A 288,358-nucleotide genomic window follows, 5' to 3' on the forward strand; every position below is an offset into this window, starting at 1 on the left:
ATTTAAAATGTTACATATAAACTACAAAATATTTTTTTTTATCCATTCCTCAGCCTCCTTTTCTGTAATCCCATACACAATGGGAACACAAAACCTACGTCTTACTGAATGAAGTCCAACAGAGGCAAGTGGAGGGTCCTGCACCTGGGGAGGAACAACCTCACGCACCAGCACAGGCTGGGGCTGACCTGCTGGAAGGCAGCTCTGTGGAGAAGGACCTGGGAGTGCAGGTGGACAGCAAGGTGCCCATGAGCCAGCGGTGTGCCCTGGTGGCCAAGAAGGCCAGTGGGATCCGGGGGGACATTGGGAGGACTGCGGCCAGCAGGTCAAGAGAGGTGATCCTGCCCCTCTGCTCTGCCCTGCTGAGGTCACATCTGGAGTGCTGTGTCCGGTGCTGGGCTCCCCAGTTCAAGAGAGACAGGGAACTGCTGGGGAGGGCCCAGCACAGGGCTACAAAGATGATGAGGGGACTGGAGCATCTCCCTTATGGGGAAAGGCTGAGAGAGGTGGTCCTGTTTAGCCTGGAGAAGAGAAGGCTGAGAGGGGACCTTATCAATGCACACAGGTATCTTAAGGCCAAATGTCAAGAGGACGGGGCCGGGCTCTTTTCAGTGGTGCCCAGTGACAGGACAAGGGGCAATGGGAGCAAACTGCAGCACAGGAGGTTCCACCTGAATAGGAGGAAGAGCTTCTTTACTTTGGGAGTGACAGAGCTCTGGCACAGGCTGCCCAGAGAAGGTGTGGAGTCTCCTTCTCTGGAGACATTCAAAACCTGTCCAGACACAACTGCAACCTGCTCTAGGAGAACCTGCTTTAGCAGGGTGTTGGGCTAGTCAATCTTCCAACCCTGACCATTCTGTGGCTCTGTGAATTTAAAAAAAAGTCCATGAGATTAAATTAATTTTCATAGTTCAGTTGTGGAAAGATTTCTTCTGACCCCAGTGATTGCTTAATTGGCTGTGGAGTGTTTTGTTAAATAAAAATGCACTTGAGCGTATGGCTGGATAGTTTGCTGATTCAGGTGCTTAGCAGTTGCTTTTGTTTAGTTCCATATTTTCAAAAATGACACAAACAATTTTCTTTTGCCTTTTCCCCTCATAATTTCTTTTCTATTGTTACTTTTGAAATTTAGACTTTTTAGCTCGTGTTGATTTTGCCTTCCCTTGCACTGATTTACAATTCCTTTTCCTCCTTTTATGCAAGATTTCTACATTCTGGCTCTCATACAGGCATTTCCCTTCCACCCCATTAAAACCTGTCCTTTGTGCTCAAATGTGCTGATGCAATTATTTACCAATTTCTTCTATCACAGATCACTTTTGCACTTTCCCAGTTTAGAATTACTTCCTTCAAACAAATCTTCCATTCAGAAATTTGTAATATTTGTATGTTAGGCATTAGGCAGAAGAGTGCATAAAATAAGCCATATGTAGCACAGATTTGTTGGTTTAGACTGTAGTTACTTTGAGTTGATTTTGCCAAAGCTGAAATTGTAATAGAGTTTCACTGGAGAGAGGGGAAACCTTCTCCAAGGTACAACCATTTCTAAAAATATCTTGCTTTAAGACACATCTCGGGACAATTTGTACAGAAAACCTTGTTACCAGGATGAGAGGGAGAAACTTAAATTAATTCAGAGAGCTCCTTTTCAGACTTCAAAGAAATCTGGTGTTCTTACTTATACATTTTGAATGAGAAAGAAGGCTAATTTCACCTACATGTACTGACACCAATTCGCCACATTCAACTAAAATTTCAGTCTCCATGGACAGAAGAGCTCTGTGCACGCTCCTCTCTTACATTTCAGATGCTCTCTGGCCATCCATAAGGGGAAGGAGGAAATGTTACAGAGAAGTTCATGAGAAGGTAAAGCAGCGTAAAGACACTCGCAGACTTCCCTTTATGCAGATTGTAAAGAACTAAAAAGGAGTAAAGGGAACCTAAGGGAAACCAAAGGTTTGGGCAGCTATTAGAACTGCTACCCAGATTGCCACACCGTGACTTCATTTTCCAGGTCTTCTTTTACCTCCTGCTGCTACGAGCCATCTTAGACCCCAGTGCCTGAGGGTCTCGTCCCTATTTATATAATTAATATCTACCCCTTATATAATTAAGATCTCCCACTGTGATGTTGCCTTATTTATTTGTACATTTATCTGGAGAGTGTGCTACTTAAAGAGTCAGCAACTTAAAACAATGTCACCGTAACATCAAACAGGAAACACTGTGAAACGATGCTGTAATGAAGCTGCTTTTGAAAAGGAAAAAGGGGACAAACCTTTCAGCGTGAACTAGAATATCTACACAACAATAAAACCGTATGGGACACGCATTATTTTTTGTACATAAATTACAGAGATTTTTTTTAAGTTCTACAAAATTCTCTATGTATATATTTTTTCCTGAGGTTTCTGAATGATAAACCTGTTTGTGGATGTCTTCCTACATGCAGACAAAGTTTGTACAAGTGCCCACAAGGACATTAGCTATGTGACAGCACTTGTATAAACTTCAGTAATACATATTTCTCCTTGTCATAAATGGATTTTGATTCATGCCCCACTCAAAGGAAAAACACTATATACATTACATAAATTAGCTGAATATAAAAAATAAAATCTGCTTAGGTTCTCTTTCAATTTTTGAAATAATTGGGGTTTATATCAGGTGTCTGTCATGTTATATCTTAGACAAAGCAGCTATGACAATAGTCTGACTCTGATCTTTTTGTTCTTGGAAATCCAATCTGATTGCATATAAAATGTGACCTTTATAGACCTTCAAAGGGAAAGCACAAATAAGGTTCCCCAATCAGCTCTGGTCTTTGTCATTTCCATACACTTGGGCACCTCCCATAGCCTTCTTAACATCCTCTTAATGTCAGAAGGATATAAATTTAGTATGCCATGTCTACATTTTTATTATACCTCAAAATAAAAAATATTTAGGTGTTTTTAAACTACCCTCTTGCTGAAATGTTCAGGTTTGGGAAGGTGTCAGAATACCTGGAGTATTAGTGAGATACCTCTTACCGTTTGCACAGATGTATAAAAGAAGTTCGTTGTCTCTCAGCCATTCTTATTGTTCAAAGTGAAAAGATCATGCTAAAAGTCTTCACTGGCTCCATCACAGAGCCAAAACTCTCCAGAAATGTTTGCATTCCAGCCATCCTTTATTCTAAACAGAAAACCTATAGAAAAAAATCTGCACCTGTTTATGGAACTTTTATTTACTTTTTCTTAAGCCTTACCAGTATCTACTGTAGGAGTGGCAGATTTAGTACAATTGTTTCAAAATAAGTAACTTTGAACCAGTTGAAGAAGCTTACTAAGCACATCCTTAAATCCAAGCACACTGAGAATCCCACTGAAATTACTAATTATATAATTACATGTAGGAATACGTTTCCTGAATCTGCATTCTCTTTGTAACATCATGATCATTTCAAAAGGGTGAGAAATAAGAAACAAATGTCATTTCAGGGGAGAGAGAAAATACACAATAATCAGATTCTCAGCATAAAAGAAAGTAACAATAATACTGTTTCCACATGAAATCATTCATAGGAATAAAGACCGAGTATAAATATAGAATTTCTAAAGATAAATTCATGCTTTCTCAGCGTTTTTCAATAAGGTATGAGAGCCTCTTTCAGTTTAAATTTGTTCCAGAAAAAACCAAAAAACTCCAAACATTTCAAACCTGATCTTTTTTCTTTATTTTTAACAATGTATCTGTTTCTATATTAGGACATCTGTCCACCACATTTTAAAAGTCAATTTCAAAACTAAGGAAAGGCAGAATTTATAATGAAAATGCTGAACCATATTAGAAATAACACTTTATGCACATCTAAACATCTTCTGCAACTTTAAAATTTGAACTCAAAAGTCTTTAAACAAAAAAATGTTGATCACAATATCAGATTACAACACATGGAAGAAGCCAGTCAAAAAGCTATCACATATCAATTGTTTATGGTTTACCCAATAAAACCCTAACTAATGTTTAAGCAATGTCATCTGCTTGATCTGTCTGTTGCTGGAGTTTAAACAACCAAAAACATCACCATTACAGACTTACAAGAAATAATTACATATATGAATAGATTACTACTTCAGAATTCATTTTCTCTCCATCTGGTGTACATTTTATTTTGACCACAAATGAGGTACTATCCTAGGGAACTAATTAACAATTATTGTAAACAATACCAAAGAGAGCAATCTGATTGATCTACTGAGTGCATTCCTTGCTTGCTGTATGGCACAGCAACAGCAACCGGTCTGTGACCACACTGGGTAGAAGCACAGCACCGTCCCTATAGGTAGCAGGTGTACATTCAGTTTATTTTCATTTTCTTCTGCAAATAAAAGACACTGTATAAACTTTCTGAAGAAAAGCTGTAACATCAACATTTCAAAATCGTCTTCCACAAATCTGTACCACAAATACTGCTGAATTCCTATTCTGTCAAGCATCCTGTAAAGTGTTAGGTTTTTTCCAAATGTTTAGAAGGCACAAAGGCCTCCAAAGGCACAATTTACACTTAGATTTTGTCTTCAAGACTAATATTTAAATGTAAAGTTCCTTAGGATGGGGACCACTGTTATCTGCTGTGTTGTAGGCAACACTGAACAAGGAGTGGACAGTAATGTTGCTGCAGAAAAAAAGTTTTCTGAGACCACAAAACCAACTTAGACCATTTTTTATTTGCACTGCAGCACAGTACTAACTGTGATTGGACTTCATGGAAAACATCCACACTGATAAATAATTGAAAGCCAGAAAATGAACTTATGCATCGGACCCTTCAGTGTCCACACTGCTTCATTTTTCACTCACCCCCTGGACCTTTGGGGCTGCCCCAGGTAACTAGGCAAAGCTTAGAGGAGGTTTCACTTCAAAAAACAGGGCCAAAAGGCAATACGGGTAAGGTTACATCAGTTCTGTCTTTTTCTGGATACTCAGTCCTTCAATGTTATATCCCAGAAGTTTTTCTGTCCCCACGAACCCCTAAAAATCCTCCTGCTGCACTCCAAAACCTGCTTCCATTCTATAAAAACTTTGCCCTGGCGACCTGGACAAACTGCCCTCTATTTGTTTCAGAAACTTCAAAATCAGAGAGGCACACAAAGAATAATGGCTGTTTCTGAGAGCCACGGGCACACCATGCGGGGTCCAGCTGAGTGCCCAAGGCAGCTGCTGCACCACACAGCGTCGGACAGGCTGCCAGCCAGCCTGTGCCACTTGGCTTCATGGCCAGGGGGTGACACCCATGTAACTAGAGGCAGATCTGATCCTGAACAGCCTAAGGCTAAAGAGACAGGATGGTCAGACAGTCAGAGTGGCAACAGAGAAAAACCACCCTGACTTCTGGCAGTGGGCTGCAGCAGCCTTCTGCCCTGCTTCCACCTCAAGGTCCAGCTGTGTGACGCATCTAGCAGATTAGCAACTCCTCTCTTCAAAATTCAAGATGCTATTAGCATTACTCGCTACTCAAAATTCAGTCCAACATCTTTAAAAACCTAACTCCATTTCTATCCATAGCTAACAGACCCAGAAATTTCAATTGCTTGAGCAGGGAGTTGCACTTGATGATATTAGGAGATGTCTCCAACCAAGACAATTCTGCGAGCCTCTAGCTCCATGAAATGGATGACTTGTCAGTAGCAATGAGGTAAGCAGATACTGTAAACAGATCCTCAAGTTTCTCACTCATTTTTTTTATAATAGTTAACTGTGTCTACAGAAGTGGGAGCAGAAGCAACATCCAGCTGGGAAGTTGTTCAAGCTGTGGTGAAATCCAGCTGTTACTGTTGGCTGGGAGCAGTTCCACTTTCAAATAACTCTTAAGAGATTTGGTTTTCCAAAGTGTTGACCATCTTCAACATTAATTTCTGTCACTTACATTGGACCCAAAATGCATTCATATTCAATGTCTTAGAAATGCTTTATAAACCTATAAATTATAAAACAGAATAAGGCCTTTGATTAAACAGCTGTATAAGAAAACAAACAAATACCAAGCCCTTCAATGAAAAGTTCTCCTATTTAGGATCATCCAGAATGAGAAAAACAACAGAGCTTTAAAATTCAAATACTTTGGGCACATTAAAATTAATTTACTTCCATAGAAATGTATGCACATGCTGAATAGTACATGTTCAGGATTTCCGGTTTCTCAGTATTGCACATCCAAATGCTTCCTAGAGATTTACAATTCGATCTCAATTTCTCATCCCACATCTACGTGTAACTCAATTCTCTTTCGTGTTGCAGAATTCATCATTTTACAGACAAACTATTTAACCTCGATGACCTTATCTACCACAGCAAATCAGTGATCTGTGTAACGAGCACAAAGATGCACCTGTGGTCAACTGATAGTATAGGAAGAACAACCAGCAATTCACAACATCTCATAAAAATTAGGCTTGCATAAGACCACAACCTTTACAACTCAGTCATAAACAAAAACTAAGAGCAAACTGTCGTGGTTTAACCCTGGCCAGCAGCCAAGCACCACGCAGCCGCTCGCTCACTGCCTCTCACCCAGAAGGGTGGGGAGGAGAATCAGAAAGGAATGTAAAACTCAAGGGTTGAGATAAGAACAATTTAATAGGTAAAGCAAAAGCCGGGCATGCAGCAAAGCAAACCAAGGAATTCATTCACTGCTTCCCATGGGCAAGCAGGAGTTCAGCCATCCCCAGGAAAGCCGGGCTCCATCACACGTAACAGTTACTTGGGATGACAAATGCCATAATGCTGAATGTCCCCCCCTTCCTTTTTCTTCCCGCAGTTTATACACTCAGCATGACGTCCCATGGTATGGAATATCCCTTTGGCCAGTTTGGGTCAGCTGTCCCAGCTGTGCCCCCTCCCAGTGCCCCGTGCCCCTCCAGCCCTCTCGCTGGCAGGGCCCAAGGAACCCAACAGTCCTTGACTTGGTATAAACATCACGAGGCAACAACCAGACCCATCCGTGTGCTGTCAGCGCTGTTCTCACACCAAATCCAAAACACAGCACTGCACCGGCTACTCAGAAGAAAATTAACTCTGTCCCAGCTGAAACCAGGACATAACCACAAATAGGTTATCAAATCAGACCTTTGTTTTGAAGACATTTGTCTTTTCCTATATCCATAGGCATACAGAATGTAAATGCTAGTGCCCTTAAGCGACTGTGCAACCGTGACTAAAAAGCCAACTGTATTCTGTTTGAAAACTTGGACTACAACATTGCTCCACACTGTTACAGAATATCAAACAACACTGACAAAAAAAAATTAAAGACGCGTGGTTGGTTTTTTTTCTCCAAATTTTAGGTTTGAATTACTGCTTCTAATTTTTAAAAAATGAAATTGCTTGTCTGATTACCACTATGGAATGCTGAAGAATATTTAACAAACTGAGAAGCCCATCTTGCACAATAATGCTATAAAAACTGTCCTGAAAGCCAAATTGAAAAGAAAGATATTATTAGCTGATGAAATATAATTATCTCCCTTTACGCTAAAGTGCTTGAAAATATCCTGATAAATATACATGCTGTACTTTTTAGCTAAATAATAATTATTTTCAAATGGCAAATGTCAATGAATACACAAGTTGACTTTTCTGTTAGTGCAAAAATTCCCAGTTCCTGTCACTGCCATGCTGACTTCCCTCTGATGAGAAAAAATAGCAAGAAAAACACCTAAACAAAAATGTCCTCTCCCAAGTACAGACAGAAATGTATTTTAAAAAGCCTCTGAAAAATAGTGAACTTCTCTTGTTTGTTGCTTTCCTTCCATGAGTTATTAGAAGAATTTCAAGGCTGGAAGTATTTATTGACATAAATCTTAGCACATTCCAATGCAGTTCTCCAAACGAAATAAAAATTTGTGTATTTAATGTTATGAAATACCTGAAATATCTGTTTTGTTTGAACATATCTACAGCAGGACCAATTATAGCTAAAAGAAAGGAATTTCATGTTGTCTTTTAGTACTTAAATAAATTGCAATAACATATTAAGCAGTAAAAACCCTACTTTTTGTCTGGCTTAATTATCAAGCTCAGCGGCTTTTCACTGACTTCATTCTATCTAACCCAGCGAGGTAATTTTAGCTTGCATGGAATAAATCATTGGCAAGATTAACAATACATATTAAGATGATATATGTTTTATTGCTGCTCAGCTAAACATGTCAGCTAAAGTAATTATGGCTATGAAGCTGCGTTTATGTTTCCATAATGGGACCCTTTAAGTCACACACATTTGGAATGAGGCATATCCACCTCAGTCTCTTTCAAGAGCAGTTTTTAACTGCATTACATCATTTCTTACGGGGTTGAAAGTTCATTATCCAACACACAAATCATTTACTCCCAAACTCTGTAACTTTAAGAGGACCTAGGGAAAAGCTAGGGTTATCAGCACTACAGAAAGTAAATACATATGAAAGTGTGTCTTGGGGCCTGCATGGCTGAGGGAGATGGAAACAGAATTTAGGACTTTCCATTTCCAAGTCACTCTTTGCATTATGTACTCCATGAGTAATAATTGAGAGTTGTTACTACAATTTGATGTTAGCTCCTTGGCCTGAGTGCAGATACGCACAGATGAAGTTCAGATTTTGAAAAAAATCATCACATAGTTGGGACTCTTCCAGCAGCGGCAGCAGAGGCAGTAAGAACTGAACATGCAGAGAAATCATTACCTACTCTGAGATGGAGAAATCCTTTCAAAAGAGGTGAAAAGCACATGAAATGAGTGATTTCTGTGTAACAATTGGCACAGTTTATGTCCAACTAACAAAGTCTGCCAGAAACACTCCATACTTGTTGGGACTGGTGCTCCGTGACGCAGATACACTCAGGGTGAATTACAAAAGTTCAAAGCACCCACTGAGTGAGGTAGCTAATGCTGTGTGATGGAGCCCATTACTGCTGTCCAGTCCAGTCTTATACGGCCTTCATTTAATGCAGTGCAAAAAGTAGAATATGCCTTAATGGCATGTGCAGCTGCTGCTAATTTAGAGGAGGTACAATCATAAAAAGATCCTTGGAAATACAAACAAAAAAAGAAAGAAACTGAAATTCAAGCGGAAAACGAAGGGTGCACTGCTCATCATCTGCCCAAATGTGGTAAGAAGAGCTCTTTGCATGGGCTGCGTTCACAGCCACCATGGTGTACAGGTGGGAGCTCAGGAATCTTAAGCAAGGACTAAGGTCAATGGCTGAAGTTCTTCAGTAACAACTTCAATAGTCCCCGGCCCCAGCAGAAAGATGCTGCAGTGCATCACTGCAGTGCTTCAGCTCCTTTCCAATAAGATGATTTATCTGAAAAGCCTTAAGTATGATAGCTCATATGAGAAACGCATGGCTAAGGATAAGAATGGAATGGAAGACTTGTCTAAAGGAATAAGCATCAGGTGAGTTAATCTTACTGAACACAACACACCAGCATGGTAAATAGGATGAAATACCTTTAAAGCTGTTCTAGTCTGTTAGCTGGCTCTATCAATCAGAGACAAAGTGAGCAGAAAACCCTGAACAAATGTCTTCCTCACTTTGACCTAGGAGGCCAAACCTGAAGAAGCTGTAAAACTCAGCTCAAACAGAGGAAATCTTCAGCTAAAGATTTTCTGAGGCCACAGGAAAAAGGGACCTGCAGCCTGAAGCAAACACACAGAACAAGTGTTTCTCTTCCGTCCATGGCTACCAATTTCTCAGTGGCTTTTCCTCCCCTTTTTCCCTGTACAGAAGGATGATGCTTGTAAAGTGAAAGAGAATAATCTGGTCTACCTGAAGTTAGTGCCACTGTGAGCTGGATATCAGTCTGGAGGACTACTGGAGTTCCTTTCAAAACTAAAGTATTCTACGAAAATCCTGCTTCATATTTACTCATCTGTCCTGCACTGCATTTTAGAAAAGCACGAGCAAATTTTGACATTTTGCAAATCAACTGTTGGAAGGTACTTGCTCAGTTGAGACCCACATTCCAACCCCACTTTCCACCACCTTGCATTTTAGTTCATACTATTTAAAAAACAGGTTATTATACTTAAGAGGTAAAAAGTAAAGGATATTTAATGCATATCTCTTTGTGTGTAGACCTTCAAATACTTGGTCAAACTAGCCTTGAAGCCATTAACTGAATGAACAGAATGTCGTGTGCTTTGTGTGCCAGTTATATGTTCAGCACTGACTCCAGAAATTTGCTTAAATATTATTTTAGTTTAGAAAATAGACTGGAAAAGATCCTAAGTACCAGTATGTGGAATATATATATATATTTTCTTATATGTCCATGGGCAGATGAGCAACATGCAGAACCATATTTTCATAATGCAAAATATAATTTGAGTTACTGAGTATAGTTATGAGTTGTCTATTCCCAGGCTTCTTTATTTCTAAAGCAAATGTTTGTGAGATGTACTACATGCAAAATAAGAAGTTGAGCTGCTTCTATAATTTTTAAGGTTCTTCAATTAAGATTTACTGACAGTTTTATTCTTGACAATATGTAATTAATATGTACAGTGCTTAAATAAATAATTCATTAACTTTCATTTGAAAAATTGGAAGCTAGAAGTGTTTCAATGCTGAGACAATCTACTATTAAAATTGCTCTGTGATTTGCACTGAAACACAGATAACAGAATTAAAGTACATCTAAAATCAGTCAAGTAAAAGACATTTTTATGTGTTAATCTCAGATATTCTGATCGCCTCGGATCTTAAATAGGCTGAGCTTGACAATTTCTAGCTCTCTAGTAAACCATCACTCAAGTGGCAAGATTAATCTAGTAGAGCAAATGAGGATTAGCTGTTTGATTAAAATATAAGAATTATTTATTAGAAGCACGAAGAGACTATGTGCTTCTAAATTTTTGCAAAGGAAGATGAGCTTTAACTTAGCATATGCATGGAGCACCTGTCTTTATTTCTTTATTCTTAAGTAGCTTTTTAATTTGTAAAACAATTGATGTAAACTGAAGCAGCAAAACTATTTAGTTACCAACTCCTGCAAACTTTTCTGTTGAAATAAAGGGAGGACTTTAGGTTAAGGGAATTACACCGTAAGAATAATGCAGTGCTTTAGAAAAAACCCAGCAGCTGTTGGTCTTCTGAAGACTAGCAGTGAGATAATGCAAATATTCCAATTGCTATAACTAAAGTAATTCAAACCCAACTATTTAAAGTAATTCTTCAATAATACAGAGAATTTAAAGAAATTTCAGATTATCTTTTTTATTGGTGCATTTCTTTGTTATTTTTTCTGATGATGTTCACTCACCTGATTAGTAGGAATGCATCCATGAATAAAACAGATGTGTAGACAACTGAACGGAGATTCATTTTTTAATCATTCTAAAGGTGCACTTTGCATCATTTTTAATGTACTATTGTCAGTTATAGATTTTTATTTTAAACATAATGGTGCAAACAAAATCAAAGCTCTTGTGTCAATGCTTTGTGAGAAACAAAGAATAAGTTCTGACTGATGGATAAGTGGCTTTAGAGATCTTTGCTAAGTTTCTTTTAAAATTTAATGACAGAAATTTCAGGAATTACTTTTCTATTTAATATTATATCCTAATTATGCCTTCCTATTTAAGGTGATAGTTTAAATTAGCTAAAATAACTTCTAGCCCCCCAAAAGTATTTTATTTATAAATCTTATGCATAAGTAATTATGCATTAGAGATTCTGCCAAAAAAATTAAGCCTACACATTTACTAGATATCCTGTTTATTCTCAGACTGTTCATTTAGCTTCTAATATAATATTAGTCAGCAGTTCACTATTTTTATGGTGCACAATACAGGGTTGGATCTTTTCCCCTTACTAAAGTGCACATTTGATTACAGTCCTTGAAATTACCTTTTATAAGTGCTCTAATCTTGAAAACATTGCATATCAATGCAGTTTATAAAGACAATTTCAAGACTCTTAAATCATGTAACGCTTGTTATCAGTTTTGGAAAGCCTGCTTTTTGAAGGTAATACCTTAGTTTGCGCATGTGGCAAACTGATGTTACATGCATCACTGTGATATGTACCATACATTGTGAGAAATAAGTGAGAAAGCAAGAAAGCCTATATTGAGACCTGGTTTCACCTTGCACAAATAGGCTGTCTTGCACATTCTTCTTAAAATACATAAATAAATCTTGCAGGGAAAAGACACGGATTTTCCTACACAAGATTTGATGGAGATTTCATGATCAAATGTATCTACTAAGCAATAGTTTTCAAATTTAGCCTCTGCTTTGTCTTATTTTTAACTTAAGGCTCTGGAGTTGGCTAGGGAACTCAAACTGTGCAAAACCCCACTATTGGTAAAATTAGTAAAAACATCTTGGTTGATGTGTAGCAGGCGCCCACTACAACATAGCCTACATACGCCACCCCTCTGGTCCTGACCCATAAGCTATGACCAGACCTGTCACCTGTACCACAGCTGAGCACTAAGCTAAACCTCTCCTCCTCACCTTCCCAGCCTGTCCTTCCAAAAAAGCCTGCATCCATCCAGTGCACCGCTCCAGTCATGCAAACTATTCTACATTTCTTTTTGTTCCCAGTGATGTCCTAGATCTGCAACAGTCCACAGACTCCCAGCTCCAGAGCCAAAACTCTGTAGCTAAGAAGTTTTTTCTAAAGGTGCTATCACGTGGGATAAGTCAGCACATATCCTACAATGTAGAAGATGTATTGGTACACAGATTTTAAATACACAGCTTTCTCAGTACACCCACATAGTGCCCAAACGTCTTAGTTCAATTATTGCCTAATTCAGGAAAACAATCTGTGTCCTTCCTGTCCGTCCCCATCGCCCCAAGACCTCCCCCATTAAAGGCACTTTTTTAAATTAAAAAAAACCAAACAACCTCAACAGCTCTACTCCTACATATAACATCAAGGGTGTTTCACAAAATATGTTAGAAGCTCAAAATTGTCTAACTAGAAAAAGACACTTGCCATATTTTTTGTAATGTGTCCTTGCACTATAGGGGGAATATCACTTGTTATGTCTGGGAAAGCTACCAGTCTTTTAGAAATAACTGAATCTGTAAAACATGAATACATTATCAGAGGCATGACATCCAGTTTCATCTGCATTAAAACCGAAGCTTTTACTTGATTGTCACAAATAGACATAAAAAGTAAAATGTAAAAGTTTGGAATATCAGCAATTTTCCTTAAGAATCTTTTTGTTATTGTTTTTACTAACAGCACAGTTTTTCAAGCTGGATTTGAAGTATTCTTTCATTACATTCTCCAGCTTCTTGTCCCATGTAGGTTTTCTCGAAGACCTCCATGTCAACCCTGCAGTTTGCAGAAATTGTGATGAAATGTTCAGAAACAGATGGATAACATACTCCAGCCAGCAGATCAGGCACACAGCAAACATGACAACTAAACCAGTGGCATAAAACACAGGATGTCAAATACTGATAAATATGTCAGAGATTAAAATAAAGTTTTTAAAAACCATTGAAACAATCTGCAGTTCTACCAACCAGTCAGGGAGGTGCAATGAAGGCTGTCAGTGAAGCTACAAAACAGGTCTCTCTTTCAAGGAGCTCACCAAACCCCAGCCATTTGAGACTGCTGGTTATACAATGCTACTGTTAGAAGATATTTTCATATTATGAAGTAAATTATGAGCTAGGAAAAGCAGCAAATACTTACCTTCTTTTCTTTCCTCTTTCAGAAACATACCTTGGCATAAGAACTTACCCTGCTTCTGGTTTTGGAGCCCCAGGTCCTCAGCTTGCTCGAAAGAGTATTCAAATACCTTCCAGAATGCAATTATTAAAGTGCATTTTCATGACTTACATAATAATTTCAAAAAAGATATCTTTCTCAGATGTTTTCATAAGACATTATTCTTCAACAGGAAGAAAAAAAGCTTTGAAAAATAAAACAGCGTTACTCACATCTGGAAGGTTTTTAAGTTTTTGTCTGGACAAACACAGCAACTTCAGACTCTTCACATATCTAATCTCTTCCAATATGCCAAATATTTGCAGGACTGATGAAGTTGAGCAAGCCTTTGCAGAAAATACAGGTCCCTAGGAATATCTTTTATCTTACTATTTAAGCTTATGCACTCCACTTGTTCTAATTTATAAGGAGGATAAAGCTTTTCAGTTGATCCCTTGATGTATTTATTTAATCTGGAATATAGAGACTACATCAGTTTATTTTTAATTTTACCAAATATTTTTTGTGTGTGAACAGTTCTTTTTATGATATACCTGTTTATAACATACAGAGGCAATTTTTAAGGATTTTAGCTGTATTCAAATGTATGTATACCACATATGCCTCTAGTGAATAATCATAATCCATTTATGTTATGGTGTGGGTTAGTGTTCTTACTGGAGCCAAGGAAAGCACAGAAAATGCCTCCTGTACGTCAGGCCCGATTTTTAAGTCTGCTCAGCTACTTACACAGACTAAGTAATCAACATGGGCTGCCTGTCATTCACAAATACATCCCAGGAGATCAGCTGGGAGATAAAGGAGGGCAGGTTGTACCTTGAGGACTAAAAATGGAAAGTTGCACTTGCAACAGTTCCACAGCCTGTGAAAGATGATGGCCCAAAGCGTTGTCTACAAGGATGATGGAGATGGGACATTGTCATCCACTCTCACCACAGCCTTCAGGGTGCCTCCGGGGCACTCGGCATTCACTCCTCTGGCACAAAGGGTGTTTTTCCCCTGAAGATGCCACTTACCCAAGCACACCTGCGCAACGTGTCTGACCAGCGCTTCCCAGAACATACACCCCAATGTATCTGCGCTGCCACCACCCATATCATCTATGAAAGAGATGCTGCCTAACTCCACTTACTCACTTGTCACATCAGTGGCTTCATAAGATACAGGGCAACCAGCACTGGTGAAGGAGGGAGATTGGAGAACTGGGCAAAATGCAAAGCCCTGACACCAGCTGCAGGAGACAGAGCCCCTACCCCATCTGCCACCAGCACAGTAATTCTCACTGTTGTTGTTCATAACAATATTACACTTGAGCATAGCACAGCAGAGGGGGGGCACCATCCCACAGCATCCCATCTGCCCAGCACCTCTTACTCCTTGAGACAGTGCAGGAGCAGAGGGGACGTGTTCTGCACAGACTGAAATTTCAGCCTTGGGTTTTTTCCTGGGGCCTGTCACAGCTCCTGTTGAACTGCTAGTTAAAAAGAGGAGAGAGGAAGGGCAGAGCACGGGCAGGAGGCAAAAAGCACCTCTAATGACAATTTTGCTTCGAGGCAAGTAGTTGTGAAATAACCTCCCCACTTTTTTTAACTGTGGTGTAACATTTTAATATATGTAAACACAACAGGTTATAAGAATTGTACTAATGTGTGCGAGGAACAGCCGTGCCTCATTGCATTTTATATTTCTTTTAAAAAGTCCTTGAAGTCATGGAATATTTGAGTAATTTATGACGGGCCTGCACTCCCTCCCACTGTCTCCCATCTCCCAACCGCTTTCTGAGGCCAGTTGCAGCCCACTGCTGGGGATGCAGGGAGAGCAGAGACCGGGCAGGGACTAAGGGGACAGGGACAAATGCTAAAATGCCACCAAGAGGAAGCCAGTCTCTTCTGTGCCCCAACTTGCCCAGCTGCACCCATTTCTTTCAACAAGTTCTTCCCTTTAAGAATACTGTACACAATGTATTGCAGACCACTAGGCAGTTCCCCTCACATTCATGTGAGCATTCTGACTGGAAACTAATCGCAATTACCTTGCGGAGAAATGACTGAACAGCCCCTAAAAGAAACAGCGGTTGAAGAAACTGATGTCAATTAATTCCATATAAAAGAAAGAAAAGCTACATATAAGCATATAATAATACATATAAACTCAAAATAAGTACTGCTACTTTGCAGAGAAAATGTAATCTGAAAGAAGTTAAAAGCTAAATCCTGCAAGAAACCTTCCTGTGGTGGTTTGACTCTGGCTGGATGCCAGGTACCCACTGAAACTCCCCTCCTCAAGCAGACAGGGGAGAGAAAAATATGACAAAGGGCTCATGGGTCGAGATAAAGACAGGGAGATCACTTAGCAATCACCGTCACGGGCAAAACAGACTTAACTTGGGAAAATTAGTTTACTTATTATCATTCAAACCAGAAAAAACACCTTCTCCTCACCTCTCCCTTCTTTCCAGGCTTAATTCCCAATTTCTCTTCCTCCTCCCGCTGCACAGCACAGGAGAATGGGGATTACAGTCAGTCCATCACACACTTCTGCCTCTTCTTCCTCCCCACCCTTTCCCTGCTCCAGCGTGGGGTCTCTCCCATAGGAGACAGTCCTCTGTGAACTTCTCCAATGTGGGTCCTTCTCACGGGTTGCAGTTATTCAAACTGTCCCAGCGTGGGTCCCCCCCACCAGGTGCCGTCCTTCAGGCACAGCCGGCTCCAGTGTGGGTCCCCCGCGGGGTCACAGCCCGGCCAGCAGCCCTGCCCCAGCCTGGGCTCCTCTCCACGGGGCCACAGGCCCTGCCAGGAGCTGCTCCAGTGTGGGCTGCCCAGGGGGTCACAGCCTCCTTTGGGCACCCACCTGCTCCAGCATGGGGTCCTCCATGGGCTGCAGGTGGATATCTGCTCCACTGTGGACCTCCACGGGCTGCAGCAGCACAGCCTGCCTCACCGTGGGCTGCAGGGGAACCTCTGCTCCAGCCCCTGGAGGACCCCCTGCCCCTTCTGCACTGACCTGGGTGTCTGCAGGGCTGTTGCTCTCAGTCTCACTCCTCTCTCCTGCTGGCACAGATGTGCCATTTTTATTTTTTTCCCCTCCTTAATATGCTATCCCAGAGGCACTACCGCTGTCGCTGATGGGCTCAGCCTTGGCCAGCAGCGGGTCACGTCTCGGAGCCAGCTGGCATTGGCTCTGTCGGACACAGGGGAGCTTCTGGCTACTACTCACAGCAGCCACCTCTGTAGCCCCCGGCTACCAAAACCTTCCTGTGTAACCCTACTACAGCTCTGTTTCACTTGATCATTTTTATGTATGGAGCAGTTCAATAGTATTTTCAAATACAGCTTTTCAGAATAGTTCAATTTTAATTGCTAAAACACAGAGGATAAATTTTGTTTAGAAACAACTCAATTTCATGAAGAGTAAAGCTTCGTCTGCTTGAATAGGAATAGTCAGTTGTTGGAGAATTCATACTACAGTAGGACCCACAAGCCATAAAATAAATAGGTAAACTTTTTGATAATAGGAATTCAGTAGGGAACAATCAATCAAAGTACAAAATAGAAAATGACCACCACAAGACCTGCCACAAACTGATTTATTACTTTTTGGCCAGTCCCATACAGCAAGAGCAAAGATCTTTCACTCACTATATTAAAACATTATTTCGCTTTATACAAATTGTAAACATCTTCAACAGGACAAACTGTTGGTACAGGCATTCCACGGCTCTGGCATCTTTTCTCTGGCAGTTAATTGAATGAAAACCCAATAAAACAAAGAACTTTTTTCATGGGGTATCTAAAAAAATGCAGCATATGCATTTAAAATCACATCGGTTCTAAGCAAAACACAGAAGAGTATTCCTGATTGCTATTTTTAGTGAAATTTATAGTGGTATTATGAATAGGAATATTTTTTCCATACTGCTGTAACCAATTTTTTGTTTAAAATTAGAAACATCATTTTATACATCAAGGTAGCAAACTAAATTGTACAGTAAAGCAGCTGCTATAAATACAGCTATATTTGCTATACTGTATCAGGTAAATAAGGACATAAAACCTCCCAATCCAGTTAATACTTGTTTTCCTGGCAGGAACCAGTCTAAACAAGTCACAATTCAAGTTCTGCTTCTCCAAAACCCCTTGCTATAATTGTCTGATTTTTTCCTCTCCCTCTCTCTCAAAGTGCTTTAAAGCAGACAATCTGATCCATAAAGTGAACACTTATCTCCTCCTCAAGTAAGAGCAGATTGTTCTTTCTAATTTATAAGACCCAGGAACATCAATCTGCTGGCTAACTTTACTGAAGGACTACAAGATACGCACTGTTACTAGCTTATAATCCTCAAATCAGAGCAAAGGTGTTTAAACTCGACATGAATCACTTTTTTCCGACTCATCAAAACTATAATACAGACAATGGTCATGTTATTGACTAAGGCTTAAAAAAAATAAATTAATTTAAAAATCACTTCTATTGTTAAAAAACAATTGCATTAGAACTTTGGTTTCAGTATACTTCTAATTTTGGAGTCACATTTACAGTGACTTAAAAGACAAAAATCTATGTTTCTAATGTAAAAAGTCAAGCCATATTAAAAAAGCCACACCTGTCAGGTCTCTGTGCATCATTAGAAGCAATGAATATTTCAGTTTAAAGGTGATCTGCAGAAAAATTAAGTTCCTGACAAAACCCAAGGTGGTTATTTTTACACTTGAATGCAACCAGTTGTTTTAAGCATTATAAAATACCACATCTTTGATCACAAAGTGCTTAGATCAGCTGATCCATAAATGATGTGTTGAGTTTCACTACCTGAAGTGAGGACATTGAAGGGCTTTTAGTTTGTAAGATTTCTGTATCATCAAAATGCACAAATGAAAGATCATGAAGGATGAACAGCACCATTAACTTGCATCAACGTTACGATATATAAACAACAACGTTCTTCCTACAAATTCAGTATAGAAAGAGCATCAAGATTCAGTTCCTGCTGTCAAATGGAAAAGAAAAAAAAAAAAAGTCCTCAAACCTTGCTAAAAATCTTAGATGAAAGTCTTTAAAAATAAAACACTGTGATTCCTTCAGCCGAGCAAGGTATCAAGATATTCTACTACGGGATTTGTCTCCAGCTCTTCTCTACCCAAATGAAGAAAGGGATCCCTCCTAGAGCATTAAAGCTAGATCCTGACAGAACTAAAGAAACACTGCAGAGGATATTCCATCAATCAAAATAAACAATCATTTTAAATACCTTAACTCTTCCGTGAGCATCAAAATCTGCCCAAAATGATGTAACAGGAACCTTCAAGTAACTAATTCTTCAGCAGAAATGCTGATTAACCAAAATATTTACTACTCTATCTTCACTGCAGCATGGGATGAAGGTCTATTGGGGGAAAAAAAAAAGTCTGACCAACATAGCCACCTTTTTAGAGAAGATCTTCTAAACATGCTTAATGCCAACAAGTTCAAAATACTGTTGTGTAGTTTTGATTTGATTTGGTTTTGTTTTAAATTAAGAGCTGTTTTGGATTTATAGTGAAAATCCTTTCAATTTAGTTTAAAAGTTAAAAATGAAAAAAAAGCATAACTTTCCAGTCTGTCTGGAAATTGTCTGGTGCCCAACACATCAAGACACAGCTATTATCCATGTGGATTTATGACTTTTGTATGCTAGCTGCCATTTTCCGTGGCAGCATCTGTTAGAAGTTTTACAGAATTGTAATGTTCTCCTAATCCATAGGCATGTCTCATATACCTAAAAAAAGAAAAAGTTACAGAATTAGTGTTCAGTTTAACTAAAAGTATGTGTCATGACAAACATTAACAGCACTGGAAGACAGCTTAAATTAGAACAGAAAATACATTGGGGTGCATTAGGAGGAGCATGGCCAGCAGGTCGAGGGAGGTGATCGTCCCCCTCTGCTCTGCCCTGGTGAGGCCCCATCTGGAGTGCTGTGTCCAGTGCTGGGCTCCCCAGTTCAAGAGAGACAGGGAACTGCTGGGGAGAGTCCAGTGCAGGGCTACAAAGACAACTGACTGGAGCATCTCCCTCATGCGAAAGGCTGAGACAACTGAGCCTGTTTAGCTTGGAGAAGAGAAGGCTGAGATGGGACCTTATCAATGCACACAAGTATCTTAGGGGTCGGTGTCAAGAGGCCGGGGCCGGGCTCTTTTCAGTGGTGCCCAGTGACAGGACAAGGGGCAACGGGCACAATCTGCAACTCAAGAAGTTCCACCTGAATGTGAGCAAGAACTTCTTTACCTTGGGCATGATAGAGCTCTGGCAGAGGCTGCCCAGAGAGGCTGTGGAGTCTCCTTCTCTGGAGACATTCAAAACTCACCTGGATGTGACTCTGTGCAACCTGCTCTAGGAGAACCTGCTTTAGCAGGGCGTTGGACTAGCTGATGTCCAGAGGCCCCTTCCACCCCTGACTGTTCTGTGATTCTCCGATTAAATAACAGAGTACTAATAACGACAGCTTTTAAATTCTGGTGACTTCCAGGCACAGACTGACATAAACTTGTAAGAGGAAAAAGTTTCCTGCTGCATCTTATATGAATTTCACTATTATTTTGTAATTATCTAACAGGTTAAATGATCTTGTAGCATTCTATAATGCAGTGACTGAATCACACTTCAGACTGACTGTCAGCATTTTAAGAACTCTAATTACAATATCTTTAAACTAAGTGTGTTAACCACAAACATAAATTCTGACCTGCAAGATCTTTATTCAAGAAATGCTTAAATGTCAGATAAACAACAGAAAATGAAAGAGCAGGTGAATCAAAAAAGAAAGAGGGAGAATCAAAGCTGAGCCCTCTGATATAGAAGTGCACTGATTTGAAGAAGGGATAAAATTACATACTTACACAAGTATTATTGGTTTGCCCGAATATTCTTCACCAACAATAATGGGAGGGGAATCCATCTGCACTACTTCAATAGGTGTTTGCAAAATGTGAGACAAAGCCCTTAGCTTTAAGGTATAAAAACAACACAATGATATCATTAAATCCAATGCAGGGGAAGAGAAGAAGACATGGCATTTAGTTTTAGCAGACATCAGTTCAGACATCACATTTCAAATACTGTCAGAAAATAAACTTTAATAAAATAATCAAAACTATTTAAATGTTTTAAACTTTAATTGAAAACAGGTTGTCTTAAATTAATCACTAATTTGGTGATACAACACAGGTAACATTGAGCTAGCTTCAGTAATTTGGTAACTACTTTTTCATAAAACAATAAATAAGACAAAGTAAATAAATACTTATTTTCTCAAACTCAAGTTCTGGTTTACATTATAAAAATCTAACATTGCTCTGCTCTAGTCAGCTTTGCTACCATCTTAGTCTGCATAATAAAATGCTTTCTCCTTAGAAAGTCTTCTTCCGCTCGTATTATCAGCCTTTCTAATGATATTTAAAACTACTGAATTCATTAACTTATGTGTCATCAAATACATCAGAACAGTGGTGCACCATCACAAAAGCTACCAATTCGGGAACACAATTTATAACCGTAGAGGAAAGTTCTTGATAAACTGTTTATGACTACATTCTCTTATGCCTTTAGGTGTTCTTTCTTAAGAAGCCCTTTTTTGAAGGCATATCCACCCACTTTGGAATTTCATAAATAAAAATTATCAGTGCAATACTTGCCTCCAGCTGACCACCCCATGCAGCTGTATTTGCTATATCATCACAGTACTTTTCAAATTCCTCTGTGGGAAAAGAAAAGACAATTTTTATTACTTATCTTATTTGAGAACAAGCAACTGAGGAAAAATATTGGTCGTACAATGAAGAACTAGAACCTGAAAAGTCCAAACACACCATACAAAAAAACATGTATGTCCACTGAAGAGAAGGAAAGCAACAGAAAAACACCAGAGGCCCCAGAAAAAACACCCCATGACTGTTTTAGAAGGAAAAATTAAGACAGCAGACAGGAATAAAAACAGGTATGGGAATAAAAAAAGTACAGGTTTAAAATATAAACTTTTTCTTTAGGGAACTGTTGACAAGAAGCATGAAATTGCAGTTTTCTTCCTGTTGGATATCAGAAAGTATTTTCTACAGTCTCAAAACAACAATGTGATAGCAAGTGGTATGCTTCGTTCTTAGTTAGGTGTCAGGTATGTTTTTAAAATCTTGTGACTGTAGGAAGTTCAATGGTTTGGTTTGGATTTTGTTTGGTTTTTTTTCTAATTTCCATATTAGCTAACTTGTTTTTAACCTCAGAAGTATTTATTCCCAATAGTTCCTTTTGTTCAGAGCTAAATAAGTCTTTTGGAGATCATGTTCTACAGAAACCAAGCTTTTCAAAATATAAATTGCAACCCTTCAGGCTTCTGAAACCCATAAATTGTTTTTGATAAAGAAAAAATGGATTTTCTGAAGACTGCTCAGAACTGTTTTTCATATGTTCCCCTTATAACAGACTTAAGAGACATAAGAAAACCACAGCTCCCTGCTGCTCTGCAGAACTTCATTCAGTCTTCTCTTGGGGCACATTTATCCTTTTGCAATTATCTCTGCCAACATGGGAAAGATACTTTCTACTTCATAAAAGCCCCCAGTCACCAAATGAAATCTACAGCAATAACTATTAAATGAATGTAGCAGTAGACTAAAAAAAATTATAGTGTTCCAGACATGCAGTAAGAAATGAGTAAACCATGTATTGCTCAAATAAGTACATAAATTCCATTTAACTGCATTTACTCAGCCACTCATTGCTCACACTGAATGCCTTTGTATTTTTTAGTTTAGTCTGCTTTTAAGGAAGAGCTCCAAAAGGCCTAGCATAAATAGTGAAAATAAAGGGTAGAATAAGAGAAAGTGTATGTGCAAGCTATTATAAATAATTTGCTTGAATTTCACACTCTAAGTTTTCCTATGTAAATTGAAAACACCAATATAAAAGTTGACAGAAAATCACCACTAACCTGGTAGAGAAACTGTTTACAGTACAACTTAAATCACATCCCAGAACATGATTACCAAGTTCTGATTTTTTTTTTTTTTTTTTTTTGGGGGGGGGGAAATAATGTTTGCTAGATTACTTAAAAAAAAATAAAATTACAGAGATTGAAGTGTACCAAGTTTCATAGCAGATCATAATTCTGTGTTCCACAGAACACAACCAAATCAAAGTTCAGGAACAAACTTCGTAATGAATTAGTCCCAACTGAGCTGTAACTGAGAACAAGATATCAGAGATAGTTGTAACATTTTTTAAAATCTCCTATACCACAAGTCTTACCTCTGCTATACATGTCTCCAGTACTAGGGTTTGTAAGAAATGGCAGGAAGTCATCAAAGTGACTTTGCATATACTTTGCTGTTTGGCTCCTCAGAGTTGCAACAGTCCAGGAATTCTGGTGATCCTTGAGCTGATCTTCAATAGCTCTGTACATGCAATGGCCATCTGAAGGGATCTGTTTGATTTCTAAGTGCCTTGCTGCCAATAGGGAGGCAAGTTTCTGACTTTCAAGATGTCTAGCACCCGTTAAATTTTCTATCTCAGCTTCAGCTATCCTTTCTTCTCTTTCTTTCTCCAAGGCAGCTTTTTTTTCCTTAGATTAAAAACACATTAAAATTACATCAAATGTTAAAATTTAGAAGATTCCTGTAGAGTTCTTGACTCAGCGCTTGCTTTCAACTCTTCAAATGTCTTCTCAGTACATTTGTATCTGAGAAATGTTCTCCCAAATCAGTACCACCAAATCTTAGAGACCTCCTAAATCCAAACTTTAGCAAATGGTAAGTGACCGATAGATCCTAACTGCCTCTTACGCTACACCCAAATGTATGTGACAGGAGAAATCTTAAATATATCAACATGCAAAATAACATTTTTTACAACACCCGTAAAATCACTGTTATAATAGTAATTTCTTCAGGATCACCTATTTCACCACATTGTCAAACAACTTAAGTATGGGAATTCTAATTCAACAACAGAAAATATTGCTCTTTCATAATAAGCATGAGATCTACCACTTACGCATATGATTGCATAATGGATCTCATGTCATGAAACTGAAACTCCCTAGGGCTAGGTACTATACATCATAAAAGACTGCTCCTAACATAAAGGACGGATAAGAATGCATACAGAGAATACTAGAGGGGATGTAATAATAAATAACATAAAAATTAGTTTAGTAGAATGCTTCTTAAGTTTACGCTTAAGTTAACAGGGGAATAAGAGTCAAAGTAAATGAGTAAATAAAAAAAGCAGCAGTACAGAGAATGATCTTTTTACTTTCACACTTAAAATTCACCACAGATCAAGACCAGACTGGCTTAGGCAACCACAATATAGGAAAACTACGCTACAGAGTTTCTAGTTTGCCTAGACAGGATGCGATGAATTAAGACCATCCTTTTATCATGTTTGTTACAAGGCAGCTCTGCAGCAGCGACCATGTAACAGTGGATGGATTCTGCAATAAAGCAGTGCTCCTCTGGCCCTGCATCAACATTCAGGCAGGTACAATGAGAACGTTAATCCATCAAAATTTAACATCTGAAGGTTAACAAGAGTTAATCCTAATGGCCTGGACACCAGGTAGTGTTTCTTAAAAATTCAAAAATTTACAAGAATTTCAGTATTCATGTTCTTTGGTTAAATGTGTAAAGTTCTACTACTTGCATATTTTCCATGTATTTTACAATTATTTTCATTCAATTACCTTACTTTTATTAATATTTTCAGGTAAATTCTTTTAAAATCATTTGCTTTACATCATTTGCTATTTCTGGCTCCCATCTCCTGACCTATTCTGATTCCCAGCTCATGGCTGAGGGTAAAAAAGTACAACTATTTATAAAATGCTTACATATCTCTAGGTAGCAGCTTTACAGATTGTCAAAGCACCCAGTAGGTACAGCATCAATACTGAATTAGCCAGGTAATGCCCCCTGCAAAATTGTTTAACTTTAGTTATTACAGTTCAGTTTAAGTGACTATAACTTCAATAAAATATTTATAAAATTTTTAAATGTAAAGTCATACCCGCCTCTTCTGTGCTTTTGATATTCGAGGATGCTGAACCTGTTGCTCTACTCCTTCAAGCTCTAAATTTGCAACACCATCAGCTATAGAATCTGTCTAAAAAGAAAAAAGTTAAATGTTCTTATTAGTATAAATTATAACAGAGATGTGCATCTCCTGAAACGATTTTAAATTGTGTTCCTAGGTAATTCCAGGGTATTTTTATGGTTTAACCACAAAGATCAGTGTATATCATAGAACCTATCAAAGCCAAGTGTGAAGAATTTCACATTCCAATCCACTGTCATGCGTTACTTTTTCTGTAGTGTCCACAGAGACAGTTACGAACCGTGTATCTCAAATTTAATCCCTATGTTCTCTTACAAGCTTCCATACTCAAGCATGAACACTGCTCACTGGCTGAAAGGGAAAGTTTTCCTCACTATACCAGTTGTTGACCAAGGTACCCAAACAGCCATTATCAAGTTCTGTGACAATTAAAGCAGGAGAAGGCTCTAAAGCATAACCAGCAGTTGGAAACGACAGGGAGTTGACACATCTCAAGAAAAGTGACAAAGCTAATGCCATTAACAGTATGAACTAGATGCCACCCTTGGAATCATGAGTGTGTTTCAATTTGAATAAAAAGTTTGCGAAGTGAAAGACACCAGACATCTCAAAACAAATTCCTCTCAGGCAAAGTTACATCCAGGGCAAGCATTTTACCTTGAAAGATCCTCCACTGTAACGTTTCAACTCTTTTAGCAACATAAAACAAACTCTTAAAACTAATCTAAGATACAAGCAAACTGGAGCACTACGTTTAAGGCTTACACACTATCTGCTTAAGCATCTGATTAAAAACTTATTACAGAAGATTGTTACAGGGTTGTAACTCTCACAACTGAAAACTTTTTCCACAAGGATTCTCAGCAGATGCTTCTCAGACAAGTCTATTTCCCTAAAAGCCATTCAGAAATGTTTTCACTCATTTTCAAACAAAAATACATTCACTTAACTCTTTGTTTAGCTACTTACGGGAAAACACATAGTCCAGAAAACATCAGGCAGACAGGTTTTTGTTTGTTTCTTTACAAGATTTAAACAGCCAAAAGTCATAGACTGTCAGGAGATGTATGAGCATGGAGCATTAGCATCATTCACAGCTAACTGTACTGCACCAATTTAGCCACAAGCTCTATTCCCATTTAGATTAGGGAAAATATATGAACAGGCCTGGTCACACAAAGAGTCATTAAGTGACAATATAACAGGAACTTAAAAAAAGATTAAGACAACTGAGCTATTAACATAGCCTTAAGAGCTAAACAAAAAAAAGCTGGACAACAAAAAAATCCATGTTGTTAAATGCCCCTTCTAGCAATGCTCACCCACTGCAACAGCTGAATCTTTCCAAAGATTAAAAAAGTTACTAATACTGTAAAGAAAATGAGAAATACTTTGAAGTGTTACTTCATTACAATTTTTAAAAATTAAAGAAGCCCTAACACAAATTGTATCTGTACAACTTCAGCTAAAGTTAAGGCACTTACCTTATTCTGCTCAGGTGATACTTCCTTTAGCTGCTTTAATTCCCCCTTATGCTTCTGTTCAAGTTCTGCCTCTAGTTTGGCAACTTCATCAGCCAGCTGTTTTCGTCTCTTTTTATCATTCTTGGGAACAGCATTTTTCATGCCTTGAATTTTTGCTGTTAGAGAAGCAGTGTAATAAAACATGACCTCTAAATACAGATACTCCACAGTCATCGCAGAAAAAAGAACTGGAAGTCATGCAGAGAAAAAAAATTACAAGTATCAACATATCCGTACATTTTAACGGTTTAACGGAGACTGGCTGTTATAGTCATCACATTTTAAAGCACCTATATTTTTCTTAAAAGATACAAATGTTATATGTGAAGAAAAGAAAAACTTGTGCCAGGTCACTATTATAAATACTTAAGAACTTCATTGATGCAGCAGACCTCAACCTTCAAGAAGATTGATTAAGCATTGAGATCTCAAATCCTGTCACAGGAAAGATGTGTAAATTCTTAATCACACAAGCAGCAGATTAAAAGTAAAAACAGAGGTTACCCGTCCTTAAAATAAAGTTTCTAAAAGTAAAATGTGTATTCAAGAAGAAAAAAAACCCACCGCCACCTTGCTTGAATTCTGTAAGTATTTTTAAGGCTGTAAGTCAAGGCTCCGTTTCTCAAATCATAGAATAGTTTGGTTAGAAGAGGTCTGGAGGTCGTCCAGTTCAACCTCCTGCTCAAAGCATGGCTGAATTCAAAGCCACACCATGTTACTACGTTAATTCAGATTGACTTGGAGTTTAGTCCGATGACTGTGCAAAGTCTCCATGGATGGACATTCTGTAACCTTTCCAGGCAGTTTTTTTCCAATCTTTAACCATTCTTGTTATGAAAATATTTTCCCTTTTTCCTCCCATGAGGGTATTTCTTGTTACCACTTTCAGCAGTTGTCTCTAGTCCATTCTCAACACTCTACTTTGAAGAATCTGGCTCCATCCATTATGCAGCAGAAACTACAACCAGATCCCTCACACTCTCCTCTTCTCCAGACTGAAGAAGCACAGCTTCCATAGCCTGTGCTCTTACATGACCCCTCCCTGTTAGCTCTCATCACTTCTGTATTCACTGTTTTAGAGTTACAGCACCAATTATTTAACACCCTGCTTGCTATTCATCACCTGTACATTTTCTTGTCCTTTACCCTTGACTGACACAATTGAGCTGAAGATGATGGCAATAATGAAACTATTCAAGAGATGGCAGCAAGAATGCTCATAATGAAAATTTTCTGTTAAGCATTCAATATCACAGATGAAGCAGCTGAGTTTAACAGACAGAAAAGCAGTTTTATTGATAAAAATCAACATAATGGGGGAGAAGGAAATCTAGGACTTAAGAGGCACACACAAATCCACCATGAGAGTATATGGACACAAGGATCATCAGTTGGAGGAGATGCTGGATTTTCAGAGGCTGGGATTAACCTTATGAACAAACTATTTTGCTATCTGTCAAACAGTTAATTATCGCACTTACCAGGAATATATTTTTTCAAGTAGGAAAACATGCGCCTATAGGTCACCTGCCTCTCCTAACTGAGAAGACTGGGTTTCTGTCTTCTGTGTACCCCTCCCACCTTTAGGTAGCAGGGCACTAAAATTGGATACCTCCCTATCACCTTCTCTAGGCGGAAAACCCCTCTGTTCCTCAGCCTCTCTCAATCAACCGGCCATGTGCTCCAGCCACCTAACCACAATGCTTGATCCTATCTCTCTTCTAAATTTCAACCAAATTTGAGGGAGGAAAAGGCATCTCAGAATAGTAAGTTCCTATAGACTGAATGGCACCATGCAGCCCAATCATGTCTTCCCTTCTTTAACCTTCTAACAGATAAAAGGCTGCAGATGGGCCTATTTCATTACATACCAAAAGAGCCGAACAAGGAAAAGGCTGTATATGAGCAACAAGAAAGGCTTAACAAAAAGGTTATTATCAACCATAAAACTCAATTCAACAGAATCCAGCTAACAAAATTAGTCAATTATATTCATCTACGTTGACAGGGTGGTAAAATGTGGCTTGTGAACAGTTCACACGGAGTACTGTAAGACCACACGGGTCTCCTACAGATACATTACTGCGGCTGGGCTGCATACGGAAGCTCATTCCAGATCAGTTGCACTGGGAATGAAGGTAGCTGCCTGGGCGGCAAGGTCCCTCACGCAGGCTTTTCAACCTAATACGCCTCACAAAAACACACCTTCTGTAACTTAAAAGCAATGCAGCAAAGCGTTAACATCACATTAACAGTCCAGCGTTCCGTTACGGCTCTCCGCCAGGGAAGCCCGCAGCCCGCCTGCAGGACAAGACCCCCTCCCATCCGCACAGCACGGCCTGGGCACCTCCGCCCCGGTTCCGGTACCGACGCCCCCTTCCTCCGCATGGACTCCCCTCCCTCCAAGTCCGGCGGTGCCGAGCGCGCACATACACACACACACACCCGCTGCCGAGCGCGGCTGCCCGCCTCGCCCCCACAGAGCGGCCCGCAGGAGAAGGCCGAGAGCCGGGCCCGCCCCGCTCCCCCCTCGGCGGGGCGGCCTGAGGGAGCCGCTCTCCCCCCGCCCGAGCCCCCTCCGCCGGGCCGCGGCGCCCCTCACCCTGCAGCTCCCGCTTCTCCTTGCGCTGCCGCTTCACCAGCTGCTGCAGCGGCCCGCCGGCCGCCGCCTCCTCCTCCGCCCCCCAGCCCTCCATGGGCGCCCGGAGGCCCGCGGCGGCGGCGCGCGTGACCCCCAACCCCGGCGCGAGGCGGGAGCTCGCCGCGCTTCCGGCAGCACCGGCCCCCGGCCCCGCCCCCCGCCCGCGGTCCCTCGGCGCCGCCTCGGGCGGGAGCGGGGCAGGAGCGGAGTGGGGCGGGCGGCCCGGGGCGGCGCTCCCCTGCCCGTGCGGGTTGCTCCGTGCGCTGCCCGCCGCCTTGCCGGACCGGCTGGTCGCCGTGTCGCCGCCGCCCCGCTCTGCCAGGGCCGCGCCGTACGCCCGGCTGGCGGGAATAGGCGGCCTCTACCGCCGCGCCTGAGCCCGCGCGTTACGGGCCGCGAGCTCGGAACGCAGCGGGAGCGGGGAGCGTTCCTGCCGTCCCCGGGCTGTGGGAGCGGCGGGGGCGGACAGGCCGGTGTTACGGGGAAGGCGAGCCCCGTCCTTACCGCGGGCCTCTGGCGCAGCTGCGGGGCTGCTTGCCCCTACCTCCTGCCCAACAGATAGGGCATGGCTGTGTCTGTATGCATACTCCGTATGGGCAGGTCTTCACTAAGAAAAAAAGGTAGTTTACCTCAACTTGAGGTGAATCCTGTTGAGGAAAGCTAGAGGTGAGAAAGGAGTTGGTTGAGGGTTTTGTGTGATTGATCACGTTAAGGAAAAGAAATTAACCCCTTCGCTTTTGTGCAAAATACACAGTGCCCTGTGTGTGCACATTTTTTATATGAAGCTACTTAGCACTAAAAAACCCAGGAAGATTCCCAGTTTTTCAAGTTGTGATGTCTGTGATTTGCGTCTCCTCACCACTGTCAGACTACATCTTGGAGGGTAACATTTTTATTACAATAAATTCCAGATTTCCTGATGGGAGTCAAATCCCCACCTCAAAGTGGGAACTACAATTCTTGTTGAGTCCTAGTGTGGTGTGAGATGCTTTTCTATTCAATGCAGTCACCAACGTTATTTTGTGGAACATTGAGTTCATCAGGCAAAATATAATTTATAAACTTTAGTATGTTAATTGGATTTAAAATTACTCAAATTGAGAAAAAAATTGGCAATGGAAACAGTAAGTTTGCGCTTAACTGTTACAGCATTGCTATTCTTTTACATTTTTATCAACAGACCCTCTACAAGAATATCTCCCTGGAGATACTTATAAGATGTGTAGATGTGGCACTTGGGGACGTGGTTTAGTGATGGACTTGGCAGTGCTGGGTTAATGGTTGGACTCGATGATCTCAAGGTTCTTTTCCAACCTAAATGATCCTACGATTCTATGAACCACACTGTCAAATGCAAAGAAAGGAAACAGATTGAAAGCAGAATTGTAAGATGATGGATCAAACTCTCTTGCTGTATAGGATCACCCAATTTTTACAATTCTGTTGAAACATAAATAATTTTTCCAATTTGTATATTGATAACCTGGAAATGTATTTTCCCCTTACCTCCACCTGCTTTTTTCAGCCTGTTAGAATAAAACACATCATAGGTGGCGGCGGGGGAGGGGGACGGGACGGGACTGGATGGGGACTGGGGGGGGGGGGGGATGGGATACACACACACATGACAACAGGAAGTCTCAGTCAGAAAGAATGAAAGGGAGGTGGTTGGCTTTTAGCTAGGAAAATAGGTTAGCACTGGAACTTACTAGGGTGGCCCTATAAATATTTCTGCATGCTACCAGCAAATCCAGAATAAGGACAACTCCAGGTTAATTTGCCTTGACTAATGTATATATGTGCTCTGTAGCAGTTTGTCAATGACATTTATTTGTTCGCACAGGTATGTATATATCAATATGCTGATATTTAATACATGTTCTTAAAAGTGCTGTATAGTTAAAAGCAATAAATACTGGTTTATACCTTCTGCATTTTAGTTTCTTTTAGAACCTTATACAGCTAAGGACAAAACCATCCTTTTTACCATAACAAGGGACAGTAAGTAGTTGTTCAGACATGACCCAATCCATCCTTCAGGCAGGCTGTGCTCTCCAGTGTTTTGGGGGACTGAAGTCTTAAAGCTTTCAGAGAAAAGGTAGCAGAGCCTACTTCTCTCCAGCACAACTGTCCCCAGTCAAAGGGGGATACATCCAGTGAGGTCCCTGTAGTGACTACGGGTTTTAGTCTGTGCTTCTGCCATATCTTTAGCAGTAAGCTGAAAGAATATAGAATAAATACCAATGACCAAATAAATAAATACCTCAGGTGACCAAATGTGAAGTGCTAAGTGATGATGAAGGTAGGTTGATTAAAATGACCTTATGATATTCTAGCCTCATTTGAACAACGCCTATCATAATGCGTTGTTATACAGGAATGGAGGTTTTAGGGCACACTAAGTACAAGGGAGTACATTGTAGAGAACAGCGGTATGATAAATGCTGGGGAGGTCATGCTGCACAGCCGTCTAAAGATGAGTCTCCTGTGCTGCCATGAAACCTAGAATAAATGAACACTATTAAGACAAGCACTGCCCTTGCTAGCAGCAGGCCACAGGCTCAGTGCCAGCTCCACGAGGTCCCAGTCCTGGCCTGTGGGGCTTCTTGTCAGCCTGTGGTGAGAACCTGCCCTGCGAACGGAGGCTCTGTGCCAGGCAGCTATTGTGAACTGGAGTTTAACATGGGACAACAGCAAAGGCCTTGAAAATACCATTGAAAACAGGGATCCGAACATTATAAACAGCTAACTGATGGCCAATTACTGGTTGAAAAAAACACAATCTCACAAATTAGGAAGATGACTGCTTTGAGCATACAAAAGGAAAGCAACAGCTGAGCTAGAGAAAAACAACCAAGGAGCAGGAGGAGGCATTTGCTAAGACCTGAGAAAGTAACGGTTTCATTTTGCAAGGTATGGGTATGGCTTGGGGGGTGGAGACCAAAGGCTGCTGGCTGTTCAGAAATCATTTCAGAAAAGGAAAAAATTCCAAATTTGGTGAAACCGTCATCATGGGGACCTGCAGCCATGATGTCTCTGCGGGTTTGCCAGGGCCACAAGCATGCCACCTACTCTCCCTGTCTATGCCAAGGGCGCTGCCTCTCCCTGCCTCCTTGCCCCAGGATCCCTGGCGCCTCAGGGACCTCTTGACCTGCCAGCTCATCAGGACCACATACATCTGCTTTTCCCCCCACAAATTCTGTGTGTTTTTTCCTCTCTGACACTCTTGAAACACTTAAATAGAGCCTTACTGCATGTAAGCTCAGCTTGGCTTATTATAATTCCTGGGTAGAAAGAGTGGTTCAACAGCTAAGGTCATAATGAAATAGAATGGTTAGAAGCTGAAATGAAAGGAAAAAGAGAACTGAAATCTGAGGTAACTAACTGTGGAACACTTTATCTAGGATGTGATGGGTTCACTGTCACACAAGTCTTTAAAACAAGACTGAAAGCTTTCCTGTGGATATGTGTTAGCTCAGCTGTAAATTACAGGCTCCATGCAAACAGCAGTTATTGACTCAGAAGTCCAGCTATATTACCATAATGGCCCTTTCTCATATTAACATGTATTACTTCATTAATCTGTTCTGTAGGAATTTGAACCTCCCCTTGAAATCAGTGATAGCTGTAAGATGCTCTGTACTGAGCACAGTCTGTGTCTTAGACACTGTCAAAATTGAAACTTTCAGAATTAAGGGGCACTTTTGAAATGTGACTGAATATTGTCAAGTTAGTCACTGAAGTCAATGACTGAGGGTTGGTTACCTTTGATATCAGCTGGCTCGGACAGTGAATTAATCAGCGGCCATGTTCTCTTTCTTTTGTATTTCTTTTCTGGGGAGGAAAGCCTGCATGGCTATTTAAAGTATTACACTTTGACATCCGTTCTAGTATCTTTCTTCCAGTGGTTTCACAGTGCTCAGTAAGCGTGCTGAAAATCAGAAAGGTCATTTGTTCATTGGTATTTTATAAGTAAGTTGGAGTGGAACCCCTGGTACTTCTGTCACTTTAAAAATCTTGATTTTGTCTCTGCAGTTGCAAAACCAATAAGCTAATGCTGTGTAGTGGACAGTTTTCATGACAGCAGTGAAGAATATCCAAATCTTACCCAGCTAAATGTTACAAAACATTGGTTGAGAAAAGAAGCTGTCTTACTACTTTTAGGTCAGTGTGTATTTCATTCCCCTCCATTATCTCCAAGAAATTTTTTTGCTGAACATTGAAGTGAATTACACACTGCTTGTAGCCATACACAAAACTCTTTTAAAGTGGTGCTGTTGTTTTGTTGGGAGTTTTCTCATATATGTACTACATAGCTAGTCAATCTGGGTCACTTGATCCCAGGTACTGAGGCAAAAGTAGCTCAACTTTCCTTTAGTCTATGCCATAAAATTGGCTGGTAGTAAGATTTGCAGTTATTCTACATGAATTAAGGAGTATACATGACCTTGCAATGAAGCCTCAACACAACGTGAAGATCAATAAGGCACATTCTTTAAGGCTCCTAAAATATCCTAGCATGGTATATGTTGTCTGAAAGTTCACTTACGTCGGTAAATGAACTAGCTGAGCTTTTCCAGTTGTTCCTTTATGTTTGCTGAAGACAGTGCTAACAGATTTTCACAGCAGGACATCTGCTTCTAAGATCCCTCAGCTGTAAATCTGTTTTCTAATAATTTTTCAACACGAATCTGACAAGCATCAGGACCTAACACAAATCCAATCACTTAATTAAATCTGTAATGAGTCATGTTTATCAGTTAAACAGAATAGTGGGGTTTATTTCTGGATTTGACATTTTGGAGCTCACAAAGACCAATGTACTTACCTTTTGTATTTGTAGCATCAGAAGGTGTAAGAACTGTCTTGGGTCTCTGTTAACACTGAGTCAGGGTCGCTCATTATTCACAGTTATCTTACAAAATGCTGGGATGCAGAGAAACTGTGGCTGTTACCTGGAGACATCCTTGATTTCTGTGAAGACTGCTATTGGGAAATGTGAGTGTTAATGCTAGCACAATTGTGCCAGCCTCTGCAAATGTATTGTGAGCTTTGCAGTGTTTTGTTTTCTTGAATATCAGCAGCTGGAATGGTGAGATTTAATGAAAAGCCTGGATTTTTAAGCAGTTCTCTTGGCTATATGACTGAGAGAGAAGATCTGTTTGACAAGAGGTGACCTGAATGCATCCTAAATGCTCATAAACAATAAGTAAAAAGAAAAAGCCCAGCTCCAGCTCTTCACACTGCTTTTCAGTAGAAAAAAATGAAAAAATTGGACACTTGGGATTTCCAGTACCTAAGTACAGTCACTTAGTGCATTCAGCAGAGACTGTCAATCAGGTTTCATCGCAGGGTTAGCACATCACATTTTGCTGGTGTAGTCTTGGCAAGAATCTTGACCAATAATCCACGCTCTACTAACCCCCTTGAAGCTGCTGTCATTTTCACTATGCTCTTTATTAACTTTCTAGACTGTGGAGTTGCCAACTACAGCTCGTCTTATTGCTATAAAACAATGAAAGAGTGTCACATGCTAAGCAGTCATTTTTTTGCCGGGTAATCTTTCCAGATCTGCTGATAATGAAAGAGACTAAAAGAGGGACCCTAGCCTTAAACTGCTAAAAAGTATAACTGCACAGTTACTGTAACTTCTGAGACTCTCAAAGTAGCATTCATTAGTAAGCATTCCAGCTAAAATTGCATTTTATTTGTACATAGATTTCAAGGCAAACATACGACTAAATATTTGTACCATGATTCGTGCAATATAATTTCTTATATCAATAAAATACCAGATCATTGCTGTCTAGCATACAGACCACTGGTTAACTGTCTCCATCATTTTCACAACTGAATCAAATGTGTTTGTCTATGCCACACAAACTGCTGATGTACTTGATCAGAGAACCTACACATGCATGCATACTCAGCAGCAATGGGGAGGTCATAGGGGATTCGAGAGTAAATCTGCTGGGTGACAATCCTAAATGCTGGTGGTCTGTGAATAGTTTCAAAACCCACCTAGTGTACAGACCCACACACACTGAGATCTATAAGTAGGATCTTCATGTACAATGCCATGCAAAGAACTCATAGCTAGGAGCAAGTTTTTGCCCTACTAATTAAATTTTTGAGCACAAAAATGAGGAAGCCACCAAATTAGCTATGATAACAGCAACACCTTTAGTACGGACATGGCAGATAGTACGATTACCAGCAAAATTTTATTCTCTGATTTTTTTTTTCCAAGTTGCTTGTCAACATGCAAGATTCTGCCAGCAGCCCTGGTGCTGCTCCAGTTGGGTCCCGCAGGCTGGTGGAGCAGTCTGGCCAGGGTTGAAGCACCAAGCTAGACCCATCCTCTAATCCCAATGCTGGGTCGCTGTTACCCTCCACAGGGCTGAGTACTGGAGCCACCTCTAGTGATCTTATCTGCTAGGTACCTGGGGAGGGAAGAAAGAAATATGCCTAACTTAAGTGCCCTAAGGACAACGAAAAGACAAGCAGAAGATTCAGAAAAGGAGTCTGGAGACATAATCACAGGGAAGGGAAAGGGAAAACTGACTGAGAGCAATGAAAGGAACACTGGTCTAGAGAGGTGATGGCTGGAGAGAGAGATCATTGCTGTGACAAGAGGAAGGAAGGTCCAGAGCTAGTACAGAAAATGGAAGAGGGAATTAGAGAAGGAATTTTTGACAAAAGGAAGGGAATTTGAGGGACAGACTTTTTAGTAGGGCCTGTTGCAATAGGACAAGTGGTAACGGTTTTAAACCGAAAGAGGATAGATTCAGAGAAGATATAAAGAAGGATTTTTTTTTATGATGAGGGTGGTGAAACACTGGAAGAGGTTGCCCAGAGAGATGGTAGATGCTGCATCCCTGGAAACATTTAAGGTCAGGTTGGACGGGGCTCTGAGCAACCTGATCTAGTTGAGGATGTTCCTGCTTATTGCAAGGGGCTTGAACTAGGTGACCTTTAAAGGTCCATGCCAACCCAAACCATTCTATGTTTTTAAAATAGGGGATGAACAACGGGACTAGGATTAGTTAGAGAAAAAGACAGGGAATCACTGATCCCTGTCACAGATAGATGGAGTTGAGAAATAGCTCTGGCAAGAAGCAAGGCTGCAACAGAAAATTTGGATAAGTTGAGTGAGAAGCCAGAATCAAGGAACTGTGCATATGGAGGAGAAAAGCAAGAGGTAAAATAGGGTAAGGACCTGGAGCTCAAAAACATGAGTCCTGGGGCAAGGAAACAGTTAAAAGATATTAACAAAACAGATGGACAAACTCCAAGACTCTGCAGTGCAATCCCAAAGTGAGTGGGCCACACCAGTATTCTGATTGACATGCAGAGACATTGCTGCACACGCTCCAGAGAAAACTATCACACTACCTTCAACATCTACAAATAGCTGAATAATTAGCTGATGAGTTTAGCAACAGACTTTTGTTTGCTCTTGCAGTGTGTTGGAGTGAACACCCTCTACGTGGAGGGATTTATGACTGAATAGTGGAGAGGGATGTGACGGAATAAAGCAACAAATGATTAGACAATGAGCACAATTGAATTATTTGAAAAGGTGCAGAAGAACATAAAGCTATGCATTATAACTGTGGGGCTGTAGGTACAAAAGCACTACTTCAAATGTTTCAAACAAGTGTCAGTACTTAACATCAGCCATCTTTCGATCCTTCTCACAAATTCTGCTTCATGAATTTTTATCTCTAGACTTACAGAACCTATTAATAAGAATCTGCCAGAGTTCTCTATACCTTTGCAGTGTATCATGCAGGAGAAAAAAGAAAATCCAGCATTTTTTCCAAATCAAAAGCAATAATTAAAGCTGATATGTATTTCCATTAATCTTATTAAACATTCACAAAAATCCTTTTCCATACTTACAAGAAAATGATACAGAAACAAAGGAACAAATGGCATTATTCCTTCTGGGTTTTTTGAGAGGTTGGGTGGGTTTTTTTGGAAGAGGAGGAAAACAGCTTTTAGGGCTTGAATCTGTGGCAGAACTGAACTTTCTATTTCCTTAGAAATCCTATATCAGTTTCTTTGAACTCCGAACTCCTGAGGGTGGTGAGCCCCTGGCAGGGGTTGCCCAGAGCAGCTGTGGATGCCCCATCCCTGGAAGTGCTCCAGGCCAGGCTGGATGGGGCTTTGAGCAACCTGGTCTGGTGGAAGGTGTCCCTGCCCATGGCAGGGAGGTTGGGACTAGATGATCTTTAGGTGCCTTCCAACCCAAACTGTTCTATGATTCTATAACCTTCCAATAGCATGCACTCAAAAATATGTTGAAGAATTTTATTCATTCTTGCTCTGTCATCTGTCCTAAGTAATGTGCCCAGAGATGTTGCCATGTCTGGTTGCTGTTGAGATGCTAAGGACATATCAGCATATCAGAACATAGATATGATATATTTCTTACAGAAGGTTGCTGGGATTTTTTGTGATCTGAAATAGATAGCATACTAGACATTTCAAATGGTATAGCAGGTCATCTGGGAGGGGTTGTGGAAGGAAGGCAGAGCTGAAATTGTAATAGCTGCCTGCAGGAAATAAGGGAAGTGGAAGATATCTGTACTGCTATATGAACATTAACTAGGAGCACAATGTAAGGTCTTCCAGTTCTACAAAGAGAGAAAAAAATATGATAACTTAATCTGTATTTATTAGCTCTTCATTAGGAGAACTACTTATAAAGATACTGCATTGGCATTAAGTACACTCATTTCATTGCACCTTTTGCAACTGTATCGATCTTGAAACTTGTTTGTAGTACCAGTAAAAGGATTTTTTCTATTGAATTGTTATCTCAGTTGCACCATTTTGCTTTCTTTCTCCTTGTTACACATCCTGCATGTTTTCCCCACAATCTTAAGATTGGTCAATGGATAAGGATAAGGCTCCTGGCTCCACTTTGACCTTTCCCAGAAGGATATTGGGGTTTGCATCAAGAAGCTGTAAATTATTCTTCTGCTGAAGATCATGATACTATTAGCATGTTTCTCATATCTTTTTCATCAGTAGGAGAATAATGTATGTGTCCACTTTTCTATTTTCAATTTGTACTGACAAAATCTAGATATAGACAAAAAAATATTTCTGTTATTTTTATTCTTATAGCAGGAAATTCCACTTTCTAGTAGCTGGAGTCTCTCCAGGCTTCTAATTTGTCTGGTTTCTCATTGCTACTATGTTTTGTAGTTAATTACAATTTCCTCTTTATTGGTGGCTGTGATTAGACTAGCTGTTGCCACCCTTGCATCACATGCTGAGAGACACACAATAGGACTCCATATTTGTAAAACTAAATTATTTCTTTATGAAAAGAATCAATTAAAGGCATTCTGCATGTGCAGCCAATATTTAGGTGCAAACATGCAACAGTTTAATTTCTGGGTATCTATAGTAAACTCATCCCCCCCTTAACCTCTTTTCCTTCCCATCCAGTTATGTGGACATTTCCTAACTCACAGAAGTTTTGCAGAGCCCCAGGCCATAGTGGAGCCAAGCTCAAGGCACCCAATGCTCTTTAAGAATTTCAATCAGTTTTCCAACATCTGCACAGTCCTTACGCAGCACCTCTTTTGGCAGCTCCCAGTAGTAAAGCTTACCTTGGAGACAGGCCATCACCAGCATTTTCAGTCCCTCAGTCTGATTTCAAATGTTTGCTTTCAGATGCTGGTGATTCAAGGATTGCTGGTTTAATATGACTAGTCCTGATCACATTTGAACACTACATTAACAAATGCAGTTAAGTTTAAAAAGCAGCACTGTGCCACTTCAATCTACACAACCCATACCTATATGGAACAGTCTTTGCAATACCATTTGAAATGTTTTCATGAATCTACTAAGCATTAGATCATCAGCAAGGCTGCTACTTATCTGAAATAAAAATGGATGCTCTCATAAAAAAGCTAGAGTAAGAGGCCCTGTTACTCTTTTTTATTCTCCTGGACAGATCATGAACTGTATGTTAATTGCTTAATCCATTCCTGAAATGAAGCAAATCTTTAATGAACATGTTGCATTAAATGAGTTCCGGTTGAATGCAAAGAAAGTTGCTCATTGAGACTGAAACGGCAAAGGGAATTCAAGTGAGACGGTTAATTATCCAAACTAGAGTTTGACCAAGATGCTGCTGTTCTTATGATATGTGTCATGGGATAGCTCATGATCAAAAGCTGTTGTAACATTGACTTCAATTATTAAGTTTCCTTCTTTATACTTAGTCATCACCTGATACTAGCAGGGTACAGCAGCTCTTCTTCCTCAGAGCAAAGGGTGCCACCTACTGAAGCACCAGAAGGAACTTCAGATTTTTACCTATTTTTCTTGGATGTATGTTATGTAGGTATTGACTAACACTGATATTGCTTGGTTTCATGGCCAAAGATTCAGGGGTGTTTCAGGCTAAAAAGTAACTCCAATTGAAACTGAAAAAAATGCTCAAATGAATGTGTAGGATGACTTTTTCCTTGTTGTTCCCCCTGAACCCCCACCCTCAGAACTAAAAATTAGAGATCAAATTAAAATTGTATATGATACCAATATTTAGAAGTGTCTAAAAATTTAGAAGTATCTCATTATCTCTGTAATGTTCACCCATTCAAGAACAGAAAAGAAAGTAGAAAAAAGGAATTAAAAGGTTATTCAAAAGCTGCAAGTGCAATACCATCTGAACAACATTAGTAAAAAAATGGAATGATTTTACATAAGGAAGTGATCTAGATCCATTTTTTTGAGTATTTATCGAGTACCAACTTCTGACAAATAATAAAGGAAGGAATATTTAGTATGTGTAGTGTGATTAAGAGGAGCTGAATATATTAAATAAAGACTTTTGAAAGCAGCTGGTGTCTTCAAGATGACCAAGAAAGCACTTAGCAGTTATGGTAATATACTGATACAGAGCTGAGCTGAAAAGGAATTTAAAACCCATAAACAATTTTCCTGCCAATCAAGATTACATTTTCCAGTGTGAACAATTTCTGAATTGAGACTAAAAATTCCTCCATTATTCTAAAAATAAGGTTAACTAGAAATAGCACCGGGACTGTAAAATAAATGACAGATGTGCAATCAGGAAAAGGTGATAACAAGAATAAGCTTTAAGAATCACAATTCCAGTTAGGAATAATAGAGGAGGTGTCCCTTTGTATAAATGAAGATGTCTTTACCATGATAATTTCTGTCTGTCATAACCTACTGTAGTAAAATTGATGCAGTCTAGTAAATTGCAGCTTTGTAACAGCAGCCTCTACATTTGCATGAGTGCTCTGTAGTGTCAGAAATAGAATATACAGGGGAAAAAAGTTACCAAAAATAGACTTGCCTAGTCACTGGCCAAATGCTACCCATTGCTTTTGGGAACAGAGGGTGGTGACAAGCAGAGGCTGTCAGTGCAGCGAGCATGACCCTTCCTGCTGCTTTGCTGCAATGTTCTCCTGCCTTCATAGCCCTGCAGGTGGGAAGGAGTCGGTGGGAAGAACAACCACTTTCTGCAACATTAGCTGCTCTCAACCTTCTAAGTCATCGTTGAAGTAACATAACGTTCTTTGTCTGGGTTTTGCCAGTGGGAGGGTAATTTATCACATAACCATAAGGGGATAAGCAGTGTTGATGGGACTAGAGATAAAATTCTTCTGCACGTAAGAGGTTTATATTTAATTCCTGTGCTCTATAGCCCTACTATCTAATTTCTACTGTATGGAGAGGAACCAGCCCTTTCCCAAGTACAGATAAATATGGAATTATATGATCCCATTTTCATGGTGCTTGTATACCTTTGCATGTAAATTACAGACACATACATTAAAAGAAAAAAGAAAAAAACCCCTAAACATCCCAACATACTAACAGTTCCAGTGGTTATCATGTGGCTGTGCCTATCAATGGCAAGTTACAATCCTATATTGAGTCAGAAGCCTGCGCTAGGTTGCAGCATGGCACAGAGAAGTGAGAAGTGTTTTGAAAAGACTTGCCTATCTGTCAAAATATGCTCTCAAATACTATCCAGGATACTGTATCATAGTTATTGTATTAGATTATGTGCATTAACTTACAAGAAACCAAATTTGCAAACCTAGAGTTAGCTATTTTTATAAGTGGTGCTAATTATTATATCCTGCATTTCATACTATACACAGTAATGTAATTACATTTCTCAAACTATGTACAGAATAAAATTTTATCTTGTCATGGACTTGATCTTGCAGCACAGGATATCTCTGCAAATGAAAAACACAAGAGGATTTTGTGTACACTGTATGTGCTGCTCCTATGCACCTCTCTGTAGTACAGTTTTAAAAAATAAGCCAGGTCTTGTGTTATCTTACTGTGCCTCTTTCTAATGTAGCAGGTCTGGGAAAATATACAAATAAGCACTTTTTCCTTCTGTTTTTATTCAACTTACTGGCCAAGTAGCAGAAGAGAAATTAATATAGTTCAGTGACACAGGAAAAGAGACATTAATACAAAGGCACAGAGAACAATCTCAGAAAGCTTGAGTCACAATTTACTTTCTCCTTCCTAGCACGAACATATCTAATATCTGAAATATCTAGAAATTACAAGTTAGCCCCAGACCATAGCCAGATCCTTCAAAATTTGTTTGACAAAAATTCTGCAAACTTGTTAAGGAAGATTTGTATTGTTCTCTTGTACTGTCTTATTCAGTACCAAAACTGGCAGTAGATGGGCTTTTAATTGGTCTCAGCCATTCTCAAGTAAGATTTTGCTATCCAAAGTTTTAAACATACGATACGACTTCAATTTCTGTCTGCTTAGTTTATTATACTCTTTGCATAGCATCTGAAAACGGTGCTCAGGCCATGGTGGGGCACAGAGCTGGACCATGTGTGACACAAATGATCCCAGGCTTTTCTTTTCTCTTCCTTTGGGCATTAGAAAGAAAGTTGGTTTAGCAAACAGCCCTTTGACTGGACTTGAGAAAACTGTATTCCATTTCTTACACAACAAGCGAGATATTACATAAACTTGCATAAACCATATTATGCTGGAATTTTTATTGGGGTTTTTTATTATCTTTTAAATGGTCAGGGTATTCCTCTGTGTCTTTGAACAGCTCCTATTACAATGGATTTAGGCTTGCAGTCTCTAAGCATTATTGTGAAAATAAAAACAATAGACATATAAAAGATCATTATTGGAGGTTATTTGTTCTTAAATAACTTTGTTCTATTTGTTCTAAATAATTTTCAGGTTACCTGAAAAAAGTCTCCCTAAGATATTTTTTGCACTTACTACTTATTAGAGATGCAAGAATAACGAGGAGTTGTAGTTTTTTATAGCATTGATAACACAAATACTTTTTCAGTTGACAATGAGCTTCAACATTTGCAGCGGTTTGTCTCATAGTAAACTAATTTGATTCTTTCTTTTACCTAGGAAAAATAATAAAAAAAGTAAAATAACCAATGAGGACAGTGTTTTCAAAATGAAGAAAAATAAAACTTGGGCATTAGTAAGCTTCTCAAAAGATCACACTAAGCATGGGAAACTAATAAAAACAGTAGAAGAAATATGTTATACCCTGCTTATTTTATGTCTCTACTTAATGTAAGCCTTGTTAGTAACTGATGTGCTGTCTTTCTAAGCCCTCATTTATTTGGTACGGAAGTTTATATGAAACAACCCAACTTTGGGGCAGGATGGAGAGGTACAGGTGTGACTGAAATCTGTGACACAGATAATAACACCTTGAGAAACCACCTTTGAAGGCTGTTATCAGAAGTATAGTTGATTCATTTGCCTGTGCCATTTCCAAAGCAGTGTTTCAGTTTCAGTTTACCTGCACTTATGAAGGCATTTTCCATCGAGGTACGTGGTTGAATCCATAGCCTTTATTGCTGGGAACACACAAGATGCCTTGGCAGCATAAACAGGTACTGCAGTACAAGACTGAGGCATATGCAGGGTGTGCTGGGACTCACTGGTTGAAGGAGCCTAGGGGCAATGAGGCCAAGCGTAGAAAACCACCGTGATGTGCCATGCACCGTGGTTTGTGCTATGGCACTGAACTGGGTAGTTCAGTCACAAGCAGGGCTGCTCAGGGCAGAGCATCCTACCTACCAGACAAGGCAGGATTTTCATAGAAGGAAAACTGCACAGCAGTGTAATTAAAGATGTATCATAAGGCATCTGTGTTCAGAGGAAGAAGAGCAGGAAGAAAGCAGCAAGGTGTCACTGCCTAAGTGGTCTTCACCCTGGCATTACCCCATGTTTTGATTCTTCCCTTTGCAGCTTGAGTAACATCCGAATAAACTTGTTACCAGCCAAGTGCATTGCCTTGCTTCCTGGTACACCTTTTGGTACCCTCTGTTGTAATTAACTGGGTCCATCCAACTTCATGTGGATACTGCAGACAGTGCTTAGCAGACTGACACATTAGGCTGCAACTTTTGAGTTGGAAAGTCCTGTAGACCTTTGGCTACCTTAAAAACATAGACTCAAAATACTGAAAAACAGAGGCAGATAACTGAACTGTTACCTAATTTCTGCTATTTAGACTGTTTAGCAGCTCAGGTGACTCGGGTTTAAAGGACTCTGGCAAGTCAAGTCACAAGGGCTGGAGGAATGCGTATTTTTTTTTTTAATAACAAATGTGTACTTATTTAGATGATGTATTTAGAATCATAGAATCATTTAGGTTGGAAAAAACTTTTAAGATCATCAAGTCCAACTATTAGCCCAGAACTGCCAAGTCCACCACTAAACCATGTCCCTAAGCACCACATCTATACAGCTTTTAAACACTTCCAGGATGGTGATTCCACCACCTCCCTGGGCAGCCTGTTCCAATGCTTGACCATCCTTTTGCTGAAGAAATTTTTCCTAACATTCAATCTAAACCTCCCTTCGCATAGCTTGAAGCCATTTCCTCTTGTCCTGTTGCTTCTTATCTGGGAGAAGGGACCTACCTCCTCCTGCCTACAGCCTCCTCTCAGGGAGTTGCAGAGAGCAGGAAGGTGCCCCCTGAGTCTCCTCCTCTCCAGACTAAACACCCCCAGCTCCCTCAGCTGCTCCTCACAAGACCTGTGCTCCACACCCTTCACCAGCTCCGCTGCCCTTCTCTGGACACGCTCCAGCACCTCAATGTCCCTCCTGAAGCGACGGGCCCAAACCTGAACCCCGGATTCGAGGTGCGGCCTCACCAGTGCCGAGTGCAGGGGGACGATCACCGCCCTGGTCCTGCTGGCCACACAGTTTCTGATACAGGCCAGGATGCTGTGGCCCCCCTTGCCCCCCCGGGCACACTGCTGGCTCATGCCCAGCCGGCCGTCAGCCAGCTCCCCCAGGCCCTTTTCCCCCAGGCAGCTTCCCAGCCGCTCTGCCCCAGCCTGCAGCGCTGCCTGGGGCTGCTGTGACCCAAGGGCAGGGCCCGGCACTGAGCCTGGTTGAACCTCCTACAACTGGGCTCGGCCCATCGGTCCAGCCTGCCCAGATCCCTCTGCAGAGCCTCCTGCCCAACAGCAGAGCAACACTCCCCCCAGCTTGGTGTCAGCTGCCAACTCACTGAGGGTGCACTCGATCCCCTCATCCAGATCACTGATAAAGATATTAAGCAGGACTGGCCCCAGCACTGAGCCCTGGGGGACACCACTGTGACCAGCCGCCAGCTGGGTGTAACTCCATTCACCACCACTCATTGGGGTTGGCTGTCCAGCCAGCTTTTAACCCAGCGAAGAGTACACTCATCCGATCCACTGAGCAGCCAGTGTCTTTCAGAGAATGCTGTGGGAAATTCTGTCAAAGGCCTTACTGAAGTCCAGGTAGACAACATCCGCAGCCTTTCCCTCATCCATTAGGTGGGTCATCCTGTCACAGAAGGAGATCAAGTTTGTCAAGCAGGACTTGCCTTCCATAACCCCATGCTGGCTAGGACTGATCCTCAGTAGTCTTGCACGTGCCACACAATGGCGCTCGGGATGACCTGCTGCATAGCCTTCCCTGGCACTGATGTCAGGCTGACAGGCCTGTAGCTCCCTGGATCCTCCTTCCTGCCCTTCTTGTAGATGAGCATCACGTTGGCTAACCTCCTGTCTTCTGGGACCTCTCCAGTTTGCTGGGACTGTTGATAAATGATGGAGAGCAGCTTGGTGAGCTACTCTGCCAGCTCCCTCAGTATCCTCAGGTAGATCCCATCTGGCCCCATAGACTTGTGCACATTCCAGTGGAGCAGCAGATCACTAACTGTTTCTTCCTGGACTGTGGGGACTTCTATCTGCTTCTCATCCCTGTCTTCTGGCTCAGGGGGCTGAGTACCCAGAGGGAAGCTGGTCTTACTATTAACGACTGAGACAAAGAAAGCATTAATTACCTCAGCCTTTTCCTCATTTTGTGGCAATGTTCACTCCTGCATCCAATAAAGGATGCAGATTATCCTTGACCCTCCTTTTGTTTTTCATGTATTTGTAAAAACGTTTTTTGTTATCTTTTATGGCAGTGGCCAGCCTGAGGTGTAGCTGGGCTTTTGCCTCTCTAACCTTCACCCTGCCTAATCTCACAACATCCTTATAGTACTCCAGAGTTGCCTGCCCCTTACTCCAAAGGTGTCAGACAACTTATTTTCCCCCTGAGATCCAGCCAAAGCTCTCTGCTCAGCCAGGACAGTCTTCTTCCCCACTGGCTCATCTTTTGGCCCATGGAGATGGCCCGCTCCTGTGCCTTTAAGGCTGCCTTCCTGAAGAATGTCCAGCCTTCCCAGACCCCTCTTTCCAGGAATAGGTCCGCATGCTGGGATGCTTAATAACAATAATTCTCAGCTGTTTATGCAGTCTTGAGCTGTCAGACTGAGTTGTGACATAGCTTTCCTTGCAGGTCCCCGAGAGTGATTTGAAGGTTTTCAGTCTTCTTCAGAGGCACAGCACAGCAGTTCAGTGGAGAAGGAGGTCCCACACAGACCATTTGCTGCAATTGCAGTGGGATGGACTAGGCACTGGTTGAACTCAGTGCTGCCTAGTTGGCAGCTTTAACAAGACATAAAATCTTTTCTCTCCTTCCCCAAACAAGAAAAATGGTAGAGAAACCTAGTTGCAAATGCTAGTTCCTGCACTTGGACTCCAAAAGCAACCCTACAGCTCTGTACTTGTTGAAAACTGGGCATGTAATAGCAAAATCATGGCCTGAAGATGTGCTGGGGTACAACCTGACTACTAACTTGTATGATCTGCATTTGACTTGCTAAGGTCAGCCTCACAGTACCTCATCAAGATGAAAGACTTAGGGGCATAAAACACCTCGAGCCCTCAAATTCCTCACCAAAAAAGCTTTTAAGTACTGATATGAGCTTGAGAGAGTTCTTTTTCAGCTGGCTGAAAACTGAAAGCTCAATCTGTTTAATACCAAAAAAGCATCTTCCAGGTTAGTTACCACATTTTCCAAGGGAAGAACAGTTTGACATGGCATGACTGCATTTCTTGCATGATGAAGACGGTGTAACACAACCAGCTGCCTTGAAGCACATTATTCCTTATGTGGTAACATCACAGCTTATTCAAATTTTGAGTTTATTTCTGCAGGAAATAACAATATTCAAACGCACAATTTTGTCCCAAATGAGAAAGAATGAACAGTATTTCAAAATTTGCTTCAAAATAAAAACTTTCTTTATCAGAAACATTAAAATAACAAGTGAAAACATTCTGTTTTGCCATCACATTACCACAGCTTATTAATTCCATATTATAGTTATTAAAGAGTTTTGTATTATAGTTATTAAAGTAAAAATGAATCATTTAAATCTTACAGAAATAAACCACATCAGCCTCCATTTAATTAAATGTTTTGATTATTTCTCACAGACTCTTGAATACATTGGAGTCCTTTTGTAGAATGACTTGATTTCCTAGACTCCAGATTTTTTGCTGAAAAACAGCTCCCGCAGAAAATTTTCAACATGATGCAAAAAATACTATTTTATAACATGTACTATTAAAGAAGGAATATGACCAGCTCATGAACTCTGAGGCCACAACCTCATCTTTAGCCAGTTCTTATGGAAACATCTACACACCTTCCATGTCACGCGATTCAAGAAGCGGCTTGGTTCTGAGCAATGGCCCCGCGAGGATGCTGTGTGGCACCTGCAGTCATGTCTGCTTCTGTACAGAGTAACTGCTCATCTGCTGGTGTTATCACGGCCTGGCAATCTCTGACCTACAGACAACAGAAGGACACGACACATGGGTGACAAACATCTGTCTTATCTCAATATAGGCTGAGAAATTCATCAGGGAAGACTATTTTCCCTCTTTGTTGAAGATTCCCAGATGGTGCCTGAGCGGGCAGTCTAGGCAAATGAGTCCTTACGTCCTCAGAGAGCTCAGTGACACTAAGGAGAGGCTTCTCAGTTGAGCAGATTTCATAACGTGTAGATTTATCTCCTCACGTTTTGAGAGCCCTTAGAGGTCACCGCCACTGTCACCTCAGAGTCACGCTTCAGCTGAGCCCTGAGGGTCTGCAGCCTCAGGCGCCTGGGCAAGGCAACTGGTACCAGTTGAACCAACTACAGGACTTCCCTGGTACTGCTATTCATAACCACAGCGTTTCAGGGGGGGGTGGGGGGTGGGAACAAAACCAAAACACACAAAAAACCCAAAAGCACTTTCCTTGGAAAAAAAATATTTTAAAAAGAAGGTTGCTACGCTTCTTCTCCAGACACCTTCCTGCTGAACCCGCCCTCGACCTACTGTTCTCTGCTACCGGCCATCGCCGACGGGCGGACGGCCTTCCCCCTGGGGGCTGCCTAGCCGGGGCACCGGGGCGCCCTCACGCCTCCCCGGGGCAGCGAGGGGGGCGGGGCGGGCCGGGCCGGGCCGGGCCGCGCCTCCTCGCCGCGGGCCCTCCTCCGGCGGCGCTGCGGCTGGCGGCTGGCGGCAGGGCCGCCGCAGAGAGGAGGCTCCCCGCGGCCGGGGCGGCTCGGGCCGCCGCAGCGGCGCTGCCCCGCCTGCTCCGCTGGAGGAAGCCCGGCCCTCCCCGGCCTGCCCCGCTTATTAGCCCGTGACGGGAGAGTGGTGGGAGGCAGGCCCGGCTCGCCCAGCCCCCGCCCCGCCGCCCTCCCCGGTCCCATTCATTCCCAGCCCCTTCCTCTGCGCTCCTTCCCCTTCCCTGGTGCTGCCGGCCCGGCTGCCTCCCCGCCGCACGCCGAGCGCCCGGCAGCGGGAAGGGCCCTTCGCGCCGCAGCTATGGCCGCCGAGGGGGTGGACGAGCGCTCCCCGCTGCTCTCCGCGCCCGGCTCCGGCAATGTCACCCCGACCGCGCCGCCCTATTTGCCGGACAGCAGCCCCCGAGGTAAGGCGGCCGCCGCCGCTCTCTCTGCTCGCCCGCCGCCGCGGAGCCGCCGCCCGCGGGGCTGTACCGGGCAGGGGGCGGGCAGGCCCCGAGCGGGTCGGGGTGTGGGGGGGGCCGGGCCCCTGCGCCCACCGGGGGGACGCGGCGCCTCCGCTCGGTTGCGGCAGCGCGGGGTCTCCCCCCGCCTTTGTCGGCGGGCGGCGGGGCCGGGCCGGGGGCCGCCGGCGGCGGGGAGAGCCCGCAGTGCCCCGGCGGGGGGGAGCGAGCTGGGGAACAACAGGTAACGCCGCTGAGGGCCGGGTAGGCCGGGCTGCGCGCCGCGCTCCGGCGTGAACTCTTGAAATGGAGAGAGAAAAATAATAAATGGTGTGCAGCGGCAGAACAAGCCCGAACCGGTCTGCTTATTGTAAGTCGTTCGCATGTCGGAGCTTGCAAGGTAATTGTTGGACTTCGGTTCCCCCATTAATTAGGAGCAGGATTAAGTAATAGAGCCGTTGCTGCGGAGGGCTGGAGGGGCGCAGCCGGCGGAGGTGTGAGGGAGGCAGCAGCACCGAGTGCGCAGCCCCCGGTGACCGCCAGAGCCGTGACCCCCGGCGGGCGCCCGGGCCGCCCCTCCGCCGCAGTAACCGAGGGGCTCCGGGCGGTGTGGCAGCTGAAGTCCAAAACCACTAGGATGTCCTTGTGAACACATTTCAAGGCCGTAGCTGGGTTTGGCTTTATTTTTAAAGCCTGTCAAATACTGTGGTTTCCAATCTGGAATCGCGGTTTAACCATAGAGTATTAACTTCCTTGCACAGACTTGGAAAATCATCTTGTTGATCGATACTGAATACTTAGTAAGTAGCTGAAAAGATTTTAATTGGAAAATGTAAATCAGAAGGTTTACGAGATACATTAATAGATCCCCCCCCCCCCCCCCCCCCCCCCCCTTAAACATTTTACAGCAGGCAGCACGGTGGGGAGAAAGCTGAAGGAATCATGACTAAATAAGATTAGTTTAGGTTTGCTAGCAGTACACTTTAAAATGTGAGATAACAGTCCTGGTCTCACCACTGGCTCCAGTGTGTTGGCCCTTTCTGAAGGATTTTTATTTAGTTGTATAAATTCATGACATATGTATGTAACTAGAATGCTATGGGTGAGCATTTGTTTGTTTCAAATAATACTTAAATTCGTGGAAAGCTAGTCCTCTGATAGAAAAATGTTTTTCAGTTAGTGCTGTAGCTGGTGTTGACTGTTTACTTTCAAATTGCACAAATCAGTATAGCCTGATAAACAGCAGAGGTTTTTTGAGTTTGGGTGGGGTTCTTTTTTTTTTTTTTTTTTACTTCTTGTTTTCAATCAGATTCTGTAGGATTGGCATAATCCCTTAAGTTTTACAGTTTTAAAAAAAGAATAATCTAGAAATCCACCTTAGTTTACATTCTGGTATTCAGTGTTTTTATTCTTAGTAGTCCTTATCCTGTAACTATTACTTCTGCAGACATTTCAATCCGGTCTTAGATTTAAAAGGTAATGACAATGCATTGCATCAGTAACTCTTGTTTGAACCCAGGCTAAAACTCATGACTTGGAAACAAGCTGGACCCCAAATGCTCATTTTGGTTGGTAGCTGTGTCCTGCTGCGCCTTCAGTGCATGTCTGTAACTGGTGTTAACTAGCTTGGCACTGGCGGTGGCGTGCGACTTTTGAGCAAAGTGGCTTGCTCCCAAAAGTAAGGAGGAACTGTAGAGCTTTCTTGAATGTCAGACATCTCTTTGCACGTTGAGGATCTCTTGTTTGATCAGTCCATGAGCAAGCACACGAGATACCTTTTTGTAAGTTTTGTAGAGCTATCTGCAGAAGAAAATTTTGTGGAGCTGTGACATAGACCCAGTAGCTCTAGCTTCCTTGCTGTCAGTTATCCTTGGTGAAAGGATCTATGCAAGCTAAACAGCCTTTTCGGCTAACAGGCAGTCTGTCTCTCCCCCTAGCGCAAGTCTAGCTGTAGAGGGAAGAAGTAGTCTTGTGGGGAGATGAGGTTTGTGTCCAAACCCCTTTCTGCAGAGCTTCCTTGTTTAACATTGACCTTACTGGTGTGGAGCTGCAGAGGAAGGAGGAAGAAGCCCTTTGCCTTCCAAACTGTCACCTGAATGTACATTAATAGATTTATCCCTGTAATTATGTACTGTGCCCAGTATGACGTCCTGAACTTTAAATTAGAGAGGCCATGGTTTGAAAGCAGACTCCTCTTTCCTTGTTGGGATGCAGTTGAGATCCAGCTGACCCTTTTCAGTAAGCTGCTGGGTGGATGAATCCTGGTAATTTTTGTTCAGTGTTTGTTCCTAATGATGGGAACAAGCAAGAAAAATCTTTTCGATGTGGATGCAGGGCTCATTATTGAAGAAACTTTTCACATAGACAAGGGGTGGGACCATCAGGTCTGTTTCTTGTAGCAGGGTAGTTACTAAGTGCTTTTTTACTTTTTTTTTTTTAATCAAATAAACAAAACAAATCCATTTCTGGTTGACCCAGGTAAGCTGTAAGTGTTACCTGTGGTTTCTGCCCTTTGAATACCATGGGAGGAAAGCACCACAAGGCATTTTTAAGGTTGAATATGTGAATATCTTCCACTGCATCCTCTATCCTGTCAGGGTGAGGAGGGAATGGTACATTAGTCAGATGTACTGCATGGTAGGGTGCTCTGCTAGTCTTCCTGAACTAATACCTATTGGATTTTATGTTTATTTTTTTAATGAAAAACTGATAATGGAGCTTTAAATTGGTGTGTCAGTAGCAGGAAATTCACCAACTCATTAAACGTGTCCTGAAACCTCTGGTGTGTTTGTGAAACTTGTCTACCATTCAGTCACAACCAACATGATGGACCTTTACGAACAGGTTTTAGATGTTATAGCTAGCCTGAAATTCAAGCCGTCAAAAAAAAAAAAGTCATACAAAGTATGTTAATGTGGTTTGAAACATTTTTATTAAAGGGTAATGAGCAGTGAACTTCAAGACAATGCCTTTATTTTCCTTTTCACGCACCCCCACCCTCCTCCAAATATACTTTTCTTTAAGGTTAATTTTAGTGGCTTTTGCTGGTTTGTTTTTTGGAGCTCTTCCAAATTCACTTTTTCTTTAAGTATGGAGGTTGCAGTGCCAAGATACCTCCAGCTTTCTGCTCCATAGCAAATGTTACTTGCTGCAGCACCACACTCTGAAAAGCAGCCATTATTTGCTTGCTTTCTGAAATTTGCTGAGCCAGCAGGACAGGAACAGCAAGGCTGCTTACCTGTAAGCTGAGCAGCTTCAGTGTGAGGCTGGAAAAGTGGCTGGCAGTGTCTGTCGGTGCTTGCACACCTTATTGAACCAACTTGAAAAATCCCAAGAGTTGTCACTTACAAGTAGGATATAGAATATTATAATTGTCTAGAAGGGTACAGTTGCCCATTCTTAAAAGTATTCCAGGATGGTGGAAAGCTGAAAGGCTGGGAGGGTGTATGTGTGTCTACTTCCTAGTACTCTTCAAAGATAGTTTGCCTTTCCTTAGTACAGCTGCCCTGTGCCTAGCTGATAGAGTTGAGAAGTCATGCTTGAAACGGAGAGAACAAAGCAAAGAAGTTCTGTAACATGATTGAGGATGCTTTTCTGAAAAGCAACAAAGCTGGGATTGAACTGTAGGAGTGTCTTGACAGAGTTTGGTATTTAGTCAGCTGGACATGCCTTGTGTGTAATGGCTACCTGTTCTCCCTAGCCAGAAAGTGCGTCAACTGCTCACTGCGTGAGCAGCTGAGCAGCCTGCTTATGGCCAAAACCCCCTTGCAGCAGCCTTGACTTCAAGACTTGCAGCCAAGAACCGGCTATTCCCGTTACCTAAATCTCAGACCCGTTTTCTGCAGTGTTCTAGTAGGCTTGAGGTGGTTTCCAGTTGCTAAAGTGTGCAGGGGGGTGGGTTTTGTCTTCTGTGTGTTTGTTGTTTGTTAGCATCTTGTAGTATCCCTTCCCTTGCATGAATGGTATCAGTACTGCAAAATCATGTTGTTGCAAAAACTTTTTGACTGGATGCTGTATTTTCTCAGAGTGTAATTCCTCAAACAGAAAAAAAATATCAGAAGAACATTCTAGGTTACCTGGTATTTCTTAAGGATATTTGTTTCTGCAACTAGTACATCAAACCTGAAGTTGTGAAGTTCATTTGCTGAAGTAATGGAGCATCAGTTTGTATGGTGACTTCAGAATTGCATTGCTGCATATAAGTTAACTATGTCTCTTACCTGAAATAATTTCAGTATGCTGGATGCGATGCTGAGACCCTCAAGGTGGCCAGCTTCCTTCTGCTACCTCTGTGAGGTGAAACTAAGTACAGGTCCAGAAGGTTTGTAGGCCAAGTTAGCAGAGAGCAAGCACTGAACAGCAATGCTGCTTCAAAGGTTTATGATGAGTTTTGGATCTTAAGGTCAGGCAGGGTTTTTTATATCTCTCCATCTTATGACATTCACTTTAAAACAGACTGAAGGAGTGATCAGTGCTTTCTTACAGGCTTAAATTTAATACTTGGGCTTCTCAGCTTTGATAGCCTGTGGTTTCCTTTGCCTCCCCCAGAGGATACTGCCCCGTTCACTGCTGTTTGTAAACAGAAAGGAGGCTCATCTCTTGTTGCTTATCTGAAGATTTTATTGGCTGCAATTATGAAGTAATTTATTGAAGTCCAAGGTTGCAGAGTATTTCAAGCAATTAATATAAAAAAGTGAACCGTGAACAACTAAATATGCCCAGTCCTTATTGTTTACCTGAAGAGCTATGAACTTGTTGATGAAATAAAAGCTGGTGCTATTACATGCCAAATAATTGCGGTAATAAGCTTGTGAGAGGTTGCTGTGTTGAATTGTTCTCATTCCATGGATTCTTATACCAAGAAGGATCTTGAGGGTTTCCTCACTGGCTTGTCATGGGCTCAGGAGTGCCAAAGCTGAAATCTGCTTTTCCACAGGGGACTGAGGCCCTTATATTCTCCTTTGTCTTAGCCTATCGTAACTGACCTAAGACCTTGTGTATCTGTGCTTTGGCTCTTGGACAACAAAAATATCTGGAACCCTCAAAAGCAGAAGTTTAGATGGTTCAGTTCATCTTTTTTTTTTCTTGAAGACAGCATGAATTTGCTATTGTTGCACTAAAAAAAAAAAAAGCAGCACTTCCTATCCAAGACCCGTTTCCTTTATAAGACTTTTCTCTATTTTTATCTGTAGTATTTATTACTATATGATAAACAGTTGTCCTATGTTTCAGTCGCTCCATGTGTCTGCAAATGCTGGTTGTGCCTCTTCTGCATACCTGTATCTTGTTTTTTCTTGAGAAGCCACGCTCTGGTTGCTACAAATCTGGGGTGGGTTTGGGTGTGTGTCATTCTGTCCCATCCTCCCTTTTTTTCTAAAGACTGCAAAGAATTGGTTTGAAAATTAAGTTGCATAGATGAACCTTTTGTCTGATGCCACTACTCTGGGGTGATTTACACTGTGTTTGTATTGCTGGTATGCTATATGTACAACTATGGTTGATGTTTGGGTAATAGAAGTTGTGGGGAGGGGAGGGAAGGGGAAAGCAAATTCAGGTTTGTCTTGTGTTTATGCTGATCATTAATTTTGATTAAACTTGTTCTCATTCCATGGATTCTTATACCAAGAAGGATCTTGAGGGTTTCCTCACTGGTTTGTCATGGGCTCAGGAAAAAATTGATTATTTTTAATTTTTTTCTTGAGGCTGTGACTGTTAGAGACTATCTTTGCTGACAGTTTTTCAGGATCCCGTTTGGTTTTTCAACTGAGATTTCCTGATCTCTTGCAGCAGAGCTTCCTCCTCCATATACTGCCATTGCAAGTCCAGATGCCAGTGGTGTTCCTGTAATAAACTGCCGTGTGTGCCAGTCGCTAATCAATTTGGATGGCAAGTTACACCAACATGTTGTTAAGTGCACAGTTTGCAATGAAGCTACGGTAAAATGGATTTTTAGTGTTTTCTTTGTGTGGAGGGAAGTGGGGGGAGGTTGAAGTATGTTGCTGGTAGAGTCTCATCTACAAAGGATGAATCCCTTCCTGTCATCCCTGCAAAGGACCTGTCAGCGCAGCCGACTGCTGATATAGCTAGCATGCAAGTCCAAGGGTTGCTGGCACGAGTATGGTTATATGCAGTTAGAATAAATCATGGTGCTATTGAGCTGGCTGTGCAAGATGTTTCATTTTGAGGAGGACAACAAGCAAAGTTGTGTAAGTAATTAGCCTTCTGCAAAGAAGGGTGAAACTGGTTTTGTTGGGATGAAGAGAAAGGAAGAATTAGTTTCTTTCTTCTACTCTTAAAATAAATAAACTCACACATCTCCCTGGATGTATGCTTTCCTCCTGCAACACTATTCAGTCAATTTCTTAGGTTGTGAACAAACCACAACGCAACAATTTTGAAATGCATAAATTGTAGGTTCTTTTCCAGTGATTGCAGACCATTTTACTCTTCCTTCCCTTTTCTTAAATCAAGTCTTCAGTATTTGGCCTCCTGCTTCTGGTTTGTGTGTTTTGTGTTTTGTTTGTTTTTTTTTTTTTTTTTCTTCCTTCCAGTTTTAGTTTCAGGATCTGATACTGCAGAACTCCACAGCTACTGAGGGCATTTGCTTGAAAACCACCAGATTAGATTTCTTTTAATAAAAGAACTTTAAATTATGTCCAGAAAACAGGAAGCCTTAAAACTGTAGGAAAACTCTTTTTTTTTTTTTTTTCTCACTTAAGAGGGAGTAGAGAACCTGCCATTAATACTCTCTTTCCGTGCCAATATATAAAGTTTCAAGCCAAACAAAGAATCTTGCAGCTTTTGATTTGCTCTATGAAAGGGACACAGAAACTTGACTCCCAGGCTGGAGAAAGATAAATTCGGAACAGTTTAAAATAAGATTACAGTTCAGTGATGTCTACATAGTCTCTTAGATTGAGAACAAGACTGTGATCACTGTTGAATAATGCCATTGTACCAGGCAAGGAGGCTTGTTTGATGTTTTGACTGGATTTTAGAAAATATACCACTACTTAAACTCGTGTTTTAAAAAAAACCTGACTAAACTGAAGTCTTAAATTCTTCATTGCTAAAATATGAATGTTTTTTCCATTAGTTTGCAGAATCTCATGTTTGTTCTAGTGAGGAAATTTGCATTTCCTTCTCTGGAAAGGGAGGGAAAACATCTAATTTTGTTTTGACTCTCAAGTTTCCCCTGGAGGAACTGTATTTCTCTGTTAGCAAAAGCTTGTCACTGAAGTTGTTCTGCTTTGTTATACTGTAGGAGGAAAAGTATGAATTGCTATGTCTTCTGATGTATCCTCTGGTGTGTTTTTCTGTCTTTTCGGTTTTTTTTTTTGTCTAGCCAATCAAAAACCCTCCTTCAGGGAAGAAGTATGTTAGATGTCAATGTAACTGTCTCCTTATCTGTAAGGATACCTCTCGGAAAATAGGCTGTCCAAGACCAAACTGGTAAGAATAAGAAAACTGTAAGTGCCTTGAGATACCTTTCTTTAAAGCAACGGTGTTCTTAATGTTGAATATTTAAAACTGAAAGAAATTAAAGCCTGGACCTCTGTACATGGACCCTTACAGAGCATCACTGAATTAATGCAGACACAGGTTTTACTAGTGTTAATTTAAAATTATTTTTTTGTTAAGATTAACTTCAAAGAGCAAAACATTTTCTTTTGTATTTAGTGGTAGTCTCAAAATGTGTGTTCTCCATTTCAGTTACTTCACAAGAAAAAAATGGTGTAAAGAACAATGGAGAAGAAAATAACATCTTGTTTCTGGGACTTTAACATTCATAATTTCTTGCAAACTTAATTATTGTAAACATACAGGTTGCTGACTTTGCCTGGTTTGGAGTGGGGTCTTCAGAATGAAACAGGAGAGGGAGCAGTAGGTTGGCTTCACTCCTGTCCTCCCTTCTTTCTTACAGTTTTCAATAGTCTCTCAGGCCTCAGCTTTAATTTACACAGTTGTTATAAAAGAAACAAGCATGATTGCTGTAGTGTGTTCTTGCCATTCGGCTTAGGGTGTTAAAGATCTTACCAAGTTAGGAGTAATTTGTAAGTGGTGCAGCTCTAATGAGAGAAACTGAGATGAAGGCTAGGTCTGTGGATACGTGAATGGGAGTTTTGCCACACCAAGTGCCCTAGTTACCAGTCTGTTGGCTGTTGTGGTTCTGAAACACTGTCTGAAACTTGGGTGGTTTCAGTTACTTTATTTTTTTAACTAGTGTGGTGTTGGGGAAAACTTCAAAACGTTCCAAATATTGTTTGTGATGGTGAAAAAGTGTTCATAAGACGCTTCAGTTGTAATACATCATATGGTTGGTAACCAAGCTGAATCAGAAACTCCCTGATTTTATTAAAATAATTTCAAAAGTGTGTGTCTCAGTAGTTTCCTTAAGATAGCCTAGAAGATGAGCAAAACTGAAGTACTTAGAAGGAAAGAGTTGGGAATGTGCCTTAAATGAAAGGGTCCAGATTGAAGGGGTGCCACGCAAACAGAATTTTGCTTGTATATGGGGAGAGATGCAGTGCAAGTTAAATAATTTTTAATTTTTTCATGCTAGGAAGTCTGATCCTCATTCTGCTTTGGATTGTTTAATTTGCATGCTGTAATTCTGGATGGACAAATTGTATTCGCTTTTATGTGTAATGCGTTTCCAGTTTAATTATAGTTACAAACTTTTTAAAAAAGTAAATTAATTGCATTTAGTCAACCTGGGATGGTTTTCTTTCTTAGTTCACTCAATTTGAATGGAATTTTTACTGTACAAATGCAGATATGCTGCTTATATTGATGTGGTTGTCAGAAGTGTGGGATGGAAGAGCATCTGACTTGGGGAGGAGAACTAGGTTACAGAAGAGTCCTTACACATCCACATGAACCACGTAGAAAGAGTATGTTGCAATTCATGGGCTGGCTCAGCCTGGGTATTAAGATTTCATTTTCCTGGGGAGTGTTTCTGCCATATGATGGCAAGTCTTTGATCTCTACAGGGTTCTGGCTTGCATGGCTGATCTTATGGTGAAAGAGAATGTTTTCAAAACTGAAAAGGAAAACACTTTGGAGAGAGATCAAAACTGGGTACATCATCTGTTTAAAAAGCAAATAGTTTAAAAGTGTAAAATATTTGGTAGTGACTGCTAATTGCTTCCAACACGTAGTCCTTCTCTTTTGCTAGCTTAATTACATGTACTTCTAATGTTCCTAACACAGTAGACGCATCATTACTCTTGGTCCAGTAATGCTGATCCCAGAAGAGCAGCCAGCTCAGCCTGCCTTGCCAGTCCAACCAGATGGAACTAGAGTGGTATGTGGGCACTGTGGAAATACATTCCTGGTAAGTAAAGCATCAGATTCTTCTTTTCACCTCACTGTGCTATCCCTCAAGCCATTTGTTGTAAGCACTTTTTGAAGAGTACATTGCCTCACTCCATGGCATCATTCTGGAACTGAATTGTCTTCTGTGGTCATATTCCTATGGATGTATAGCCTCTATTTGGTTATCTTTACATGCATTTCAAGAAAACTTTTAACAGTCTTTCTGTGCGTGCATGGATAAAGCCCAAAGTTACTCTTATTGCTTAGTGATGTGAGTGGACAGTGCTGGAAGAGGAAGTTGTGCTTCCAGGTTCTTCTTAGGCTTGCAGTGCTGGTTATGTTCTTCAGTGGCTAAGACAGCAGTTCTGCCACTGCTCTATGGACCCCTGAAAGCTGTTTGCCTTTAGCATATCTGTCCATCGTTATAAAAGCGGAGGTTGTGGTTTATGTGTGAGGTTGACAGTTGATCCCGTTTTTGAAGTGGAAGGATGCAAGAATACTCTTTTGCTGTTGAACTGTTTGCAGCCTCTTACGTGGATAAGGGGCTGCCATACTTGAATTTTGAGTGCAATACGGAACTAAGTTAGCTTTAGTGTCATCTAGCAGTCCTTGAATATTTGTCAGGTTTGTGAGTTATGGGATAACTAAGATAAGTGGTACAGCTGAAGGACCTGCACAGCAATTAGAGTGGTGTTATACTCCTGAAACAAAGGTTCATAAGGTGCATAAAGGCCAGGGAACTCTCAGGTGCATTTTGTGAAAGGACAAAGGAAGCTTAGGGGATGGCACTCCATGTTGGCTTGTATCAGCAGTGAGAGAAGAGTTCGCTTGTGATGGGCTCCATAATGGAATAGACTTGTGCCTTCAAATCTTTTCCTTCGGGTTTATGGATCAGTGGGGTGTGCTATAATGGCTTAACTACTATAATAGATGATGAATGCAGGGAGCAGAAGACTGCGCTTTTTTTTTTTTTTTAAGGAAAGCTAGGAATTTGATTATGAATTTACAAGTAATGTACTATCTGAGAAACCATTACAGAGATGCTTGAGATATATTCTACTAATTCTGCCTGTCTTTTTGGAAAAAAAAAAATCTGTCATAAGCCTTGCTGAAGAACGGTAGCCTGTAACTAGATAGCTGGAGGGGGTGTTCTGTTCACCTTTTTTTTAAAATGCAAGTCTGTGTGTGAACTTAACTAGTAAAAACATTGTATATGATATAGAATAGTGCTACTAACAGAAAAGCACTGGATCTATGGAAGAAAAAGGCCGTTTCAAGTACGTATTCTAACACAGGAATGTTTTATTAAAGGTTGCCTTTTCTTTTAGCTTTTTAAATAATATAGTAGCATGTTACAAACTTCAAGTGCCTGCATGAACGCTGTAGTTTCATACAGAGTCATAACTTCATTTTGTAATGCAAGTACGTATTTTACCACAGCTTTAAAGCTGCACAGGCAAAAGTGGTGCTGTAGAACAGTTCTGGTAATAAGTTTTAATGTGGTCTCTTAACACAAAAGACTGTGTCTACTATGGGACTTAATTTTTTTTTTCTTTTTTATTGGGGAGAGTCAGTGCTGTGAAGTCAAATTCTCATTGCTAAGTTATTGGCCTATCTTTGGGGGTTTTCATAAGCGTGGGAGTTTTATTTGCGTCTGTCCCCTATTTGCTTTCTATAATTGCAGCCCAAATTAGTTCCGTAGTTTACACTTGAACGCCTTTAGGTGAATATAAGGGGGAAAACAAAACTAGACTCATAAAGGCTAGTTTTGTCTGTAACTACTAGATTATGCCTTAAAAGGTTAAGTTTTCTGACTTAGAATTTCCCAAAATCAGAGAATCACTTAGTTTGGAAAAGACCTTTGAGAATGCGAAGTCCAACCAGTAACCCAGGAGTGCCAAGTCCATCACTAAACCATGTCCCCATCTATGTGGGTGTTTTTAAACACCTCTGGGGATGGTGATTCCACCACCTCCCTGGGCAGCCTGTTCCAGTGTTTGAACATACTTTCAGTGAAGGAATTTTTCCTAATATCCGATCTAAAACTTCCCTGGTATAACTTGAGGGCATTTCTTCTTGTCCTGTCACTTCTTGTGTGGGAGAAAAGACAGACCCCCAGCTGCCTACAGCCTCCTCTCGGGCAGCTGTGGAGAGCAGCAAGCTTTGTATGTGTGACTTCAGATCTGGTGGTTACTGTAGGGAACTGCATCACTTTGAACTTCATAGTCCTATCAGCTAGTAAGACCAATTTGCCGTTTCACAGTACATTGAAAAGAAGCCCTCAAAAATCATAAGGAAATTGAAGTTTGTGCTCTTTTATGCAGAGTTATCAAGAAGCAAGCCCTTTTTCTTGCTTTACACAAGCTTTCCCACCCCTCTTTTGCTTCTGCTTTTTTCTGTTACTAAGTTTGATACTCTGCAAGTAAAATTTTTAGTTAAGAAAAATGAGGAAATTCCTTGGGTTTGACAGTGAACAGAGAAGCAAAAAATAGAAGTGCTGTAGCCAGCCTAGAAACTCAGTGGCTGTGAGGGTATTTCTGCCCTTTGATATCACCACATTGTAAAGCAAATATGTAATAGATGCATCTCTCTGCAACTCAGTAAGGTTTCTCTTTTACTTTACTTAAAAATAAGTAAAATAGACAGGTAAAGCTAGAATCCTTGAGGTGGACAAGTAAAATTGCCAGTTGCTTGTTCGGGGGGAGGGGGGGGTTTAAGAGTATCAACTTGTTCACCTTTCCAAGAACTTTTTTTTTTCTTCTCCATATGAAATCATAACTATGGGCAGTGCTTTCTGTGCCTCTACATATGGGAGGCAGGTTTTTTTACGAATTATTAAAAACATGCTTCACCTATGGAGTACCTCAAAGTTTCTCTGTCTTAGGTGGGAGAATGACTGAAGTGATACGTAGCTGAACTATCCCTAATTACTTAAATTTTGTTAATCAGATTATTTTTTTCCTTGGTAACCTGAGAGCAGTCTTTTCTGTGCTAAGATTTCCGCTGTTTCTGGCAGATTTGGAGTTCAGACAGGGGGTGTGTGAAGTGGCAGAATAGAAAACGAGGGTAGGACAAGCATTTAACTGTCGTCTTAAATTGCAATCTGATCTGGTTTGGGCTTTTTTGAGAGCTGCTGGACTTGTGCTGTGGCTGACTTGCTGTTTCTGCCAGCAGTAAGACATTCCCTGCAACCCATTTCCCAAGGGCCTCTGCCTGTGATGATTTGTGCTTGTCAGAGGCCGAGTTGCCTCTGGAAATGGCTGTCCCTGTGTTGTCCCCCCTTCCCTCAACCTCTTGCTACTGGAGAGACCCTCAAGGACAAGAAGCCAGCATCAAACTGTGGAAGCCTCAGGCTGTAGGCTGAGGACTGCACTTCATCAATTGTGCTGTCAATTTTTTTTCTTAAACTGATCAAATATGAAAATTATTTCTCAAAAAATAATGGAATAGAAAATCCTTCAAATTCTTTAGAAAACATAAAAAATATTTAAATATGCAGAAGCATTTTGCTTTCCCAAAGGACATTGGGGGGGGGAGGGAGCAGAGGGGAAGCTTCACAGCTGTTTGTAGGGGTGTGTATGTGCATTTATGTCTACGTCTGTCTTGTCCCTCTGCCCTTGTACTGAATGCACTGAGAACTCTTTTAGGCTCAGAAGGAAGAAGGTTTGACATAGTCTTCTAGTAGTTCCTTTTGATGGATGTCTAGTTTTGTCCACAGTTGAAACATTGAAGAGCTTTCTGAAATCCTCATCTGTGTTTCGGTACATCTAACCAGGCATTTGGGCTATCATTTACTGTATTGTTCAGTTTGTATTCTCAGCAGGGAACTAAATTTCATGTACTTCAAGTTTTCTTAACAACATGAAACAAGGTTAGGTACTGTAAATCATTCGAATATGTTTTAAACAAAAAAACAAACCAGCTTTAAGCATGATTTAAACTACTTTGTTTAATCCATCAAAACTCCACAAATTAGAATGTATGTGAAAATAACCTTTCCCCACTGTGCTAATGTGATCTGAATTCTTGTCGTTTGAAGGTCTTATCACATTTTTGTTCTTTTTCTGCAAATATGTCCAGTATGTGCAGAAGACCTCGTAACAGTTGGTGCTTCTGTTACTTGCAGGTAACTCTCAATGAGAACAGATCATCAGTATCTCTTTTCTTTTTTTTTTTTTTTTTCCTCCCATAAATATTTTGAGCCCAAATGCATTTGAGTTTGTATCCATTTATAATTATGGCTAATAATCAGAAATCTTAATATAAAACCCTAGAAAGATCATTAATGAGTAACTTAGGAGATGGATTTGCCTACGCTGGGATAAAACTAGTGTACAAAAGTGAAGTTGAATTACAAACATGTAAAATATAAGTCCTGGATTTAGACTGCCTTGTATTTCTGGAATTGCAGCTTAAAAAGCTGAAAGAACAGCTCTGAAGAGGCCTGTGTCCATCTCTGGTACTGACAATTGCACTTCATCACACTTTTACTGTGTAGAACTAAGGGAACTTAAGTAGGTTTTGACAGGGATGGCAAAGAGCTAACTTGCTTCTCTGTCAGGAATGTGGAAGCAGAATTAATTCTCCTAAAAAGCGTTGCTCAGTTGGGGAATATTACAGAAGCTTTCAATTTATTAAGGGATAAAGTAGAACTATGGTAAATCAGTTTGGTCAAGCCTTTGTAAACAAATAAATTTAAAGAATAACTGTGTAACTGGTATTGTATTTTAGTACTTCAGAACCAGGAAAAAAAAATCTTTCATTTTAGTGAACTGTCCCCATGAGAAGTAAATAAATTGAGGGAGACCTTCAAGAGGCAGGAAAGTGCACTCTTAAATGCTATAGATCAGAGCCTTGCTCACAGCAAAACCTGCTCATACTGGCAAGGCATCACAAGCCACATCCTCTTCCTTTGCACATGAAGTCATCAATTTCTTCTCAGTGTTTAAAAGGTGCTGTGCTGTAGGTAGGTGCTGTTTTCCATACAAGGATGTGCTCTGATTTTGATTTGTTTTAGCAGTTATAACACTAGTCGCTTCAGTAGACCAACTTCTGATGTCTCAGAGATAAGGAGGATCCAAATGGTGGCATTGGTGGTCTGTGTTGTGGCTTCTTCCCCTTCTAGTAATTTGCAGTATGACTTCTGCATAAGCTAAGAGGGGAGGGGAGAGGAGAATTATACTTCACCTGGAAACCCTACTGACTACCTCCAGCTGAGAAAGGCAGTAGAAGAGACCTGCAATTACAATAGAACTGCAGAGCAAAGAATGATAATCTTACTGCCTTCTTAAAGGCAAACATGTTTGAAATGCTTGTTTACTGCTTCTGTTACCACAGAATGAAATTTAACAAAACCTGCTGTTTTAAAATTAAAAAGTATATGACTGTGTATCCTCTGGGTGAGGTAGTTCCAGGCGTTGCTTTCACTAAGTCCGTTTCCCAGATTGGTTTTAGTCTGTGCATGGAAGGTTATAACCGTGTCGTGTATGCTCTTATATATAACTTTTAAAAAATGTCATGTAAGTATTCAATAGTGTTCTCTATTTTTTTGATACAAAACTTAGACATCTAGTTTCTAAAACATTCTTTAACTAACCTTTCTGTGCACACTTAACTTAGTTTTCATAGATGATGCAGTGTTGGGTAAAGATGAGAAAATGTATCTATCTGTAATTGTGCCAAAGAAAACACACTTATTTTGATTTGGGGTATATTCATAGTTGTGTAAGTAAGAGAAGAAACTGTATTGATATTATCACGTTGCCTATACTGTGCTTGTGGATGAAACCACATTACATCAAGTGAGTCTTGTAATACCAAGGCAAGTCATGGGAAATGTTCACATGGAAATCCCAAACCTATGTTGCCACTGACAAAAGGGCATCCCATTTATGGAAGAAAGCAAGAAACAAGTCAAAGAAAGCCTGAGAAGCAAAATGTTTTCACAGTGACATTTCGCATGAAGTACAACATTTTCTCAGGCCAGTTTTTCAACCTTTTTTATTTTTTCTTTTTTACAGTGGATGGAACTGAGGTTTAATACACTAGCAAAATGCCCACACTGCAAAAAAATGTAAGTTAAGGTTACGTAAATTAACTGTTAAGTAAGTTGCCAGTGTTTGTTCTGTAAAAGTCTTGGGAGTAAAATGTGTGTCATGCTGATCACTTTGCCATGCTCATCTGAACTTCAAGGCTAAAGAGCATGTTATGTGCACATGAATTCTCCACTCTTTATGCACAAATCAGTAACTTTGACAAATCCAACCTGCATTTATTAAAATGCTCTGATTGAATTGCTAAAGGCAAAAATAAGCTGCTAACAATAGAGACAGGAATGGGTTGCTAAAATTAATAACTCTACATCCTTGAAATTTTACCATTTTGTGCAGTTAATCAGATGTCATGTTTAAATGTAGAACTTGAATTGCCTTATTGTAAAAGGACGAAAAGAAATAATCTTGTCTTAATTTAAAAATTTTACTGATTTCATAAATGCAACAACTAACTTGTGTTAAGGATCTTAATGCATTAGTTTGTTTAATGTTTCTGAATTACTGTGGAAGAACTCGCCTACTCATTTGCTATTACTTCAGTAAGAAGGAGAAGAATTAGAATACAAGAGCTGTAAGTTTTTTATGGTTTGTTTTTTGTTTGGGGTTGGCTTTTTTGGGTGTTTGGCCTTTCTTATCTGAGGTCAGGAATACTTGGTTTGAATTGTTGTTAAAAGCTACACTACTAACATACTTTAAATTTGTATGGGATCTCAACCACAGGGTATGAAACAAGACTTAAAAATGTTATTTCAGAGACTTTGTTGTCCTGCTAATTTACTTAAATATTTGTCTTCCTTTGATGTGCAAGTGCAGTTTCCAGTTGAAGGAGCAAATGTGTTTTCAACTGGGAATGGAGGACCAGAGCTGTGTTGCATGTCGTAGGAAAACTAGCAGGTCTCTTAAGAAGCAGAAGGCTTAAGTTAAATGTATTGTAGGTGTTGGTATGGCTTGGCCTTCAACAGTGATTGAAATCTTTAACTGGAATACTTGGTAGAGATGTCAGTCTACTGGTACGTTTAACCTCAGGAGTGTAACTAGTCAGGTGTGGAGTAGTGGATATGTTCTAATTTGCTTAGGCCAAATAAACTCCCCTGCAAAGCAACATCTCATCAGAGCTGGGTATTTTTACTGACTAATTGCATTTAGTTTCTTCAGTTCTGGGGGAGGGGTTGGTGTCTTGTGGTTTGGTTTGTTTGTTTTTAAACTAGTTGCAACTATGTTTTATGTTTTATCATGTCACACTTGATAACTGACCTGGGCTTTTTTTATTCACTCTGCTTAGGTACAAAATTATTAGCTGTTTAACTTAAAAAAAATAAACACCCACAACAAAAAAACCCCAAATAAACAAAAACCAACCCCAACAATACCACCACCACCACTACCAAATGCTCTAAGCAACTGGCCAAGAGTCATACTGTGTGATCTTTTGGTCTGTCTTCTGTTGATTTATGTTCTTTGTATTTTAAAATCCAGCTTGAGTCGAAGGATTTCCTAGTATTTCTGTCTATAAAGTGCAAAGTGTGCACTTTATGTAATAAAACTGGAGCAGCTCTGCAGTGCAATTTGTGGAAAATTATAGCTTGTTTGGCAACTGAATTCCAGAATACAAACTAGATTTTAACAAATGGGCATTTCTGTCCTTGGGCTGAGTATGCAAACTATGGAATATTGTGATTTAGCTTTGAGTTGCTTGGTGTCTTTCTGCTTTTGAGATGTGATGGTCAGGAGGTCTGTACTTCCAGCAGCATAAACATTGCAATGCATGGGTTTAGAGCACAGCACGGGTGAGGCAGAGCTTTGAGTTGTGATGATGGAATAAATAGAAAGCAGCAGGTCACTGCAGTTATCAGCTCTTTGTTAGAGGTTGTCATACCTGTAGCCAAGTAGTCAGAAGGGAATGTAGGATTCTTTATTTTAGTTTATTAATGCAAAACTCCTTTCATTAGTAGCTGACTAGTCAGATACAAAACTAGTCATTCCTTCTGTTGACTCAGTTGATGTTTGTCACTGAAAAAAGGGTAGTCTTTCCCTTACTGAGGCAAAAGGCACCTTGAATCACTGCAACAGTATGTTTTTTTTCAAGAAGGCTTCTCTTGAGACTTAAGAGTTTCTTAAATAATTTTCATTATTTTGTTTCAATTTTTTTTAAAAGTGCAGTGAATCTCTGCAAATAGCTTCTTTGTGACCACCTATTTGGTTGATGAGACTAGATCTTAATACTAAGAAAACCTTGTAAAACTTCAGGGGAAATTAGGAGTTATGACACGAAAAGATCAATAATGAAAGAATGTGCAGTGAAAATAAAGCTATCATGCCTCAGAGCACATAAACAAAGGAAGCTTTTATATCTGGATGTTGGGGAAAACAGATCTTGGGTTTATTGTTTCTTTTTAATCCCATTTACCTGTTACCATTGTGGTCACAAAGTTATTTTGTGACATACTTTTTTTTTTTTTTTGTCTGTGTCACTGCCCTGTGTTTTTATTCTTCCCCTCCCCCACAAAAGTCTGGGTTTTTTTCAAAATATCTTGGGAAATAGACTAAATCAGTTGTGATGCAGATAATAAAATCACTGCTTTGGTAAAAGACCAAATCTCTTTGGAAGTGGGCTGCAAACCTGGCCTTGCCAATGTAGGTAAGGTGTTTGCAGAAGCCCAACTGATGCATAGTGGTTCTGCTTGACGTAGGCCCTTAGTTGCACATTATCTACTGCATGGGGACAGCAAATACAGTTAATGAAGAAATTGTTGCAGTATTTTATTTTATAGTGTAGAAGATAACACCTGGGAATAGGGGAGAAACTTTCTTTTTACAGTTCAGTGTTCTTTTATATTTCAAAATATGAAATATTTATCATCCTGCTTCCTGAAAGTGTGAGAGGTTTAGGGAAGGCTTCTAGTATTTTTCTCATTTAATGATGGAGAAGAAGCAGGAGCTGTTTTGTCTGCTACTCTGTTTCCCAGGCTGCATACTAAATCATCTAGAAACGTCAGGATCATGAACTCAGTTCCTAGAAAGAGAATTGAAGGGTACACTTTATTTCAGAATGCCAAATCTCTCTTTTTCTTTTTTCCTTTAGAACCTACTTATTTTTCTTTTTAAGGTCTGACAAAATGATGAACCCTACTGAATTTATAACACTTTTACCCTGTAAAGTCTGCAGGACCTTTAGGAGAGAGAGGTATTGGAACCCTATGTCACTACCATGGAGGCTAGTTTCAGCAGTGCTGCTCACCTTCAGAATTTTGATCTTAGTCTTAGAAACCTTTCTAAAAGCCTGTCTGAAATCCTGGCAATAACTCCTATTATTTGGAGCACAAGAGATCCTGCATTAATGTTCTGTTCCTCTAATAATAGCCTCTGTCCCTTGCAGTGGCTTTCCCCTTTTCTAATTACTACCTGATGCTAAATTGGCTTTGGTGTCTTTTATATCTGCTGCTGCCTGAAGGTCTGGCAGGTGCCTTTGCTTCCTTAGCAGCAGCTTAGAAAGAAAGAATCACTGCCTTCTGCATAGCTTTGTAGTAAGTCCACACTTGTTAGTCCTACAATGGAAACAGCTGCTCCTGTGATTTGAAAATGTTCTCTTGACTCCAGTTTTGATATCTCTAAGTGTGCCTGTCAAAATTTGGAAATTGGTATGTTTTGGGATAGGGTTTCAAGTTGTTTTATTCAAAGTTTGTTGGGGTTTTTAATGTATAATTTGGGGTGATTAGAGGGAGACCTCACTATTTAGTATCCCAGTAGTTAATATTACTGTCAGGAGATGAAAAATAAATCGTGATTTATTGGGGTAGCTAGATATTCCCAGGTCTGCTATGTGACCATAGAAACTTAATGTAATTATTTCATCTTTGCTTTCTGTGGAAAGAGAAAGGCGGTTAAATTAAGACATTCTTTGTTTCCCTTTTTGCAGTACTTGAGGTGATGGTTTCTCCCTCAGCCCTCCTTACTGGATAGGAGGGGACAGAGCTTGAGAGAAATACAGATGGAAAATACACATGGCACCTGCATTAGGGTTAAAAAAATAAGATCATAAGTCAGACAGCTCTGAAAGCGAACGTCTCTTTCCCAAAATGAGTTTTGTCTCCATGTGAAATACGCAGCGCAGTAGATACCATCTGTGCTCTAGGTGTATTGAACATGACATTTCTGCCAGCTTATCTTAAGGTATCCAGTTCTGTAATAGAATTAACTTTCTGAGTACATAATCAAGAAATCCTCCAAAGGAGGCAACCTAAGGTCAGTTTGGCAAGCTCAGTGCTCATCAGTTCGGCTTCTGGAGAAATCTCCTCCCTCTTCCCTTTTATAAAACTTCTATATTGTTTGGGGTTTTTTCCTTATGCAGCTTGGAATCAGACAGCATAGAATGGCCATAGAAGTGTTTAGGGTGGCTTTGGGGACTGTGTGTGTGAGAGAGGGTAAGATCCCATTGTTTCCCTAATTGGGAATTATCATACCCTAGTCATACTGCCCCCCAATCGCATCCCAAATGTGTATGGTGAGGCTTTTGGACAGAAGTAATTTCTCTTGAGAAATTAATGAGCAGAACAGTTTTAGGACTTTTCCTTTTCTGAAAATGTGTAACAGAGGGCTTGTGAGTGGTCAGTGTATTCAACCCTTGCCTTACAAGATGAAACTCGGTGTGTTCATTTAAGGATTCAGGCTTTTGGATTTCTGTTTGGCTGGCGATTTTTTTTTATTATTATTTTTTTTTTCCCATGGAACATTTTAGAAATTCCTTGTAAAGAAGTAATATTGGAGTAAAGCTGCTTAAACGAACCTATTTGAAGGCTTTCTAAGATGAATGCTTAAAAAATTCTGGTCACATGCTAAGCATATGAGACCTTACTATGTAATTAATTAACTGGAGCCAGAAATTTGGTCAGTCATGTGACAGATATACTACTTCAATAGTTCAGCAATGCTTTCTTCTGTTACATATTTATTTTAAATATGTTGAAATATCATGAGATGAAAAGGATTTTCCCTTGCATCTTTGAACATAGAGGTACAAACATCGGAGTATTTCCAAAAGTGTGTTGATCTCCCAGAATGGGATGAAGTATTTAATGATAACCTGCTTCAAACTACTTCTAAGATAGATTGTACGTGTTTTATGAAAGCACCTCTGTGCCTTTAGTCCTTCCAGTGGACCTATGTGTTCACTGTGTTTCAATGGAATTAAATCATGTTCCTGTTTTCCTCATTAGTATAGCTGTAGGTGATGGTGTATGTGTGACTCAAGATGTGTATGCTAAGCTTCTGGAATAATTTTTCTGACCTATAGTAACGATTCCTAATGTTTATTTGCATATTCAGTTTGACTGCAGCACTGTAATAGCTTAATGCAGCAGGTAAAAACAAAGCTGTCTGTCTCTGAGTTTATAGTCTAGACAATGAGTGACAAAACTTCCAGGGGTTTTATTCACCTTGGTTGTCAGCAGAGATTTGTTCAGCTTATGTAACTTGTGGTAGAACTTTTTCTTAAAAAAAAATAAATAATTAACTTATGTTTTGAAGTTACTAAAACTGACTGAAGTGTGCCTAAAGAATTTCAGTCTCTCCAAGTGTTGAACATGAGAAAGTTTTCACGTTTGTGACTAAAATAGTTTGGTTTCTTTATCTTTGAGAACTAGTTCACTCGAGTATTGAGTGAACTATTCCAGGAAATAGCGCAGGAAGCTACTGTTAATGACATTTGAGGTAGCAGAAGTGATTTCACAAATGCAGTGAAAGTATTAAAGCCATGTACTGATGTATTAAGTCTGAAGGGTGTCTTACAACCTACATAGAAGCTACAAAGCGAACTCTAGTTTTGCAGTCCAGGGGCTATTCAAGATACTTGCGTGTGTGCTGTGGATATAAGAGGTAGACACAATCTGTAGGTGTGGCATCGCTCTCTTTGTTGTAAGCACCTAGATAGCCTTCACCAATAGTTCCCCTTTAAAACAAACATGTGGACTCTTACTGCTTAGTATAATTGCAGACTTTGCCTACAACTTTATAAACTTAAGATGGTGTATATGTATTGCTGTTCTTTCCCTTCCGCCATCTAGGCTGAAGAGTTACTATTTGTGTAGGGGGCTTTGTTTTTTTCTTTTTAACTTAAAATACCATTTATTTTCTAACAGTTCTTCTGTTGGAAGTGCACTGCCACGGAGGCGCTGCTGTGCATACATTACGATTGGAATGATATGCATCTTCATTGGAGTTGGATTAACTGTGAGTGATGTACTATGACACACTTGCAACTGTGTGTAAGGGTATGCATGTACAAAGGAGCTCCCTTTGTCTACCAGCACTTCTTTCCCCAGCATTTGAGTAAAATCTTCAAAAGTTTGTGTGTTTTCTGTCATCGCTCTTAAAAACCATGACTTACTCATCTGGGTTAGCCAGAAAAATGAAATGTTCCTAAAAAATTTTTTTCTGGCACTTTGAGAGTTTCTTCTTCCTGATGTTAAATTTGATGTGCTCTCCCTAAAAACATCAGTTTTATGAAAAATGGTTTTACTTGCCTGTAGAAATACTAGAATGCCTTGCTCTTGCTAGGACTCTCAGAACTTCCAGGTTTCCAGAAGTACATATTGCTGTATAGCCAGGAATGTCAGTTCCAGTGCAGTGAAGGGGAATGGGATTCTAAAATCTAGAAATGTGTGTATGCCTCTTAATTGGTACAAGCTGTAAGTAGTAAAACCAGATATTTATTAATATCTAAAAAATACAAAACCCAGCTATTTACTAATCAAAAGGCTCACACATTTTTCTGAGTAATGGAGCAACAACAGTCTGACTTGCTTGGCTCTAGAGTATTTGGTGCTGGTTACTAGAGCCAACTTTCTACCTGCCAGTCCCAGAAAAGTACGTATGAGGAAATACCTGCAAAATGTGATTCTCATTGTACCTCTAACTTGCATTATAACCCGAATTTCTTGTGTGAGCTTAAATGAGTTATGAAGTATTTTCCACTTCCCTAATAAGAGGCAGATTTATTTTTCAATTTTAACAACTTTAATGAGTTTGAAAATTATGAAAATGTTTCTCAATGAGGTGTGCTTAGAGGCTTCTGTAGTCTTGTCCATCGTTGGAGTTTTTTGGGACCCATCTGGGTTAAAACCTTGAGCAACTTTGTCTGACCTGAGACTTGACCCTGCTTTGACTGGGAGCTTGGTACTAGAGACCTCCTGATGTCCCTTCCAAGCTCAATTATCCTATGATTGTGTAAAATTAAGCTAATATCTGATTTATCCTTATCAGAGTTAAAAAGGTGCCATAATACTTCTCCTTAATATAATTTGCTCTTTTCTGAAAATCAGATAGTACTGTATGTTTGACATTTTTGTTTTCTCTTTTTAGGTTGGTACGCAAGATTTTGCCAGGCGATTTCACGCAACGTACGTTTCTTGGGCTATTGCTTATCTCTTAGGTTTAATCTGCCTCATTCGAGCCTGCTACTGGGGAGCTATTAAAGTCAGTTATCCAGAGCACAGTTTTGCATAGAGAAGTTGTTAGATTATAGTGGGTGAACATCTACTAATTCGGGATATTACAACTTGGACACTTTTAAAACCTTTCCTGTAAGGATTCCATTCTCTTCAAAGTAGTTTTAAGACTGGGGGTCTCTTAAGAACAAATGTTCATTGCACTACATAATATGCAAATAGTTTGTTTTGCTGCTAGATTCCCTAGCTCTGAATACTAAAGCTGTGTTTACATGTTCATAATTCTGTCTTTATAGGTGTTGAATTTTATTTCAACAGACAGTATTAAGTTTTACATTTCCTTTGTTATGTTAAAATCCGTCATTTTTCTAGATGATCAGTAAGAATTCAAAAGCAAGAGTGTTTATAAGTGTTTCTACAATAGCTTCACATTTGTACTTAACATTTTAAATACAATTAAAGTGGCTTGCTTTAAAACCTAAGCAATAAGCATTTTGCTTGAACTGCTTACTGTATCTTTTGCCTAAGATCATAGTGACCTTATTCAGGAAACGAAAGTTATGACTGTACTTTAAAAGACTGACACTGTTGCTAGAGAGACATCTGTAAACACTGTATGCTTTGAGATTTTTCAGGTAGAGAGATGCTATTTTGGTAGTCCAATTAAATTTCCATTTATCCAGGATTGGATTTAAGTTAGGATAAATGCTTTCTTCTCAAGGATCCTGGGAATTAGGTGTTTGGTTTTGGGGTTGTTTTTTTTTTTTTTTTTTTAAACTGGCAAATCCTAAAAGCCATGTTCGGGTTATGGAACTTAACTCTGGATATTCGTACAAGTTCCTTTACAGGGTCTAAGGGAAGCATTTCATATGACTTGTTTCGTAATACTTCAGTGTCACGTAGGTGACAATAAGATGGTGATGGGTTGTCTCACTTTCCTCTGATTGTGTCAGACTTTCCTTGTTTGGGAGAGTTATACGCTGGTCACTGCAAAGGGAGACACTGTAAATTCACAGTAACTGCTGTAATAAGGAAATGAGTAAACTATTACTTGGACTATTCCATCAAATTGACTAGATGTACTTTAGCACTGACTTGCTATGAGAATATGGAAGCAGAAAGCTTTTTCTAATGATGTATTCACAAAAGATTGAGGGACCAGTTCTTGCACTGCCCATCTTTATAGTTTTAAACAAGTTTTTGCTAAATTCCGAAGGAATGTCCCAAGTGATTTAGATGACTGTAGTAATTTAGATAATGGGGTCAGATGGGTAAATTAATGTGGATGTTCAGGGATACATGTAATTTAAATTATCTATGTTCCTGCTAGGACAAAATGATATTCAGATAAGGATTTTGGAGCACAATAAATGTAAATGATCAAACTGTAAATGATCTGTCTTTGTATGATGCTAAATGTATAAAAGCAGTAGCTCAGGATTACAATGTACCTTTTACAAATAAACTAATAAAGAAATAAAGATTATTATTCAAACTTAATATATTTTGTTATTTATATATAAATAAAAATACACAAGTGGAAGAATGTCCTAGTGCAATACAGGAGCAACAAAGGTATTGTGCAGCACATGGCAGCCTTGGGAATTGAAGAGAGCAAGAACAAACCACTTGATGTTTTCTTGATGTTTTGGGAAGAATGAAGAAGTAAATAAGGAATGAGACCACTGCTGCGATTACGTTTTCTTTAGTCAATGGCTTATTGAGGGAATATATTCTCTTTTACTAATGCTATTTACAGCCCTTCACTGTAGGGATTTGCTGTGCTCATTTGCATCTCAAACCTTTGAGTGCTTTTTCCAGTTGTCTTGTATTTCAAAATACAGTAGGCTCAGGCTGTACAGAAAATCATCCCTTGCCTTTGTAACTTAAGTGGGGGTGGGTGGGGCGAGCCTGGATATAATGTTATATTAATGAAGCAAAGGACTTTCTACTTTTCCTCCCTGCGTTAAGCTGTACTTCACTTACTCTCACGTTTCACCTCTTTCTTATTAAAATGCACGATACTTGCTACTGGTTCCTTTTGCGAAAGTGAAACACTTTAGTTATTTCTATAGAATAATGATACAATAGATTTCATATATTTCAACTGTTCCTGGGTACAAAAGAATCATGGTATTTTAACCACGTAGATTAACGGTAGAATCTGAAGGTCCTCTACAGGGGACTGGAATAGTTCTGTTTGTGGTACAGGCTTGTTTGCAGGTAGTCATGACATTCAGTGCTGAACTACATCTCCATCCATTCTCTAAGCTTCAAGTTAAATAAAATTAAATAGTGTTCTCTGTAAACTGACCACGAGAAAAACTTTCTCAGCTTTTATAATCACTCATTGCTTTTATTAACTTTTAATAGTCTTTTCCTCAATGTATTTTGTGTTAGATGAAGGAAGGAGCTGTCTAGAGTCACAGTGAAGGGCTTTTGCGCTTTCAGGTTTTACCATCCCCCTTTCCTACCCTCCTTACACTCCTTCCCGTCCAAGAGATTTTATGCAAAATGAGTGGTGTTGACTAGGAAATGTTTCAGACCTTAAGCTTGGTTTTATTTTTTAATTACAAACCTACTAATGAGTGTTACTGATTTTGTCTGTATCAGTCATACATGTTAATGTGTCGTCTCAAAAAAAAAAAAAAAAAAAAAAGACTAGAGGTTAGTGTTTCTGAAAACTGAATTACCAGATCTGGGCTATGAGTAGCATGTTGAAAGAAGCTAGAGGTTTCAAATCAACCTGATAAATTCACTGTGAAGTGCATGAAGAAGATGCTGAAGCAACCATGAAGCCATTAGTGGTTGTTGCTGAGAAATGGATGATTAACAGTATTTTCTTTTTCCTAGTCTTTCAAACTAGCTAGGGAAAGCCAGGGCAGCAGCTTAATACCAAATGCTAGAAAATCCCTGTAACTTCAATAATAAATAGGTGGGTAGCAGGAAAGAGGACTTGTCATGTTAGATCGATTTAACTGCCTTTTGTGAGGGGGCAAGAATTCTGCACTGAATGCAGTATGCCTTCTAAAAGTATCTGTGAAACGTTCTTCCAGGCAAGGCTCTGATAGATATATCTAACTGGGGGAGGATGTGGCAAATACATGCCAGCTATTTGGAAATACTTTTTGTAAAGTTAGCGTGCTGTTTACTTAATCTGTTTCACTCCTAGCTGATAGAAACTGACAAAAAGCTGAATGATTGGAATAACTCATCCTGTTTTCCTACTTAATTTCCGTATGTGTGATTCAGAGTTACAACACCAGGGACTGAGCTTTCCCTTTCAAAACATCTGTTGTGGAGAAATAGATCAGTGTTGGAGAAATTACTTACTACTTGGAATAGAAAATTCTAATCATAGCATTTAGTATAATGTCTAATGTTTGAGAGCTGGATTCTCATTATATTAAATTCCCCTTCATACCAAAAATAATTTTCTTTATAGTGGAGTTGCAAACCACGTTTGTCTTAGTAGACGTATCAGATTAAATTGTTCCCATTCCTCAGCCTTCCCGTCCTGTCCATCCCTATACCATGGCTCTGCAGCAGACTGTACTTCCAGTGGAGCGTGAGCGATTACACTGTACAGCCATCACTGCGTGGGGGAAAGCCTGCTTGAAGATAATTTTAAAAGTGCCTCCCTAATGCAGATATCTTTCACTGATTTTACTGGTATACTCAATGTGCAGCAGACTGCATGAAGGTGAAGGTACAAAAGGCTGGAGGTCAGGAAGGAGAGGGGAGAGAGGAACTTAATCCGATTTAAGTTATTTGCAAGATTTTCTTATAGTTATTTGAGCCATCAAGAAAGGAATATTTAGGCTCAGTTTTCTACAGCTTTAACCACAAAAAGGCTTTTATTTTAGAACAATAAAGCTACTTGTTAGCCTGATTAGCTAGCAACTCATCATGTTACACATCACTGGAATCTGAGGTCTACCAGGGAGGTATAGCTGCATCGCTTCCTCTGCTTTTATATTCATCTGTAGGCTTTCACTGTCGAGTGCTTTTGGAAAAAAAAAAAAAAAAAGACATTGGGCTAAACAGATTTTGGATCTGGACCTGAGTAGTGGTTTGTATGACTCCTTTTTACAGGTCATTAGCAAGAAGTGTGTTCAGCTAAATCTTGTGAACAAAATTAACGGATGTGATAGAGTATGGATTGGAAATTGTTGATCCAGGTGACAAGTTGTGTTGTATCATTGCAATGACATTGTAAAATGCTTATCAAATGGGTTTAAGAACACCTATTATAAACGGCTAAAAGATAAAACTGGATGAGACACATGGGGTCATAAGAGCAGTTGCATATTATGGTTTTATCCAACAGCATATCTTGTAATGGAGAAACAATACTAGCTCTCTGGCATAGTTTTATATCAATTTGTAATGACGTGGTTATAGTTCCAACTTACTTAAATTTAAGTGAGTTGCTTAATTAAAAAAAAAATAAAAATGAGGGAGGGACAAAGAGTCTGAGGTTAGAAAAACACCTCTGAGGGCATGCTTCTTGTTTCTCTTGCAGTATTTCCTAGGGAAAATTACGTGGTTGATGGAATTTCAAGACTGATTTGAGTTAAACTGTGAGAAAGAAGTTGCTAGCAGGCTTATGGGTCCAGGCCAGATGACATACAGCATATTACTTTTACAGACTGAATTTCCAGAATTTCCAAAGGAACATCTTTAAGCTTTCACTGTTATTTAATTTCACCGTTTAAGTGTCTTGCCCATGTATAGTACAGCTTTCTTGTTATTTTGTATATGATATAAATTTATATATAAATTTAAATATAAATAAATTCATAAATATAAAAATAAAAAAATATATGTTATAAAATATAAATTCATTTTGTTTAAAAAATTAGCATAGTTACCTAGATTGGAAAAATTGGGAGAAAAATTTATTTATTATTATTTGCTTCCAGAATTTTGCCCATGTAATATTACTGGAGTATTTGGGGTCCTCTTTATCTTTGTAATGTAATTATCATATTTTTCTTAGGATACTTTTAATTTTATATCTGTAAGTGATACTGGTGCATGTAGTATCTGCCAGTTTCTCAAGTCAAACATCTGAAATACTTCAAATTCTTGCACATTTAAGGGATGCCTTTACGACATGCTGAACATAATTTCTAACCGTTTCAGAGAGAGAAAACATAAAGCACCTTGAAGAGATGAATCTTTAATACAGAATTTTTATTGAACACCAATTTGAAAGGTATAACACACCTCCCAGAAAGCTGTTCAGGCTTGGAGCCTCTCACCCTGAGCAGGCTGCATGGCAAGGAACCCCAAACATCCACCAGATGAGTTTTCACAAGAGTTCTCTGGCAATATTTCATTGAAAATGAAATCGCCCTACTAGTCTTCCCTTCAGAATGAGTTTGACAAACTGGCACTCTGATTATATTTTTTCCCTACCAAAAATTATTCGGCTAGCTCCAATTAGTGCTGAAGGATGCTGAGCCTAAAGTCTTATTTATAGTTTGTGTACCTTTCTTATTTAGGAGTAAGAAAACGGTACTTTACACTCATTTTAATATAAATGCACACTATTGTTCTTTTGATGGAAAGGTCAATGAACTAGAAAGCATGCTTAGAAAAATATTTTTGCCTAATTTTTCCATCTTCTGAGCTTTAATTGTCTCTCTATTTCTGTTTTCATGCTTATAATGTTAAACATTAACCTTTTAGATCAAAATTTTCCATCCTAGCTGTCTGGCATATTTTTTGTGCGGTTTCAGTTTAAGTAGTACTAGTTTTCCAGGAATGATTGCAGGGGAAAAACTGTTTATTTGTTTATGCTTAAATAAAACCACATAGCCAGAAAATTCCAGTTATCCCTGCCCCATGCTTTGGAGCAGTTCGGCAGGATCAGTTTGCATGACGTCAGACATGTTTTCAACTCTCCTGCAAAAGTGAGCTGAAATACAGCTGAGTTATGAGACTAAGAAAAAAATCACCTGTGTGCTCTCTGTAGAGGTTCGTTAGAAGTAGTCAGCTAGAACTCTCAGAACAGCTGTTTTGTACTGGGTATCTGTTTCCTCTGAACTGGTCAAACGGGCACCTTCATTCTGGAGATGCAGGAAACACACAGGGCTTTCCCGTAACTACTCCTTCTACCATACCTGAAAGAAGAAAAGGACTGCCTCCTCCAGTACTAACACTGGACAACACAGAGGAAGAAAAAAACGTGACATGGAGAGTCAAGATGAAGAAGGAGCCTGGAAGGGGATAGTGATACAAAACAGAGGCAGAAAACACAATCTGTTTACAGAGGGAAGTCACGCTACAGAAAATGAGAAACACCTAATAATTTCTCAACAAAATTAAATTCCACTTAAACCAACCTTTATACAGACTGCGACTTTTTTTGTGTGTGGTGTAACGACTGTCATAATATAATATCCAACCCACAAAGTATTGCAGCATTTCTGAGAAGATGCTTTTAGTACTCCTGATCTTCATACACCTGACTTTCCAGCAAAAGGATGAGGATGGAGACAACCTGGGCTACAAGCTGGTCTTCTGAGATTTCTCTCTGATCCTGCCACAGTTGCATCAGTCAACCCTATCAGGTAACAGGAGCTGGAAAACCTGTAGAAGCAAGACATTCCCTTGCTTCTTAATTAAGAGATTAAGAGCACACTTCTGATCCTCACAGGTTCCCTTCATCAACACTCTCCTATGTGACCATGGGACCTCGAAGCTACTGACAGAAATGCTCTCAGCTTGACAGCATCCAGGGACATCCTGCATGTCCCAGGAAAACGGGGAGGCAATATAAAATTTAGAGTTAAATCCACCCTCAAGGGCCAAAACAACTAAGAAACAAGAAATCCCAGGGCAATCTTCATTTCTGCATTTTTTAAATTTTAAATGAGTACATGTCACTTACAAAGCTGTTGTATTTAACATTCTATCTAGATTGTCTAATAGGGATGTTAGGAAGCTAATGGAGTTAAGCAAAATGGTTAAAAATGCACGCACAGTACAAAGCAAAAAAAAATCTCAGACTGTTATGAAACAGATTTTCCTCAGAGATCTGGCTCTCACACACACACAGAAAAGTTGCTCATCTTGTTATGCATTAATCCCTTTCTAAGTTGGTTTGCAGTCAGCCTGCGTTACTGGCCCCGACAAGGTTGATGAAATTTTTCCAATTTTGTTTAAAATGGCCTGTCACCAGTATCGAGGTGATACCAACAGACCTCACCGACTGCTAAGCTCACAGCAAGTTTAACACCTTTTGCGACTGTTAACAGTGAAGAGACAACCTTAAAAAAGGGGTTCTCTTTCCAAATTTGAAAAACACAACGTAGCAACTATTATTGTTAATAAACCTTAGATGTACAGAAATATAGTAATTTACTTTGCGGAGGCAGAAATGGTGTAGTCATTAGACACTGTGTAGTTCTGGTATTACATTTGTGGCAGGAAGGTTAATAAGAATACTTTCCAGATTAACAAAGTAAAAATCAGTGAGAATAAACCTTTTTTCTTCATCTTTGTTTTAAAGTAAAAAGAAGAAAACATGATCTGTTAAATACAGTGACTTTAAACCAATGTCATTGAACCATAAGAAAAACACTCCATGTCCCTTGTTTCAATTTAGTTTAAACCAAAAATTTAGTGCAATTGGCTTAAATAAAAAAAAAAAATAGTTATTTTTAGAAATCCCAACTGAAACCTTGGGATCTATCTCGTTTTGGGAGACAGTAAATGAAAGCTTTCTATAGTTTCCTACATTATGAATTATAGAAGGAATATTACTGTCTCCTCTAATTCAGGCTTTGTCAAACAAACTTGGATTTTCCTATGCTTTTAGCATTAAGACGACAGAGCAGGTCATGAGTGTGGAGAAAATGTCATGTTTCACTGCATGTGGGAAAAGCAATTGTTTCTGTCACGGACAGACAGTGTGGCACTGCACTGTCTGTGACACTGCCCTTCTCTACACCAGAGACGTAGCCTGGCTGTAGCTGGCCATTAGTACAGGCACAGGAGCAAAAACCTCCAGCACTGATGGAAAAGATGGTATTACCAAAGCACAATTTACAATTTTGTTATGCCCAAAACAGCTCATGTATTTTTAATACAGCATTAAGTGTATTGGACTGTTGCTAATACCGATTTGATTTCTGAGAGGAAGAAGAAAATGATAAAATTTACAATTTAAATGTTTATATTTGTGAAATTTAATTTACTTCCCTACCAGGATTATCTGCTTTTAGTTTCACACTTGTAAGCACCCAGGCCGGCTGAGCTAGAAAGCTTGAATGGAATTTTCAAGTAACAGCAGATCCTAATCTTGGCTTGAAGGAAAGCCTTGGTGTGAGCTGATTTAATGAGATATTTAAGTGAGCTGACTGAACCCTACGTTTCCTATTCCATTATTATTTGTGGAATTTCTGTCATTCTTCTAAGTCTATAATCTTTTCTAAATTGATGAGGAATATATGCTTTAATGAATAGAACCATTTCTTTCTCTATGATACTTTGACTAGAATGATACAGCATTTTCTGTTCAGTACAACTATCTGTAATATCGTTTCAATGATGGCTGTATTGCTAATTTTGCTTGGATTCAAAGACATCAAAAGTTAGGATTTACTTCTGCAAAAAATGGCATTGCTGATAAGAGACTGATACCACTAGAGTCCTTGGAAGTTGCTTTCCAAGAGAGCAGATCAGACTGAACAACAGATCCCTGACCGAGGGCAGCACGTGCTTTATGTTCAGAATGGGATACTGACATCCGTGTTTAACGTTCAAAACATGTATCTACCCCGGTTGTGGTGGGAGGGACAAAGAGAGGGTCACAGCAGCTCACATACAGATTTCCCATTGAAACGGATATCCTAGTGATACACCTGTGAAGAATGGCTGAGAAGACTCCCTTCAAAATCTCAGCTTCCTAAATGCTTTTGTGCTTGATTAAAAACTTCGGATTAAAAACTGGTATACTACTATATAAACTAAATAAATATGAAAACAGGTTATATTTGTTGATTAAACTGCAGTTAATAATTAAAAAGACTATTCCAGAAAAGTTCAGGTCTCTCATAAACCTTGGATATAGGTGGCAGTGGCAGTTAAAAACATGAAAGTTGAAATACTTGCTTAAAAATATTTTAAATTTACAATCTTTGAGGAAAAATGTCATTTTTTTGCTACATTTACTATAAACAGAGAAGCGTTTTTTTTCAGATTTCTTTCACTACACTTCCATGATAAACATTGAATCTAGATTAAAGCTCTTTGTAAAAATATTTATCCCAAAATATGTTTTTAAAAACTTGTAATATAAGATGTGGTAGAATAATATAAAATAGAGAGATACAATGCACTGATATAAACTTGTTCCAGACCAAGACAAGTTATTACTGTAATACTTCTAAAGCCCTAGAAAATAACATTTATAAATTTAAACAATGGAGTACTTGTAATTACCTTGTTGGACCAAACGTCTCTGCGAGCATATGCTCAGAGAATAGATAAGAACCTGAACTGATTTTTTTCTTGGTGTTTCCTTTCTGTTTTTAGTAAGAAGAACTGAAAACCCTTTAGATTTTGCTAGTTAGTGGGCCACATTTTGTGCTTATTCTCAGTAATATCAAAGACTTCAACTGTTCATTTTGCAGGCAGTGAACATCTTTTTCTAATTCATATACTGAAAAAGAGACTTTTGTGTATTCAGAAATTCAACTTAATATTGATTCCTGGGGTGCTTGTAGGACTTCAGTTCCAGAACAAGGTTTCTAGGTAGTATTTTTGCTTTTTTGTTTTTTGTAATTAATCCTATATTTGGTTAATAACAACAATTCTTTCGTTCTGGCCTGCTCTTGTTCCTTATTCTCATTTGCTCTTTGATGACCTTTGCTTTTTCCCTACCTTTGTCAGTGTTTGAGAGGCACAGTAAATTACAGGATAAAATCCAGACTATTCGGGTGAGAAAAACCACCTCCACCAGAAGAACCTGCTGTCCCGACTTAACAAAAACAGCTGAAATTTGATGGGTCCATTGCTACAATGAAGTGGCAAGCTTAGATAACTGAGAGTAAGTAAATGATGAGTGTATTGGAGCAGAAACAGTACAGTTTCTGGCTTCTTTTAGCAGGGTAATCTCCAGTAGGCAATTCCAAGCCAAGACCCACAATGCGTTAATTTTCCCCTAGTGCACCCCAGCGCAAGTCTTCATTTGCCAGAGCCTGCCTTCCTGCTCCGGGCAGTTAAGTTCCTATTGCAAGGAGTCCCTGCCCGGGCAGGAGTTATTCACTAACTCTATCAAACTGCTCTTTCTGGCAGAGAAAAGGCAGCTGCTATGTGGACATACAAAACTTCCAGTGCTAGGCTTCCTTCTGCAATCCCCTTAACTGCTATTTCTCAGATCAATTCAATGCAATTCTCTCATGCTGGTTTGCATGGCAAGAGATCGCAATTCCCACAGTGAAGCACACAATTACATTCTTTCTTACATTTTTACTGTCTTCAACAACACACACAGCAGTCAAATTATCTCTGTACTGTAGGTAGGTGTATGCTCCAGATTGTTTCATGGCAAGACCGGCTCGTCCCCTGTCTCTTCCTTGTCCTGCTTCCAGAGGGAACGGGGAGTGTGAACCACAAAGAAGTGACAGCAGTTCTCCCTGTCCTTCTCCACAAGTTTAACATCTGCCGGATACTACATGAAGCATTTATCTGTCCTGCAGTATACATACAGGTGCAAAGACAGAAAGGGCTGGAAAGCAGATTTGTTGGACAGAGTTGTTAAAATCCTGATACACATGTACACAGGACACAAACGGAGACGATGCACTACATCATGCAGAAAGATTAGTATGTGCTAAAGTTATACTAACTGCTCTCTTGATAGTTCTTTTTTAAAACCTATTAGATATACACTACCACCTAGAAGAACAGTGAACTAAGACAGATAGTTACTTAAAAGCCATAGAAGCATTAATCTCTTACTCTTTTAAGTAAATTAAAATATAAATGGTAATAAGAAACTTTATTCTGATTCCTTATAGATCAGCCATACCTCACATCTAGAAAAAGCGAAAAGAGGTCAGAATTATTCCATTCCAATATTTGGTAATTTGCATTTAGTAATTTTACAATAATATATTTCAAGGGGACAAAGCAAATCTGATTTCTCAGGGTACATGCCCATGGATTAATTTACAAAGGCTTAACTTTCACTTAGGTCATTCTTACCCTTATATGTATATACACACATCTGAACACATAAGAGTTTTCTTCTCTTGAATAACTATATTTATAAAATTTGTTTGATTTGCCATTTAGGGAGTTTTTGGTCTTTGTGTGGTGCCTTTGATCCATGTTGTCAAGATCATTCTCCCCATTCACAGAAATCAGAAGTTTTGTAGAAAAATGTTGAGAATCTGTTGTAATTAATGATCCCAGGAAATTAATTATAAGGAAAAATACAAAATCCTAATCCAGGAGAAGCATGACAGTTGACAGAAGTGAAAGAAGTTTTTTAGGTAAATAAAATCTTTTTGCATATATTAATGTACATAGTAGTATAAGCTGATCACAAACATTCAAACCTCTTTTTAGTTACACATGGTAAGCACTAAATAGAGCAATACTTCCCACTTCTAACTCAACTGTTTTTCTAGTCAAAACAAACAAGATTAATATTACTAAAACTCTGAATTATCAAATCAATTGAAAAAATAGCATCAATATAGTAAATAGTTCAGGAACATGCAGGGGGTGAAAAAGCTTTTACACTCTTTCCCTCTGCAGCTGCTACAGAACAAGTCACTAGTTTAGCTGAAGTAGGTGCTTCACAAGCATATGACTAAAATACACTGTGTGCACACATACGCATTTACATGTCACTCTTGTCTCTCAGTGTTTGTTCTGTTGACTGAGTAATAAAGCATGTAACATTGGAAATAATTCTTTTTTAGCTTTGTGATTACTTTGAAAGTAGCTTTAGAAAAAAAAGTCTCCCCCCAAAAGTACTGCTAAATAAATCACAATATGCAAATAGGCTGATTACATTTGGCTGCACAACTGAGTAACAAATTACACTAAAAACAGCTTTTCAAACTTGTAGCTACAAGTATGCCCCCAGGCTGACCCAAGGGTCCTTTCATTTCAGCACAAAGCCATTACTTTGCTATTAAGTGCCATCCCTTACAAAACTATTCATGTGCAATTACAATTACATGCTCATTTAGATGTGCAACTGCTCATTTTCACACGTGCTGTATTGATATTGTCTTTCATACATGCTTTACACTTTCCCAAACCATATCTAGTAAAGGGAGTAAGTGTGACTCTATGGCTTTCTGCAATCTACAGCCTTTAGGAGCAGAAGCAGCAAAAGCCAGTTGGTTTTGGGGTGGGTTTTCACTACATATATGCATTTTGTTCACACAGCAATAAAACCTTTAATAGCTATATTTTGCTCTATATAATAAATCTTTCTTGGCTAGGCCTGTCATTGGCTCTTTAAATTAATTATTGTATATATCAGGTATTTGAGAGAACACTAGATTATCATCATGAATTTCCAGTAGGGTAATCACCAGCATCAGGCAAACCGGCAGACAATTGATAAAGTGGAAATAACGTTAGCTTATGTTTTTGTTTGCTACAGTCAGAAGCAGGATTCTCTCTAGGCACAGAGAAAGTTGCTCAGGATGGCAGGTTGCTGGGATCTGTGAAATGGCTGCGGTCCAGTGCTCCCTCCACCTATGCCAGGCTGCTGGAAAGCTGGCTTCTGTGCTACTGCTAGTATTGCCAATTCATGGGTGGCAGTGTGTGAGGTGATAACTATTCCTGCTGGGATCGTCAGTGCCTCAGAAAACAGCCATTACCAGCCCTAATATTCCCATTTTCCCAGCAGGCCCAGGAGCAACAAGCTTTCAAAATATCTGGCACACTCCCTTTCTTTCCTCTTACCTAATTTCTGCTCCTGCTCCTTCTCCTTCCCTTATATATTAAAAGCAGCAGCCCAGTCTACAGCTTCTATGAAATACACAAGTGACGTTTTTTACTAATTCATCCTTAGCATATTTAAATCTGCAAAAATATGAAGGATATGTAATTCTACATCACTGTATTTGATGCCGTTTAGGTATGCCAAACACAAAAAGGATTGTGTTGATCTTGTGCAAATCTGGTTTGTAGCACCCGACACACTTCTTGCAAAAACCACAACAGCCCAGGTAAAAAACGTACCTTTATCTCAGTTGCCCCATTGACTTTCCTGTCAGTAATGGTTCTGGAGTAGCAGCAGCCATTTAATGTTGATGTGCACTTACATATTAATAGTTGATAATTAGTTCTGATTTTGCTAAGGAAAATGGTTGACATGAGTAGTGGAGTAACTTTTACATGATGATCTTGTAAGAACAGACAATGGGTCAGAAGAAACATGTTACGTCTGAGTATAAACTAATTCACTTGGGAAAAATTACTTCAAACCAGACTTTGAACAGCAGCAAGTGGGTTAGCAAGCAGGCAGTCGTATTGCATCAATGTCTGCAAAAACAATGTGATGATGCACCATGCACAAACAGCTCAGGAAACTAACTGGAAGATGATGTGTTATGAGAAAAGGCTATAGAAGCGTGACATCAGCAATAACCACGCTTTCAGGGACAGTATTCAACCCTGTGTACCTAACTTAAGAAAAATAAATTCAAGAGTCCACAGCAAAGAAGAACCAAAATGCTTGGTGGAACAAAATAAGTTTTTATTATGTAACAAACCAGGATTGTAAATTTTAACATTGGATATTAATAATTAAATACCTATTATTTTACTTGCTATTTATATAATGAAGTCACATAGTTGACGTTACCTACTTATGTTGAACCTCTGCAGTCAGGTAGTAGATGCTATGAAATATTAAACCAAAACCAAAACATTTTACAAAGAAGTTAAGCACTTTTCATGAATACTTAAGTAATAAAGGAGACTATCTGGAACCTAACAAATTAACATCACGAATATCAGTCTGGCCCTTTGGGAGTTCGCAGGGTGTTTCCATTGTTATTGTTGATGTTTTTGAACAATTGATACTGTTGATTCCATGTTGATTGCATGTTCTAAGAAAAAAATAATCATTTCCAAAACATGCAGAATGCCCTTACTTACAGAAATGAAAAACCAGGGGCCATTCTCTGGTCCCTCATACCCGTGTCACCAGTTGGTGCAACTGGGCAGGTTGGCAAGGGCCATTTGCAGATTCTCAAATCACACCTAAGGGCTCCCCCAGGCCTGGGGATTTTCCTTTTTGTTGTGGATGAGCTTAGTTGCGGAGGGAGGCCTCACACTTGTGTTCCAAAGTCACTTATTTTGTTCTGTTTTCCACGTTAAGGCCCTGGTGAAACATGACTACGCTGTGTGGGCCCGCAAGTGCCACCACCTTTATTTCCAGTCTCAGCCGTGGCACAAGAGGGAGGTGGCAGCAGCACCTCAGCTTGCCTCTCCTCCGCCTGGGCGGGCCGGCACCACGACCCCAAACCACAACGGAGAGTGGCAAGAAGTCACGACGGCCCCGCTACGGGACGCTACCGACCGCCATTCGGCTGCGACCGCCACCCCCTCAGCGGCGCGACCGTTAGCCGGCCCGAGCGCCCGCCCCCGCCCCGCACGCGGCTGCGGCTGGAGCCGCGCCAAGGCCGGTCCCGCCCGCCGCTGAGGGAGAGCGGCGCCCCCCTGCCCGGCGGGGGTCCCGCGGCGGAGGCGCTGCCCGCGGCTGGGGAAGGCTGCCCGGGGAGGCGGTCAGAGGTGGGCCGGGGCAGCCCTTGGCGTCCCACGGCCCGCAGCGGGGCGGGAGGGCTGCCGGCGGTGAGGTGGCCGGCGGGGGGGGGGTGCTGCCAGGTCCTGCCCCGCGCGGGGAGGGGGCGGCTTCTGTCAGGCTGGGGCGAGCCGGTGTGTTTCCTTGTGGGTTGAGGTGTGCGCTCGGAGCTCCGAGTGCTGTGCCTCCTTGGGTAAGGGGAGGTGGTCAGTTTCGGGTTGCTCATGGGGAGATCTTTCACAAAATTTGTGTTACGTTCTCGGGGGGAAAAAATCTTCCAAAGAACGTTTCAGATGGGCCCTCATAAGCTGCTGCAAATGTCCAGTTTGTTAAGATGCCAGAAAAACCCCAAAAAGTCATAGAGAAATCCTGCTAGGCCTGTGAGCTACTGTGGAAGGCGCCTTTCTGGTGGGCAGGTCACCAGCTGGGGTAACTCCTGAGAAGCAATATGGCCTTTGTAGGGGGATGTCTTGGGGAGCAGGAGGTGCCCCTGCCGCTGTAATCTCTCATGGAAGCAGTGTATTTCTCAGCTGTTTAACCATTATCCGCTTTTCTTGATTCTAGTCAGATAGAACACTTAATTTAGAAGGTTGTGCTAGATAACTTGAGGCCTTTTCTAGGCTCTTCTGCTTAAAAGAGGAAATAGAGCTGTTACAGCGCTGTACTAGATTTCACCCCTGCTCAGACTCCCCCTCTCTCTCATACTCTTCTGTTTTGTTTGCTTTGGGAGTAAGTGGTTGCTTAGGCATCCTCCTAATGGAAATTCAGGGGGCAGCAGAAGGGAAAAAATATGTTGTTTTGCTGTCACCACAGGTCATTTTGTTTTCATTAGCAGGAGAATACCTTAAAGAAATACAGGTGTGCTACGTTCTAGAAAATAGCCAGCTGCTTAAAACACTTTTTCCTGGTTTTAAAAAGTGTGCATGTCATTTGCAATCAGGATATGGAGGAAAACACTTTTTTTAACCTTCTGATGCAAAAGTTACTGCATCGCTTTATGCAGAAATCTAGTATCTAGTATAAATATGGTTTAAAGAAGCATTCCTAATCTGGATAAAATTAAGTATATTTTGCATGTCGGTAGTCTCAATGCATTCAGCTACAGGACTTTTCACAGTTGTTTTTGGCTACAGCTTTCAAGTCATTCTTTTTTAAGATGAGAAGGTAGGAAAACTAGGGAATCAAAACAGAAATTTATTCTCCCTTTATCTCAAGTGTTCTAATTCAGACTGTAACAATTTAATAGTTGGTTTCTAGACCTGCCTGAATGGGTCCAAACTGGCTATGTTGGAAAATTCTACTTCAGTATATTAAAAGTTCAGTGTTCAAGTTCAAAAGATTATAACATAGTAAATGGTCAGATGATTTTTTTTTTGTTTGCTATAACGCAAAGACCAGTTAAAGTGGGGAGTGATACTGGATCATATTTTAAATAGCTCAACCTCTCTTTTCCTGTTCCATAATGAGATCAGATAATAATCTCTATAGTTTCATCTCTAGAAGTCATGATAGTTTCCTTGGAATCTTTTTTGATGTAACAATTATTCCCTTGTCCTGTAAAGTGTCTTAGAAAAACAGAATTTCAGTACCATTATTACTGTGTGGATTGTGGGTTTTGCTATTCTTTTTCTCTAAAAGAAGCTGAAGTTCCTTGAAATAATGAAATCTCCCAATTGGCAAAGGAGATAGGGCTGGGAAGGAGAATAATTAAGAAATGGATACTACAAATTTAGGTTTTACAAATGATGGTTTATTTATAGGAGGAGACTTGTTAGCCCAGCACCACTTTAGCAGTTTTTGGTGCTTCTATAGCAGCTAAATTGAGTGGGAAGATGCAAAACAATATAAATTTAATCAGATATTAAAAAAAATTATGCAAGTTTACGTGGATATATATAAAAGGAACCCCTGTGCAGCAAGCAGACTGTTAAGGGTACACTGATGTTAACTACCCCATGGAATTAAATTGTTAGAAAATATTCCATTATGTGTCCCCATCTCCTTTCTCCAAGCATACAGACATACATACAGGACAAAAACAACTTTTTGAGAAGAAGCTAGAGTAGCTAAATTGGAAGGAAAAATGAGATGTCTGATTCTGTCTTTATGCAGATTTTGTCCAGCATATTCTATCATCTAAGAAAATTTCTGTGTTAGGCCTTTCTTCTTTTTCATGCCCAGATACTAAAATACAGTATATCCTCTTGTTAAATGCAGCTAACGAGCGATAGATAGACTGCTCTCCTCACTTAACATCTGTATGTGAAACTGAATGCTCTGTATTGATTTCTGCTGCTTTTTTTAAAGTGCGATGCTTCAAAATGTTAGCAGAAACTAAAACGTTTATTGGTAAATCCCTTCAGCCAGCACGACCTGTGCGTCATCTGCCTTCTAAACAAGGTGAGTAGCATGGCTAAGATACAGTTCACTTTGCAAAGTTTCAGTTGCTTTTAAGAAGATAGCAAGGACGTGTAAGGTGACTTGGGTTTTTTTTTTTTGGCAATGATTGTTCAAGCTACAGTGGTGTATATCTTGCTGTGTGTTGATCTTGCTAGGTCATCTCTTGTGATGAAATCTGAATTTAAACTACATTAAGTTTATGCAGAACTGTTTGAGGTGTTCTAGCTTGGCATGTGAAATTCTGGCTTCAGAAAGCTGGATCAGGCTTCTCTATATAATAAATTTGGATTTCTTGGGTTGGTTGACTCTTGCTATTGAAAACAAAATACACATCATTAAACAAATAGATTATTGTTTAGGTTTTATTGCAAGTACAATATACGGCACCATACAGTTCCTGTTTAGTGTTCAGACAAGTTTGAAACAAACAAAAAAATGCCTAAGGAAAAAAATCATGCATTGTTTATGTCAGGTATGTATATTTTGGTTTTGTTTTTAAATCTCTGTATACCTTCTCAATATTGCAATACTACAGCTATTATGACCATTAAGTTAGAAATTTTTGGTGGCCAGAGAAACAGTAGCAACTGTGCTGATGTCACCTAGATGACAGAAGGTGAGATGATAAATTTTTATGGTTTTTTTTTTTTTTAAATTCATGGAAGAAATGGAAAAGTGGTCCTATAGTGATCTAGAGCTTTTAAGTTGTGAGTAAATACCTGTATAATCTCGTTGCAGTTGGATTTCGGTGTTCTTACAGTGTCACAAAATAAAAACATGGAGTCTTTACAGTATTTTTTCTTAATGCTTTTTCTTATCTTCACCAGCATCAGCCATTGCTTTTAACATTCAGACTGAACTACCTAGCAACACTGAAGCATGTTTGCAGAGTAAGGTTGACAGGGTGAGTGTTGAGTACATAGTAGATGGCAAAGTTGATGGAGTGTGTTCTAGAGTGCTATAAATTGGAGGTCAGCTGATCCCTTCTGTTACCAAATGAAAAGTAAACTGTATTTCCAGCTAGGAGTGTCCTTGAATCCACATGTTATAAACCAGAAGTGTTAAGTAAGACTTTTGGGAATGCCCTTCCATGATATTACTAGCTGAAAAGTTTTATCTTGTGAGTTACTTAAGAGTCTTATGAAAATCTGTGTGGTGTCTCTTTAGCCTTCACTGAATTTAAAACAGCTATTTTAAACTTAAAATACACATATTCAGTCTTTGCTGATTATGTGTAAAGAGTAACATTATAAATAACTATTTTTTTAGTTCTGCTAGCAAATGTCCAAATTCATTTTAGGCAGCAAACGTCACAAAACTAGACAATTAAACAGTTCCAGTGCATCCTGTAGTTCTGTTTCATTGGCTATGCTGGACCAGGCAATAAACAGATGTTAACATTCAGAAAACCAGAAGCACTAGTGCTTTATTGCCAGAAATACTTGGGTTTAGACATGGTACAATGTGTTCTTCAAACCTGAAATTGGTTGTAGCTATTTGATGCAAAATGAAGTTTGTAGTGTTCCAACTGGAATGCTTAATGTTTCATAGTCTGAATTTGATTTTCTGTTGATACTGATTTGAATATTCTTCAGCGCATATTGACAATTTTTGTTTGGGGTTTGTTGTTGGGTTTTTTTTGTTAGACCAAGTGTCTGTTTCTTCATTTTTTTATTTCAGTAGACGTCTACTAATCCTGTAGTCTTTCCTTTATTGTATGAACTGTGTGGGAGCAGCCTTTGAATTTAAAAAAAAATATAAATGTCAAAGGGTTGGTAGCTTATCCTTGATCACACACAGGGAAATTATCAGTTACACTTGTCTCTTGAGTGATACGTATTTAGGAGAGTAAACTATTCCCTTTTTGAATAGGCCTGTGGTCTTTGTAGTACTCTTGTGTCATCAATATGTGGCTACATATAGCTAAATACTGCATTTCTTTGAAGTTAATGTGTCCGTATTATTATTATTTTTAAAAACTTTGGCCGAGGATATTGAAAAGCTTTTTTAATACTTTTGGCTGTTGGCTATTTCATGAGTACCTCCAAATACCAGCTGATTAGTACCCTATGAACCCCTACTTGGTGGGCAGCATTGGCCTGGAGGCTGGCATAGTAGCTTCACAGAATATTGTTCCAAGCAGGAACATTCAGTATCTAGTTCTGAAGATACTGGGACCTGAATTTGATAATATAGTGATGTATTATCACCCTTTAATTAATGTTGCTGAACATTCTCTAAGTTTCAGAAGGCATCAGGATTATCTGAGAAACTTGTATGTTGTTATCCATTTGCTCTTTGGCTCCTGATAGGGTGAATTAATGACCCTATTCCTAGAGTAATGGGGTTTTTTTTCCACTTCAAGGATTTGTTTTTCAAAATTTTAATTGTATTTCAGGTACTTTAAATCTTTCTGCTTCTTCATCAAGACAGTAATAGTGCTTTGTATCTACAGACACAAAACTTATCTTCATTCCCTTTCCTTCCTCCTCCAGTATATTTCCTTTTACAGAAGATAAATGAGCATAACGCTAAACACGCTTTAAGGTGAAAAACAAGAACAACTGTTGGCATACAGTTAATACTGCTAAAGGAAAACCAGCTTGTTACAACTTTTTATACCAGTCATAGTCTTACATACCAGGTGTCTATTAAAGACAGAATAAACATTCAGGTTATATACAAGTTAGGATGCAGGTTACTTTTTGGAAAGTATGGTGAATGGTGAAGATTTTAAAAAGTAAAACAGATTGGTTTTGCCACTAATTTATAAATAGATTTTAAAAAATAAAGGAGGTTTTAGAAACAAAAGAAAAAAAAAAGCCAACTGGCAAACTAGGTTCTTAAAGCAGTAAAAGAACTGAAGAAGAATCTGGCAACCTAATTCTCCAAACTGCTTTACTCTGTTATATTTAGTATGCAGGCTTAAAGCTGGTTAGACTTCTGCCAGGAAAAAAGAATCATCATTATGGCACATCAGGAGTGCTGGTCAGTGTTAGATTCAACTGTGAGTGTAAAGAACAGTGAATTACAGAATTAAAACTACTGTCTGATGAACTTGTAGTCTGAAGCTTGTAGTCTTAAGCCTTAGGGGAGGTGGAGAAGAGCTACAATAATAATGAGTATAGTGATTGTATTTAAGGTGTCAGCCTTGACTCTAGGGAATTTCCACCAAACTGGTGTTTAGAGTAAAAATGCCTGAATACTCACTGTGCCCTAAACTGGCTAATTTAAAGCAAAGAATAATTTTTATTCCTTCATGGTATGCAAAGACTTTTCAGAAGATCTGCAAAGTGTTGAGTCTACTACCTCAGATCTATTTGAGGTACAGAAAATGAGATTAAAATTCCTCAGTCAAACCTGTGGAGCCTTTTGGGAGCCAAGACAAAATGCTGAGGGTAAACTTATTTCCTGCTTTCCAAAATGCTAACTTCAAGGTTTTAGCAACCGAAAGGAACTTGGTGGTATATTGCGGGTGTTGGGTCTTGATCCTTACGAAACATTTTGCTAAGTTAGAGAATCCAAGTCTCTTTTGTCTTAAGGAACGTCTTTCCAGCTTTCATTACTCGCCAGTGTAGCAGCTTTTGGCTGTGTTCTGGGTGAGATAAAAGGAGGAGGTAATTGTGCTCTTTTTAAAAACTAGCAAAAGCACTGGTTGCTGTCTCAGTTGTGCTTACCTATACTGCTTTGTAGGTCATTGAACTATTCCTTATTGTAGGCAATCAAGAGTAACAAACATTCTACACGTTCAAATTAAGCTTCTCGAGCATTTAACATTATCAATATTCCTATTTGTAGGTGGTTTTGCAATTCTTTTGGAGGACCTTAATCTTTCATATTGGAGGTGCATCAGCTGTTATAAATAGCTAGAGTTCTGACTACAGTTTGGTTTGTGCAAGACTGTTTCTTTTCAGACTGCTCTTACACTATAAAGACAACAGTGATTCAGTTTCAAGGAGTAGAAAAAATGAACGGAATCCAGTTTTCTTCATGCACAGAAAGTATTATTTGTCCAAAATCTAAATTGATTACTGAAACTGTGCTACAGCTGTTATTTTTAACTAAGAAACCCAGAAACATGCATCCTTGTTTTGAAGGATGCTTAAAGAAAATGGACTTCATGACTTGATTTTGTGAAATATATCACAAAATGTTTAATTCTTTCCTCCCTATTTTAGTTATCGGAAATGACTGAAGTGAAGATCTTAACTCAAACTGTGATGCCCCATCAACCAAACCAGCATGAATCAGAAGCAAAGAAAGGTAAAACATTGGATGGAGATCTGTCTCAGAATTGTATTTTCTGGATGGGAGACAGTTGAACTTTGAAGTGATGTGGGGTGCATATTACTTTTCCAATTAGCCATTGCTTTGAGAGTTTGGCTTCCTTCTGTACCACAATTTGAGAGCAGTATGAAACCTTTCTGTTTTTCACATAACACTGTAGTGAAAATGTAAAACTTGGCCATAACTGAGGTGGGAAACCTCCACTGGTGGACTTGCTTACATAAAAGGGTGTACCTGTGTCTTTTGGTTTTTTCTTTGGTTTTGTTTGGTTGATTTAAAAAAAAAACACACCAAAAAACCAACAAACCAAAAACCTGAGCATAAAACTTCTTTTCACACAAAATCCTGGGTTTTGTGTAAATTACTTCTGTGTGTAGAAGTACATGTTTGAGTTGCATCGTTTAGCCTGTTGCAGGGATATGTTGTGGCATACAGACTAGTGTGTGCAACCAGTTTAAGAATTTAGTAGTTTGGCGTCTTTTTCCTACTCTTACTACAATGCTTCTGCAATACTTATTTTCTGATGGTTAGAAATCACTTAATTTCTTTAATGTTTAGTCCTGGACAATTTTGTGTGTCAACGCTGGCTGTCCTTAAGATTTGTTCTTTATGCTTTTCTTTCTGTACTGCCTGTCATTCAGTACTCATTAAGCATAACTCTTCTTGTCTTGGTTTGGTAAGTTTAAACAAGCCAAACTTTTATGGTTTTTTGGTTTTTTTGTTTTTTAAATTAATAGATAATCTCAGATTCCAAATATATTCGCACAGTCTTCCTGTGCACTGCTTCCTGTCTAATTCTTCATTCTTAAAGATGTCAGTGGAACTGTGACAGTGATCCAGGGTAGCTCATCAGTTCATTGAGGCAATTTTTTCTGTTCATGTCTTCCTGTAATCAGGCATCTCAAATATCCATCTGTAATCTCCAGTCTCTAAGTAATCTCTGGAGACTTCATTTGTTCTGTTGGTCTTAGTAATCAAGAAATTAATGAATTCTGTTAAATTTTATCGAGCCTTTCCTGGTTTTCCTCAATCTGAGGTTACCAAGACCAAGGTTCTTGAGCAGTAATTCTATACTGTAGTGTGTTACAGACTTGAAAGTGAGTCTAACATGTATCCCCTTTCAAGCTTGAGTTTGTTTATTCTTGATCTTGGTAAACAGAATAATGTTCTGTTCTTTGGATCTAGTTTGGTGTCAGGCTTGTAAAGTTCTGTCTGTTTGGTTGTCACTTTCTGATCCTTTCTCATTTGTTGTACTTGTGGTATGTAGAGATTGTGTTCTACAAGATCTTAAATGGCTTCTCATCAGATCCTGGTCTCTTTTATAAGCCATCACTTTGGAACTTTTTTTAGTGGTTAATTGCTCTCTGATGCCTTCCTAAGTCTGTTGCACATTTGTCCATAATGTCAAACTTCCCAGCATTTTTCAAAGGGCTTTTATTTTTTTGATGGTTGTTGTAACACTTTCCTTCAGATTAACACAATTTTAAAGGTCCTGTTGTTCAGCTAATGCCTACAAAGAAGTCTCCCTGCCCCAGCCCCGCCACACACCCACCTTTTCTTTCTTTTTTTCTCTTCCCTCCTTTCTTCCATCACACTGTGAAATTTCCACTGGAACTCCGTTTTTATCTCCAGCTGTACCTTAAGTTCTATATAATAATTTCCATTTGATACCTGTTCAGTGGTAGTATGCCTTCAGTTATCTGTTGTGGTTTAACCCCAGCCAGCAACTAAGTACCACACAGCTGCTTGGTCACTTCTGCAGCTGCCCCAGCCCCCACTGGTGGGATGGGGAGGAGAATTGGGAAAAGGGGTTGAGATAAGAACAGTTTAATACTTGAAATCAAGTAAAAAAAAAAAACCCAAACAACAACAACCAAAACCAAAACCTCAAACAAACACCACAACCCCCTCACCCCCCCCCAGTAATAATTGTAATTATGAGGAGAGGGAGAGGGAAGAATAAAAACCAAGGGGAAAAAAAAAACCCAAGTGATGCACACGACAGTTCTTCACCATTCTCTGACTGATGCCCAGCCAGTCCCAGAGCAAACTCGCCCCTAGTTTATATACTGTTCTTGACATTGTATGGTATGGAATATCCCTTTTGGCTAGTTCCGGTCAGCTGTCCTGGCTATGCTTCCTCCCAGCTTCTTGTGCACTTGTTCACTAGCAGAGCATGAGAAAGTCCCTTGGCCTAGAGTAAGCACTACTTAGTAACAACTGAAACATCAGTGTGTTATCAACATTATTGTCATAGTAAATCCAAATACAGTAAAGCACTGTACCAGCTACTAAGAAGAAAATCAACTCTTATGCCAGCTGAAACCAGGACACTGCCTCTGCAGTTCTTAAAAGCTTTTTACTGCTCTCTCAATCACTATGCTGCTTTCCTTTAGAATCATAGAATGGCATTGGTTGGAGGGGACCTTTAAAAGTCATCTAGTCCAAGCCCCCTTCAGTGATCAACTCGATCAGGTTGCTCAGAGCCCCATCCAACCTGACCTTGAATGTTTCCAGGGATTGGACATCAACCATCTCTCTAGGCAACCTGTTCCAGTGTTCTACCACCCTCACCATAAAAAAAAATTCTTCCATGTATCTAGTGTGAAACTACTCGTTTTTGGTTTAAAACCATTACCCCTTGTCCCATCACTACAGGCTTCACTGAAAAGTCCATCCCAATTTTTCTTATAGACCCCTTTAAGTACTGAAAGGCCACAATAAGGTCTCCCTGGAGGCTTGACCTTTCCGTGCTGAGCAAACAACTCCAGCTCTCTTGTCTTTCCTCAAAGGAGAGGTGCTCCATCCCTCCATCATCTTTGCTTCAACAGGTCCATGTCTTTCTTGTGCTGAGGACTATAGAACTGAATGCAGGACTCCAGGTGGGGTCTCACCAGGGTGGAGTAGAGGGGCAGAATCACGTCCCTCAAGCTGCTGGTCGTGCTTCTTCTGATGCAGCCCAGGATGTGGTTGACTTTCTGGGCTGTGAGTGCACATTGCGGCTCATGTCAAGTTTTTCATCCATTAGTCCCCAAAAGTCCTTCCTTTTGTCTCCCAGCCTATATTGATACTGGGGGTTGCCCTGACGCAGGTGAAGGACCTTGCACTTGGCACTGTTGAACCTCATGAGGTTCACATGGGCCCACTTCTTAAGCTTTTTCAGGTCCCTCTGGATGGTATCCCATCCCTCAGGTGTGTCAGCTGCACCACTGAGCCTGGTGTCATCTGCGGAGTTGCTGAGGGTGCACTTGATCCCACTGTCTGTCGTTGATGAAGATGTTGAACAGTACTTGTCCCAGTACAGACCCCTGAGGGACACCACTTGTCACTGATCTCCATCTGAATGTTGAGTTGTTGACCACTACTCTCTGGGTGTAGCCATCCAACCAATTCCTCATCTGCTGAACAGTCTATCCATCAAATCCATATCTCTCCAATTTAGAGAGGAGGATGTTGTGAGGGACTGTGTCAAAGGCCTTACAGAAATCATCATCTTGATACATTTTTAAACAAGGGTCAAAATAGCAAGCCCTAAGTTTTCAGGTTTGCTTGTGTTTATTTTATTATTTTTATAATTATCCTTGTGCCCTCACATAGATTCAGCATTTTTTACAATCATTTGTAGTTGAAGGCAGGAAAAAATCCAATCATAGTTGACTTTGTGGCATCTCTCTGCAGCGGCCTACAGCCTGAGAAGCAAAAACGGTAGTCAGTGTCTGTGTAACGATATTAAAGGAATAAACTTTGTCACTAAGAACCAGAGATAAATTTTGTTCCTTCTTTGCCGAATTTCTTTCCTCTTATTTCAGCTCTTGTTTAAGAATATCAGTTTAAAATACAGACTTTATTTGGGTATGGGTACTTATATGGGTAGAATTACATCTGAGGCTATGCTAGAGGAGAGATGGTGTTAAAACTTCAACATGTGTGTTCTAAGCAAAGCCCCTCACTGTTGTTGATTCAGTGTAAAACACCCAAAATTATTTCATTTGTATTAATCCATTTGTATGCAGCAGATCTCATAATTACTTTTAGCTGTTGAAAGTCATCAACCTAATAGCACCACGAAAATAGACACTCAGGATTTGTTCTCTTGTCCCATGGAAACATGTGCCACTTTGGGTGTGAGTTATAAACAGATTTTCTATAGGGTTTCAAGACCAGGTTTTGGTGTTTCTGTTAGGGAGTCTGTCTGTATTGTAAGGTTGGATTTACCCTTTTCTGTTCTTTTGCATTAAAACAACTTGGAATAAAAACAATTAATAGCTTGGAATAGTCCTCCATATTTACTAAGTCAATTTGATAGAGTTAAAGTGTGATGCTCTGTAATTTACTACATATTGTCCTGATGCAAGGTCAGACTTGAATTGCTGCTGGTTTTAATACAGATTTTTATATTCTACATGCAGCATTTCCACCCTTTTATAAGATAAACCACTACTCTGTGTTTCCCACCTTAATGCCTTAAAAGGCAATGTTGAATTTAGTAATTTTGTGTATTTACAGAAAGGATCAAATACAGCAGAGATTTCCTTCTGAAACTTTCAAGTGTTTCTCTCTCACTGAAGAAGCCAAAGTTTCTTCCTGATCATCCAATTGTACTTGAAAAGCCAGTAAGTGCATTTTTTTGTATTAAGTGAAGTTATAAAAACAGTTGTGGAGGTTTTGACTACCCACTTGATGGAAACATTTTTCTTCAGACTAGCCTGCCAAATTGACAAAACCTTCAGAAGACAGTTCAGCTCTGCTACTTTTGTACATAACTTCCCCAGTTTTGGTATTTGGCATCTCACCATGGCAAGTACCATACAAAGGAAGAGGTTTTGTTGGGTTTTTGTTTGTTTTCAGGAACAAGATCGCATATGTTTCCAAATCTGAAGTCAATATGAAATCATATTAAAGCTTCCTACTGTGAAATTACAGTACATAGCTTTGGTATTATATGTGAATTCCATCTTTTTCTTTTCAAAATGAGAAAACAATCATGGTAGATTCCAGCTTGCTGAAAATCTGATTCCAGTGTTCAAGTTGTCCATACACCAGTGGCCACTACAAAACTATTAATGAGCTTAATGCAGTTTGTGTTGTCATTGTCTGTGGTCTGTGTTGTTGGAGAGAAATGAATAGAAATAAATGATGAATGTGAAGGATATCTAAGTGCAACCTTAACCTTTGAGATGAAATAATCCTCACTTTGTATGCTAAGAGAAAAAAATCTCATGGTTTGCATTCCATACAGCAATTGTGGGAAAATGTTCTTGGGTATAAACATTATAGTATCAAATTAAGCTATGTACTACGCTGCTTTTGAGGCCGTTGGGGTGTAGTTCTTCTAGAAATAGGATTCCTGTCCTGAAGAAGTGTGTCCAGGTGACTACTGTGTTGGCCACAATTTTAGACAGTTTTAGACTTCTAAGATTTCTATTCTTTGGAAAAATTAGGTTAAACTAATACATTACAGTAATCAGCCTTCTGTGATCTATCTTTTTACATCTCTTATATTTTTCCCAAAGTTGAAAGCTTTACTTGCTGGAAAACCTGCCTACAGATGGGAAAGTTTGAGCTCTTGAATTTCCTTTTTTCCCCACTCTTCTTGTCACTTTTGTCAGATCTCTTGCATTTTCCCCCCTTAGTTTCTAAAGGGGGCAAATTTTGATAATATATACACTTTAACATTGTTATATTCCTGCAGAAATTGAATCAGTGGACAATTGAACTCCAAAATTGCTCATGGTAGCTAAATTGCAAACAGTTTGGGTAGAGGGAAAGAAACACAGTAAAAATGCTATTGCATGTATTTGAAGAAATTGTTTGGGGGCTAGGGGTTCTGTGTCTGTAGGATGATGTTGTAACTGTATCCAATCTATTAGTCTTTAGAAATAGGAGTATATCACTGTTTGTGAGCCCTGCTTTTAAAGTCTTTTCTCTGCTTTGTGTTAAGTCTATGTGTGTAAGCCCCCACCTGCGTATGCTAGTTTGTCATACAGATAAAAAAGCAGTGAGTTTTCCAATTCTGCTCAGCTAAAAAAGGGGATGGGTAAATTACGAACCTTTATTAGTCAGGATGTTGTGTTAGAGTAACGCGCAGTGTATCACAGCCATCATTATCAGTGTCTTAAGCGCAAAGTATGGATGGTTGAATAGGAAGCTAAAGGAAAGAAAACCTGTTATTAAAAGAAAGTAAAAGCTGGTGAATTTGCTGTGTGATCTTGGAGGCAGTGTTGAAGAGGGTATTGCAAGTATACTGATCTCATTAGTACATGAAGGTGATATTACTAGCTTGCCAGTCATACTTCAGAAGGTAGTTCCCCATTGTAAGTATGAAACATGGTTGGTGATAGTCTGTATTTTTTTCTGAATTGACTAGAATAAATGTTTTGCTGTTAATATAGATAAAACTATGCACTGAGGTATTTTAGTGTTGAATTTTAGTGTAGACATTGAATTTTTACTAATTTGGAGCTTGTTTGGAGGCATATTAACACAAATTAAACTAAGTTCCTTGGATGTAGATTGTCTTAAGATGTATTTTGTAAGTCTATGTGGATATATACCTGCTTGCTTTTCACTAAGCAGTTTTCGTATCGGCAAGGAAGAGGAAAAAATTAACATCGTTACTAAGAACATTGTAAGATCTCAGTTAAAATATATGAACCTTGTTAGAAATCCCATTGCCATACACCAGGGGTCCTCAAACTACGGTCCGCGGGCCAGATACGGCCCCCCAGGGTCCTCAATCTGGCCCCCGGTATTTACAGAACCCCCCACCCCCCCCCCTGCCAGGGGATGGGGGGGGAAACCAAGCAGCCGCAGATGACTGCCTGCCACTTCATCCGTGCGCTAGCCGCCTGTTTAAAAAGTTTGAGGACCCCTGGTATACACTGAAATAAAAATGTTGTATGTGGCATACATGAACCCTACCCAGCTAGTTATTTTCTATAAAAAGATTGAAGCACTTGGACATGTTAAGTTTTTCTGTATGGGAATCCAAATATAAGAATCTGCAAATAGAATAGAAGCTGAATCTTACCCAAGAATGCCTTAGATTTGACTTGGCCTGTCAGCAAATAGTTCTTACTTTCAGGTCTCATGTATTAGTGTGAAAAGATACGTGATGAATTTCAAGAATGAAGATGATAAAACACATTTCAAAATTAAAAGATAAAACTCCAATAACTATCAACATTTTGTGGGACAAAGACCTGCGTTACTAACTCTTCTGAGATAGCTGCATCTTTTGGAAATCATTACTAGTGAGACTTTCATGAAATACAGGACTGATTAGTCAGCATCAGAATAGGAGAGGCCTCTTGAGAATGCAGGGTTCCTTGGTGTACAGTTCCTCCTAAATCCTCTCCTGGCAAGAAAAAAATTGCTTACTCAGTGACACTGTTTTATCTCAAATGAGAATAGTCTGAGTCCAATATCCCATAAAAGGATTGAGCCTGTTATGGATTTTCCTTAATACTACTTATAATGTGTAGATTGGAGGAAAAGCACTCAATAACTCTTGACCATGTAATCTGAGAAGGCACCTGGAATCAAGGAAAAAGTGAAGATAAATTCAGAACTAATTTATCCAGAAAAGGCAGTGATTTCAAGCTCCTTCTGGTACAGTACAGTGACATCAACCTGTCATGTTAAATTGCCTGCTTTGTGTGGCACCTTGCTTACTGAGACTGGATGTCAAGCGTTTGAGCATTCCGCACTGAGGTAGAGAACAGGTTGATTAAAATTTGCAATCCTATAGGGCAAGTACAAACAGCTTTAGTTTTGATGCAAACAGTGTTTTCTGGGTGCTGTTTCTTTCTACTCTGTTTAGTGATGAGACAGAGTTATAATCTACAGCTTTGGTTTAGGGTTTTTTTGCTTGTTTGTTTTTCTTTCCTAAGTATGTTTTTGGTAGTGTTTAATGAATTTTTCCAGAATCATTTAGTTTGGAAGGGACCTCTTGAGATCACCTAGTCCAACCCCTCTACTCAAGCAGAGTCACCTAGAGCAGGTTGCTCAGGATTGTGTTTGGTCAGGTTTTGAGTATGTCCACAGGCAGAGACTTCCCAGCCTCTCTGTGAAGAGATTGCATAACCTGTTGCAGTGCTTGGTCACCCTCACAGTGATAAAACAGTTGGTTTGGGGAGGCTATGAAAGCTGTGTGTCTTTCATCAGATCGTACTGGATGTTCCCATTAGTTAAAAAGAAAAAATAAATCTAAAATCTTCCTCATAGCCTTTGTGGCTTCTAGAAGGTGAGAGAGATACAGGCTCACTTTAAGGACATCCTGTGGCAGAGCTGACATGATAGTGAGAAATTACCTGAATACTGCTGTTCTTGAGATCTCTAAGGTAAGTGCTGAGGTGGATTTTTGTGCAGTTTTGCTTGTGGCATACTGGTAACAAGTCACCTAAAGACAGTACTCCTTTGGTAGAGCAGTACCAGATATGACAGTAGAATGTTTGTGTCGTGATGATACTGTTATTCAGGATTTGTTTTCAGCGGAGTGTGCAAACCCACTTGATTTACTGACATTGAACATTGTTTGGTTGTTCCATTATCTGTCATCTTTCCTCTGCACTTCAGTTTCCTTCATGCAGCGGGTTCTACATGGGAAAATTCCAGTGTGTTGACTGATCCCATGTCACCCATTTTTCTACACAGAAATCAGAGGGATCAAAGAAATGCATGTATGAATTGAATGATTCTTAAAAGTGGCAGGAGGCCCTCCAAGTAAATGTCTAATGATGAGCAGACAATCCTACAACATGTCAGTATATGTGTATTTTATTAGTGGCAGTTTGCCACTGAACTGAGTATTTGGGCAGTTCTTAAGACTTCCCTAGTTTTTGAAGTCATTACTGAAGTATATGCCCATCTATGAGTGAAAGCCGTATTTTCAGATAGGGAAAGCTTCCTAGAGTGACTCATACAAGGGAGATGCTGTTGTTAGAATTAGTCGGCTGTGGGTTGCATTTGTCCCAAAAGACAGGTTTTTTTGAGATGTGGGAATCAGGCCTACCTATGCATAGCGCTTATTTGAACTGAACTGATGTTACTGTGTTGACAAAGTCTTCCAGGAAGATTTCAGGTTAAGTCTTTATGATTAATGAAAGTAAACTGTTTGCCAAAATATCAAATTGTTAAATGTATGTGGAATACAAAAGGGTTATAAGCAAACACATGAAAACTTCATTTAAATGACCTCTTACAACTGAAGTAATTTGAGGGTTTGTTTGTTTTACAGGAAAAAAGCAACCCTTTTACTGACATGTGCAAGAAGTGACAGGTTGTTTGGAAAATGAGAAATCCGTTAGTGAAGGAGCTACATATGCAGATCTTTTAAGATTTTTGAAGGTACTTGGGTGCCTACAGATGAAAGTAGGACCCTATGAAACTTAGGGAAATGCCTGTTTCTTCCTGTAATTGCCTGAAAGCTTTAAAAGACAAACTTTTAATTTGTAATGCCTGAGATGGTAATACAATTAAAGTGAAAATAAATAATTTTGCATTTTGCTTGACAGAATTTTGTCCTTGAATTGTCTGTGTTATGTAGCCATATAGTTTCTCTGACCATAAATTCTAAACCAATACTTGACTGGGGCTTTTTGCTTGTTTCTACCTCCCTTCCTTAGCTTTAATAATGGAATAACAAATACTGGCTGTGTCAAATCTCAGATGTCTTAGGGTATGTACTCTTCTAGCTTAATTTCCCCCCCTCCCCCAACAAATTTAATTTGTTTTCTTTCATAATTTGAAATCTCTGTCTTGACACAAGAGATTCCTTAATATTTTGTGGATACATACCTTCTTTCAAGGTACAAAGTTTCTTGTTACTAATAGTTTCACTAAAATGAGAAATCTTCTCTCATCACGGATCAAAATGTGTTGCATTCCATGAAGTTCTTTGTAAATAACTGACCAGTATTTTTGACTTTGAAAAGTGGAAGTAATGAGCAAAACTGAGGAACAAGAGAGATTTTAATCATATGTCTTATATGGGTAAGTAGGTATACCAATGCATAGTTAATTCTGTAATTTTTTTTCTTAATATAATGTAGTATTTTATAGTTAAGTGGAAAACAGTAACATGGATATTTCCTGGAAGTATCCTTCCATTGACACACATTGCTAATAGTTATTTTGTATGAATATAATTACCTTCAGAACCTGTATTCAGACTTACAATAACATCATTTGGGCACTGAAGGCAATTTTTTAACCTCTGTCAGAAATGATAATGGAAGCTAAATGATAATGTGTTGAATGGTAATTGCAATATTGCAGAAAACTTTCAAGTTGCATTTGATAGACACTAGGTTTCTTTCCCTGAACTATGCAAATAAACTTGTTTGAAACCAGGTTTTTTTTATGTTTAGCAGCAGTTAGTCAATTAAAACAAGCTTGCAAGTATGTTCTATTTGTATGTTGTTTACAAGTAATGGTACAAAGAACTGAAATATTTTTTTTTATTCGTTTGATTGGTTTTTAATCACTGGAAGTTCTTCAGAGTGAGTTCTGCAGATCTTTTCCCCTGGTGTGTTGAAGGCAATTTCTGTGTGTAGCTCTTAAAACTCTTCAGTGAAACTTCTCAAACTTGTTCTTGTGTATGATTCATCAAAGTGTTTAAGTATACAAAGGAGAACAACTGTTAGAAGGACATAGGACCTACTAGAATGTTCTTTTCCCCCTTCTAGCACCTAGTTGACATGAAGTTCTAAAGCAGGTTATTTTAAGAGTAATTTTAATACCTTTTTCCAGTGAAAAGGAAAAATGTTATAAACCTCAGTGTAGTGTCTCAGCTTCACTTAAGGATTTACCCTGCAGCAGTGTCGCATGTCACTATATTTCCTTTGTTGGTAGATCAGTAGTGACAAAAGAGAACATGCCGTACACTAGACCGACATCTTGGCATAGGAGGAAAGCCAGCCAGATCTTCAGGAGTTTGAGTAGCTTTACTCAGCTAAAGACAAGAAATCTTTAAACTTTCACTGATACATCATTTGTGAACATAATACTGCTGTTCGGGTGCTTTTTTAAGAATGAACGGATCTGTAGTTGGATTATGTCAATATGGGAAAGCTTGGACTTCAGTATTAAAAACATTCACGTTTGCCAAGTTACTGTAAGAATATTTAAAGATGAAACTTGCCTTTAACGTAGGCACCTAAATTTAGGTGTGTAAGTTACCGCTTTCTGACATTGCCTTTTGCGTAGAGAATTTAGGCTCCATTGACTTCATTGACAAGGGGTTTGATTCACTTGCCTAAGGGCAGGCATCTGGCGTCACCTGAGCCATGTAGGATATCTGAAGCAACTGCATGGGGCTGGCATAAATGTCACACAACCTATAGGTAACTCATGTCCTTCTCAGCTGGGAGCTGGAGACCAGTTGGGATACCCTAGAGCATCTCACATGTACTAGATGCTTTTGTTTAGGCAACTAATTTGCTTCAGAACTCCATTGATTCAGTAGGAGCTAAGATGTCTTGGTTACATGCAGGTACCTAAATCTGATGCGTTTCTTAATCTTGAGCTGAATCCTGCTCATGGTTTCTGGAATACGGAACCTTACTGCAATGAAGATTGCTCGTTTGTTATCTAAAGTCCCCACTTTTAATCACATATGTTATGTTTTGGTTGAGTTGAAATAAAAATAGATAAGAAGATATTTTATGAAATATGACTGTTAAGTTACTTTTGGGTACTGTTTGTCCCTGTGGACTGCTAGATGAGCGGAGAGACAGGTCATTAAGCATGTAGAGCTTGTCAGCCTGTTGTGGAGGTGTGAGGTTACAAGCCTTTCATTCTTGGGCTGGAGGACACACCTGCTGCTCATGCAGTGGACAACAGCAAGACTTGTTAGTGTATGAAGTATTTCTGCTTCTAGGTTTATAGCTATTTACACTTTAACAGAAGTTTCTCTAATGAGTTTTTAGTGAGCTACTAACGATCCAATGAAGACATTTTCTGAGCGGTCAGGACATAGGGTTCAAAGCAAACTGGCAGTGAAGTGTTAAGTCTGTGGATCTACATTGGCTTGACGGACAGGCAGATGTGTTTCCTCCTGTGACGGTAGGGGCTAGAAGAGAAAAAGGTACTGCCTGGTTTTGTTATGGGCAGAAAACAGCCTGTATGAGTGAGATTCTCTATTAACACAAAAAGTTGTCCCTATTATTTATTTTCCTAATTAATGCCTTACAGCTTCTCCAAAGTATAAGATGTATGAAAATGTGTGTTGATGTTCATAACCAATTCTTCTGTAAAAGGAGAAAACAGCAGCATTAAGTAACAATTGTTTATTAATGTAAGACTAAAACTTTTCACAAATACTTAAGTCATACCAGTCAAGTTGTGATTTTCTGTGACAGTTCGGACTGAATATACACAATAAACAGTTTAGCATAGTTGTCTGTTTTTCAGCTTTTAGAATGCATCTTTTCACTGAACTAGTCATGAGAAGGTAATAAATATGCAATTTCCCATATTTTAAAATGGAAAAGATCACATCCATAATAACAAACAATACCACATCATAAATTCATAACCTAGCATACCTGTACACTGCTATATGAATGGTACCATAATGAAAAACAATGCAACATTAACGCTACTTGGAACCATAGCTTCTAGTTGTTTTTGAGGACCCACCATGATGCTGAAAGAGAGGAGAATTTATTCATTAACATAAACAGTATTTCTTTTTCCACCTTTTGTAAAAATAAAACACTAAATTTTTAATCCAAATTAAAAGCTATTTTATATATAGAAAAAATATAAAGAAACATGAATTTATATATGCAGCTAATACTACTCTTATTTGAAAGCAGCATACTTTCAAGGACAAAACCTCTCCAGGCAGGGGAAGAATAACTAAAGTATTAGGAGAGCTGAGTATAACTGGTGGGGGGATGGCTTTAGCACAAGATTTTATAGCTCCTTTTGATGACATCCAAAGAAGCATTAACATGTCATAGGTGCAGTTGCATAGAATTAAGTGCCCAGATCCCAGAGAGCAAATCACATAAATTCTTACTCCTGTTCTGCTGCATCTGTCCCCTGGGTGGTTGTGCTGCCTTTAGTGACTTTCGTTCCTTGTAATATTATTCAAACCCTGGTGTTCTTTTTACACAGTTCCAGGAATTAAGAGCATTTTGCCCCCAAAATAAGGTAATTGATGGACTTGTAAAATGTCATTCCGGTAAAAGAAAATCTGTAATCGCCAGGTTATACAAAGGGCTGGAGTGATACACATTTGTACTTCTGCACAGTTCCTACCTACAAGGTTTATAGAGAGAAACCCAAAAGAAGGAAAGGAATCATGACTATCCGAGATACCAAGTCCCCGTAGCAGAGTGGTGTTCTAGGCTCACTAGGTTTCGCATTACACAGTTTGGGGATTAAATTCGTTAACACAACTTGTTTCTGTGAATGTGTCCATAAATCCTTCAATTTATGGTATTTTTATGAAAAATGTTATCTTTTAAGAAGAATGTTGAGAATATACTTAAGAATCTTACCTGAATTTGGGCTATGAAAGCCTAGTAGTCTCTGACTCATCAGTGGATTCATGAATTTTGGCAAAAAAAATTTCCAATTTAACGGTTTATTTAATGGATTATAGTGTAAGTGTTCAACAGTTTTCCCCATGCTTTTGGTTTTTTCATCAAAAGGTTCTCTAGTGCCCTTAAGTCCAGATCTTATATAAACATTAGGTATTCATTAAAGAGTAACAGTGATTGATGCCACCCTGGTAGATTGGCCTGAAGCAGCTTGGTTGGTTAAGAGGTGTACAAGTGATTGTAATAGGTTGTGGTTCCTGTTAACTGATGGTAAATGTATTTACTTCAGGATAATATTGGATCTAACAGTCTTGAAAACTCCTGTCTTCCTGAGTCATTCCTGGACACATAATAAGTGTGTCCTTCTCAGTTTTAATTAATTGGCAGAGTAAGGACTCATGGGTTGTAATCTTTGATTGAATCAGATTCAGATTACAATTTAGAATTAAGTTCTTGTGTTACCCAGATGTGTAAAAAAGTGTGAATGTGCCTGAGCTAGGGTAGATTTGTTTTTAAGACAGAGCCTATCTATGTGCTAGTTGCAGGCAGCTTGTTTTTGTTTGGTTGTTTTTTTTCCTGATTTTACAGTGGTGTCTAAAACTTCATAAAGTATACTGGTAGGATTGCAGCCATGATTTTTTTTTTTCAAGAAAATTTTCTGTCTTTCAAATACCAGTATGATTTGTATAGGTCAGACATGGGAAGTACTTCCCTTGAAACAAACGTGCAAATCTCTGCACAGATTTCTAAATTGTAGATAATATATAATATTGTAAAAATAACTGTGAATGCATTATTTCCCATTGCCCCACCACACCACCTCCCCGCAAGGAGAGCACAGTGAGAAATGTCTGCCACAATGGAGTGCTGCAGACTGAAACCCTTGTTAGCAAGCAGAGCTGATGCTTTAACAAGTGTTTTGAATCCAATTTCAGACACTTGTATATTTAGGCATTTTAAAGTTATGATTATATTTTATGTTATGTTAATTGTACATTAGCTGTGAGTAAACCACCCCGGAATGCTCCTGGGGCATACACAGTCTAGCTTTTGGACACAAGCTGGGGAAAAGGCTGCATTGTTTCCTACAGCCAAGTTTATCTTAATTCCAGAAATTTCCCAGTAAGAGGCAAGATTTGAGCAGATTCTTGGTTCATTAAGTGCAGTCTCCTGGTACTGCAGGAAACCCTGGCATGTAATTGTGTGTCCAAATCAGGCTCAAGAGGTCTGAAAATGTCTTGGCTGTTTTCTTTTAAATAGAAACCCCAGGTACGGGATTATGTAGGGTTTTTTACTACTAGGTGGGGTTTAATCATTCTAAATTTAGTCTGTACTCAGACATAGGGGAAACCCGGGTTTCATTGCAATAGATCTGTGTTCCCTAAGACAAAAAATTTGCCATCCTGCTGCTGCAGATATGGGACTGATGCTTGCTTTGCTTCATCCTGCACTGTCTCTTTCAACTATCATTTCTAGGAGAAAGATGTTGCATGCTCATTTGTTTGTATTAGAAATAATAATTTGGAATCTTTAAGACCTTGCTTTTTCAAAGTAGGTTGTTTTTTTGGTTTTTTTTTTAACATAGCAGGAAGTATGTACAATAAATTGGTTAGTAAATATAAATTATTAATAATTAAGGCTCCCTTTGGTCAATGTAAGTATGATTAAGTTGAAGCCTTCATCAGAAAGCAGGTTTTTTGCCTGAAAATCTTAAATGGGGTCTATTTTTACTAATCACAAGTAGTATTGTTTATTCTAGATATTTTATTAAATAGTATATGCTAGCATAACTTTACACCATATAAAATAAAGTATTGTGAGTCTTACTCTTGCTGATGCATTTTACATTTCTGTGTTTGAAATAAAACCACTTGGAGTTCCTTTCTACTTTCTAGTTTTGGAGATCTACTTTACCAAAGAAGATCTGACTAAGGGTGATATTATGCAGTGGTCTTGCATGTGGAACACACTAATATAGCAGAACTCTTCACATGGACAAACAAAATAATGTGAAAAATAGATATTTACCAGGGACTAGCATTGTTGTGATGAGCTCTGGGGTTTCCAAGAAGTCCACGTTACTTCTTTGGAATGTCTTGCTGTAACTCATTTGGAGGTGGCTAAATAATTGTGAAAAATAAGAACATACCAAGTTTTTTAAAGGGCCTATTTTTTTTCCCATGAGCATTAGAATTTTTAAAATTAATGCTGTAACAAAGATTTTGTGCTTCAAAAATCAGGTGATGATAGTGGGGGAGGGGACCAGATAATCTGTGAAGTGCTTGCATGTTATATTAAACACAGGTTTTCTTCTGTATAGTTAACTGTTACTCTGATGCTCATTTCTTGGTTGTGACCCAGTATAGTGTTGATGTGTGTTACTTCTGTCAGTCTTTGCGAAAGTAACCTTTCAACTGGGGTTTTGTTCAAAAAGAAAGCAACTAAGCTTCAAGGGACTTAATCTTCCTTCAGAATGGTTTCTGTCTTTTCTGTCTACAGATTTGGGATCATAGGGTTGGTTTGTTTTTTTAACAGTAAATGTAGTTAAGGAAAATCTTTTTGTCTCTGCTCAAGTTTTTTAGTCGTCTGCCTGCTGCAGGCTAGAATTCAGCTAGTAGGACTTAATCATTATAACTTCTATTTTGGGCCCAAAAGAGAGATCCTGGAAATCTGTCAGATGGATTTTTGTGATGTGGATTTGGGAAGCTTTGGGAGAGCTACCCATGACTGCTTGCATGCTTAAGCGTGTTGCTCGATGGCACACCTCCTGTCTCACTCGTTGGCTCCTTTTGTTTCTTTCATTATTAAAGTGATATTTCATTATTAAACTGATGAACTAATACCCATCTGATGCCATACCTTTGTCTATCCACTTTCAGACTTACTCTATTCTGTTCAAATTAGCTTTGTCTTTCTGACGTTTTTATTTATATGTTTCAGTATATTTTAGGCTTTAGCAATTGAAGTATTGCTCTGAAGTATTAATTGTGATATATTTAGTAAGAGATTGGTTAGCAGTATTTAAAGTGTTTTGTATTCAGTCTTTCTACTACTGCTTTCTAACCTTCAAAACTTTCTGTATTACAAAGAGAACCCCAAACAAACCAGAACCACAAAACTTACCTATTCCAGGCATTGCTGTTCTCCCAGAACTCATAAATAATGAACCGGGAATCACTTGGAAGCTTCTGTATGGAAACACTAAGAATTGTAGGATAGAACTAATTTAATAGAAGACGACAATGTTATTGGACATACACATCTTATTCCAAAGTGCTTATGAGTAGGACCAAATGCAGTGATTTTTGAAAAAGAGCCAAACTAAAACCAAAAACCAACCCAAGTAATAAATTTAACAAACATGTGATCACATACTGCAAATTATCTGAAGCTGTTTTTTTTTAAAAAAACCAACCTCTTGTATATTTTAATGTTTTTTTTAAAATTTAAATTACTACACTTATGATGGACTCATTTATGAAACTTCCCATTTTTCTCCAATGCTATAGTTTATCTAAATAAATGCTAATCAGTAATACAGAAAATTAATCAAACAACTGTGATTCAGGGAAAATCAGCTAATACAGCATACTGCGCATAGAGAACAGTTCAAGTAAGTTTATAGAGTAACTTGCGCTGTTTCAGTGAAGAATTACACTGAGAATTCATCCTTTTTTATTAGAGATCAATCAAAGTGGCAGTTTAGGTGCTTTGAAAGCAAATATATAATGGACTGTAAAGCCAGATAGGCTGATGTGTGCAGGCACACTTTTAAAATAATACTTTCGGGTACGATTTACTTGTTCTTATGATATTCAGGTAATGATTTATCATGGGTGAAAAAAGACCCACAGAATATCTACTGATCTTCTACACTGAGTCATCCTGCTTATTATCCTAAGCATAAAAGCTTTACAGCATGTAGGGTACTTATGCATTTGGGTACTTAAATTGGTGTTTAGATGTACATATAGCACAAAAGGTATATATAGGTCTCTCTCAAGTGCCCAAGTGTGAGACTGCTGATCTTACTACTGATGTGCTCGCAAACTGGTCTCAGATTATGTTTCACACTCGAATAAGCAGTAAGTTATATTATTTATTGGTTTTCTCCTGCTGTATGTGAAAGTACATTGTAAAATTGCAGCAATATCAAGAACTGTTGGAAAAAACATCAATGTCATAAACAGCTACAGTAAAAACCAACCGGTAGGTGGCATTACAGACTTACCAAAGCCCTGTAAACTTGGGAACGAGTAATTTTTTCCCATCATTTGTTAAACTCCATTCCGGTGTCATGTAAGCTCTCCCCCCTGACAAGTTTGCAGCCACTAAAGTGTTCTGCCGGATGTTCCGTTTTGGAAGGGGGCTGGGGGAATTCTTTTTGTTTTTTCCAGCTCTTGGCCCACAATAAGATTTTATTTTCCTCATCAGTCTGCCTCTACAAGTGAACCGCTGCTAAAAGGTCACTTTCATCGTCCAGCTTAACTTACTTTTTCTGGTCGGTGTGAACTGATACCATCCTAAGTGTGATGATCTCATAGCAGCAAGGCAAATAAATTAGGGATGCAATAGGCAGCCTTTGAATGTATAGAAGTTCCTTGATTGTGTAGCCACTATAAAAATATCTATTTCATAGTGGTCTGTAGTGTGTGTGGTGGTAGCTGTCTCCAATATGTTAAATTAAGAAATTCAGTACAGTGGTGAGTCACTAAAATTTATTCTTAATTCCATTCTAATATTTTATTTAATTCTAAAAGGAGCAAAGGAGAAATAGAACATTTCATTGAAAATTTCCCATTTTATTATGAAAGAAAATTTTGAAATTACAACCTAAAGGGAAGATTCTGAAAGTAGAGAAGTAGCAAACAAGTTGGTAAGTTTCTCACTTGCCAGGTGAGCACAAATGAAGGATGGCAAATGAGTTTTCCCTAGGAGCTTCTGGAAACTGTGAACTGATGACCTGCAGAGCTGAGAAGCCTTGAAGGATTGTTTAGCATCTTTGGGATAGCCTGTATTGTCATTTTGTGGTACTACTTAGAAGGCTGCATGGATACTTTGACATCTCTTTCTGGTTTTCAAAGAATCAGAGAATGGTTTGGGTTGTGAGGGACCTTAAAGACCATCTAGTTCCAACCCCCAAAGCTCTGTCTTGCACACATGCATAACCAGCCAGGAAAAAAGATATTACAGGTTCTCCCTTCATAAATAATTCAGCTCCACTGAACAGTTGTTCAAGAAATCTGACCATGTTCCTTCCTTCAGCCCAATGACAGTTACATTGTACTTACTGCAAGCAGCCACCCTGAGTAGAAGCAGATTCCACATACTGCTTCAGAGCAAGCTGGAATTCCTCAATTTCTTCTTCTATCACAGACATTTGACGTTGAACAATCATTATGTGCTGATAAAAAACATGACCGTTACTACCGCATTATTCTCTGAATTCCTTGTACTTTAAACTCAGAAAAGTCTATCATAAAAAAATAAGAAACACAGTCATCAAAGAAAACCCACAGAAGTTCCTCTGAAGTTTGCAGTCCCTGGTTTAGTGCTCTGGAGTGGAGAAGTGGAAGTGCTCAAGTGTGGCTTTTATGTTAGGCAGGCTGAGGCACAGAATGAAACACCCAGAGTGAGTGCCCACCCTAAGGTGAGAAAGTGAGAGTTGTCTGAAGCCTGTGTGACAGAGTCTTTTCAGAAGAGTGTGGTCAGATGTTCATCTTTGAAATGTTCAATAATAAAGTCAGTGTGTTTCCTTGGACGGATCTGTATGCAAGCAGGTATGAGGTCTGAGGTAAGATTGCACTGGATGCTCCGTTACTTTTATTGAGGTGCTCTCATAGCTTTGACTTTTCAAAGCTCCGACTTAACACCTGAATGAGATGCCTAAGGTAGCCCATGTTAAATGTGGAACAGAGAGGGGTATTTTTCCTCCACCTTTCTGCAAAAAATGAACAATCTTTATAAGCAGGACTATGGAAACACTCAGAAGTACAGAAGATGTATTATCATCAATTATTATGATTAAAAATTAGCTATTTTAAGTAATTTACATATTGATTCATCTATTGAAGCTTGTCAGTTTACTAATGCAGTATTTAAAGTAACACCATGTGCTTCTTTATTAATACAACTTAATCTCTTATACAGGTTTTTGACTTGTTTCTGCCTTGATTATTGATGCTGTTATCTCATGGATTATCCCTCTTGTCATAAGCAGCCTGTCTAGCAATATTGTATAAACTCATCGAAAACAAGAAGAAATCTAATTCAACTCCTGTGATGAAATAAGGAATTTGATGGATCATCTATTTTGTTTATTTTTTCATGTTTATTTGATTTGCATTTTTGCTAGGTGCAAAGCTCCAAATTTAGGAGTGCTATGGTATTTGAAAAACATAGCTTGATCTTGGGACATAAACTTACTTAACAATTTATTTCTGGTTATGATTTTGGTTTTGTAAGTTGTAATATTGATGATTGCTTAGTACTAGATGCGGGACATAAACTTACTTAACAATTTATTTCTGGTTATGATTTTGGTTTTGTAAGTTGTAATATTGATGATTGCTTAGTACTAGATGCTCTCCCATCTTTCCTGATCAGGTTTCCAGTAGCAGTTTGGGAGGAATGCAGGCAGGCAGGAAGGCTGTACAACTGATTTAAAGCATACACACAGCGTTAGATGATCAGGAGCAAGAAGCTACCACCCCATAAACACTTCTGCCAAATTTGGTAAATCTTATGAATGACACCTTTTCCTCCTTATGTGAGTTGAGGTTTTGGCTCATTGTATCCTTAGAAAACAATGCAAAAATTAATATAAAAGTTTTGCCTACACATTCTAAGTTTTATTTTGTTGCCTCTTGCACAATGTATGCTGCTAACTAAAATGGATTCTTATCACTGGAAAAAGTGAGGATGGTGGTTTTTTAACTAATTTTTTTAACAAAAGAGGCCACGTGAGATTGCTGTCTCAATACTTGGCATTCAGAATCAAATGTCAAAATCATTATCTTGAAAAGCACTTACAGATTTTGCATTTTCTTCCAAAACTTCCTCTTCGAATGGCTCAAGCTTTAGGTCCTTTGAGGCAGTTGAAAAGAAAATAGAAATATAAGAGGCAATACTACAGCTCTTACCTCTTAAAAGAACTATTCCTATAGCTAGATTCCATTTTATCTCCAGAAGTTGTGATTAAATCCCTTCTTTATTAGCTATGTCAAACACAAGCATTGTTTGCAAAATCTTGTATGCTTCAGTGGGTTAAATCCAACCCAGGCTGTTAGATAAAGTTTGACTTAGAATGCTGAGCAGCATTTTCATTTCTAACACATCTGCTTGTTCTAAAGTGTATATTGGACTTAATTGAGAAAAGACAGATACTTTCTCAAATTGTCACATGGACTATGGACATAAGCAAGAATGGTAATTTGAAATGAACTGTCAGCTACTATTCTGCAATCATAAAATGATGCAGAAGAAACTTCTCTACAGGGGGCGTCGTGTGAGTGGGTATGGTTGCAAGAGTTTTCTAGCATTGCAAAAGATGTGCATCATGCTCTGAGTCAGGTTTCTCAGCTGTTGCACTTTCTTCTGAGGACAGGCTGGGCAGCAGCAAACAGATGCATCTGTGAGGCAGCAGTATGCTTGTTTGGCACACAGTCTGGATGCGCACTTCGTGAATCAGTGATTCATGCAAGTGCCATCTAGTAATGCACAAGAAATTATCCTTTACATGCTAGGCACATGCAGTACCTTCTAACCCACTGCCATATGGACATTCTGAAAAATGTCTGTATATTCTGAAAAATACCCATGTGCCTGAAAAAAGGCAGACTGATTCGCAATAAGCAGCTGGAGCAAAATGCACCCTTTGTTAGTGGTGCTTCACTTCTTACTGCATGCAACTCTTGTGTAACAAAGATAAAACATTTTCTTCCGCTTCCAGCTGGGTGAGGATTGATTAACCTCAGGTAGCAGCACAAATACTGTACTTGCTGAAAAGCCAACACAGAGGTGTGCAGGTAGAATTCAAATGAAGGAGGGGACCTCCACCAGCGGCAAGGGGCACAGAAAGGCAGGAGGGAAGCAGCAGTCACACAGTAATGACTGTGTCGCTGTACCTCTCCTGCTGAATGTGCATAGAAAGGCATGAATGTGTGTGTGGAGGGAAAAATGCCCAGCTTTAATAGCTCATTGGTCAGTGCAGGCACTGCAGATAAAAACCCTGAGGGAAAACGTGTGTTCCTGCGATTCTTCTATACTTTCAGTGTAATTTTTTTCTAGGGAAATTAATGGAAAAAAAGAGGAAAGGAATGACTCATGTTGTACTGCAAACTTTCTCTTAAGGTAGCAAGAAAAAAATTCTATTTTCCCCAGTATATATAAATTTAGAACTTGAGAGGAAAAAAAAAAGGATGACTTGGGAGACTGATTTATGGCTAAATTCACCTTTGACAGAAGGTGGCAGACAAGTTAGACAACACTAAATCAACCCTTCACCGGGTAGTTTTCCAGTAGGAACCACTGGTGGATAACTTGTTGGCCTCCTCCAGAAGTTAAAAATAATCTACAGTAGTTCTTCAGCAATGTTATGTTATTAGACAGGGCATGACTACACAGATGTCGTAAATCTACACAGCCAGCCTGCTATGACCTTGGAGCATGTGACCACTAGCACATAGTTCTTATCAGTGCAGAAAGAGTCTTGTGCATCGGCTGACTCAACGTTGAGCATGAGTGAAGTCCCCAGTGTGGAGAACAGAGGTCCTGCCATCCTGCCAGACAGTTATCGTGAAGCCTGGCAATAACAACCGATGCAGCTCAGAGCTGGGGCTTTAAAATGCCTCTGCAGTCCTGCCTCACTGCAGCTGAGAGTGGTAGCTTCTGAACTTGCCTTTTGGCATGACTGCTTGATCCTTTCTATTCTGTTTCAGGGCAAAGTCAAAAAGAGGAGTTTTAGTAGCTGCCGAAAGACGGCTGATATTTAACAGCTCTTACAGTTAGGCCTGGCCATGAGATAACAAAGTTAAGCAGATGCAAAGATAGGCAAAGGTGGATATAGGCTGTCTACTGGCAAAACTAGGTTTATCTAATTGCTATGTTTTATTAATCAAGTTTTACATCAATAAGGAGATAATTACAGGTCTGTGTCCTGCCACTGTTTCCCTTTGGCACAGCTCTTTTTCACACTGAGGTTCTCCATCTCTCTGTAGCAGATTTGATCATTTTATAAATCCCTGCTGTAAGTTTTATTTACTACAAAATGGTTGGCTACTCTCTGTAACGTTTGTGTTGCATTATTGCTGCATGCCAGGTTCCTTCTTTCAGTAACATTCTTTTAAATATTGTTTCCTTGAACTCCTTTTGGCATCAGTCCATGTCAGGAGGCAACTGTGGCAGGGCAGAGAGCTGCTGTTTCCAGAGCAGAGCTGGGAATAAAGCTGGACCAAAGAGGACAGTTACATTTCTTGATGGACTTTGACATTTCAAAATCCTATTTATATCTATTTGGAAAAAATCAAGTTGCTACTAAAATGTCATTAATGTGGCAACTGCTGTTTAATTGCTTTTCTTATGCAGAAATGACCTCTGGGAGGAAGCTGTTGTGTGCAGGCAGATGGGTATACCCTGGCCAGAGGCTTAATGGACAGAGCAGACCATAAGGAACTGCTGAGCATAGGAAGGAGCAGAGAAGCTGACAGAAGTTACAGACAGTGCCACAAGAAATGGCCGAATTTCACAGCTGGTTAAGGAGAAGTGATGAAAGAGACTATCGGACCTCAGGGATAACCGAAGGGAGTACTGAGCTTCTTTTGGAGAACAGTCTTGAAGGCCAGCAGTGCTGCAACTAATTGGTAATAAGGCTGAGATAACGGAAATACCAAATTTTGGTTCCAAACTGGGGCCAAAGGGGAAAAGTAATTAAGGGTCGTTTGTTCATTTGGGAGGGAGCAATGGCAAAGAAAGGTCAGTATGCTTGTCATGCTCAGCCCTGTGCTGGGTCACCACCATTTATTCTGTTTTCTTGTTAAATCCCTTACATATTTTCTGTGTGTATAATTTGCTGCTGAACTCAAGTTAAACTAGTGGGCAAGTAGGAGGGGATGCTTGTCTTCCGGGGCCCAAGGTCTAAGACAGAGCCTGGGTAAGGGACATGAGTCCTGCCACAAATACTAGGTAGACCTAAAGCCCATGATAATATTCACAGGGAAGCATCCATTCTCATCAGCTGGAAAGAAGGAATAGGATCAGGTTGTTGTATGTTCATGGTTCTGCAAGTCCTGCCTGTCTGTTTGCAGGTGCTGGTGAAAGCACTCGTGCTGGTGTGTGTGGGCCCATGTCCTTGCAGTATGTGCACAGCCTCAATACTGGTGAGCAGTGACCTGCAGGGAGGAGCAGCATCAGCCGCACTGGGACTGGAGCAACTCCTGGGTCCGAGAGCACTTCAGCCTAAAACCTCACCACTAGTGGACCAGGAGGAAGAAATATCCTGGGTCCCAAAGTCCACTGAATTCAGCCACTGCCTCAGCACCTCTCTGAAATTGTTTGTCTGTCCTTCAATAGGGACACTTTATGTAGAGAGCAACAAAGGAATTTATAACCTTACTTTTTCCTCTGCTATTCTTAAAAAAAAAAAAAAATAAGATAAATCAGACACAGACATAAACCAATTTTTAAAACCTAGGGTAGCAATCAATCTGATTGAAAAAAAAAAAAAAAATATTTTCTGTACAGACAGATGTTACTCAGGTTTTTACAAGCCCTGAGAAACCTTGGTATCATTGGATCAGATGAGTCATTGGTCGGACTCCCGGAGGGCTCTGCTTTGGCGTGGGAACTGCAGGCGGTCTCAGGGCTCTGGGAGCTGGTGCAGCTGGCTCCCAGGCAGGATGGTGGGGTTTGCATCAGCTTTTGGTTGAACTGTACTTATTAGGAAAATGTTTTAACCTTTATACATTAGTATTTCCTGATGGCAAAGGAGAAAACAAGACTTTCTGTCAAGCTTTAGTGGGAAAGTTTGGAGGAGAGAAAAAAATTAGATCCTAAAAAGGGAGGCTTGTCCCATGCTTCCCAAAACAAGCATAACTAAATACCGTAACATCCTTCAGTAATTGAGTAATGTGACTTTTCAGATCTTTATGAAAAGTTGGATCTGTGGTGATGGGAAGGGGAAAGGGAAGTGTGGAAAAAACATGATGCTCATGAAATAGGAAAGAAGGTGGAAGGAAACTGTAGGCATTTAATGAGTGTTAGCTGTCTTAGGTGATGCTGAAGTTTCACTCATTACTGTTTGGAAAGACTGTGACTGGACATTGAAAGCATTTGTGATTTAAGGATTGCTTTACTGAAAGTGAGAGAACAAACAGGTGAAAAGATATGCACACCTTCTTTTCCAGCCTGTCAATCAGCTTTTGAAGTCTGTTTATCTGGGTCATCCACTGGCTATCTTCCTCAATCCAACCTTTGGAAAATATAAATAATGAAGGTTTATGCAATGTTACTAAATACTGGAAAATGGTGTATTCATTTGTTTTATAAAAATTTTAGCTTAGCTTGTCGTTTATTTTGCTTCTTGAAGATTGTGCTGCAACTAGTTCAATGTTCATTTAGGTGTAACTAAAGGAAAGCTTGATTCTGACTATGATTTTTTTCTTTCCTTTTAAGATTCAATAGAAACCCAATACAGAATGAAAACCACATTCTAGATTAATGCCAGTACTTTTGAAATCATGCTGATACCTGAAGAAAGGAATGCTTTCCTGTGCAGATGGAACTGTCTCATAACCTGAGCACCTTCTGCTCAAAATGCAGAATCATCTTGGGGGCAGGTATGTTAAAGCTTTCCGTGTCTTAGTATTTTTCTTAGTTTGCCCTTTCTTTATCTTCTTTATGTGAACATTTCTATAAGTCAGCTGTTGTACTGCATAGCAAGCCTGTCTTTCAAATTCCTTTCAAATGCATCCCATGGAGGGACCACGTACTGTGTCTTGTCTGCAGTTCCTCTTTCCTCCGAGAGCAAGGTGAAAGAAAGGCAGCCAAGACTGTCTTAAAATCTCCTGGCATGGCCAATACAGCTTAAGTGATAGGATCTTACTTCCTCCTGCAGAGGCAGCAGACCTGCTGTAGGGCCCTGGCTGCAAGGACATTGCTCTGGTCAGCCTGCTGCTGTTCTTTGGGCCCTGACAGGATGCTTCCAGCAGGATTCCAGGGTTATTGAAAGGTTGAGTATGTATGTTCCTTCCCAATAAAAAAAATACATTCTTATGAACAGCAGAAAAGAATTGGATGTATACGCACAGCTAAATGATCTAGGTTTCTGGCATGGCATGTTGAGAAATCCCGATATTGAGGGATTCCTGAAGGAGTCTCCTAGCATAATCATAGAATGTCTCATATGCATGGGGAATAAGGGGCTTTCTCTTCCTCCAGAAAAGGTTCATTTAGCTGCAACAACTGTTTTTATACTTGCACTGTGAGGGGTTTTCAGCTTTTTTACAGTCATCTGCAATATGCTGTTTTAGGGGGTTTTATGTGTTCCTCCACTAATTACAGATATAATCTTGCAGTAAACTCTATAGCTGATTTAATAGCAATAACTGGATGTCCCTTGCAGCTAAAGATCCTTCTTTACCTTTCCAACAGAACAGTGTTATTAGGTGCTTGATGAATTGCCGCAATATGATTATTAGGATTGATTCTTCCTACACTAGGTTTTTCTAGAATAAGATTTTCATTTTGAGATGTGTAATTTCTGCCTGTGGTGACTGCAAAATTTTGACCAACTCAAGACTGATTATGTTTCATCATAATACCCTTCCTACGTTTACTTTTCTCCCAAGCTATGCAATCCAGCAGCAGAGGAAAGACTAAAGACACTGTGTCTCATCTCCCTGTATGGATAGGACATGCCCCTTTTCAGAAGACTTCTAGCTCTCTCCATCTCTACTGCAGTCATATTCATGACTGTATAATGACTTGATGTCATATAGCAAAGGTGAAGCTAGAAAATGTTCTACAAAGGCACAAGCATTTCTGAGCCTCTCTGAAGTCTCCTGAAAATTTTGCTTTTCTAAACTCTCAAGAAAATTGTCTATCAATCAGATGGAAAGGACAGTACTCAAGGAAACGAGTACGTACATTATGAGAGTAGTTCCTGGCATCACCCACAGTGTGAATGTAAGTAAGTAATTGCTCTATGGAGAGAGGAAGAAACTGAAGATTTTTCAACACATGCTTTTGATATATGTGTTCATTAATCTGCTCATTTTCCAGCTGAGAGTTCTTCTGACACTTGGACTATGTTGTCACCAAAGAAATCCTAATGCTGGGGATGTACCACAGGTGTCATATGCAGAGGAGGAAGAGTGCGGCTTTACCTGAACAAGTACAAAGGCTAAGGAAATGCTGGCTTGAGTGCTGGGTGTGTATACACACCTACAGTGTTACTGTGCATGTGGGTAGCAGGCAGTAAGGAGGAAGACCATGTGCCGAGAAACACAAATCTTGTCTAGGTAAATAAGCAGCTCTTAGAATAGCGGTGGAAGAAGATGTTCACTCTTTAGAATTACTTTAATACAATAAATGGATTTGGTACTACTCGCCCATGATTGGGTTCCTTCTGAACTCTGTGCATTAGGAGCGCAGTAACAAGGCTGTGTGACCTTGTTATGAACACTGGCAACTCACAGCAAGGGACAAGGCATTATCCTGCATCATTGCATTGAATGAACGGCATCATCTGGTGAGTCAACAAGTCATGAATGTGTGTGACAGAAGGGTCTTCAAAACAGGGTTAAAAAAGAAGAGCTAAGCACATGGCTGCAAGCAGTGAGATCTGCATGGCTGGTCAAGAAGTGAGATTGACTCATCATGTACTTTGGTGCTTTGGTCATCTTCATGCCTTGGTTCTGGGAGACATCACTAAGCCTGGAGATGTCTTCATTGTGGCCTCATGCTGAATTTTGCTGCCTCAGAGAATCCTATTTACCAAAGTACCCTCTCATGTTTTCCAAAGCAGAAATGCTGTTTCAACTTTTTTTTTGTATCACCTTAAATATTTTTTTCTTTCAGGTTTTATATTTTCCCTCTCTGTTTCTTGTTTATTCCCCTCAGCTGGGCTGTAGGTCATGACAGAGAACTTGGTTCTGTAAAAGTTATAGCCTTCACCTTTTCATGCTTACCTGCAGACTACAAATACTACCTAAGAAATGTTGAATCAACACAGAGCCCCAAGACAATATCACAGCTTGGCCCATAATTATGTATGTATTTTTTATCAGTTCATATCTATGGGTACATGTTTATTTTCCTTATAGTGTGAGATAATAACTTCTATATTAAATTGAAGATTGATTGCTGTCAGTAAAGTATCTGAGTTAGTTACCATGTCTAAATTAAATTTTTGAGAGGAAGATACATGTATTTTTTTCTGTATGTGTGTATGTATGCATGTATTTTAAATACCTTTAAAATGTGAAATACCATACCTGTGCTAAAATGAGGGCTATTTGGCGACAAGCTGTTGTTCCTCTGAAGCCTTCGAGCTGAGCGTTTTCCCGGCCATTGAATTGAGAGCACTTCTGGTTTTGTTGGATCTTGTCTGCAGAGAAACACAGGAGACTTCATAAGGTAAAACATGGGAGGGAGCTCTCCTCTCTGTTCTTAAAAAATGTTCTTCAGTGTTCCCTTTTGAATTAAAAAAGGAGAAATACCTATTGAGACCACTGAATTCTTTTCCATATTTTCACTATTACTAATTAGTTGTGTTTAGGTTGCTAGTTAGTAGAGAAGTAAAAAAAATAAAAAAATAGGAGGGTTAAACTGGTGTAAATGTATCTTTTAGGGAGACAAAGCTCGAGGTCAGTGTCTGTCCGTGATGTGGTTCAGACCTGACCTAAGGAACCATTCACACCGTTTCTTTATTCACAGGAGTTTCGTAGCACCTCTGCAGAGGAACTGGAGTCACAAGAACAGCTAGAAGTGAGATATGAACCTTAAACATTGGCCCCTTCAGCTTAAAGATTGAAAAGATAAACAGCAACATACATATGTTAATAAAGAAGGAAAACTGATGAGAATTAGTTAATATTGAATGGCAGGCAGGTATGTTTCTGGGACTAGTATTGAAACACAGCAGATATAGAAATGACGAATTTGTACTATGATGACAGTCATTGAAGCTTGATAGTTTGTGTGAGGACTGAAGGCTGTCTCTATATGGTTCTCCTTCATCATCCAGCTGGAGAGCAGTGAAGGACCAGGACTATGGTTACTTTTAAACAGTTAGTTCTATGAGTGGTTGCAAAGAATATTAGACAGTAGCCTAAACAGTTCGGTAAATAATTCCCAGGTCACTGCTTTGGAAAGCTATCAGGTCTCTTGAAGCACAGAATGAAGGGTCACCAAAAGCTCAAACAATATGTTAAGGGGATGTTTTAAGATGGTATTTTCTGCAGCATAAGATCCCTTCACAGTAAGCCAAATCATGGCAGTTCCCCACTGTGAGCACTCTTAAATTACTTTAGGAGTGTCTTGATGGTATTTTGATTCGGACAGTTTGCCCCTGAGTTGTTAAACACAACTGAAGATGATTTTACATAGGAACTGGGGCATCTGCACTAGGAACTATTTTCTCAAAAATAGCTGTAGTTAAAGTACTGAGTTTGCTTGGCTTTTCCGTTGCTACCTCAAAAAATGGGGAAGATGGTATTTGGCATAACAGCGTCACAACTCTCTCTCATTTTCTTAGCCATAAACCAGATTCCCATCCAAGAGGATACTTCTGGACAACTGTACTGATATCACCAGAGAAGGAAGTCTCCACAATACCCTACCAGTCAACGCAGACGGGAAAGCTGGCAGCAAAAGGGATGTTCATATTACCCCATTCTATACACCCAACCATGTAGTCTGAGGCATTCAGATGGTCTTTCTAGATTGCATTTCTAGAGTCTGTCCTAAAAGGCAAGTCAGAGAAGAAGTCAGTGATTACTCCAGAGCACGTAAGAGCATCTAAGTTAGGCTCCAGCTCTGAACAGGCCATTCAGTACTTCTTTCTCTCCGATCAGTTGTCTGGTGAGCCTGGAAAGACGTAGGCATGAATGAAGGTAGGGGTGTGCGGGTGTGTGTATAAATAAATAATAGATAGATAGATAGATACTGTGCACACTCAGTGCACACTCAGCCTTTCAAAACCTGCTTGATTCCTGTGGTCAAGCTGCTGGCGCAAACCCCCAGTGTATTATTCATGAACTTCAGAGAGCTCAAAACCAACAGCAAAACAAACAAGAAAATAACATTTCCAAAAGAAAGAATGAAAAAGCAATGCATTTTAAAACATATGAAATGTTAAGATCTTATTTGTTCATGAAACACTAGAGTTTGTATTTCACTTTCCCCATCATCTTTAACGATACCATACTAAGGAAAACAAATCCATAAAGCCAAGTACCTTTCAAAAATGTTTTGATCCTTGATCCTACAAACCCTCACCTATGACGTCATGGTATTAAATTCAGCTAAACCCTTGATGGATATAAGTTACCCAGGTGATTGAGAGTGGATAGAGTTAGATGTTAGCCAAGATTATGACCCTGTGTTCTAGGAAGAAGCTGTAACAAGCAAGAGCCTGAGTATTTCTCCTCTTAACATTCAGACAGTTGTGCAACCAGAAATGAAAAAAAAAATAAAATAAAGCTGGAAGAAATAGACAAGGAGACAGTCAGTCATCTTAGTAATTTCAGAGCTCTTCACATTGCAGTGGTCTGGGTTTTGCATTTGATATTAGTCAATGGATTTAAAAAGAAGTCAAAGGAGCAAAGCCTAGGATGTGACAAAAAGGTCCTTCTACATGCAGTGACCACAGGATCAGATTGGAACCTGTCTGTATTCAATTTCAGGAAAACTGTTAGTAAGTTCCTATATGGAACAAAAAGTGTATCCTTGTTTCTGCTGTTACTCCCTACAACAGGTTGCTGGGTGAAATGTAGAATGGCCTTGGAGGTTCACAGTGACCTGACTCTTCACCCCCTTCACTGCAGCTGGACAGGTTTTCTCACCTCTCCTGCCGAGACTGCTCCTCCGTGGTTTCCATGGCACACTCCAGGGAGTTCTGGAGGGACTGAAGCTGGTTCAGTGTTTCCTTCAAAAGAAAGCGAGTCACAAACTGCTCCAAATTAGAAGCTTCCTGATAGCCCTGAAAATCACATGAGGGGAAAAAAAACAACCAAACACCAAAAAACAAACGGTAAGGATTTGCCTACTAAGTTAGAAATATGCCAGGAGAGATTTAGACTTAATTCAGAAAGGAAGCAGTTTGGATGTTCTCATGTTTATACATGCAAACTGAGTAAGCAACCTTCATGTTTCTGGACAAAAAGTCCTCTGAATTTCCAGGTGTAGACACTGATCCCACCCAAGCTGAGAGAGGCCCAGGTACACAGTGGCACAGCATAGATTCTACTCAAAAAAACGTCTTTTTCTTAGATTTCTTAACTCCAGTTGATGGCAGTACCACATTACTTCTTAAGTGTGGAAAAGCCAGCGCATATTGACAAATGCAGAAATCAATTTAAAGTTTTTATTCCCATCCACTCTTGTGAAAAGACGTCTGCCCTGTCTCTTGACGGTGATTACGGGAATAGCCTTTGAGCAGAGCACGTGCTTAGTGATACTCCCCCTGGAAAACTCCACCAGCAGTTTGACTGACGGACTGCCTGTGCCACAGAGACTGCCTCCTGAATTTTACAGTCTTTGACTGATGCTTGTTCCTTTAACTTGTTTAATTATTTTTGAAACCATGTATCTGTATATTTCACAATTACATGAAATGCATGTCTAAATGTTCTTTGAGTTGGAGCTTGGTTATTAGAAAAGTTTGCACCTATATTTAGCAGTCTGTAATGGTTCTTTGTGTAACAACATTTCCAATATATTTTATGTGTTCGAAAATATTTATGCCTATTTTGTGTAGATAATTTCAGAAAAATTCTTATACCTGCTCTCTCCCTGGCCCAATGATTCATATTTCCATGGATCGAGTCAACTTGTAACTTTTCTGGCAATCCCAGATCTACAAACCCCAGTGACATGCAGGTAATGCTGTATGAGGGGGGTCACCTACACAATAATATAAACATCCTCTTTGCTTTTTTCTCGTTAATAAATTTAATAAAGAGGATAGAGCAGACCCCTAGAGCCTCTGCTTACTGTGTATAGCTCCCATCAGGAACAGAGAAGGAAAATGCACTTCCATCTCAAAGTCTGAATTAATTTGTTGCCTCCTACTTGGATGAAAGTATGCTGGTATCCATTTTTCATATGCTCTAGAGTGTTTATGTGTGCAGAAAACCCACTAAGCTGATCTTGGAAGCCTTTGGGTACCATTTCATCTAAAACGGTTTCATAAAATATGAGGTGCATTGAATAAGATTTCTCTGGTCACTGCATCTGAAGATAGATGGTCTGTTATCTCCAAGCTTTAAAGAAAACTTGTCATTTGAATGGTGTTGCTGCCTCCTCTAGCCGAGAACCCATTTGAGTATTTTTGGCAATGCATATGGGTATTTTTAAGCTCTTCCCTGTTCTTCCCAGTGTGAATTACAGCTGAAATGCCTTTTTGACTTAGAATTTTTGCAAGTATGTGTTTGCAATCAGAACATAAATATGGGATGTTTTGAAATCTAAACATAAAATAGAAGATCTAAGATAATAACTTTAAAAGCATTTTGCTCTCTAATAAGAGCAATTTATTCACAACGTATGCATGTTATTGTTAGTTCTTCTTGGAAGACTTCTGCTACAGAAACCTCAGATGTTAAACGACCCATAAATCACCAGAAATTAATTACATAGGAGCTTTATGGTCATCTATATTTACTTCTTCTGTCTTCAGATTAATCAGGTGAGAGCCACCCTCTGACAAATAATTTCTTATTTACACATTTTTAAAATAGGTACTCATGGGAGGTTGGCTGTCTACCTTTTGAGTAGCTCACCTTTTGAGAGACTCACATCAGTCCTATAAATAACATTTATGGCAACCTTTATGATTACTAAATCTTAGTATGCAATAGGAAAGCTGGTTTTTTTCCTCTAAATTGTCTCCATTGTAACTGATTTGAAACTTTGGTGCACCTAAAAAGATCACTTAATTTCCAAAAATTTTGATTCTCTGTGGCATGTTAGAACAATGTGTGTGAATCTGTGTAGCATGGACAGCTAAGTAAAACCCTGGAGTAGAAATCCAGGTTATATTTTAATTTTTCAGCTTTTGCCAGTGCTCTTGGAAGTAAGTGAACAAAACGGTACAGAACTGACCATTTCTTGTAAGTTTTTGAATACCAAAGCAACCTCACAAGAGGAAAATAATCAAAGTGTTTTAAAATTCCGGGCATCCAAAAAGTTAATGCTACAGATACCTCCATATAGCTTCCTGCTCATAATCATGGTAAATCTGATACTGGCATGCTGAATTACAACTTAAACAGTACATCAATGCTGTTTCATTTTGCAAACCGTTCAGGTGGGTCCTTGCTAATGGGGGGTATCATATAAACGTTAGCTGTGTAATACTTGCTACTGTCTGAGGCTTGCTGCTTTTTGGCTTCTTCAGAAATGCTTTCCTGCATCTGAAAGTTATTGAGGTGGGTTTTTTTTTCATCAGAGCTACTTCAGGTTTGTGCACTGCACCAGGATTTAGTCTTTTTCTCTTCCCGCCCTGTTCTCCCCTAAGTTCTACATTTAAAGGCTTCCCTGTGGAACAGGTCCTTGTGATCTTTAAATATGGCTTGGAGTTACCTTATCAGGTACACAGAGCTTTTTTGTAATGATGGGCTAGGCAGGCAGCATGCTAACAATCTGTGGGAGTCTGGAATTATCAAAGATTTTTTCCTTATGTATATTTTACCCAAATGTTGGTGTTTACAACTCTTCTATGCAGAATTACTTAACCTTCTTAATGCAGCCAGCTGGGCAAATGACTACTCAGTATTTTTCTTTTAGTAATGGCTCTGAGGCCAGCAGTCCTGAGCTTACAGCAATGTTGGGCAACTTTGACTCCTGCCCACTGAAAGATAACTACTCCTACCAGTCCTTCTAAAATTATTCAAAGATCCTAGAGGAAGGTATTCAACATATACAACTGTCAGCATTATTATAATTTAAGTTACGGAGGAAAAAAGATTGTCTGTTACAATTCAACTTAAACCTCAACTCCATCTCTCAGCAATGAGGAATTACAGCCATGCTTTGTTATTGTTTCACCACGCTACTTCCTACAGAAAAGTGCCTTCATTTGCATTTTACTAAAGGCACACTGGTACAAGATCACACTAGAAGAAAGAAAATGTTAATTATGAATTAAAAAAAGTATATAAATTTATTAAATATATACTATGGTAGAATCAGCTTAACTGGCATGCCTAGCATTTGTATTGTCAGTATACTGACACCAATTAATAATGACACCCGCTGATAGCATCTGTGTGTAAACTAGAAAAATGGTCCGTTTCTTTAATTTCATTAGCTGTAAATTACCATTCATTAGCATATACATTATACTGCACAGCAGTTTGGGCAGTCCAGATGAAGTAAGTCTGTGTTAACATATTACGTTTGTTAGTTTTACTGAGTGTGAGTGAACGAGGGTAATTTTCCACATCTTCCTCATCAAGAGATGACTGTGACCTTTGTGAGCAGCTAAGATGGGAGTTTCCATTAATGCAACTGAAAATACACAATTAGCAATTTCCCTGCAGAAAAGGTCACCATGGCCTTTAAAACTGGCTTACGGCTATCTTAAAAGCTGCAGAAGAGGTTCTCCTTTTATAAAGGCTGAGGAGGCAGACCTTAGGTACCTCCTAAGGGAATCCACATTTCAGGGCTACCACAGGTTCAGCAACTCTCTTGACCCTCTCGAGCCCTGGGGCCAGCCCTGATGATCTCCCCTGGGGTGACGGGACACCATGCTGATCCACTGAACAGAAAACTAGCTCCTTCAGATGGGGAAGGAGGGAGATACCTGTGTTTGCTTACTTGGGGCAAGCAAACTAATCTTGGTTGGGACAAAAAATAACTCTGAAATCTCTCAGAATGGGTAGGAGCTCGGGCAAGAGCTCCACAGACTTAGTGGGAAAGGATGTCTGGCTGTCATCTAGTCCAGCCTCCTGTTTAGAGCAGGGCCAACTTCAAAACTTGTTCAGGCTGCACGGGGACTGTGCTGAGTTTGGAATAACTCCAAGGATGGAGATTACGCTCTCTCTCTGGTCCACTGTTGCACTCTCTGTGCTCGAAGTTATTTTCCAAATGTCTAGTCAGCATTTTCCCTTCCACAAACTGTACCTGTTGCCTCCTGTGCTTTTGCTATGTGCCCCTGAAAAAGACAGTGTTGTTTTGTCTTCTGTATAACCCTTCTTTAGATAATACATTTACATATTCCCTCACTCAGCCTTTTCTCCAGGTTGAACAAATCTAGTCCCCTTGCCCCCCTCTCTATATTGCTATTTCGCTATCTAGTAGTTTGTTATATAACACTTTATAACTTTATTGTACTTTATTTGTAACATTATAGTAGTTAGTTATTAGTGTTATATTACTCTGCCAATTTCTTTTTCCTGTTTTATATCTCATATGAAAATGATTTTATAAAAATTATTTATGCTTATCCTTACAGAAAATACCCTCAAGACAAATGAAAAGTAGTTATCATCGAGTAAAACTCAGCAAGGAATAATCTATTTAAATTTCCCTTGATTATGGAATGTCTCCTGCCCTGTGTGTTTAGGTCCTACATTAGTGGAACAACACTCTGGTTTACAACTTTAAATTGAGGATAAAAAATAAGTCAGAACAACTACTAAAATGAAAAAGAAATCAAGGCTTTTCAATTTCAATCCGTAAGATCTAATTCTGCAGACTGTAGGACAGAATCAGAACAGGGTCAGAATAAAATCATAATTTCATCAGAAGCCAGATCCAGAGATGCGCACTGTGTTGACTTCACACAAATGCAACTTTTACAGCACCCTCACTGTAAGACTGAGTAAAGGCATTACCTGCTAAGCTATTAAATAGATTCAACTTCAGTTTTAGAGTGTGGCACAAGCTTTACAAGTTTATTGAAGTATTATATTTGGAATAAATTACATGTTTAAATTCCGCCTAGGGAATTGGAACAGCGACAATCCTACTAAACACTTGCAGTGCTGACATAAAGAGCAATGAAATAAAATGGGCACCCATGGGCGATTATAGGAGAATATTGACGCACACTTGTAACAGCGTGTATCAGAACAGAAGAGTCTATCACTTTTCTTTTACTGGCATTATTGAAGGAGTCATAGACTCTTATTGCAGTAATATTATGTACAAAATTCATGCATAGATAAAAAGTAACTCCTATTTAATTGCTATTAAGTGCACCACATAGCTTAGAGACAAGAAACTGTTTTATCTCAGCAGGTAGCAAGGATATGTGTAATGCCATTGCTCCTGGGAGAAGGCTGTAAGGATACAAGGAAAACATCAAAGCTGTTGGTGGGTTTCACAGGTATTTGCAGGAGAATGGCTAGGTTAAATGATTTTATTTTTTCTGCTGTGAAGTTATTTCTACACATTTTTATGTTTAAAGGTATGGATATTAACTTAATTAAGGGTTGGTTGTTTGGCTTTTTAAATTCTATTTAACACATCATCTCTGCTACCAGCAAAATTTTGAACATTGCCTCTTTCTGACCCAGTAGGTACAAGACTTCCACAAAAAAGATCAAAGAAGTTCCCAAGAGTTTTCATTACTCTGATAAGGATCTAGGAAGAGAGGGAAGGGGTGAATCTCTGGAATTGCACAACTGCTCAAAATTCATCACTTGCAGCTTTTTGAATTTATCTGTGTTTGACTTCATTTGCACTAAGTCACAATCTTTAATAAATTTTATAGATAGAAAATCCTATGAAATGAAATTCTAAAACTTCATTTAATAATGTCCCTAGATAAAAATAGCTGTTTATTCATAGTGTCCTCTCTGCCTTGTAGTAGGGTACAACTCATGATACACTTCACACTATCACCAGCATTCCTCTCTTCAGCTGCATTTACAGCAAGGAGCTGCTGAACAGTTGATTACATGGATTTATACAAAAAGGATCCAGACTCCAATTCAAACCACCCGCCGGCCTGTCTCATAAAAAATTAGGGAATTGTAAAAAAAGCCCAAACCCCCAAGGAATTTAGGTCAAGTCATCCATGGCCAAAAGAAAAAATGTTCTGAATGGTACCACTGCAGCTCAAGCACTTTATGTGCTCTTCATCCTGAACAGATTTCTATTTCTTTATAATGAATAATAAAATTAGTAACTCTTTACTCTGGCCTTTCATTTCCAATGGAATTTGGATATTTTGTCCACTTAAAAACATCAAGATGGGAGATGGCTATGGTATTTTGACGAACCTAATCTTCTATGACAAGATGACCTGCTTCGTGGATGAGGAAGGGGCTTTGGATGTTGCCTACCTGGACTTTAGTAAAGACTTTGACAGAATTTCCCACAGCATCTCCTGGAGAAACTGGCTGCTCATGGCTTGGATGGGCATACTCTTTGCTGGGTGAAAAACTACCTGGACAGCTGAGCCCAAAGGGTGGTGGTGAACGGAGCTATATCCAGTTGGTGACCAGTCACAGTGATGTCCCCCAGGGCTCAGTACTGGGGCCAGTCCTGTTTAATACCTTTATCAGTGATCTGGATGAGGGGATCGAGTGCACCCTCAGTGAGTTGGCAGACAACACCAAGTTGAGGGTGGGGGGTGCTCTGCTGTTGGGCAGGAGGCTCTGCAGAGGGATCTGGGCAGGCTGGACCGATGGGCCGAGCCCAGTTGTATGAGGTTCAACCAGGCTCAGTGCCGGGCCCTGCCCTTGGGTCACAGCAGCCCCAGGCAGCGCTGCAGGCTGGGGCAGAGCGGCTGGGAAGCTGCCTGGGGGAAAAGGGCCTGGGGGAGCTGGCTGACGGCCAGCTGGGCATGAGCCAGCAGTGTGCCCGGGGGGGCAAGGGGGGCCACAGCATCCTGGCCTGTATCAGAGAGTGTGGCCAGCAGGAACAGGGCGGTGATCGTCCCCCTGCACTCGGCACTGGTGAGGCCGCCCCTCGAATCCTGGGTTCAGGTTTGGGCCCCTCGCTTCAGGAGGGACATTGAGGTGCTGGAGCGTGTCCAGAGAAGGGCAACGGAGCCGGTGAAGGGTCTGGAGCACAGGTCTTGTGAGAAGCAGCTGAGGGAGCTGGGGGTGTTCAGCCTGGACAAGAGGAGGAGTCTCAGGGGGGACCTTATTGGTCTCTGCAACTCACTGAAGGAGGCTGTAGGCAGGCAGGTGATGGTCTCTTTGCCCATGTAACAAGTGACAGGACAAGAGGAAATGGCCTCAAGTTACACCATGGGAGGTTTAGGCTGGATATAAGGAAAGAATTCTTCACTGAGAGCATTGTCAAACATTAGAACAGGCTGCCCAGGGAGTGCTGACACACCATCCCTGGAGGTATTGAAAAAATATGTAGATGTGGCACTTAGGGACATGATTCAGTTGTGGACTTGGGAGTGTTAGATTTACAGTTGGATTTGATCTTGAGAAGTCTTTTCCAACCTGAATATTTCTGTGATTCTATGATTTTTGTTTGACACTGAACTGAAAAAAACGTAGTGATAAACATAAAGGAACAAATTAAGTAAATTCAAAGCCAATGCATGAAAATTAATAATCAGGATAAACTGAGTAATACCTGCCTTACGTTACTCCTACACACAAGCTACTCATTACGTTCATACTGTGAAAGGTGCATTTGTAAAAATCGCTATTTCAAAGAGAACAAGACTTGATTCTGTGAAAAATGTTAATAAATTCTAATCACATGCAAAAACTGGTGTCAGAAAATTTAACATGGATTTTGTGAAAACAAAAAAAAATCTTGAAACTTCTTTTTTGCTCAAACACATGTTAGTTGTGGAACTCTATTGTTGACATATGCTTATCTAGCTTTTCCCCAGTTATTTTGTTTTGCAATATAATTTGCATAATCGCTGCTGTTACTACTACTCAAATGGGCTATTAAAAAGATCTAGGTATTCTGGTTTATAATGGGTATCTACCTCACAGAGTGCATTAATTTACATAATTATTGTAAATGCACCATCAGTAACTAAATTGCATGTCCCTGTGTTACTCTTTCAGCTCCTATAATCTTTTTAATTTGACCAGCTCCTATTTTTAGACTATTCAAGAGGTTTCCCAGTAATAAGAAGCTGCATTAATTTCACTTAGCTTTGGGTTTTTTTGAGCAAAGCACAGAAATGAATGATTTCATAGGAGGAAAGAACTGACTGACACGTGCTGTCCCAGTCACTGAATCCAGCATCTTGCTGTTGCGCATTACACATTCCCCTTTCTAGGTTTTTGCAAGCAACATGTAAAAAGCAGTTCGCCCCCAAATGCTTGGAAGACTATTCCAGAACTTGATTGCTCTGTTGAGTAAAAATTATCTTTCATTTTCATCCTAAACTTAGGCTTTTCATTTCCATCCTAAGCCTGGCTTTTATCTATGGAAAAAAGGGTTTGCTGTACTTGTGAGGAATAAGAGATGTAAAGAAATGGAATGAGAACAATGAAATAAGGATGATGAGACAGAAAAACACATTGAGGGGAGAATCTTCGAGATTTGTTTAAACAATTTTCTACTGTGCTGACAGTCCTTGGTTATTTTGATGTTCCCTTTACTTTAGATTTTAATATTTCATTTTGCTGTTCATAAATGCTTTCTAGTAGCTGTACAATAGTCCTGCCCGAATCCATCCAGGAGGTTGCTGTTGCTTTATAGTTACAGGATTTCCACGTCAGATATAAAATTATACAGGGTGAAGCTCTAGTCTTACTCACTGGATCAAAATTTTGTCTTATAAGCACTCTTAGCTATAAAAGACAGTTTCAGTTTACTTAAAAAATCTATTGCACTATTTCCTTTTGAAATTAAAATGTACGATCTAATACATATAAACAATATAACCTAAGAAACAGTGTAGATACGAAGCTTTTTGCTGCTGGAGGTTGGATTACTTTTACAACAGGTATAGTGGCCTTAAGTCACTTCTGAGGCAGCTGACAGGGTGGCCTCCATGGGTGCCACACAAACTCTGCATCTGCAGTGAAAAAGAAACCACACTGAGGAAGCATCTCTGCTGGGCTCAGGTGCTCGCTCAGGGATTCCCAGTTCCCACCACTTCATCATTGTGCCAGTGCAGACAGTCTGAACTTTAGCTGTCACTCCAGTGACTGAAGAGCTGGTGCTCTGTATGTCAAGACTATTGTCAGATCCATGACAGACTTAACAGGTCAGGTGAGGCTCAAGCCAGCAGTCACTGAAATCACGGAGCAGGGAGCATGTCCCACCCTGAAATCCCCCTGGCATGGTCGCTTGGCCACCAGCCAGCTGTGGTTAGACTGTCACCAACACTGCAGTATAAACTGCCCTCTGGAGCAGGGGGGGGTTAAAACAATCCAAAATGGTCCCTGCTTCCCTGCAAGCCTCTGCTGCCAGCCTTCACGGTGCAGGTGACAGTGACAGTGGGGACACATGAGGGTACATCCTGGCTGTAAAATGACGCCATGCAGTTGGCAAAAGGGAAGGCAGGAGACAGGAGGAGAGGGGAGTGCTCTTCAGCTGGTGAAAGAAAGAAAATGGAACTTCAAATGGGTGTTATGGCTTTGATAAAAAAGGCACTGTCAGGTCAGGGTAAGCCATCATCAGTTCTTCCTCTGTGAGACAGCTCCTCTGGGAAAAACCCTTCAGAGACCTCAGAGTTATTCAAGTACCTAAACTGGAGTCTGGTGCTCTACAGAAACCCAGCTGGTTTCCAGCTGCTGCCCTAGAAGGAGGTCTCATCCTGCTCCCGGGTCTCCTAAAGGTCCTGCGTGCTATTTGTCAGGCCCGTGCAGACATCTTGGACATCCTCAAATACCCCAGGTTTTCTAAAATACCACTAGATGCCTGTTTAAACCCCTGAATACTTCTATATTTTCAGCTTTGCTTCACATGAAAATTACATGTTTGGTGATTAAACAACCTTTGCTAGTTTACTGAGTACAGAATAGTTCACCACCAGCAGCAGGTTGTTTTATACCAGAAATAAAAATGATAAAGCAAAACTTGTTCTTACTGAATAGCTGACAAATTGCAGCTTTATGGCCTGATAACTTCAGACGTGTTCTTTAGTCTGTAAGTTTCTGATTTCCAGTATTCACACATCAATAGAATGGAAATGTCAAGCACCTTAAAAAAACTAGTCTATTTTTATCTATGTCATTATTCAATGACAGAATTTATTACTGTGCTCTGGGTTGCAAAGTTTAAATGTATTTATATGTGACTGCAAGCTACTTATAATATAATAAAAATGCAGCTCGCTGAAAATATTGTCTATTTGGGTAATAAAAAAGATTAAATATTTATTTAAATACACTTCTGCGTTTTAATATAAAAAAAAAGTCAGAAAAAAATAGGCTTAAACAAACAAGCCTTCCAATGCATTTGTAAAGTTTTGCTGTGTCTTTAATTGTTAATGCTTCCTGCATATAAAGATGAAGTAGAAACAAGATAAACAGAACTATCCCAGCTTGTACTTTGATCAGGAAAATATCAGCCTGGCAGGTACAGTAACAACAACTGACGCCAATGATTAATCTGTCCTTACACTACTGTGTAAGTAACTCATGCAGACTCTCTCCATCCCAAGGAGAGAAATGATCAAATATCAAATGCCACAAATCCCTCTAAAAATCTTCAGATATGCGTTCCCCTTCCTTGTTTAAGGTTAAAACACAAAAGGCCAGTAACAAAAGACCAAAACAGAAGGACTGTAGCTCCCCTAGCATCCTCCAGTAAGATGCTTTTTGTATTAAGGTGTTGCTTGCAAATGCAACTCAGCCTTTTACCTGCTGAAAGATGCTCCTTGCTGTATCTGTCTCTCTGCATTTTTAGCTCAGCACCTTCCCGTAAAGCAACAGGGCATGAACCGCTCCTACACCCTTAAGGGCTTCCTGTCTTTCCAGGTGCTATTTAGTTTGGTTAGGCTGCTGGGATCCGGCCCCAGAATGGTCCAAGGAAGTCTGGTTTCAAAGTTTCTTGAACCTGCTGAGGCACCGGAATGTTTTCTCCCATAGACGTCTCAGTATTTTCACTTTCAGATAGCGCAGGGCTGGCAGACTACAGAAAAGCTTAGTTCAAGAAAGCTGGGGTGGACAGCCCTTTCAGACCACAGAGGGCAACAAAGTACGCAGAAATTATGCTGCAATTACCTCGCAGGAGTCAGTTATCTGCCAGTCTGTTGGGTTAAAAATATCTAGACATGGAGATATTTTGGAGTGATGGGGACAATATGGTTGACCTTCATTTAAGTCTAGGAGTCCATAGCCCAGCCAAACTCTAGTTGCTCTTGGTGGGAAATTGTGTTGGGTTTGCGTGGCAAGGCTTTGGTAGCAGGGGGCTACAGGGGTGGCTTCTGTGAGGCACTACCAGAAGCTCCTCCGATGTCCAACAGAGCCAATGCCAGCCAGCTCCAAGATGGATCCACCACTGGCCAAGGCTGAGCCCATCAGTGATAGCGGTAGTCCCTCTGGGACAATGTATTTAAGAAGGGGGAAAAGTTGCTGTGCAACAGCCCTTGCAGCCAGAGAGAGGAGTGAGATTGAGAGCAACAGCTCTGCAGACACCCAGGTCAGTGCAGGAGGGCAGGGGGTGCTCCAGGAGCCAGAGCAGAGGTTCCCCTGCAGCCCATGGTGAAGCCCACGGTGAGGCAGGCTGTCCCCTGCAGCCCATGGAGGTCCATGGTGGAGCAGATATCCACCTGCAGCCCATGGAGGATCCCACGATGGAGCAGGTGGGTGCCCAAAGGAGGCTGTGCCCCCATGGGCAGCCCACGCTGGAGCAGCTCCTGGCAGGGCCTGTGGCCCCGTGGAGAGGAGCCCAGGCTGGGGCAGGGCTGCTGGCTGGGCTGTGACCCCATGGGGGACCCAAGCTGGAGCCGGCTGTGCCTGAAGGACAGCACCCAGCAGGAGGGACCCCAGGCTGGAGCAGGGCAGTGTGAGGAGCCTCCCCCTGAGGGTGGGAGCAGCAGGGACAGCGTGTGAGGGACTGACCCCAGCCCCATTCCCTGTCCCCTGTGCTGCTGGAGGGAGGAGGGAGAGAAATCAGGAGTGAAGCTAAGCCTGGGAAGAAGGGAGGGGTGGGGGTTAAGTGCTTTTATGATTTGGCTTTATTTCTTACTATCCTACTTTGATTTGATTGGTAATAAATTAAATTAATTTTCCCCAAGTTGAATCTGTGTTGCCTGTGACTGTAATTGCTGAGTGATCTCCCTGTCCTTATCACAATGTACGAGCCTTTATCATATTTTCTGTCCCCTGTCTGGTGGAGGAGGGGAGTGATCATCCAGCCAGGGTCAACCCACCACAATTATTTTTTCAAATTCAGACTATTTCCACATGTTGATATGCTGATAATACCCACATTTGGCACCACAATACCTCTTGGTACCACAATTGGAAGAACATTTTTCAGATCATTTACTAAGACAATATTGATTATATCCAAACTGTAATACTTTGCAGACAGAGCTTTCCAGCTTTGAGACTGAACCATTCTGGCAAGCCTTGTCCTACTGGACTTTTGATACAAACATGTCTATTTGCAAGAACTTCTACTTAGATACAAAAAATACTGGATACATGTTCAAATAAACAAAATATACAATGTAAAGAAAATTTCAGTTTTTACTTACTTTCTTCGTTTTGTCCATTGCCTTCAGTATGGTTAAGTTTAAGTCTTCCAAGACAGACAGAACATTTTCATACTCTCCCAAGTGCTGGGAAAAATATTCTAAAAGAAGAAGAAAACCCACATCACTTGTTAATGACCTGAAAAACCAGTATTTCATTAAATAATTTTATAAAGTCTGAATTCAGTTATGGTATTAACTATCTAAATATATAAAATGAATGAGAACTAAAATGAAAACATTTTTTTATTATTATTTTTGTATTATTTCCCCTGAAAATCATTCCTGGAGTAGTTAAAATATCAAAATCAGTGTTTCAAAACATTTTCTTTCAATAAACGAGTTGCCAAATTGACAAAAATTTAAAATACCAGTTTGAATGCTGAAACAGACTTTTTCCCAAAGTATCTGCAGTTTTATTCTAAACTAGGTTTTCAGTCTAATAGTTTACTTTAGGGTTAGTAGCAGGAGATGAAGTTTTCATGTGTATGTACTAAATCTGATTATATTGCTACAAAAATGAGTAATTCTAGTAAAGCCATTAGAGGAGGTAAGATCAAGTGGGAGCTGTTGTGAGTTGAGGTCAGCTGAGAATGGTTGCTTCTCTCTGAGAAATGGAGACCATGAGCTGCCAGATAAGCTCTAGTCCCAGGTGCTATGATTATATTTTCAACAAATACGGTGCATGCAAAATACTTCTAACAAAAATAATGGAAATAACGTAAGACGCAGGATGTCCTTGCATAGCTGCTCAAAGCAAAGTGTGTTTTAACAGAAAGAGCTGATGTTAAATCTGAGGGCATAACTCAGCCATACAACAGGTGCTGGAGGCAAACTTGGGAAATCATGACCCAAGTTCCCATTCAGTTGATGCAGCAAAATCCAATAGAGGGAGACACAGGAAGAAAAAAGTGTGAAAAAGAAAGAAAATTATGTGGAAAGCCAGACACTGTGTTAGACAATGCATTTAGACACCAGATCACCTGAACAAGGATGAAAAACAACATCTAAATGGCAGACAGGAAGAACAAGATTAGATGGGTGCTTTTTGAAATAATAAATAGCAATACTTTGAGGCTTTTAAGAGATCAGCGTGAGCTTCTCAGGGCAGTCATGAAAGCATAAGGCTTCAGGAACACTGCGATATAACTTGATATTGCTGAGAGATTGAATAAACTGATTTAGAATGAAAATGTGTTATGAATTAGTACCCTGGAAGCAAAGCTTCATTTCTGAGGTGCGCTGAGATAGCTTAGCAAGAGCTGCCTCAGCTCAGTACCAGACTCACAGATGAGAAACACCCCAGCAGCAACCTATGAAAGGTTCAAAAGGCCACTGAAGGAAGCCATGCTTAGTCAAAGCAGACAGTAAACAGAGCCAGTGCAGGGCAGACAGCCCCCTCAGCCCTCTCTCTGGCCAGCCTAAGGTGCCTGGTGGGGTCAAGTACCAAGCAAACCTGTGAGCCTCCAGCGCAGCATCAAAGCAGCAAGTCCATTGTGGAACTAAACCATCTGCCTTCCTTGGCCAGTTTGATATAGTTTTGGCCAGATGCTCAATCAGCAGAAATCATCACAGCCCAATTCACTTCAGCTGAGTCTTATATGTTTATAAGCCACAGGCTGAGATGCTTCTTAGTGGGGTCCTGGTCATAGGTGGAGTTACTCTGTGGGTGGATAAAGGAGCTGGTAGTATTTTCAACCTTTGCAGGTCTTCAGAGTTGCTGGCTATTGGAAAATTTATCAGCCTATTATCTTTCCCTCAGAAATAGGATAGTTCTGACAAGTATAATAGGGTTTCTTTGTCACTTTGTGGGAGGACTTGCAGAAATGTTCTGTGACTTGTTTTTTTGCTGTAAGCAGCACACTTAAATCAGGTGCTGTAAGATCAGCAAACAGGGCTGTGGGGAAATGACTCACAGCCCAGAACAGGGTACAGAAATGGGTAACTGAGCCAAATTCTAGGTCTTACAGGAGTTTTTGTGATGAAGGATAATAGAGCTTTACTGTTTTCACTGACTCAAGTTGGAGGGAAGTAATGAATTTTCTTCCAGTGTACTGGATGAATTTACTCTAGGAGTACTAATGTGACCGTTGCTTTTGAAATTGCCAAAAGCACTCATACCTCTGGAAGTGACAAACTAACTAGAAAAAAAAAATATCTTGCATAAAAGAGAAGTCAGGTAAAAGTTATGTCTATTTTTATATCAGAACATATCTTGAAAATCAGAGAACACAAGTATTAGGAAAAATATTTTCTAAGTAATTTCTTAATGGAATGGTTGACAGTCTGAAAAGATTGTAAGTCATCTGTGTTTTCCTGGGATTTCTTTCAATTGAACTTATTTTCTGTTGGAGCTACAAAGATTAAACAGAAAAAAAAAAAATCTTATCACATGATATGTTTACTTGCACAAGTCTGCCACAGGCATAGATACTGTTCTTGCCCAAGAAGGAACTTACCGCAGAGCTCTTCTGTGTCCAGATTGCTGGGAAGATAAGAGTAAGAAGGTTAGTGAGCTTAGTAATAGTTTTTTGTTGGATTGGTACATAGCAGGACTCAAAGATTAGCCTGATTGTGGTATGAAGCCTCCCCACCTGGGCTGTAGCAGGAGATGTGAGTGCCTGGCACTTGCTGGCCTTGCTCTGCTGCCTTAGGGAGGCTTGTCCGAAGCTGAAGGCTGTAGCTGTGCTGCAGCCTCTCTTCCCAATCACATTCCCACTGGCACCATCCTACTCACCAACAACCCTCTTTGAAGTTCCTCACCCAACCTTTGTGCATCGTGGTGCAGAGTTGCTGCTCAGGCTTTACACATTTGGTCCCAGTCCTGGCAGAAATCCATCTAAGCACTAGAAATTGTTCCCCACCACCACCACCTTTTCTGCTGGTGCTCCTCTTTTGTGGCTGTCATGCTGGGCAGTGTGGCTCAGAGAGCTCAGCCCTCCATGCTAAATGAAGGAAAACCCAGTAACCTCTTTGTAATCCTCACTGTGCAATAGTGTTCCATGGGAGGGATAACCAGTAGAATAAAACCAGACATAGCTCATCAGCACACATAGTTTCTAAGACTTTCTGGCCATACAAAACCATCTCACCAGTACTAACTTCAGAAAATCAGTGATGTGAAAAGTATAGCTGTATTGCTATATTCCCATGCCAGTATTACATAAATATAGAAATGTATGCAAGTATTCTATACAATTCAAAACTGTTCACTTGAAACAGATTTCCTCTTGATCAACTCTTAAGTGATATTTTCCCTCTTCATTAGCAATATTTCCTCTCTGAGGCTTTAACAGTCAAAAAAAACCACTTTTGACCTACAGCTCAATTCTGAGTTAGCATATTGACTTTCTTCCAAGGAGGAGAAGAAACTGATTATTAAAGAAACTTAAAAGCATGAATATCCTTTTTAATCTTGCTGAGGGGTGAATATTGAACAGCTGATTGCACTTAACATTTTTTCACTTATCTTTTTAATGGTATTTTTTAACTGACCTTTTAATAAAATGATGACACAGTATTATCTTAAATTCACTTTCACCAATGCTAACTTCCATACATGACCTTTATTTCATGAGGGAGAGAAACAGACAGAAATTGCAGGATCCTGGGTTGTCACAGAGTTTCATACTCAGGGCTGTAAAAACTTCTGAATGCTTTTAATTGATGATGTAAACAAGATTCTCCCACAACTTTTATTAACTGAAGGTGACCTTATCTGCATTTGAACTGGCCAAGTTGGATGGCTGCAATGGAGTCTTCCATCTGATTTTTCCAGTGGCTTTTGTAGCAGGTGTAAGGGAATCCATAGTCTGTAAGAATTGGTGCTGAAGCTGAGAAACTTAACTCTTACAACAACAAACGTGATGAGAAAAAGTGGCTGCAACCCCTTAATGCTGTCCACCATGGACCACTATGGCATGAATGACCAAATGTACTTGACCAATCACTTCTGCAGTCCAGCAGTTCTTTTTTGAACAGTCCAGATGTTCACTCCTTGGATGCAAACTGAAAACCTGAAAGCTGGAAGACTGCCTGAGTCAAAAAGCAGTGACAGAACAGGATGATGTTAAATGTCAGGAGTTTGCTTTTATGATGCCCTCTCTTTGTTCATTGTCCCTGCATTTCCTGCCCCATCACATCATCTGCCCTAACACCTTCTGTTTGTAAAAGGCATTTCTGCATTTCTTAAAGTACAGCTTGATATCTGTGTTTAAAATGGCCTCTCACATTGTTAGCCAGTCACATTCATGCTCTCTTTTCAAATTTCATATTAAAATCCATTCTGGTCCTTGTTCTTCTGCAGTATCCTCAGCACTGCGGTAGCAACACAGCAAGGGAGTGGCTCGGAGGCTTTCAGCATTGCTGTCAGCAGAACATCACTGTTAGTCCTATTGACAGGAGCAACACAGCTGCAAATGGACTAAAAGTAAAAATGGAAAAGTATTTAGGTGCTGAATTTATCTTCAGTTAGAATGGGGAACTTGAATAATGAGAAAGTTATTGTCCAAAGTGATTTGCGCAGCAGCTTTCAGGAAGCCTGTATCAGAACATAGAAGTGACACAAAAAGCACAGACTTCAGTCTCGCATACTCATAGTGTTTCCTTCTCTGTTATAAATACCCTCTGAGGCTCCATTGTTCTCTGTACCCTCTTTGAAGGGAATGCTATTCCAAGAAGGCAAACTATAATTTTGTGTCACTGATTAGTTCATTCTCTCAGAAATAATAACATACTGCTTCAAACACAGTCGTGAACAAGCCTAGAAATTCTTTTTCTGTATACAAACAATTTTGAGCTCCCTGCAGGACGCTACAGAAACAATTAATGAATTCTGGAATATAGTTAACAGTACAGGAGTGAGCTGCACACCAAAGGGCTGTTTCTGCAACTCAATACTCGGGTTTATAGTGGACACCTGCTCATCATTTCAGTGGGTACATATGGCAAGGATGCTTATGCTTAGACCTATAATCTAGCAACGTTGAACATGTTATTTGCAATATTTGCTGGATGCCTACATACAAGTGCCAGCACTCCACTCATGATAAGCACCCAAAGAATAATCCTATTCTGTGAGCAGCCAAATGCACTCACATCATGTCAACATGATCATTTTTTGAACTGCTCTCAATTTGCTTTCTGACTACTAAATGCAGTCCTTCTATATGTCTGACCTTGTGTCTAAAATGTTGTCTACCTAATAACGTGAACGATTCTTAAAGGACTATTGCAAATATTCCATTAAGCAGTCCTGATCACCGCAAAGCTGATCATGCCTATCGCTCAGCGACAGAAACATAAGCAAATCCACTTGAACGAACTGTGGCAAAAGTGCTGTTTGTGGTACCTCTGGAACTGGTCCAAAGTGTAGGAGCGCATGGCAGCTACGATCTCGCTTTTGTTGTGCCCACCACAGTCAGCTGTGGGCTGGGGCCAGCCGGGGAGGAAGGAAGGTTAGAGTTATTCCATCCATCCACTGGTATGAATCCACTGATCCACAGCCCCATCCACTGTCCTCACCCACACCATTCTCTGGTATGAAAGGCACCTCTAGGTAGCAGTAGAAGAGCTGCATGTTTTTGCTGGACCACAAGAAGAGGCAGTGACACCTCTTCAGTACAGGAATTATGTACAAAATCTCTGGCATCTAAAGCAGTTATTTTATTGAAGAATCTGATACCATATGAAAGACTTTATGAACTAAATTTAGGAAATTCATTGCCATGACTGTCATAGCTGGAGGAAGATAACTCTTCTTCGGATCCTTCTTCATTCTCAGATATGAGAAGGATTTATTTCAGAGACTTGAACCAGCTCTTTTTTTTTTGGCCCATTTGCATGTCTCATTGCTAAATTTGGTTTTAGGGAGGAAAGTCTGAGGCTGGTATCTCCTATTGTTAAGCAGAAGCATATAATTTGTGACTGAAAGGAATTAAGTGTTACTTAGATTGTGCAAGAGTAACTGAATAGTCATCTATGGACAATCTCAGGCAAAAAGCTGTAAGCTCTTCGCAACAAGAAAGCCTGCACACCATCCCACTTCAAGTCAGCAAAATGAGGTAAGTGCTCCAACACTACAGAAGGCGTTGTGCAAAGCAGTCTTTATGTGTGCATTTCCATTTTAAAGAACGTTCTGCTTCTCTGCTCTTTTGCAACAGCAAAGACCTTTTTGTTCAGGTTTGGTCAAAGTTTCTTACCAGTGGAGGCAAAACCACCTTTTTGCCACCAGTAGGATGTGGTGCTGGGACGAGCCCAAGCAATGGCCCCTTGCCACAGAAAAGGGAGAGGAGGAAGAAGAGGCAAAATTGGGACAGAGCTCCTGGGGCTGGTCCCTGGGGAGCCAAACTTCCCGCTGCCCCAGGGACACTGCTGCCCGTCAGCCCCACAGCTAGATGGACTGTGCACCCTCTGGCCTTCCAAAGGCAGCACCCAGCTTGGTGTTCTGGGCTCTGACATGGGCACGGCTCTTTTAATGTCCCACATTTTGCTGCACTAAATAATTGCCTAGTTCGCTTATGCTTAGCTCCAGGCCAAGTGACAGCTTCAGAATCGCCACTTACTGCTTTGCACGTGGCAGGCCTACAGAAGAGAATAAAGGTTTTTTCCTAACAACTTGTCTGAAAAAAGACCCCCTGCTAGTCCTTTGCATTAGGCAATGATTCACAGGGATGCAATGACTACATAGCTGGCTAGCCACCTTAATCATCCTAGCTGTAACAGTCTCTGTGTTGCTAAATGAGCCTTAATAATATTATTAAAAGTTGTGGTACGTGCTACAATCTGTAGAGGACAGTACAAGGGCTGCAGAGCTAGGATTTTTTTAGCAGTCTGAGTGACAGCAACCTAAACAAGGAGATGAGAGGCAACATCATGGTAGCTCTGTTGCCACAAGGAGCAAATTTCAGAGTTTTGACCCCAAAGAAGATGCTATTCTTTCAACTTCTATTTTTGTCCCAAACTATATTTTTTAAAAAACTGAGATTAAATTATTTGTTGTTACACAACATAAAATGGTGGGGGTTTTTTTCTGTTTACTGAATTCCTTGGAAATGCACATGCTGATAAGACACCCAAACTGCTGTCGTTCTCTGAGAAACATGGATTATAGAAGGACTAGGCCCTTGAACTACACCTACCCTTAAGCAATGAGCTCACTGCTAGGAAGCCAACACCGTCTTCTGAAGAACTGAACTGAAATGAAACATTCTAGGTCAGCTCCATTTAGGTCAATGCAACTGAGACTACTCATTACCATTTGATTTTCCCAGTGTGGGTGATTCTCATTTTTCTTGCAGAAAGCTGAATTTCCCATTAAAAATAACCATTCATATGGAAAACTTCCAAGCATCTCTTGCAGTTTGTCTGTCTGACTGGACTATCTGTTAGCATCAGGACCGTGTAAATCATTCTCTGTGAACTTTTTTTTCAATCATGAAATACTAAACTGTATAATCAGCTCAATTCTGAGCAGTATCTTGCCTTTGTATTTAATTTCCAAACTGATTTCTGTAGTTACTGACTTGAAAAATCTAAGAGTTAAAGCCAATAGCTGAAATTATGTCTCTTAAACAGTAGCAAACACACCTTTCTGTTCAGTGCTGCATCACCTGCCTGAAACTCTTATCTAAAACATCTAGTTTTTAAAAAATGGTCAAAACCCAATGTATTATTTTCCTTCGTACAATATTTTGCATTCAGTAATTCCTTCTTAGAGAACGTACTTTTCACTCACCTACAGTTCACCTAATTAAAGACCCTGTCTGTATCTCATGCTGTTTTAATAGATCATTTTTTTTCCCCTCGTTGTACTTAGACGTTCATTATTATTTTCTGTGTACATTTATTGAACCATGGTAAATCAGCAATAGCATGAGACTGAAGCATGCCTTCCAAATGAAACAGAAGAAAACAACCCAAGCCACAGGTAATTACTATCCTTAGACTAGTAGTAGTTAAACTGCTGAGGGTTTGTCATTATTGTCTTTACAACAGAATCTTGAAGGAAGCACTGTGGTCTCATACAACATACATTTCATTTTAGTTTCAGTGTATGGTACTGGGGTGCAGGCTAATGCAGTTGGATGGGCTCCCATCATTGCAAGGATAATGCTAACCAGCCTCTTGCTCTCAGATATGAAATTGGCATCCTTTTGGAGTTTGCTGTTAGGGCAGATGATCTCAGCATTTCTCTTTTGATCCAAGGAAGGAGCCAGGGCTCTGCTAATGAAGACCTGGGCAGCTGGGAGGGAGGTGGATTCACTTGGGGGCTGAGTCCTAAATGTCCTAGACAGCCAGATGTGGATGGTGTCCAACCTCCCCTGCCAGGCAAAGGAGCTCCAGTGCATTCAGTGGAATTGGGGGGGTGTGGGGGTGTGTGTGGGGTGGGGTGGGGTGGGGGGGTGCGGGGGGGTGTGGGTGTGTGTGTGGGGGGTGTGTGTGGGGTGTGGGGGTGTGTGTGGGGGGGTGGGGTGTGTGTGTGTGTGGGGGGGGTGAGTACACCAGCTAGCATGAGTGTGAGTAATTGGATATACCACAGGCATCTAGTGTTGTTCCAGATGCTCTAGCATTTCTCCCGCCACCCACATCCCAGCTGCTTCTCCTTCATCATCCTGTCCACCTTGGGATGCTGTCTCAGGTGGGAGCATTTTAAATGCCTTATTCCTGGGCAATGGTGCTGAAGCCCATGTCAGCAGAATTACTTCTTAGGTGCCACTGATTTCATTATGAGGGAGCCTTAGACACCCTGCTGACATACACACACACAAGTGTACACATGCCTCCATAGTGCCAGGTCCCACCCCTACATGTGCAGTACATACAGCATGACAGACTCTCCCAAATGCCCAGCATATGCTCAGCTCTGCAGGTGGCCAAAGCTCTCAGGTCCTCACCAAACTCATCTCTGCCTCATGCATAGTTTAACTTGTGCCACACACAAAGGCTTAATGGGACCTCCCTACCTTTGGGAGGTTGCCTGTGCCCTAGCTCTGCGCCAATACTTCTAGCATCCCTCCTACCTTGTAACTAAGGTTCTTGGCTGAAGACTTCAATTTATCGACAAGAAGAGTGAGAAAAACAAGTCTGATTCCCCACTGACTCATAGAAGTCAGTAATCAGTGAAGCATTTATCGCACTATCTCTCTGGCAGTGCTGCAGACTAAATCCCCTTGAGATCTTCTACATATCTCTTAGTTTGTAACTTTGCCAAATCTTCTCATTATTTTCTGACACCTTTTCCCTGAGGATGCCATTATGCAAAAATGATTTCCATGAAAGTTATGAGTGAGGGGAGGGAAGGAAGAAGGATAAAAGGGAGGTTTACATTTGCAATGACTGCTAAAACCTATTCTCTAAACTATTAACCATGCCAAGGATTCTTGCTTTGCTGAAACATGGGCTCATCAGAGTTGACACTAAAATTGAGCAGGGGCAGATTTACCATGGAAATGAGCTGTAAAAGCATGCACCCCACAAGCCACAAATTTCAAACTTTTCCTGCATACCTCTCTCCATGTATAAAAAGACCAGTGCTGATGATACTTTTCTCTAGTTTCAGTACAATTATTCAGGCAGTAACACATGTAAAAACACCCGTACTTCTGCAGAACTACCTCCTCTGAAGCTGAACTGTGCTGCAATACTCTCTTACATACAAGCTGTTTAGCACTCAGTAAAGACAGATGTGAAGTCCAGGTAATACAATCTATTAATTGTTTAGAGCATGCTAACCCCACAAGTTAGGGTTTTCTGAGCTGGCGTAACAGGGAGCTTAAATAGCTTCTTCAGGAGTATTACAACTGCCAGGCAGCTTCAATGAACATACACACACATTGGATCTGGAAACCAGATGAAAGCTTGCAGAAATGTTAAGATACAAACTAGCTAGTAGGAATGATGCACACATTATAAAGTACTTAAAATGTGAAGCTTATAGTAAAAATATGACTTTTGTTCCTGAATAGATGCAAATATGGGAGGGAGAAGATCTTCAGATTTGAATTTGATGCATACATTATGATTTAGTCATTCAAAAGGGCCGAGAAATGAAATAGCAACAGAAACAACACCAAAAAAAACTTCAGTATTTTTCAAGTGGAAAGTCAGCAAAGCCAGTCACATTCCATGATTATTATTCTTATTTAAGATGTAAAATATTCTTGTGCTCCAACCTGCTCCTAAAAATAGTGCTTAACAGAATATATTAAGAAACACAATGCTTAAGGTTGTGAGACAATGCCACTCTTCGCAGCCTTTGTAAAAGTTGGCAATTTTGGAAAACATTAACATTTCTTGTAGCTAACATCACCAGATCACTTCTATCTTCAGGTGGCTTTCAGCATCAGTCCTTGATAGCCTTTGCCTTGAGCTCTGTATATTGATTTACACTTGTGCCATGGCAGTACAAAGTACTATGCAACCAAAATTAGTGTTTCACATTCATTTGATAGAGGAGTTAATAATCAGGATTCTCTAAAACAGAAGAGCATGTGGGTGTTCAGCTTCAAAATTACTCCAGCTATGACCTGCAGACCATGTCCTCCATGAGCTGCGTGTTGTCACCCTTCTTGTCAGTCAGCCCCAGGAAATATTTCTGGTGCCTTTGCAGCAGCTGCATTTGCTCCAACACCCTTCTCATTGCTCCCACCAGCCCTGCAGAGTCTTGCTGAGTGGTGTGTAGCTTGGAGCTGAGGTTGTGGGGGGAGAGAGGGGTGAGGAACCACGCTGGATTTCCTTCACTCTCAAAAAACTCCTCCGAAAAGGTTAACTCAGCTTTCAAGTAGAGTACATTGAGGGTTTTTGAGGTCTCAGGACAAGCTCTGACAACCTCCCAACTGACATTACAGATGTACAACATAGATGTCACATCAAAGATGTGTCAAATCTGGAGGCAAAGCTAAGCTCTTCCTCTTGCTCCTTCCCTGCTCACAGCCACGCCCTCATGTTGGTCTAGCGCACGCTGTGGGGGTTTGGCTCCTACTCCACACACTGTGGGGATCTACCTTGGCCTCCTGATACCTTCAACACAGCTTAAGATGTTGCCCAGATGCTTACAGTGTGCCTATTTCTGGGTCATCTGCAAACCGCTTAAACCGCTATGAATAAGGGGAGAAGGATCATTGCACAACTATAGGTTGAAGCAAGTCTTTAATAATCACTGCTCTTGATTACTTGCCTATACTTTCGTATTTTTTTTTAGGAGTCTTTAAATACAAGACACTGCTTTGCAGCAGATGCAAGTGCTAAGTGCATGCTAGTGAACGAAAACCTGGAGACCTGGCTTTTTTTTAATATATACTCGGTATGGTATAGATTAATAATAATGCTATCACTATCTGGACAACCAAATTAGGTGAAGTAGTGTGTCCACGCAAAAAGAAAGTTATTTTTTTCCTATATTTCAGTATGCTACAATGCTTTACCTTTCTTGAAGATGTTTTAATGCAAGAATTATAAGAATAATCTTATACCTAATCACTGCTGCATCAACATGAAGCCTTTCCTTACACTGACAATGACAGCATCTGAGTAGGGACCCTCCATAACAGCTTCTTTATGCTATTGAATGGTATGTGATTGAATAGGGATTGCCCAAAGGTTTCATGACATCCTGGAAAACACAAATAGAAGTGACTTTCAGTGGAAGTCAAATGCCTAACTGGCTTTCAGCTTCAGTTTGAAGTAATGATAATACTGGAAACTGCATTTTAGAAAGGATAGTTAACTGCTACCCCCCTAAGGCAGTCACCTTGTGATAATTACATGTCAGGAATGCTAGTTGTATCTCCTAATCAAAGCATTCTATGCTCTCTTTACGTAGCATTTGAATCATGGTATCTCTGAATAATCAGGATTTGCTTGTTTTACTGAAGAATGCTAAAATTAATTTAATGTATTAATTAATTCTTGGTATTATCTCCCTGCCTTCACTACCAACCAGGAGACTGGCATTCCCCGGCTGACCACAGTGGCCCATTGGTCCAAAGTCCTCTTTGTTTCTTTGTGGTCATAGGAGGCTGTAAAAAAACCCCAACGCACTGTCTTAAGGCCTTGTGAACAGGTATGAGCTAGTCTGCCCATGATGGGAATTTCTGTGTAACTTTGTGTATCTAGTAGCTGCCCTATAAACTAATTATTATATTGGCTTATGATTCAGTGGACAGAAGAACCTGCCTCAGCTTTCATTGTTTGCAACATATCTTTTTGATTGCCAGTTCTTACAATTCTTGCATTAAAACATCTTCCAGAAAGGTAAAGCATTGTAGCAGTACTGAAATATATGAAAAAAAAACCACCTTTCTTTTTGTACGGACACACTACTTCACCTAATTTGGTTGTCCAGATAGTGATAGCATTATTATTAATCTATGACATACGCAGTATATATTAACTTATACATTTGTTTCTAGCTGTATCAAAAGGGAAAAGGAATGGAAGTTAAAAAAATCAGGCAATTAATTTGTACGGCGCGTCTTTACTGGCATTTGTTTAGTATTTAAAACCTTATAAAAAGGTAATGTAGATTTTATGAAATAGAAAGGCAAAAATAGCCAGTCTAAACATAAGTACATTCATAAATCACAAAATATATATCAAAGTGATGTAATGAGGAATGATTGTAGCTAATGCAAATCTTCAGTAAAAGCAGTGATCTGTCCTGTATGAATAACCTGTACTTCAGGGTCTAGACAAATTGTAAATATAAATTCATCCTGGCATAATGAACTCGGAAACATTATGTGGTGTTCACTAATTCCTACTCATCTTTTTTCCTGGTGATTATGGTCCCTGCAGTACCAACTGATTCTTCTTTTGCTTTGTGAAAATGTAACACCTGTCTGCACCAAACAGCAAGGTCCAGAGATCACAGTCAGTTAGGCAGACACAACCTTAATTACTAGGAAGTTAAACCCTCTTTTATTTGCCCTGCTATCACTTTGAAAATGGTAATTGCTCATTTTAGCAGTCTTCCACAGCCTATCTGCTCCATAACAGCTATGTTACATTAGCTTGTCTTAGTCTTTTTGAAAGTTAATAATCCAAATCTCTCTTCAACAAGACTGACATTAGGATCTGTGTACCGGGGTTTGAGTACCTGGTTACTTTAGTTCCCTTAAAAAGTGTTAAGCTACTGTAAGTCTCATATGCTTTGAATGTTTTTTTGAAAGATTGCTGCAGCAGGACTGTGACAGGAATTCAGATTTCCTGAGTTTGTGGCCCATGGGTATCACCCCGAGTCCACATCTTTTTTATCTTCAGGCTTTGAAGTACAAAGACTCATGCACACGGACAGTGAGGGTTTGAATGCCGGTGATACCCTAAAAGATTTAAAGCAGGTGGAAACAACCCCAAGTCTGCTCTTGTGGCAAGCTGAGTACAAAATCTTGAGATACTCCAAGAAATGATCCAGCAGATCATGACATGCTTCCCTAGCCATCTGTCTTAGGCATTTACATGTGGTGTAAATCACTGCATAATCTCCATGCTTACGAAATATTTCTGGCATAGGGAAGTACAGTCTGCATTTTGTAAATAGTGAAATGAAGCAGCGCGAAGATAAATGATTTGCCCAGAGTTTGATAGAGTCCGTATTTTAACTGGATAAGAGAGACAAAATAATCTGTGCAAACCTTCTCCAACTAGATATATGAGCAAGTAGAATTTCTCACCCTCCCTACTAAAAACCAGCCATAAACTACTTGGGACTCATAGACACAAACCATGATCTTAATTTCATTCCCTTGGGTAATTTGCAAGTGAAAACATTGCAAAACAGGTGGTTTGGGGATTGTTTGATATGTATGTGATTCTTCTATATGCTTACATTACAAAACTTCCCAAGGTTCGATGAACATTTTGCTACTTTTCTTAGCCAGTTGGTTAATTTGAAGCATTTTTACATAATCTGCCCTTTTCAGCAAATGCCAGTGAGTAAAGTTTTTGCCTTCTTATTATATCTGCTTCATGTGATTTTTGCTGGAAAGCTATACTACAAAGGAATTTGCATTACAGTGTCTGAACTGTCTCACTTTGCTATACCCATCTGATATTCGGCATGCTCCATCTTGCTGCCTGCATGATGACAGGGTTCCCAAAAGCTTTCAAAGGTGATAAGGGAAAGCCTTTAAAATTTATTTGCCTCCGTTAAAGAGAAAGATCAAGTGATATGGAACACTCTTCAGCTGAAAAGTCAGGCACTAAGCCTTTTATCAGTTAAAGACTTTATTTAAAAACTACTCAAAAAGCTGCTTCTTGCTGTTTTAAATCAAAACTTTAAGCATGTTTTCTTATTAGCTGTATCTAGGTTCTACTCTCTAACAAATGTTAACCAGACAACAGAAAGCACCCTTTCTTCTGGTTCTAAAAGGCAGTTTAGTAGGTTTTCTTAGTCTTCCACCTGTTCACTTCCCTGAAATACATGACAATACCATCCTTCACAGTACATATTCTCTGCGACTTTTGTACCCTGCTTTTTGCCAGGCTTTTCCCAGACAGTGAGAATGATCCCTCTCTCAGATGGCTGCTGTGCCAGTGTCATTACCTGTTCTCAGCTAAAAAACTATAGCATTTGGCAGTCACACCTATTCTTCAGGTATGCCTGTCTCCCAGGAGGAAAAACATAATGTTATTCTCACTTTTCTACATATTTTTCAGGTCCAGATATTCGCTGTTAAAGAGAAAAAGGTTTAAAAATAATAAAAAAATTACTAATAAAAGCAAGCTTCACAAATAAAAAGAATGAAAAATAGACACAGAACATCTGTGTTTTTTTCTTAGAAATCTTACATAGTCATCAAGGAAATCTGCAGTAATCAGGATGATCCCTGAAAAATGCAGACAAATGGAATCACGGTAAAATAAAACGGCTCTTAATCAGATATGTGGTACACCAGGAAGTCCAAAGCTGTATGAATGCATCTTTGGCTTTGAAATGAGTCTTTGATTCTGGGTTAAAAATCTGCATGAAGACTCTTAATCTGCTAAGCAAATTCCCATGGTGTTCTAAGAGGCATGTGATTCATTTTGCTCGGATTAAGTAGACTGCAAGCATTGTATTTTTTGAATATCATATTTGTGTCTTAGTTTTTGCCACTGATTTTAAGAAACCTGAGGAAATTAAAATGTTACACTACTTCTGCACACAATACCTATTTATATAGCAGTATTTCTACAACTTCTGCTTTGAATTTATAGCACGGAAGTACTTCTGACAAAATTTGGGAAATATGGCAAATTAGGGAAATGACAGCCTCCTCTTCTTTTCCTATGACAAGACCTGTTTTTATTGCTCCTTCTCCTGTACTGTTTGTTAAGGAGAATGACACATCTGTTTCTCTGTCTCTGTTGCATCCTAGTACCAAAAGTCTTCAACACAGGATGGTTTACTGGATGTTTTAGGATGGCGTTGGGATTAAAAGACCAATTCCATATTTCCATTTTGTTCTGGCTTAAATCCAATGATTCTGGGGAGCTTATGCCTGATTTATAGCAACATAAAGGAGATCAGAGCTAAAAAGCAAATCCACAGAGTTATTTAGGCAATTACTTCTAGGGGATATATTACTCTGATTATATGAATCAGGTGCCTGTGTGAATGCTTTTAGGACTGTGGAGAACAGATCTAAAAGAGGATTCCTAACTGTAGGCATTTCATGGCTCCCTGTAATCACAAAGACAATACTGCTCATGAACAGTACTTCATTCATGTTTATAAAAAAGCAGCCAAGCTCTTAAGACAGCAAAGAAATATGGTTCTGCATATAGACTGTATATTTAAATGGCTTGAAATAAGCATCATTTTGAATAGTTAATATCTGAATTCATATAACTATTGATTCTTTACAAAAAAAGATTTGTATATTGGCTAACAAAAACACAGAAACTTTTAAAAAATTTGACATTTATATTCTGGAAGCTGTTCATAAAAGATGATACATAGATTGAGATACACATTCCCTAGCACAGGGGTCCTCAAACTACGGCCCGTGGGCCAGATACAGCCCCCCAAGGTCCTCAATCCGGCCCCTGGTATTTACAGACACCCCCACCCCCACCCACCCCCCTGCCCCCGCCGGGGGTTTTGGGGGGAAACCAAGCAGCCGCAGATGACTGCCTGCCACTGCATCCGCGCGCCGGCCCCCTGGTTAAAAAGTTTGAGGGCCCCTGATCTAGCATATACTTTTACAATATCAATCAGATTTCAGAGTTCAATTGATTTCTTTCTTTATACTTTCAAAAAAGATGAAGTGGTTTAGTAATTCCATCTAGACCGGAGGAGGCAAAATTTGAAAGCAGAGAGAATATGTTCAATTGGACTAGCTGATAATGGTAGAAAACATGGACAAGCTTCCAAGCACACAGGGCTTTCAGTAAGGCTTCTTCAGAAGAATGAGCTTTGAGATGGTTCCCCAAAAAGCCCTTGACTGGACTTCTAGGCTTTCTGCTGCAAGGGTAATTGTCATGTCAATGGTCATTGACATGCTTGGTCATTGACAGGCCACCAGGGTGACGAGCCTGGGCTTGGGTCAGCATTTGGGGCTAATGACACACAACTGTCATGACAATTGGGTGTTTGCAGAGGAGGACTAGCAGAAGCTGAGAATGAGAGGAACAAGGAGGGGTGTGAGGCTGTGGCATAGACATTCAAAGGTGAAAAAGACATACCAGAGTCACCGTCAGGAAGAACTGGCCAAAGGAAAATACTTGTCTGGAACTATCTGGGGTAATGTGCAAGTCCTGAAGTATTAAGGTGACTGCCAAATTCCTGTGTCTAAGGAGCAAGGCTACTAATATTTCACTTTCACTGTGACTTAGTGTCTGGACATTTACAAAGTAGATGAATTACAAAATCACAGCCTATTGGTTTTGTTTCCCTGTGGAAGGTAAAAATCCCAGACACTGGAGTTTGGCCTTGGATGAGGCAAGGTCCTGTTACACCGCTCCTACCTTTTCTGACAGTAACTGTAGGAACAGGGCAGTGACAGCATCTTAATACTTGCTGCTCCACTGTACACAGCCGAGAAAAGCAATACTGACTCACTGTCTGCTTGGTCCTTGTAAACAGGACCACGACCCACACCATGATTGCTACACGATATCTTCATAACCTCTTAGCAAAAGCAATAAACGGCCTCTCCTCAGGACCTTCTTTACCACAGGAATAGTTCGATTTAAAAAACACTAGCTTAGTAACATCCATCTAATTAACAGTAAATGGGAGACTTGTTGTGAGTAACTGCTGACGGCCAGAAAGCAAATTAGAAGGAAATGAATTCTCTTCTTCAGCCATAAAATCTTAGGATGGATGAGGTTGGAAGGGGCCTCTAGAGGTCATCTGGTCTAACATCCCTGCTCAAGCTGGGCCACCTAGAGACAGCTGTCCAGGACCATGTCCAGCTGGCTTTTGAATATCTCCAAAAATGGAGGCTCCACAACCTCCCTGGGCAGGCTGTGCCCATGCTTGGTCACCCTCACAATAAAAAAGTGTTTCCTGATGTTCAGAGAGAACCTCCTGAGTTTCACTTTGTGCCCACTGCCTCTGGTCTTGTCACTGGGCACCACTGAAAAAAGCCTGGCTCTGTCCTCTTTGCACCCTCCCTTGAGGTATTTCTAGACACTGGTGAGGTCCCCCTGAGCCTTCTCTTCTTCAGGCTAAACAGTCCCAGCTCTCTCAGCCTTTCCTCATGGGTGAGGTCCCTTAATCATCTTTGTGGCCCTTCGTTGCACTCCTTCCAGCATGTCATTCCTCTCTTGTACTGATGAGCCCAGAACTGGACACAGCACACCAGATGTGGCCTCACCAGTGCTGAACAGAGGGGAAGGACCAGCTCCCTTGACCTGCTGACAATACCTTGTCTAATGCAGCCCAGAATTCCATTTGCCTTCTTTGCTGCAAGGACGCACTGTCAGCTCATGTTCAGCTTGCTGTCCACCCCATGCCCTTTTCTGTGAAGCTGCTTTCCAGCCGGGTGCTCCACGACATATTGGTGCATGGGGTTGTTCCTCCCCAGGTGCAGGACTCTGCACCTTGTTGAACTTCATTAAGTTCCTGTTAGCTCATTTCCCTGTGGCCTTGTTAAGCCCGACCGTAATGGGGATATCCAAACAACCTAAGTGACAGCACCAACACAATTACCATGCCAGCACCAGACAGGATGGCTTTTTCTGCTCTTTACTACGTATGATTGCTTCATTTATTTTTAACCCTGCTCAGCATCTGGTTCAAGTATTCACCTCATGTAATGAATCACAGAAGTGGGATCAAGAATTGAGGAACTCAGTATTTAAGGCCACAGACCCTTTTCCTTATTATCATGGATGGGGAACACAGAAGGAATCCAGTTTCCACCCTGTGTTGTCAGTACCTAAATCACATTTATGGGAACGTGCAGGTATTTCTACAACGTTTAGAAACACTTCTCTTGTACAGTTTAGAGCCCATGTGACACAGCCTAGCTTTCCTGAAGCAGCTTTCTCCTTAGACTTGCTTACTAAAATCATCCTGATGTCTTTTTTCCATTCTCAGCTACAGAAAGTAGCACTGTAATTTTAACAAGGAGGCACTTACTCAGTATTGTGTGTATCAATGGTGTGAAAAAGTTCATGCAGTTCTTCTCCACTCAGAACTCCATCAGCAAAGTAAGCTTTGAATTCATCAAAGGACAGTTTTCCATCATCTGAAACAATGAAGAAGTGGAAAGTGCCTTAGTTTCATTTCTAGTTTTACTTGTTTACTTCATGCAGTAGAAGACTAAAGTATTAAAAACTAGCTCTTTGGATTAGATGTAGAAACTTTACATATTTGATCAAGACACATTAAGAACATAATGCTAAAAGCACTGACTGTTGTATCAGAGTTCTCAGTTTGCCTGATAACTCTGTTATTCTTCTTTCTTATCTTTCAAGAAAAGATAGTTTGGTTTTGGTAAGTCCCTACTGACAAACACATGAATACAGTCCTGTCTTTGCTCTGATCCCATTTACTGTGGCTTCTCCCTGTACTGCCCCGTGTTTCTCCTACTTCCTCCCTGCCATGTCCTCACCTCTGCATAGAAGATCAGTGACCTGAGACTGAGTGGGACAGAGCAAATCCAGGCAAATGCAAAAGCAAACAGCTGCTGAAGGAACATGTTCAATTAAAATCTCTTCAGCTGCCTAGGGCTATCAATTTCCCTTTCCTTTTCCTCCTCTTTCTTTCCTCTGCTCCCTGCCTCCCACATGGGAGACTGAGACTCAAGTGCACAATTCGATAGCAGTAGGGATCTCACCTCGACTCTCCTCTCTAGGGAAGGATGCTAATCAATACAACGCACTGGCCTGCAGCATTTTGATTCTCTCTCTCCTCATAAAACGCACCTTTCTCAAAAAGCTCTATGCTTGGTATGTAATTAACGAAATAAATTTAAAGAGAAGTTTGATTTCTATGGAATAGGAAGCCAGCTTTCTGTCCTCTTCCATTGGAAAGAATTTCAGCTAATTTTCTGGTCAGCACAGAAAATAATAAATTTCTGTTTGCCAGCATGTAATTCATCTGGAGATTACACCAAAATATAGGAATGAGAAAACTGGTTTAGACATAGAACCGAGGTCAGTCAAAATCCTCAGATGGATTTTCAGATGGAGTTTGAATCATCCATTTAATATACAGTAGCAGTTGGCTTTATTTCCTAAGTATCTGCTGTTCTCATTTCTTTGGGACAAAATCAATCATCACCACATGGGTCCTGATTATCATCAATAACCTGTTCATGTAGATAGGAAGTGTCTGCAGGACTGATGAGACTCAGAGGGAAGGGAAGTACCATATGATAATATTTAGAAGAACAGTAATGGGATGTACATTAATTCAAGAGGAGAAAGTCCTTATTGCAATCCCTACTACGTTATTTAGTGGAGTCTGTTTCATATGTTTCTTAAGTTAGCTTTAATTATAGCAAGCCCTTGACTACATGAGGCAAAATTCTTGAGATGAGATGTGTCAAGCAGATCAGTTCATCTGGTATTTTCAGGACGTTACCACTGCACATTGAGGGTCTACCCTCTTTTTGTCAGATCAAACTGCACAACCATCAATGCTTTCTAAGGCGTACTCAAATAACTCCTACAGTATTTCATTGAAGGAGGGATCACACTTGTATTTCACCTCACTTACACGTCTGATAATCCCAGAGAAGGTGCTATACTGCAGATTTCCCATGGTTGTTTTTGGGATTTTTTTAAATTAGTGATGTCAAAAATGGATAAAATGTGCCATGGCTGCAGTGACAGAAGTGGCAGACTTAGGTTATTGTCTGTTTTGGAAAATAGGAATCTGGGGTGCAAGGAGCATTAGCCTTTTTTAACTCTGGCCTCTAATCATATCACAATGACTATTTAAACAACATATGACAGGCAGCACAGGTAATATTTTTCCTGAGTATATGATTCAAGGCTGAGGAAAAGGAATCAATTAAAGGATGATACATAAAACAATTCTGCATGCTGAAATTACCTAGAGCCTGGATGGGGCTTTGAATGACATTGTACAGGAGGTGATGCAAGAAACCAATCAATGCTTGTCAGCAGGATGTTTAAAAAAATGAAAGAAGTTTGCAATTGGAAAGCTGACCCCACAGAAGTCCACAAGATTTCATTAGGGATCCTTCAGCAACAGCTGACATTTGCTTCTGTCCTGAAAAACAATGGCCCCATTTTATTTTCTGTACTGGCATGACTTCAGAAGAAGTGCACGGGTCAGGACAAGGCAAATTCACACCTTTTAATTAAAACAATTAGGGCAGTTTGTTCCTCATTGACTAGCACAGTTAAGTTTTATATGCAAGACTGATAATCAGGAAACAAAAGGCAAAGATCCACCTTTTGCTTTTACTTAGAAGAACTCTAAATGGTTAAACAGTAGTTAAGTAATAATTTATCTGAATTGATTGACCCTTTGCATGAAGCATAAAGAATATTTCAAAGCCTTCATAGCCTTTTGGGTAGCACTACGTTTAAATTCACCTGCCTCTTAGTAGCATACTGAGCCATTCACAGGACACTAAACAACAGTACAGGGTAAGATTAAGATGTCCTAAGAACCAGACTAATCTACAACATATTGTGGCCTAATTTCATAGTGGTGAAGAATCTATTGTAAAGTCAGTGTATGAATCCTGTAACTACATGCTGTACTACAGCATGCAAATTTGAAGATCAGAATTGAGAACTTTTCTTACTCTTTTATTTGCTATTATTTCATAATCTCTTTGACTCAAATATATGGCTTCAAATATGTAATCTTCAAGAAGTTTCAAAATTGTACAAATTAAGTGTCTGCTTCAATAAAATCATATTGAAATGTTTGATATGAAAAGACAGATTGTAGCTGGAGATAATCATCATTACGATCAAAATAAAATGTCGAGATCCACAAGAGCTAAAAACCAAGATGGCAGAATACTGTGTTGAAGGTAGGCAATTTTCTTTGACAGAGCTGCCATGATTACCTAATTGAAAATCTAAATACATCTGCTGTTTGGCACTGGCTACAGAGACGGAATATCAAACAGCAAGCGTGCTGAAACGAGCATCTTTTCACAGCTACGCTTCCTTTGGCTCATACAGATAATATCCATTGTTTAACCAAACTGCCGCTGCAGCTTTAGCCTTTGCTCGGAAGGGTATTTACATGCAGGTTATACACATACTCAAGAAAGTAGTGATTTTTGGCAACTTTCCTGAGATACACATAGTATGAGTTCACTCATAGAACAGTCTGAGTGTGACACAAAACCTGAAACATCTGTATATCTCTGTTCTTCAGGATCACTGGCTTTACATCAATCCAGAAAATCAATGATCTGCCAACAGCCAGACTGGGCACTTTAGCTATTTTCTTTAAATTTTATCATCCAAGAGCAGACATTGCCTTTGCTTCATTGCTATTTATTCTCAGTAGCATTTTGAATGTTATTGACATTGAATGACACATCACTGAGCTTGTTGCTGGCAAAACTCAAGGAGGTTTGAACTTACTCGGTTACTTACAGACATCATACAGTTACATTTACTGAAAAAAGCTCTGATTCCCCAGGGCATTTCTCTGATTTTGTATGAGTGTAAATGTTTTGCTTGTGCAGCAGGGGACTCAGCTGCCAGTGGTCCAGGCCACCCCTGTGCTCCCTCAGTGCTCAGACGAAGCTCAAACCCAATCCCTAACAAGTGCTCCTTGTGCTGATTAACTGAAGACATATTTGCCTAGCCAGGTGTCTTTTTTCAAGTGTCAAGAACAGCTTTTATTTTAAAGGCTGTGTTATGTATCCTCAGCACTGCCTCCCTACGGCACACCTCGCTGCCCTCGGGGCACCCAGATAAATACTGTCTGGTTTAAGTGCTTCAGAGCAGCTGAGCAGAAACCTCTACTACAGATGCTTCAGTCCTTGCCACTGGCAAAGCAACAGGAGATGGATGATTCATGAAAGACAAACTCCTCTGAAGCCATGCATTCCTCAGACAAATCAACCTTCAGCAGTGTTTGCCTTGGCAACATTATCTCAAAGAAGCTGTTCTGCAAGCCTTGCTTGCTAGACATTTCTGTAATGTCTTTCAAAAGCAGGGTTTCTTCAAAAACAGGCACAGGTGCTCATCCTCCTTGGAGCCAAAACTCTCTGGAATGGCAGACAAAAATACAAGTAATAAAAGTAATCTCCCCATGTAGCACTTGCAAGTTTAGAAATCTATTTACATGGTGTTTGAGGGGAGCCTTCCCTTGGGTTACATTTGCATTCTCACATTTATTTAGGTAAAATTCACCTCTCTATTGCACAGATGTTTTTAGGTGTAAAATAGGCCCAAGTGATACCCCCCACCCAGGCTGCTCCAGAAACACTAGTCATCTCCAGGACATATTCTGGATAGCTTATGACTTTAACAGACAACAGCAAAAGTGACAAAGGAAAGTCACAGCCATACTCTCTTTTTAGTTGAAAGATGACTTCAGTGAGTGAGAAGATATTGAGCAAATAATGAGCAAGGCCACATATATATTTGGAGTCTACGTGCCTGAAGACGATGGCACATGATGAGTCTACAGGCACTGAAGGAAGTCATGGTGATGCAGAGGAGCCGGATGTCTCACAGAGATGCCACCAAATGCTGGAAGGCCACAAAACAGCTTCTTGTTAGGACTGTGAGCCTTTCCTAGCAGTTAGACACGCCTGTGGGCTCCACAGAGGACTATCAAAGCAGTGTTTCCATAGCAGGAGCCACATCAGATGAAGCTCATATGGCTGAAAGGCAGCCCTAGGGCTTACAGCAACTGGAGGAGTCACATGGAAGAGCTCATGGCAGTCAGAGGGAAAAATCCCACTGGGCTAAAGCTCATCCTGGGGTTCACCTCTGCAGGATGGGATTTGGACAGCAGAGCCCACGGCACTGTCCCTGCCCAACCAGACAGTGCCCAGCCTGCCTCCAGGCTGGCGACGTGCGCCCTGCCAGGGCAGTCCGGTTCTTTAGGGCCGGGGCTCTACAGGCACAGCCCTTTGCCCTTGTAGGGCAGAAAATAGCAGAGGGAGAAGAGATAACAAGTGAAACCAAAATCCACTGCGGCAGAAAGTATCTCATTCCAGGAACATACAACAGAGGCTAGGAAATGACAGCGCTCAAAATGAAGCCGTCCCTTCTGCCATGGGAAAGGCCAGGGCCAAAACCACAGCCCCAGCCAGGCCCTCACAGCTCTCAATGGGAACTGACTCCCTAAACCCCTCGTGGGAGTTGTGAAAGCCCTTTTATAGCTTTTTGAAATACGGCTGCTTTGAAGAACTTAAAGCCTTAAAGCACCTCACTCGGGCCACAGTCCCCTGCAGGGCTGAAGCAACCACAGCGGGAAGGCAATATATACGGGGGTCCTCCCTCCAGCTCACCTGCGCCTGGGGACCTGCTGCGTGACTTGCCTTTTTAGAAGGAACCGATAGTCCATACCTGCTGTAAAAGGTTTGGATCAGAGCACTTGAGTGCTGAAATGTATTTCCCTACATACAGAGAGAATGAGGCAGTGGGAGGGGACACAAGACAACAGGCATGGATGGACCGAAACATACGGAAAAAGTTGAAAAACACCTGATTAGTGGCATATGGGTTGGAATCAGACCAAGGAAGAGCTGCCAAAATAATAATTTTCAGTGTGCCAAAGAGTATGCTGGTAATATCCACTAGGGTCTAGGCATAAGGGATTGCATAAAAAAAAGCACAGATATAGGCTGAATCTTTAAAGATTCCGGGCAAATGCACTAAGCTTTCATTGCCTCTGATCTGTATTATGTGTTGATCTAACCAGAAATAATTATTCTGAGCTATTATTCCAGCTGTTATGCTGGAAAAGCTTAGCAAATGGTCCCAAGGGGACTAGGCTAACAGGGAGAGGGTTCAGATTTAAAGTAGGCATTTTCTCTTTACAGAAATAATGTTTGGAATCTGGAGCACAGACTCCAGCCCTGCAGCACCTGAAGAGCCCAGGGAGGTGGGATGGGGAATCCACCCAGGCAGTGCCTGGGGCTTTGAAACAGGAGCCAGGGTGGTGTCTGCAGTCTGTCCAGGTGGTCAGGAAGCAAACAGTAGCATGGCAAGGGTCCCTGGAGGCTGTCCTACATGGGCTTTGCCTTACTCATCCATTTTACCAGTACTGACTGAATAATTTGGGAGCTCATACCAGTGATGCTGCAGTTGAGAGAATTTCTGTGCTCTGGCTCCCATCCAAAATACATAGTCTGTAGTCATCCAGTAAATGTATAGCTCAAACGTGGCTACTATGGGCTGCTCATACCTTCTGGGTATCATGGTGCATAGAGCTGCCCTGAGGGATTCCTGCACATGGCTGTTTTTCCTCAAGGAATGGCACACAAAAGGTGGGTCACCCTCTTATACTGTGACATATCTGACCAGGTCCACGTGCATGGAGGGAAGAGCCCATGCACTGCTGGAGCTGCCACCGAGCAGCCTGGCTGTGGGCAGTCCATGGGCTAGCCAAAGACCTCATGAGATGTCAGGATGCTGTGGCCCCAGATTAGGAGATGCTGACTGATGAAAAAATACTGAAATCAGGAACTCGGCATGCCTTGCTTTGGTGCAACTCTAAAATTTTCCTTAAGAAACAGTTTAATCCCCTAAGTGACAATCTTCAGAGAGCCTCCAGCCCAATTCTGACAGTTCAGGTTGAGGTGATTCAAGAGATCCCCTTCCTGAGGTGCATCCCCTGCCTCTCACAGGCATTCACTCAGTCCTCTGGAATGGCATAAACTAGCACTCTGAGATACAAGCTAGAGCCACTAAGAAGTCACTGTCTGAGGATTGCTGTAGTGAGGCAGCTATCATCCTGCCACAGCTCACCTGGAGACACGAGCAGATGCAGCTGGTAGAAGACTCACCTGCAAAGTCAGTGCTTGTCCTGCCAATAAATAATGAATATGAAAACATTTGGTCTCTGCAAAACTGACTCTTGCGTTACAAGATTTGCCCTTGATCATCATACAGGTGCAGCTCAGTGGCTTTGTGGTTGTTCTGTGGACATCTTGTCAGATAACTCAAATACTTACACTCTGTGAACCAATCTCTCTGGTCACTGACACCAGTGGAAGCAATAGGATGCTACTGCCGCACTTGCTTTTTTATAAAGAATCTTTTATTTATGACCCACAGGGTTTTGCCAGGTTAATGTTTGCATAGTTTTAGAGCTGGGATGGAATTCCCAGACCACTGTGATGAACAACAATTTTGGTAGTGTGTATATTATCGTGCTATTTTATACTGGTTTAGAATACTACATTTGAAAGTGTGATGTTCCTGCTCTGTATGGACATCTGGGGGTGCTGAATGAAGATGTATGACAGAACAAGATTAGTCTCATCTGACTGTATTTTTAATTTTACAGATTCTAGTTCAATGACATTATAAAAGATATATTTTCGGGGGGGGAGGGGGGGAAGCTTTCAATGAGTGCTTGTTTGAAATGTCAGAGAAAAAATGAAATCAGACATAAATGCGCTGGTTCTGGCATTAATAACATTTTGTTGCTGACCTGTGCTGGGTGTTTGATATTCTGGTTAAGCCATCTCTAGAGTTTTAGTTTTCTTTTGTTTAATCAGTTTTTAAATTTCCCCTCATTTGGTTGCAGTCATTCCTGACTGCCTGCAGCATACTGTTTGTTTACTGTGTTCCTCACGGTTAAGGCTTGTTTTTCTGGAAAGTCTCTGCTTCTCTAGCAGATATTACTTACTATGTTTTCAAATACCGTCCTCTTATGAGCTTTAAGGATGTTTGAGATATAGCTTATACTCAATGCTTTCTCATTAACAGCTGGCTTTTATTTGCAAGTCAATAACAGCATCTCTACACAAACCATCTTTTCTAAACCTGTCATCTTAGAGCTGCCCTTTTTGGGGCTCCTGCTTGGAGCTGATCTGAGAGTAGGGAGTGGCAGCTGGAGGTCTGCAACAAGGCCATAATCAAACACCAGTTCTAAACTTGTGGAGGAGAGAGACAGCTACGAGGTCCTCCTTCTGAAGGACATGGCTGGGGGTCACTCCCTCCAGGTTTGACTGGATGGCTGTTTTCACACGGAAAAGTGTTAAAGGGAGTTTTAAACACCAGGTTCCCAGAGCAGGATAAGAGGCTCATGGCCTTAAAGGGTGGCTGTTGTGCTGGCGCATACACTCCACAGCCCACAGCCAGGTAAGCCCACAGCCCCACCACTGGGCGCAGAGTTATTTCTTTCCACTGTTAGAAGAGAACAGATCTGCGGCAGCCAGGCTCCCCTCAACAAAAAAAAGCAGGAGACGATAAAGCAGAAAGACTCTGCTAAAAGCAAAGAGCAGCCCCCTTCTCCCCCAGGAGGGTGTGAACAGAAATGATCCCCACCTTGACGCAGGCAAAGGCAGGGCTCTGCTCTCCCGTTATTCTGTGGTACTCCTTACCTCTGGTCAGTGTTGAACCATCAGAGTCGATGCTTCAACTTCCCTCAGCTGAAGGAAGACTGTTAATCTTGCATGACCAAGAGTTGCGTTCTCAGTAGATTATTACCTTTTATATTCTCCATTTTGACCATCGGACTGTTTGTGACTGGATTTCTGCAACATAGTCTATATTTGAATTTCTATTCCTGTGCTAACAGGAGGGAATAACAGCATGAGGTGATACCAGCAGGGCGTATCTCAAAGCTGCATGGTCGGGAGAGGCCCCTGGCTGACCTTTACCAACAGCTGATACCATTTCACTTGATTGCAAATCACTGCAAGGCTAATGAGGTGCCTCATGTCCCTCTTAGCATACCAGAACAGAAACACCACCACAGACAAGAGCATACAGGTGCTGCAGTCACACATGTGGGGCAACTGTGGTTGCCTGTGAGATGAGGGAGATAAATTATTTTTTTTTTATTAGGAAGGACTACGTTTGGCAGTTCTAGTTTCTCATATTTCTTTACTCCCTCCCTTACAGGCTAGGGACAAGATTTTACTTTTTGAGAGGAATTTAATGAGTTTAAGTTTGTTTTAAATAGCAAAAGGAATGAAATAAATGGAAGAACTTTCCCTTTAGCTGGAATTTTTCCAAATTAGTTCTGTGTGCAATCCACATGCTTTCCTTCAAATGCATGGAGTTTTGCAAAGTAAACCTGACCAAAATTTCATTTTGATATGCAAACCTGGAACTTCTCCTTTCCAAAAGGTCAACGTGCAACGTCTCACCTTTATGAAATTGCTTTTTCTCCCCTCAGGGTTTTCTGTTGCTTTTGACAATATTAAGAACCATATATTTCTTAGTAATGCAATATTCTTTCCCTTGCTGCCCTGTTTTCCCTCTAAGAAAACCACATGACCTTTTCAGTTAAGGGAGGAGTATGGATCTGCTCCATACAGAGCAGAGCTGCTCAGCCATGAAATAAGAACTACAGGTAAGAGTTTATGAATCTGATCCTCTTGTGGAAGCAGTGTACAGCAAGTATTTGAAGAAATGGGAAGAAACAGAATGATATATGTACCTAGGCTGGCAATGAAAGAAGCCACCACCCTAAAAGAAACAATATTTGTATAGCTTCTTTCAAACAGGGGAATAACTGTTTCATAAAGGACTTTATCAATTAAACCCAGCTGTCAGAAACCACTGTAGTATTTTTGACTTAACAGCAATTCAGCAGGATTTCTTGGCTCTCTTGATCTCTTACTTTATATTGTCTTTGCAAGAACAACCGCCTTTCCTGGTTGTGGATGGCTAACCTGAAGTTCCACAGTTCCTAAATTCATAGCAAGAACACTGTCTCCTGTAATATTCCTATTTATCAGCTTGATCCACTGTTTTGGATGGGTTTTTTTCTTGCTGACAGGCAAGTATCTAGTAAGGTTTGTGATGATAAATTTCTCGGAGGTATTTCAGTCTCACAGACAGAAGGAATATGGCAGCTCTGAGAGGGTCCTATTAAAAGCATATGAGAGAACTTACCAGGGCTGTGTCATGGACAGTAACACAGTATTTGTTACTGTAGAGCTAATACTTGGTTTCCTGTAGCACAGAAGGGTGACACTGGAAGTGTAAGTATCCTTGTCATTAACAAAAGCTAATAATCTGTGTTAACAACAGTGTAAACGTGCTCGCATATCCAGTAACCTTTCTGAGAAGGTACTTAACTTCCCAGCCTTAAAACAAATCATCTCCTCCCTATTAATACAGCATGAGCCTGTGCAGTGCTAGATTAGAAGTCCGAAGGGCAAATGATGGTTGAGCAAACAAAGTTAAGCACGTAAGAGCTGAAACCATTTCAAGTGCATGGACTTAAATTAATAGAACTAAAGTGACTGAACTTAGCCACTGCTGTCCCAATAATAAGTTGTAAAGCATCCATATACAGGTAGGAATGCCAGTGACCAAAGCCTCTGGGGCTGATGTGGTTTCATGTTGTTCTGGACCAAGCAAGTTTGTCACTGATCATGTGAGCTGTTTCCTGTTTTTTAATAGCAACACATAAATAATAAGCTGCGGGGTAACCCCAATGAGCACTGTAAGTCCTCCTGACCACCAAAGTGTTGTAGGATCCATCAGGACTGGGACAGAGCATAAGCTCAAAGTCCAGAGCAGGGACACGGAGCTGCAGGGGCTCTTTGTGATTTCAGGGGGGGTGACGACTGCTGCTCTGTGCCATGCGCTCTGACTCTCATCAGTCTTCAGGGTAGACACATAAACATCTATTGCAAACACCACAAAGAGGTCTGTGGAGGATGCCAGCCGAGCTTGGCTGTGGTTGGTATGTAGCTAAGCTGGAAAGGCACTGGTGAAGGGAAAGGTCCTTCTTCTCCCCACCCCAGCCCTCACCTTAGTATTCAACTTGCACCATCATTGCCCTTGCAAGCCACGGGCAAGCTGACTGAGGGAGGTAACAAAAACACTACCAAAAAACTCTTACAGTGATGGATTTTGTGGCTTCTGAGCTCTAAAGGAGCCTGCTGTGGTGTTGTGGGAAGTGCCGGCTGCTGCATGAGTTGGGGCTGGAGTAACAACCAGAGGTGGGCTGTGGGGGTGGGACTGCCCTCTCAGCAACAGTAAATGGTTGCTCAACAGGCACAGTTGGCCCCTTACTGTCCAAGAGTTCTTCCTTGAAAGTTATTCTCTCTGATTTTCTCAATGGTATTCCTCTGCCTTCAGACACCTGAGAGTACACTTTACCAAACCCACACAATACCTGTTTTCTGAGGCCTGGGAATTACTTGTCAGGGCTAAACCTGTCTGAGCTGTGGGTTTGACACTGTTCAGTGCTTGCAGGAAAAGACCAAAGTCTGGCCCATGCTTCCGCAAGAATTTGCATCTCCCTTCATCCAGTACTTTGGTATTACAGTGCTAAATAATTGCAAGCTTATGTTTCCTTCTCATCCTGTAAGATCTAATTGGTTATCTGAGTTCAGTATAAATACTATTATGGTAACTGCAGAGCTACAGAAGCTCTTTATAGTCTCAAACATACAGAATCTCACACTCTGTTGATACAGGGACATGGTAGTGGCTTCTTTTCTCTGCTAGGGTATGTGGCACAAAACCAACAACGTAACTTGTCCAGAATTGTGCAGCAATTCTGAGAGGGGAAAAGGAGTTCAAGTCAGGTTAAAGACCATGACTATGTATATCAGCAAAAAAATCCAGTGGTTACATTTGTAGTCCTTATAGCAAGGACCTTCCCCTGCTGTGGCCAAAGGGAGCACTTGTGAAGCCTACAGTATTATGCTCCAATTTACTGAATTCAAAAAAGGGAAAAAATAGACAGGGAAGGAAAATCACTTAGTAGCATGAGGGCAAAACTTTCGATTAAGAACATAATAAAGAACTCATGACTTTTGTGTTATAAATACGTGAGTTGAATTCAAGACTTTATTCTTCCTACTGACGTGCCGAACAAATATATAACTGCAAAATGTAGGGAACAAATCTGATTGCTAGATATAGCTTATGGTGTTTTAAAAATGTAATAAGATGAAGCTAATACTAACAAGTATTTCAAACCTTCTTGTGAACACAGTGTCATTAAGAAAACAGCTACATGCACCCAAAGTGCAAATCAAGCACACACGCCAAATTGTGAAACCACAAGACCTGCCCTTAAAGAACCCATAGAAAGGATCACTGCACAACAAAATACATTGCATTGAACCTGTAGAAAACATAAAATGACATGAGGGATGGTTGGTTTTCCTGTTAAGATGTTAAAAGCATGACTTAAAATGCTGAATCAATGATGGATTTTTTTTCCAAGGGGAGGGGGAAAGACATGTGGCTGGTCTTACCATTCTTGTCTGCTCTTCTTAATATCTAAACAAAAAGAGAAAGAGAACAGTATCACTTTTTTTTTTTTTCATGAGTTAATCACACACAATGCTATATTTAGTGGGCATTTATAGTTTGAGCTCTGCATGATATTTTCACAGGGCTACATAAAACTGAAAAGCCCTTAGTGTGTCTCCATCCTTCCATCATAGTATTGCTTTCTTTAACTCCTCTTGTACCATATGCACTGAAAAACAAGACCATAACAAGAGCCATCTTTATTTTCTAGTTTGTGCATGGCTTTTAAGGATGATATTTGGGCACAAAACCTGATACCATATGGTACCACGATACTGGATTCAGGGTTGAGAGAAGTGGTTTAAAGAAACAGAGCAAGGATGATAGCTGGGAGGATGTGCTGAGCATCTGAGATGGTGAGAAAGACTCAGGGTTTGTGTGGGTGGAAGAAGCAAAGGGATAAGTCAGGTGAGGAGCTGGGTGGCATGAAGGGATCAGACTAGGCGTGGGAGGCAGCCAGATCAGATGTGTGGGAGCAAATCTGAGGACTGCTCTGCCAGCAAGTAGAAACCTGATACAGAAGAAAGGGGAGAAGGAAAGCATAGAGGTTTATAAGCTGGGAAGGCAAGGGCAGCACAAGAGTGCCTGCTGCAGATCCTTCCCTGCAATACTTCTGCCACAAAAACTGTGTGTGACCCCAGCTTACCCTCACGGTGTGCAGGTCTGCCTTTTCTCACCAATGTAAATGGCACCTGCTGGAGAAGCTATTTAAATATGTAGGCAATAGTCTGCAACTCACTGCGCAAAGTCTGAGAAGACAATACTGGGAGATGCATCCTACAAGGAGACATGGCAGAGCCTTTCAGGCACAGCCCTACTATCAGTGAGGGGACACAGCACCAACCCATCCAGGACTGTATGCAGGTGCACTGGCCCTCTCTGACTGCTGGTGACATGCCAGCGTGCCCATCTGTCCCTGCTGGAGTCCCACCGCTGGTACCACCACGTTATTCCACACTTTGGAGAAGGGGTCAGGGATAGGGAATGAAAGTGACAGAGGGGGTCTCCTCCAGTTTCTTTGCTCCCTACTCTCCAGATGAGGTGGTTCTGCTGTGGCATGGGTCACCACGTGACACTTCAGATATGTGCAATTGCCATCCGTTGTCATCCTACTATGTTGCCATATGTAGTCCCCATTGCTCCTTCAGCCTGAACCGCAATGGGGAGTCATCCAGGCAGCGCTATAACAAATTTTGGCAAGGGAAGGAAGCAAATCTTCAGAATGTATTTTCTATTGCTGCTATGAATATCAGTAAAGAGCTTCAAAATGGGCATATATTTTTGAGAGCTGATGGCAATGGAAATGAGTATTTAAACAGCTTCTCAAGCACATGCCATAACTGCTCTGCTCCTAGAGGTGAAACCAAATGAGAAATCCAAGGATCCAGGTACCAAGCTCTGTCAGAGCATCTTTGTGACTGTACTCTGTAGGGTGGGGTTGGCGAGGAACTAACGGAATTGTGACCCACATCCAGGACTTCACCGATGGTCTCTAAGCTGAACTTTGCATTGGACCAAGTTCACAGCACAGAGTATGAAATAAACTCAGTCAAGATGACATCTTTGCTCCCTATGCATCCAAATAAATTACATTTGCAACTCAATTTTCAGTATGAGGGTTGGACTATTTAGGTGTTTAAAATTTATACTCTTAAACTGGAAATTTTCTCCTAATGAGAACTAAAGACTAAATGCAGAGCAAAGGAAAGATCATTAAAGGCATTAGTAGAACAAAATGAAAACTTTTTCTACAATCCCTAACAGGTAGAATACAGTCCTAGATTCCTGGCAGGTTTGGCTGGAATTTTTGGGGAAATGTTCATCTTTCTCCTATCTCACTGGCAAGCAGCCTCGTTTCCTTTTTGTGTCACCTGAAGGAAAAAATCAGCCTGCTTGTCAAGCACCGTGCTGCCCGTAGGACTTGGTCCTGCTCTGCAGTTAGTAACTACGTGTTAACAGATAGCAAAGCCAGCGTGCCGCAAAGTTTTGCAGATTTTCAGCTGGAAGTGGAGAGATTTGTGAAATCTGGGGAGGGTGGAGAAACACAGTGCTCTGAGATCTAATGGCTTTCTTCTGCCCAGTTACACCTGATAAAAGGGAACGGTGGGTGCCCCCAGGTAGATGCACACCAAAGGGGCCAGTGCTGAAACCCCACTGCTCACCTTGCAGGTGCCTGGGCTGAGCTGACTGCTGCGGGCACGCTGCACAAGCACGTCTGATGGGAAAGAGCAAGACGTCCTTCAGCAAAGGGATAAATACGCCCGGCGTGAACCCAAGCAATATTAACAGATGTTGTATTATATTATATTAACTAGTGACTTGGGCCGCAAGTAGCAAGGGCCCAAGCAGAGCCACACAGGTGTTACAGCCACACCAGGTGACGCAGCCCACACCTGTTCAAGACTTCTCTGTGAGCAAGAGCGCTAGGTTCTCACGCTTGGCTTATGGATGTACAGGACTAGGACAGCTGCAGCAACGGAGTTTCAATCAACTAGAAATGCCCCACAAATATGGGTCAAGGGTGGCAGAAGTTTCTGCGTAAGTAATTTTTCCTTTTTTTAATTAATAAATTAATTAATGAATTTTATGTCTTTATTAATTATTACTTAAAAGTGTGGGATAATTAATTTTAAATAATTTTTTTAAAGCACCAACCCTTAAGGAAATGTTAATGTTCTTTGGACACCTGATAGGGACTTTGATACAAAACTAGGGAGGAGGTTGCAGGAGAAATCAGGTCTCTGCCTGTCCCCCAGTGGGACCAGGACCTCACCACCTGCCCTTTCTGTGCAGCCTTATCGCCTGTCTCTTGCTGCCTGGTCTAATCTACAGTTAAGTGTGCATGCAGGTGGAGGTGCTTCACTGAGTGGTAATCACAGGGCTGCACACCCCCAAATACCTATGACATGGGTGTACTCTCACAGGAAGGGCCCCCCGGGTCCTGTCCCTGCTTTGAAGCAGGCAGAGACTAGGTTTGAATTTAAGGTTTTCCTCCAGATGTAAGTGCAGAAGTACGGCAGCAGCCCCCTCCCTCCTCTTCACCAGTTTTGCGAAAGGCACCTGCTTTTCTATAAATATGAACCTGACACTGGTTTAAGAAATTGCTGAAAATTAAACAAGAGATTTTCATTTGATTTTCTTTTCCTTTTTTTTTTTTTTTTTTTAAACCTTTGGGTGAAATTAAATGTTTTCAGTTTATCAGATATTCTGACCATGTACAGTTTCCCAACCCAGTGTGCTGAGCTGAACTGGAGAGTTGGCTCCATTCCATGTTTTTTAACTCTTTCCTAGCAACTTAGGTTTCTCTCCTGTCTTTGTGACGTGTGCCTGTAATTGTCCTGTTTCTCTTACAAGTGGTATTTACAAGACAAAAAAGCCGCACTTGCATTACACACTTGAACAATAATAATAAAAGTAAACAAAGAGTCTAATTTAAATGATTTCTCATGGAGGCTAGAGAAATCAGGAGAGAAGTGGATGAGGGCTGCTTGAAATCATTTGAGGAAAAGGTTAGGGAAGTTAATCTGGGCACATACAAGGAAACATCTAGATGAAGGATCCTTTAATACAGAACATGTCATTTCCAGCTGATACTGTGGACTAACCCCAGTATTTGGCCTGAAGTAGATCAGAGTTGGGAGCAGAATTGGTCTAAAGTTTCGTAGGTCTCACCAAGGACAGGGGATACTTTGGACATCTTTGGGTGGGAGCCTGCCTTTCATCAGGACTTGCCATGGGCCAAAGAAACACTCTGTACTGGGCAAATTTAGACAAAAATCTTCCCAGCTGCATGTTGTGAGATGCTGAGACCTTGGTGATGCTCTAGCACAGCATCCCTGAAGGGCAGGCCGGCTGGGTGCACAGGGCAGCACCTCGCTGGCCTCTATCTCAAAGGGCAGAGGGTCTCAGGGTTGCTCTGCACATCAACCCTGGGAACCTCAAAGCCGTCAGGGTCTAATGGGATGGGAGGGAGCCTGCACAGTTTGGGAAAAAACTTTTGCAGGGTGAGAAACTCTTCAGTGAAAAGCCCGGAAAAAAGTTAAAAGTAATAAAAATCCAAACAGTGTTTTCACCCAGCACCTCTCCTAACCACCCCCAACTGCTAACCTGCTCTCCTCATGCATGCATGCCATCAGAAGCAAACTCATTCCCCTCATTAACATTTTAAATGGTAAAAACATTTTTTGGGGGAAAAAAAAAAAAAAAAAGGAAGGGGGAAGGGAACAGGGAAAGGGAAATGAAAAGGAAAGGGGAAAGACCCACAGTCTCGCGGGGCTTACACCCCCTTACACCCCACGGAGGTAATCGTGGCTCCAGAAGAAAAAAAAAGGGGGGGGGGGGGGGGGGGGGGGGGGGAGGCAAAGGAAAAAAAAAAAAAAGCAGCGGAGAGACAAGGAAAAAAGGCAAAACATAAAAAAAAGACGCCCCCACCCCCACCCCCCTCCCCCCGGCTTGCAGTTGCTGCCTGTGCTGGAGGGAGGGGGTCGTACCAAGGGCGCCGCGTACTCACATCGCGGAAGATGCGCAGCCCCGCTCCCAGCTCCGCCGCCATCCGCCCGCCGCCGCGCCAGCGCCCGCAGCGGCAGCGCAGCCGGGGGGCGGCGGCGGGGCCGGGGGGTCGGACCGCCCCCCGCCCCCGGGGGCCGAGCCGCTCGCCCCGCCTCGCCTGCTGCTCGGGCAGCGCCCCGACTGCGGCCGGGGGGGAGCGCTGGGCGCTGCGCGCCCCTGAGGGCACGGGGCCGGTTGCCCCTGCTGCCCTGCAGCCACCTTGCTGCATCTTCAGAGTGTGTCCGTGGCTGCACCTGCTTTCTGTCCATGAGAGACACTCGGCTCTTGCAGCCTGGCGGGTCAAGCGTTCATCTGTTTCTGCCGCCTGCCCCTGCAGCGCAGTCACTTGGGGGACATCTTTCTGGAGCCACAGGACCCCAGGCTGAACGTCCCGCGAAGTCTCCGCGCTGCGGGGGGTGATGGGGGAGGACGGGGATGGGGGAGCAAAACTGTGCTTGCACGCGGCTGGTGCTGACGCCACGATAAGCTGCGCTCTGCAGAAGCGCTCGAGCTTGAAAGTAAGGCCCTTGAGTACAGCATGCCCCTCAGAGTGGCCTGGCCAAAAAGCTTGGGGGGCTTGGGAGTGCTGGTGGTTGTGGAGGGGTGGGAGTAGGGAGCTGAGGGATGGGGCAGGAGCAGGCTCTGCAGGTGAGGCCAGGCGAGGAGGAGGGTGCTGAGGCGCGGCAGAGAGCAGTGCTGAGGACATCCCCCCATGTTATCTCAGACACGTGCGGAGAGGTTTTTATGTGGACATCACGTAATGGGGCTTTGTCTTGGTTCTCCCACCACACACCACCAGTGGATGCCATTGCATCATATATTACCCTAATATTATACACTATACACTATACATTATATATTAGATTATTATATATTATTATAGATGATATTATGCTCCATAATAAATGTTAGAGTGAAGTTTTTACGGTAACACACCTTCCTGTATAAAAAGCCTCAGCTGTGGTGTGACTTGCTGTCCATGGGTGCTCCTAGTTCTTCCACCTCCCTTTCCTGATTTCAAGAGAAGACCTGGGAGAGGGAAGAAAGCACCAACAGGAAAGACTAGGCATTTCACAGGATGACAAATTTTTATCTCACTTCCTAAAGATGGCTTGAAAAAGAGATGGAAAAATGATCTCAGGCTATTTTTGCTTTTTAGTAATACTGAAAGGCTTTTATTTAATCTGATTGTTATGATGGAAGTATGGGGATCTATTTCTTTCCAGAGAAAAAAAAGAAAAAAAAGTCCAAAGGTTGTCTTAAGAGCCAGGAGGGTGAGTGGAGACGAGGAAAAGCTTCTTTAGGCTGTAGGACTTGGTTTTGTTAACTGTTACAACAACAACAACGATAATAATTTACATGTTTAACTTTATTGGTTAATTACTATCTTGGAGTGAAAAGACTTTTGTTGAAGGACTGGTATCTTTCCCCTTTGATCTTAACATTCGCTGCGAATATTTAAAGTTTGTCTAGAGAAATGTTCCTTAAAAACAGCAAGAAAAAGATTGCATAATCCCGACATTTTTAGGGCAAAAATTAAAACTTAAGAAGCAAAACCAACTCATAGGCCTTTTACTATATTAGGAAGCATTATTTACAGTATTAAAAAGATTATTTGCAAATTACCTTGGCATTAACATGGGAACATGAAAGTACTGTTTAGGTAGCCATTTTCAGAGACTTTAGTTTTCAGGTTCAGGTGAGCAAGCAAATCTGTGGGTAGGGTATATGAGTAACTTACTGGTAATAATTTTTTATACCACTTCAAAATTATCTGAAGTAGTATTTCAATTTTAACAACATAAGCAGGATGAAAGCTCTGAATTTTACCAGCTTCCTAATGATTTCCCTCCATCTCTGAGCAAGAGGCTGTGAGACAGGGGAGAGGGAAATGCGGCCGCATGGTTCCCCGTGATGTGGGAGTACAGGTATGGTACTTGCTGCCTTGATGATGATGGCTTTGTGAAATAGCCAGGTGAGGTTAGCAGAGGTCAGCACTCAGGGGTACGCTCGCTTTGGCAGCCACAGACCCATGCTGCTCATCATCTATTACGAGAAATAAAGTTGTTTCTTGTGTGTACGAGTATATAACCTAAAAGTGCCTGCTCTTTTTCTTGCCAATTGTCAAATCATTAAACTTTTATTTAGAAACCAGCATACTGTGACATCATCTTTGCTCATGTGAAACGAAATGGCCAGCCAGTGTTTAATGATTTTGTCCTTTTATCTGGGAAAAACATAGAAATGGAAACTAGCAGCAAGAGCTACCTTACACTCATCATGCAGTGGGCTGTGCAACAAGAGCCAGTGATGCTGGACAGATAGACAGCAAACCTTCCTTTTTACTGAGGAAATGCAAGCTGCCTGATTGTCTGATCAAGTTTCTAAATCAATCCACGATGGTCAGCTATGTGTGTTATCTCTAAATGACAAGAAAAACACTATGTAATGCTTACATCAAAATACAACCTTGCCAGCAACGGAACAGCTTGCACGCTCGGGTACCCCACAGGTCTGCAGTGAAAAGTACTATTTGCCCTTGGCTAAGGAAATGGATCTGCTTTATGGTCCTTTTTTGACTGCAGAAGTTGATTGGTACTTACCTAAAGAGTTGAGTTAGCATAATATGATGTCTCCCGTCAGCTCTCAAAACATGTTTTGTCATGGTTTGACCACCTGGTCTGGTGCTCTGTAGGCTAAATGAGCCTCTGGTTTGAGTTCTCAAATGCTGCCCCCTGTGACAGCTCCCGCATGGCTTTTCTTGATCATCAGCTGTAAAAACAGAGAAATTTCAGAGTTAGTATGCGTGTGGCCATGGCTTGTTATATGAGCAGTAACAGGGGATGCTAGAAGCCACCTTTCTTTTCCATCACCTTGTGTCGTGCACGTGGGCTAATCTGACCCAAGTGAACAGCCAGTATCTTTACAACTCCATGTTTCCATAAATAGGATTGTGAAGGTGGAAAAGTGCCCTTCCATACGGTATCTGTGCCAGTGACAGCAAGGATAGATGTATTCAATTCCCAAAGGAGTGATGGTGTGCCTGGAAAAACATTGGGTCAACTACCTCTACAGGGAGTGTGTGGCTACCTACATCTAGTTCATCAGATGAAAATTACCTCAAAGTCCTCAGCTCCAGGAGTGCACTTTACCTGCATCCTGACACCTACTGGAGCAAGACCTGAGCCTACGTCCATACCCTTCTGGCCCTTCTCCTCTGCTCCCATACCCACCCTTTGGTGGAAAAGAAACCCAAACCGGACTGGAGCCACATCACGTTCCAATGGCAATCCAGTATAGACAACTGGGATGTGGGATGTACCTCAGCAAGTGAAATCGGATGCAGTCTGTGTGTATTGGAGCTCATTCCTAAATCATCAGGAAAACAAATGTAATGTGAAGCCATAATTACGCAAGAGGAATTCAGGGAGATGCTGGCTTTCATGTTGGTAAGAGCTCCTGCAGGAGGAAACCACACAGCTTGCACTAGAACATTATTTTGTTCTATTTATTTGCACGTTCTTCCTAGAAATGTTCGGGAAGATCGTTGGAGACCTGCTCGTTCAACTCAGTTTTCATGTAGATTCCCAAGCTTAACTTTTCTTAATAATTTGATGCCTTTGACAGACTCTTCCCAGCCAGTGGGAAATGCCAAGCCTGGGATCTCCCAGCATCTAAAGGCAGTCTTTAGACCAGCAGCTATGAACTTCGGTCTCTCTTTACTGGCCCCCTTCCTATCTGTAGGGGACACATAATACTCCCAGGATAGAAAAGTGTCATTATAAAGATAAACGTAGCAAAGATGGAATAGTTCTGCGTCAGTAGTGCACAGTGGTGCATTGGAAGTGCCTAAGTGAACTATATGCACATCCCTGTACATGGAATATTGACTGCTCCTTGCAAGATGTAACCCACATTTTTTTACACCCTCTTTCAGGTAGATTCAGACAATTTTGTTGAGTTTAGAGCAACTTTTTAGAGACATGTGAAATGCATAAGATGTGTGATGAGAATTAATATACCGTGTAGACTCTCCTACACACATTCTGTTTATGACCAGCCCTGCAAGAGTTTTTTGGAAGCAAGCAGTGTAATAAAAATGACTTTAATGGGGTATCCAGCAGAGACTATGGCTCATGTGGAGAAAAAGCCTACTGTGTGGCTGGATGGCTAAGTCAGATATTTACTTAAAAGATCTAAGCAAAGGAACAAAGGAAAAGATCAAAACATGACAGAGAGTCAGAAGCATAACAACACAACAGCACAATAAAAAAGATGCTTTTTTTGTTATTTGCAACATTCCCAGGAAAAAAAAAAGTAGAAGGAAACTGCTACTGTTAGCCTGCAACTAAAAATATTTCGTATTTAATTGAAAACCAAAGAGGTCCAGTTCACAATACCTATCAGACTTGGATATGAGCAACGGTCCTGAGCAGTCCATTTGCCCCAGCTCCCTCCTCCTTCAGAAAGGGGATCGTAAGGTTATTTGTATTGCAAAACTCTAGTCACTAATTATTTGTCAAACCTGGGAAGACAGTTTCCCATACAGCTGAAGAAAAGAGTGAGGCTCCACCAAAGGGTTAAGTCCAGTCTTAAGGGTCCTGGTCTATATTGGCTCTGAAGCAGCCATTGACCACAGAGTAATTTTAGGAGCCTGGTTAATTTATTCAGGTTCTTGAGTCTTGTTGGGCTGTGTAAATAATTAGTGTTTCTTCTTCCTTACCTATGTACCCTTCCACCAATGCCAACCTCTGAGTAACATGTTTTGAATTAAGAAGTGTTTGAGGATCACCACTGTGACAAATGCCAGAGGCTTTCTGCTTCCCAAAAGGGCCAGAAGGAAATGCACATGTACACAGAATGGCACAGCAATCTGAGAGCGTGTCTGAGACCAGTGACGTGGCTTCATGGTGTAGGGGGTTGGCAAAGCTTCAGTGCCTAAGCTCTGCTTTAGGTGCCCAAATATTTTTCTAGGTGCAGGCCATCACCCTTCATATGCAACAGGGATCTGATTACATGAATCCAATAACAAGATCGTGGATCTGAGAAGAAGAGTATTTCAAATTCATTTCTATAGCTGGATTTGAGAAAAACTGTATTGTTCCAACAGCTTTGTGAAATAAAGAATTTCATGTACCCTTCCCAGGCTGCCGCTGCTTCAAAGACACACACTTCTCTCACAAAATAGTATCTGATGTGATGATGCTAGTTTTGCTCTTTGCTTTTCAGTTTGAAAGAGCCTGGCAGTTGTTGAAATTCTGCTGTCAGAAACGGCTACCTGGCTTATTCCAGTTCAGTGATTTCATCACTGAGAGCCACACAGACAGCTCAGAATCTGTGGGCAACCCGCTCTGCCCGAGACAGGTGATGCTGACAGCCTGGTGGCACATCTGGTACTTCTCACCTCAAGGAAAGCCAAGGGCTCTCTTCAAGGTCTTTTTGACTGATGTGTGTGATCATATTGTTACAACAGGAGCTGATACTCTCTTTTGCTTTCAGGGAATTTTTTTCAGGAACTGAATTCTTGCAGAAAAAGTGGATACGGAACCATCTTATTAAAAAAAAGAATAAAATCTCTAGCAGTTTATATTGCCAGAGCACTCAGTGGCAAGCACTCTGCTCCCCAGCTGTTACTGGGGCTCCTAGGCTAAGGAGAATAATGTAGCAAAATGCAAAAAAAAGGAGGAGGGGAGTTAGGGTGTGATTTTCTCTGTTATCAATTTTAACAATAATTAATACAACATATAGGTCAATAATTGATATAATTAATAGGCATCTACTTGAAACAATAATAAAAAAATACCCCAGTCTAAATGGCAGAACCAAACCCCTTAATTCAAACAGAGTGCAGTTTTGGGGAAATTCCTACCCAAATGCAAAACTGTATTAGAAATTGAGATAATTTCCAGTAATGCATGTCAAAGTTCTGGCCTGCTTCTGAATTTTGTGCTTTTTTGGAGAAATTCTGCATAAAATATTCCCAGACAAGTTCTACTTACAGATGGGACTTGAGATTGAGAATAGCAGTAAGTGATTTGGACAAACACTTCCCACTAATGCTGTCGTTATCCTGGAGCCAGGCCTCTGAAGGCTGGTTCAATGCCACGATGCTAGCCCAATGCCAAGACAACTAGGGTAAGTTCCTGGCTGTATTTCAGACTTTCTGTAGGGTCCTAGATGAATAATTTAGTAGCACTGGTGAGCCTGGGAGCCCATAGAGCCATGGATTATCTGCAAAGCTGCTGAGGGTGCACCCTTGTCTCATCATCCTTGTCATTAATGAAGGTGTTGTATAGTAGTGGTCCCAGTATCAGCCCCTGTGGTGCACGTATCACTAGTGACTGGCCTCCAGCTGGCCTGGAGAGGCTGAGAGAGCCGGGTCTGCAGCCTGGAGAAGAGAAGACTCAGGGGGGAGATCTCATCAGTGCAAATAACTATACAGATAGGGGCAGGAAAACAAAATCTACAGATTTGCATATGATCTTAAAATGTGGTCAGTCACTGTAATACTAACAGGGAACTGTAAACAAGATTTTAGGATGTGTATTGTCTACAAAGGGCAAAATACACAAACTTGATCATCAAAGGATGCAATAAAACAACAGGGTCATGTATGTGTTTCACTGTGAGAGGTATTTTTGGCGTTCACGAACTGACTGTACAAATCACATTAAAATTAATGGGAACTGCAAGACTGAGTTTTCTACGTGGGATACGTACCCTTCTCTGTGAAATTTTAAAGACTCTTTATTATCCTGACTTAAAAAATAAACAGACAGTTTATACTTTTTTTTGATTTGTTTCTGTGCCGAGTTATATTAACATAAGAAAAGAATAATTGTGATCTTTGGTGTCCATCTGTTGAGATCCAGAGAGCCCCCTGAAGCAATGCTGCTGATGTGGGTAGAGGATCTAACAGCATAAGATAAGTTGACTCATTTCAGTTAGCGTAAGAGCTGTAGGAATCAATCACCATTTCTTCTCTGCTTTTCCTTTCCCTTCTTTTTGTTTGCTGACAGAGCTCTGTGTGTGCATTCCTTCCCCGGGAAAGATTTTACTCTGAAGACACAGCACACACACCCCCCTCCATCATTATTGGCTTCCTGGAACTGCGACTGCGTTATGCGTTTGGAGGAGTGAGCCCTGAAGTAGGTACGACACTGCAGTGGATGATAAAGACAGACGTATGGTAAGGGTTAGAGGTGGAAGAACATTGTGTATTCAAATCCCTCAGGTTGTTTTGAAAATTGTATGCATGATTATTAGTGAATTTCAGTGTCTTAAATTCTTACTTACTAGGACATTCTTTATAAATATTATACGAGGCATAGCAAGAGCAGTCACAGCCATTTCCCAGTTAAAATAAGGAAGACTGCAAACCCAAATGAAAAAAAAATTGTGAATTAAAATTTCAGATCTCATTTAAAAAACTGCAGGCTTTTGTGAATCTCCCCACTGTCCAAGTCAGAGAACAGTTTGCCTGGATGAAATGTAGCAGATTTGGAAAGGCCAGTTGTACATTTGGATGCTAATCAGGAATTCTGGTTTACTACAAGAGGACCTGACTCATAAAATTATTATTTCCCTCCCCTTCAGATATAGATTAGATGACTAGATATAAGTATTTCTGATGGACATATGTCAGTATTTAGATGAGTTTATATTTAGATTTTGATTATTCTGCTATAATGGGACCTCTCCAAATCCCTGGCATTTGTGACAATTATTGACAAACATGGCAGTACATAAATGGATAGAAAGTTAATATTTTTATTGCAGACACTCCTAGAAGTCTTAAGCATGGGTTATCACCCTGTTATGCTAGATGCTGAACAGCTGCAGGACAAATGGCAGAACTCACTGGTGAATGATACAAATCACATCATTTTTGTTAAAAAACCCCACAACATAAACATGATGAAATTCCACTCCTTGCATAGTCCTCAATATATGTCTGCTTCTCTTCACCTCAGATCATCTCCTCAGTAGTTAGGGGGTAATAAAAGCAAATATCCCAGAGGCAATAAACCTATACTGTTCAGTTCCTTGCGATATGCTGCCAGAGTGATGATTGGGTTAAACTTCCATAATATTTTCTGGGTCATTCGGCACAGGGAATCTGAATCCCATAAATCCATATTACTAAAATTATTGTCTCGTAGAATGCATTCATTGCCTTGTGGATTGTATCATACAAAGACTATTTTCAAAAGGTCATTGGTATCTGACATCTAATTAGGGATTTTTCTCAGACTCTTGCTATTAAAAAATTGAAAGTCATTGCAAATGAAATTGTCTGTAGGATAGAGACAGTTTGTTGGTATTAAAGAATTTTCCAGCTTAAAACCCGAAATCTCTACAAAGCTATTCCGTAGTCATTGCAACATTTGGCTGAAAAGAATCTAAAGTCATAGGATTCTGTTACATCTCAGACAAAACTGGTTTCCTTGATCAAAAGTCCTTTCTGCATTGAAATGTTAATTTTTTTGGTAAATATATAAGCAGATGATTATTGAAAATAAAAGATTTTAGCATTGTCTGTTGTTTATTGGTTCAGAGAGCACTGCCCCTCCATTAGCAATAACAGCTTTTCCAGCAGAATAGGATATTTTTTGCTCTACCCCATCGCTAACTGATGTTAAATAGTATGTTCATTTTTATTATTAATCTATTCATGCTGGGATGCCTTATGTGGTTCTATACAGCTACTACAGCTGTGCCATCTTGTGGTCTGCACAAAGCTTATAATGTTTTGTAGCTTGGAAATGATTTGATCATTGAAAATTGATCAGAACTGTAACAACTTGTCATCTGCCACAGCCAAGGTGGCACAAATCCCATGGCACCCCCCTAAGAAATGGCCCAACCACTCTGTTAAGCGGAGGATGCTTCACAGACAGATTCGTGCACAAACCAAAGTTTCAGATCTCCAGGCTCCTGGCTTGGCAGGCAGGGAGAGCAAGGGCTGTCATTGTGGTAATGTCCAGAGGTCTTTTAGTCTTCCAGCTGCATGCATGTCGTACCTGGGGTCTCAATAATTCATAGAAAAAGTGTATGTAAGCTTTTCTATAAGGTTCTGCATTTTTAACAAAGCAGGGGATTTATAACTAACCCTTTGCTATTGCAGTTCAGCTTCTGCTATGGATCTGAATGTTGTCTGAAATTACTTATTGTGGGATTGTTGCTCTTCTTGTTGTCATTCTTTTTGCTCCTTGTTTTTAGGAGCAGCAGTAGATGCGTCTACAGGGTCTGGATAGATTTGATTCCTGTTTCACTTATAACTCCAGAACAAAGAAACTACTTGTTCTCATGTAGGTTTGGCCTTTTAATCCTAGCGTCAATAACCTGTGCTTACAGAGTAGTCTCTCCCATTGAGTGAAGAGGTGGGTTTACTTACTGCCATGTAATTTGGTATACCTTGGGCTTCTGTATGTCCAGGTGCAAATTACTTATGGCTTCTTATGGTTTCTTTTCCCTGCTGCAGGATGGCAGTGTTCAAGGTGGTCCTTCCATATGCTGATTAGCTGCTGTCCTAAAATTGCATGTGCTTTTATTGGCCTCTGCTAGGAGACAACCCTGCTCCCTGATAGTTCATTTTTTCCCCCATTTTTCCAGCCTAAACATATTCATGGCCAGTTTATTCCCACGTCTTGCTCTGCTCAGCTACAAAGTCTTTTTCGTCCCCTGAAGTTTGGTCTTGACAGCTTTACAGAAAATAATTACTTCTTCTTTCAGCCTTGATTTTGCTAGACTAAGTTAAACTCTTTAGTGTTGCTCTCATTAAGAGAAGCTTCCAGTTGCCTCATCATGTCTGCCTTCTCTGGTTCATGTTTGCTTCTCTTTTTCAAAGCGAGGGACAAGAGTTTTATGCCACCTTCCAGCAAGAGCTCACAAGAAAAATGCCATTATATGTTTCCTGCTTTTTGCTAGAAGTAATTCAGACAATACTTTCTAGGTGTCTTTGCTTCTGTGAAAATACATCCCTGGTCCATCATCTTCCCAAATGAGGAACTTCCAGTCTGTAACACAAATCTCATTGTAGGTCCAAAGGGCACAGTCTTACAACATATTTGATGGAAGCTCATCACACTGCTGTGACTTCATGCCCTAAGGTCCTCTAGTTACTTCTGAATAATATTGCAGTCTTCTGCTTTGGCACATCTGCAATTTCAATTGAAAATAATGTTTTAAGGTTATGAACAAAAGTCATTTTTCTGTGTTCATTATTTGCTTCCACTCAACACTGGAACATATTTTCTTTACCAGCTGAAAGATGATCTGGCAGTGCTATCCATTAATTGGACTTGAGTCCAGAAGGTTTTGTGGTGTTTGTGTGGCCCTGTGGGACTCTTCTGAAAGTGTCCGTGCTCAGGGAAGGTGGGAGGCATCATCATCCCCACACCTGCTGGGTCCTGAAGCCCTCCTTGGAGCAAACGGGTGCAGATGGGGTGAGGATTTCCCCAGGAGGAAGGGAAGGGGCTTGCAACATGGGCTCTCACTGGCTGTGTCCAGGGCAGCGCTGCATTCCTTCGCTGAGCAGCCCTGGAGTAGCTGGTAAAAAAACCCCAACCCTCAGGAACCTATAGGGCTGGGGGAGGAGGAACAGTGTAAGTACTGTTACGGAAGATGACTAAACCCACCACAAACCCACAAGGATCTCCACTACTAACCTCCTTCCAGCATAGTCATTTCCTTTCCATAGAATCAGATTGTCATCTGCCCTGTTCCAAACCTCATGCACTTTTATAGTTCTTTTATGAGTTCCTTTATCATTCATCTAACAGATATGGTCCCAAGCGGCAGCACATTAAAAGTTTTCCTGAAGTTCAGATAGATGAGATCTGCATTTCCTCTTCAGATCTCATAGAACATCAAAGCAGCTTAGTCTGGCATGATCTACCATTGGTAAACACATGCTGCCCTTGATCTCATTTTTTATTAAACTCTGTAAGCAAAAATGATAATAGACGTACAGTGTTTCTAATTAGAAATCAGAGTTCCCACGAGTCTCATTTTTATTTCCACTTTAGTGGTATCCTTTTGTCCCCTTCATATTTGCTTATACATTCATGAGTATCAGTGCGATTATAAACAAATATACATAATATGTTACTGAAAAGCAGGAGATTAACGACTGGGCTTGCTGGACTCCATTAATCTACAGATCAGGTACAGCACAGGCTACAGCCGTAGGGGATGCTACGCTCACATCTGCCGCAGGCTGCACTGGAGAGGTCGGGACAGAGATGACAGGCTTTAAAGGGTCTCAATCTAGGGCTCTGCGTGCCCCAGCTGGGCACCACCACGGGCTCTCCTCCGGCCGCAGGAGCAAATGCTCTGTCGCCAGCGGGCCCTGCCATCGAGTCTCTGAGTAGCATATGGCTCTCAGATTTTTATTTTAGTCTATTCTTGTCTTAACTCTCAGAAATCTGGTATTTTTCTCTTCTCATCTGTTGTGATTTTGCTGTAAAAAGCATACAAACCCCAAGCTGTTTTCACCTTTTGACCAAAATGACCCAGGCTGCAGGCACGCTCTGGTCTTCCATCTGAACTCTAATCTGCTATGAAAGAAGTCCTCCTCCTTTAATTTAGATTTTATTTTATACAACGCAGCCTAATACTGTCTAGCCAAAACCTTTAGGGAATTTTCTCTAGTCTCTTTTAATTAAAGTGCTAGAACAGCATATTTTCAGCAAATGTGCCTTCTTCTGTCTCTCCAAAGAGTAGGCTGAATAGAATAATAATATTTGAATAATCTTTCCAACTTTCCACATTGAAGTGTTTGCTCAGAACTAAAAAAGTAAATCATCAACCATGCTTGTGAATAATGCATTTGACAAAAGTTGTAAAGCATTAAAATGACATTGACAAATACTCAGCTCACTGTCCCTTAAAATGTAAAAGGAACAGGAAATTTATGTCAACTTTTTAGAAAATAGAGTTTATAAATCTCCAATTTATATTTTGAAGTATAAACCTGGTGCCTATATTCACTCTAACTCATTTTGAGCTTATTATATGTAAATAAAAATCAGAATTGTAATCTGATGAAACAGCACAAAGGTGGTTTGAACAACGTAACTTTGTTCTGTTGGCTTTGTCATTCCCAGTGAGTTTCTGAAATGGAACACTTCCGAAATTCAGAATCTTACCGACCAAGTCCTTAAAATGAGAAATTTAAAGCTATGAGAAGCTAGTCTCCTATTCCCCTCTGCCTGACATTCAGCAATTTTGTTTAGTCTTTAGAAAGCTGTGGTTCATGCAAAGAGGTTATTCAGTCATATCTGGTTCCCATGTTATATTTTTTCCTGCACCATTTTGCATTTAAATTTCTACAACTGAAAGTGTATGCCCAGGTTAACTGAGAGCAGTGGAACTGAAATGCATACATGTACAAACTCCATCTGCACAAAGAGCACTGCCCACACTAAGCCTTCCTCACAAATAAGAATCTGGGAGTTAGCAAGGGTGAGTCGTGTTTGTTGTGTATTTGATTAAACCATGAAAGCAGATAACAGGATGATGACCTAAGATACTTACTAATGGGCTATCAGTTTCTACAAACCACAAATTAAAGCAGGGGAAGTGCTTACGCAGAGGGCACCCTCCGCATTGGCCATATGAAGACCAAGCATGTGCACTGTTCGCAGGAGCTGGCACAGCCTGTTGGATGCTGCTCTCTCCTTAGTAGCCCTGTGTGTTTAACTGGATCATCTTTAATAACTCAAAGCTGTCAGCTCCTGTTTCTGTTTCTCAAGGCAGAAAGCGACTGGATTATCAGAAAAGATTACAATCAGGGAGCTTTAATTCTGATGAGTATAAGAAGAAAATCTGTGATAGATACAATGCACAAAAAATTATAAAAGTGCCAGATTTAATCCTTTCCCCCATCTGCCTTTATGCAGCACTTGTTTTGTCAATGTGAATATTCTTAGACAATTCCAGTTTCTTGACTGAGAGGGAACTTAAATGGCTGAAACCCTTGTATATATTAGAAATTTTATGGAGATGTGTGGCAGCTGTATTTTTGCCCTTTTATATTTTTTTTGATAAACGTTTGCAGGATCCCAGCTGATGCCTCTTTTGTCTATAACAGACAGGATCCTTATAGCCCCAGGGCCTTGATCCAGAAGAACTTCTCCTTTCAGCTACCTCTGCAGCTGTGTTATCCCCATGCCAGCTTCCTTCCCATAAACTTTTTTGCACTCTGCAAAGCATTGCACGGACCACCCTGGTCCTGACCATCCTGCCTGCCTGCTTAGTAGACATATGTGGAAGACAGGAGTCTGCCTGGGAGGCAGCATGCACCAGAGGAACATCTACACATTTAAGGACAGCTGCAGATGAGTTATGTAAACTATCCTTTCACATTTTGTAGCTCACACTAAGATGCTCGGCACTGTGCTCCGTGGGTCCTGCAAGTGGCAACAAAATGGCCATTTATGGCACAGTCCTTAACTCTCAGCACAGCCTTAATTAACAGCTACAATTTACCATACCTTCTTGCTTTATGTTTTCAACAATGAGGAATGTGCAGGCAGTTGAACAAAAACAGAAGTACTTATCAGGTGGATCTCACTTGAAAAGGAAGCAACTTATATCTAAGAGATTTTTAAGCAACTAAAGCACCCCTTAGTAAAAGAACATCCCCGCTGTCTCTGGGAGCCTGGGAATAACTCCTTTGCTAACTCTGGACTATCTAAAGTAAGGGCAAAGATGCATCTGCAGAAGATGAAGACCCTGGGCTTGCTGGAGGAGCTGTACCCAGATCTTATGCATCTCATTGGCTTGGTGGGGTGCCAGAGCTGCAAAAAGGGTGTGCACCCTCTACTCCTCCCAAGGACCACGTACATTGTTTGCTAGGAGGGTGACATGCTCAGAACGCATTGGTCTCCACTTTATAACCCCAGAGTACTTCAGCCGCTGCTTCTTCTAGCATCTTCCTCCAGTGGGAAAGCTGTGCTCTGCAGTGTGCATGCTCCTCTGTCTAATCGTATCTTCTTGCCAAAGGTCAGTTTTCCATATGTGTGCTCAGTCATAAATTTCTGTAATCTCTGGCAAATAAGCCTTGATTCTTGTGTTGGTATTTTTTTTACACTGTTTTCTTCCTGTCATTCAGAGCAGACGTTGGATTTGAATCTACTGAAACCAGCCTGGCAAATATTTGCCCGTGGTCACCCCTGACAGCTTCCCAGCTACAAATCTTTTGCTTCAGCTCCCTTTGGCCCTGCTGTGTCCTGCCTGTACATGTAGCTGAGCATTATTTCTTAGTTCTTTTCCCTGTCTTTGGGAAAATGGACATCCAGCTAAAGCAAATCACCACCCACTTCATTTGTAAGAGCAGACAGGGAAATTACACAACAGGTCTGCAATGTGACTCCATCCTCTGTCTAATTCCCTATTAACCTCAAGGAACCAATTAATTTTTTTACCATGCTCCAAGTACATCCGTTCTTTGGAAAGCTTTTCCCTGTTTATTGAGATACTGTCTGTGTATTTTGCAACTTCAATCCTTATTCCTCCCTCCTAATTTTTTTAGATAATCTTCTTTTCCTAATCTACCCATTTCTCTCTGATCACCTCTTAAAAGGCAGAAGGGCCTCATTTAGCTAGCATTCACTTCCAATATGCAAAACTAGATTTAAAGCTGGGGTGTACTGTAGATTTACAGCATTTACTAGTATAGTTTTCTATCAATATTTAACCGTTAGACAATCTTCATACTATAAAATCCCATATACATACAGCTGTAAAGTCTGTGTTGTAATACATTTTTGTACTGGCAGGTGGAGTAAGAGACTCATACCTAGAAAAAGTGGCAGTGGTGCTGGTACAAGTGTCTGTCTGTCTTCAGTACTTGTATAACTGCGTGTCAGATGAACAGAGTATAGAAAACAAAGGATAAAATTAAAAAGGTAATAAATTTGCTGTAGGAAAGTTTCTCATTTGGGAAATGAAGCTTCATTAACAACTGAATCATCTGAAAAATGTATTGCTTTTCATGAAATTCTGTAATGAAAAGCATTGAAAAGCATTTTAACAATGTCAGTGTGATTAATTTAGAACCTTTTCAGAATAAATTGTCATGTCTGAAACTCAAAGCTCTTTACAAGTTAATTATCTTAGAGTAACACATTTCGAAATTCCTGAAACAGCATCTCCTCCAGAAACTTGTGTTCTAAAAAACTACAAAAAGTTGATTTTGTTCCCATTCAGAACGAGCACAGCTTTCAAAGAGTCAGAACTTTCCTACAAATTCTGGTTGCTGAGCAGCTGAAAATAATTGGAATGATGTTATAGCAAAAGTAATTTGAGAGTCTCAGTGGAGACTACAATGAAGTTCAGAAATTAATTCTGTGGTGGTGAATTAGTTGCCACATTCTTCATCACTTCTGCCAATGTAAAATCTTGTGGGCCATATGAACATTTTTTGTTCTGGGTCTTTCCTGAAAAGGCCAAATGCTCTTGGTCTCACATTCTCTTGCTGATGTACATTTAATACTCATGTTAATGTAGATCTGCACTGTTGTAAGTGACAACTATGTTGTCTTAATTTTAATGCCTGGGACCCTCAGGTCATCTCACAAAAACGTGCTGGTCTAAAATGGTAAATATCTACCAGTGGAATACAGCACTGGGACATACATCAGAGCTAGTTACTTCTTTGTAAATCTCACAATGCACAAATCACTCCTGTCCCTTGTATTGTCACCAGTTAAAACTTCTGCACCTGGAAATTGCTGATTCTGGGAACTTTACTAATAGGTCATGAGGCAGAGTAAAATACCAGCTAATTCTGCTGCCTATCCAGTTTTAACAAATGAGGTTAGAGCTTTGCTTTGTTTCCAAAACAAGCAAATTCAAGCAAACCTATAGAGAAGAAGGGTATGCTAAATTTCAGTTGGGTTAGAACATCTCCATTTACTTTACACCCATAGGTTTGGAAATTACCTTTTGATTATCCAGATGGTAACTTATTATTCATTATCATATATTTTATAGCAGTTATTAGTATTAGTGGCAACTGCATTCTCCCTTTTGTTGGAGACTTTCTCATCTCTTCACACCAGGAACCTTTCCTTCTGCAAACAGTATAATGGAGAGCACTGCTTAGTGAAAGAGTTTCCCAAGATGGCCTAATTATTTGGCAGCTGTGCTGGTTTCAGCCGGGCTTATGGGTCTAAATGCAAATTTTTGCTTTGGTTTTGTACTTCAGAAATAGCATCCGGAGGTATCCTTGGTGCTTATGAAGTGGTTTCCACAAATAAACCCCTTTCTTCCCTTTCCTCCTCTTCCTTCCCTCTTCCTTCCCCAGGTTCCACTGGCAAGTCTTTTGTGTAACTAACTATAACATCTATAATAATCTAATTAGTACAAATTAACATCTCCAGCTTTAATTTGAAGGATGAAAGTAGTTCTTGATCAGATAAAGAAGAGAATATGAGGAAGGATCATTAAATGCAGGAGATGGCGTCTGAGACAGGGGCTGGGAGAACCTCTATACCCAGATACAAAATGTATCTGTGTACACTGGTTTGGAAAAGACAGCTTCATAACTAGAGGCATGGGACTCCAATTCATGGGCAAAATCCCTTGCAGTTAGGTCATTCTGGTTTTGAAATACTGGAGTTTAGAAGAAGATGAATTTGGCAGCTGTTGAAACCTAAAAGAAAAGAATAAAAGAATTTATACCTTCTTGTTGTACAGACAATTTTGCCATCAAAGCAGGCAAGATATTTTTTATGCCTCTCTTTCCTTTGTTTTTGTGTGTACGTTGCAGAAAGTACAGTTTATAGACTCACAAACTGTCTGCAAACACTGAAAAAAAAATTGATTGTATGGGTTGGCAGAGGTTCTGAGGAAAAAGCAGCAGTGGAAAGGCATTTGATGCACATTTGTTGGTATAGCATTAAATATGAACTGAACTATGCATGGAAGCATCTCCTGTGAGCAGGGAAATAGCATAAAGACACTCGATTTCACTTAGAATTTCATACTTAATCGGTGGGAAAATTACAGAATTACTCATTTTCTCCCTTACTAAGGATACAACAAGGGTTCAGGTGTCCTCACCATTTGGCATTCCTGTGAGACGTGTTCCTCCAGCTGAGCAGCTCCTGAAGTCTCTCATGCTTGTGGTCCAGACCTGGACCAGAAATCCTGGTCTCTCATAGGCTTCAGGTGTACTTAGAAATGTTTACAAACCCATTGCTGAGTATTCTGAGTGTTTCTCAAAGCCTACTCTCCACTCTTTTTCTCCATGGATTCCTTTTCCAGTGTACTTTATCACAAAGAATAAGGCTTAATAATTTACTTTTGGCAAGCAGTAAAGAAAACATTCCAGGTACTGAATAACTGGAACTAATCAGATTATTTTAAACAAATGGCAACAGAATCTTAAGTGAAATACAAGCATATCTTTTCTTGGATGGGCTGTATTTGCACTGCTCTATTTCTCAGGCTCTACAGCTCCAAGTCTTCCTATTTCCTTTTTCTTCAGTCCCCAGCACTGAGGCTAGCTGTACAAAGCTATAATTATGCTAAATTACATCTACTTAGAATGGGTAAACTTTCTAAAAAGTGTCTGGAGATGGGCAAGATACTAAAGGTTTGTATCAAGGTCTCATTCATGGCTGTCCCTACTCACTATGGCCAAAATCTAGCTAGAGAGCAATTAGAGCTGCTAATTCCTGGGGCTTTTCCCAAGAGGGAACCTGGCCTAATTCAGGGAGTAATTGGGGTCCATCCACAGAGAAGTGCGAGTGTGTCTCCACCTGCTGCAATGTATGCATCCCACTGTACACCTGAAACTGCTGCAGAGATGGTCACACGCAGGGCACTAATCTCTGCGAGTTACACTCCTTTTTGTACAGTTACTAGCATTTTTCCTCTCCTCCTTCTCATATGCTAAAGTAAATCACAAAGGATGTTTTTTCAGTCTCAGAGGACCCCAAGTTGCTAAGCTGTGGGAGATTCATAGAGGATAAGTCCTTAACAGGATCCTGGGCTCATGTTGTATACAATACAGCTAAACCCAAGACTTTATTATAAAGGGCAAAGATTAATAATATGCTCTGGGAAAATCTGATTGGCATGTTGATATTCTGAATATTAGATGAGGACAGACAGCATAAATTGGTGCGGGGTCACGATGGCTCTAAGCAGATTAGTTTCACTTTGAACCTCTCCTAAACAGTACATGGCATCTTTGGATTGACTGACTTTAAACATTTTTGTAGGAGTCTTACTGCACGCTGAAGAGAGCCTGCCATGAGCACTGCCAAGGAGATGGCCTTCAAATTTATCTTTTGATTTTTGTCCAATTGTTAAACAAGTGCTTTTTCGGGAGCTGGCCTGCGTCACTGAGCTAATAAAACTCGGGAAGTGAAAACAAAGAATAATTTCCTGTTCTATTTTTAACCTGTCTCATTTCTTAATTAACATCTTAATGACGATACAGTGCTTGTTTTCTTTATTTTTGGTTATAGTTAGGCTGAAAAGTGATGTCTGAAGTAAACACTGGGAATAATCCCTTTACAACTGCTCCCCTTTTCCAGAGCTGCGCAGTACATGCTGACTTGCATGGCTGCTAAAGTAGCCTTGCAGCCTCCAGCCAAGTTTTACAATCTTTGTATCTCAGGATGTATATTTCAGCATTGGATTCTGCTGTCATATGAGGGGTTTTTGTGTGCAACATCAGGTGATTTTGTGTGTTTGTTGACAGTGGTGTGGCCAAGGGATGTGCCACATCCAAGACATGTGGCTTCTGAAAAACCCTTCAAGAAAGCTCCCATGTGGCAGTCCCTTGAGAAAGCATAAGGCTCAACTTTAAGTTGAAGTCACCTTGGTGGAGTAGCAATTTTGGTCTGCTCTGCACTGAAACAGGACTATTTAGTTCAGTTCAGAAGGCTGATGAGGTTATTTCCTTTGCAGGAGGCTCTTCTATCTTAAAATCAGGTTCATTCTTTTGATTTTTAATCGTACTGTTGCAGAAATATAGGAAATAAAGCATAATTGCTTTAAATTAACTGCTAAAAAACCCCTCAGCGGTAGTAACACTAGTTGTGCTAGTACAGTGTTTATTTAAATTTAATTAAAATAAAATGAAAAAGGAGAATTGCGGTTTTGTGGTAATCTATACATTAAAGGGTAGGACTTAATGCGGTACCACCTGTATACGTCAGTGGTGAGGAAGAACCAGAAAGTTTGCCTGTTTCCTGAGTTCCCCTGAAAGCAAAGGTTTGCTGGAGACAGGGTGGTTGGCTTCCCTCCATCATGGCTTTGTTCTAACACTCACGCATGCTTGTCCTCTCCTCCCTGGGATCTTGGTATGAAGTGTCTTCATCCCTTGCCATGTTTTTGTCTCGCTTGAACTCTGAGAAAGAAGAAATCCCTTGGCTTTGTAGTTTGCCCCCCCAGTTGACCAGATTTTCCCTCTTTTCCCCTCGCGGCAAAGCAGAGATGCTCTTCCAGACCACAAAGTCTGATCTTTGCCACAGATATGCTGCATCTGCAAGTGTCCCACAGTGGCAGGGCAATGTTTTCGCTCCTCCACAGGACAGCAGGCACCGCAGACCCCGTTGCCGCACCAAACGTCTCCCTCACGTTGTGCTGCTTTGAAATCACAGCTTCCCTCTTCAGTCTCGCGTCCCCACCACAGAGACTGTTACAGCCTGTGCAAGGGCAGGAAACAGGTGGAGAAATATTCTGGGGCTTTTAACATGCGCTGTGCTCTGATCTGGATGCTGGCGTGGGGAGGAGCAGTTTGTTGTCCAATCGTATGTGGCATATGTCCACTTCCCCCAGTCACAGGTGGCCTACTTGAGACTCTTGACAAATAGCTGAAAGACAGCTGTGATTACATTGCCAGAAAGAAAGAAATACACACTAGGTATGTCAATCTACTGTCTTAGGAGCTCTGGGTGAACTGTGAATCCCACAGCTGTTTCCAGGGGTGGCAAGCACAGCCTTTTCACTTTCACGCAGGGAAAAGGGCCTTCTGCACCTGAAAATAACTGCAAATAACAGATTAGTTTCACTTTGAACCTCTCCTAAACAGTGTGTGGCATCTTTGGATTAACTGACTTTATACATTTTTTTATAAATGTTTATATATATATATATAACTGTCCAAATTGTGCAGATCAAAGTGTATCATGAAGATGCTGGGTGCTTTTGTTAAAAAAAAATAAAAATAAAACAGGTAAAAAAAAAAGGAAAAATAGAACACCTCTTTGTAAAACTCTCCTTTTGCTAAAGTTTCTCTCTGCTATGTGCTCCCCTGGGACTTCTCATTATTTCCCCACCATCAATCAATCATACTCCCCAGTGAATCAGCTCATCCACTCATCTTCAGCTTCCTGCAGTTTCCCAATGAGTTTAGCAAAAGCAAATTGCTATGATGTTGAGTAATAAAAACCAACCTTTTTATGACTTGGCCGTTGCTTATTTTTCTCTAGTGGATACCAATAAAATAGAAAGAGCTCCCCTGAGCAGCACATCTGAGGAGCTGGAATGCTTTTAAGTGTGACAGGTTAGAAGAGGTCTTTAGAGATCATCTCCAGTATTCTTTAAAATTAACTCCTTGGAGGAAATCCTAAATAATTCTCCATAATCAGAAACTTTGTAATTCATTGCAGCGGTTACAGCTACTTTACTGCCTCTGTTGTTGAAGCAGCCTCCTGTTACACTGAAGGCTAGGTAAGCCTGACTGCTTCTCTGCTTCCCTGCTTTTCTGCTCACGTAAAACCTCTGACGTCAAGGAGGATAACTTGTCCTAGAGCTATCGTAATGCTCTGTTGAAGCAGATCACGTCTTCAGCTATGTACCTACATGTTGTGTTGGATTTTTATTAATCTCCCTCCTCCAGAAATAGTTCCTAATGAGAGGACAGTACCCTGCAGGTAGGGCTTACTAGAAGAGGTAGGGTGACCGGGAGGGAGACCAGATAGGTAACATGTCCCTTAACCTTCTCCTTCTCCCTGTCCGCCCTTCTTTAGCCTCTTCCAGTGTGGCACATGGATTTGGACACACGGTGTGAATGCTCACACACAGCACAGTCCCCAGATGTGGATGAGGGTTGGATCCAGGCCCTGCTTGTGTTTGCTATCCATTGGTGACATGTTACAGAAAAAGTCTATAACTTCATCAGTCAAGAAAAAAGACACCACTGCCTCTTTCTTATGACTGCAATAAGCTATTGTGGAATGGAAAGGCTCATAATAGAGCACGCTGAGGTCTTATACCAGCCATAATTAGCACATAGCATATTAGTTCCTACACACCATATAATGTGTTTAAGAATATCAAACCATGTTGGATGGGGCTTTGAGCAACCTGGTCTGGTGGAAGGTGTCCCTGTCCACAGCAGGGTCGTTGGAACCAGATGGTCTTTGAGGTCCCTTCCAACCCAAACCATTCTAAGATTCTATGAAAGTACATATATTGGGTTTAGCAGTGTAATTTCATCTGTTTTTTGTACTGAAGGATAACGTTGGCATCACACACTGTAACTATTTGTTCAAGTTATTAAATATCAAAGTCACCTCCAAATGTTTTTTGTCATTTTTTTCCTTGTCAACTAATTATTTTATGGAAATTTTTGTGCACTTCATAGGAAATAAGGTAGATGTTACTCATTAAAATCTATCTATTTCATAGAAAAACTTTTCAATATTTTTGCATGTCTTGCTAGATGTGAGACTAATCTGGAAGGCCTTGAGACATAAAGAGGAAAATTAGGAATACTACAGATTAAGGCAAATTCTGTGCTGGAGTGGTGTGGAGTTGCATTCAGAACTCATTATAAAAGTCATACATATATGTCTACATAATAGCTCTTCAGTATTTCCTTTGGTATAAAATTATTGACAAATATTAATAACACACATGAAGAATAAACCTAGGTTTTAATGAAAAAAACATAGCTGATCAGGTTATTCAGTTTTTAGTAAGGAACTGAACGGCAGTGCTGCTGTAAAGATGGAATGGCATCTCGACTGGTGCTGCCTCAGGACTGGTGCTTGCTGCCCAGCTGGCAGTAACGTGATAAAGCAGCAACAGATGCTAAGGGGCATGGTGAAGTTAATTTGATGGGATATGCATGCCTGAAGTAACTGGTGCAACTGCTTGAGGAAATAATATATGCCGGCTACACCATGGCCATAGGCAGAATGCCAGAAAGGAAACGGAGGAGGAAGGAAAAGAGGTGAACCTCCCACTGTTATCGACATTAAACAGGGAATAAAGGACGATGTTAAGTGTTACCACTGGGACTGTATATTAACGATGAAAGCTAACATTTTCCTACAGATGGAAAAGTATGAAGTGTCTGTATATTAATAAAATGTTATTTCTGGAAGGAATACAAACTACATTGAAAGAGTGATTTCAGAACATGTTAAAGAAATTGTGAAAAACATGAAAAAAAAATTGGGAACTTTTACTGTTGCACAAGCTTTCTTCTAAAAAAACATGATCCTCTTTAAATTTTTTAAGAAAAAAAAATCACAAAAATCTGAATTTGTATAATGGGAGCAAAGAACTGATTTCAAATCCCAGACTTGGTACTGCTTCCCTTTGTGCCTAACTTTACCCTTCTGCCTTATTTCTGATCCCGAGAAGTAAGCAAGCAGACATTGCATGGAGGTTTTATAAAGATAGCCAGGTCAATGTCAGAGAAAGCTTTCAAGGTCCTCTTTCAATGAAGAAGAAATTCTCTACCTAAATTAAGACTTGCTACAACAGTTCACATAATCATTTCTGTTACTTGGAGGAATAATGTGGAAAGACTGTACTTTAGGCTGTGAACATCTTCCCGGGATATCTTTGATGTGCTGCTGGTGTGTTTATTTTCCAAGGGAATAGCTGGGTTTGCAGACTGCCTGTTTTGCCTGATGACTTGGAAAGCACTTTAGAGCAGATTCATTCAAATGTACAGCGTGTTTGATTTAATGTATTCCTATTTTATAAAGGTAATTTGAAGTGCTTCGGGGGACAGATGGAGGCAACAAATCCAACACAAAATTCTTATATAGTGTTTTGAGCATGCAAAGTACAGGAGAGCCAGACAGTTGAAAAAATTATTGTAGCCCAGTGAAAAATGTTGAAATTGAAACTGTTATAATAAAAGCTGAGCAGCAATGGTACAGATGGCTCAAAACCCCAAACAACCATGCTCACAAATAAACTCTAAATCCAGGCAAAGACATGAGCTAAAGGAGAGATGAGCTGTAGAGCGTATCAACCAAAATCTCTGGATGCTTTCAGGTTTTGTGGATGTCTTTACCTCAACTCATTTACCAGTGACATGTATAATTTTTCTGTGTGTTTAATAATGTTGTATGCAACTGTTTACAATATTCCTTTGGGGTTTATTGGCTACAGAAAGCACAATTTTGCCCAGGATACAGTCAAAAGAGGGCAGACAAAAGTATCTACTAATATGACAAAAACCCATGTACTGCTATGTCTTTGCAAGATAAGGTTTGGAAAACGTTTTCTGATTTTATCTAACAATATCATTTGAATGAGGTTTACTAAATAACTTCAGTTTAAACATATGCTTTTGGGTATCGCTGTATGAGCAGTTTAAGTCAGTCTCAAAGTCAATAAATAGTTTCAACATGTCTAAATATTTTTAAACATAGCTATTGTGGCTCTGTTGAACCTCATAAGAGGGGTGATTTGGGGATGTTTGTTTTCAAAAGTCCAAATTGCCATGCACCTGGACTCCTAATTGCCTAACTGTGTGCCCTGTAGAGATCTGCTCTGTACACAGGCTTCATATTTAGCAAACACACTGATCTTAATTACTATGTGCAATGTTGTTTCTTATGATTTTAAAGGTTCCTCCTTCTCGTTACAGAAAAGCTGCCCTCAAGTGCAGAAAGGGAGCACAGAGGTTGCCTTAGATAGAGTGGTTTTGGGGCCGTAGTGAGCAGGCTCTTTCATGAACCGACCCTGTCCCTCTACCCTGTCTTGTACCTTACCTTCTCCTGTAGAACTCCATTTAAGTAGTACTAAAAGGCATTTTTTACAGCACCTCTTGTGGCTGGGGGAGAGGGGGAACAGGACTGAAAAGAACACACAGCCCTTTTTCATGTATTTCCTATAAACACTAACATTTTTTAAATCTTGAGAGCCCTCACTATCTAATCTGACCATTCATTTATTTGTGTTCTGTGTCTATCTCCTAAGCTGCTTGATGTGGAGCACCTCTTGTGAGTTCCTGAGTGGCTGCTAAGCCTGCTGAGGACTACTGAATGCTTCAGAGGAAAGAGAAGACATTCCGAGACTTTGGCAAAATCTTTATCACAAACCTAATGGATTGCTCTCATTGTGTCCCCGATCTTAGCTGCTGGAGTAGTGGTGCAGACATCAGAGCCTAGAAAAAGCAGGCAAGAAGTGGAGTTTCCATTTTGCAGTCTTAGCACATAAGAGTGAGACCATTAAGAAGAGACTGGGAACTGTTTTCCAAACTCATTCATAATCTGACTGTCCTTTAATCTACACAGAGCAGAGAGCCAGGCTGCCTGCTGAACTCTGACTTTTGAGGCTTCTAATCAAGATGCTTTTTTGCCTGGGACTAGGGCCATAACAATTAGAAGGGGAGGCAAATTAGGCTTCAGATCCTGTTTTCACTGATGTTTAATGTAAAATGTGAATGTTCCCTCAGAGGAGGTTTGTAACTCATCGGTTAACCTAGCTGGAAACTAAGAAAAATAAATAATTTAGTAGATATACTACAACAAGGATTGTAAACATGTAGACTGATATAATTGTGCTTTGTTGCAGCAAGAGTGCGTGATACGCTGTAACACGCAGACAAGGGTTCTGCCATTGATTTTAGAAGCTAGGATTTTTTCAATCCTCATCCTTCTACAGAGGCATAAAACCCTGCTATATTCAATGCCTGCCAGCGGTTACAACATTGCGGTTTCTCACACAAAGCAAGAAAAACAAAGATGGGAAAGGGCTATTAAAACTTTGCTAAGTAAAAGCTAATAATAAATCAAGGCAACATGAAAAAGATAAATCCATGAGCTTCTTCCTGATCTTATATTGCCATAACTGATATCAGTGGTTTGCTTTATACCATCAAATTTAAATACCTGTTGTTTATCCAACCCAACTCAAATATGATGTTCTGCTTCAGTGTTGACTTGAAGCTAACCTTAAAGCTGCTTGATAAACCTTAATAGTAAAACTCAGTCAAATATTACTGTGCTGCTAAACCAGAATCTTTGTATTTGGAGTTAAACTTTGTTGTTAACTACTTTTACAAAAATCACTGATTGATCCAAAAATATTAGGAGGAACTGACCTCCAATCCATAACCTACTAGAACTACATCCTTGCCATGGAGATAATGAAAATGCAGTCTTATTTGCTTTGCAACTTAGTCTAGTATACTTTAAAAGTATATATATATATATATATATAATATATATACACTTGTAAATATACTTTAAAATATTTTAATTTTATAAATATATATATATATATATATAAAGAAGATAAATATAGCTTTTACATATGGGATTGTATAAGAAGTGTTGCAGATGTAACCAAAAGGAATGTGATAGCTTGTTGAAGAATATCAAAGTGTATTGCTAGAAAGACAGAGATATGTGGGAACTGATGAAAACAGGACACTAAGGATATGCTAACATTTCCATTTTCCTAAACCCCTCCCATTAAAAGTGCCCTGAGCATGGCATACGTTTAGATACACTTCTTTTGGTTACTTTTGAGTGGAGAATAATCTGTGTGTAAACAACCTCAATAAATTATTTGACTGAGTTTCCTATTCCTCACATATGCTTTGCTCACGGTACCTTATTTCATGATACCCAAAATTCATTTTGAAAGCATACCTTCTAAACGTTAGCGCTCTCAAGAACTGCCTCGAGTATTCTGTTGCATGAAAATGCAGATTCCTAGTTTGTGGTCCTGGTATGGTAGAAGTAAGTAATTACATGGTTAACATTTTATGGTGCATAAGATGTTTACACTGTGCAATTCAGGAGGGCACTACAAATGCAATAAACTTAATCTTTCTTCTATGGTTTACCATTTCCTAGGGCTGCCAGTGCTAGTCTAGTCCTCATAAGCAATTTTATGACTACCAAACTGTAGGCTACTTTTGGCAACAAAGCAGTCATTTCATGGAATGAAAAAACAGTGGAAGTTTCTTCTTTTAACCTCAGGATATCCTTTTACAAGGAGGAATCCCGTGTGAGTCTTTAAGATGAATTAGCTTAAGTTTTCCATTACTGTGACAATTGAAAGCAGCTATAAATGTATGAAGTATATAGCCATATTTTGCCTTTAGTTATAAGGATGCTTAAGGTTTCCCATTTGCTGTTTCTGGGCTAGGACACTCTCAGGAATACTATACAAGTCGTCATAAATACTCAGTTCTACTGAAATGGACTTGTTTTAGGTGTGTCACTATTTATACAATAACTAATACCAGAGTGATGTCTCAGAATCTTCCCCTCAGTGTAAATATTTCAGCACACTGCCTACTGTAATTAATTTTTGTTTATGCCTTACATATAAATTGTTTTGTAATAAAATCTGCTTGAAACGTTTCTTGTAAAATCATTGTATTAACCATATCTTTTATGTATAAACTCATAAGAAACTAAACACATTAATTTTCTGAATTATATGAGTTTTTGACAGTATATCAAATCATTCGATGTTTTTAACATGATTGTATAGCACTTATTCGGGACGCTGGTACTATAAATAAAGCAATAAAGTTTCCAGTCCTACATGTAGACACCTAATCAATCAAGCTGCAAAATAACACAGTCTGGATTCCCAACCTAAGACTTTAAAAGTTGCACTCTTTAATGGGTACATTTATTGAGTTTCACAGGCATTTAACTTTTTATGTTTGTATCCTTTATTTAAAGATTTTTTCTGAACTAGACATCTCCAGGTGAAAGCAATGCAAACTTTGTTACATCTTGATTGATATTTGTCCAAAAAATTAAAACACTGGATTGTTTTAGCAACATTCAGTTGCTAATAATGCCAGTTCTTCTCTTACACCCCCTGTTACTGATGCAGCAACTTCAGAACTATCACCTTTCACTGGGAATTTAATCAATCTCATATAAAGCTACTCGATAGCTTGTTTCAGCATATTCCTAATTTGCTTTGACAAAACTGTCAATGCACATGTATTTAAAATATAACAACCCAATCATTGGTGCCCAGGCTGTAGCTTGCACACCTAAATTGGTCTGCCAGAATAATTTCTCTGGTCATGGCTTGCTCCTTGCTAGTATCTTCCCCTAAATCCTTGCAATTCATCCTCTGTTAAACAACAAAAAGTGTATTCCCTGCATGAGCAAAGTGTATGCAGTTTCCTTCATGTGGATGTAAAGGAAAGTATGACAAGGAAGACTGCAGATAAGATGGAGACACCTCTAGTAACAGCTTGCTGTGCCCAAGGAACGGTTACTCCCGACATAAATTAGTCGGTGTTGCAGTTCCCACCAAAGGACCTTCACATTAAAAGGACAAAATTAAACAGAACAGGCATTTAGCAATACACTGGAGTTATGGTTCTTAATATCACCTTCTCAGAAAAGTCGTGCTTCTCTCTCTCCCAAAGAACAATTCAGAAATAACTATGGCAAGTTTTCAGGAGCTTGCAACTCAGAATTATTTTGTCTTCTGGTTCATGGCGTAGTATATCCTATTCTCCGGCTTCAGGACCACTGTTCAGTGCAGACCAGTTACATGGGCCTAAATGAGTCATGTCTTTCATTTCAATGAGATAACTCACATGCTTAGTTGGGTGTGTTTGCATGCTAATATTCCACGCAAAATAGCATTTCTCAGTTGCTCATGCCAGATCAGGGAAATATCCTGGATTTACAACATAGGCCTGGAAAAAACACCTGCATGGGCAAAAATTCTTCAATATCCAATTACTATCTATGTCATCATGAGAGCATCTTTAGAAACACCTTTTCGTGAAGCAGAAGTCCTCTGGCTGTTACCCTGTGCCTCTCAGGTTTTACATTGCTTCGCTGACAAATACCAAAATTAAATATAAAGACAGCTAAGAAAGCAGCTCAGATGACAGACAAGTTTAATGAGAATCTAAGTAACTCAGCCTGACAAGTATAAAAGCAGTTTTAATTAATTTAATGTAATCATTTAAATGCATATATAGTAAACCTGTAATTGTTACTCCTATTACTTCAAACAATTTCTGAAGCTAACCAGGCCACCAGTGCTTTTTTAAAGAACAGGTTAGACAACATCTGTTGGAAATTATTCACTAAATCAACTAATCTAACGGGGGTGGGGGTGGGGGGGTGGGGGGGGGTAAGTGCAATCTTTTGCAGCACAGATTGTTTGCCCAGCAGCTGTGTGCTCAAGAGCTTGTCTGTTTTTCTAAGTGTAGTGATTAGTCTATGAAAAGATAACTGCTTTTCCTTACAGATCTTGCCTTGCTTATATCATCAGACCATTGGAATTGCATCATCCATACTATGGGAATATCCTATGATTCACCGACTAGTAAGCCTGAAAGGCGGATCATTTAGTCCAGCATTTTGTCCAGCAATGGGCCAATTTGGTGCATTTTCAAGGGTGTGTGAGGTTGTTTTTTTCCCCCTTCAAACAGTGAGAGTGCTGGGAAGACTTGCAGGAGCCAGCTGACACTGCCTCTTAGCTCTGTAGCTGTATCCGCTCTGCGTGCAGGAGAGGATCCCAGCTCTGCCCAAGTCTTGCTGAATTCCTGCGGTCTCGCTTGGATTTTATCCAAAAATTCTTCAGCTTGTGCTCCACGACTATGCACTGTGTCACTCAAAATTTGACTGCGTGTTGCCTGTTGCCTTTCCTTTCTGAGCTGCGGCTCCAAGGATCTGTACAATGCCAGGATTAGCTATTTTAGGGGGGGCAGGCTTCAGCCTGTACATTCCCAGGGACTGGAGAAGCATCTCTGCTCACTAACCAGTTACAATATTTTTATAGGTTGGAGTGTAATGTCAGGACTGTCACTTAGATAGACCATTATGTTTCTCATACCCTTTCATGGTCCCTTTTCAAGTACATTTTCTGTAATTATAAATACAGAACCCTGTAGCTTTTAGGAGTGGCAGTAGGAGATTTATTCCAGCTCTGAGCACAAGGTTATGCACTTTCAATGCAGAAATGTAGTGGCAGCATAAAGCGTGTAACTCTGATGGACATTTCCACTCAGGCTTTTTCATATTCTGTGAAAGCAACTGTACTGAACATAAATATACACAAGCTGAATCCACATACATGCTCATAGCATAAACCCAGAAATTAATATTCTGTTGTCTTTTTTTTTTTTTTTTTCTTTCTACAGAACTTCCAGCCATCCCCAGTTTGCTGAAATGCCTTCCTGAATGTACAGGTATGCCCACGATCCTTGTAACGCAGGGCTTTCTTGCCATTATCATTACGATGATGGATGCATTTGCATTGTAAGTAAGGAGCACACACAAAATCAAGTGCTCACATTCGCCTACAGGTAAAGGCAAGAAAGCAGATTATGCTGGAGGTATTTATCCACAGCTTTCCCCGTTGTACAGTCTCCCAGGATCGTTTTATTCTGCTGTGGTGCTCAAAGACATCTGTCATTTTTTTAGGCGGGTGTGTTGATTGCCCAGGTTGTATCATTTCTAATGGTGCATTTTGCAAGTGAACATTTTTGCAACACATTCTTCAAGATACGCTCTTCGTTATGCAGCTCAGGGTCGCTTTTTTCAAATCACCCCTTAACCTTTACAACTCCCACGCGCATTCTCATTTTGTATAGGCTTGCAAATTTCCCAGCAGAGGAATATAGCTCCACCGGAGCACGCTGTACGCTTAAGCACTGTGAAGAACACAAACCCCTCTCCGCCCTACGCGGCTCCTCTCATTAGTAACGCCAGAGCAACAGCGACCTACGAAGCTGTCAGGCCTCAGCGAGGCTCATGAGGAAACACCCCTCGGAACGGAGCCCTCGCTGCGCGTTCCGGCTCTTTCTTTCTGTCTAGCATCGGCTCAGGAGTCGAGCTCAAACCACCCAAAAGCGCGTCCGGGCCAGCCGGGGTGCGAGCGGCTGCTGCCGGGGGGGCTCGTCCCGCTTGTGAGGCGGAGGACGCGGGGCGCCGGTGCCGCGGAGCCCGCCCGTGAGGCAGGACGAGCGGCCGGCACGCCGCGGGAGCCCAGGCGTAACCCCCCGCTCAGAGGGGTCCCCACCGCGCGTCCCCCGGCAGCGTTTCGGCGCAGCCCCCCGGCTCCCGCCCGTTAAGGCTCCGCCGCGGGTGCGGGCTGCTGAGAACGGGGCGGGACCGCGGCGGCGTGCGGCGCCCCGAGGCGAGGGCGAGGCGGGCGAGGCGGCCCCACCGCCGCACACCCCGGCCGGCCCCACGCCCCGCGGCGGGCGGAGTGGTGCGGCGCGGGGCGGGGCGGGGCGGGGCGGGGCGGGGCGGGGGCGGGCCGCAGCGCTACCGCCGAGTCCCGCAGCGGGGCCGGGCGCTGCCGCCGCCGCCGCTGCCGGAGCCCAGCCCCCGCCCCCTGCGCTGCGAGCGGCGCCCGGGCTGCCACATCGGCACCGCCGCTCCGAGAAGGCGCTTCGCGGAGCGGATCGGGAGCCCAGCGTGCCGGGAGATGGAGCCCCGCTTCTGCTGCCGCCGCTGCCGCCCCCCGGGACTCGCGCTCCGCCAGGGCCGCCGCTGCCACCGCCGGGACGGAGAGCGCGGCGCCGCCGTCTAACGCCGCAGCCCCGGCGGCGCGGCCGAGGGGGGAGGCGGCGCGGAGACCGCCGCGTCCCCGTCGCCCGCCGGGCCCGCGCGGCGCCGAAGCGCGGCCCCCTGCTCCCCGCCCTCCCCGCAGCCGCTTCTCCGCCCCCGCCCGGCCCTCGGCTGGGCTCCGCCGCCGGCAGCCGGGCCATGGCGGGGCGATGAGGGAGCGGCCGCCGCTGCCCGCAGGCTGCGTGGGGAGGCGGGGAGCGACGGGGCTGGGCGGCTCGGCGGCGCTAGAGCCGGCCGGCGGGCCGGGGGGATGTGGGGCGCGGGGGCCGCGGCGTTGCAGCTCCTCTCCCGGGCCGTGAAGCAGGCGGCGGCGCAGGGGGCCCGGCAGGACCTGGGCCGCTGGCTGTCCCGAGCCGCCGGGACGGCGGCGGGAGGCGGCGGCGGGGACGCCGTCGGCTTCGTCCCGGCGGAGGCGGCGGGGGCCGGCGGGCTGCTGCTGGGGCCCTACGCGGAGCAGGGCGGGCTGCCGCCGGCCGAGCTGCTGCTCTGCCAGCTGCCCGAGGCGGGCGGCGGCGGGCCCGGGCTGGCCGAGGCCCGGGGCTGGCGCTGCTCCTGCTGCCTGCTGGGCACCTGCTGGTGCAAGAGCTGCCTCAGCGTGTGCGTCCTGGCGGCCCTCTGCTTCGCCTCGCTCGCCCTGGTGCGCCAGTACCTGCGGGACCTGCTGCTCTGGGCCGAGAGCCTGGACAGCCTGGCCGGCGTGCTGCTCTTCACCGTGGGCTTCATCGTCGTGTCCTTCCCCTGCGGCTGGGGCTACATCCTGCTCAACGTGGCAGCCGGCTATCTCTACGGCTTCGTGCTGGGCATGGGGCTGATGGTGCTCGGCGTCCTCGTCGGCACCTTTGTCGCCCACGTGGCCTGCAAGCGGCTGTTGGCCCGCTGGGCGCGGGCCCGGATCCAGGGCAGCGACACGCTCAGCGCCGTCGTCCGCGTCGTGGAGGGCGGCAGCGGCCTCAAGGTGGTGGCCCTGGCGCGGCTGACGCCGATCCCCTTCGGGCTGCAGAACGCCGTCTTCGCGGTGAGTCCCGGCCCGGGCCCTGCAGCCAGGAAGAAGCTCTGGCTGGAAGGATGGCTCGCAGTGTAGTGGCCGCTGTCGCTGGTGGAGGTTGCCTCCTTTCCCAGGAGGAAACCTGGGTTTCTTTTAACAACAGCAGAAGCACCCCCCACCCCCCACCCCCCCCCGCCTGCTTGCGCTAGTCCGTGCTTGCAGAGGGACGGCGGGCAGGTTTTCGAGGCGCCTTGCTTGGTGACATTGCGTTACGAGTTGCTCTCAGGCTTTCAAGACTGTGTGCCAGTGTTAGAACGAAGCACCAGGGTGCTGTGTAGCAAAGTCTGCGGAGAACTCGACTGTTTTGAAGTGCCTGGTTTTTTAAAGTCATCCAAGCGGGAGGAAAAGTTGTATTTGTAAGCAGTCTTGCCAGATCTCCCTAAACTACTTTGTATAAACAATCATATTGGAAAGAAAGAAGCGGACAGATTAAAATTCTTACTCTGGTTGGTTGGTGTTTGTAGCATACGTCTGGCAAATCCATACAGCATGTTAAGTCCGTGCACGTGAGAGAGGACGCGTATCTTGGGCAGAGCAGTGAGATGCAGTGGCAGAGCTGAAAAAGGGACTGTGCAGCAGAATGGAACTGAAAGCAAGTTTAAATTTGAGTTTGGAAAGGGATTAGTCTTGCTTTTCTTTCTACTTCTGGATGCAGATTGGTATGTTCTTTAGTTATTTAAAATTTATAATCTTGCTGTCCCCTTTGATCATCTTAAAAGAGAAAGTAGAGAAGAACATGGAGGGTGTGCTTTTGAGTACCATCATGCTGATGATGACAATTTCAGACCCTCATCTCTTGAGTGCTTTGTCTGAAGGATCTGGTTTTGGCTGTGTGTTATGCCTCAGTTGTGTCTGCTAACTTGGTGATACTAAAGCAAACCAGATCCTGAAATATTTTAAATGTTTTACAGTAACTTACATTCTTTACTGTAAAAGACTCTCCAAAAAAGTGTTTTGGTCTGCCACTTTCTTATAGCACACTTTCCTTCTCCTGTCTGCAGTCCTGATCCTGTTCCCTTCTGAAGCACTTGCTTAATTTTGACAGGTCTATCTGGTTGAAATCAGTAGGTTACTGAAAACCAAATTTGACATTTCAGAAAAAAATTAATCCACACCATCTTTAGAGGTGATCAAATTAGAGAGCATCAAATATTTAAAATTGCTATGTGTAAGACTGGGTGTGCTGGGACATTTGTCTCAAGAGCTGCAATCTCTGTCTGTAAAAGCTGTAACAGGTTATGTTTTCTTTATAAGCAAGTATTTTGGTATGAATGAGAAGAACCTCAGCTGTTCCATTTATTTACTTTTACATTTATTTAGTTACTGCTGGACTGAGGAAGCTTAAACCCATGCAGCTGGGATCAGAGTCCCCCCCAGAGCCCAGGGTCCCAGTGTAGCAGATGCTGTAGCGTGACGTTCCCGAAGTGGGGAGAGCTGTTGTGCTTTGGTTGTTCACTGTTTCTGGGTGTCACCTGAAGTATTCAGCAGATGTTGTAGTATTGGATCTGAAGAACTGACCAGACAATTACAGAGTTAAAATGATTTCTGTTGGAAACATGATTCAGCAGACCAGTGCAGTATTAAAATGATGCTGTAAATCAGTGGTTTATATTCTCTTAAGTACTGCAAGATAAATCTTTTCCTTTCCAAGTGGAAGGTTTCAGTGTTAAAATAACAGATAGGAAATGAGATGAAAGCAGGTTCTTGATTATGCCAAGTAGCTTGGATGTTGCCTGCTAAAATTAGTTTGGGTTGCATTTATTACTCCAGATTTACTACTTTGCAGTGTAGTCAAATAAAGCATGGCGCGTTACATTTTTAACAGAGAACATTTAATATGAACTACAAGATTACTGAAAAATAAAAACGTTGCATGCAAATCAGGGAAGTCAAGGCGGTTTCTCGCTGTGAGTCAAGTTTAAGCTACATATAGAGTACAAAATGCTACCCACACAGACTGAGCTGTCATTTCTTTGAGATCTGACCTATTTGAAAACTTAATGTTTTACTGAAGTTTGAAATGCAAGGGGGTTTGGGGTGCCCTAACCATCTATCCATTCCCTGAGCTAGCAACTTCAGTAATGAATTTGAAAAGGATTGTTCTTAATAGTAGAGGAAAGAACAGTAAACTTGAGGAAACCTACGCGTCTTTAATTTTCCAGCAATCTGGTCTAGGTGTGTCTTCTATGTGCATATTTATAAGTAAACTGGAGACACTGAGAATACATAAATGAGAAGGAAGGGAGGAAGTGACACATGAGGTCTGGGGCAAGGCATAACCTTGATGTGGGAGGGGTCATCTGCAGGGCTGGGATTAATGGGTTTCGACAAGCACTTGTTCAGTGGTGTATACCATCTGCTCAGGGTTTTGGGGAGGCTGAATTACAGGAGGAGTGTAGAGAAGGAAGAGCTTCCTAACATTTGATTAGTGATGGGATCACATTATTTGAAATGCACAAGAAGAAAATTAGCACAAATTTCTTAGTTTCTCACCAGCCAGATGTGAACATGCTTCTTAGAGTCATTCTGCTGCTCTGGGAAGGCGCTGATATTGGGAGCAGTGGGGTAGTGCATTTACTTGCCTTTCTGGAAGACCTAGAAAACAGTCAACTGAAAGCATGTTTGTATTTCTCTTTGGGTGTGTTTTGCCTAATTGTCACTCCTTGTGATGCCAGTGTGGCCGTGGCTCTGGGGAGGGGTGATAGTTCTTCCTGAAGTGTTTGCCCACGCACAGCGCTCTCGGCAGCTCCGAGTGTTTTGGAGGCAGGCCTGTAAGGACGCCTGGTATGCAGGTTATTACCGCCTTCCCACCAGTGAGTCCCTGGAGTGAGATTTGTGCAAACACATTATTTGTAGTGCTAGGTGTAGGTTAGATCAGAATTCATATTTCTTTTTTTTTTTTTTTCCTTCCCTCTTTGAGAGGAATATCACATGGAAGAAATTGACTAAAAAAAAATATCTGAGTGTCTAAGAGTGCTCCTCTGGTTCCCGAAATGCACACAGTGAAATTAGAGTTGAAGAAATGGTACCTGCTTTGCAGGAACATGCAGGCTGCTTACTCTGCTTGTTGGAAAGTTGATAGCGATTTTTTTAGTTTGTTTTGGTTTTATTTGCTACATGGGTTTTTTGAGGACAACAAAAGCATCAGAATTGTCCTTTGCTCTTGTTGCTAAGCCTATCTGATCCAAAACATGGGGATTCATAAGCTGAGGGGAGTAGAATCTGCTGCAATCCCCGAAGGCATGTGAGTTCTCAACAAAGTCCTGACACAAGCGTTTATTCTTTGGCAATACTGAACCAAAGGTGTCAGCTTCAAAGAATACACAAAAGTTTTACCAGACAAAGTCTGTTCAAGGCTTAGTGAGAGAGTTTCTGCCTAATGCTCTTGTCACCAGAGCAATTAGGTAGTTCTTAACTTCATTTAAATACATAGGTATGGCCCGTAACACAACTGCATCCATGCTTGCTTTGAGACTTCTGTTAATTTTTTGCTGTCTCGAGCTTTCACTAGAAACAAGTCTTGGTAGCCTCTGGCAGCTTGGCCATGCAGACCCCAGTCTGGCAGGTTTATAGAACAAGTAAAGTTCATAGAAGGCAAAATATGGAAAGCTGTAAGTTTTATTAAAAATTCCTCAGGTTTCTTAGGTGGGAACGCAATCTGCTTCCTGTGCCTTCTGGGTGAAGGGATACCACTGCAGGCCTAAACCAGGAGTTAAAAGGGCACCTGCAAAATTTCCTCTCCCTCTCCTTGGGCTTCCCACTAAAATGAAAGCTCAGTTGCAGTCCAGCATATCCATTGGCAGCCTCCACTTTGTTTGGAAACAGTCCCTCTCATGACTCAGGAGGTCCAGTTGCTTCAGGACAGATCCAGATGTGCAGATGTGTTGCTCTGCAACCACAATGTCCTTAATATATATACAGAAATGAGAGGTGCCTGGGAGTGTTAAAACAATCTTTGGGAAATTTCCCAGCTCCTTTAGATTTAATAACAGTGTCCTACTTAGCAGATCTTCCCTCAGCATTAGTATTTCAGGGACTTTTAATAGCAGCTCCTTCATTCCCTTGGCAATATGGGAAGTTTCGCTTGTGCATTCTTATTACATGGCCCAGATTACTAATGCTTTTTTTTTTTTTTTTTTTTTTTTTTTTTTGAAAAAAGTCTTTTTGAAGCATCGGTCAAATGTGAAGTTCTGACATAATTATGTATTGTTTTTTCATTATAAATCTAAATCAATCTTGTATAGAGAGGGAAATGTATTATTTGGATGCTACTATATATTTCAGTCTGTGGGAAGTATAATTTGCAGTGTGAAGTTTGGAATTGGCTTACTGGGTCTTGTTCCAGTGAATTAATCGTTATGCTTCATTGCATTCTCTTCCTCCATTGCCCTTCCCAAAAACTTTCCACTGATACTACTTAGAGCTCCAAGAATTCAGCACTGTGACTTTGGTAGTAACCAAAGTTTAAGAATAGTAATTTCTTGCTCTTCTCTTGTCTTTGACACTGTGCAAAACTGTCAAGGTCAATAATTTCCACGTAGACTTCCAGTGTTAGGGGCTGTTCTTAGTTAGAACTTGTTTCATTACAATGTGATCAACTGAATTGTCTGGAAAATTCCTTAGACTGCTTGTTTCAAAATTGCCCTTTTCATACTAATTTTTAACCTATGGTTTTCTCCTGTTTTCATTTTGCTTGCATAAATACCTTTTGACCTCTGGGCTTTTGCATTTAGTATTTCCCAATGGCTGCTGATACTAATTTAGCTAGTACTGTGTACTTTGTTCCCAGATAAACTGTCCACATATTGACTCAACAGAAATTTCACACCAGAGAGGAAAACACCTTGAAGTATTATTAGTGGTTTTTCCAGAGAAACTAACACAAGCTATAGCCACATGTACTGTTTTGTTCACTAATTAAAATGTGATGCTAAAATACCTTTGGTAGGAAATCTTAATGATACCCATGTATATCAGTATATAGATAGATATTGCTCATAGAGATCACTGATAGATATATGTATCTTAACCAGCTATATAACTTCCCTTGTAGAGGCAAATTGTATCTACTATTCTGTTTAACTAGATTGTATTTAGTACAGTGACGTTTTGAACAGTTGCCTTTTATTAGTTGCCATACATGTAAAATGCAAAGCAAATAGATTTTTGCTTTAGATCTTCACATTTGATAAAGTAATTTCTTCCCGCAAGCAAATTCTCATAAATTGTAGGGCTCCATTCACCATGAAGAAATAAACATTTTCAATGAACAGTATAATTGCATCTTTAGTTAATGACTTTTACACAGAGATGTTCCATAATGTAAGATTGAATGAAATAAAACCTAGTAACTTTAAAAAGGCCAGATGAAAACTAGCCACATACTGTTTTGTTGTATTATCTTAAGATTCATGCACAGTGGAAAGTTTTGGTGAAGGAACGTAAGAAATTCCTTCATTATTTTGCACAGATGGTTGTGGGAGTGGCAGTCTGGTTGTTTGTGCATGTAGATTGTGTTGAAGCTGTACTTGATTTCTTACGTTGTCTTTTACTCAGATTACAGATCTGTCATTACCCAACTACCTGATGGCTTCCTCAGTTGGGCTGCTTCCTACTCAGCTCCTGAACTCATACTTGGGCACTACCTTGCGTACCATGGAGGATGTGATTGCAGAACAAAGTGTTAGTGGCTATTTTATATTCAGTTTACAGGTAAGTTAAAATAATTGCTTTCACAGACCTTGGTGACAGTAACGTCAGTCTATTTATGACTGCTTGGGTAAGCAATTACTCTTGGCGGTCATCTTCTTGTGGTTGAATTTATTTCTATAGCCCCCTAATATCTTGCTCATCTTCTGTATCAGCCGGATTCAAGACAGAATTTTTCTTCTGGAGGCAGTAGACAAGTTTCCTTCCTGTCTCTTCAAGTCATTGAGTCTTTGCTTTGGAAACTGCATGCCCATAGAAATGGGTGGGAGACAGATTCAGTATTGCTGGTTTGTCTTTTAGGTTGTACAGCCTGAAGTGTAAAAGGGGTGGGCTGCAGGAGGTTTGGGGGAATGCATGTCTCGGGGGTTAAGAGCTGCTTTCTGTTGGTGTGACAGCTCCTAGTCTGAGGCAGCCAACCTCTTACAGACTGAGTCAAGCAGGTATGGCATGTGGTATTCAAAGGCAGCAGGTTTATAAAGTGTTTAATTTATAACTGTTACTGGTATTTTCAGTAGATTGTGTAAAGCTGAGCTGCTGTTTCTGTTTCACAGTCTTATTGACTCCCAGATACCCAGAGAAATGGGTTTTGAGGGTGCTGTTTTCTTTTGATTTTGTTTTCTTCTGTTAGAAAAGTTTAGTTCTCTCGTACTGTGCTTGACACAAAGCAGAACTTACTCAGTGCTCTCTTTTTTTTCCTTTCTGCCACAGTTTTGTCGAGTTTTCTTCTCCTGCCCTCTGTGGTAAATCTCCTGCTGATTTTTAGACTTGTCAGACCACCCCTATGCAAAAGCCTGTGTGCCACCAGCTGTGAAATAGTGTGTTCAGGGTGCATAGACCCAGCACCTGTGCAATGTTCAGTGTTAGCACTGAACACTCCAGATTTTGCATAGATATTGAGGATGAAAAGTGCTGTAAAAATACAATTTTGCTAATGCCTAAATCTGAATATCCTAGTTTTGCAAGTAAGTAAATTTCTGAGGAGTATCTAGTACCCGTACATGAGCTTAGCCGATGAAGTGATTTGTCAGTAAATCTTGGGGGTAAGCCTTAAGTCTGAGACTATTACGAGCATAGAGGTCATGAGTATTTCAGAAGCAGATGATATATTAAAATTTCCTGACAGTGCCAGTACTTAAGGCTGTGTTTGACCAGCAGTTACCATGGTTTGCAGACTTTCAGTTGGTACTGCAGTCATTTATCTTCCTCAGTTTTTACAATCATAAAGTTGATGTTTAACAATGTTAAGATATAAAACTAAGTCTAGGACCAGTTTAAGCCATTCCCCCCTGCTCCTAAAACTAGTGTGCTCTTAAATGGACCATATAATTTATAGGCTTCATAGAACAGGGTTATGAGTATTAAAAATGCTTTTGTAAATAACCTTGTAGATCAAAGAGAAAAGAAACGGTTAAGTGATCAGCTTTCATTTTAATTGTGAACTGTTATTTCCAGTATAGTATTTAGCGGTCTTTTCCCTTTTTTTTTTTTTTTTTTTTTTAATGACATTGACTCTCCTTTGAAGATTATATAGGTTGTAACGTAACTGTTGCTCAGATGAGCACTAGCTAGAGAGGGTTGAATATTTGAATAGGAATGCTCACCTCCTTGAGCAGTCCTTGGGACCTGACTGAATAAGTGAAGGGGAGCCTGTTAGTGGAGGAATTATTTAAGTTCTCCCACTTTCTCTCGGGCGTATGCCTGGTGCTTTGCTTGACTGGGCTTTGATGTGACTTTAATTTAGTGAATAGCTGTAAAAATCCTTCACATTTCATTGTTGTCTGTGTGTATATATTTTTTTAATTTATTTATTCATGTAGGGTACCAGGCTACTGGTAGTAATATTTCTCAAACCAGTCAAATTTAAATATGTGGGCAAGCTTTTAGAATAGGATTTTTCCTGTATATTCAGAACTTGGTGTCCATAGTCTCTTTTTGACTCTTACATTGGCCAGCTTTTGAAATGTATAACTTGAATTAGTGAGGAACATCTTTTCCACCACAGGGATAGTCAAGCAATGGAGCGTGTTGCCCAGAGAGGTGGTGAAATCTCTATCCTTGGAAATTTTAAAGACCTGACTGACAAAAGTCCTGAGCAACCTGGTGTGATCTTGCAGCCAGCCCTGCCGTGAGCAGCAGGTTGGGCTAGACTGCTAGGATGCCTTCCAGCTGCAATTATCCTGTGACAATACTTGTCAATCATCTTACTCGGTGATAGTCTAATATTTTGTATGTCATGCTGACAGGTGTTTTAAGTGGTAGTTCTTAAAGTTAAAGAAAACATAGCCCTACCAATTAATAATGAAGTTCAGATTTTGGACTCAAAACTTTAGGTTCTGTTGTAAACAATATAACCTTTCTGTTTTTTTGAAAGGAAGTCACAGATTCCAGCTAGTTTCATAAAACATTCTTAGAAAAGGTAGAGGAATTTACTTCTTTTGAAAGGACTCTCGCTATAAGACAGCTTGATTTTTATTTGAAGATTAATTATTTTTTTTTAAGGAGGATCTCAGCTGAAAACTTAACTGGTGTTTTATTGAAAGCAAAGGCCATCTCTGGGGAGTGCAGTGCATGCCAATGTCATTGAATGAGTAATTTCAAAACAAAAATGGTTGTTTAATTGTGATAACTTATGTGGTGAAAGTTTAAAAATTCTTAGCAATAAAATTCAGAGCAAAAACCTGAACTAAACCCCTAGTTATGGACAATATTTCTTCCTTAAACAAATGAAAGAACTCCCCACCACCAACATCCTATCACTTCCCTGAGCCATCCTCCAGAAACCAAGTTCTTCCCATACAGACTACTATAAGTAGCTCAGAAGCTCTGATTCTGTCCTGTTCAGTTTTGATATCCAAGAAGCAGCGTGACACGTCTGCTCTCTCTCTTCCACACCCCGGGGGAACAAACAAGAAGTCTTATTTCCTTTGGTCTGCAGCATCCTGTCTCTGCTGTTTTGCTAGTTGCAGATGCCCAGTACAATTTCAACCTATTATTCCCTTGGTTTGCGGCCAACAGCCCTTTTGATTTACAGAAGTGCACCATGTTGTTTCTTTGTGGATACATTTTTGCCGAGAGAGAAGGTGAAGGGATTACTTTCTAACAAATAGTGGATATCAATGGAAGAAAGAATCTTTCCTAAGTGGTAGGTAATGTCTGTGTTCTGATATGCTATTTATGTTTGTAGCATATGTAGGATTAGAGCCACTCATTGGTTAAGTTCATCTCCCTTCTGATGTCTTGCCTGTGAAGCACTGAGTCATCAGATGCCTCCATGAATCTTTGCACCGATGACTTTTGTTTTATTCAGAACAGTTGCTTTGTATTCATGCTTACAGTTTATATAGCCTACAGCACTCTTTTGTTTTATTTGCAGATTGTCATAAGCATAGGACTCATGTTTTATGTTGTTCACCGAGCTCAAGTGGAACTGAATGCAGCTATTGTAGCGTGTGAAATAGAAATGAAGACATCGCTTGTTAAAGACAGTCAACCAAGCATCAGTGGTTCAACAACATACTGTAACAAAAGGACAGTAGCGTTCTCTGGAGGAGGTGTCAATATTGTGTGATATCAAGTATTAATAAAGTAAGGTGTTGGGAACCTAAGCTATTGCCTAGAAATATCTATGGACAATTAAACAAGTTTTAAAAAAAAATAATTACAAGTGGTTACAGGTTGTACTGTGGCACAAACCAACCGACCAGCTCTTCAATTGCACACGGGGTGACTTCTAGCAAGAAAAGAGAGATGGCGAAGTAACTTAAGATGTAAATGCAAATTTGGTTGCACCTTTGGTCGTTTATATGCCTGTCAGGCCTGTAGTCTGCACTTTAGGTTTTTTCCTTTGCTCCTATAAACTGAGAAATGCTTCTATAAACTGAGAAGAGTAGCACAGAGGGAAATATTTTTCTCCTTAGCATTATTTATAAGGCTGAATAATTATATGCAGTAGAATTTTATTACTGATAAAGATGAATGAGAAGGTATGCAATTCAATGTATGTTATTCTTGAATGTGCTGTTGCTTTAGAATTGCTTCCAGAACTTGGAGTGTATTATTTAGCTAGTGATGGGACCATTTGGCTTCATTTTTTGATTTTTTTTTTTTTAAAAAAAGAGCCCTATATAAAATTTTGGTTGAATGTATTTTTGTAAGTCATTAAAAATGTTGCAGAGCCATGTGTATGTATTCACACAAGCTTAAATCCTACATTGTGGGACTGAAGTGCTCTTAAATAACATTTTAAGTTACACTGTGTAATATGCAAAGTAAAAGGAAAAATACAGAAGTTATAATAGATTGCAGTGACTATTTGAAGGAGACTTCATGATCTAACTGTTGCATTGGTTTTGCCACCTTGGTGATTGTAACAAAGGGCTGTTCAACGTTAGTCCTATTTATAGTATTTTTAATTGTTAAAAGGATGGAGTTTTTAAACTCGTGTGAGCGCATGTAATAAGGCTTCCAGAACAGGGAGCTAAATATCTCCTTTAAACAGAACGATGGGATACTGACAGTGCTAATTTTACATGAAGGTGGCCTTTATTTTGTAAGTGAATCCCCCTCCCTTTAAAAAGCTTTAAAAATTCACTTTGGTTGGCATGTTTTTCTCTAAATTTTTACATTTTTTACAAGACGCAATCTATTATAAAGTTTGTGAGAGTGAAGAAATGAAAACTAGATGTTTTCCTTGGAAAATTAAATAATCCAGTAATGGAGGAGGACAGTAATGTCTGAGACTCAGGAATTCTGACTCCATTTTTGCAAGATAACACTGTATTGGATAATTCTCCTTTTACGTGTGCTGTGGACTGTTTTTCACTGCGTTTGAATAGACTGGATAACCTGAAAGTATCGTGTGTGTGTGTGTGCAAAAAGGAAAACAATAATGCCTGAACATGATGTCCTGTATGTGTGAGTTTTGTGTAGATATACATACCATTGTTCAACTGCTCGAACATGCGCAAGTCATCTGATACAAAAATAATGTAATGTATTGCTTATTTTATAGTTATTTTGTGTAAGTTTTTAAGGATGCTTTCAGTCTTCAAGATTTTGTGTTATTTTCTAACAATATGACTGTGCCTCCTTTTTGTAAGGCTGCAGGGCCCAAGCATTTTTGTCTTGCTGAGAATAGCAGGTCTTCGAGGTCATTGGGAAGCGGAGATTTGATAGCCTCTAACAGTCTTACTGGGAGGATGTACGCTACTCGCATAACTTGACATCTGCGCATTCCTTGGTAGTGGAAGTTCAGTTTTTTCCCTTTAAATACATATCCTTTGCAGACTGCTGTTCTTGGGTCTTGTGACCTAAGGAACTGAACTAGTTAAATGAAACAACAAAGTTCAGATTGTCTCCTTTTTGTTGGTTTGGGTTTGGGGTGGGTTTATTTTTGGTTGGTTGGTTGGTTTTTGAAAAGGCAATCTGTATATACCTGGAAGTGTTCATTTACACATACCTGCCTCTGACAGCTCCTGTGTGAAAACAAGAGAGCCAGATAACTTTCTGATGGCGTTATTTGTCATCATCGTATAATTGAGCCCTTTCTTAACTAAAGGTTTTTTATTTTTTTTTGTTCCTTGGAAAGAACAGTCCTTCAATAAATGAACTGATCTGAACTTTGCTCCGTCTTGCCAAATGAACAACAGTGTTTTGAAGAGGGTATCTCTTTCTTTGCATTTTTAAACTAACTTAAGGTTGTGTTGATTATTCGAGAACATTTCCCAAATATGTATTTTGAAGTGCTTTTATTTCCATGACATTTTGTAACCAGAGTAACTTCACTATGTGAACACTTTTGTAGTATGGAATTAGTTCTTAAGATTTTTGCATTTTGCTTGATACTTGTAATATTTGTGTACAAGTTAATGGGAAATGTGCATCAAAAGGAACTTTTCTGTACCATGCCAATCATAATTTTATACAATAAATTCACTTAAATTTCTTTAAAGGAATATGTATTAAATGATTTAAGTTGCTATGAGGTAGTTGGAAAGAAGGTGCAGTGGAGCTTTGTCTTTATGTGTGCGTGCCAAGTTAGTTGTCTATGTTGAAGGAGTAATAAGTTAGGATTTAAGGATGACTTCCATGGGTTGGGGATTTACTGACAAAGGAAAACCACTTGGTTTATATTTTTTAAAATAAATACATGCTTAATTCTTTTAAATACTTTGAAGGTGAGGTATTTATAGCTGCCTTTTTGATAGAAGAATGAGCAGAAGTGTGCCTATAAGAAATGTGCTACTGAAGTGAAAAAGGATGATTTTTTTTTGAATGTAGAAGTAGTAAAAGTGATGTGATTTTTTTTGGGTTTTTTTAATACTTTCCCTACCTAGTGCAATTAAAAAAGAAAAGGCTATGAATCTAGTTTAAATAATAGGTGGCAAGTCACTTCAATGAATGCTTTCTGAGTTGCCATGAAATGTACATAAATTGCAGGTCATGCAGAAGAAGGAATCTCTCTCAGCTGCATAACACCAGTTTTCCTTCCTCCTTGTGGTAAGTGCAACTGTGTAATAAATTTGTCAAAATTTAGCTTTCTACTACGCACCTGTGAGGAAAACCCTTTCGTGTCCAAGAGCTTTATATACTATTTTCACATTGATTTTTGCACGGTAACTCCAGCAAACATTGCCAAGGTCAAGTTTGAAGAATGGAAGAACTGGTTTCTTGCATGGTGTGTGGCTGGTGTCACGTTTGCGTTTAATTTTCAGTTTCCCACCCAAAGCTGCTATGATTTGGATTTTGACTGACCAAGATTTCTGGAGTCATCAGTGGCCTTGCAAATAATCTAGGATAAAATAGTTAAGATGAAATACTATAAATGTATTTCCATTGACTATGTGGTCATTTTTAACGACAGAAGCAAATAGCTCAAGTAGCTCTGTGACAGGCTTCCACTATGATTAATTCATACCAGTCCCATGTACATAAGAAGACAATGGTTTGAGCATGAGGGAATATGAAAAGGGAGTGCAGAGGGGGAGCTGATGCAAATTCTGCCTCTGCTGGGGAAAGGAGCTTGGTCCTGTCCTCTCCAGTCCTGCAGAATTAGCAATGTGCCTGGCAGCACAGGGGTGATGGGTCTACTGCATCCTCTCTTCATGGTCGTTAGTGTTTGTCTTGCAGTATCCTGTTGTATTGATTTTTAATTTATTAGTGATATGTAACAAGAACTAATTGAGTGGGCACTTGCAATCCTATGCCTTTCCTCCTTCAATACATTATTGTGGTTTATTACTAAACTTAAATCTACATTTTAATAAAGACTTGTGTTTGTTAATGTAGTTAAGTCCTGCTTGCTAGCCAAGTGACTAATGTGTAGTTGATTGGATTCAGAGTCTCAATTCATTTGGAAAATTATTTGGGCAAGAGTTACTGTTTTGAGTGTCTAATTATTTAGGACTTTAGATACATTGCAAAATAAATTAGCAGAATAGATTTATTGTACAAAGTTTTCTGGTTTTGTTTGGGTTTTTTTGTTGTTGTTGTTGTATTTTGTTGTTGTTTTGTTGTTGTTGTTTTGCTTTAGAAAAAAGATTGTTAGCAACATAGCAGAGAGAGGATGTGTTCTGTCCTGATCCTGAGACTTGAATACTGGGTGTCATCCTTTTTGGGAGATTAGAATATTGCCAAGATGTAGCACGTGTAAGCTTGGGTGCATCAAGGTAATTAGGTGCCCATTTTGGTGAAAAGGATGTAAACCCTGTATCTTCAGGCCAGCATGGAAAGTTTTTTTTGTCATACAATCTACAGAGCTGCACAGCTTGGCATTGGTGAGTGCAGTGCATTGCTTCCCATCGGAATCTAGAGAGCTACAAGATTTCAAGCTGCAGGGGAGGAAATAATAGCCAGCACAGCAAACAGTTTGGGTAGGTTAAACTAACAATGTTGCCAGAACTGTGAATACATGAGAGTGCCTTGTTTTCATAATTGCCAGGTACTTTCACAGCTTCTGCTTCCTTCCACTGGAGGGTAGCTGGGTGGCATCACCTAGAGGTAGGTCAGCGTTTTGTCTTCTGGAGAATTTTAGCATGCTTTGACTTTCAGACTTCTTTACTTTTGAAATAGTATTTTGCCAAATTTTGCTGTAATTTCTCTAAATAGAAAATTTTAGTTTGTTCCAGTAACAGAGCAAGATCAGCTGGGGTGCAAACATGTATGGACCAAGTGATGTTCATGTATGTGCACCTGGCCTAAGAAGGAACTTCTGTAGGGCAATGTGCATGAGCTCAGTTTGCTGAATGCGAGGTGTTTCCCTCTCTTCCACTGAGCTATAACTGTTTCCCTTACAGGCTGTGGGTGGGAGGAAGGAAGGAAGGAAAGGCCTGTGGTGATGGACTATTTTAATAGCAAATTTTCACTCTCTGCCTTAGAAACTTGGTTGCTTAAGATCACAAATATTCTGCGTTTAATGTGAGAAGCAGTAGGTGGTGAGGGAATAGACTAATGAATTCTCTCACTGTGATATTTGTGAGGGAGTAATAAATTGCTTCAGTATGAAGTGAAACACCCAGATTATAGAAGGGTGGTTTTTTTGCTGGATTTTTGGGCGTAGGGAAGGGTGAGGGTGGTACTACTGGAAGCAAATGGCACTGAAATGGCAGCAATATGAAGTTACTGCTGATTCTTTTGAACCGTGAGTTATTATGACTGTTTCAGATGTCTTTTACAGCTATGGGGAATAGTGTCTCAGAAGCAGCTAAGAGTAAGAGTTTTAAGTGAGAGCATCTCTGCTCCTGGAGGGCTGCTGAATACGAATCTCTCTTTCCAGGGCCTGCTTTTATAACCTGGGCTGGCAGTGCCCAGACCAGAAGCTGTGGATAGCTCTCATTAAAGGGGGACATTTGCTGCCTTTCTGATATTTTTTGCAGCAAAAGTATATGGCAGATGGTTTGCCTGCCTGAAAGGCTTCCTTTTTGCTCTCGCACTGCTTTGCCTAGCTCAGGTGGCAGCTGAGCGAGGAAGAGCTGTGCACTTGCCATTTGCTTTTCCACCAGGCAGGGAGGCAGATGTTTCTGAGTTGAAGCCAGAGGTTGCTCTGTGTCTTTCATTCTCAAACACTTTCTGCACAGCTTCTTTTCTCTATGCTTTAAAAAAGCTCCACCCCCCCCCACCCCCCCCACCCCCCCAACCCCACACCCAAGAAACCTTTGGAACAAGTAAAATTCATGCCTTTAAATGAATATTCTGTATATTCTCCTGCAGATATCAATAGATGTATGAGATGATTGTGTTCAGCCAGCTGTAGTAATCTCTTCCATGCTCAGTGACTTCTGCAGGAAACAAAGTTCTCCAGCCATGGAGCTTACTAGGGTGCAGTACTATGGCAGCCATGAAGGGATTTTCTTGCTGTTTACACTATTGAATCACTGAGTTCCAGTCATCTTAATGCTGCAGTGAATTTTAGGGTTTCACAATTGTGGGAACAATACCAGTGTGCAGCTCCAACATCACGTGCGTTGGTATTTTACAAGCACTTCGTGTTGGCTTTGCTGCATTTTGTGGGAAGGCTGCACTGGTTGTAACATGATGTGTGTCTTGTCCAGGTTTTGGCAAGAGTACAGGTATTTTGATTTTTGGTGCAGTGTGTTGAACTTTATTTCATTAGATACAGCAGGCCTCTTTCCCCCTACCCCCACGTCGACCACAATGGTTTACCAGCTATATGGTTATTGCTTAATTTGCAATCAGACAATTCTGCTATGCATACATGCTGGTCCAGCATTGAACAGCTCATTTTCTGTGGCTGGCTCCTTTCAGCTGAGGAATTTGTCTTTTTTTCCAGCTACGTCACTCAGTCGCATGAAAGACATTATCTGTCCTTGCATATGATGCTTCCTTAGATTAGGTTGGGTATGACCTTGTTCTTTCAAACAAATTTTGAGGTGGGAAAATGGCAGGGTCTGGAGGAAGAACCCTGAACTCCCTAGAGCCCCTGGCATTTGCACTGGGGAAAAGAGCCTTGTGGTAATGAATTTTAGAAATGTTTCCATAAAGAAGCAGTTTGAGACTGGAATTGAAAACTTAGAGGAGGAGGGAAAAAGTTGCAATTAGTACAAGGGTATTAGTATACTTACCAGGAGGTAAAAATCCTGGCAGCTATAATTAGACAAGGTTATTCTCCCTTTTCAGTGAGTCATTCCTTAGAGAATGGATTAAATGTATTTATTTTTTAAAAACCCTTTTCACTTGTTAAAACCTGAGTAGAAAAATGAGAGGGAGTCACAGAAGTATGTATTAACAATGCAGAAAATGCAGACTTGTAAAGATTACTGAATATTAACCTTGAAGCAAGGCAGAAATTCGCTTCTATAGGTGGCAGGTATGTTGGTACAAATCTTCTTTCCTTCATTATATCTGCTCCGATAAACAGTAAAGGAAAGGTAACCATGTAGTGAAGCATGGATACATTTGTATCACATGGATTTTATTCTGTTGGGGAAAAAATCCTTGGGGATTCAGTTTTTTGGGGTTGCATGTGGTGCAGAAGTACTTGGTGTACATTTCCTGCACTCCATGCTGACTGTGTATGGGCCACTTCTGTGTCTCAGAATTGGCCAAATGTAAAGCTTGCGATCATGTGGCATAGGCCTGAGCAAATAATTTCTCCCTATTATCAGCACGTTTTACCAGATTGGAATTTGAATAAAGGAAATTTGGGAGATGCACCTGTATTTTCTGATAATGGATATCATTATCCTTAAAGCTATTTAGAGTGTTTCAGGTACCCTTGATGGAAGCCCTATGCAGATGTAATGGGTGATTGCATTTGCCTAAGAGGTTTTTTTAGGAGAAAACCTATTTCACCTAATATTTAAGCATCATCATATTCAAGTTGTGGGAACTTCTGCCTCAAACAAGTGAGATCATATTGATCAGCTGAAGCTCCTGAAAAGCAGTTTGTCTCCAGGTCACAGCATTATAGAGCAACGAAGGTTGGAAGGGATGTCATCCAGCCAGCCCCTGCTCAGGATCACATTCGGTTAGATCAGGTTGCCTGAGGGCTATGTCCAGTTGAGGCTTGAATATCTTCAAGGGTGGAGAATCTACAAGCCTGGGTGACCTGGTCCAGTGTTTGACCAATCTTATAGTGAAAGAATTTTTCCTCATACTTGGTCAGATTTCTCATGTTGCGGTTTGTATCCATTGCCTTCTCTCCTTCACTGAGTACCTCTGAGAAGTGCCTGGTTCTCTTGCCTGCCCATTATGTAGTTAAAAGACAGCAGGTGAATGGGAGCTGGGAGCCTGGAGCTGGGAGCCACAGCTCCCTCAGAGGCTGCTCCTGCCTTGCCCTGGCCTGCAAGGGCCCCGCTGGAAAGAGCAGAAGGTGCTGGCGCGAGGGCTGGTGCCTGGAGGGTTGGCACCACAACAGGGAAAATTGGCTGGGCAGAGAGGAGAGGTGCAAAATGTCATGTTCATACATGCAGCCCCGCAGGTCAAAGAAATGCAAAGTTCCTTGGATTTGTTGTCTCTCTGCTGTTGTAATGAAATGCACGCGCTTTGTATATTTATATTGCAAAACAGTTATTTGTGCAAGAAGGTCATGGATGAGGAGCAAGGCATCTCTGAACTCTGACTTGGCTAAGTTACAGCTGGAGAACAAATAAAAATATGAAATGCCAAGTGACATCTCAGACTAATTTTGTTTTTATCCTGCTGTTGAATATGCGCTTTTGCATGATGAAGTAACATCTTAGACACGTCTCCAAAACTTGAATTTTTGAATTGTTGTATTTAATTGCTTACACAAAATATCTATATCATATATTATTTCATTCCAGAATTTTCTTATAAATGCCATTGAAATTATGAAACTGTTTTTTTTAAAGTATCAACTTCAAGTAATATCAGGTAAAATAACATCAGAATATCAGCTATTCAGAACAGAGTGTTTTTCTTCACAGAGCTAAATGTCTACAATAATGACAATTGATGCAAATGTTTAGACATTTGCAAATATATATTTTAAGTGCTGTGAAATCACTGTGAGTCATTTACAGGCCTATGCAGCCCCAGCAATTGCTTTATCTTTTCTATTGTTTAAGGGTAGTGGGTATTTAACAGTAGCAGGACATGGTAATGCTAACAACATGAGAAGAAAATAATTTGTCTGAACTTCTCAAAGAACAGTGAAAGTCCTGTCATGCGTAACAAGTATTGCACACCCAGAAACCAGTTTTCCTAAAGTACCATGGTGCCTAAAGGGTGTGTGAAGCCAAGTACCAAGGGTCTCCAAAGCTTTTCAATGCCCAGTACCACTGAACATTTCTGACATTTGCCAGTGCTTTTTGAGAGGTGATCTACATCTTTGCCTTCTGACCTGCTAGCATCTGTATCAGTCTGTGTTGCCCAGCATTCAGTGAGGTACAAGAGGATTAGAATGGGAGTGCTCCGATACCTTCTGCAAAGCAGCAATTCCCTGGTCCTGATTCCCATCGATTTCTGAGCTTGGCAGCTCTCAAGAATCTTCACTCATGATGAATCAAGGTACTGTGACAAAGGTGTCATGCCTCTTGGAGAGGGACTGTCTCTTGCTGAGTTGCCTCAGGCATGCTTACCTCTAGTTTGGAACAAAAGAATTAAAATTTTATATACTTTTCTTAATCTTGCCAAACCCTAATCTACCTAGATGTCATCATTTAAACACAGACTGCAGAACAAGCTTAGAAGTACACTGAATTTAATGTAAATCACGAGTGAAGGCTGTGACCGTATTGAAACACTGGACAGTGAACCAGACCTCCTCCCTACTAACATCTTAAATTATCCAACCTAAATCATGTGAGGCTTGTGAGCTGGAGCTGCAATGTAGTGCAAAGCAAAAGTGCTGCTTGCTATATATGGTTTAGCTTTGCTCTAGAGATCTCTCAGCATATGTCTGAGATGATCTTGAAGAAGGTAGTGCTGACGCATTTTGCTTGTACTCTTCGTACTACATACAGGAAGAGAGAGGAGGTGCGGAACAAAGAGGTTAGGAAATCAGTTGTATCATATATATATATGTGATTGAAGATTAAGTAGGCTCACAATCTTGTGATCTGAGGCACGCAGGCGTTTTGGACCTCAAAATACATTTCTTCTTGATCTGACCAAAGAAACAGCAGCAGTGCAATTTTACAATTTTAATCTGTAAAACAATTTTGCACAAGGGTTTTTGTGGGATGCTGTGTCCATGTGCTTACAAGTCAAAAATCCTCTTCTCAAATTCCTGTCCTTGCAAAAATCAGCCTGAAAATCTGGCCCCAGGGAGTGCTTCTGTGAAACTAGCTCTGAGATGCTGCACTTGTGTCTTTGCTGGGAGGAACATCAGGAAGACATACTGCCAAATCAGCCTTGTGATTGCCTTCAGTAGCATCCTAGCTTTATGCCTCAACACATTTGTCTTTCTAAGGATGTTTCTGATTCACGGTAGGTGAAGGGAAGCACTCATTGTTGAAGGCAATGCCATTAGTTGCCAAAGACTGGCTTTGATGTCGGCTTGGGATAAAGTTTATTTTATTTAGATATAACTCCTTTCAGTAGTCTGCAGCATGCACGATCAGTCTTCAGCTGCTACTTGGAAGGGCTGAAATTTTGCAATAAGAAAGCAGTAGCAATAAGAAAGATTTATTATCTTGTATCAATAGTCTTACAATATTAACTTCACATGGATTCCAAGAACTCTGTGTTATGTTTAGATTTGTGTTGTCTGATGTATACTTAACAGTTTGTGGATTTAATAACATATCAAAATATAGATGGAGCTCGCTCTGGAACTAGCTGGATTATCTCATTGTAAGAGACCAGAACAGGAGCAAATGAAAAGCGTAAACAGTTGTATCTTATAATTTAAGTAAAATTTAATTTTATATAAATGTAATATTATTTTATGTTCATATATAGATGTATCAAATCTCTAGCTCCTACTAGAAAATGCTTGGGTGAAAAAAGCAGTATGCTGAATATCCAAACGTGGAGGGATGAGAGAGAACACCCCCACTGTATCTGACATCCTCCCCTTGTTCTGGGTAATCAAAAAAACACCTCATTTTCCGAGTGTCTTCATGTGTTCAAGGGGTTTAGATGTTACAAATCTAACAGGATGCGGGAAAATTGATTAAAAGATTCTCTTTACATTCATCTTTAGAGATGGCAAATAAATTCAACAAATATTTAGTCAATATTAGTAGAAAATTTTAGAAATATTTAGAAATACTAGTAGAAAAGAACCAGCTGCTTTTCCCTTCATTCCTCCTCCACTTTGAATATATGGATGAACTCCCAAGCAGCATTTCTGGAAAATTGCATAGTTTGGACTTAACATAACTAAGGTCTGAACCCAGCAGAGAGGGCTGTACAATAAGGTAAGTTCATGCATCTTTGCAGAACAATGGCTTAATAAAATAGTGCAATATCCCCCAAAGAAAAGTCTTGTGTTAAATGCGACATGAACATTTGTAAACATTTCACTTTAAACATTCTTTTAATAATCAGAATAATATTCAGTGGAGAGTAATTAATACATAATAAAAAGATATGTTGATTTATTGTGAGCTGCAGAAGATAAACCCCCTTATCCACTTCTTGTAGAACAGTGTGTTACAGTCTAGGTCAGAATGAATTAAAAAAGCCCCTGTTCTCTGAAACTAAGGAAATTTCTAGGTAGGTAGGCTACATGGAGGCAGACAGCCAGCTTTTGGTACAGAGCTCATTTTGAGCATCTTTTTCCCTTCCCCCGTTTCCTACTCTCAAAATGGATTCTTTGTATTGACAAGGTCAATATCTGTTAAAGACTTCTTTAGTTCAGTTTTTTGAAAGGGTCATGTATTTCTGAGGATTAGGAATCTTTTAAACTCCCATGGCAGCAGGACTTATTCCTGTCTCTTCAGTGGAGCTGCTTCTCCTGCAGTTTGTTTTGCCTTTGTAATGCTGTTTGCCTGGCTTTTCACTGGCAGCAGAAGAAAAGGCGAAGATCTGGTCAGCTGCCACATGCACCCCAAATTTGCCTGTAATAAGAAAACAACCTGATGCAAGAGTGATCACGATTTTTCTTCAAGAGGGGTGTTTTGGGATAGAAAACATTCTATCTGCTAACTCGACCTATTTGTGTGCGCATCAGTAATCATCTCTCTTCAGAACTAAAAAAAACCCAAACAACCCTCTGGGTCTTATTAGGAGCTTCCTCATGGTGATAACCAAGTTTGGCTAATTAATGTGAGAGATCGATTAGTGTGGTCAGGAGGGGAAGTTCTGGTCTGCAGTTTGTAATCTCCCTGACCACTTCTTCCCAAACAGGGATTTGTGCAGGAAAACACATGACTATTGATCTTAGTAACCTTGTGGTCTGTGGCGGATTCAAGAAGCAAGGGGAATCACAGCAGAAGTTTCTTTCTTCTCTTTGATCTCTTACACTAATGATTTACTTCCACTGGAGCTATCTGAAGAGGAGCTGTACAGTTTGGCAAGTAGGTTGACAGGCCATAATTAACAGAGAGCTAAGCTGCGACTGTACTAATAAATTATGTCTAGGTCTGCTCACCAACACTGAGACATAGCATTTTGAACAGTCCGTGTCCATATGGATAAACCTCTCGTCCTCTTAAACAGGGTAAAGATACCCAAACTGGGTGAATTCCCCAGCCATACTAATTCCCTAACTCTGAAACTTTTTAGGACCGTGCGGTTTAGCCCAGGGACCCTGTGGGGGACTATTGCAGTAATTCAGCAATGTGAACCGCGTGAATGCTCAAGACCACTCCCTGTCACTTCTTAACATTTGTTGCTTTGAAAACTAGTGTATTGCTTGCTTTATGGGGGTGAAGGGGTATTCCTAGAAGGACCATTTCCCTTACTATGTGGCACATGAGCCTGCAGACCTTGGTCAAGCTGAGGCAGACATCTAAAATAGGGGAAGAGAAATGGAAGAGAATTTGCCAGGCGAGGGGATCCTTCTCCAGCTGTGAAGTGGTTGAGGCAAGACTCTCATGCTCTCTGGAGTTCTCCTTGCCAGGTATTACTGTCCCTTTTCCCTTCAGGCTTAACATCTCAATGCCAGCCTTTAGCTATCTTGTGTGCCCACAGTTGGAATGTAGACTCCTTTCTCTGGAAATGCATGCTCAGAGAAACTTGATCAAAAAAAGGCAGATCCAGAGTGAGGCCTGGTCAAATCACCTACAAAAGAGCTTATGGGGTATGTATGCTGCCTGGTAGAGCATGCCAGACAAGAAACAAGAACCATTTCCTCCTGCAGCAGCTGTGGGCTGCAGCAACACCACTGTAACCACAGCCGAGCAGTACCGTCACCTCCATAAAGCCCCATGCCGATACTCTTCTTCCTGCTAAGTCAATGCCTCAATTGCTTGGTGAGCTTCAAAAATTCAAGTCCCCACAAAAATAAGACATGTTTATTTAAAAACAAAGCACCTGTCCTTCTGGGGAAACGAGGGCAGACCCACAGTAATAACGCTGTGGTGAAAGCAGGAAATCTGATGCTGAGCCTCCTGTGTTTTGGGGGAAGTGTCTCAGCTTTTGTTCCTCATTTATAAATATTGTTTCCATTTTCTTACGTTGGGATGTTGTGTGCTTGTGACAGTGTGGGTTTGCTCACAGTACAGGCAGCTACAGACCCACTATGGAGAGATCCTGTAGCTGTGGGAGGACTCCAGGCACTGTGAGAATTATGAAAAGTAATAACTAGGTATATGCAGCTCTCTAGATGATGGGGATTTGGGGATTTGCAATTCCTTAGAATATATATAAAACTCTTCCTGGAGGAATAAGGATTATATTTATGTTTCATTCCTTCAGCACACAAGGAACCTCCTCTGGTTTTAAGTAAGGAAGGGATTGATGCTAGATGCTATTGTATGACAAAATTGCTTGTAACAGCAGGGGACTGAACCCAAGTAAAAGGATGGGGGGAAGCCATGTTTAGTCCAGCATGACTGATTTGGCTGAGTGTGTGTGTTTGCACATAGAATTTAATCACTCACCTACAGCTATGCAGCACCGAAATCTTGCAGAAATGTGGTATTTCTATCACCTCAAAAAAGATACAGTAGCTATAAATGGGTGCTATGAAATATTCAGCATGCCTTCTTACTGCAGAGAGTTTGAAAGGGATGCTGCTGATGTTGGTGTAACTGTTTCATTTGATTTCACACTCAATATGGTTTGTGCTAGATGAGGATGCCACATGGACAGCTGATGTCTGTCAGTAGCTGGCTTGGGGACTGAGAGTGGTGAGTAAAGGTAATTGAAAGAGTAATTAGATTCTAATTAGTAGCTGTTAAGGCATCTGCTTTCTCTAGCTTGTTTTCCCTTGCAGTATTATGCAGTCTTCCTGGGTGACAACCCACAAACAGGTTTAATAAGTGCTGTATGTTTCAGATGACTTGAAGCTTCATGGTTCCACATTTTGTTGACTTTTTGCAAAGTATCTGGGGTTTTGGCTGTGACACAAGAAGCACATAATGAATAGTGTCAGCCATGAGTAAAGCAGAATGCAGGTAATATTGATAGCACCAGCGTCTCTCACATCATACTATTGTCTTAAATAGCCACAGGAATATGAAGAGAAAATGTAAACAGCTGCCTCATCCTCCCTGATTTCCTGCAGTCAAAGCTTATGATGTGTGCTCACAGCACAAGATGTATTTGTTACTGTCTGCAGCCTAGTCCTGTATTATCTCTCCAGACTTTTTCTGACCTTTCTATACGTGTCATGGTAGTATCTGACTGACCAGCCTGAACTCGTGCTTCCTGCAAGACGTTGATTGGTTTCAACTGTCTCTAGACTCAGTGGAGAGTAAGGTGACCATTTTGGGAGGTCAGCTCCACAGTTATGGTATTACCTGGGGATGTGCCTGTAGTTACATTGCAAACTCCACTGCCCGAAAGGGTGTGTCTTTGTGCTCCTATGTGAGGAATCTCTTATATAAAACACATACCCTTCATAAAGCTGTGAATATTTTTGTTCTGAAGATATCTGAAACTGCTTCAGGTTCCTGCAGCTTCCAGTGCCCATATTGACCAATAGGGTACCCCTGAAGCCCTCTGGATTATCGATCTACCAGTCAAATATCTTTTCTGACTGCAGGTAAGGGCCTTTAGGTGAGTTCCAGTTAAACCAAGTTTGTGCTAAGAAGGCATGTGCCTAACCCTTATGTTGTTTCTGGGCAGTACAAAGTGTGCTCTAATATCTGACTTGTCCTCATTTGTCTATGTATGCCTTCCGTGGGTGTTCACTGCAACATCCCTCAGAACAGGTACATCTGGTTGAGCTCACCTAACTTCTAGTGCCCGTTTTGATTCCCAGCAGAGTCAGTGGACATTAAAGTACAATTCACCTAATCATACGAAAGGTGTCTACTTCAGGGTGAAATAAAGTGGTCCCTGTTCCTGCCCAGCTCCCTGCTCCCTGCAGGACTATGGAAGGATCCTATGGTGACTTGGCTAAGATGTGTGCTGGGCATAGCCCATGCCTGGTCAATGAATCCCATCCTTTGCTGTCTGGAACTTCGAGATCTGGAGAGTAAATTTTCTAATCAACATCAAAGACATAGAGATCACATTTCTGGGCTTGCCTGATGACAGCGCAGGGTAAGTGTGCCACTGGCAGTAGGTCTGGTCCTGTTCCCTCTTCAATCTGACTTATTCCACCTAACTCATACCTACATTCTCAAATCTCGTCTTTTCTGTTAATAGCCTTCAGCAAGCCAGAAGAAAATACTATGCTCTGCCATCATCACAGGCAGGAACTGTTTAATGCTTTAAATAAGTACATTGTGCTATTTATGTTTCACCAGCCTCTACTCTAAATAGGCCTGTGTCCCTAACACAGCAAGCTGTCCTGAAACTTTGCTAATGCACATATAATGCTGACTTGGCAACCAGCTGTTTTGTGTACTCAGACTTCCCATTCACTGAGAGACAGAAATTGCCCGAGTTAAACACACATGGAACAAATGCTTTCAGATGTAATGAGGAGAGTGGCAATGGTAACATAATTATTTAACAAAAAAATTATTTTTCTAAGCATGTTCAAGAAGATTGTAGTGCTTTTCCTCCATGTGATAAGTACTAAATTTCTCTTCTGTTCATTAGGAGACTTTTTAATTCTCCCCTTCTATTTCCAGTAATACAGTCTCAGTCTGTTGCCTTTCAGCTGGAGGAACAACATAAATATTGTAGATAAATGTATGGTTTGCAAGGAAGTTGTTATTGCAGGAGAAAACACTTTGTAGAGTCTCTCAGGACTCTTCCATCACTTAGACAGTTTATCAGTTCATATGCTGCTGCTGTTTATCAACTGCTTCTAAAGCTCTGCAGGTCACATTCTTGTAATAATTTCAGCTTCAGGTGCTTACAACCTGGAATATTTGGCTATGTTGGTATTAATAAACTAAACATGTCTGGGAACATCCTCTAGCACTGAGACTAACTGGCACAGAATCACCCCCATCTAATTGTTAAACTAGTTTAACCTCCAGAAAATGATGATTTCATCCAAGTTGCTTGCAGTCAACAGTCTTGCTGGGAGCTAACTCCTGACACATGCCTGTAAGTTGCTTGTGAAGGTGCTAGTTGGTCCAGGTCAGAATACTGTTAGGGACTTTTTTAGTAGTTAAACATAGACAAAATTGGGTTCTAATCCCTTGGAATTTTTCTTGGCAATGTTTAATATTTACTAGCTGACATGTAACTTTTGTTGTTGTGAGCTTCACTGTTTTTTTCAAACTACAGCACTTTTTCTGTCCACTAACATGGTGGTACTAGATCTAAACTCACCATTTGTGTTTGTTTACAGACCTAGGTTTGGCCTGGATTTTTATTTTTTTAAAATCATAACTGTAGATTGGATATTGTTTTGGATACTATTGTGAGAGCCTTTCCAAGTGAAATCAACAATATTTCTGGCTCTGGGTTTGCGGGTTTTTTGTTGTTGTTGGGGTTTTTTTTAGTTGTTTTCTTTACAGTCACTTCTAGCACTTCTGATTCAAACTGGTGTAGGTTAAATCAATATAAAACCTCTTCATTATCTCATGTTTACTACTTTTAAAAGCATGAGATAACTTTCACTGTGGGTTACACCAACTTATCAGGTCTTAATTTCAAGCTCATGAGACCTACTCCCACAAAAATTTTCTCCATGAACATTTTTACACACTGGAGAAATTCAGTGCCCTGCTTTGGACATTTCACATTTTCTCCACATCAATGATTTAATTTTTTCTCAAGTTTAGCCTTTAGGCATATGACTTTGGTCTTTTACTTCAGGATACAATTTTGTAATTGCTTTTTCCTGCTCTGAATCTCTTCTGTTCAGCTGTTGTGAGGTTCCAGCAAGTATAGCTTCACTATTTGCACTCTCCAGTCAGCATGATTTCAGTAAGGCTATTACAGTGCTTTTAGGATAAATGTCAAAGATTGTCTGGCAAGGAGCAGTGAAACAAAGTACTTCTTTCTTTGGTGGCTTTAAAGTCAAAATATCTGTAAGTAGTTTTCAGTATGGAAATGCCAAATGCTTGGGAGAAGGCAGTTTTCTTAAATGATTGCACCTGGAGATCAAAACAAGTGTTTCCGTCTTGCTGGTGTTGATTTTAAAAGGTTTTGAAGTGAAAATGCCTATTAAGAAAATACACAGTGTCCTCAGTAGATGTTTCTATATTGTATACAAAGTAGTGAGAGCCCAAGGCTCAGATTTTAAAAGGTATGTAGTTTCCTACATCTGACTGAACTATACTGTGAGTCAGGAGCTGGAATACCTAGAAGAGTATGGGATGGAGTATCTTTTCTTAACCATGATGAGGAAGAAAGGGGTCAAGCATTACTGCAACATGAATATTGGACATGGTTTAATGCCAGTAGGCAGCCAAGCCCCAACCAGGCATTCACTCACTTCCCCAGAAATGGGCTGAGGGTGAGGCTAAAAGTGTGTAAACTCATGGGCTGAGATGAAGACAGTTTAATAGGTAAAGCAAAAGCTGCGCACATAAGCAAAGCAAAATATGGAATGAATTCACTCCTTCCCGTTGGCAGGCAGGTGTTCAGCCATCCCTAGGAAAGCCAGGCTCCATCACACCTAATGGTTACTTGGGAAGAGAAATGCCATAACTCTGGATGCTTCCCCTTGCTCCTCTTTCTCCCAGCTTTCACTGCTGAGCACAACATCATATATGATATGGGATATCCCTTTGGTCAGTTGGGGTCAGCTGTTCCCTCTGTGTCCTTTCCCAGCTTCTTGCCCAACCCCAGCCTGATCGCTGGAGGGGTCAGTGTGAGAAGCATAAGATGCTTTGTAAGCACTGCTCTGCTCAGCAATAACTAAAACACTGGTAGGTTATCAACACTGCATTTATCACAGATCTGAAGCATAGCACCATATGAGCTACTACGAAGAAAATTAACTCCGTCCTAGACAAAACCAGTACGATCTTTGTTAATATTCTGCACAGGTGAAAGTTTGAATTCTTATAACATATTCTATAAATTTGTCATAATGCAGGGACAAAAGGAATCACAAAGCTTGTTTGATTTATTTTTTAGCTCTCTCTATGGATCAAACCAATCTGGTGTTACACAGTTTTCTCAATGCTGCAACATAATGGCCATCACCTAGGGGACAAATAAGGATGGGGAATATGACAGCTTCTTTTATTACTCCTTACAATAACCTTTTGGAAGTCTAAATCAAGAAGGCCCAAGAGAAAAATGTGATAGATTTAAGTAGACAGGATTAAGCAGCTCAATGACAAATGCCTTTGTATCTGTCTAAGTCAGGCGAGTTAAGAGAAAAAAAATATTCATATGTGAACATTGGTTTGACTCTTGGACTGAGGCTGAAGTCAAAACATGAATTTTTTTCATGTAGTTTTCCAGAGATCCACTGCTTCTGTCAAAGTCTGGTTTTACCTCAAAATTTTCAGAGTAGTGTTTTTTTGTCTTTTGATTTTCAGATTGAAAATTTTTGGACCTCCAAAGTGTATTTAAACATAAATTTCCTTCTCTTAATTAAAGGTCACACATTCTTTAGAGTGGTTCTTGAATATTGCAGAGTGAAAAACATTGTTCCAGCTCATTGCCTCCTGGCACCTCTGGAATCAGGGTGTTAGTACAGATGTATTTTTATCCAAATGTTCTGGTTCAATTTCTTTAAACTAAAGACTGTGCAACTTGTAAAAGCAGTTCCTGTCTGTAGGAGAGCTTTTCAGGTGTGTTACTCATTTTCCTCATGGTTTGGGGTATATTGGTCAATTTAGGACACGCAGAGAGACAGGGGACCTGATAGCTTCTTTGCTCATCTTCTGGAATAAGTCTTTTGAGGGGGTCTAAAATTGGAGTATGAGTTAAGAGTATTTTAAAAGTACTTTAGGTTTTACTCAGGACAGCAAAAGTCTTTTCTTTCTCAAACTCCAATGGGAATGTGCCTGAGAGAACAGTAAGATGAGTGCTGGGCAAGATGGATTTTCTATCATGCAATTTTGCATATGCAGAACTAGATTAACTGATCAGTGGGACAAGGTGCCTGATCTTAAACATGTTGCAAGTGTTTGCAGGATCAGAACTTAACACAGATTTCTGGAATGCATTATTTGATGAAAGAGTGGAAAACATCAGCCAAAACAAAGAAGCATCTTTCTTTTCAGACTTTGCATATATTTTTGTAAAATTTCATGTCTCTGCTGATTTATATTTATGCAAGTATTTATGTAGCTGCATTCTCTTTTCTGCCGCATGAATAAATATGGGCAATGTTACACTTTAAACAAGTCACTGATATCTTCCCTGACAGAATAACTGCATCTTTGAGAACAGTTCATGCTGCCTATATATTCTGGGACTTAACACTTAAAGTTATTTTCTAAATATTAATCCCCACAAAATGGAAAAATAGGTCTAAAATAAGCAGAGAATTATGACAGATAGGAAGCTGTCAATAAGAATTATTTTGTCATTTTACCATTTCCTCTGCACTTGCCATTATTTCAGTACTTTAATGTACTTTGTTGTTTCCAGAGAGAGATAGCAAATTAAATTTATCTGTGCAAAGGTTCTGTAAGAAAATTTCAAGGTGTGTTTTCAAACTAGTTTCACAGTCCATTGAGTTGAAGAAGAACATTTGCAATGCATGGCACTTGACACTGGTGCTAGAGAAATGCACTGAAGCAAAACTAGTTGACATTTCTATCAATTGTATTCCTATTCATTTTTCCAGGTCATGTTACCTGCTGTCAGCTCAAAGACATAAGGAAAAATGGGAACTCTATAGTGAGAAACGTGTCTTCATACCTTTGCAATCAAGCTTTTTCAGTGATCAACAAAACCAGGGGTCCTCAAACTTTTTAACCAGGGGGCCGGCGCGCGGATGCAGTGGCAGGCAGTCATCTGCGGCTGCTTGGTTTCCCCCCCCAACTCCTGGCGGGGGGGTCTGTAAATACCGGGGGCTGGATTGAGGACCCTGGGGGGCTGTATCCAGCCCATGGGCCGTAGTTTGAGGACCCCTGAACAAAACCATCTAGCAGTCCATGTTGGCTTAAACAAATTGACAGATAATTAGCCCAGTAACATTACAATTGGGGTATAAATTTGGACTAAATATTGCTTTGATTAATTGCTATATTCATTCTGACCTGCTTGATGGAACATATTCTACAATAAGTTAAATCTCACATGGAATGAAATCTTCAGCTTAGTTTAGGACATCTCTTTGACTCTGTTCACAAGTGTTGCATGAACTTCTATAGTAGAGAAAAATCTTAGAAGTACACCTCAAAAGCAGTTCTTTGCCTGAAAGAGCTCAGCGTTTGAAATACTGGAGCAGAAGGAAAATAGGCTAGATGACCTCTTAAGTTTCCAACTCTCTATTAATGATAAATCATTTCTCCAAGACTCAAATCATTTTTGAGCAAACATTTTTTCTTTCATTTCTCAAAAAAATCTTGTCCCTTTTTTTTTTTTTGGTCACAGAATACTATTTTGTTTTTAAAATTTGCTCTTTTCTAAGAACTGTTGCCCAATTTAATTTTTTTTTTAAAAGAGTTCTACTTCCTTCATCAGGTTTTCCTCCTGTTCCTACACTTCAATTAATTTTGCATTGCCTTTGGAGTTCCTGGCTGGGTGAACCCTGTAATGGTTCTGCTGACTGCCTGGAGAGTAGCTAGCAGGAAAACAGAAGGCGGCAGAAGTCAGAAGAAAGGTTTGTGCAGGTATTTCTAAAAGCTTATCTTCATATTCTTGCTAACAAAAGAAATTACTTTTTGGGAAAAAACAATGATCCCAGGTATATATACCATTAAAAATGAATTGGCTGACTCTGAGGTGGAATATTAACTTCTTTGCCCAGCTGCTGGAGTTTCTCTACTGTTGTTATACAGGTGCATATTTACAGCTGATGAGGTAGGACTAGGGCATTTGTAAAGGAAATTGGGGGAACAGAATCAAAATCTAAATATTAAGATTAATATGTTTTGCTTTCTCTCTCTTTAACCACTCATATGAGTCATATTTCAAAATGGATACAGCGAGGTTTATCTATTTCACTGTGTTCTGTCCTTGAGTTCTTTTTATGGTCAGTAAACTCCTCAGATGGGATTTTAATTACCAGTTCTTTAGTCTTTAAAGATGCATAAAAGAAACAAACAAAAAAATCCACCACCCCCAAAAAAAGCATGAAGGTGCTCCAGAAACCTTGGTTCTAGCTCTGAAGGTGCAGGACGTGCAAAGGAAGTGTTTCCCCTCACATAAGCACTACAGAGCGCAGCTTTATAGCTTGTCTTCCAGGTATCCCCTTGCAATCTCTTGGTCTCTGGGGAGAGAGTGTTGTCTTGCCTTCTGGGTTCCTTGCTATGTCTATTTGTAGGTAATTCAACTCCCTGCCTGAGAGAACTGAAATAGCAGCAGCTGTTCTAACTTTTCCATATGAACAGAGTGTGATCAAAAGTTATATTTGTCATCCCTGAACTAGCCTGGGTCATGCCAAGATTACAGTTTCGAATATTCATCCCATATATATAGTTACGAATACTGGAGGATACGACTGCAAGTACTACATCTGGAGACTTGTATATTTGGATGCAAGGTGGATTTAGGTGGGTTTTGGAGTGAATGCACAGAAGTTAGGACAACGTGATACATCAAGCAAGTGCTGCAATGCTGTTATAATCAGGGCCTGCTGTAACAGGAGCCTCATTTCATTCCCACTGAAGGCCAGCATCCCCTCAGAATGACTTGGTGCTACCTCAGACACAAAGATGCTAGTGAAGGTAAAATACTGGAGACTTCTCTACAAAGTGAACCACCAGCAGGGACATATGCACTTCTATGCATTTAATTTTGGCTCCCCTTATGAATTCCACTCTGGAAAGGTTTGCCTCTTGCTTTTCTTTAACAGTAGGAGAAGACCAGTCTCCTAGACCAGGTATCTCTCTGACTCACCTGAAATTGGGCAGTGGTGTAGTTCCCTCTCACTTGTGTTGTCATTACCTATCAACCTGGCAAAAAGACTGTAGTGCCCTTGGCACCCCAGAGACTTCAGCAAACTGCTGTGCAGCAATTATCCTGCTGTCAGAATGAAACTCAACCCCTTTCCATGCTGAAGGCAGAGTCTTAAATTCTACTGCAAAAAAAATCCAGAGACGGGAAGCCAGAAGTTACTGATCATCATCTGGACAGCATGTCCTGGTCATCACCTCTCAGAAAGGCACAGACTGCTGCTTATGATGTTCACCAGATCTTTTGCATAGCTTATCATAGAAGCATTAGTGTTGAAACTGGCTGCCCTCCACAAAGGACAAAGACGTGTCCAAAAATCATACAAAGACCTGCGGACCTGTTCTGCTGGTGTAAAAAGCATTCTAGGAGCACTCTGAGGCTGGGAAGCACCAGGTGACAGCATCAGTGCCATCATATCATTGGAGCTGCTGCCCTTAGCAACTATAATCAGAAGTAAAATAGGTCACTGTAAATCACAGAGACACTATAATGGTATCGCTCAAATTGCTGGCTATGTTTCTATTCACTGATTGCATTCAGCTTACAGAAATTCCCCTTGCAGCTGTCATTAGATAGGATACTTTGCATCTTGATACATACCACTGTGTAACTTAGTCACTTGCTGTAAATGGCTGCTGTGACTGTCTCTTAGCTGAGTGACTTGAAAATGAAAATAGGAGCGAAATCCCCTGTTAACACAACAAAAGATAGTGCTCAGTAAATGCTGAGTTATACAACTGAGCACATGTATGCCTATTATAATTCTGATAATTTTTTCTTTATGTCAAAGACTGTAACAGAAATAATCCCAACAACAGGAGAAGCTAGATGTGCAGTAAATCTTGAAGAATGTCTGGGAAATTGTGTTTTCACAAAATCAGTAACTTCTCCATGTCTTCTAAATGCTCATGAGAGTTTTTGCGCTTTATCTGCGTTACACTTTAAGTACTAGAGATGCTATGGTAGTAAAGATTAGTAAGATCCTGGTGCTACAGCAGGCCACGTTCCTCTTTGGTGTACCTCCATGGTGCTGCCCTCTGAACTGCTGTGTGTGTTCTACAGTGTATTCGGGTGTGGGATGCAGTGGGTTAATTCAGTGGTTTGCTTTTGAATTATTTGGAAGTAAGTACATTATCCCATCTTTTAGGCAAAAAATATATTATATGAGTAAATCAGAAGAGCTGGTTTCTCTAACTTCTTGCAAGTATGGAAGTGTTTGTGTGATGATAAGCCAGTTTTACCATATAGAGTGCCTGACCTACATAAATCAGACTTCAGCAGTTTTTGTTGTTTGCCCATGGTATGTGGGCTGCAAAGGGACCTCTGTGTTCCCTTTAAATTGCTTTTCTTTCAGTGAAGATGAATAAAAGTCTTATATCTGAGTATTCTTTCAAACGTGCATCCTTTTTTCTTCTTGAGCAGACGACTTCAAGCGTGAATAATTTACAGCTGCAGAAGGTAATCACTTTGTCGCCATGAAGACTTCTGGCTTTATGTTTATGGGCATCTGGCACAATTGTCTTTGATTCTCAAGAAATCACACTCTGCAGGTATTGCCTTCCCTCTTTGCTTTCCAACCTGCTAAGTCTCAAATGTGGATTGTACTCAAAACAAGGAATAAAAAAAATATTAATGCAGAAAGCGTAAAGTGCTGTGGGATTATTTCTTCTAACCCAAAAAGACACGTTCAGTATTTGTGGAGAGCTTCAACTCTCAGCAAAGTTCATCCAAGAAGTATATTGTCCCCTGGCTCTGCTCGGTATGCTGCAATGACAGAGAGATAGTTTAAGTATTGACTTCTGGTTGCAAACCCATGGTGCTCAGAAACATGGTTCAACCTGCTCAGAGTCACAGCCTGATTGTGGAGCAGCAGCTAAAAGCCTAATCTGCAATGAAACAGAATTCTTTTCCTGGTACTGAGGTTGCTGACAGCTGGGACAGAAATGGAGACAACAGTCCCATACTTAGCAAGTGATTAATTTGATGATCCATCATGTCTTTTCCAACTCTTACTTCAGTAAAGCTAAGGCAGCTTTGTTTGCTCCTTTGTTCCTCCAAGGGAACAAAAGTTTCCTACCAGCCAATTTAAGGAAAAAGCTGCCATAAACAGAGGAGTTAGTTAACAGTTAGTAATAGCAGTCAACGGCAAAAGAGAGTTATTGACCAGGCTGCCAAAATTAATGTTTCCTGGTTTAGCAAACTAAGGCAATGTGAAGTACTGTGAGGACTGAAGCAACAAAGTGTAGCAGTCAGCATGGTTCAGCCTCATGCAAGAGTGCCAGAAACAAAGACCTTAAACTTCCTATTAATATAGAGAGGGGGAAAATAGCACAGAGTCAGCAGAAAATCAAATAAGAGTTGGACAGCAGGTCACATAGTGGAGATACAATTGTTCAGTCAGTTGCAGAGAAACAGAAAATGATGCCAATATTAAAATGTTTGGTAATTTCATCCACAAAGGTCACAGCAATGTTTTTTGTTCCTTGGTCAGTTTAATGGGAAGTGTTAATGATTTGCTATAGAACTAAGGCAGTTGTGTGGGTTGTTTCTTTCCCTCAGTTGAGTTTTAGGTATGAGGGAAATTGTGAAGTTGATTTAAATAAAGCTTATGTATATTATCTCATGGAATGACATATCTCTGAAGTAAAAGATAAAGCGCAACAAGGATTATCTATCACCTTGCAAAACCAACAAATGTTAGTATGTATTTCAGAACAGCACTAATTGCATGTGAAATAGTAGCTTCGCTTTTCAGCTTAAATCCTGAATTTTCAGGTGACCTTTTGTCTGTGTTATCATTTAGGATGAAAATCCAAATACCTGGATGTTTTTAATTCAGCTGAAATTTGGCAGTATTTTGGAGTTCCTGCAGTAAGGATGTGTTGGTATAGATAGAACAAAAGATGCTCAGGTTGCTGCTAGGCTCACTGGGAGGGTTTGGATGATGAGGGTTGAAGCAGCTGACTGTAGGCTGCCAGAAGCCATTGAGCTGAAGCTGGTTTCCTGACAGGTATTTGAAAATGTCCAGCAAAATGGAAACATTTCCTTTCAACATATTTTCTCAATCTTGGATCATGCATATGGGAAATTCTTTTTCTATTTTTTAGGAGAGGTCAAGAGAAAGGTCAAGGCTGTAGACATTTTTATTGGGGTGGGTTAATGTTCTCCAAAGCTTCCAGACTAATTTATGGCTTTTTTGAAATCCATTGTAAGGAAGTTTTGTTTCCTGTGTGAATGCAGTTTAACCCATTACCCACAGCCAGTTACAGTATGCTTGCGCAGTATGTTAGCATGCTGGGAACCATGAAGAATATTTTACTATCCCAGGCCCTGGACTACTGAATGCCATGGAGATGCAAATCTACACCGTTCTGAATGCTTTGGAGCATCCTTGGAGACATGAAGTTAGAAATGGTCTTGATCAATAATAGCGCCCTGCTGCAGTTCAGACAGCAAGTGCTGGAGGCAGGTATTAAGGCTGGGTCAGCATCTACTGATGCAGAGAACTGGCTGTTCTCGCTTTGGAGATTTGACAGAAAACATTACTCCTGAATAGTGGGGTGGACATTTTGCATTGTCTTTTCAGGTATGAATTCTCTCAGAAAAGGCCCTTCCACTGAAAGTCAGTTACCTTCAGCAAAAATGGGTTTTCTCGCTCAGTAGCTGCAAACTTCCCACTATACTTCCTTCCCTCTACGAACTCAGATAATACTCTTCCTCAGATTTCACTAGTTGTTAATCATCTATGAATTGATCTCTTCTAGCCAACTTAAGGAAAGGCATTGTTGTATGTGGTGAAGAACAAGGAGAAGTTTGCAAATGTTGGTGTTTGCATCTGTGATACTTCTCTGTTTCTTCTGATGCCTTCAATTCAATACTGCATGAGAATGTCCTGGGTCTGTTGGTGAAGCTGTGACTTCCCACCACAGTTCTCCAGGACCCCTTTGAGGAGGACTTCAACTCCTCCTTGCCCTACACTGAGTGCATTTTAAAGCATTTTCTGCCCCCTCCCTTCAGCAGTAACACACTGCAGTCAGCAGTACTAAATGCCCTCAGAGGAGGCCAGGGTTGAGGATGGGTATTCTACCATTCCTGGTCCTGAAACCAGGCTGTGCTTAGGCCAGAAAAGTGGCTCCAGCTCAGTATGTTTGTGAGCAGCTTTTGTTGACTGGATCTGTTTGGGATCTGTTAGCGCAGTGTTTCCAGATGTGTGTTTTATTCTCGTTTTGATTGTATGATGGGAAGTCTCAGAGAGGATGAGGGAGTTTTGCTGAATAAGTTAAGTCTGTTATTCCAAGGCCAGCTGATGAAAAGTGAGGTGTTTTCAGCTGGCTTAGGGCTAGCCCCTATGTAACAGATGCATCCTGAAAGAAGCTCGTTGAATCATCTCAATACAGAGCCAGGGACTGGGCTAACAAACTGTGTGCTCCAGTGCTTCAGCTTGTTCCTATGACTCTTCTGCACAAACAGTGTGCAGGTGCCAGGCACCTTGTGGAGTATAGGACTGGAAGTATGAAGTGAGCTGTTCTTTGGCTCATAAAAGGGTTTCACATCAATTCACGAATGATAAAGCACATGATAAAAGGAAAGGCCCACTCAACTTGCAGCTTGCAAGGTTTATTTGCAGACCTATGGAGGAAATTCCATACTCTTCACTTTGCACATGCAAACAAATGCTTGCAGATGCATGTTCTTTGGTATCATGACATCTTTTGCTCCAGGGTGCACATCAGAAAATGTACCTGTGAATGCTTAAGGGAGGCTTTTGAACAATATAATTTCTAAAGATCGATGAAGGAAATGACGCATGATGTGTGCTCCAACAGCACGGCACAGCACAGTTTAAGGGTCTCCACTCAGAGGCGATGTGAGAGCCATTCTGCTGCATGCAATGACTTTGATCCAGAACTGCTGGAAATAGAAATGCACCCATGAAATGCCTTCAAATAAGGGGCAACACTACAAATTTTATTAATTAAACGATAATATGCCAAAGCAGAACACAGACAAGAGATAAACAACACATAAAGTTGCAGAGATTTTTCAGACTGTACAAAATAATTCCTGAAAATAAGAAAGTAAGAGCAGGGAAGCACTAAGTAGATTTTCTGGTATAATGCATAGTCCCCATCACTAGTGAGGTGTTTTGAGAACAATCTTAACAAACAAGTGGTAGAGTGGATGTCATCTGAAAACTATGTCTCTGCAACTCCTCCTGCTCTGGGCAGGGGAGGAGATTGGTGTAGATGACCTTTTGAGTTCTCTACCAGTCCTATTTTTCAAACCTGTAAGAGTCCTCTCTTTACCACCCACCTTGTTACCAGCACTATAATCAAGTCATGACTCAAATTTATTGGTGTAGCTAGTATCTGTGAACAAAGCTGGCTGGTTGTGTAACAGCCCACTGAGTCATTTTTATTTAGCACAGATTCTTTACCCTTCTGGACCCAAATACACTGCTGAAAAGAGAAGGTGGTCACTCACCTGCTCTGAGCTTGCCCCATTAGCAGTACAGGCCCATGTAGCAGGTCAGATGTGAGTGCCAGGTTGCCTTTTTTCCTCTGTCCCATAAAAACCCTATTATGTCCTTGTCATTGTATCAAGTAATTCTGTGCTATGACACATTACGAATAGAGGAAACCTTATCATTATTTATTTAGATATTGCTTAAATCTAATGGCCCAAGGTAGGAGAGAGCCCTCCTGTGCTGCAAGACAGTGGAAGCGCTCATCACAGATGACAGCTCCTGTTGCAAAATGGGCATCAGTTTGTGGGGGCGAAATTTGCAGTGTCCAAATGCAATAACCTGTGGCAGGAATCAATGCTGAGTTAATTACACATGTTTGGTACTATTCCAAGATTAGGAGATTCGGGTATCTCTGCTGCCACAAATTAAAAAAGAGGCTTAAATTAGCCAGCCAGGTCCTGTTAGCCTGGACCTAGAAGAATAGTCCTTAGTATATAGGCTTTGTTTTTGACCAGTTCACAAATCTAGATTTGCTTTGAAGTAAAACATAAGCATATAAAAGATTGAGGTAAAATGCTTTTGAAGAATGAATTGTTAGCCCTTGCAGAGATATGCAGTTAGTACCATTGTAAACTCATTGGACTTTTGCCCCAAAAGCCTAATTATGTTCATTTTTCATCAGCTGCTCCAAGAACTTAGTAATGGCTACAGCATGTGCATAGCAGAAGAAGGGCACTCTGCAAACCTGTGGAAGTTACTTCCACTGCATTCAATGGGACTACTTGTGTGAGTAACTATTTGCAGGATAAGGTCTTTGGTGTCAAAGCAGAGACACCAAAATCCATCGGTTTGTCAAAGAAAGGAGGAGGGATAGATGAGCTGGTTGCCTCTGTCAGCTCTGTTCTTAGTGGCAGCCTTTAATCTCATTTCTGATCATAAGGGCAAACAGGGTAGAAGATTAAATGAAGAAACAGAACTGCTTTTAGAGAGAGAACTTTGTGCAGAGCTTGCCACTGACTGGCTGCCATTGGAAGGACCTATACGTGTGCAATGGTAGGATGGCAACAGATGTAAAACATTTTATCAGCCCAGGCAATTTTGAGTTGCTCTGCTCTGGAGACATCGTAGCTTTCCATTTCTGAGTTATCTTACTGGATAAGGTTATATATGGACAGTTAAGTTATAACCTGCCTCAGCTGGAGCAGCAATATTTCAGGTTCCTTGTGGAGATTTTAAATAACTTTTTAGTGGATGTTTTGCTTCATCAGTAACATCTGGCTAGAGAATTTCAGTGATTTATTTTCTATCATACTTTCTGAGTTTGAGGTTTTATGGAAGTTGTGAATGCTTTCTTCCTGGGGATCCTGAACTATTTCACCCATTTTGATTTTTAAAAAATGTATGTGGCTAAAGTGATATACTCAGTGGCTCAGTGTCATGGTTTAACCCCAGCCGGCAACTAAGCACCACACAGCTTCTCACTCACTCCCCCCCGCAGTGGGATGGGGAGAAAATTGGAAAGGTAAAAGTGAGAAAACTTGTAGGATGAGATAAAGACAGTTTAAACGACACACCAGCCAGCTGCACCGCAAGACCTGGGCAGGCTGGAGAGCTGGGCAGAGAGGAACCTAATGAAGGTCAACAGAGGCAAGTGTAGGGTCCTGCATCTGGGGAGGAACAACCCCACGCACCAGCACAGGCTGGGGCTGCCTGCTGGAAGGCAGCTCTGTGGAGAAGGACCTGGGAGTGCAGGTGGACAACAAGGTGCCCACGAGCCAGCAGTGTGCCCTGGTGGCCAAGAAGGCCAGTGGGATCCTGGGGGGCATTAAGAGGAGCGTGGCCATCAGGTGAAGGGAGGTGATCATCCCCCTCTGTTCTGCCTTGGTGAGGCCCCATCTGGAGTGCTGTGTCCAGTGCTGGGCTCCCCAGTTCAAGAGGGACAGGGAACTGCTTGGGAGAGTCCAGCAGAGGGCTACAAAGACAATTGACTGGAGCATCTCCCTTCTGAGGAAAGGCTGAGGGAGCTGGACTTGTTTAGCCTGGAGAAGAGAAGGCTGAGAGGGGACCTTATCAACATCTAAAAATATCTTAAGGGCAAGTGTCAAGAGGACAGGGCCGGGCTCTTTTCAGTGGTGCCCAGTAACAGGACAAGGGGCAATGGTTACAAACTGCAACACAAGAAGTTTCTTCTGAATATGAGGGAAAACTTGTTTACTTTGAAGGTGGAAGAGCACTGGAACAGGCTACCCAGAGAGGCTGTGGAGTCTCCTTCTCTGGAGACATTCAAAACCCACCTGGACACGATTCTGTGCAACCTGCTCTAGGAGAACCTGCTTTACCAGGGGAGTTGGGAGGTCCCTTCCAAACCTGACCATTCTGTGGCTCTGTAATTCTGTGATAGGTGAAGTAAAAGCCCTACACACCAGCAAAACAAAACAGGGAGTTCATTCAGCACTTCCCACCAGCAGCCAGGTGTTCAGCCATCTCCAGGAAAGCAGGGCTCCATCACGTATGATGGTTACTTGCAAAGACAAATTCTGTAATTCCAAACATCACCTTCTTCCTTCTTCTAGCTTTATATGCTCAGCATGATGTCATATAGCATGGAATATCCCTTTGGACATTCAGGTTCAGCTGTTCTGGCTGTGTCACCTGCCAGCTTCTTGTGCACCCTCAGCCTGCTTGCTGGTGGGGTGAGATGCGAGGCAGAAAAGGCCTTGATGCTGTGTAAGCACTGCTCAGCAATAATGAAAACACCCTTGTATCATCAACACTGTTTTCACTAAAAATCTAAAACTTAGCCCCATATAGCTGCTATGAAGAAAATCAACTCTATCCCAGCCAAACCCAGCACACTGAGGAGTACAGATCAGTTCTGTGTGAATTCATGTTGGCCCACTGACAATGTATTGCCTCTCTCTTCCAGGCCTGCATTTATGCAGCAAACTGGCATCTGTCAGCAAGGGGGGGTTAGAAGGGTGATGCAAACACAACATAGTCTAGAACTAAAGAAGTGGATGGGAAAAGAGGTTGCTATCTCATCATTTATGTGGCTTGAAAGGGATTTGATCAGTGTTTCAACCTCAAGAATGGAATAGAAGCTGAGGGGTTGTTACTTCAAACAGATGAGGTCCTACAGCTGTTCAGCAATACAAAAGGTAAAAAAAATGTTGTGTCTGTGCTTACTTACTGGGATTTAAGGGTACATTCTAGGGGATCTCCCTGTAGAAGAGGAAAGAGAGGTTTGTCCGTGCCCACGTGTTGCTCAGACACAGAGCTGGGAGCTGGCTGGGTATGCACACAGACATTGAAACAGATTTCTGTAGACTGAACAGAACAAAAAGCAGCGTTTCCTCCTTTTCCCATCTTGTACTGCATGCAGCAGTCTGTTAAGACAGGGTAATCTGATGCAGCATACCTAATTAATACAGGTGATGTACTATAGCAATGGGGTGCAAGATGAGTGATTTTCTGCACAGTCTGGAATTGAATGAGACTGGAACAAAGGAGGAAAGCCTAAGACTGAAATTACTCATGTTTCTTCAAGTAAAGTGTTAATGTTACCAACATCATCAAGTTAGCTGTTGGTTTCCCAACTGCTTTATATTGTAGAGCACGAGCTGTGAAGTAAAAGAAGCAAAACCAGTCATTGCACCACATATATATATATATATATACGCATTAATCCTTCTCATTCAGAATCATAGCATATTAATAATTCCAGATGTTTAAAACCTGATGCTTATATTGCAACATGTACTTTTCTAGTGATAGAAATGTCTAAGTTTTAAAACGGAGTCATAATTTCAAAATTGGACTTTGTGAGCAGTACCTCAAATTGCCACACGATAGCAGCATGATGACATTTTAAAGCAGAGATCTTTAAGTGAGTTGTGGTAGTCATAGCAACTATTTTGCAATGTAGTCTTTAAAGTACCTTTTCCAGAGGAAAATATTTTTCATTTTGGATTTTTAGGTGCAAATGATATTGCCTTTTTTTTTTTTTTTAGTTAACATTAAAGTCAGCTACATTATACAGGACTGACTTTCCAAAGTTTGATTGGAAAAAACCCACCCCAAAACAGTTAAGAATACAGTACATAGAGTTCTTGCCCCAAACTTTTGAAAGTATTCAATGCAAACACGGAATGTCTGGGTTTTGTTGTGTTTTTTTCTTTTCTTTTTTTTTTTTTTTTAAGGTCCTTGCAGGAACCCTTATCCTTATCGTATTACAGCAGACATTTGCTTCTTCCCAGGAAACCAGAGAGCCTGATTTCCTCATCAGTGAAGGGGAGATGGGGGGGAAGTACTTTTCATTTGCTCCTGCTGAAACTGTCTCATGTATCTAAAGAGTCTTTGAGCTAAATGTCACTCAAAAGGCAACAGTTTTATGCCAATTACACCCTCACTGAAAGAGGTCTAGCTTTCTTACAATGAACATGAAAACAATTAACAAAACCTAGAGTGGATTCGATAATTTTGAAATAACCATGCCCAATTTAATATGCAAAGTCTTTGGTGTTTCTGAGTGTTCAGATAATGGCCAATTACTTTCAGAAATTAGCTATTAAAACAGTCCAAGAAGCTGGTGCAAACTTTTCTGTTATGATGTTTGGTTTTCTTCCATTCAAATATCTGTTTGGCAGAAAAATGGTCCAGGTACACTATTATCACAGCAGATAGTCAAGAAAGAATACCACTTAATCATGACTTGGGCCAAAAAGCAGGGGCAGGTTCTTCAGTGAAACCCAGGTGTGTATCTGCATTTATCCATGTAGGTAACGTTGCAGGACTGAGCTCTCACTCTGCAGAAGAAGAAATTATTGAGGAAGGATTGTTTTCAGTAGCAATGGATACATTCACTAATGTGGGGGTGGAGCGGAATTTTTAAACAAGTTTAAAAACATCTGACTGTGGAAAACTTTTAAGGATGTTGGAACATCTTGTCATCTCAGATTGCTGCAAACCCCACATTTCTAATGTTTTTGCTTGAAATGACTGAAAATCACTTAAGAACTACCCTTCATGATCCGGCATTGTTGATTCTGCTCTTTCAGAGGCCTGAAAATATCTGCATATCTCAGTATTTTCAGGATGCTTTGATTCACATTCAGTTTAAGAAGGAAAAAAGGAAGGTTCTGAGTGAAGCTCTTGCTTGTATCCTCTCCTCCATCTCCCTTTGCCTGACTGAATTAACCTTCACCATACAGGACTGTTATGCCAAATATTTATGCACAGAGACAGGTTATCCTTTCCCACATTAGCATATTGACATAATCTTTAACAAAGTCACATATATTCTGAAGATTGTTTTTGAGATTAAAAAGTTGTGATTTTGGGTCTAGCTCTGACAAAAGAAGAAAAGCAAACCAAAAAACCCCAGCCAGTGTGTTCAGAATGGCTGCAGAAGAATGATGCATCTTGCTTTTTAATGGAAATATTCAACCTAAACAAGCTGTAACAGCTTAACAGTAAAGATTTTTGACGTTTTGTTTTGAATTTTACTACTCCTAATTTTCATTTATTCAATCATACATATGCATAAATATTTTTATTATTAAGATAGCAATTTGCATGAACACCAGGGCTTTATCTCAAATGCTCATGAAGAAGGCTGTTCTCATGTTGAGTCAATGGGAAGTTATTTTCCTTTACTATAGGGCTTTCAGTTAATTAAATTCAAAGAATCTGTTTGACTGCTAATGCCTAATATACTCCAGATAAGAAAAAGAAAACCAAACATTTTTCATCAGTCTGTGGGGAGAGACCCTGCTAATGCACCTCTTGAGCTGTAGCTATGATACACATTGAAACTTATGAAGTGTGGCCTGCTCAGAGTTTGACAATATTTTAGTGGGGCATACCCGCTGTGAATACAGAATGGCTCTTCTGATGCATTTATTATACAAAATGAACCACATTTCTGAACTTTTAATGCAATGGAAGTTTGTCTGGAGTATTAGGCTGTGCATATGATGTAATTAATATAGGAAAAAAAGGAGTGAGATGCAGTTGCAATAGAAGGAGCCTTTACCTAAATTATCACTCCAGGAAATTGATTGTTCTTGTGACAGTCAGAAAGAAATTAAGAAAATTTTGTTTTGGTGGGGGTTTTTTTTGGTTTTTTTTTTTTTTTTTTTACTTGATTTCCTCTTTCTGACTGCAGCTTTGGTTCTGCTAACTGAAGGAGAAATCCTAGTGTCCACTTTCTGACTTTATTTGTACTAGTATAGGAATTCAGATGGAAAACTAAGTGAAAATCAGGTTAACAGTTGACCCAGGCATCTGAAACTGATAATCAGCCAGGATTCCCTAAATGTCTGACAGTTCTGTATAAATCACAGCTGATAAATGGGGAGGTAGCTTAATAACAGTGGAGATGCTTTTATTCTATACTGTTGCTGCTATATATACTAATCATCCACATTTTCTCACATGCATCTTCCAGAAATCCTTTTGTTTGACTCCCCAAAAGGGGCTGAGTTATACTTTTTAAGACAAGATGGCTACTCAGTTTAAGAAAGGAAGCAGTAGAAACCACATTCTTTAAGGTATTTAGTAGTGTTCACTCTACCATCAATAGATATATTCACTTGGTAAGGAAAGTCAAGTTCTTGAAAAGCTGAAACCAAACAGCTGAGATTTAAATTGATTTCTCATCTTTGCTTTCCAAAATGTTGGTCTGGGAGTTTGAAAAAGGGTCACATTTTATGCTGAATGGAAGGAATATGGACAGTATTTACTGATCTCAGAAATTCCATAATTAAAGAACCACAGAATCATAGGATGGTTTGGGTTGGAAGGGTCCTTTAAAGATCATCTAGTCCAAACCCCCTGCTGTGGTCAGGGACATCTTGCACTAGATCATGTTGCTCAAAGCCCCATCCAGCCTGACCTTGAACACTTCCAATGATTGCGCATCCACAACTTCTCTGGGCAACATGTGCCAGTGTTTCACCACCTTCATAATGAAAAGTTTCTTCCTTATCTCCTGTCTAAACGTGCCCTATTTCAGTTTAAAACCATTGCCCCTTGTCCTGTCACTACAGGCTTGGTAAAAAGTCTTTCCTTATCTTTCTTATAAGCTCCCTGTATACATTGAAAAGCCACAATAAGGTTTCCCAGAACCTTCTCTTCTCCAGGCTGAACAATCCCAACTCTCTCAGCTTTTCTTCCCAGGAGAAGTGTTCCATCCCTTTGGTAATTTTCATGGCCTCCTCTGAACCCACTCCAACAGGTCCATCTCTTTCTTGTGCTGGGTCACCCAGAGCTGGATATAGTACTCCAGGTAGGATCTCACAAGAGCAGAGTAGAAGGGGAGAATCAGCTCCCTCGACCTGTTGCTACACTTCTTTTCATGGACCCTAGGGTACGCTTGGCTTTCTGGGCCAATCACACATTGCCAGCTGAGGTCCAATTTTTCACCCACCAGTATCCTCAAGTCCTTGTCTGAAGAGTTGCTCTCAAAGATAATTAAACATTTTTTCTCATGTTTCTTGGCATTCAGATTCTGCTTTGTTTTAGACATTCTATAAAAATACACCAATATTTACCATTAAAACTAATTTTTTTACATATTTAAAAGTGAATTGATAACAGAAAAGGCACCAAGGATCAGGGAGGAAATTTGTACAGATTTTTATAGAACTGAGGACTTGAAAAGACTCAGGTTCTGTCCTTGTTTCAAAGAGAATCTGAGAGATTGGATAGGTTTAAGAAAAGGGGTTGATGGGTATAGATATAGTAAAGGAGATATAGGCTTGCAAACCTAAGGAGGAGAGAAAAAGTGTGATACAATCCAATTGAGCAGAAATAGAGAACAAAAAAATCATCAAGGGACTTCCCTTAAAAGAGATGGTAGAATGGAGATATAGTTTATAGGTTGCTATATTGGATTAAAGAAGACCTAAAATGAAAAGCTATGTGCAACAAAGACATCAGACAGATAGGCTTCTTTTCTTTTTCATGATGGAAGGCTTCCAGTCCTTTTTGCATTTGGTTGATTGCAAATGAACCTGAAATCTCTGAGGGTCACAGTCATATTTGGCTTTTGTTGGTGAGAGGTACAGAGTAGACCCTTGGCATGTTGCTCCTGTTATAATAAAATACCATTCCTTCAGGAGAAGTAGGCGGAAAGCTAGACAGACTCCTTTTATCACGTACGTGGTGGAAATACAAGAGCCAGTGTGTAGACCATTACCTATGCAGTGGGCCAAATGCACCCTGGAGTCATTGAAGCAAGTGGAGTTACACTGCAGATTTCAGCCAATATAAAGTTTGCTGCAACGTTCATGCTCCTCTTTTCTCTGTTATTTTGTGTTTGCCTTTGGCAAACTTCAGCTTTTCTCTCTCCACTTTTCTACAACATCACTAGGCCTGATCTTTTGAAATCTTAAAATATCAGATGCCTTACATTTAAATGATGCTCCAGGTATAGGTGTAGTAAGGCCCTTTAGAAAGCCAAGTCCTTTGGGCAGCCTGACCTGACTGGTTCATGGTCAGCCAGTCAGTTCCTCACAAGGTGGCTGCTCCCTGACGTGGGCAGTGATGCGCCAGGGCTGCTGCTGAGATACATCACAGGGAGAGACTGAGCTGTAGGCAAGACAAGGAATAAGGTATAGAAACTATTCCAAATCAATTCTGCTAATAACATGAGACTGTAAATTGTTTTGCTAACAAGAGCTTCCCTGCATCAGAAACCAGCTTTGTGCAGGGACTGATGGATCCAGCACTCAGAAATAAATGTTTAAGGGCTGCACCGGGGAGAACAGTGTGGCCACCAAAACAAAGAGCTTTTGCTTTTTAAGCGCATCTTATGAAAAGTGAAAGTCCCTTTATGCTGAAGGAAGCCTGGAATCTGTGCCAATATGGTTGCAACCTTCCTGCATTTACTTCTAAAATCTTTGTTCCGTCCTTCACCTGCTCATTTTAATTCCTGTAACCATCTTGTGACCCTGGTTTCTAGCTTTCCTCTCACTATCCATCTGCCCAGGTGCTGTTTTGTCCACAGTGGGTGCCTCTTTGGACAATCAGCTGAAGCTTGATTGAGCTGTACTTCACCTCCATCTCATTTCTGCTCCTCTTTCTCTCCCCTGACCCCTCAGTCACTGTGTTTTTGCATATTGTAGGGATGCTCAATGCTTTTTTCAGCACCTCTGTCCTCATTCTGTTTCATGACCTCTTTTGTGTTGCTCTGTACTCCAGGAGTGCTGAGGCAAAAAGGCTGGGACAGAGCATACCCCTTTCACTGTCTTCCTGGGAGACCATATATTCCAGGAAACCTGTTCTATTGGTCTCACCTATCTTTGTTCAGTTGTTTAATACAAAGCACTTACCCAACAGCGTGAATTGCAATTAACATGATGGTTTCTGCTTGGATTTTCTGTCATTTATGTAAGTACTAAGCTTGTAAGCACATTTTGTCTTCCATTTTCCAAGCTTAAAGGTATATGCTTTTGAAAGCCTTTTATGGCTAAGGACACCAGACTCTTGGAGAGAGACATCAGCACATGAATAAAATTTACAGTTTCTTAATATCTAGGCCTTACCTCATGGCCATTCACTATGTTCTGCTGTAGCTCACATTTGGATTGGTGAGGGGCTTGGAAAAGGTGTGGGTAGTTAAAGAAGAGCATATGGAGCATGCTGGTTCACAAAGTTGAAACCCTTGTGTATCTGTGATTTTTCTTTCTGCTTGCATTCTACAGGCCAACTTTTAGGTTATGTAAATATGGCAGGACACGTATCTTGCCCGAGCTAGAAATCATCCCTCTGTCTATGTATGACATCCTTTACTATGCTGTGCATTATCACACCCCCTAGAAAACACTCTTCAAGCAATTTAAATCCAGTATTTAAAATTCCTTTTCAAACAGACATTTTCCAGTCCTAAGGCTGGGACAGTATCTTGCTTTCTGTCTTTAGGTGATACAAATTCTATCTTATCCTTTCCTCTACTTAATAAAGCACATATTGCACTTCAAGATCTCTCATTTGTTCCTGCAAAGCTGAGACGGTGATGCTGTTCATGCCACTCTTGGTCCCAAAAGTCATTACTGATGTAAGAAATGTTCTCAGCTCTGGTCTTCGTGATGCTTCTATTTCATCTGGAGGCATCTTTCTCTCCAAGCCATATAAACCCAGAGCTCTAATGTTCTGCTCGCTTCAGCCTTTAGCTGACTGCCTAACACGAGTGAAATATGTGTTGTATGTTGTCTGTGAAACTAGTTTGTGCGTTAATTGGTTTCCTTTCAGAAGAAGAGTGCAATATAAATGTAAGTCACCAATGTTGTCATTACCCAAGGACAGAAAAGGATTAAAATGTGCATATACATTTTTTAGTGTTGGTGTAACTACAGTATTCTGTAAGCCTATTTGAATACTATCTGTTAGGCATAATCATTGCTATTTAGTTTTAACCAAGAAAAAATGCAGATGGTTTATGCTTCTTTTAGTTGCATTTTAATACAGAGCTATTAAACTAAAGAAACTTTAGATTGGAAGGAATGAAATAATAGGGTGATTTTAAAAAGAGCAATGACATAGAATTAAAAATGAGGGTAACTCTTGTTAGAGATACTACTTTCTTAAAGTGGAAAACAGCAGTAAAACTGTACCTGTCTCTACCTTTTTCATCTGCTTCTACTTTTTTCATCCTGAGATCCCAGAGGCTTGAAAGTGTAATAGGAACAGCTCATAAAAATCTGTGAATTCCATCTACTTCTACAATAGGATTATTCATCACCACATTTTCCCCATCTGGCAGTGAATGGCCAAAATGATGAGACCACCACAGTCTCACTTGCAAATTGTTCCACAGCCTAACCAGTTATGCTATTGAGAAGATATGCCTCCAGCTCAATCCAAATTGTCTGCAATCATATTGCTTCCTTTCCCTTGTTATCCTGAGTAGTTCCTTCCCACCCATGTGTTTAACCTCCCTGAAATATTTGTGGATGGCAATCAGATCCCTCTGAGTCACTGCTTAGCTAAGCTGTACGCATTTTGAGCTTCGTTCTTTTCCCATGTAAATCTTTTCAGACATTTAACCATTTTTCTCCACTTTCCTGTGAAATCCTTAATATTCACTGAAGTCATTAGAAGAATTGCCATTGACTAAGCATGGGAATCAATGGCAAGCCTAACAAAGATGGTCTCTTTAGTGGCCTGTGTGTGGCTGGAGCTACACTATGAAGCTAGTGTTTTAGCTACATAAAGAGGTAAAGTCCCAGCTCTGCTAAAAGCCAATGCCCACATTCTTACTCGCTGCCGCATGGCCTGATTTAATCACCTAAAGTAGCAGAAACAGTGTACAGGAAAAAACATGTCCTCCAGACTTCAGTGGTAGAACCACCTTTTATTAGATTACTGGTCTGGCATACCATGTGTGCCTAGACACACCAGGAGCCTTTTTTCATTTTCGATTTATCTACCATTTTGATTTGGAGCAACACTTTGGAAATGTGAAATATTCTGTGGAATGGAAAAGTTTTAGAATTTTTCCTTAGGAGAACTAATGTAAAATGGCATTTTTGAAAAATGCTGTGGTCAGGGAACTGACTTCTGGCCAGAGGAAGGAGCCCGGGAAGCCAGGCAGCTGATCAGCACTTTTGACCTCTCCCTTCCCAGTAAGCCTGGTGACCAAAAAGCTGTCCATCCTGAGAGCTAAAGGAGCCTGGAAGCCAACGGAGGTCACACCAACCTCTCTGCCTGCTTTCCATGAACAATTTTTACAGGTCCCCACAGAACATTGTTATTAAATCAAATCAGTATTAACATCCAGAAAATTCTGTCAGGATATATTTTTAACAAGCTGAACTTTAATTCTTCAGTTATCTGTATGGTAGGCATGTCCTTCAGTGGCAATTGTTCATTCCTCATTCCATTAAAATGTGTTCTGTTTGACATGCCAAAATAACTCTTTCTCAAAAAACCGACAAGCAACAAACCACCAAACCCTAAAACTTGTAATAGAGCAAATAGATGTATAATTACCTTTCGCTACAAAACTAATTTTAATGCAAGAGACAATAGTGCTAAATGCTTAAGCAAACTGGGGAGATTATGGAGCAGTGCAACTACTCAAGTTTAAAAAAATAATAAAATTGCTAAGATAAATGGTTTGGTATCTGGCATCATTATTTGACAGGTTATTGAAGCTGTATAAGGTGAAAGTATGAAAAATTGACATGACAACACTGCCAAGACCGCATGTCAGGTGAAGTAACTGGGAAACTGCATCCAGCCCCAGTATGCTTCCAAGGTAGAAGCACCACATAAAGCACTTGGAGAAGACATTAGTACAAACTGGCAGGTCTATTTAATTGGCCTACAGTCCACAGCAGTCCTAGCTCTCAAAAAAAGATGTAACACCTTTTACATTTCTGCTTTGCTTTTGTTAAGGAACTGCAGTCAAGTTCTCTTGCTCAGTTTCTCATAGATCTGGGATGAGAGTCCTGCCCGTGACTAAGGGCAGTTGGTGTTGCAGAGAGACAGGTGAAAGAGGTCAATGTCCCCATGTCATGTGAACGTTTGTAAACAGAAAGGGGGGGGAAATCCCCTGTTTTTTGGTCATGACTCAACAAAATTATATTTTTTTATTATTATTTATATATAATGAACATAAAATTGTTAAAATAATGTGGCTGCAGCATATTATTTATGTATGTATAGATTAGTTTTCATGCTTCTTTCCCTATGTAGCTTACAATATTCTTGCTCCTACCCCCCCCCCCCCCCAATCACCCCAATTTAGAAACCTCTTAATTAGGGAGAGTAACAGGAAAGACTGTGGAGTGTACTCATGGGAGAGGACTGTTGCTGTTAGGCCAAAGGACAAGACTTGAAGATGCAGCTATGAAAAGGTTACTGGATCATGAGGCATGGAGTAGTCATTCCAGCTAAAGCAGTGGGGGAAAAGCAACGTGAGAAGGATCAAATGGAAAGGGAGGACCAGAGGAAGTCCAAGGCTCTGGGTGTCATTGAGTCCCTGTAGAGGCTGCAGCTTAAAAAACTCTCCTGCAGAACCTTTTCCAGACTGTGTTGCATTGGTACTGGTTTTGAGTGGATGATTTTGCATGTTTTATAATGCTTCAGTGAAGTGATGTCCATCCTGGCAAACCAGTGAAAACTGATATTAACTGAGCTGTCAGAACCACCAATAAATCATCTGCCCTAAAGTCTTCAAAGAGCACTTTGTCCTAAGGAGCAGTAGTTCAAGGCAGAAGAAGAGTAATTATGTCTTGCCTTCATATATGTGGGTGGGAACAGAAAGGGAGAGTGTTCTGTCCATCGCATGAGCATGGCCCTTTAAAAATGCAAACAGGTCAACATAGAAAGATGTGTTTAAATTGTATTCACTTTCAAATAAATGTTTCCTGGATTGGTACAACTGTCTGTGGGTGTGAATTATTGCTCAGCAACTGTCTTCAATGCTGCAGCCGTCACCCATATGAAGGGTTCTGCTTATGTGCAAGAGTTATCGTGAAGAAAGTTAGGGAACAGAATTCGTGCCACTCAGTGTTGCTTTGGTAACTATCTGTAGGGACAGTCTTACTCTGTTCCTCTACTTTTGCTTCCTTCTCCCTTCTCCTTTATTGGGGCAAATGGCAATCTGGTGACAGTGCTCTTGAGAACAGCAGCTTAATTAGGCCCTGCTGGTACAGCGAAAGTGCTAAGTCCTTCCAGAGCATGTGTCTTGCAGAATCACTGCTCTGAAAGCTGGAAGTTCTGCCAGAATCAGGAATGTGAGCACTTCGAAGGTATCCTGGTAGAAACTTAAGTTACTGTTGGCCTCAGGCTGTTCAGAGTTAGGTATGAGCTGATGGGCCTTAGGCATATAGTGGCAGTCAGGGAGCCTGATCCTTTCATTATTTCTGTTTCAAGTCTACAGACCATATATCTACTTCTGAGTTCTTAAAGTACAGTTTGATACCTATGCTTTGACATACTTAAAGTATAAAAAGAATCTGGTGAGGAAGAAAAAAAAGGCTAAAAAAGTACAAAAGTATATACATAATTCCTAAAATCTGGCAAGTTTTATGAAGTGAAATAGAAGCCACACTGCTGTTTATTTTACTTTATGCTCCTCCCTGCATGTGATGTTGTAAAAATTTTATTTCTATTTCTATGCTATAAGTGGATGATACTGATCTGATTCCAACCCTAAGACTCTTTTAGGCATTTTTCACGTTGTTTGCTTACCTTGCAGCTACAATAATGGGCATCCAGCTGTGAATGGACCTCAGTATGATACTTTAATTCAAATGATTTCTAATTAGAATATCAGTAAATGTTTTACCCTTGGTCATCGATGCCCTTTCCTAAGAATGGATACTTACTGCTCACAAACTCTGTACATTTTTAAGCTATTGAATCCCGATGCTATGAAACCATATAACTGCTAGTGTATATGCGTCACCCTAAGTCAGTTGAATTGGGGTTCAGATTAACAGGTCCTTCCATTTATAAAAGTAATGATTAAAATTACATTAAGGAAACCATAATTTCAGAAACAGGTGTATCCTATTTTTGAAGTTTCCTGCTTTATATCTTTTCTGAATAGACTTGAAGTGCCCAAGTGTCTAATGAACATAGGCAAATTTGAAATTATTTGTAATTTCTATATGTTTTTGAGATAGCTGATGTAAACCTGCATGAATTTATTCATTTCCATTTGCAAAACCAGCTTGCTTTCCGTTATACTTTAAGAACTTCATGGTTACTGAAGTCTGTCTATACACTTTGAATAGTCTAAGCAAGCATTTCTCTTTTCTATATGTTTATATTCAAGAAATCTCAGCACCTATGTATGCATACAGGTGAGTGAAGCTGGCATTTAAACTACTGAAAATTATATAACTACTAACATGAAAAAGATTATAAATATGACGTATGAAGAGTTGTGAATTAACATTTAGAAATTCAACAAGCTGGGTTTTCTATGTGAATGAGTATGAAAGGTGAAGGGAAGTATTTCTAACAGCTTTTATTGTACGTCAGCAGAGTATGTGTCAGAAAAGTTATTTTGAGAATGTCTTTAATATCACAGTTGCAGTAATTAGCCTTTAGGTATGTAAAAGGGACTGAGGTGTTTTTTTCCATTGGGTAAGTTTTCAGAGTTTCCTTTTTGCTGCCTCTAGACACATGCCCTGAAGACAAGAGAAGGGAAGATCATGGCTCACTTGAATTATCTTAGGAACTACTCTGGTTCTCAAAGTCCTTTATTGGAAAAGCTCAAAGCAAAGCTGTGATGTGCCTCATAATTGTAAGTTTTGCAATGAGGTAATCATGGGTAGCTGTAGCAGAAACAGATGTATATATTGAAAGGGCAGAGACAAAAACTATTCCTGAAGGTAGAATTTGTGGATATATATATATAATATAAAAATACAAGCTATCTTAAAATAAAATTTAAAAATAATTTTTTAAAAAATATCTAAATGAGTGAATTTATATCTACTAAACCCATTCTGATTGTGACAGCTTTAAGCATTAGCCTAGAGCACATGGTCATTGGCACAATTATTTTGGTGAAGCAGAGGAAGTTTGCTGCCTTTGCCTTCTGTGACCTGGGTAGTGTGGCTAGAGCACTTACCAGTGAAGATCAAGGCAAAATGTCATTGAGTACCTCAGCCTTCTCCATGTTCTGGGTTAACCAGGTCTCACATTTCCTTCTAGAGAGGGTTCATGTTTTCCCTAGTCTTCCTTTTATCACTGATGTACCTATAGAAGCTTTTCTTATTGCCCTTGATGTCCCTGACAAAATTTAATTATGTCAGGGCTTTAGCTTTCCAAACCTGATCCCTGGCAGCTTGGACAGTTTCTCTGTATACATCTCAGGCTACCTGTCCTTGCTTCCATGCTCTATAGGCTTTCTTTTTGTGTTTTATTTTGTCCAGGAGCATTTTGTTCTTGTATTCAAGCCTCCTGGAATTTTTGCCCAACTTCCTCTTTCCTGGGACCCATCAGTCCTGAGCTGGGAGGAGGCCATCCTTGAATATTTACCAGCTTTCCTGGGCGCCTCTTGCCTCCAGGGCTTTATCCTATGGTACTCTGTAAGGGCCCTTTCTGAGAAAAGGCTTTGTTCATTGCCTGGGTGTTCATTGCCAGGTCACAGAGTGATTATGCCACACCTGTCTGTAATGAGGGGGGTGACCAAAGCCTCCCAATGAGAGGTGTGGCCAAAGCTTCCTACATGTTAAATATTGGGGAGGAAGAGACCTTCTCAGATGAGCATGGAGGGATTAAATGGCTTGGTGGAGTGTAAGCTACCTGCAAAGGTGCTTTGCTGCATGTAGGTATATTCTAGGGCAGAACTTGGATGGATAAGTGATTGTATATATTCAGAACTTAGGTATGTAATAGGGGATCTTACCTGGGGTCTGTGCCTTTATATGCCACAAATGGTGCCTGAACAGGGACTTGAGGGAAAAAAACCAACCCCAAACTGGTGGTATAGCCTGGCTGAACCAGAGAAGTTGGATATGTGAAGATAGATACACATGCGCTTTCATCTGAAGTAGGCTGATTATCTATTACTTCTAGCTTACAGTTCCTGCAGTCCATTTCCTCCAATACCGTTCTTCAGATCCATAGGGTTGTCTGTGATGTGATAATATGTTTAGAAATTTGACTTTCCTCGTCCCCGGTAGGCAAAGTCATTTGCAAATTGAGTTCATCTTGGAACACAGCCTTCTGTTCTAGTTTAGCAATGGCCTTTCATGAGGGGAGGAGCAGCAGAAGGAAAATAGAGCTATAACTACTGCTCTGTCTGGCCAGCGATGTGTAGGGGCAACACCCTGTAACCTCCTTTTAGAAGGTGTGGTAAGCCTCCTTCAGATATTCTCCAGAAAAGGACCTAAATCACAGGAATGACCCAAAAGCTTAAAGTTATCTGTGACAGGTCTTGTTCCAAGATGACTCTGAAAGCAGTAGTTCTTGTTGGAGGATAGCAGGAGTGTTTGGAGGATGTATATTTCCACTTCTCTTTATTCCTTTGATAACAACTGCAATTTTTTCGCAGCATTGGACATCTAGAGCAGCAATCTAGTAAAAGAGCGTTGCTTTTCTCATTATCTCTTGAGCCATTTACTTTATATTTCTTTCTGGTTCTTAAATGTCAGGTGCACATCACATGCATACTTTTTTTTTTAAGAATTAAGAACTGACAAACATAATTACCTCTCCTTCAGAAACCAAACCAAACCCTCTTTCCTCACCAATTTCCTCAAAAGCTCAGCTATTCATTGTAGCAGTGGCAGTGACCACAGAAGAATGAATGTAGTCCCAGAGAACAACTCTGAAATAATTCAGTTTCATTTACTTCAGGGATGTTCAATAATATTTCATCATCTTCTTGTGAGATATAAGACCAGAAGAAAGTTTCTGAAGAGCAGTATGGCAATGAATATGAACTCTGAGGGAAACACAAGATTGTTGACTGTGGGGTTTCTCCAGATGGTAGCAAAAGAAAATGTACATTTTTTTCTTTCACTAAGACATCTCATACACAATTGCGAACTATGTACAAAACTTGCAATAACTGCAAAAAGGTGCCAACTGGAATAAAATGGAGCTTTAAAGTTGAAGAAACTGAAGATGTGCATTTTGCTGCATAGTGTTATTTTCTGGAAAGATTGTGAAATGCAAATAAAAAAGCCCCGACGCTTTTAGCAGGAATGCTCAGCTGCATTTCCTTAAAGGCTAGAATGAGCTACCATTCAAAGCATATTTTCCTTATGCTCAAAATATGATCATGTACGTGTATCCCAAGTCTGGAAGCGAAGGAAGGAACATCCATAACAACTAATGAAGTGCCTGTCCCCCATCAGCAGCCCGAGTCTAGAATGGGCCTCTATTCCCCCAGTGTGGCTTGGTAGGTGGCAAAATTTACTTGGAGACTTGCATGTTCTTGGCTTACTAATTATGACTTGATCCTTAGTCTTCGCCCTTCACATTAGCTAATCTTCCACCTTCTGTCTTAACACAGACAAGCTGTCCCTTGCACCTGTGCAGTTTGCTTGCAGAGATCCTTATTATTCCATTGAATACGTGGAAAACGTGATTGAAAAAGTATATGATGTTGACAATTATAAATGTAAATCATACAGATGCATGTGTGTGCATTTATGAAAGTGTGATAGTGGTGAAATCAGTATTGAGAGCTCTTTTGACTCTTATTTGTCCTGCTTGAGAGTTATTCAGGTATCTGTTATGTTGGCTGGCATGGAGACAGCAAACGTTTTCATTTCAGTGTGTCCTTGCTCTGAACTTGGGACCCATTTTGAGATAAAAGATTATACATTGAAGTGAGATAAAAGAAGTGAGCCAAAGCAGCCAAAGTGGTCTGAGGAAGTCAGCCTGTTATGACTGTTTAAAGCTGCTGTTCCTGCTCAAAATATTTCCTCTCAGCTGCTAGCTGAGGTGTTGCCAGCCGCTCCCCCAGCAACAGCCAAAGAAGCCCCTGTGCTACTGCCGCCCGCTCTGAGGCAGGCCACTGTCATGGCCACCACAGCACCACACCCTTCCCCTGCACGGCCTCTGCCTCTACACTGATTGGCTGGTCACGGATGTGCTGGCATCACTCAGCCAATTAGAAGCCAGATGGTGTGAGAGGCCAATCAGAAGAGAAGGAGCCCTGGGACTGGGTGAGGCATTGACCCAGTGGTGGCAGGGCCAGGCTGGGGGCTGAGGGGAGGCCGCCTGCAGGGCTGGCCTGACATGGCTGCTGCTGTGGGACCAGTGGCACTGACGGGGCCTGGGCAGGGGCAGGTGGCCCCTCCGACTGGCTATAGAAAGAAAAGCTGTCTTTTTTTTGTCTTCTTCCAGACGGGGCATTCTGAAATAAACGTTTCCTTTATTTTCCATGAAGAAAATTGTGAAAATCTGTGTAGTATTGTGAAAAAATGCTTCTTTACATCAGTTTTTCACAGAAAATGTTTTCATTGATTTTTCTTCAATCAGTTGTGCTACTATTACACAGTTTTTAAAGTTGTCTCATTTAACGCCTGATGGTTTTGTGAGGATTAATAGAAGTTGTATTTCTTTTTAACAAAGTAACTGGGGTAATTCTGGCACCTGCAGAGGAGCACTCCTTAACTTAGGTTGGTAATTTAAGAATACTTACAATAAGATATAAAACAAATTACGAAGTTTTATTCAAATGTTGGAATCTGGCAGCATGGTTCTTGTTTTCAATTATTGTTCAAATAATCCAGTCTCTAAATTTTCTACATTTACATTTTCATATTTGTATATATCATACACCTTATTTCATTGCCTCCATGCTGTGTCATTGCAAATTCAAGGTTTCTGTACTTTGATAATATTTTGAGACAGCAGTTTCAAATTGAGTGATTTTTATGAAATCACCCTTTTCTATTACTTACTTATTTTTCCAGTGAGTAGAAACACCTGCGTGAATTTTTATGGATTTCAGTAATGTGTTTGCAGGTGTAAAACATGAACCTGTGCATGCTCTGGTTGGTGGTGTTATTTGTGCAGTTCCAGGTGTTTAAGAAAACTTTCTAGTTTTGCAAAATCCTGCCCTCAGGGGCTTATTACCTTTAGAAAACAAGCATGTTAATTATACATTTCATATAGTTTTAGCTGTTTCATGAATGGATTAAAATATTTGTAAACTATTGCTGTACTGCATACTAAATTTTCTATGCTGCTTTAGAATTTATCCCGTTCATATACCACTCAATATTTTTAAAGGAGCACACAATTACCAGAAAACCTGGAAAGTGTTGACTCATAAGAAAAATATTATACTCTACCTTTTTCAGCTAGACAGATAATTAACTGGCTCCATCTGGTACAAGTGGGAAATTAATAAAGAAAAAGAGGGAAAAAAAGAACCTCAACAAATTGAGAAAATCTTCAGGTGAGGATTTGGTTTTTGAATGATGTAATAGCTGCAAAGTAGGTCATCTCATCTCAGACTGATATCAAGGATAGATTTTAGGTTTTCATATGTGTGATGAACATCTGTGATTCTTAACCAAACAATCAAAAAATTGGAAATCCTCTCAGAATAGAAGAAATAGCTTACAAAGTTGCCAGTCTGTTAAGCTGGGGCACTCCAGGCATCAGGATAATACTGAGGTTAGAAATATATGAATGAAAACGGCGTCTGTGCCTAAGGTTTATATAAGTATGACTTCCATTTTCATACGATCAAACAAAAATGGGGACTGTATAAGCAGAGCTGCATAGAAGTAGCTTTTATTATTGATGTAAAAATAAGTCGGTGACCTCTCAATGATCAAACGAAAAAAGGCTGCAAGACACAAATATCAGTTTAAAATGTTTTATAGGAGAAAGACGAAAATATGTTTAAAATTAAAGCTGTCACTTAGAAGGGGAATCAGGTTACTTTATTTCAGGGGAGTGTCATCAGAGCCACACAATGCCATTGGATGCCCTAGCATACCCAGGACGCCTGCACAGCTTTGGAAATCGTATGCAAGACTTATGGGAGGCCTTCGCACTTCTGAGGATGTAGTTGGAAGCCAAATGGCATATGTGGTAGCATCAAATGTGCTTGTAGACAGCCCTGCTGAGACTGCTTAATCGCTCTTTTGAGGCCTAGGAGCTAGATGTCTCAGGCTGACCTAGTTACTCTTAGGCTCTCTTCGGGGTCAATAGGGAGAAATGGAGATCTCCAGAAGTCAGCTTTTCTAATCCTAAAATAAGTCAGATGTATTTCCATCTGAAGCTGCCTGTTTGTCTCCACTGACGATCAAGAGATTCCTAGAGTGACTAATTCAGACACTTAGATAGGTAGAGCTCAATTCATTTCCCTGCCCTGCATCTGAGCTGCCAGAGCCATGTGAAGTGCCCCAGATCTCCCACCTGATGCACAACTACTATTCTGGGTGGGTCCCTCCCTTGGTCCTGCAGCCAGACCCCCTAAAGTGGCCCTAGTTGCCTGCCCATCAATAACTGAACCAAGCTTGTGATACCTACTTTAGGATAAGTCAAATCACTCTGTAGTCTCTATTGACTGTACTGACTAGATTTCCACTGATTTGAATAGTGGCTAACACCTAGCTCACATGTAGACATATGTAAGAGATCTGAATCTTATCTCTAAACATTTAATTTAAGTGAAATTTATCCTGGTCCTCAGAGCTCATTTTAGCAGAGAGAACCATTTTATAGCCCTAATTCCTCACTCCTAAAATAGTTTATGCTTCTGCCCGAGTGAGAGGGTCCATACTGGCAGATATTGCAATGACTTCTTGAAAAGATGGCAAGTCAGTGGTTGACTCAAAGTTATTTGTTTTGCAGTGACTTATGGGCTGAAACAGAGAGAACGTATATCGTTCTAATTCATTCTCAGTAGTGTATAGCTAACATGAATCTTAAATGTCAAAACTGTAGCTGCAATGACAACCCCTTACTCTCCTACCGATTAATCTCAGAAATATCAAGTGACATTCTACAGGAAGTTTGGCTTACATGATTAGACAATCTGTAATGAAAGCTCTGCTGGCAATGGTAGAAAGAGAATCTACTTTTTTATGATGGCAGCTGTATAAATCACCGATATTCAGGATGCTTAGGGTAGGGTAAAGTTAACTTCCTACTGCAGACTCATGATGTTACCAGGCATGTGCCCATGCTATAACCAAAACTTTTATCACAGGACTGTGAACATTTCCTCCCATATGGTTATATGTGTACCCCTTTGAGTGCTTCCTGAGCCTTTTGAGAGAGAAGGCAGCATGGGGCAAACAGGCCAAAACAACCAACACACTGTGATGCCAGGCTGGATTTGGCTTATTTGCCATTATTTGGCCAAGTCTCATCTAACCCCCATTTACAAAGCTATCACAGCTCTTTTAGTTCCCTTGCTGCAAACCTTCTAATTATCACCCTATATTTAGTAGAGGTTTGTAGAGTTAATCACATATCAATGGTTATTCATTCCAGATCCATCATTTAGGAAGGGACTATATGGAACTGCATAGGAACGTTGTCTTGCTTAATGCAGCAATACATGAAGAAAGTGAAGCAGAATGAAATTTCAAAGGTAAACTTTAAATCAGGTGATTCCTAATGTTTTAGTTTATTTCTTCATTGTCTTTATCTCTTTTGCAGAATGCTAGGTGCAACTATGGCAGAATACACACAGTCCTTTCAGTGACTAGTTGTGCCTTCACTGCCTGTTTTGGCGTGTTACCTTGACAGCCTCAGCTGTGGAGGCACCTATAAGATTTTTCTGGGGAACTATGGCCAGAACTAAGCTACTAGAACCTTGCTTTCAAAACAAAGCATTACATATTCATTGCCCCTGCGGCACAAAATATATAGACCAAAGGATAAAATCAAACTAATTAAAAGGCCTGTGATTCTTGGGCCTTATTTTTGCTTTGAAATTTTCTGCTGGGGAGAAAGAGATTGTGCAACTTGTAGTTGGCTCCATGTAATATTGGAATCAGTTCCATCCAACAGTCCTCAGCAGACAAGAAGAGCACTTGCAGGTAAATGCTTTTGTTCCCACACACATCACACCCCCGAGGGCACAACACACAGTTGCTCTGTGGGAATGATGAATGGCATGTCTGGTTGGCTTGTAGAAGCTGAGAAGGGATGAAACATACTTAGAGCAGATGGTGTCTCTGGAAACTGCCAGCATGTAACAAATCTCTACTGACCACATTGAGAGTTTTCAAAATCTCCTCGTTTGGTCAAATTGGAGTGGATTTTCATGGGGTTAAAAAAGGGCACATCTCTGACACGAGGAGGATTCTTGTCAAATGTCAAGTAAGCGCTTCAATGTAGAAAGCAACTTGACCATTTCATTATATAGTCATGTATCTTAAAAACCTGTATTAGGCCTGGCTGAGGTAGAGTTAACTTTCCCCATAGCAGCCCTCCTGGAGCTGTCCTTTGCACTGGTAGTTGGTAACTGCCTGTTGGTAACACACCGACCGGTGTTTTGGCCTCGGCTGACAGTGCTCGCACAGCACCAAGGCTGTCTCTCCAGCCTTCCTCCCTCACCAGTAGACCACGGGTGGGCAAGGTCTTGTGAGGGGATGTAGCCAGGACAGCTGACCCAAAGTGACCGAACAGATACTCCATACCATAGGATGTCTGGTCAGCAATAAAGGCTAAGAGAAAAGTGGTGGGGGCTGGGGCGGGGAGGGCATTGGCATTTGTTATTGATTACATTTGTCTTCTGGAGCACCCACTACACATTCCAAAGCCCTGCTTCCCGGGAAGTGGCTGGACATCACCTGCTGATGGGAAGTAGAGAATAACATCTTGTGTTTTCCTTTGCTTCTGCTTGCAACCTTTACTTTTGCTTTATTAAACTGCCTTTATCTTGACCCACAAGTTTTTTCATCTTTTTCATCATTTTCTCCCCCTTGTCCTGCTGAGGACTGTTAGATGCATCTGGCATCCAGCCAAGGTCAAACCACCTATGAAACCTTGTAACGCAAGGATAACGTATTTCCTCTAGCTACAGCAATGATCCAAACCTTTTAATTGAAATTTTCCCAACAAAATTGAGCATGAGGCAGAACCTTTAAAAAAATAAATAATAGAAAAAATGTTCATATTTTTAAAAAAAGTCACTTTCATCTCATTTTCAGATTTCTTGATTGTTCTCCACATAGAATGTTATTAGGTTTAACTTGGATATTTGTTTTGGCTTTTAAATAAATTGTATTTAAAAGTTAGCAAGAATAATTTCTGATAGTATCAAATCAAGAAAATAAACTAATGATTTGATTTAATCAAGAAGCAATATGTCTACCTACACCACCTGCAGAACATACTGTTTCCTAACTGAAATGTCTTTGTCTCTTATCTTTTCAAGTTTTTACTTTTATTGGCTGTTGATTACATGACCTCTGGCAATAAAGCATTTGATAGTATTGTTCCCATCTGTCCATCTGGCTCAGTTTTGTAGTAACATGTTGGAGTTTGAGGTTTTTCTGGCCACAATTTAAATAATGACCTAATTTTTCAAACAGTGTACACTGACTTTTTTATCTATTTGGAAATCTCAAACATACTTTAAATCATTAGTTTTATATTATTATGTTTACTAAAAGTCAACATAAGGTCATAAGCACTTTGATAGCATTTTTACTTTATCTTAACAGAGTGGTTGTAAAGTTCAGAATAGGGATGCATTTATATCTTCTGTTCTGTAACTTTCAGTTGTTTAGAGAAGAACCAAAGCTCCTGAGTGATTCTGGAACACTACAAATTCAGAGCTACAAGGAGCCTCAAAAGATGGTCTATCCCATCTTTCTTCCCCAAGAACAGTTCAAATATCTATGAACCAGTGGCAGACAGGTGGTTGTGCAAAGTTTTATCAAAAATATTGCTGATGGAGATTCCACAGGCTTTGCAAGCAATAATTCCTTGGTTTCACCAACCCAACAATTGGAAAGCTTTTCACCGAGTCACAGAATCACAGAATGGTCGGGTTTGGAAGGAACCTCTGGAGATCGTCTAGTGTTTTCTTTGTGTGTTATCTAAATCCATTGATTAATATCCATTGATAAATTGAAGCACCGTAAGCCCTTATTCTATTAACATAGGCATTTTTTTCCCCAGTGTTTCCATTAATAAGTTAGATAGAGAGTCTTGAGAGTAGTAAAAAGGGTTCACAGGGTTTTTTCTTATGCTTTTTTTCTTGGAAAATTTTCTTTTCTTAGTAGGCTTGAGCTTTGTAACTTTTGATCTATTAAACAGTTTGCACTGTGTTACTATGATAAAAATTAAAGGAGATAATGCACTTGTTTGTCAGATGGCTATATATAGTAAGTCAAGCAACAATTCTGAGTTCTGGGGACCCACTGCATGTACTAACTACATGTCCTGATCATTTATGAGTCTTTCCTTGTCCTATGACTGTTTGGTGACCTGCAAAAAGGACTCCTCTTTCAAAGAAGGCAAAGTCTCACACACTAGTGTAGCTAATCTAATAATATGAAAAAACTTTGCTTTCAAAAGTGTTGAAGTGAGAAATTTGATATGTGACACTATAAATATAACTGGTTTAGCTTCTAATTTTTACATTATTTATTAATATAAAATAAAACTATTTAATCAAAGCATTGTTTTTAATTCACATATTTTTCATTTTCAGTTTTTTCCATTAAACACCTGTTGAATTTTCATGGTAATGGGTTTGCTCAGGTACTTGCTAAATTTTTCTGGACCAAGCAATTTCTCATTGACAGTTTGCATGCATCTGCTGTGGTTTAACCCCAGCTAGTAACTAACCCCCACACAGCCACTCACTCACTCCCCCCTGGTTGGATGAGGGGAAGAATTGAAAGAGTAAAAGTGAGAAAACTCATGGGTTGAGATAAAGACAGTTTAATAGGTAAAGTAAAAGCTGCACATGCAAGCAAAGTGAAACACGGAATTCATTCACCACTTCCCACCAGCAGGCAGGAGTTCAGCCATCTCCAGGAAGGCAGGGCTCCATCACACCTAACAGTTACTTGGGAAGACAAAACACTGTAACTCTGAACATGTGCCCCCCTTCCTCTTTCTTCCAGCTTATATACTCAGCATGATGTCATATGGTATGGAATATCCCTTTGGCCAGCTGGGGTCAGCTGTCCTGGCTGTGCCCCCTTCCAACTCCTTGTGCACCCCCAGCCTGCTCACCAGTAGGGTGGGATGAGGAACAGAAAGGGCCTTGACACTATGTAAGCACTGCTCAGCAGCAGCTAAAACATCCCTGTGTTATCGACACTGTTTTCAGTACAAATCCAAAACATACCCCTATACTACTTACTATGAAGAAAATTAACTCTACCCCCACCAAACCCAGCACAGTGTCTTATTGGCTTCTTAACTTATGAGCTGTAATTATTGCCATTAGGCCACTCTAGGCTTCTTGGCAAGGTTAATCAAAGGGAACTATGTCTGTTATCATAGAGCAAAGCTCATATATCCCTGATGGAGTGTCCTTTAATCTGATTTCTGACATTTCCCTGAAACACATTTCAAGCAGGCCTATTTTTTTTTCTCTCCTTAAACCTAAGAACTTCTGCTCAAAATATGTTCTTTTGTCCTTAAGTAATGTATTTGATACCCAGATAGAGAGGGAAAGGTGACACTAAATTATCTATTTTCCACTTTCTTTCTTCAGAATACTCTGTGGTTTTGCACCTTAAACTGCTCTGTGAAATTGAGTTCTGACACAAAACCAGAATATTAGCTTTTGGATACAATCATACTATTTATACCAATGTGCACTTTCCTAAATTGTGCAGTTCTTCAGGGAAGTATTTCAGGAGTGCTATGAGTGTTTTTTTCCCCCTAAAGAGAGAAGATGTTATTAAAGAAAAGACAAGTTGCTATGCAAGACACTGTAATTAATGTAGGGTGCAATTAATCTGATGTTGTCCCTTGAAGAATGGTTGCTCACAGATGCTTCAAAGGAATATGTACAAGCTTTGACATAAACAGAGGTGGTAAATCCTGCTTTGTCCTGATATACAAGAATTAAGAGTTTGGTTTAAGGACTGCATCATGAAGGTTAATATTTCTTCCAGAAGTGCATTGACATGAGCTATTTAGCAGTACAAAATGTTCAAGCTCCTTCCAAATTCAATTAAATTCCTGTCTTGAGCAACTTTTTTCAGGTACAAGTTTCATGGGTTATGCACTTACTCTGGGTAAAAGTATTTCCTTGTACCAGTTTTGATTTTGCCACAGTGGACAGAATGTTTTCCAAACACAGGAAAAACCAGCTCTGAAGAGCTCACATCCTCAGCTAATACAAGAGATAATAAACAAGACATTGCAAACTTCTTTTGAACGAGCAAAAGTGAATCACTTTAAAAAGGCTGCAGTTATGTAAAAGGGTAGGTGACAGGAATGGGCCAATAAATTGACTGAGAAAATGCAAACTTAATCCTTATACTGGCAATGAGCAGAAATATGGAGGGTGACCTGCTCCCTGAGGGGAAGTTGCAGAAGTTAAAGCCCTCTTCCTTGTTCTTGAATCAATTAAATGGTGCCCCAGGAAAACTGGGAAGACAATTGCTATGGCTGACCAGAATGCCTCGTTTATATTTTCCCAAAATTTGTTACTATGTCCCAAAACTGTGGTCGGGTAAGAGAAAATTTGACAACAGGAATCTAATGTTATACCAGAGATCTGGGAATCAGAGCATGCTTATCTGTAACCAGCAGACAGTGGAGCTACTGCAGATTGACAGCAATGCAGTTGTCAGAATGTAGTACAGTTTCTTTGTGTGAGCAATGTCTTTTCAAAAAATGTAACACAGCGATGCTTTGTAAGGAAGGCAATAGTTTGCTTGTTTTCCCTTGATGCTTAAAAGAGAAAAAAGAACGATGGGTTGAAAGACATAAGCAAAATAAGGAAATTCAAGCCACCAGTATAACTACATTTAAGAATACATGTCATGTTCTTACATCTCTGGGAGAAACCAGAAATAATTAATTCAAGTGAAATATGGGACTATCATAAATTTTCGAACATTTCACAACAGTAACTCTTGCTTTCTATTAATGACAGTGAACAAAGTTCTTTGCAGTGAGGCTTGATGTGGACTCAGGGTTAGGAGTATCTGATAAAAGGTTGAAAAACGTGTTTCAAGGCAATAGGTTTCAGTTAACTGATGTGATGCTAAATGTTTTTTCACCAGCTTTTACATTACAGATTTTGTGGAGTAAATCCCAAGTCAATGGGACTTGACATGCCAAAGAGATCTGTGATCACAAACCTTAGGAGAAGATCAAACTAAAATGACAGTAACCAGGAATATGCTGTATGTATTTTTGTATTTCCTGAGCTTTCTTTAGCACATCAGATCTCATAGCTGACCTTGTTTTGAACAAGCGGTTGGATTACAGATCTACTGAGATCGCTTTTAACATGAATGATCTAGGAACTGATGAGCCCAAAATGTTCAAGAATTTTTCTTTTCATATCTGCTACTTCGTATCAGACAGAAATGTAGTTTTACATTACTTTGAAATGTCATTTTACAATAAGATTTACATTGCAAATGCTTAACTCACACCTGCTGTTTATTTTTTTAACTGATTGCAAATATATGTAATCATGTACAAAATATTGTGGCTTATGACCAAGACCAGCTTGGCAATATGTTGCTTCCATATAATACTATTATATATTCAACTATATGCTTAGAATACAATCTACTTGTGTCATTACATCTTTTAATTAATATTTCTATATATAAAGAGATCACAAATAAAGTATGAATGTTTTGTTCTCCATGAATGGGTCTCTGGGATGAAGTAACTCAGTGAAAAATGAAAATAAGGGTAGCCAGACACTGTGTTGGCTTTTATTCAGCTTTTCTTGCATGCTGGCTATTTCTGTGAAATTTCTGTCAGGTACTAATTCTATCAGGTACTACTTCCATGACAGAACTTGGGAAGTACTGCTTGCCACTCAAACATAACACCTTGGAGAGTATTCTGAATAATTTATTGTAATGGATTTAAACTCACAATCCAAAACAATTGTCAGGAAAGTTGATTCCCATCTCTTAGTTTCTTAAAATCCCACAACTCTAAAAAGTCTAGGAAAGCTATGATCCCTGGGAACCTATAAATAAGATTTCAACTCCTCTGCACTATATTACCTTAGTCTCCCATTCTGCCCCAAAAGAATACTAGTTCTGACTTTCATACTAACAGGATATCTTGAAAGTGTAGTGAATTTTGCTTTTGTGGTATCTGTATCTGCAGTTGTTGACCCTAATTGGAATTACAACTTGTTTCTTAAAAGCAAAGATTTCAGCTTCTTTTATTCCATGCTTTATTTCAATTCTTTACACTGACATCTATATGTACAGCATCCCTTTTGACACCAGGAAACTACCCTAATTTCTGCTAACTGAAACTTTAATCTTTCAAAAGCTAAGTGAGTTCAGAGTTATTTTACTACAGTTCTATTTATATATTTTTAGAGTAAAATAAACAACTGCTACCAGAATTGTTGAGAAATGAAAGCAATCAAAGTAATACACAATTTTAGTTTAAGTGCATAAATTACATATTCCCCAAATATTTTTAACACTGTCTGTCTCCCTTTTTATAATAACATCTGAAAAGCATAATCCAAAATGAAGAATTAAGAAATGTATTAAAAATCAGAAAATGCTATGGTTCATCCTTGTGGCATCCCTTTTCTGGTGAAGAGTCCTTATGAAATTAAATATTTTCTATGCGAAAGATGTTCCAGGCTCTTATTCACTAAAATGGTCTTTTGATTATTTAATTTCTTCTTATGCAGTGCAGAAAAAAGTGCAGAAATAGATACGTATTCTTATACGGGGTTCTCTTCACAGCAATACTGTTGCGACAGAACTACTCCACTGGATATATTCTGGGGGGAGAAAAGTCTATACAAAGGGACTGCAAAGGAACCTGAGAAGCTTTTGAGATCCATCGTATGGCTGCTCTGAGGAGTGAAACTAGGAATGTCAAAAGCTTCCAGCCCCTCAGCTTCAATAAGTCAACTTTTAGGGGCCCAGCAAGTCTTCAGATTTGTGCTAGTGATTTTTGTCAATAGAAGTCAGCTTTGAAGGAAAACCCACATTACAGCTTTAGCTAACAGCAAAGCAGAAACAATCATTATCAAGGTGTTGGTTTCATTGCCTTTCAGTAGCCTTAGTTCTGTTTTCAGGTTATACAATACTCAATAACAAGTATTTCACTTTTAAAGGCATTTCCTATCACAGTTCAGGTCACATTATAGATAACTGGCACTAATAAGACACACATCAAGCCAGGGGTCCTCAAACTACGGCTCGTGGGCCAGATACAGCCCCCCAAGGTCCTCAATCTGGCCCCTGGTATTTACAGACCCCCCCCCTCCCCCCCCCCGGGGGTTGGGGGGGGAAACCAAGCAGCCGCAGATGACTGCCTGCCACTGCATCCGCGCGCCGGCCCCCTGGTTAAAAAGTTTGAGGACCCCTGCATTTAGCAGTAAAATGAGTCAGACAGCTTCCACTATACTGTGTGCAAGTGACACCTATCATTTTAGCAGTATCTGTTTGTCTACAATTTTATAGCTTAAGGGGAAAAAATCTTGGAAGCCAGAGTTGCTTGTTATAGGCTTTAATAAAAAAAAAGAAAAAAAACCAAAAAAAACCAAACACCAAAACACAACAAACCCCAACACACACACATACAGAGCAGAGTGAGAAAGAAGGAAATATTACAGGAAGAAAACCTTGAAATAGAATAGGGTCATATAATAAGAGAGCATTGGATAACTCTTCCCTGCACGAGTCCCTAGGCCCTGAAAGCACCAATAAATTCTGAATTTTCTTCTCCATTTTTTTGACACAGGTCTTTTGGAATGCTGATGACTCTGCTTTATTCCCACTGCGGAATAATTTCAGTCTGAGTGCTAAAGGTGCTTGAACAGAATGGTGAAACTGTAGCTTAAAATTCCCTCAGGGAGAGAAAGGAAATGAGTTGGGCTTACACTTTTCCAGTAAGTTTGCTACAATCAGCAGACTATTGTATAAAAGAAGGTTTTCTTTTATATGGATAGCTCACTCATTTTAAAAAATACATTATTTATATATTCTTATACATATAAATATTATGTTGTTCTGTTTAATATATTAAAAATTGACTGAACTCAGTGTGGCTCTTGAAAAGAAGGGGTTCACAGACGTGACTATTAAGTGGTCAGAATTGCTTCTTCCTTGAACCGCAGAACTTGTCTGTATCGACATTGTCCCTAACATCATCCTGGCTTTACACAGGTATTTCGAATTAGTGTTCTGGCTCAGGGCACTGGGTGTTTGGGCTTTTATTCTGAGCTGACTTTCTCCTGCTATACCATGTTCTGTGGCAAACTCTCTAAGGCAAGCTTCCCTCTTTGGACATTGTCTACACATTAGATACTGCAGCATCTGACCTGGAAAACTTTTTGTTCTTTAGCGGATCTAAGGGAACCTGGAAGATTATCCACAGGGATATGGAACAGGAGGGGAATGAGAATAAAATTAATTGTGGTTGTGTCCAGTTCCTGTATAATGCTGCAATAGGTGGAGAGTCAAACTAGAATATACAGAACAGCCTCATCTGTCTCTATAACTGTTATCTATTGAATTGTTTGAGACTGAACTCACATAAAATGAAATAATATAATCTTCTATTTTGTATGTGCCTTTATACATGTTCAAAGACTAATGCAACCAGGAGGTTGCCCTGGGCTGAGAACCAATCAGGGTCTGCAACAGAGTCTTGCAGAGAAAGGAAATAGTTCTGTAGCTATTACTCTAATTTTATCATATATCCAGCTGGGGAAGGGTGGAGGGGCTAACCTAAATCACCATCAAAGAACAGGTTCTTTATAAGAAGAGACAGAATAAAAGGAAAGAAAGCCAACAGTCATGTGTTTGCAAGGTTAGAAACTCCAGTTTTGGTTTTCTGTACTATTTCAGCCTCATCTGAGATCACTCTGGAAGGAACTTTGCACAGTCAGAAATCCCATTTTGCAGATGCTGAGGCATTATTATATTTGCTGAGACACCATTTCTTTTTTGCCTGGGACAGCTTTGCTTGTTTACCAAATGGAAGATGCTAAGGTGGGATGGAAGTGTGGCTTTGTTCACCTGCTTCTCAGGGAACCCCAAGGCAAACCAAAGCTTTTCAGAAGACTGCTATTTGTTTCATAATTTTGCTTCACAATGAGAAGAGAGTTGCTGAACAAAACACTTCTGGCTGCCCAACAGACTGACTGACTAGCTGCCTGTTGTTACTCACAGGCTAACAGACTTTCAGATAGGGTAATGGTGCTGTTTTTCTCACCAGCGAAAGAAGTGATTTTGAAGGAAGAGCTAACACCTGTGCTGCAGTATTGATCAGTTTTGTGGTTCCATAACTGTGTCCAAAAGTAAGCACCTTCACATTACTGGGAAGGCTTCTAGCCCCACGTTTTGTCAGCATTGTTCGATACTTCTTTTTGTAAGATTGCATTTAGATGCTTATAATTTAGCCAATATTTTCCCTAGGTTCAAATTTCCTCTGTTGGGTGACTGCTCAGGTTGATTACATTTTCTTTTAAATTTCAGCCAAAATATTTCAGCTATTTTAGAGATTTAGACTATAGAAAAAAATCAGGGTTTAGCACAAGTGAAAAAAAAAAAAAAAAAAAAAAAAGTTCTACAATGTCTACAATGTCTCTGCCTTAGAACCAGGATGTAAGATTTAGAGGAGCAGTAGCTGCTTTGGACATCTTTCAGCCAATGCTACTGCTGAGCTGAAGCTACAAATAGAGACACAGGGACCTATGCTGTATAAAAAATGCTATTTTTCTTGTTATAATAGCAGCTTTGAGATATATTAAACTGGGTACCTCGAGTCAGTTGATAATTTTCTGTTTGATTTCTGTGCTGCAGGTCTTTATTGTTATTGGGATAGGATAACTAGACTCTTTCATATAAGAATAACTGGACTCTCATCTCTTGAGGCTTTTTTTTTTAAATCTGTTTCTGGAAGAGAGGAAAGAAGAAGAGGGAGAACAGAGGAGAGGAGAATGTGTTCATATTACATATTCACATTCTCTTACATAAGAATGAGCACAATGGGCCAAGTTTTAATCTTGGTATTTCCTCAGCTTTTAATAACTGTTTTGCAAAGTTAATATGTGCTTTCTGTGTATTTTTTGTATGAATTTTGTACTGACAAATAGAGCACCACAGGAGCTGTCTAATTGCATGCAAGGACAGCAGTGATGCCCCATAGACCTCATGTTTTAACAAGGCCCAGGGCAGTGACTGATGAAAAGGTGGGGAAATGCTTGTATTAGGGGAAGAAAAGTGGAGTGTACAGCTTTAGGGCATGATAGATTTTCTGTAAAGGATAAATCAAAGAAAATTGTTTGCTCCCTATATTTTTCTTTAATAGTTAAATTTCTTTCAATTGTGAATTAATATAAAAAAAGTCATGAAAGTGTTGAAGAGAGAAGCTTCAACAGATAGCAATTACTGCTTAGGTACAGATGGTTTGCTAGTAAAGTGGCTTGAGGCAGCCACAAGGTAGATTTTGGAGGTTCAAACAGGGAGATACACGGTTGATTTGGGCTCCTCTTCAATCAGCTCTGAAGGACTGCTTCACTGAAAGCAGACCTGCTGTCCAGAGGGTGCTGTGCCTTACTTATAGCTCCTGACTACTCCATAATCTTCCACACCAAACCTCTCAAACAGAAGCTTTGAAATGTGTATGTCTTGATTTCTTTCATGGCCCATATAGTTATCTCTGAAAAACCACATGCCCTTAATCAAAGCAGCTGCACTTCCTACTCCAGACCTGGCTGGATGTGCAAAATTTCAACAAGTATCAGAGGATTTTCCTTTATTCCTAAAGGCAAAATGACCCTATACTTCAGAGGAGGCACTGCTAATAGGTACAGTGCTATAATTTTGTATAGAGCATCAGATAAGTTGTCCCAAAGCTAAATGCTGCTGTCATTTTCACCACATGTATGATTAAATACTTTTCTGTGTGTACATATATATAAAATTCTTTTTCTGTATTTATGAGGCCACATTCATCCTGTCACCTTAAGTTAGAAAGCAAAATTCCAAACTATTTTCTCTATTTTACTTTTCACACTGTCTTCATTCCTTCTGTTTTAACCTCTAAAACCTCTAAACCTGTAAACTCCTTGCTCCCAACTCTTGATATAATTAATCCTTCTTATGTGTGGTGTCCAGATATGTGCTGGGCATGTAACCAAATGCATGTGTCCCCTATATGGGACAAATGAAGCTTGGAAAACTGAGCACAAAGCTCAAGTAGTGAAATTTTGGTCACATCTACAAAACTCAGCAGGAACCGTTAGAAATTCCCAAGGCGAGCAATGGAGCAATGTAGCTTCTTGCTCTCAAGTACATCGTCTTGTCTGCACACCACTGTGTCTTGTAGAATGGCTGCTAGTCATCCAATGAATAAAATAGAAACATTGTTGAAGTTGCAACATTATAATCATCAGTCCACCACTCCAAACACTGACATGTGTTTAAGAAAAGTTTTCTTTAAAGGAAAACTGGGGAGAAAAAATTTTGATTCAGTCTAACACTCATTCCAAGTTTTCATTTTGTATGATTCAAGTTAAGAAACACTTTCTGGTGAAACACAGTATTTCCCTTGACCCAATATATTGTTTTCTGATAGTTGTTTTGCACACAAGGTACATATTATGTGTGGATTTATTTATTACTTTCATTATGCTTTAGAAACAAAGTATTTTCTTAATCCAGGGTAGAAAAAGAAAAAAAACTTGCATTAACAGGGCAGGAACTGTACTTTTCATTTTGCAAGTTGAGCTCAAATCATTTTCTGTTCCAAAATGACACAAAAAAACAGAGGTGCCTGGGGATTTTCTGAGAGCCCAGGAGGCCATAAGGGCAAAGTTTGTTGCTTTGTCTGGGACTAGGACAGCAGCTGTGCCATGGTACTAGCAGGAGATTGTCAGACCTCACACTTTAAGCATGAAATTCACTTTTCTGTTCTAGGAAAGAGAAGAACCTGGTATGTTGCTCTACCCTATCCTCAAGACTCCATATACATGCTGTGCAGCAGAATCAGTGCCCTGCTGCGACATGTGGGGTGTGCCTTTGAGCCTGGTATGCCCAAGTCGTGTCTGTGGGGATCTCTGTGTACAGGTACGACTGTAGGTCCTCCTGCAGCAGCACACCTCTGGTGTAGAGGTGTCAAGGCTCCTGTGTGGAGTGCAAGACTCACAAATTGGCATCCTGTATGATCCTGCCATTTACTGCCCTACTACTGCCTCCCCCCTTACTATGACTAATTCATATGGGCTGAACATCTGTCCTTCTTTGTGGTCTAACATGCAAGTCCCAGCTGGCTGGTGAGTTCCTGTGGTCCCCTGATGAGTTGGCTGAGGCACATGAAGGTCCCAGAGCAACCAATAAGCTGAAAAGGGGTCCTGAGGCAGCAGGGAGTATGACAGAAGTTTGCCACCTCTGATGAGTATCATCTGTGTCTTGACCTGGACCTGCTTCTCTGCAGGCACTATGATGTTGCTTCCTAGTAGAGGGACATAAAGCATCATGATCTCCACACTAGTGTCCTGATCTGTTGGCTTGTGGTGCACACTGCTTCACAAGGCTGTCCCAGATGATCAAAACAGGTGTGCAGAACTTCCCCTCTGATCCCAGTATTTGTGTCAGATTGCCTGAGACTGCATTTCTATATCGTCACTTCAATATATATAGTTTTCAGTGTACAGCCCTGCTCCCTAGTTCTATTTCCCCCCTCCTTTTGCCACTGCCAAAGTCCATTGGATTTTTAATGCAACACAAACTCATTGTTTCCCACCTCGAATTGCCCTGTCACTTCTCTTTTTGCTTGTTTAGTGTCTGAACCGACAGGGTCTCTCTCCTCAAAGATGTAAAAGAGCATGCAGGCAGTCAGTGAACCAATCTAAAGTACCACCTGTAGAAAACCATGGCTGTTACATGGCACTTCACTGATCACCCATTAATCTACCCAGCTGGTTCTACAAGAGAGGAGGGTGTCATTCCCTCCTTTGTCCCCTCTTCGTTGCTGATGAAGGCGCTGGGGCACATGGATCAGTTGATGTGCTCCATGTCACCTGAAAAGCCACTTCCAGCTTTGTGGCAGTTAGGTGTTCCAGCACAGACCAGTGATACCCCTGTCACACACTGTAGTATGGAGTAATGGTTAGGGCTGATAACTCAAGATCAAGGGGAAGGCCGCTTGAAAGTGAAGAGTGGATCTGGTTTTTGTTTTGGGGTTTGGTGCTGCTGGCCTGATGAGAAATGTTTTAACTTTGTTGTGCATACAAAGACATACTCCAAGTATCTTAACTTTAGAAATGAGATTGAGTTGTTTAGCCTGGAGGAGGGAAGATTCTGGGGAGACCTTATTGCAGCCTTTCAGTATATAAAGGAGGCTTATAAGAAAGATGGAGAGAGACTTCTACTGTATCCTGTAGCAACAGGACAAGGGGCAATGGTTTTAAACTGAAAGATGGTAGATTTAGATTGAGATAAGGAAGATGTTCTTTACTATGAGGGTGGTGAGACTCTGCAACAGGGTGCCCAGAGAAGCCATGGATGCCCCATCCTGGAAGTAATGTTCCAGGCTGGGCTGGATGGGGCTTTGAGCGACCTGGTCTAGTGGATGATGTCCCTGCTCATGGCAGGGGGTTTGGAACTGGGTGATCTTTTTAGGTCCCTTCCAACCCAAACCATTCTATGATTCTATGATCTTAAAAACTGGCTTAGTTAACCTCTGTAGTACATCCTGGAAATGTATTTTTATTGTTTCTAATTCTTTGCAGCATTGCAGCAATCCAGGCAGAGAAGCGGCACCCAGACTTTCTGACTTCTAGGTACCTCCTGTAATCTGGCTGCTTCTTTTTTACCTTTAGGAGACCCCATGCCTTCAGCTGGCCCAACTGAAGTCTGACTTTCTGTGAGGTTGAGTCAAATCAGAGTTTTACATATCAAGGGGTAAGTGTGGGAGAAAGAAAGTCTGAAAAGGTATGTGGATGTGTGGGAAGACAAAAATTACTCCAAAGAAGGCAAAACCTATTACAATCAACCAGAAAAGTCACAGTTACCTCTTAGTTACACAACCATGGGTTTAGGGTTATTTTTCTAGAATTTATGTTTTGGTTTATGTCACTAACACAGGCTGTTTTGGAATTAAGGCAGCAAGGAGTCCTGGTCTTGGTTTGCTGATAGATTTGCATTGGGGAATTTAATTCCTGCTATTGATCACCCCAGGTACTCACCCTTTATTTTCAAGCTAGATATTACACAGTTTCTTCAGCACAGCTGAACTACATTAGCATTTGCAGGCTGCCTGTCAGATACAAATCCACTAAGATCACTGAAACTTTCCCTCAGAACACAGCCACAGTTAGGCCTGCGGTCTACAGGGAGTTGTCTGCCTCCAAAACAAGATCACTACTACTAGGGTGACTCTGTTAAGTCTGTTGTATTATTTACATAAAACATCTTTCACAGAAACTACTCCAGGATACTGTGCAGAATTAAATAGTACAATTACATATGAAGAAGCTCTGCTGTCAGATGGTCTTGTGAACTGGGTTTTGGTGTCACTGGTGAACAGTGTGCAGTCCTTGTCTAAAACATTTAGCCAAGTTTCAGAGTCCAAAAATAATAAATATGTAAGCAAGTTAAAAACACAGCCAGGGTAGAGGTTTGATATCTGCTTACAAGCTGGAAAGTTGGATGTTTCCTAAGTCCAGTGTTACAAAATAAAGACATAGTTTGTTGCCAGCAAGTTTCACCAGTATACATTCCAGATCATCACTGATTTCTATGGGCCTTGTTCTCTCAGTTCAGTACAGTTCTCCCTTCCATCTGTCAGTATAATCACAATATATCAGTGCTTAAGAATTCTTCTTACATTTGGTTACCACTTCACCTTCACTTCTCTCACTTCCCCTATTAGGTTCCAATTTCTTTCTGTTGCCTGCAAAGGTCCGCTGTGATCACGGCTCTCAGCTCTTGTTCGTGCTCTGCTACTCAAGACTGTTTACTACGTGACTTTTTTTGTAGGCTACGCATAGTCTTGCTGTTGTGATGTTCTCTGTAATGCTTTTTAGGATAACTAAAATTATTTATTAGGTAGGGCTAACTGGTTTAAAAAATGCTTTCTGTGAAGCATCCTTAACATCCAGCATCCTGGAAAACTTATTCAAGATGAGGAAAGCTCTGTAGGTTGCAAAGTTGCCTTCAAACCAAGAATTCAGACAGTCTAACTTCAGGTATCAAACCTGGGCAGTAGAATTAAGATTCCCACCCTGCTATACAGCAAAGGAAACTTCCAGGGTCTCCTTCTGACTCCTCAGTCATTCCGTGGGGAAATGTTATGAATCTGAACACTTAAAGTTACATTTGAATAACCCTCTCTAGCTCCTATACGCTTCCACAGGAAGGGTTCCACATGTTTACAGTCTATAGGGGAATGTTTTGGTGTCTGAGAAAGAACACAGCAAAGACCCTAATTCTGCTCATGACTGTCATACGCTGTTTGTATGGCCTCCTATTCCTTCAATTTCCTATGAGCATGATAGTGATTTAGAAATGTGCTGTAACAATAGATTTATTAATGTATGTGAGTGATCAGGTTCTAAAGTGAAAGGAGCCATAAATCATCTAGACTGATAGCTACTGATCGGTTTAGAGACTGAAATCAAAGACTAACCTGCCTGCTCTAACGCTAACTCCTTTTAATCAGTACTGTTGAAGGAGCAAGATACAGTAATGTGGAGAATTTAAAGTGACCACTTAAGGTAATGAATACTCAAAATCAGATAGTAAAGCAGAGAGGTTTCATTAAAATCTATTCTGTGACATGTTTATTGTAACTGTATATTGCAAGAGATTCATAATTAAGAAGGTGTGACTGCTTTTCCAGCGTGGCAGTGTTGTAATGACCAGCACAAGAGCCACGGCCATCTAACAGCAAATAGTTATACCCTAAGCATAGCATTTACAGAAAAGAAACAATGTTAAATACAAAAGAAACCAATGAAATTTCATAGATTTCTGCACAAAATAATAAATGGGTCAGTAGGTTATCATTAAGTAGATTAAATTTAGAAAAAACAATAAACCCACAACCCAAGACTAAGGAAAAGTAAAAGATTTTGAATTTCAGCCTATCTTTAAAAAGGAACTCTTTCTTAGTCTTTAATTTTATTTTTCTTACTGGAAGGACATTGAATTGTTTCTCCAATTAAACATCCATCAGGTGAGATTAGAACTTCATTGGTGAATGTCTTACAAGCCTCTTTAGGTAAGAATGGTTTTGGAAGGGTTTCATGGGACACCTAACGTGCTGTTATTTGCTTAGCCTGTTCTGAAGCTGTGTAGATTTTTATCTAGGCTTAATCTATCTGGTCTTTTTATTTATTGTTTATAATAATTATATAAAATGAACATTAATTATTTATAATAATAAATAATTAGATTAATTTTTGAATAATAATTAATTTATCTAGCCTTTTATCCAGACTTAATGTCACCTGTATGTAAGATACAGAAAACTCTACTGAAGAGTATATTGATCATCTTTGGGATTGATTAGTATTTCTGGAAATGTCAATGGATTTTCAAAGGCATTAAAGAGTCCTGGCAGTTCTTCAAGAAAACACTACTAAAGGCAGAAGCACAAACTGTCCCAGTGCAGAAAGATAAAAAATGTAGTAAAAGATCAGGTTAGTTAAACTGTGAACTCTTCATTGACATCAAACCCAGGAAGATATAATTGAGAAAATGGAAAGTAGATCAGATCACTAAGGATGGATATGAAAAGACAAGTGAGCAGGTAGGCACAACCTCAGAAGAACAAAGCATAAGTGAAATGTAGTTATGAAACGTCAGTGATGATGAGAAATCCTCAGGACCTTCAATTATATTAGAAGCAAGTGGAAGACCAAAGCCCATACTTCTCTGCTAATGGACAGGAAAAGTGACTAACAAGGGACATCAAGAAGGCTAATTGCATTATGTGGTTTTGAGCCTGTCCTCACTGAAAAGGTCAACTGTGACCTAATACCGCTATGGACAACAACAGAGGTGTAAGATGTCAAACTGGAATATGGAGAGAGCAAAGTAGAGAATAAATTAGATGTTTTCAACTCAACCGAGTCTGACAAACTGTACCTTAAAGTGCATGAAGACCTGAAGGAATGGGAACATCTGGGAACCAGTAACCAGGCTGTGCTCTTGGGAAGAATAGATTATTTGCCAGTACAAGTCTTTAGTGAAGGGAGGAAAAAAGTATCTAAGTTGCATAATACAGCAACTGTTCCAGAGTCAGTTTAACTTCAATCCCTGGAAAACAATTTAACAGAAAATTAAATTGTTAGAAGTTTTGGAAAATTAGCTAGGTGGTGGGTAGCAGCAGCAAACTTGGATTTCTTCAGAGCAAATAATCTTAGACCAGTATGGTTTTCTTCTGTGATAGTATAGCTGGCTTTTGGATAGAGGGGAAAAAAAACCCCAAAACAAATATTTAGGCTTCTGTATGATAATCACCTAAGAAAGTTAATGATATCTGTCTGCCATTACAGAAACCAACAGACCTAACAGACTGGTGTGTTTGTTTATAGTTAATTTATGCAGTTCTTTGAAAAGCAGGTATTTGTCCATTTGATTTTCTTGGACTTTCAATGTTGTGCACAGAGTGAAAGTGCACTATCAATTTGAACTAATAAAAGTGGCAATCTGAAAGCTTTGAAAGGATTTAAAGAACTAAACTCACATTTCAAAACAGTTATAAGCAATGGGACTGAGGCTAGATTTTAAAGTTGTACAACAGGTGAAGGGGCTGTGGACTGGACTTGAGAAATACTGAACATCCCACCAAAATCACATTATCCTACAGTCAATTTTCTCACTTTAAAGTAACAGGGACCAAGCCTGCACTGCTCACCAAAACAAACACATAACAAATCACAAGCTAAAAACAAAAGCGCAGATGAAAGGAATTTTTATTAATATCATTAGTCACACAGAAATACAGACCTCAGTATGGGAGTGCTTCAAACAATAGACAGCTAAATATGAAGACTTTGATGAGTATGCAACTGAAAATAAAAAATGTTTGAGTGTTAGTTTCTGTGAGGCAAATTAAGAAGTTAATTGCCTTAAAATAGAACCTAAAAAATTAACTGGGGCAGAAAAAAAGGAATTTATCCTCTTGAAGAAACAAAACCTCCTTAGTATCCCACTTGCCTGGATTCAAGATGCACATTTTTGCCCTTTAAGGCCATTTCCTTTTTTAAGCCTTATTGCTTGGTGTTACCATGGCTACCGATCATGAACTGAAATCGCTGTGTAATATAGTTTATTTCCAGCTGTAATTGCGCTGAGGCTCTAGCAGTCACTTTTGAGCATTTAAAGGAGACAGGCTCTAAGGCGGGCTTGACAGAAGCCTCTAACTTATGGGTGGTAAAAACTGCTCAGATTTATGGGCTGCTTGTTTTTGACTTACAAGATGCATTAGTGTATATAGTGTAATTACAGATGTAGCTAAACGTGTAAAAAGTCTCCTTATACATGTAATCAATTCATGGAGTTAAATTTGCTACTTATGAAGACAAAGGGCAGAGAGCCAACCCCCCATCCTTGAAGTACTCACACACACACCCCACCACCCTCCTGGTCCTCAAAAAAATTAACTCTTCTGCTTCCTATTTTCCTAAGTCCCTCTTTGTTTGAGTGGAAGTCCTTCATATGATTTGGCATTTGAACAGAGTATTTTCTGCTTCCTCAATTATTAAACCTAACCTCCACACACAAGCTGCGCCTTTCCCAGGGAATGGTACCAGGGGCAATAGGAAACCTAGAAACAATGGGAACCAACACCCTGACAGCCAAGTGTTTGAAGCAGGCATGACTTTGTTTTTAATTACAATTATTTCACATTAGACAGATCTAAGTTGTGTCACATTTACCTAGTATGTCGTTGGCAGTCATGTAGGTAGGACCAGCTTCAACTCGAAATGGGGAAGACGTTATTACTTAGTGCTGCCCTGTGACTTAAAAGAACATCATAATTTTCTTGTTTGCCTTTGTTTTGGTGATAACAGTCCTATGCAAAAGGCTTTACAGCAGATCACCTTGTGCTCTGCTTCAAAGATAAGCCTAGTCAGGCTGAAGCAAGACTGCCCTGGGACACCAGTGAGTCAGTGATGTTCCTTCTGGGTAAGAAATTAGTCAAGGCCCTGCCATAACCTCTTAACACAGTGGGAGATGCTGCTTTCCAAGTGTGGAAAAAATGCACTGGAGCATTTCCTATTACAAAAAGCAGGGTGCTACCTGCCTGGCAGATCACTGATGTGGGTGACATGCACAAATGCCTGTTGAGCTGATTGCATTCTGGAGCCATCTTCTTGTGTCTGTAGTGACTATAGCATCAGTCTCTGTTTCCTGGGGTTGCTGTGTCCTACCACAGAGTAGCTTTGGTTCAGTAGAGGTGAAATAGCCTCTGTGCGAGACCTGCTTCTTTTCAGAGAGCTGTTATACAGCTTGAGGATGTAATGGCTTTAAGAAATGTGACGATTGTAAGCTGAAAATTAGATGAATTTTCACATTTTCTCATAGTTTTATTTTTTTCCAGTGCTGGCATTTGTGTCTAGTAGAGTTTTTGCAGCTGATTGAAGAGATTTTGCTCTCTAGTATACATCATAGCAAACAGAAAAGCTAATTCACAGAATTAACTAGACCCAGACTGTTCTCACTAAAGTACCGGTGAATAATCTGACTGCTATGAACTGATTAAAAAAGGCAGTCAGATTCACACTGTACAAATTAAATTAATTCTAGATTTCAAAGCCCCAGTGACCTAGATTTTAATACTACTTACCTACTGTTCTCCTAAAACAAGAGGGACCTATGGACACCCTGAAATTCAGATAAGTGCTCAAGGTAAGGTGCGGGATAGCTCCCATGAAAACCAGGAATGGTATTGTTCCCAGTTCTCTTATATCCTTTTAGTTCATTCTCTTAACCTGGAAGAAGTAGATGTGGCTTCTAGTCTTTCCTCTTTTTTTTTGTTTTATTTTTTCCTTCTGTAGTCTAGCTGTCCTGCTAATTAGAGACCTAACTGCAATTCTCAATCACTCCCCTGAAGTCAAGTTCAGACTGATTGTGCTGTTTCCTACTGGATGCTTTAGGCATTACTCTAAGCAAGAACTAGGCTTTTTGGGTTATTGGTCAGGGAAGATGTGTCCCTCCGTGAGCTGTGTAGAGTGGTTTTGTACTTAAACCAAGTAGACTGGATCCCTGCACTGATACTAAAAGAATACATGCTGGGCTTTGCAAAACCTGATTTATGCACTTAATCTAGCAGTCTGGATTTTGTTCCAAATGCTCAGCTAAAAGTACGACTTGACAGCTTCAGCTGGTCAAATTATGACTGTCCAAGCAATCCTAAATCAGGAATGACTTGTTTTCTTTCATTCCTTAGACTGCTGGCTTTGTGGCAACTTCAGAAGTGATCTGGCTGGTGATATCACTTCATTTTTAGGAGAGTTGTTGGTACATCTTTTTACTGCCTTAGCTTCAAGGCTCTTCTGAGTTTCAACTATATTCCCCCAAAACACCTGGGAACTGTTTTGAAAGTGTCATTAGGATGACCTTTCTTGGTTTCTTTTTCAAGTCTTTGTTTCATGTTGCTGGGATAATTTGTGATGCTGTTTTTCTTGTATCCTATCGGTTTTTTCATTCATTACTGTGAAGTTCTGTGTAGTGTCATGACTGCCTTTGGAGAAGAACCATGAGAACCACTGCATCTAATTCAGTGACATTATCCTGGCTCTGACCCACGTGCTTTAGGTTGGAATGTGTGATCTGAAAGGCGTCACTAGTGTTACTGTTTTGGCATTAGGAAGCAGGACCAGGAACCCCTGCTTTAGCAGGCTTATAGTACAGCAACCTCACGATTTCAGCACTTGAAAGGCAGACAGAATTCAGACTGCTGCTGTACCCCATTCTGCTAGGAGCAATCTTGCAAACAGATTATCAATATAATACTTAATCTGTTACCTTAAGGATGGGGATGTATACTGGTACAGGTATCTAATATATAGTAAACATGTAAATATATAGCAAGCATCTAAAAGTTGGATGTCTAACTCTGGGCTAGTTACTCTAGGTTCCGAGAGAAAAAGTTACCTCTGGAGCCACTGCACTTCAAGAAAGGTGTCTGAGTGTAAGATCTGTTAAACAGCTGAATTGATTTACTGTCTCAGTGACTCTGAGACAGTCCCTACATAGAGTTGTCTTTTCATCCTCCATCTCTCCTGGACCGGTGCTGTCATTTTGCTTTGCTGTGCTGGTTCTGACCCTCAACAGGTGAACCCTCTGAGTTGTTTGAATTCTTTTACCCAGGAGAAAGTCAGAATGGCTCATGGAAAGGACTCACAAGTGCTGAGGTCAGAACAATAAAAGTAGTGGGAGCATAAGGGTAGATGTGTGAGGGGATGAGACCCTATAGGTAGATCACAGATAATTTGACTCCCTGCACTTTGGATGGGCAGGTTTTGGGCCCATGTTAAGGGGCAGATCAAACTTTTTTCTGCCACATTCTCAAATTGGCCCAAAGCCTGTATCTGTGTACAAGCTTGAGTCCAAAGACTGTGAATGTGCTAGGGAGGTTTAGCCTTTAATCTCAGTCCTGCAGTCAGAATGCAATGATGATATTCCTTGAGTATTTTCACTTACCACTGACTGTGGAGTCTACAAAGGGCCTTCTGGTAGATTGGAAGCTTGTTGCTATCATACCTGACTGCTTACTCACCCACCCGTCTCTTCTGACCCGCAATGCACGTAGTCAGAACTGAAATTAACTCAGTGCTTTGCTTGAAGTGATACTGGACCAAATGCTATCTCCATCTACCTTCACATAAGTCTAAAGCAACTTCAGTAAACAAAGAGTACACTTTTATTTTAGCTGATAGATAGTAAAATTCTCTTCATTGAAAAGAGCATGTTATGTGTCCAAGGAATATTTTATAATAACCATGAAGGAAGCAGCTGATCCTACACACTAGAGAACTTATAGCAAAGGAGGTTCCTGTCTTTCTGATTACCTCATAGTGATGTAGTCAAGTACAGTTCAAGTCTGAGGCTAGATTTCCTGCGAAAATATGGAGTAAAAGATAATTTCTCTGCTTCTCCCCTCCTCCCCCCAGCCATTCTGAAATTGCATTTTTAAAGCTAATTACTTGATGACAGGGATCAAAGGCAAATCAGTAAAGTCACTTTCCAGAGGCAATTGGAGTGGTAATGCTCTTTTCTGTTTTCTTCTCCAATTAAAAGTATTAATATATTTTGTTATCTAAAGAGAAACATGTGGAAATGGGTGGGGAATTGAAATCTATTTTTAATGCAGATTTTTTTTGTTCATGTAGATAGAAGATAATTTTGGAAAACATTTTATTTTATGGAAAATACCCTAGACAGACTGTAGATAATGTACCACTAATGCCAATATAGACAATTGACAGTCTTCCTTCTCTAGACTAAACCCAACATTTTCTACCCAGGGTGGTATGACATTCCTCTTCCATGTATAAGCCTTAATAACAGAATCACAGGATCATAGAATACTTGAGTTTGGATGGCACCTCTGGAGGTCATTTTTTCAACGCCATGATCAAAGCAGCAGCAAGGGCATTGTCCAGCAGAACTTTGAATATTTCCAACTTGGAGATTTCACAGCCTCTCTGGGCACCCTGTTCCAGTGTTGAACTGCCCACACAGAGGAAATATTTTTCTTGTATCTAATTGAAATTACTCTTGTTGGAATCCATGCCTGTTGCCCCTTGTGCTTTTGCTGCTTGCTTCTCAGAAGAGTCAGGTTCATTTTGTTTAAAACAAAGTTAGAACGACTTTCACAGGACAGCTAGTCCATGTCCCTGTTCTGAGGAGGACCAAGAACCCTGACGTTCTCTGTGGCAAAGATTTCCTGAGATGGTCTTTAAAACCTCAAGTAATGAGGATACCACAGCTCAGGTAGCCTTTTGATGCTTATTGATCTTTGTGGTTAGGAACACATTCCATAATACCTAAACTATATTTTTTCCTACATAAAATTAATTATTATTATTTTATTTCACTCCTGGAAATGAAAAATCATGGATCACCACCCTTTCAACTGTGTGTTCAATATTGGCATTTTTATCATGTCTGCCCATACTTCTTTTTTATTCCAAAAATAAACTGAATTGCCTCTGCTTTGATGGATAGTTCACATTTTCTAAAGTCTCTCATCATTCCTGTTATTCTTTTTAGTGTGACTGCATCTCTCGTAATGTTTAGTGCCTGAAGCTATATGGAAACAAAAAGATTAATTGCTTTGTATGTTCCGCGGATGACAGTCCTGTTCATCTGGGGTGGCTTTGTAACAACATTGCATTGTAGTCTTGTCATACAGTTTGTGGTCCACAACAGACTTTAATGCCTTTCCTCCAAGGTACTGTTTCACTCATCTGTCTTTTTTAGAGGTTTTTTTTGTGTGTTGTTTATTTGTTTGTTTTTAATATTTGTGCATTTGCCTTTTTCTTCCTCTGAGTTGGTCTTTGCTGTTTACTAATTATTTTTTGTTTGTTATTGTTTTCAAACCCTTTTTTTCCCAGTCTCAGCTAGCTATCCTGAATTCTAATTGCATCCTCAGTGGTGTTTGCAGACTGCTGTGTGCATTGATGTCTGCACACTTTGTAAGAGCTTCTCTTCCATCAATCTACCCACTAATCAAAATGTTCATTGGCACTCAGGAACTTAGGCTAGTGCCCTGTTAGATCTCACTTGAAACACTGTGCTGGTTTGGTGTGATCTACTGCTATTTACTCTGGAATAATTTGCTGCAAAGCTACCTTTTGACAATTTTTTCTAGAACACTTTTCTTCTGTTTCCTTGAAAAAATGTTGAAGAATGTGGGGACCTAAAGAAATATTTTGGGGAAACAGAGGCACTGAGCTCCAAAATATCAGTCTAAACAATTAGCTTTGCTAATACTCTCAGGCTGCAATGTTCCCTAGCACCTAGATCTTCCTGTCTTCAAATGCTTGCACCTTGTAGCTGAGAGCTAGCTCCTGACTAAATCCATCCAGGATCTTGACAGTAGACATAGGGATTCCTGCTTTCTGAGAAGCCTATTGATACAGGAGCACCTCAAACATGCATTGACAGAATCTCATCCCAAGCCATTTTCCTTTTCATCAGCATAGCTGTATCCTTTCCCTGTACTGCAAAAGCTTTGTGACAAACACTCTTCTTTAAGCCTCCCGGTGTTTTCACCATGAATTTTGCCAATAGACCAGTGTTAACTCTGTGGGTGATTTTCTTACACCTCTAGACAACACAGGTATGCCAGAAAAATCCTGTGGTGGAGACCTGGCTTCAATTTCTTCAGTTCCAAACTATGTGTTTGCTCTTAAAAGCCTCCTCCCTTCCCCTAGGCACTAAATTTACACTTGTCATTTGAGTGGTGACTCATACCCTTCTGACTCAGCCGCATCTAATCAGTGGCCTATTGAAAAAAATTATTTTTCTCTGACTTTGAAGAGCCATGTGTCCGTTTGCACACTAACCACCAATTCATACACTAACAATCAACATGAAGAACCATCTAGACCAGACAGTCAGCTCTACATCTAGACTCCAAATAAACCAGTGCCCAAACTGCATACTTGCACTGAGCTTGTCCAGGTCAAACAGTTTTACAGCCCTGAAAAGAGTTTATTTCACCCCTCAGTTGCAGCAAGGATTAATGATGCTGGCATTTTTCTTGCCTGAGAGCTTCCTCCAGGCCAGGCCAACAGATTCAAACAAGCAAGCATGCAGTGGAGATCTAGGAGCACGGTCCTACCCAGATATTGACAATTTCTTATGTATCTGTGTGCAGATTAACTCTACATGTGTCTACACTAGCATTTTAGTTGAGATCAGAACTGGATATTTTAAATGAATCCCCTCGTCTACTTCCCATGTTTTGCTTCACATCACAGAGCATTCATGGAAGGTAAAAACTGGATTCCTTGTTGCTAAAGCCAGAATGGAAGGTAACTTCTAGGTTTCACTGCAGCTGCTAATGAGTGTCCACTCAGGGGAAAAAGTTAGAGACCCCTTGAAACACATGCAGTGGGGACACTGGGCTGTTAATGTGAAGTGTTTCCCTCAGTAGATACATTTATGTCAGGCCACACTACCTGCTAATGCAGACATAGGCTTTGTCTGTCATGGCACAGATCCCTTCCCACCCAGCTCCAGGTTCCTTAGACATGCCTGCTCTTTCATTCCCAGCAATGTGTTTTTGCTGTTTTCCTAGCAATGCATTGGTGCCTTGCTGAGCAAGTCCTTTCCAGGAGCTAAGTCATAGAACAGTATCTTAGGAGGGTAAATTTCTGTAATCATTGTATAAAAGCTATGTCAAGGTTAACCACTGTCCTGAGGTCCTCCATATTCCCTGTCTTTTTGGTCTTACATTGAACTGGTCTGGTCTTTTCTTAAGAAGTCAAATAGATCAAATGGTTCTCCAAATCAGCTAGCTGAAGTCTTCAGTCTTTGCCGTGTTACAAGTGTTGTGTGTTTTCACTTTTCTTTTGAAGTCTATGCAAATGTGTCCCTCTCATGTTTTTTCTTTAGGTGGAGCTCAGGTATCTTCACCCTGAGTTCCAGAGACTGTCACCTCTTCCTGAAAAAACAGAGCTAATGAGGAATCTTATAATGGTAGGGAAAAAGCCATCTTTTTTCTGACTTTTGATTGTGTTCTGGAACTGGTTGTCTGTGACTCAGGATAAAATGCTCTTTTAACATTCTTTTGTGACTCTCCATTCCAGAGAGTTACAGTTCTGGTGGGGATTTTCCTTGCTGCCATTTATACATTGAAAATCAAGAGACATCCAGTGATCACTGAGAT

General features: G+C 40.5%; 5 protein-coding genes across 11 annotated transcripts; 3 read left to right on the plus strand and 2 right to left on the minus strand.

Moving 5' to 3' along the window:
- Nucleotides 1-17,294: 17,294 nt before the first annotated feature.
- Nucleotides 17,295-29,093, minus strand: OTUD6B (OTU deubiquitinase 6B). The gene is made up of 7 exons (XM_056332444.1): nt 28,928-29,093; nt 26,287-26,441; nt 24,755-24,850; nt 22,997-23,309; nt 21,391-21,452; nt 20,596-20,702; nt 17,295-19,477 (listed from the first exon to the last, which is right to left on the minus strand). The coding sequence occupies exons 1-7, from the start codon at nt 29,019-29,021 to the stop codon at nt 19,393-19,395; spliced, it is 912 nt and encodes a 303-aa protein (XP_056188419.1). The 5' UTR covers nt 29,022-29,093; the 3' UTR covers nt 17,295-19,392.
- Nucleotides 29,094-47,894: 18,801 nt separating this feature from the next.
- PIP4P2 (phosphatidylinositol-4,5-bisphosphate 4-phosphatase 2) lies at nt 47,895-72,647 on the plus strand. 4 transcript variants are annotated; one of them, XM_056332406.1, is made up of 7 exons: nt 47,895-48,298; nt 54,125-54,270; nt 55,680-55,786; nt 57,548-57,671; nt 63,673-63,725; nt 69,840-69,930; nt 71,062-72,647. In XM_056332406.1, the coding sequence occupies exons 1-7, from the start codon at nt 48,193-48,195 to the stop codon at nt 71,203-71,205; spliced, it is 771 nt and encodes a 256-aa protein (XP_056188381.1). In that variant the 5' UTR covers nt 47,895-48,192; the 3' UTR covers nt 71,206-72,647. The 4 variants fall into 4 exon arrangements, with proteins under 4 accessions (XP_056188381.1, XP_056188383.1, XP_056188380.1 ...); XM_056332405.1 differs by having other exon boundaries at nt 47,900-48,298; nt 54,122-54,270; XM_056332407.1 differs by lacking the exon at nt 47,895-48,298 and adding an exon at nt 48,600-48,734 and having other exon boundaries at nt 54,122-54,270.
- A 13,169-nt stretch (nt 72,648-85,816) lies between these two features.
- C3H8orf88 (chromosome 3 C8orf88 homolog) lies at nt 85,817-118,046 on the plus strand. Of its 2 annotated transcripts, XM_056333458.1 has the most exons (6): nt 85,817-85,931; nt 88,249-88,341; nt 89,169-89,245; nt 92,520-92,604; nt 97,135-97,241; nt 101,867-102,218. In XM_056333458.1, exons 2-6 carry the CDS (start codon nt 88,263-88,265, stop codon nt 101,903-101,905), a joined length of 387 nt encoding a protein of 128 aa, XP_056189433.1. In that variant the 5' UTR covers nt 85,817-85,931; nt 88,249-88,262; the 3' UTR covers nt 101,906-102,218. The 2 variants fall into 2 exon arrangements, with proteins under 2 accessions (XP_056189433.1, XP_056189434.1); XM_056333459.1 differs by lacking the exons at nt 85,817-85,931; nt 101,867-102,218 and adding an exon at nt 117,852-118,046 and having other exon boundaries at nt 88,163-88,341.
- NECAB1 (N-terminal EF-hand calcium binding protein 1) lies at nt 104,840-171,465 on the minus strand. Of its 3 annotated transcripts, XM_056333454.1 has the most exons (13): nt 171,356-171,465; nt 166,788-166,812; nt 154,562-154,670; nt 138,453-138,478; nt 135,997-136,094; nt 123,245-123,381; nt 120,674-120,786; nt 117,572-117,648; nt 113,214-113,267; nt 111,473-111,585; nt 109,305-109,382; nt 108,210-108,301; nt 104,850-105,277 (listed from the first exon to the last, which is right to left on the minus strand). In XM_056333454.1, exons 1-13 carry the CDS (start codon nt 171,395-171,397, stop codon nt 105,249-105,251), a joined length of 993 nt encoding a protein of 330 aa, XP_056189429.1. In that variant the 5' UTR covers nt 171,398-171,465; the 3' UTR covers nt 104,850-105,248. The 3 variants fall into 3 exon arrangements, with proteins under 3 accessions (XP_056189431.1, XP_056189430.1, XP_056189429.1); XM_056333456.1 differs by lacking the exons at nt 166,788-166,812; nt 171,356-171,465 and adding an exon at nt 139,489-140,533 and having other exon boundaries at nt 104,840-105,277; nt 154,562-154,664; XM_056333455.1 differs by lacking the exon at nt 113,214-113,267 and having other exon boundaries at nt 104,842-105,277.
- A 30,699-nt stretch (nt 171,466-202,164) lies between these two features.
- TMEM64 (transmembrane protein 64) lies at nt 202,165-214,894 on the plus strand (the record flags this gene model as incomplete). The annotated part of the gene is made up of 3 exons (XM_056330489.1): nt 202,165-203,211; nt 208,798-208,953; nt 212,324-214,894. Coding segments are annotated over 3 exons (1,398 nt in total), but the record flags the coding sequence as incomplete, so codon positions are not given.
- Between the last annotated feature and the right edge of the window lie 73,464 nt (nt 214,895-288,358).

This window comes from Falco biarmicus, chromosome 3, assembly GCF_023638135.1.
Source record: "Falco biarmicus isolate bFalBia1 chromosome 3, bFalBia1.pri, whole genome shotgun sequence".
Lineage (NCBI taxonomy): Eukaryota > Metazoa > Chordata > Aves > Falconiformes > Falconidae > Falco > Falco biarmicus.

Bases quoted from the DNA above. Each gene is read 5' to 3' on its own strand.
- OTUD6B (XM_056332444.1), bottom strand. From the start codon at position 29,021: ATGGAGGGCTGGGGGGCGGAGGAGGAGGCGGCGGCCGGCGGGCCGCTG. The intron at 21,453-22,996 runs GTAAGACTTGTG...CTTTTCCCACAG, and splicing joins TGGAGACATGTATAGCAGAG to AGGAATTTGAAAAGTACTGT. The intron at 19,478-20,595 runs GTAAGTATGTAA...TTCTTTTTTTAG, and splicing joins GGCAAACCAATAATACTTGT to GTATATGAGACATGCCTATG.
- PIP4P2 (XM_056332405.1), top strand. From the start codon at position 48,193: ATGGCCGCCGAGGGGGTGGACGAGCGCTCCCCGCTGCTCTCCGCGCCC. The intron at 54,271-55,679 runs GTAAAATGGATT...TTTTTTGTCTAG, and splicing joins CAGTTTGCAATGAAGCTACG to CCAATCAAAAACCCTCCTTC. The intron at 69,931-71,061 runs GTGAGTGATGTA...TTCTCTTTTTAG, and splicing joins TCATTGGAGTTGGATTAACT to GTTGGTACGCAAGATTTTGC.
- C3H8orf88 (XM_056333458.1), top strand. From the start codon at position 88,263: ATGTTAGCAGAAACTAAAACGTTTATTGGTAAATCCCTTCAGCCAGCA. The intron at 88,342-89,168 runs GTGAGTAGCATG...TATCTTCACCAG, and splicing joins TCATCTGCCTTCTAAACAAG to CATCAGCCATTGCTTTTAAC. The intron at 97,242-101,866 runs GTAAGTGCATTT...TTTGTTTTACAG, and splicing joins CAATTGTACTTGAAAAGCCA to GAAAAAAGCAACCCTTTTAC.
- NECAB1 (XM_056333454.1), bottom strand. From the start codon at position 171,397: ATGGCGGCGGAGCTGGGAGCGGGGCTGCGCATCTTCCGCGAT. The intron at 120,787-123,244 runs GTGAGAAAACCT...GTTTCTCTGCAG, and splicing joins GAGCAGTCTCGGCAGGAGAG to ACAAGATCCAACAAAACCAG. The intron at 117,649-120,673 runs GTATGGTATTTC...TATTTTCCAAAG, and splicing joins TAGCCCTCATTTTAGCACAG to GTTGGATTGAGGAAGATAGC.